This window comes from Canis lupus, chromosome 21 (genome assembly GCF_048164855.1).
Source record: "Canis lupus baileyi chromosome 21, mCanLup2.hap1, whole genome shotgun sequence".
Lineage (NCBI taxonomy): Eukaryota > Metazoa > Chordata > Mammalia > Carnivora > Canidae > Canis > Canis lupus.
Genome location: NC_132858.1, coordinates 29,970,291 through 30,258,648, shown reverse-complemented (window position 1 = coordinate 30,258,648; position 288,358 = coordinate 29,970,291). Strand labels below are relative to the sequence as shown.

The 288,358-nt window shown below is 43.3% G+C and overlaps 2 protein-coding genes and 4 long non-coding RNA genes across 13 annotated transcripts; 3 read left to right on the top strand and 3 right to left on the bottom strand.

Moving 5' to 3' along the window:
* Positions 1 to 88,442: 88,442 nt before the first annotated feature.
* LOC140612934 (uncharacterized) lies at positions 88,443 to 89,613 on the bottom strand. The gene is made up of 2 exons (XR_012014059.1): positions 89,288 to 89,613; positions 88,443 to 89,080 (listed from the first exon to the last, which is right to left on the bottom strand). It is a non-coding gene; the product is annotated as an uncharacterized lncRNA (long non-coding RNA).
* Positions 89,570 to 98,335, top strand: LOC140612933 (uncharacterized). Of its 3 annotated transcripts, none has more exons than XR_012014057.1 (5): positions 89,570 to 89,801; positions 92,318 to 93,571; positions 95,547 to 95,655; positions 95,749 to 96,297; positions 98,155 to 98,323. It is a non-coding gene; the product is annotated as an uncharacterized lncRNA (long non-coding RNA). The 3 variants fall into 3 exon arrangements; XR_012014058.1 differs by having other exon boundaries at positions 89,572 to 89,801; positions 95,749 to 95,866; positions 98,155 to 98,316; XR_012014056.1 differs by having other exon boundaries at positions 89,573 to 89,801; positions 95,749 to 98,335.
* Positions 98,336 to 103,072: 4,737 nt separating this feature from the next.
* On the top strand, positions 103,073 to 114,240 carry LOC140612932 (uncharacterized). 2 transcript variants are annotated; one of them, XR_012014055.1, is made up of 3 exons: positions 103,073 to 103,525; positions 112,840 to 112,930; positions 114,068 to 114,240. It is a non-coding gene; the product is annotated as an uncharacterized lncRNA (long non-coding RNA). The 2 variants fall into 2 exon arrangements; XR_012014054.1 differs by lacking the exon at positions 103,073 to 103,525 and adding an exon at positions 108,593 to 110,156.
* A 12,617-nt stretch (positions 114,241 to 126,857) lies between these two features.
* TTC17 (tetratricopeptide repeat domain 17) lies at positions 126,858 to 243,327 on the bottom strand. 3 transcript variants are annotated; one of them, XM_072791178.1, is made up of 25 exons: positions 243,145 to 243,326; positions 221,228 to 221,317; positions 216,651 to 216,820; positions 215,686 to 215,797; positions 215,301 to 215,432; positions 209,824 to 209,933; positions 209,118 to 209,262; positions 208,514 to 208,653; positions 206,954 to 207,114; positions 205,328 to 205,440; positions 203,391 to 203,537; positions 201,075 to 201,190; positions 200,753 to 200,918; positions 199,536 to 199,613; positions 198,960 to 199,184; positions 191,474 to 191,660; positions 171,897 to 172,067; positions 162,103 to 162,362; positions 161,091 to 161,244; positions 155,960 to 156,080; positions 153,447 to 153,606; positions 152,465 to 152,548; positions 130,956 to 131,075; positions 129,944 to 130,087; positions 126,858 to 128,011 (listed from the first exon to the last, which is right to left on the bottom strand). In XM_072791178.1, exons 1-25 carry the CDS (start codon positions 243,301 to 243,303, stop codon positions 127,880 to 127,882), a joined length of 3,597 nt encoding a protein of 1,198 aa, XP_072647279.1. In that variant the 5' UTR covers positions 243,304 to 243,326; the 3' UTR covers positions 126,858 to 127,879. The 3 variants fall into 3 exon arrangements, with proteins under 3 accessions (XP_072647279.1, XP_072647280.1, XP_072647281.1); XM_072791179.1 differs by lacking the exon at positions 171,897 to 172,067 and having other exon boundaries at positions 243,145 to 243,327; XM_072791180.1 differs by lacking the exons at positions 126,858 to 128,011; positions 129,944 to 130,087; positions 130,956 to 131,075 and adding an exon at positions 151,921 to 152,204 and having other exon boundaries at positions 243,145 to 243,327.
* A 5-nt stretch (positions 243,328 to 243,332) lies between these two features.
* On the top strand, positions 243,333 to 258,287 carry LOC140612931 (uncharacterized). Its single transcript, XR_012014053.1, has 2 exons — positions 243,333 to 243,426; positions 257,414 to 258,287. It is a non-coding gene; the product is annotated as an uncharacterized lncRNA (long non-coding RNA).
* Positions 251,590 to 280,502, bottom strand: API5 (apoptosis inhibitor 5). Of its 3 annotated transcripts, none has more exons than XM_072791181.1 (14): positions 280,324 to 280,502; positions 273,147 to 273,308; positions 270,930 to 271,023; positions 270,398 to 270,463; positions 269,748 to 269,899; positions 267,741 to 267,947; positions 266,960 to 267,064; positions 265,978 to 266,067; positions 264,613 to 264,794; positions 263,382 to 263,475; positions 262,548 to 262,604; positions 258,763 to 258,839; positions 258,109 to 258,245; positions 251,590 to 253,713 (listed from the first exon to the last, which is right to left on the bottom strand). In XM_072791181.1, the coding sequence occupies exons 1-14, from the start codon at positions 280,390 to 280,392 to the stop codon at positions 253,631 to 253,633; spliced, it is 1,575 nt and encodes a 524-aa protein (XP_072647282.1). In that variant the 5' UTR covers positions 280,393 to 280,502; the 3' UTR covers positions 251,590 to 253,630. The 3 variants fall into 3 exon arrangements, with proteins under 3 accessions (XP_072647282.1, XP_072647285.1, XP_072647283.1); XM_072791184.1 differs by having other exon boundaries at positions 251,590 to 253,708; XM_072791182.1 differs by lacking the exon at positions 251,590 to 253,713 and adding an exon at positions 254,314 to 254,462.
* Positions 280,503 to 288,358: the final 7,856 nt, after the last annotated feature.

Genomic DNA, 288,358 nt, shown 5'->3' with positions numbered 1-288,358 from the left:
CAGTTGATGCAGCACGTCACACTTGATCTCAGGGTCATAAATTCAAGCCCCATATGGGTGGGGGGTAGAGATTAATTAATTTTTTAAAAAACTTTAAAAAAAGTAATGCAATTACTTAATTAAAAAGCGTAAGTACTTTTTTTTCTCAGCCCATCTTATTGAGAGATAATTTAAATACAATTCACAAATTTGAAGTATTTGATGACTTTTGATAAATGCGTAGAGTTGCATAACTGCAACGGTCAAAGCAAGACATTTCCTCATGTTTTATAGTCAATCCTCTCCCAGATCCTTCATCTGTTGTAACCAATGGTTTTGTTTACTGTCACTCGGGTTTTGCCTTTTCTAGAAATGCATATAAATGGAATCATACAGTATATAATCTCTTGTGTCTGGCTTCTCCATGAGCATAATGTCCTGGAGGTTAATCCACGGTGCAAGTATTGGTAGTCTATCCCTTCTCATTCCTGAGCAGTATTCCATTTGGCTGTCCATTCTTCAGTTGATGAACATTTGACTTTCCAATTTTTGACACTATGAATAAAACAACTATGAATGTTCACATACAAGTCTTTATGTGGACATATGCTTTTATTTTCCTTGAGTAGATAATACTGAGGAGTGGAATTACAGATTACATAGTAAATTTTTACTTTTGTAAGAAACTGGCAAGCTGTTTTCCAAACTGGCGGTGTACTTTTGCACCATGTCTTCACCACCACTTGGTATTGTCAGTCTTTTTCATTTAGTGGGTATATAGTGGCAACTCAATGTGCCTTTAATTAGTGTTTCCCTGAAGAATAAAGATAATGAGCATCTTTTTCCATGTTTATTATTGGACACTTCTTTTTTTGTAAAGTGTTCAAGTCTTATAGGGGATTTGAGGGATTTGGGGATTGATCAAGATAACACGAGAAGCAATAGCACATGGGCTTACTAGGCAGCACTTAGAGTTGCGGAGGCTGACAGTGAGGGGGTTGCCACCCAACAAGGGAGGAGGGCAAGGGAACTCCTGGAGGAGGGGGCAATCAGACAGGAGGCTCACATGTCCAGGTGATGTGCTCCCGCAGCACAGGCAGGGTCTTTGTGTCAGAGCTTTGAAAGGCAGCAGCAAAGCCTCAGGCCTTTATGGCTCACAGGTTATCTTATTGACAGCAGGTGTGGAGTTAGGTTTCCTGGAGTATGCAAAGCAGAGGCAGGTTCTAAATGGCTAACATCCATTTGTTTGGGCTATCTTGTAAATAATGGAATGTGTAAAAATGCGAGTTAGGCATTGGTGGGCTCTTAGCTAAAAAGTTTGAGACTGTAATAAAGAAATAGACTTGAAACCAATACACAAAGGCCCAACTTTGGTTCATTTATTTAAGAAAGTTTTGCTCATTCTTTTTTTTTTCTTAATTTTTATTTATTTATTAGTCACACAGAGAGAGAGAGAGAGAGAGAGAGGCAGAGACACAGGCAGAGGGAGAAGCAGGCTCCATGCACCGGGAGCCCGACGTGGGATTCGATCCCAGGTCTCCAGGATCGTGCCCTAGGCCAAAGGCAGACGCCAAGCCGCTGCGCCACCCAGGGATCCCTGCTCATTCTTTTTTAAGAAAATGTTTTATTTATTTATTCATGAGAGACCCAGAGAGAGAGGCAGAGGGAGAAGCAGATTCCCTGTGGGAAGCCTGAGGCAGGACTTGATCCCAGACCCCAGGATCACGCCCTGAGCCAAAGGCAGACATTCAGCTACTGAGCCACCCGGGTGCCCCAGCTCATTCTTTTAATTAGGTTGTCTTACTACTGAGCTCTAAGAGTTTATATATCCTGAAGAGGAATCCTTCATCAGATGTGTTGCAAATATTTTTTCCCAGTCTATGTCTTATCTTTTTATTTCTTAACAGTATATTTTGATGAGGAAATTATTTCAATGAAAGCCAATTTATTAACTTTTTTTAAAAAAAAGATTTTAAGTAATCTCTTCAGCCCATTTGGGGCTGAAACTCATAACCCTGTGATTAAGACAGTCGCATGCTCCACCTACTGAGCCAGCCAGGCACCCCTATTTATCAATTTTTTTTAAAATGCTTCCTGATTTCTACGTTTAATCTAAGAAATCTTTGCATTATACAAGATAACAAAGATTTTCATCCTGTTTTTCTTAGAAGTTTAATCTCATATTTAGATTTGTGACCCCTTTTCAAGTTAATCTTTGTGTATAGTCTCTTTGAGACTAGGAACAAAGCTCATCACTTTGCCAATGATATCCAACAGTTCATATACATCATTTGTTGAAAAATTTGCCCCGTGACCTACCTCAGCACTTTTGTTGATAATCAGTTGATGATACAGACACCTCCACTTTGTTCCATTGATTTATATGTCATTATGTTAAAATTACATTCTAGATTACTATAAAGTCTCAAAATCAGATAGAGTATGTTCTCTTTCTTATCTTAGCTACTCTAGAGTCTTTGCATTTCCATATAAACTTAGCCTGTTAAATTCTATAAAAACAATTCAAAAGCCTGCTGGTATTTTGATGGGAATTTTTTTGGATCTATTCGATCAATCTGAAGATTGGTGAAGTCTTAATAATATTGAGTCTTCCAATCCATGAATATAGTATCTTTCTCATTATTTGATATTCTTTAGTTTCTCTCAGTAATGTCTTAGAGTTTCCATATATGGGTCTTACACACTTTGTTAAATATATTTCTAAATATTTTGTTTGCTATTTAAGTGGTTTGTTTCCTAAATTTCATTTTATAATTGTTTGTTGCTAGACCATGAGCATTTTTAAGGCTCTTCACAAATACTGTCATTTATAAAGGTCATACCAATTTATATATCCAACAAAATATGAGACTGCCTGTTTGATCACATTTTTTATTTTATTATTTTTTAAAGATTTTATTTATTCATGAGAGAGAGAGAGGCAGAGACATAGGCAGAGGGAGAAGCAGGCTCCATGCAGGGAGCCCGACGTGGGACTCGATCCTAGGACTCCAGGATCACACCTTGAGCAGTAGGCAGGCGCCAAACCGCTGAGCCATCCAGGGATCCCCTGATCACATTTAAAAAAAAAAAAAAAGATTGATTTATTTATTTGAGACAGAGAGCACACATGAGCAGCAGGGGCAGAGGGAAGAATCTCAAGCAGACTGCGCTGGGTGCAGAGCCTGACAAGGGGCTCCATCTAACCACCTCAAGATTACAACCTGAGCTGAAACAAGAGTCAGAGGCTTAACCAACTGTGCCACCCAGGTGCCCCTTGACCACTTTTGTTAATACTGTTTTTATTTAAACTTCCCTCCCCTCTCCAAGGGTGGCAGATTTAACAAAGAGTTCCTTTTTTTTTTTTTTTCAAATTTTTTGAATCCTGGAGAATTATAATCTTTTCTTGAGCAGAGTTAGGTGTTGTTAGACCTCAGGCACAGAACATTGGTCCACAGCATGCCATCACCTCTGGCCTTTAATTTCTTTTCACTTCATTCCCCATTCTTTCTCCCTCTATGTGCAACTTTTTTCTTGCCCTTGAGAAACCATTCCAATGTGTCTGACATAGGTTTTTGAAAATATTCAAAAATGTCTTAGAAGACATTTTTGTGTCCATGCGTTTTAAATGTACCCAAGTGATATTATTACAGGCTCCATTATTATTTTCACCAAATTGTATTTTTAAGACATATACAGAAGTGGCAGATATGTGTGGTCCTTTGCTTCTATCTAATACATAACTGTGTGTGCTTCCACCATATTTTACCTAGCCTACTCAATGATTAAAGAAACCTAGATTGAGGCATCCCAGGTGGCTCAGCGGTTTAGCACTGCCTTCAGTCCAGGGTGTGATCCCAGAGACCCAGGATCGAGTCCCACGTCAGGCTCCCTGCATGGAGCCTGCTTCTCCCTCTGCCTGTGTCTCTGCCTCTCTGTGTCTCTCATGAATAAATAAATAATTAATCTTAAAAAAAAAAAAAAAAGAAAGAAACCTAGATTGGTGGGGTGTCTGGGGTCAGCTGGTTAAGTGTCCAATTCTTGATTTTGGCTTGCCCTGTGCAAGCCTCTATGCTCAGCATGGAGTCTCCTTGTCCTCTCCCTCCCCCTCAGGTCCTTCCTCACCTCACTTGCCCTCCCGCTCTCTCTCAAATAAAAATCTTAAAACAAACAAATCTAGATTAACTTGAAGTTTCTGCCACCAAAATCCCAATGTAATTAATATTCTCATATTTGTTCCTTTAAAGACCTATGTAAGACTTCTTGAGGACATATACCCAGAAACAATTACTATCTTTATTAAATTATGACAGACGGCTCTCCAGAGCCGCTCCACTTTACACTACACAACAGTGTATGAAGGTTCCTATTCATCCTCATCTCCATCAACACTTGACTTTACTTATCTTTCTAATTTTTGTTAGTCCATTGGGTAGTAGCAGATATTTTATTGTGGCTTTAATCCGAACCTCCCTCATTACTGCTGAGTCTGAACATGGCTTTCTGTCATTAGCCTGTTCATATCCTTGGTCCATTTCTCTATTGAAGCTCTGTTTTTTTGTTTGATGATCTTGGCATTCCTTATTATACTGTAGATACTAGTTCCTTGTCAGGTTTAGACATGTAAATATATTCTCCTATACTGCCATCTATTATAAGTATTAAATCTTTTTTCCCAGTATTTCTTACAGATAACTATCAACGCATACAAAGCACCCAAAAATCTCAGAAGCTTAAAACAAACCATTTTATTTTGTTCACAATTCTGTGGGTCCAAAATTAGGAAGGGCTCTACTGGGTGGTTCATCTGATTTACACAGCAACAGCCATGGCAGGTGGGGCTGGAGGATCCATTTTCAAAATGGCTTCTTCACTTACATGTCTGGTCCCTTAATGTCCCTTGGCCTGTCCAATAGATGTTTTATCCTTGACGACCTCGTTAGATGACTTTGGCCTTCTTACAACAGTGATTGCAGGGTAGCTGCATCTCTTATATAGTATCTGGCTTCTAAAAAGGCAGAAAGAAATTGCCAGGCTCGCTAAGAGCAACACCTGGAACAGGCATATCATCCACTCTATCATGTTCTCTTGATCTAAGCAGTCAAAGGGCCTACCTAAAATTAATGAAGTGGAGACAGGTTACCATGATGTCAACATCATATTGCAGGTGAACATATCAGCTGAGAGATATTGCTGTGGTCATCTCTGGAAAATGTAGCAGACAATCTGCTACATTATGCAATGACATTTTTATTTTTTCTTTTGTGAACTGTGAAACCATGGCTTAGCTTTTCTATCTTCTTTTACTGATTTGTAAAATTCCATATTACATACCTTAAACCTTTGCATTTCTAAAAATTATGTTCTTTCGAAGTTTTTCTTCTTAGGTAGAAGACTACAAGTCAGTTTCATTTACTTTACCATTACTTTTCTTTTAAAATCTTATGTTAGAATGAAAAAATTTAGGGCATCTGGGTGGCTCATCCAGTTAGGCATCAAACAACTCTTGATTTCAGCTCAGGTCATGATCTCAGGATTGTGAGACTGAGTCCCATGTCAGGCTCCATGCTTGGTGTGGGGTCTGCTTAACCTTAGATTCTATCCCTCTCCCTCTGTCCTTCCCCCACCCTGCTCACATGCTCTAGCATTCTCTCAAAAAAAGTAAAAAATTACTTAAATCTATATATCTGAAAAACATATATATTATAGAATCTTATCAAGGAATAAGCCATTTCACAAATATCTTAAAATCAACTCCACTGTATTATAAATTAAAATTCTATAATTATAATAGCACAAAAAGTTTAAAATCACTGATATCTTCATTTTACTAATACAATGGGCCTTTTCTCTCCCTCTGATAAGGTGCACATACTCTATACGTTTGATTAATAAAATATAAAGGAAAAAGCTAGCCATTCTTTCAATACAACTTCACTGAAAATATGGTTCCTACCCCCTCAAAAAAAGACCCCCAAATCCCACATCTTTAAAAATGTTAAATCCAGAAACAGGGATTTAAGTTAAAATACATGAAAGGAGTTTTAAAATAATTTTTTAGATTAGTAAACATACACAACTGCTCTCTTCTATTCTTTCACATGAATTAAAACATTTCTTCTTATATGGTCTTAATACAAATTTCAAAAATACGTATGTCATGAGTGTCAGGCAAAAAGTAATACTGTCTTCAATTAAAACTTGTCTGAGGGGATCCCTGGGTGGCGCAGCGGTTTAGCGCCTGCCTTTGGCCCAGGGCACGATCCTGGAGACCCGGGATCAAATCCCACATCGGGCTCCCGGTGCACGGAGCCTGCTTCTCCCTCTGCCTGTGTCTCTGCCTCTTTCTCTCTCTCTCTCTGTGTGACTATCATAAATAAATAAAACTTAAAAAAAAAAAAACTTGTCTGAAAATGACAAATCCTGCATCTCTTCATTAAATAAAGACTGTTGATAACAGAGAGACTAAAGACATACACCTTAGATTTTTTTGCAGGCCACATTCCAGCACTTAGTAAGTCATTAACTCATTTTTCCCCAGAATATAGAAATACAGCACTTATAGCATTTAGTTGTAGAAATGTAATATGACAAGGGGCACCTGAGTGGCTCAGGTTAGCGCCCAACTCTTGATTTCAGCTCAAGGTGTGATCTCAGGATCGTGGGATCCAACCCCAAGTCAGGCTCTGCATTGGGCTCTGTGCTGGGGCGTGGGGGGGGCGAGTCAGGTCTGTTTGAGACTCTGTCTTCCTCTGCTCCTCCCCCTGCTTGTGCATGCTCTCTCTCTCAAATCTTGTAAAAATGTTAATATGGCAAGAATGCTTCATTAAAATATTTTTCAGCAGTTTGATTTTGGTTTGTCTGGTATGGATTTCTTTGAATATATGCTGAGATTCATTGACCTTCTTGAAATTGTTAAGTGTCTATCTTTCACCAAAACTGGGATGTTTTCTGCTGCTGTTTCTTCAGATGTTTTCTGCATTCTTCTCCTTTCGAGATTCTGGTAAAATGAATAGAGATCTTGTGATATTGTCCCAGTGGCTCTGTTCATTTATTTTTTTCTATCGTTTTCCTCTCTATTCATCAGATTGGATAATTTCTGTTGCTCTAGCTTCAAGTTGGTTGACTCTTTTCTTCATTATCTCCATTCTGCAATTGAGCACTTCCAAGGAATTTAGGGTTTTATTGTGGTTATTGCATTTTGAGTCCCAAACTTTTATTTTGTTTCACACACACATATATACTATAATCTTCTCTCTCTGCTGAGACTCCTCTTTTTTTTTTTCAAGGATATTCTTCTTGACTTCTTGAAGCATGGATATTTTGAGTGAATATTATGGATATTTTAGTGGGGGAAATGGTTTTTAAAAGTTGAAGCAAATAATTTGGGAAAAAATCCAAAATAAATAAAAATGTCATTTAAGTTCTGGAGCCACAAAAACACAGTGAAGGAGAAAGCTGAACAAAATGAAAAATAAGGAAGGCAGAGGACAAAGCAAAATCACCTCTTAAGGTCTCTTGAGGTTTTAAGATATAGACAAAATCCTTTAAGAGTTGGAATATACTCATATGATAATGTTTTATTTCCAACAGGAAATGAAGCAATATTTTTAAATCTAGATATAACCTTCTGATGTAACCATTGGTATGTTGTGCCTTGCCTGTAAAAATCCTATAACTAATAAATTGTCTTCAAGATACAAGGCCCAGCAAAGCAGAGATAATGTAAGAAGAAGCAGAAAATAACATTCATTGAAAGGCATGAAAAAATTCAAAAACTCTTCCTCTTTCAGGCAACTTGTCCTCCAGAAAGGTGGAGTGAGTGGGTGGAGATGCACTCCATGTCTGAGGGTACTGCTATCTGTAAACAAAATACATAAACCAGTGCACAAAACATGATCAGCAAGTCTTCCACTTCAAATAACATAAATGAAAAATAAGGGCCAAATTCTGAGTGGGTGGTTTGCTGTCTTCTAAGTGGTTTTATCACTCACAAATGTTCACAGATGCAGAAACACATTAATTAAGAAATGTGTTTTCAGCAATGTGAAGAGTATGGTACAGGGAACCAAAATTAGAAAGGACTTGTGTAAAACCCTCAAACAGATATTCCTGCTCAACCCTTCCTCCCAAGTGTTTCCAAATTTTGGTTAAAATTTGAATAAAAAACTTAATTTTTTGTTATCTTCCACACTGTATTATTTGGAAGTAAGTTTGTATTTATTTTTGAATGAACACCAGAACTAAAGGCTTTCAGGACGCCTGTGTGGCTTAGTTTTAGTCAGCTAAGCATCTGCCTTCAGCTCAGGTCATGATCCCAGGGTCCTGGGACTGAGTCCCACATCGGGTTCCCTGGTCTGCTGGGAGCCTGCTTCTCCCTCTACCTCTCTCTCTGTCTCTCATGAATAAATAAATTAAATCTTAACAACAACAACAAAACAAACAACCAACCCACCCAAAACTAAAAAAACCCAAAGGCTTTCATTTATAACACGTGTGTCAAGAATATTTCCAGTAGGGTGCCTGGCTGTCTCAGTCAGTAGAATGTATGATTCTTGATCTTCAGGTCATGACTTTAAGCCCCACATTGGGTGTGGAGCCTACTTTAAAAAAAAAAAAAAAAGCAAATGTTACCAGTTACACTTTGGTTCTACAATTCATGGAAAGGAGTTTCATCAAAACCACACACAGGCTAAGTTTCAAAATGATCACTTTTGACACACTTAACAAATACATAGCCACAACCTTAGTAATTATCTTCTCCAGAAGGTAGTGGATCTTACCAATTTTTTTTTCTGAATGTATAGTTGACTTTGGTGTATTTCAAGACACCTCACACCAGCAGAAGAATTCAAGTGATGAAGGTAGAAAGCAGAGTACAAAACGGCCTCAGGCACTAAATGTGAAAATGCTTGGGTGTAAAATCTCACCATTTTAGAGATGTGGCTACTCACAAACATCCAGAAGGGCTCTCTGAAAATACAGAGATACGTTTACTTCTAAACGTATCTAACTTACCAAAGCAAGTTCCTATGTACTCACCAATCACCTTCAAATGAATCATCTGCTGAGTACCTGAGTCACAGAAATAATCTGGCCATTAAAAATATATGCATCTTCTTTTTTTTTTTTTAAGATTTTATTTATTTATTCATGAAAGACACAGAGAGAGAGAGAGAGAGAGAGAGAGAGAGAGAGAAAGAAAGAGGCAGAGGGAGAAGCAGGCTCCGTGCAGGGAGCCCGATGTGGGACTCCATCCCGGGTCTCCAGGGTCACGCCCTGGGCCAAAGGCAGATGCTCAACCGTTGAGTCACCCAGGCGTCCCTGTATGCATCTTCTTTAAAGCAAATTGTGGCTGTCGTTGGTTTTGAGAGCTTTTCAACAAGATTCATGATTCCATAAATCTACAAGTTCCAGCCATTCACTCTTCCTAAGATACAAAACCAACTCACCCGCATTTTACATCAGCAAACAGCCACAAATATGAACAATAAAGACCATCTTAAAGTACCTTTTTCAATCTTCTTCAACTGGCAAGTTAGTTAATATTCTGCGATACACTGAGGGCAGGTCAGGGTGAAGGAAATACTTTCCTGAGATCTGACTAGCGAGCCAACAGCATCAGTCTTATCAATCTGTTTTCCAAAATCACATTCAACAGAAAGAAACCCATCCAGCTTTGTCACCCTCTCTACCATTACTAAATTTCCAAATACTCAAGTACTAAGCAAACTCAAGACAAAAGGTGGGTTAGGAAAACTCAGCCGGTCACAAAACATCATCTATGAAAGCAGTCCAACAAACTGACAGAGAAACAGGTTTTGCGGGCTTGGAAATACCAAGAAAAAGAACAACTTTTTTTTTTCCACTCTAGGAATCTTTTGTCACACGGCCAGCCCGCAAAACTAACCGTTGATGGATGATTTCCAAGACCACTTTACACCACTGTCCCTTATTTTAAATCCCCGGTTTCACCAAACTTGAATGAAAAAACTTTCCAGATGCCAATTCGACTTGGAGGGTGGGGATTGGGGGGGGGGGAGACTGGTGTGTAAGCAGCAGCTTCTCCGGGTGGCTGGGCCCCAGGTCACACACCACGACCAGGCGGTCAGAGCACACGGCTCGGATGCTGCGCTTGCGCAGGGTGTTAGGACAGGCACTGACCTGCGGGGCCAGCCGGCCGCATCCTGAGGTCCCGATTCCTGCCGTGACCCGTCAGTACGCCGCGCGTTCCCTGGACTCAAGCGTGCAGATCATGCAAAAAAGAGAAAAAAAAACAAGTCACATCAAATGTCCCAACACGCCAAGCAGACGCAACCAACCTCAGAGCACCTCTGGGGTGAAGGGCCTGCCCCAGGGCTAAAGCTCATTATGCTTGTGGGGCTGGCTTTCAATGCATTTTTTTTTCCTTTTTGCACACAATACTGTTCTACAAACGCGTGCAAAAAAAAAAAAGAAGTCTTCCGGAGGCTCCCAAAAGTTCAGGGACACGTGCAAGCGGACGGCGTCCTGCAGGAGGCCGTGCCCGAGGTCCCCCCCGCGAGGGAGGTGCGGGGCAGGTGCAGGGCAGGTGCGGGGCAGGTGCGGCGCCCCCCGCCCCTCCCCCCCGGGCAGCACGCGGACTAGGCTCAGCCACCGGCCGCCACGCTCCCCCAACCCCAGCGGGAACAGCGACCGCCCGGGCCCCAACAGGACAGGGGAGCGGGGCCTCGGAGCGCAGAGCCCCGGCGCCCCGGGGAGGCGGCGGGGCGGGGTCCACACCGCGGCCGAGCACGCACGCCCCGGCGCTTGGGCGCTGCGCCCCCCGGGGTCTCCAGGGCGAAGGCCGCGCTCCCGCAGGCCCCGCCGTCAACGCAGCCGCTAACGCACCCCGCACGGCGGGCCCTCGGCAGCTTGGGGGTTGTGGGCGGCCTCCCGACCGCACCGAGAGCCCCCCGAGCCCGCCGCGGCCGCAGCACCCCGACTCCCGCCTCAGCGGCCGCCATCGCGCCCGAAGAGCGAGCTTTTACGACAGCTCCCAGAATGCCCGCGGCCTACAATTCCCACAATGCCCGCGGCCTACAACTCCCAGAGTGCACCGGGCGGCGCGCGGCGAACCCTGTGGGGGCGCCGGGCCGTGAGCCCCGCTGCCCTCCGCGGGGTCCCAGCTGCTGCACCGCCTTGCCCCGGCGCCCGGCCGGCGTGCCCTCTGTGCCACGCGGCGCGCTCGTGCCCTCTCGCTGCCCTCCTGCCCCCCTCGAGCCGCCGCAGCTGCCCCCCGGGGTCCCGGCGGCCGGCTGCTTCCCTGCGCGGTCCCCGGAGCCCTCCCCGCGGGGCCAGACACTGGGAGGGGGGGCGCGGTTAACATGCCCCTTCACCTTTTTAATTTTCTGGCATTTTCCTAGGTTGTGGTAACACGGATATTCCGGTTCTCAACACTTACCAACTCAAAAACCTGTGCTTCTAAACTCTGGGCACCAACCACAGAGGAGGGCAGTCCTACAGCTGGCTGCAGTGGTCTCTAACTCCACGTTCCCTAAGATGAACTTCCCCCCACCCCCCAAAAAATGTATGCAACTCCAAACAAGTCCCAGTAAGAAACGTAAGGCATGGGCAATCTATCTTTTCGATTTCAAGTTCTTTTTTTTCTTTCTTTTTTTTTTAAAGGAAAAACTCTGTTGTGCCAATATATACTGTTTTCCCTTTTCCTTTCGATTGATAGAAAAATAATCAGAAATAGCCTGCACTCCTACTTTATCCCTTTCTGACCTTAAAAACTAGCAAGCAATCAGCCAAAAGACAGTTTCATATAGTTTGAAAAGAAAACCCAGAGTGCATTCTTTGAGAAAACTGCACAATCACACATTTTGCTGATGAGAGAACCCCTTTTAAAGTTCCTCGTTTCAATTAAAAATAAGTTTTTAAAATGCACTTCTTTTAAATACACTGCCCATAATTTCAGTAAAGATGACAATCGTATTTAGGGGTCACTGTATCATCAATATAAGTTAAATGTGTAAGATACTCTTTACACAAACTGTAACTTGCTCAGACGTGTAACCGACTGACACACAGAATAATTGTTTGGTATTTGATGCATGCACGAAAAACAAAACTAGAATTCTCCTGCAGTACCTGCTTTTTTTCTCCTACCAAAATATAAAATGAAATGTACATAAGGTCTGATTTTAACACGGAAACATTTTGCCGTTTGAAAGGGCACTCAAAATGTATCATGGATTTCAAATCACAAAACTTAGAAATCCTAGCACACACACACAAAAAACCCCCAAAGTCTTTTAGGAAAGATACGTCTTCAGCAAAACTCAACAAAATCTAATTTTAAATTTAAACATGACCCTTAACATTACATTTAGCTTATTAGTAATTTTTTTTGATTTAGTAAACTACAATAAGAAAATACTTCTGCATCATTCTTCTTTTTTCATTCATGTTACTGTATATGGTTTCATTAACAATTAAGATGTTATATGTCAAGACATAAAATATATATGTATTTATATATTTTACATCTTAGTTTATTATACTATCTTAGCTTCTTTATTTTTCTAATTTTAACAACATCTTATCTTGGTTAGAATTTAGCTAGGCAAAGTTGCATTTTTTTCTATTTTTAAATATCTGCTAGACCATAAAAATATAAAGCATATTTTATATATTATTCTTCTGATGTTAAAATATACGATTCATAAGAAAGTCTCAAAAACAAGTCAGAAATGAAACTGATCTCTTCATATATTTATAAAATGCTTACAACTCTTTTCTCAGTACTATAAAATTATATTTTCTATTACAAGGTTTGTTTTTTTCCATTTTTTATCTTTTAAAATATAAGATTTAAAAACTGACATATTAAAGGACTTTATTTAAAGAGTACATTAGAAATAATGTTAGAATCTTTTTCAGATTACCAAAATTATTCTTTTAAAAATAACTTAGAAGTTTAATATATCCTAATTAAGTAATTTAAGTAAGTCTTAACCTATATGCTTGATATTAATATGAATGTTTTTATAAGGAGAAAAATTTATTCTTGAAATGAATTTTTCAAATCCATATAAAAAATTTAGTACTTTTCTCTCAAAGTTTTTAGATTCTGTTTAACCACATGAATTTTTACGTGTATTTCTTAAAAACCGAAACCTCTATACTGTGTCTCTTAGAAATATTTATATGTAGCTGTTTCACGTATTTAAAATCAGGAGAAGTCTTGTTTACTCTCCAGAATATAAATTAACAGAAGACAAACATTGCAATTTATTTCTTTTTCCAAATGTGGTACTGGTGAGAAGGCTAGAATGTACAGATTTGCATATTTTACAACAGATTCTATATATAATTTCTCTAACTGCTTCTTTCGTTCTTTTAACTTCATAAAATACTTCAAAGCATCTCTAAATTTTGTTTAGACGTTTTAATTGTATTTTTAGTTTATCTGCTTTAAAACATCTAATTTTCATAAATGTGATTTATACTGTTCATGCAAGTAAACTGCACTAATAGAATTACTGCCAAAAATTGAGTGAGTTGCTAATATTTTAATATGCTTAAAAAGTTAGCTGTCTTCCCTTTTCATATGTTACCAGTATGACACAAATAGAAAGTGAAAAGAAGTTACACACAAAGGAAAGGCTCTTGCCTGATTAAACAAATTGTTTATATTTACATTTTGACCCTACAAAGCAATATTTTCCTAGCATGTGAGTATATCCCAGAGTTTAAGCTTCTTTGTTACCGCCCAAACCTTAAATAACTTTATTTCACTGGCCTGCTTTTAAGCAGTGACCAGTCTTTCACATTTATCAAAATAGTCTATTTTTTTATTATCACATACGTTCATATTTATGTTTAGGGATATTCTAGGTGTCCCTAGATTTTGCAAAATATAATTTTCATTTTGTTATATCTTAAATACTTGGAAAAGATCCTGATGGGAATCCTATTATAATGTCCGTCTATTAGAAAATGCAAAAAAAGGGACTTTTTCCCCCCCAGCAAATGAATTTTTTTTAGTGAAAAATTTTCAACTAGTTTGTTTTATTTAACTTAAAAACCCAGCTCTCTATCGTCTTTATAATATCTTATATCAGTTAGCATAGGCAAAGCTTAAGTTCATGATACTTCTTTCCTCTAAATGAAATGTTCTCTTTTCAATAGATGGATAAACAATAGAAAACGTTTCCTTACCTAAAGATGAAAAGTTTCACCTTTAAAAAGTCTCTGAGGTTCTTTAGAGGATAAAACTTGACATTTCCTATAGAAATAAAAAAGATACAAGTTAATGATTATGATCACTCTAAAAAATCATAATAGGATGATGTATATTTGAATTTTTGAGTCCTAATTTTAAACAGCAAGGTTTAAATATAATTAAATTAAATCAGTGCTGCCAATTAAAATATCATCCTCATTTTATTTATTTTTTTTTCATCCTCATTTTAATCTAAAATTTTGCCACAGAACCATCACGAGGTAATAGTTTCCTATACTTAGTTGTCCCACACTTTATTCTGCTATTGACATATCATGTGGATCTTATTAAAGACTCCATAATTTTAATACTCCTTGATATATATCATTAACTATCCTAATCCGTTTTAATATGTTTTCTAATACATAATAATGTCTGTTTTACACGTAGTTTCTATAGGCTAAATTTCTAAATATGTGAGAGAAAAAAGTCCAAATCTTAAACTTTGTAATTTTCAAAGGCTTTTCTGGCTTCAAATCAATTTCCCAAAAAAGAGTTATTTAACACATGACATACTCTAAGAAACAGTAAATACTTTAAGACAGAGTAAGACTTAGACCGAATATTTAAAAACAATTGTCATGCTCCGCCCTCTCCTTCTTTCTGCTCATAATTTTTCCCCATTTTAATACAAGTTTACATTCATTAACTCACACTCCTTCTTTCCAAAGAAAAATTATCTTCTGCCTAGAAAAATTTCAGAATCTTTACATTTTCCCTTAACTGCATGTAAGGATCTACTATTTCCAATTCCAGAAGGGGAAAATGAGTATTAATTATACTATTTCTCCCCTAAATTTCTTTTCATAGAGCTATTTTGTAATGCTTCCCTCTACATGACTCTGCTATGCCCCACTTTGCTCTTTTTTTTTTTTAACAGACCAAGAAGATTTGTCTGACTTTCCTTTCCCCAACATTCGAGGGCACATTCTAATTTTGTTTTTGTGTTTTGATACATATACCAGTCCGGCTAATGCCACCTCTCCATACTCCAAACACGACCAGTGTTCACTCATCTCGAGGGACTGGTGGGCTTTCGTTCACCAGATCCCCCCGTTTCCTGTTCTTCACCAGGACATCCCATTTGGAGTCCTCATAGGGATGAATAAGGTTGGAGAGCATGGAGGGTTAGAGCCACGGGCAAGAAAGCTAAGCACAGATGCCACCAGTCACGTCACCGAAAGTGTCCAGCTCCTAGCCTTAATGCTTTCCAGCGAGAGGGAACCTATAAAACTCATATGCCCAAGCACTAAAATGGTCCTTTTTGTTACATCACCTCTTGACTACCTTTGACTTCCTAAGCCATCGTTTGTTTGTTTTTAATATGTCCTTTGTGGTCCGAATGATCGTGCAGGTGCAAAGCAGAGGTTTCTTTTGAGGGTCGGAGAACTGCGCAGGGTCCAACCAATTTCTAGGTCAGAAGCAGCTCGACCTACTGGGCCTCCACCCAGACTGAACGCTTGACTTGGGCCTCTCATTTGGCCTTCTCATCTGCTCCTGATAAGCCTGTAATCATGCAGTTTCTTGGTCTCCAATTTGATTCCATCACACAATGTGACAAGACCAGCAGGTCATCATATGGGAGCCCAATCAAAAGGCAAAAAAGACTTAGACTATCGGGCATTCGTGCTTCAGCTCTACCCATTTCCCTGAAGCCTTTCTCCCAGCAATGGAGGTGGGCTGTGGTGTTGGGCAAGGTGCAGGGGCACAGTATGGAGAACCTCCAGTAGCCCCAAACCCCTCCACAGTGCAAACAGTAATATGGCCGGGAACAATGGCAATATTTTTCCTTTTTAATTAAAAAAAAAAGCCCAAGCTAAAAGCCTCTTTCTAAAATACTGATATGGTAGGTGAATGCTTTTTGTAAAAAATAATACACAAATGGGTTCATAGTCATAAAAATCCTCTCCTTGCTTCAGCCTCGGTGCTGTTGGCTTCTTTTCCTCCACGTAATCAGAGGAACTGGTCCTCATTCAGTAATCCCCTGCTATTGTAACTGGGGAGCAAGCACAGTGGGGAGCCTCTAAACCCCTCAGAGAAACCCCTCCAGCCCCACCTGGCTCTGTGAACTGTAAAGGGAGCCCAGCAGAGCATTGCAAGTCTTCAGAAAGAGGATTCCTGCCCCACTCCCCTGCTCAGAACTCCATGCCAAATTAATCTGACTCATTAGTTTCTATTGAGATGCTCCGTTATTTAAAAGAAAGCACTAAGCATATACTTAGTGAAAAGTGATTTTTTTTTTTTTTTTAGAAAGCCAAGATTTATTCATCCTAAACAGTAAGAGATTAACGTTAACCACTTCCCAGTTTCAACACCAGCTGCAAATGGATTAATTCATTTGCTGGAACAATCAACACTGCCAAACTCTCTCCCAAACTTCCTTTCCATTTTAGGAAACCAAGTTCTTAGGAATAATAAAATAAGAGTTTTCCTTATCACTGGGTTTGAAACGTTAAATACAAATCCAATCTAAGACTGTCTGGCATAAAATTAAGAGTATCCTCTCTCTCCCCCTTCTTCTCCTTCTTCCTCCCTTCTATTCCTCCCTCTTTTAATTAGGGGGGGAAATCCTAGTCTTTTGTACCCTGCCTTCCTAGCTGGGTATGACTCCAAATGGAAGGAACTCCCTCCCTCTGTCTCTTCCTCCTTACTTGAAATCCCTCTTTAAACACACCAAAATTTTTCCTGGTTTCACTGTACTGTGATGCTGGCTAAATTTCACCAAACTCTATCTTCACAGAAACTGCAAAATGTAAAATGAGGGGGTTGTGCAGGACAATCTCCAAGGTCCCATTTAGCACCAGCATTCTATATGTGTCTCCGATGATCCAGAGAAATTGGAATAACTCCACAGAAGCACCCAAACTGGGGCCTCACTTCTGTACGTGCTGCTGCTGTCACTGCACGCCTGTAAACTTTTTGCTGAATTACAACACAACACACGTTTTTCTGCCTTTCGGGGCTAACGGTCCCCTCTTCACTTTGCTTCTTCAACCCTAATACTTTTCTTCCTCTAAGAAACCGTTCTGTATCACTGATAATGCTAACTCCATTCTTTCATTAAAACCATCACTACCACCAGCAGTCTTTTCCGGACCTAACTGGGGAATCTCTTAATAACACTGTAACACATTTTTGTAAGAAAACTCCAATGTTCACTTACCCAGGCCTACGGTCCTCACCCTCATCTATAGCATTCCGGGAGCTTTCTAGGCGACAGGCACTGTTCTAAGCACGGCACGTTTAATCCGAACACCCGGATAATGCGGATTATATTATCATCCCCATTTCACAGATGAGCATATTGAGGCAAACACAGCTTAAGTCATTTGCTTGAGGTTTATTTCTAATGAGTGAAGGATCCAAGTCTGAAAACCACACATTTTGGATACAGGGCTTGCACCCTCAACCCCCTGATGTACTGCCTCTGCTTGATGATTTCCATGGACCCTCCCACCTCTAAAATTCTCTGATCACCCAGCACTTGATTCTCTCAGTCTTCTAACAGATAAGTTAGGCCTAACCAGAATATCCACTTTATAGTGTTTTGGGGGGAAAAATATGAAAGAAATGTAATGTAAGGCACTCAAAACAGTGCCTGGCACAGAGTAAAGAGTTTGAGGAAATGTCATCAGTTATTTCATGGGAGAGCTCTCAGTTTGCAGATGAAGACACATCTTCATCTCTAGTTAGGTCACTAGTTAGTGGAAAGACTGGGACCTAGGAGTAATGCACCTGCTTCCTTAAAAAAAAAATACCATTTATGAATGCAGTGTTAACTTCAGATACACTTAAATTTTAAGATTTCAAAAAACGATGTACTTGTGTTTCGATGTTCTTGTGTTTCTCAGGCTGGGGCTTTACCTACTGAACTGGACTCTTCTTGCTGAAAGGCAAATTCCAACAATCAAGGATTCTGGACTTGCCTGCGTCCGCCTCCTAACCCATGGCTAAGCTTTGCTACCAGTAAACCAACAACCTCTAACAGCTTTGGGAAGAGCGAGCTTTCCAGAGGCTTCCCGTCTGTTAAAAGTCACCCCCACATTGGGGCACCCGGTGGGGGAGCTCTGTGGGCTGAGCGCATTCTCTGGATTTCGGCCCAGGTCGGATCCCAGGGTCGTGGTGTTGACCCCGCGGTGGGTCTGCCCTGAGCACACAGTCTGCTTTGGAGTCTCTCTCTTGCCCTCTGCCGCTCCCCCTGCGCGCTCTCGCTTTCTCAAATAAATACCTAACATCTTAAAAAAAATTGCCTCCATATTGAGTATAGGTTGAAAGTCTTTGCAGATGGTGACAATGACCTGGTGGGATGCATTTCTCACCAGAGGCCCCATGCTTGAGCAGGAGCCCACTTTATATTTATTTATTGAGAAAAACAGTGGCACCTGTCCGGCTCAGTCAGTAAAGCATGCAAGTCTTCATCTCAGAATCATGAGTTTGAGTCCCACATTGGGAGGTAGTGTTTACTTAAAAAGAAATACGGGTTCAGGAGGAAAGATCTCCTTCCCTGTATAAAGAAAACTGGGGCTTGCAAGGGTTGTGCAGGTAATATTAATATTTTCAAATCAGTGTGATATATTAAGTGTGATAACAGTAGATCTGAGTATGCATTTGTGTACAGTAAAGAATCAAAGCGCATAACGTCGACACAGCTGAGGCTGGGCTCCGCACTAGAGTTCTACACAGAACTACTTCTTCACTGTTGGGGGTATATTTTTTTCCTACGTCTTCATGGCAGTACATCAATAAACCACACACATTTTGTTATCAACAAGTGCTATGCTAACACATCAAAAAAGTGTTACGTTACTCGGGTACAACTCAGCCACTGTCGTGATAACATAGTTAAATAACATATGTAAAAGACAAAAGAAGAATCTGTAAGAAGTGCGTTAACCTGGTAACTCCAAACAAGAATAGAATGAAATAATCTTGGCACAGCTTATCTTGTCATGATTTGTATCATTATCTTCGGACTTTCAGTTAGCTTCTAGCATCATATCGGCTCCTCTCACTGCTTCTCAGGTTCTTATCGCAGAAGCCAGGGCTCTCAAACCCCTTCCCTTCTATGATCTTCTTCAAGGAACATTGTCCTGAGGTCAGTGCCCCAAACTTCTTAGCATTTAGCTCAAGCCAATAAAAAGGAGTACACCTTCGTTTGTAATGTCTGCCACATGCCTTTCTTCTAGCTTTAATCCTAGACTTCTGAATGCATTCAAAAAATAAAATAAGTGATGTTTTTGCCCCGGACTTTCATTTTGTACTGGTTTGTGCATTAATGGCCACACCCTTAAGAACTAAAGCGCCACCTGAGAATGTTCAGTCTATCAGTCTGGAAACATTTCAAATCTGTGGTCCACTCTGGTGCACACACAAATAATTATCTCAACAAGGTTTTATTTTATTAATATGTGTGGTATTTTTTAACACTAGGAGATTGGATGTCAAGTTGTTTTTTTTTTTTTTTTAGAATTTGTTTTGGAAACTTTCAAGCAAAGAAAAGTAAAGAGTGTAACACACATCCATGCACGTTATCTATTTAACAGTTAACAGTCATATTTGCTTTGTCTTTCTTTCTTTGCTGAGGTGCTTGAAAGGAAATGACAGACACCATGGCATTTTACTCCTAAATGCCCCGTTGTGGGCATCTCAGGGGTAAGGACATTTTCCTACGTAACCAGAACGCCACGGTCAGTCCTACAAAACTGACAAGAAGGCCCCGCTTCCGAGGCCATGCCCCACTTGGGGAGGCCGGGGAGAGGCAGAGAGAGAACCTGAGGCAGTCTCCATGCCCAGCTTGGAGCCCACCTGGGGCTGGATCTCATGACGCTGAGCTCGTGACCTGAGCCAAAATCAAGAGTCAGGTGCCTAACTGACTGAGCCACCCAGACGCCCCGGCCAGATTCTAATTTGCCTGTTGGAGATGTTACGATAAATCAAACACTGATACACACTGGGTAAAAGAGATGGTGGGATTTCGAATATATATTTTCCCTCCATAATCAGCGTGCATTGGGGAGCAAAGGGAGTGGGACAAGGGGCCACAAAACCCTAAATACAGTCACATAGTTTTAAATGGGCTTCTTTTGTCTAATTATTCAGTACAGGTCTACACAGTCCAATCTGCACAAGATGCAAAGGTGGTAATTTTCTGTAGAGTCAAATTCATTGAAACTCAGAGGGAAAAAGAAATCACTTCTCCTTCCATTTAGTTAAGATTACAATCCATCGGAGGAGGGGATAACTGGATTAGCTGGGTTTTTGAGGAGTAAGAAATAAAGAGGATTTTTTTAGAGGGTGAGGAGAGGAGAGACTAGGAATTGACCTGACATAAATTTTAAGTCCTGCTCAGTCATAAAGACCAGGGTAAAAGGTCTCTCTTGTCCTTTTGTAGGAAATAATCAGAAGGAGAAATAGATAAGCCAAGATTATCTTTTTGCTTCAATTCTGTCTGCAAACTACTTGCTTTTCTAGTAATGATCATGTATATAGGAGTCTCTCAAAAATCGATGTAAACAAAAGGAGACAGTCAAGGGTTTTGCAAGCTCTGACACTTGAAACTATCTCGGGGGCTATTCCTTCACAGTACTGAGGGGGAGAACACTGCTTGGAACATCCTGTCTTAACCTTTATGTTTCGCGTCTTCCCCGTGTCCCTGAATCCACAAAATCACCTTAATAATGTGTGCGACGTTATTGTTTTAAGATTATCATTTTAGGGGCGCCCTGCGTGGCTCAGTTGGCTAAGTGGTTGCCTTTGGCTCAGGTCATGATCCTGGGGTCCTGGGATCGAGCCCTCATTGGGCTCCCTGCTCAGCTCCCTGCTTCTTCCTCTGCCCCTCACCCTACTCGTGCTCTCTCTCTCAAATAAATAAATAACAATCTTTTTTAAAAATATCATTTTAATTGATTTATATATGACTGCAATAATTAAGGACACGCACACATTTTTTTCCCCCACTGAGGTGAAACTGTATGGGGAACAAGATAAAGGTGTCTCTTCCTTCCATTGTAACCAAAGCACACCATGTTATCCTTTTCTCCATTTCCCCCCTCTTTTTAAAAAGGAACTATAAGAAATGTATAAGGAGACAATATTTAAATCTGATAGTGTCAGAATTGAGGAAGGCATGGCCATCAACACTCAGCCATATGCCACCCCCTTAAGAACCTCATTCTGAAAGACACGCCAACATGCCCATGTGCCCATTTGCAAAAATACATGCATAAAAATGTTTACACTTGATATGGTAATTTATGTAGAGGAAGTCAAAGTGAGCTGCTTCCAAAACGGGACCAAAGGAAGTGTCGGAAACCAGAACCGGAAGAGAGTCCTCAATCTTTTCCTTTAGTCACCAAAAACTTTCCAGAAAGATCAATAAATAACTTAGCTGCTGACCACCTCCCCTTACCATTCTCCTGAATAAAGGCCTCAATGCAAGAAAAAAATGGCAAATACGCAAGAAGTAAAAAGAGCTGTAAAAGATCTATAGGATCCTAAAACTCAGAAGTCTATCCCTGACCAATGACATTGGCTGCAGAGCCCCCCAGGGCTGACCAGGATGGACAGCCAGCTGTGCCCACATCATCCCTGCTTGCCCGCGCTCAGGGATGTTACAAGAAACCACCTCTAAATAACACATACTCATACATACACCAACACTACAAAAAACTTTAAATGCCTCCCAGGAAAGGGATTTTTTTCCTCTAAAGAGTTACTTTGCCAGTGAAGTTTACAGTACAAGCAGGCATCCCACTGCCCAAAGAACAGAATGTCCGCCTCACCTACTCATCTAATAAACACACCGATTACCTCTACCCGCCTGGTACTAGAAACATTGGTCTTTAAAGTCAGAAGGAGCCTTGGAGATCATCTAATTCAACTTCTTCAGTCTGCGGAGGGAGACAAGAGAGGTAAAATGACTTACCAAGGCCATATGGCTTTCTGAACTGATTCTCTTCTCCGATAGATGACAAAGAGCTCAAAAGAAGGAAGTGACAACTAAAAAGCCAGGGATAGGGTAGAGAATACCTACCAAAACCAAAAGACTGAGGGTTGACCTTTTGGACAACTTTTCAGAAGAAGAAAAAGAGGCTGCCTATTTGCCCCATCCTTCTTTTCTCAGGTCACTTGCTGACCACACACACTGCAGAAGTGGGGGGGTCACCCACCTGCCCCCTGAATGGTCTCCACCTGCCTGGGGTGGTGAGAAGGTGGGAGGAGGGACAGAGCAGGACATGCTGCGGGACATGGAGCCTTGCCAGAACCCAGGATCATGACTGGATCCCTATAGAGGCTCAAGTACTGATAAGGGGGCTCCTTTCTCCTGGGGCCCAGAGCTCATCGCAGTGGGTAGCTGCAGGGTACCTCTAGGCCAGAGCTGCTAAGAGTGACAGAGAGAACAATTCCTACAGTGAAAAGAAATGGAGGGAAAGAGAAAAAAATGTATATAATTTTTCATTGTTCATTCAGTCTCCTGACATGGGGCCTTCCTGTCTTCTGGTATTAACTTTAATGGTCTCGTTTAACAGAATGGCTCAAAAGGAGCTCAGCTGGTGCCTATTAGGATTGACCACACTCTGGACAAATTAGAAGCTGCCTTTAGAAATTCTGAGGGAAAATGTTTGAAAGGTCCCCCCACCCCCTTTTTAAAAAGGTCATGTTATAGTTGTTAGCATGTATTTTAAAATTTTTTTATAGTATTAAAATCCTTATTCTAATCTTTTAAAGTAGTTGCCAAAAACAAAGAAATCTTAACGTGTAAATTGTGTATTTCTAAAATATATTTTAGAAAGTTCTCTTGCTGCAAGAGGACTTGGAGCTCTCTTATTAAATCCTCATAGACACCTGAGATCCCTTACTTTCTCCTCAATCTGTATCTGTTCAAAAAACCTTATAGATTTTTTTTATCCCTGCCACACCGTCAACCATCTGTTTTCTGTCTGCACAAAACTTAAATTTCCTTTGAAGTCTAAATCGTGTGTCCAAGCATCCAACAGCCCTAACTTTTGAGAGACAGAGGTACTCTGTTTTTTTGTTGTTGTTGTTGTTACTTTATTTTATTATTTATTTATTTATTTAGAAGAAAAGAAACCCACTAGACTATTAGGATTTCATTTGGGGGCGTTAGGGCCAATGCGAAGCTTCAACAGAGGTGACATTAATTAAGGCAATAGAAAACTTGAACATCTTTTCACCTATCAAGTTAGGTTCTTAAAAGGAGATGAACTTTTAGAAACACAGAAGTTGAGATAGATGAATATCCAACCTTGGCCCAGGCCCACATCTACACGTTGGCAAGATACCTCATTGCAGGGCATGAAGACAAAAATCCTTCTGGCTGTCAGAGATACCTGGACATACATCCAGGTGTAGCTTGGAACCTTGCTATCTTGTCAGTAAATACTTCTCTAATGTTCATCATCATCCCAAAAGACAGGTTGTCAACATCCCAAAAGACAGGTTGTCAATGCTTCAAGATGACTTATAGGTTACATAGGCCATTTTTCATATATTGTAGATATGGGGACAGATCCAGAAAAGAGGAGTGCCCAAAGTCACACAATCAACAGGCTTGAAAAACCCAGAACGTCTGCCTCCCATCCAATTCTCTTTTTATGCCCTGGAATTTCACCTTTCCAAAATGTTTAACCACATACCACACACACCACCTCATTTAATCCTGTAAGAAATCTCTGCAGTAGATCGAGTGCCATCCTCATTTTCCAGACAAAGAAATTGCTATAGAAGTTTACACCAAGTCACTGCCAGATTCAGAATCAAAATGTGGTCTCTTGACACCGAATTGGTATCTGAAAACAACAGTTTCTGTTTAACTAACATCTACATTTGTACTTTATATATTATGATTTCTCTTCGGTTATCCCAATTTTTTTAAGAAGCAAACACAAAAAAACATATAGTATTTGATTTGGAGACAGACTAAATACAGTTACCTTGAAAAAAAGTTCTCTCACTGCATCCTCCCTACTAAGTGTTTCTGGAGAATGTATTGATAGGCAAAGTCCCTTCGGGACCTACCATCAGCTGTAGTCACGGCTGGGAAGTCCAACCCTGTGGGCTTTCCTATTTCATAGCGATCATTCAATACAGAAAAAAAGCTATATTCTGAGTCATTAGGAATTTACCAAATAAAATTGGTGCTAAGGCCCACTGATCCTGCGGCCAAGGTCGTATGTCCTCCATGGAGATAGAGAAGTGACACCTGAGGAGGGAGACATCGCTGCGCAGGCTTAATAAGCTCCACGAATGGGGCCACTGAGGGGTTCCAATCATTGACCATTGAGCTCTTCTAGACTAAATACCCCATAATCTATGTTGGTTTGCCTGACATTGAAAACTCAGAAGCAGAGAAAATTGAGCAAATACCAAGGACAAACAAAAATATAATAACAGTAGCTTTCTTGAGGTACATTTAGAGATAATGAGCCAGATTGAACTCCTGTTGGAAACAAAAACACCGCACACGACCACAACTCGAATACCGAGACATTGTAGGACTCCATTAGAATCACTTGACACTGCCCATTTGGAAAATTGTGATCATATAAAAATTACTATATTTTGTCAAGTAGTCTGGATAATTTGTTCAATGCAAAGAATTGCAAATAGGCTTTATCAGAATTGGCAATTACCTAGATCTTTTCAAGTTTGTGGACAGACCGAAATAAAGATGTTTCTTCACCCCTTCCATTTCTCCCACCCACACCCCCCGTATATGTTTCCCTCAAAAAATATGCCTGGGTAAATCAACTCCCAAATCCAGTAACATGGGAAAAGATTGGTAGGGATGGGATCACGTTTGGCCAAATAATTGCTTCATATCAATTACAAACATAGACTCAGACATTGGGTGGAATGTGGTTATGATATGAATGGTATGGGTTATCGTATCAGTAAAGATGAGTGACATCCTTAAATGCTCATATTGTATAAACCCTTAATACTTTTGATTAAGCCAGTCAAATGGCATTGCAAAAGTCAACAGTATTTGTTTGAAAATTCTTTAGATGAATCTCGGAACTTTTTAAGACAGGTTTGAGGTATCTCTGTCAATGGTGCTATGCAGTATCACAGTGTAGTTAGAGCCATGAGTACAATAAATAAATAAAACCAAAAGAATGTAAATGTATGTTTCTATATATTCATTCATCTCTCATTTCTTCAACCATGGCTATCATACAGGTTAAAAAAAAAAAAAGGTTTAGAAAGTTAACACAGCTCTGGAGACTAGCTCTAACCCAGACAAATCTGTATTAGGACATAATGTTTTTAAGTAAAAGTAGCCTGAAGAATTGCAACAGGGAAGTGATCTTCTTGTACGTTTTTCTTGACATTTGTATTTGCACAGCATCTTTTTGGCGGGGAGAGGGTAGCTGATTTTTTTCTACCTGTTAAGTTGTGAGTCAGTGCTCATCTGAATGCCTAACAAATCTTGAGAAATAAAAATGATTTTAAAATTCTAATCAGTAGTGACAGTGAAAAGTGATCAAGTCCAGAGGCATTGTTTGTTGTTGTTGATGTTTTGGTAAATATATAGCCAGTGAAAGAGATATAGTTCATAGTTGCCGGGCATAAAGCAATAATGATGTTACTGAAAATGCTTAAATCTCTCTTATTTGGGGTAAATTTCATATACAAAGTTATTTAGCAAAATGGGATATCACTATAAAAACAAGAGAAGCTGACAAAAAAGAAAAAAATTTTATTTACCAGATGAAAGAAAGTTTCATTGAGATGGGATCCAATTTCTTTAGCAATTAAAAAAAAATCATTACTTTGGGATATTTATTTTATGTGGCATGTTGCAAACGTTTTAAAAGATAATTTTATATTTCTTATTTGGCATTTTGTGAAAAAAAAGTCATAAGACAAAAACTTCTGGAATAATATTGGGAGTTTAGTATTACTTAAATTAAAACTAGTAAAGGGAAAATTTTGCCAGTGCTTTCAATTTTCTAATAATAATTTTAAAATACAGATAAAAATTTATTAGGCAAAATAAAAACTTCTTGAAAATTTATTTATCATGAGCAAGATTTTAAAGTTTAGCATTATATCAGAATTATGTAATAAAATTCTAAAGAGAGGAATATCATTTAGAATATCTGAAAATACATTTTAGAAATGAACTGAATTTATGTGTTAAGCTTTCATTGACAAAATGGCAAATTCTATAAGGGACCAGAATATCAGTTTTTTAATACTATGAAATTTTAAAAAGTTAATTAAAAATTACATGCTAACAGATATCACTATTAAAAATGTTTTTTAATATCTAGTGAATGCATAATGGTAAATAGTAATAAAACAGTAAAATGCTATTTTACTTTCCCTCTATGGCTCTTATTTCATAAGATGTCGCTACGGAATTTTTGTGAAGTCATGTCATTTTATTTTAATTCGTAAATATATATGTATATATTGTTTTTAAAATGCAACTCATTGTGATCAAGTTCTTTTTTTTTTTTTTTTTAAAGCAAAGTCTGATACTTAAACATTTAGATAGCAATTTCAGGAGATACCAAGGCTTATCCCAAACATTTCTTTTAATGTTGGTATAATTCCATATAATCGCTATAAAATCAATTACTGTGTTTTTATAATGTCAGTACATCTGTCTGAAAAACCAAAAAACTTCACAGGGCTATGTTGCCTGGGTGATGCCTGACAACTGGATGGATGTTTGCAAACATCAGGTAGCTAGAACATGTAACCTTTTAGCACCTTCTAAAACCAAGCTGTTCCTCTTTAACTTTCAAAACTCTGTGAGATTAATTCATTAAGAAAGTAAAGAAAAGTAAATGCAACTTGTTAACCATGGAACTGAAGGTTCTAAAGCTGTATTAGACTCTCCCTCTTTATTGATTCTTTCTATGATAATTTTTATGTTCTGCAAAATACCCTTTATTATTATTATTATTCTTACCCTGTAGGATGTGTGGCATTTATTTCTGTATCAATGCAAATACTTAGTTTAGTAAGATGTGATTATGATCCATGTTTTGAGTTACATTTTGCATCAACACTGTAATCTGCTGCAGCTGCTTCATGTAAGTCTATGAGTTGGCAAATAGAAGTTTAAAAACAGTGCTATTATTTTCCTAACGTTCTTGAAAACGTTACCTAGTATACTACAGGTCTTAGATAAAATAAAAATAATCCTTTTCCTTAAATCATTGTTTTAGCAATCTTCAAAAAATAAAATGTGAGAAAAGTTCAAATTCCCATAGTTTCTGCTTCTTGCTACTAGTTTATTTGTATGTAAAAACAAAAATGCACTATTTTAATATGCATTTTAAGAGCCAGTAAAGAAATATGTGACTAGTTCTCAAATGTATATTCTATCTTTAGAATTTACAAATAAATTGAAGTAAATTAAAGGTTTATATTCCTAGGAAAGGGGACAAAAATCTGAGCAGCAGGATACCAACTTTTTTAAATGTTTGGCATTCAAATTAAAAAAATGTTATTCTGCTTTACAATTCTAAAAAGAGATTAAAATAATTGAAAAAGTTTTATATATAGTTAAGATTGCTTTTGGTTTTTAGCAAATGCTTTTAAATAGAATTTCTATCCAGAATATATACTTTTTTATTGTTTTACAAATAGATATAATGCAGAGTTTTTTCAGTTCAATTTTTCAAAAATTCAAATAAAAAGTCCTAAGCAATTAATGCTTGCTTAGCAGCTCTTTGCTTTTCATGGAAATAAAACTTTTAACTAATGAACTTAACTCAGCTTTCTTTTAATATTGCAAATATTGGTATTTCAAAAATCAAGAATTTAAGCTGTTTTTAAAAACAAAAGAAGAATGTTAAATATTTACAATAATTTTATTCCTAAGTAAACATAGTTATGAATTAGAAATAATTCATATTAAAAATCAGATATTGCCTGTGATTCCTTATGGGAGAAAAATAAAAAATTGTATTGGTTTTTAACAGTATCATATGTTAACTATTAGTCCAAAATTGCTTATTTTGGTTTTTTAAACCTTTTTTGAATTATTAAAGACAGATTTCAGGACTAGATTGACAATGAATTTCTGTAGTTATCAATTTGCCTTCATCAAAATGTTCTTACTTGGCAAAAATTTAAACAACGCAGTTTGTAAGGGTAACATCTTCTCTCTGTAACTAAGCTGTTTCTTTTAAAATAATGTCCCCATAAACATGTGATAAACTATCCTGCAGTCTTACAACATATTTATAAGATATGATTCCTATCTCCTTTATCTCTGAACTATAAATTAATTGCCAAAGAAATGGGTTATTTGGGTTATTTGTTAAGAATCAAAATTTAGTTTTTCAGATTCTTTTAGAATGATCTATTTTTACTTTTATTTTGAAAATACATGAAGTTAAAAATATATAATTATATCATTTTTAAAGTAACCATTAGTTTTGGCATTTAGTGATTAAGGCCAATATTTTGCTACAGGTTTTATTAAAGCTTTTGTTAAGAGTTCAAAATATTTAGCCATCTTTAAAAAAATCTTCAAATATAAAATTATACTGAAAGATCTTAAAAGTTAAATTTGGAGAAATTTTAGTTTTTGGTTTTGTTTTCTTTCTACATTTTGTCCATCTAATATCACAAAGTTTAGGCTTTTTGTAAATAGATAACAGCCATTTCATGTCTCCTACTTGGAAACATTGTTTTGATAATATTTTTATTTGTAGAAGAACTGTTTTTTCAATTTTGCATGTGCCTGGAACTTTCTTAAAACAATACTGGAATTAATGTGATTTTGTTGAACGTATTCCACAAGTCTATATTTGCAGAACAAGTGAGATAAATAATAAGCATTTTAAAAAATATTCATTTAACTATTTCTGTTTTAAATATTATGCTTCTAATTTTCTAATAGGGCATATGACAGGTCTTGCCAGTACTCATTTCTGGCTTGAATGAGTTTCAAATTTTGTTTTAATTTAAATATCTGATATATTTCAGGGACTATTAATCTATCTGACTTTTACCTTGAAATTTGCAGTCCAGTTCAGTTTTCTGTGAATATTTATTTTTAAAAAATTTTAAAGATATTCATACTGGGTTTAAAAAATATTTTCAAAAGATTATCTATCTTTAGCTGACTAGATCAATGTAATTACTTTTGAATTTCTGAACCTTTATAATTTCAAAGCTTTGCTGTTACTTTAGCATTTATCAATAACCATCCCCGTGTGCACTAGACACACAGGTAATAATTCCTTTCTTGATTTATATTGTGTAATTCACAAGAATATACAAATACTACGTGAACAAAACCATAGGGTATCACCTCCAGCTGACAAATAGCTTAATGAGTTTCTTTTAACTTGTATTAAATCTTGTCATCTCATCTGGAAAAGAAAGGGACTTGGAGGGTTAGTGTTGAGAAAACTTTTTAGGGGTGAGAAGGAGTATTACTTGATGCAAAATTTGTCTATCCTTCATAAAAATAACTTTAGATTTTCTTGAAAGAAGATTCTCTAAGAGTCTTACTTTCTTTTCCTTTAAATTACACACATTTCATTGAGGTTGAATGCACAGAAAAAAAAAAAAAAAAGAAAAGAAATGTTCATGAAATTTCTCCCTGACTTAAATCCTATGGTTTTCTTCAAACTCTCAGGGTAAAGAGCAATTATCTGGTGAGTTGATCAGTGAGGACAAACAATCCACATAGTTCAGTCTCCTCGAATCTTCTGTTTTCAGTGAGGGGATTTTTTTTCCCCTTTGAATTATCTGAATAATTGGTCCAACTCTTCAGTTCAATTTGCATGTCTAGACAGGAAACTAGACTGAATAAGGCTTGGAAGGACTGTGATTTTGGAAACTGCTTTTTTTTTTTTTTTTTTAAACTGCATTTTGAATTGTAATTCTTACTATCTTCCACATGTCATCTCACCGGCTGCTTGCATCTGAAGCCTTCCAGAAATCTTGTGACATTTTTAAGCAGTCGTTATCTAGAAATATGTATATATACATGTTTTAAAACTTGCCAGGGTCTGTTTTACTTTTCCTCTTCTAAAAGCCTACCACAGGCTTTTACACAGAAAAATATAAATTTTCTCACAGCCCCACCCAGTTTTCATGAACAAATAAAAATACCTCTTTAAAAAAAAAAAACCTCTTTATATGAAAAGAAAAAGTCTTTATTTGTGTTTCTTTGAAACACATTGCTGAATGACTACTTAAAGGTAACTCTTTTTAGAAAAGAACAGAATGGTTTCATTTGTTAAATATGACACTTATTCAATTACATTTTGGTGAAATCCCTTTTTAAAAAAGTTATTGATCATTTCATAAGACAAAAATAGGCTGCTCCCAAAAATCATGTTTTTGTAGGCACACGCAAAAAAAAAAAAAAAAAATCTAAAGCTTTATTCATCATTCTTCCAAATGGCTAATGGCAAACTGGAAAGAGTTAAAAATGTGATTGAATAAAGATGATCAAAAGGTGCAAACTTCCAGCTGTAAGATAATCACAGGGGGTGTAATGCACAACGGGATGACTAGAGGTAACACTACTGCATGCTATGTTTGAAAGTTACTAAGAGAATAAGTCCTAAAAGTTTTCATCATTAGAAAAAAATATTTTGGGGGTAACTATGAGTTGCCTCATATGAGTTCAATCCCCTATGAAATGATGGATGTTGACTAAACTTATGTGGTAACCATTTTACAAATATATATGCCACGTGTTTATGCCATACACTTAAATTTATGTAGTACTGTATGTCAATTTTATCATAATAAAACTGAAAAAAAATTCCAAAGTAAAAAAGAAAATATGATTGAATTAAAAGCTCTAATAAATGTCAGCTTATTGCTCCAATAATTGCTATTGCTTTATTGATAAAGCAAGACCATGCATGGAATACTTCATTTTCAGACATTTTAAATAAATTATGCTCCCTCCAGATTAAAATCTGGAAAGAAAAGCTTTAGCCACAAATCCAAAAACCATACACCTCTTTGAATTTTATTAATTAACTGAGCTTAAAACTCAAGGAACATTATTTTTCTTTGCTGTTATTGTTGAGATCCACGAAATGGCTGCTGGGAAACACACTTTTTGGCATCACAAAAGGGACCTGTTCACAATTAATCAAATTGAGCTAATCAAAAGACCAAAAAAATTTTTGAAAACAAAGAGGTTTTGATCATAAAGGTCATAGAACTGTTAGACCTCATCCCGATGTTAAAATTCATGAGACTCCCTTCTGAAATGGTCCTATCTTAAAAGCCATTTTGGTTTGGATGCATCTAGATAAATTCTCATCAGCTCTTCCCCCACAAAACATTTCCCCAAAGGGATGAACGTCTTCATTTCTCATATGAGGATTCCTTATTCATGCCCTCTTTATTTCTCAAAGTGCAAAACTAGTACAATTAAGGAGAAAGGAGGGTACGCTAGGAAGTCTGCAACATCACATTTCAGAAACATGGCAAATTCCACCAATTAGTTGCAGTTCATTTCTTTATAAAATCCGGTCACTTTCTTTATCATATATCTTCTTCTGTTTATTTTAAAAGTAATCCTCGGGATGCCTGGGTCGCTCAGCGGTTTGGTGCCTGCCTTCGGCCCAAGGCGTGACCCCAGGGCCCCAGGATCGAGTCCCGCATTGGGCTCCCCACAGGGAGCCTGCTTCTCCCTCTGCCTGTGTCTCTGCCTCTTTCTCTGTATCTCTCTTGAATAAATAAATAAATAAATAAATAAAATCTTTAAAATAAAATAAAAGTAATTCTCAACGATCTGCCTAATACAATGAAAGTGATCCTCCAACTTCAGATAATTAAAGCTATTACTGAGTAGTTGAGATCCACAGGGCTCTGAGAAGTCCATAGGGTTTACAAGGGATTAAAACAGTAAAAGAATAAAACTCCTATCCCCCAAATGTTGTGCCATGCACTGAGCTACCTCATCCGGCATCTCCCTTCCTAGGATAACCCATCTCAGGTTCACCCTTTCCAAGGACAGAGCCCATACAACTTCATAAAACCACTTCAAACTGTTTAGAGTGCAAACTCTCTCCTATTTTTGGACAAAAGGGGAAAGACTAGAGCACGAGCTACATAACTGGTTCTATGACTCAACTAAACCTTCAGCCAGAGGCAGCTTTGGTTTTCAGAAGGGAAGCCTTTACAATTCAGCAGATGGAGATCTGCTAAGATAACCCATAAGTAGGGAGATCATTCACTGTGGATTTTCTAGTGCAGCCCCAATTTCAAAAACTGTTATTCTTTTCAATAAAAAAGTATTAAACATGTACTATATGTGGTGCAAATTTATAAGTCCAAAAGACTTTTTTTTCCCTCAACAGTCTCAATATTCAGGAAAAAAAGACATTCATCAGATAAAATATCCCCATTTCTAGTTGGGGAATTATGTCACTATCAAGAATTTGGAGAATATTGCGACACCTGGGTGGCTCAGTGGTTGAGCATTTGCCTTCGGCTCAGGGCGTGATCCTGAAGTCCCGGGACCAAATTCTGCATCAGGATCCACACAGGGGCCTGCTTCTCCCTCTGCCTGTGTCTCTGCCTCTCTCTATGTATCTCTCATGAATAAATAAATAAAATATTTTTTAAAATTTGGAAAATTTTTCTTTACAATGGATAGAAGCATGAATTCTAAGTCTTCACTCCTCAGGCTCCCCAAAGGGTACAAAATCGAGTAATCAGGGTATGAACTTAGGCGTTCGTTTTGAGGCACACTCTTGACTACGGTCTCTTGACTCTTGATCTGTTATTATATATTCATATCTATTGCATAACCCTAAAATAACCAATCAGTTCAACCAATTCCATCAGTACTATGGGACCTAGAACAAGGCAAGCCTGTTGTTTGACCCTAGAAGCTGTACGTACAAGAGACCCCATCTAGCTGGCCCATTTAGCCATGGCCTTCCTGCTGAGGACTGAAGGAAGGGTTCTTGTTGATAGGCCAACAGAAAGAAGGGAAGGACCTCAGCCTTCTCGTCTATCTCACACACCGACCTGTCAATAGAGTTCTGACTATGGACATGGGTCCATATAGCAAAAGCAGAGAGCTCACAGAAGGTTTTCTCCTTCCGAGGAACCTACAGATCCAGTAGAGAGGGAATGTATGTTTGGACTTTGTGGCCCAGTTGGGTTTTATACATTTCTTAGAAGAACCATATGAAACTTGAAAAAATCTTTTGAAAATCCCTGTTTTTTGCTTTTGTTTTCGTTGTTTGGGTTGTTTTTAGCTGAAAATCTACAAAGCATTTTGATCACCGTGTTTCTAAATTTACTGTTTGTAAGGTCCCTTTAAATTTCTGTTTGAGGGACATGGGTGGCTCAGCGGTGGAGCATCTGCCTTCAGCCCAGGTCACGATCCCGGGGGTCCTGGGATCAAGTTCCACATCGGGCTCCCCACAGGGAGCCTGCTTCTCCCTCTGCCTGTGTCTCTGCCCCTCTCTTTGGGTCTCTCATGAATAAATAAATAAAATCTTTAAAAAAAATTTCTGTTTGAAAATAAAAATAACTCTGTATCGTGTATATTTTATTGTGGTGGTGATTTAAGGAACATTATGTCTCCATGTCATATAGACTCTGATCCTCTTATGTCCTACAAGCAAACAAACAACACTTTCTCGATTATTGTTAACCTACATTATTGTTCCTGGGGCGTTTGAGCTGAATTTCTGTGCAAATGTCTTCATAACTTAAATAAATAAGCAGACCAGTGCTGCCTGGCTCAGAGGTAACAAATAGACCAGGGCCGCTTCTTGTCTTATAGCTTGCCCCGCCTTCCAAAAACTGAAGCAGGATAGTCAGACCTGATTTATGTAATATACCATGCTTAATATTTTGATGGGATGTTGTTGAGTAAAATTATGTATTCAGGAAATTCTAAGTTGGTTTACAAAGAAAAAATATGCTCCGGTTTATAGGCATTTGAAAGTCCTTTTTCATGACCTTGTCAAGTAACTATTTCTTCGTTTTCTCTTTTCTTAAATGATCTCCTTCTAACAATTATACCAAGTGTAGGTGACTTCGGTGCTTTTACAAATATGATTTCTTGATCCTAGGGGTGCTAGTCCTGGTGTTGTTACCAACCTTTGCAGGGTGATTAAAAGTTCAGACCCTGAATTGAGACTGATGAGAATGTGTATCTCGGTCCTCTTAATTCTCTAGCTGTGTAACCTTGAGCAAGCTTCATGGCCTTTCTGAGCCTCAGTTTACTTATCTGTAAAACGGGGATGATAATAATACTTACTCCACAGGATTGTTGTGAGGTTTCAAGGAATAAAAGTTCTCAGTATAGTGGTTGGCACATATTAAGTGCTCAGTAAATGTTGGTGTTTAAAGAGAAGGTGAACAAAGTTTAGAGACATTGATGGGTGTGCCCTCGATACGGCCAAGGCCAGGACCCAGGTTTGTTGCCTTCAAAGCCAATGATGAAGCCCTCTTGCTTTGTTTGCAGTGCAGCTGTTTTAAAGTGTGACTCAGCAATGTTCCTTACTACCTTCTGCCTACATTCTGATCAAACGCAAAAGCACTCTTTCCTCTTAACCAGTGGACTTCAAAACCTTCCATAGATGCCTTTGTGAAAGTTAATGGACAACTGGGTGTTGTCCTGGTACGGGAAAATGCAGCAAAGTTAAGTCATAAAGGCGAATCACTGAGAAAACATATTCTACAAAGATGAGCTTCAGTGGTAGCCCATTGCCTGAGCAGGAGGCTGTGCTGAGAAGCAAGCCGGTGAGACTGAGGCAGGTCTCAAGGTCTTTACACCAACATATTTTGGTCTATCTTTTATAACAGACATTCTTAGGACACACGATCCAGCTATTCTGTTCATTTAAAAGGAAAGGTACCTTGGCTTGAACGTATGGCAAGTGCCCAGAACTTGCAAACACAGATACCAGCCCCTTACATCAACAGATATATATTCTTTTCTCTGTCTGTTGAGAAAGCTTATAAATGAAGCTCATGTTGGTACCGAGGTTCTTTGAGTTTTCTAATGAGCCTCTTTCCCGTGAGTTCTGAGTGGGGCTGTTCTCAAGAACAAAATCCCTCATTACTGCTGTGCACCTCTGCTCCCAATGTGCCTTCTGAGTCACTTCAGTTTAATTTATTTACCCTTCGGCTGCCTTCAATGCACGTTTGAGCTTTACTGATGTTGGTGGGGACTATGTCATAATCATACGCAATAAAGCTGTGGTCCTCTATTTTTAACCTTGGAGGCAATACCATTCCATTTTAGAAGTTAATGTTCTAGGCTACTGAGCCCTAAATCCTAAAGATTCTGGTTGAGTTCTGATCCTGGAATCATCAGAAACTGATGGGGATGTTTCATGATTTCAAGTTCAGCATTTTCTTACATGGAGCTTTGCAAGTGATTTGCCAGAGGAGGGATGCTCTGTTTTGTTTCTGGAAGAACTAAAAGAGAGAGAGAGATGGAGTATAAGTGTATAAACAGAGCCAAAATTTACCTGACCCTCCAGTAGGACATTTTTTTTAGTTGGATATTATTATTATGGGTGACTTTCAAAACAATAGTTCCCAAATATTTAACCAAAAATGGATGATGCAAGGTGACTGGATTTTTTTGTTTCGTGAAATGTCAGTTGGAAGATATCTTAATATACACAATGTAAAAAATATTTTTTGGTTTTATAGGAGGCATAAGTTGTCAAGCACTATCTTAAATTCTTCATGAAATAAACAAAAAACAGCATCAAGTTTTGAGGTTTTTCTTCAATCAGCACAGGGGAAAATTTTTTAAAAATTCTAATCCAGGATCTCTGAAGATGACACAGATTTTAATGGGGAAAAATAATAAACATAAATAAAATCAAAGCTATTTTGATGTTATTTGTCTTACGGGAAAATTCCCTGGAACTTAGGCATCTCTTTAGATTCTTCCTTCAGTGGGAGACTCCTTCCAAAAAGAAAAGAAAAATAACAATTATGTAGAATAATCGCAGAACTGTGGTTGACAAGAGAAAAAGGATATACTAGTTTTCTGGTTTTAAAATGGACCCAGGTGGGGAGCCTGGGTGGCTCAACGGTTTAGCGCTGCCTTCGGCCCAGGACGTAATCCTGGAGACCCGGGATCGAGTCCCACGTCAGTCTCCCTGCATGGAGCCGCTTCTCCCTCTGCCTGTGTCTCTGCCTCTCTCTCTTTCTCTCTCTGTTTCTCATGAATAAATAAATAAAATCTTTAAAAAAATAAAATAAAATAAAATGGACCCAGGTAGATCTCTCCAAACTCAGGTCTTTTAGTAATTATGATATTATATTTCCAGATACAAACTCCACCTATTTTGTTTTATAAACTGTAATGTCTAATGCCGTTTCCATAGACATTACAAATAAAATATGATCTTCCTCGTACATGGCTTGATCCATGTAAAAAGATACTTAGGGAGATGATTCACTAATCAGAAACCTTGCAGACAGCAGAGAGAATAGACAATGGTCCCTCCTATCTGCGAGGACATGAGATTTTATGACCTGGAAAGATGTCAGTGGAATGGACACTTGAAGGTCCATACTAGCTGCCTGGCATGGATCCTGGCACTACTTTCAGCCCTATTCATTGCTGTCTTCCTGCTGGGCGCTGGGTGACTCAGGGGCTTGGTTTTGGCACACACAGACTTTCTCCTCTGAATTTCAAAGGCAGTTTAGTTCGACAGCCACTGAACAGAGTGGTTCATGACTCAGGGAACAACTGTTTGGTGGCCAAAGAGAAATGATCTTGCCATAATAATAGCCTGCAATGTGCTATCTTCTTCCTTCCTAAAAATCTCAAAGACCACAGGAAGAACTCAGCCCAGAGAGATAGCAACTCTCGGGTAGAGAAGTGGAAACAAAATCCTAGAGAGACCCAGTGCCTCTAGTCTGGATCAGGATCCTCACCTACCCTTCTAGTCTGACCACTCCCTCCTCAGAAACAGAACTAGTCCCAAAGTCTCCTGATACAAATTACTAATGATCTAGGAAAGTGACTTTTTTTTTTTTTGCAACAACTTCCTATAGCTCAGGGAAGATGGGTCATCATGATCGTCACCTGGTTTCTCAAGCAGTCCAGATTAAGAAGATAGGCACTGAAAATCTCCATGAGTCATTCATCAACTTTTGCCCATATTTGAAGGTCAAGTGAATATCAAAAGCGATACTGACGGCCAGAACTGATGAAATGGACGATGCTAAGAGTCCAGGGTGGAAAAATGCCTGTCTCTTCTACTGTCAAGCATCTCTCACCAGCACCAAATCCCAGTGAGTTGTTTATTGCTCAGCAAGACTTAACATGGAATTGTTTTTCAGTCTGAGGACAAGGGAGGGAGGGAGGGAGTAGGGGAGAGACAGAATTCTTCTCTAATATGAAAGCAACATAGAGGTTAAAAATGTAGTTTTGGGGACACCTTGGTGGCTCAGCGATTGAGCATCTGCCTCTGGCTCAGGTCATGATCCCAGGGTCCTGGGACCGAGCCCCGCATCGGGCTCCCCGCACGGAGCCTGCTTCTCCCTCTGCCTATGTCTCTTCCTCTCTCTCTGTGTCTCTCATGGATAAATAAATAAATAATCTTTAAAAAATGTAGTTTTGGATGCAGACCACCTGGAATCAAATTCCAACTTCTATCTATTAGCCTTATAACCTTAGGCAAGTTGTAGAATCTTTCTACATTTCAGTTTTTAATCTGTAAAATAAGGACAGTCCAGGTACCCATGACAAAGGGTTGTTGTGAAGACTAAATATATCGAAGTTATATATGAAGCACTTAAAACAATGCCTTGACACACGATAAACATAAAAAATGTAGCTAATAGTGCAAGAAGAGTTAAAACTTTTTAAGTTTTAAATTCCTTTAATGCTGAGTACAATTTTTTAAAGAATAAAGGTTTTGACCCTTCCAGCATGTCTTCCCGTCTAGTCTATTAACTTGATCTCTTTTTCTCCTTTAAATATTTTCTCTCACTCTTACTCCTTTACACACAAATACACAAAAGCACACAGTCACACTTACAGGAAAAGTGTTAAACCAGTTTGTAAACACCACCTTGAATTCCACATGTCACCTTGGTCATGCTATCAGTCTATTAAAAATATATATATATGATATAGCTTCACATGCCTTTTCAGAGTTATCTCATTTCTCAAAGATAAAACTATAACTATCTAAGATGGAGGGGAATGAACAATTGGATATGAATCATTTGGTTGTGCTACAGACTTCCACCTTTAGCCATGATGGAGTAATTAGAGACAGACTAGTCCTCAGGCTGTAAACAAATATAATACCAGTCTTCACACTTCGGACAACAATCCGAGAAGGAATGTGATTCCTGAGCAAAGGAAAACACTGATGTCAGCTTCATAATCACCTGCAGCTTTCTATCTACAAATACCTTCTGCACTCTGGTGCACAAAGGGATAGTTTAGGCAAAGCAAATGCTCTCACTGAGCTGATGGGGTAAAGACTGGAGTTCAGGGTTGCTTAAGTGGCTGAAATTTGTGCATCAGGTACCAGAGAGAAAGAGGCTGTAGATAAAGAAAGAGCTCCAGAAATATGCATAAAAATGTCCTTGAACACTAAATTACCGCATTCATGGAAAAAAGCCTGTGAGCCCTGGCAGAGAATTACCAAGAAACTGAGCTGACCAAAGATTCCACAGATTGCATAAGGCTTGGGGACATTCGAGATCTGACAAGACAGAACAGAGAGACCTCATTGCACATACTGGGCATTCTGCTGAGACCTCAGAAAGGCAAAGTCTTAGGAGGAAGGCTATTCTAGCTCTAGAATACAAGTTACTCTATACTCTCCCCAAAAACTTTAAGAACAAACCTCAAATGATCAAGCTCATCTGTGAGTAAATTAACCACCTGACAGAACACAGAACAAAAGACAACATTCTTTTTTTTTTTTTGACAACATTCTTTAAAGGAAGACAAATCTACTTGCAACAATGCAAAAGCCACAATGTCCAGTATACAATAAAAACAAATCACTAGCTATTCAAAGAAACAGAAAAATACAACCAAGAGCAAAAAATAGTCAAAACGAAGAGATGCAGAGATAACAACTGATGCTGGAATTGGTAGAAAAGGTCCTCAAAACATATTAAGAACTTTAAGGAGAAAATAGACATAATTGGTGAACAGATGAAGAATCTCAGTACAGAAACAGAAACTATAAAAAATACCAGATGAAAATTCTAAAATTATGGTATCTGAAATAAAAATTTACTGAATTGACTTAATAGCAGATTGCACACTGCAGAAGATCAGAAAACTTGAAGTGCAGAAAGTTAAAAAAAAAAAAAAGAAAGAAAAAGAAAAAATGAAGAGATCTCAGGAACCTGAGGGACAACATAAAATAGAGTAATATAGGTATGACTGGAGTCATAGGAGAGAAAAAAGAGATTGAGTCAGGAAAAGTATTTGAAGACCCAATGACCAACTTTCTCCCTGTCATTTGATGAAAAATAACAACTCACAGATCCCAGAAACTCAAATCTCAAGAAGGAAAAATACAAGCAAAATCATACTTAGATACATTGTAATCATGTTGCTGAAGCCAAAAAGATAAGCAGAAAAAAAATTTTTTTAAGTTATTTATTTATTTTAGTAATCTCCATGCCCTACGTAGAGTTCAAACTCACCACTCTGAGATCAAGAGTCACATGTTCTTCCAACTGAGTCAGCCAGGCACTCTGAAAAATCTTTAAAATACCCAGGGAATCCAATATGGAGGAACAAAAATTTTAAAAATTGCTGACTTCTCATCAGAAACAATGAAAGCCAGAAGACAATGGAATGACCTCTTTAAAATACTCCGAAGAAAAAAAAACTTGCCAAATGAAAATTCTATCTCTTTCAAAAAAGTAATGGCCAAATAACGTCTTTGTTTAGAAAAACAAAAGCTAAGATAACTCATCACTAGCAGATTGGCAAGATTTGCACTATAAAAATGTTAAAGGAAGTCCTTTGAGCTGAAGGTAAATTGCATACACAAAGGAGCAAAGAGCATCATATGTATGTAACATATATACATATATATGTATGTATGTATGTGTGTATATATTTCTTATTTCCTAATTTTATAATTTCCTTAAAAGCAATTCTATAAAAATGTGGTTTATAATATATGTAGAAGTAAAATATATGAAAATATCACTTTATAAGATTCTTACAATATACATGAAATAGCATATTAATTCATAGAAAAATATGATAAGAATGCAAATAATAATTCCTAAACCAAACAGAAAAAAATAAAAATCAAGTAGTTTTATTAAAAGCTAATAGAAGAATTAGGACAGCACTACAGAATACTAAATTATTATAAAAGAAGAGGAGAAAAGGAACAAATACTGATAGGACAAATCAAAACCAAATAACAAGATGGTAGACTTAAACCCAACTATATTAGAAATTCCATTAAGTGGAAATTGATTAAAAATGCCAATTAAAGGCTGTTATTTTCAGACTGAATAAGAAATTAAGATCTAACTATGTGCTAAGGATTCATGCTTTAAACATTAACAAACAGATGAGTTAAAAGAATAATGAGAAAAGACATAATATATATATGACACTAATTATAAGCAGGCTGGAGAGTGATATTAACATCAGGTCTTATTAACATAGATAAAAAAGAATATTTCATAATGATAAGAATCACTTTATTAAGCAGAAATAACAATATTCAATGAGTATGTGCCTATTACAATGCTTCAAAATACATGAAGCCAAAACAAACAGAATTAAAGAAAAAAATAGACAAACCCATAATTATTGCTAGATGTTAACTCTCCTGTCTCAGAAATTGTAGAATAAGTAGACAAAAAATTAGTGAGAACATAAGATTTGAACAGTTGTATCAATCAACTTAACCTAATTAACACCAATTGAACACTATACTTAACAAATGCAGAATATACTTTTTTTCAAGTGTACAGGGAATGCTCACCAAAAGAGAGCATATGTGGGGCCATGAAACAAGTTCAAAGGTTTATAATCATATATGGTATGTTATCTGACCACAAGAGAATTAAATTATGAATTATCAACAAAAGTTCTAAAATAGCTCCCAATTGAACTTTAAATGAATAATAATTTTTAAAAATCATATCTGAAAAGTCGTGGAATGCAGCTAATGTATGCAGCTAAAGGAAAGATTTAAAGTAAAAAAATGTAGGGTACCTAGGTGACTCAGTCAGTTAAGCATGTGATTCTTGATTTCAGCTCATGTCATGGTCTTGAGGTCATGAGAGCAAGCCCTGCCTCAGGCTCTATGTTCAGCAGAGAGTCAGCTGGAGATTCACTGGCTCCCTCTCTCTCTTCCCCAACTGACCCCTTTACCCCCTACTCTCCCTCCTTCTCTCTCTCTCTCTCTCTCTCTCTAGAATACACAAATCTTTAAAATAAATAAGTAAATAAATAAACAAAGCAAGAAGCTAGAAAAAGAAGAGAAAATAAAGCCAATATGTAGGGATAAGTAATACTACTACTACTAATAATAATAATAATACTGATAAAAAACAGGGGCACCTGGGGCTCAGTTGATTAAGCATCCGCCTCTGGCTGAGGTCATGGTCTCCGGGTCCTGGGACCCAGTCTTGAGTCAGGCGCCCTGTTCAGGGGGGAGTCTGCTTCTCCCTTTTCCTCTGCCCCTCCTTCCTCTCATGCTCACTCTCTCTCTCAAATAAATAAAATCTTTAAAAAGATAAGAACAGAAATCAATAAAACAGAAAAACATCAATAAGAAAAAAAAATTAAAAAGAACAGAGATTAATAAAATAGGAAAAAAACAAAATAAAATATTAGTTCTTTGAGAAGATCAATAAACTTAATGGATTCCTAGTTTGATGAAGAAAAAAGAGAGAAAATACAAATTATCAACATAAACAGTAAAAGAGGGGGCATCACTATATATCTTTCAAACATTAAAAAGATAATACAAGATTATTATCAATAACCTTATGACAATAAATTTGACAATTTACTTGAAATAGAATTTGTGTCCTAGACACTGATAGAAGACAAAACAGAAAATCCAAATAATCCTATGTCCTTTACCTATGGAAGAGAATTGAAAACTTTCTCCAAAGGAAACTCCAGAGAGGGTCTCACTGGTGAATTCTACCCCAAGGAAATAAGAACAACTTTTGTAATTCTTTCAGAAGATAGAGAGAAAGGGAATACTTCCCTATTTACTTTATGAGGCTAGCATAACCCTGATAATAGCCAAGGACATTACAGGAAAAGAAAATTATAATTAATATCTCTCATGAATGTAGACATAAATATTTAACAAAATATTAGCAAATCACATCCAACAGTATATAAAAATGATGCTATATTGTGACCAAGTAGAGTGTATTCCAGGAGTTCGATATAGGTTAAGTATCTGAAAAATCAATGTAATTCACCACATTTACAAAATAAAGCAGAACAGTAACACGATCATTTTAATATACGTCAAAGAGAACTTAAAATTCAACAACCATTCATGGAAAAAAAACAACAACCAACTGTTTTAGTAAACTAGGAATTAAGGAAAGTTTCTCAGCTAATAAAGAGCATTAATGAATAACCTACAACTAAGGTCCCTCACCTCACTAAATTCAGAAACAAGACAAGAATGTCTGTTTTCACCATTTCACAACATTGTCCGGAATATCTTAGCCAGGGCAACAAAGGGGGTAGGGGAAGGAAATGAAAGCCATAAAGTTTAGGGGGGAAAAGAAGCAAAACTGTTGTTATTTATGGATGACATTTGTACCAGAACCAAGGATCAGTCCCCGACATATTACTGACCACGCCACCAATCACCAAACCACACAACCATGTAGACAACTGTCAGGAAATCTCCCTAATATTCTGGGCCTGATCTTTCAGGATTTGGGCCAAAACGAGGGCAAGCAACATTGCTAGGGAGGGACTGTTTCCTGCAATGGAAAGAGCCCTGGGCTAGAAGTGCCTTATTGCCTTATTGCCAGTAAGAAATTGTGGGACTTTGATCCGTTGCTTTCCTTCATCTTTGCCTCTATCTTCACCTGTAAGATGGGAAAGTTAATCATTTCTAACTCTGAGATTCCGATTTTGGTCCTAAAGAGGCAAATTTTGTTCATTAAGCTTCCAGCCCTAGACAAAATAAGGGAAGCGGGAGCAATGCTCCATCATTCCAGGTTCCTGAGAGAACAGACAGCCCAGTCTCCAGGAGCTGTGTCACGAAAATATACCAAAGATACATCTGCTTCTCACCATCTTCCCTGTCATCTCTCACCTGCAAGAGGCTTTTAATTGGTTTCCCTTCTGAAATCTTGCCTTTCTTTAATCCACCCTCCACTAGCAGCCAAAGAGATATTTTTAAGAATAAGTCAGCATATATCATTCTTCTGCTTAAAACCCTCCAGTGGCTTTCTCATTGATCTTGGAATTAAACCCAAATTCCTGATGGGCTAATGAGGCCTAAATGGTATGGCTCCTGACTACTCTGACCTCGCCTCTTACCCTTGTCTCATCTTGCTTACTACACTCCAGCTACACTGGCCGAACTGTGCCCCCTGTGTGCCAGTCTTGTTTCTGCTCCATGGCCTCGGTGTTTATGGGGAGACTCTCCCCCTTATTTGGGGCCTGGCTGACTCCGCTTCCCTCAGGCCATGGAGGCCTCTCTCACCCACCCTGTACCAGGTGCTTGCCTCTCTGCCCTACTTCTTAACTCTCTCTCTCACTTCAGCTGTTTCCATTGTCTTCATTGCTCAGTGCAGTTGGTAATTTTCCTACTTAGGCTTTATCTGCTTCCTTCACTAGGACTTCATCGCTCTTGTTCACAGCTGTTTCCCTTTATCTGGAGAAGTGTCTATATTAGAAGTTCAATACACCCTTTTTTAAAAAAAGATTTTTATTTACTTATTCATGATAGAGAGAGAGAGGCAGAGACCCAGGCAGAGGGAGAAGCAGGCTCCATGCAGGGAGCCCGACACGGGACTCGATCCCAGGTCTCCAGGATCACGCCCTGGGCTGAAGGCAGCGCTAAACCGCTGAGCCACTCAGGGATCCTCTCAATATACCTTTTTGAATGAGTGAATGAACTCTATGTCTTGCTTGAGTTGCCACTGAACCAGCCAGCTTCTGGGTCAGCCCAGACCAACCCAGACCGTTTCAGTCTACCTTTCAAAGAAAACCAATGCAAATTTGTATTATGCACAATATACTTATTAAGCATCACTTAAGTCCTTGTTCTCTGGATGTCAAGAACAAAACAGGATTCCTATCCTGCAAGGAACACAATCTAATGATGAAGACAGGCCAATCATAATAATCAGTATTAGAATATTATGATGTCCTAATCATTATATGACTAATAATTATAATGCCTCAAATTTTATGTATACTTTACAGTGTTCAAAGTATTTTCCTGTGAATTATATCATTTGATACCAAGAGACTAGCCATCTTTTTCTGTCATTGTTTTCAGCCAGAAAGGAGTCAAACAAAGGAAAGATGATAGACATATCCTGACATAGCATAAAGAACATGGGGCTTGGAATTCCCTAGAAGACCAATGTTCATCACTTTAAAATATAATGACAATAATAACAAACACTGCTTAAAAAGAACCTACTATGATCCCAAATAGCACTATATTATGTCATACAATTAATTCAGGATCAGTATATAACAGGTGGCCTCAGGATAATAACCTAGCCACTTTAAATCTCAATCTCTTGTCCCTAAAACAGTGAAAATTTATATGGTTACTGCCAGAATCTAAAATACAATGGGTAGTTGGTATATGTAAGAAATTGAAAATATTTGTGTTATTTTCAATAATTATCCCATACACATAGATCAAAGAAATAGTACAGAAAACCCAGAAATAAACCCACAATTATATGGTTAATTTATCTTCTACAAAGGAAGAAAGAATATCCAATGGGAAAAAGACAGTCTTCAACAAATGGTGTTAGGTTTTTGTGTGGACAGCAACACACAGATTTATTCCTCAGTTACAAGGGTGGTTCAATATTTGCAAATCAATCAATGTGATACACCACATTAATAAGAGAAAAGATAAAAACCATATGATCATTTCAATAGACACAGAAAAAGCATTTGACAAAGTACACATCTATTCGTGATAAAAATCCTGAACAAAGCAGGTTTAGAGGGAACATACCTCAACCCAATAAAGGCCATATATGAAAAACCCACAGCTAACATCATCCTCAATGGGGAAAAACTAAGAGCTTTTCCCCTAAGGCCAGGAACATGACAGGGATGTCCATTCTCACCATAGTGCTGGAAGTCCTCGCCTCAGCAATCACACAAAACAAAGAAATGAAAGGCATTAAATCAGTTAGGAAGAAGTAACTTTCATTATTTGCAAATGACGTGATACCATATATAGAAAAGCCTAAAAATTCCCACAAAAAACTGCTAGAATTGATGAACGAATTCAGTAAAGTTGCAGGATACAGAATCAATCTACAGAATTCCGTTACATTTCTATACACCTATAATGACGCAGCAGAAAGAGAAATTGAAAAAACAATCCCATTACAATCACAACAAAAATAATAAGATACCTACAAATAAACCTAACCAAAGAGGTGAAAGATTTGTCCTCTGAAAACTACAAAACACAGATGAAAGAAACTGAAGATGACACAATGAAATGGAATGACATTCCATGCTCATGGATTAGATCAACAAATATTGTTAAAATGCTATATTACCCAAAGCAATCTACACACTGAATGCAATTCCTCCCAAAATACCAACAGCATTTTTCACTGAGCTAGAACAAGGACCCTAAGATTTGTATGGAACCACAAAAGACCCCCCATATAGCCAAAGCAATCTTGAAAAAGAAAAGCAAAGCTAGAGGCATCAGATTTCTGGACTTCGAATTATATCACAAAGCTATAGGTTTAAAACAGTACGGTACTGGCACAAAAATAGACACATAGATCAAAGAAATAGTATAGAAAACCCAGAAATAAACCCACAATTATATGGTTAATTTATCTTCTACAAAGGAGGAAAGAATATCCAATGGGAAAAAGACAGTCTTTAACAAATGGTGTTAGGTATTTGTGTGGACAGCAACACACAAAGGAATGAAACTGGACCACTTTCTTACACTGTACACGAAAATAAATTCAAAGTGGATTAAAAACCTAAATATGAGACTGAAACCATAAAAATCCTAGAAGAGAGCATAGGCAGCCAGAGCAACTTTTTTCTGGATATGTCCCCAGAGGCAGGGGAAACAAAAGCGAAAATAAGCTATTGGGACTACATTAAAATAAAAAGCTTCTGCAGTGATGGAAGCAACAAAACTAAAAGGCAACCTACGGAACTGGAGAAGGTTTTTGCAAATGACATATCTGATAAAGGGTTAGTATCCAAAATATATAAAGAACTTACACAACTCAATGCCTGAAACATAAGAAATTCAATTAAAAACTGGGAGAAGACATGAACAGACATTTCTCCAAAGAAGGCATCCAGATGGCCAACAGACACATGAAGAGATGCTCATCATCACTTATCATCAGGGAAACGCAAATCAAAACCACAGTGAGATATCACCCCCCCACCTCCCCCACCCCCATCAGAATGGCTAAAATCAACAGCACAATAGGTTTTAGGGAGGATGGGAAGGAAAAAGACCACTTGTGCACTATTGGGGGGAGTAGTGCATAAACTGGTGCAGCCACAGTATGGAGGTTCCTCAAAAAGTTAAAAATAGAGCTACCCTGTGATCCACCGATCTCCCTACTGGGTATTTACCCAAAGAACACAAAAATAGTAGTTCAAAAGGATACACGCCCCCCATGTTTACAGCAGCATTATTTACAATAGCTGAGATGTGGAAGCCGCTCGTGCCCACAGGTAGATGCACAGATAAAGAAGAAGTGGTGTATATACATATATGTGGGAATATTATTCAGCTGTAAAATGGAAAGAAATCTTGCCATTTGCAATGATGTGGCTGGAGCTAGAGGATATTATGCTCAGCGAAATAAGTCAGTCAGAGAAAGACAAATACCGTATGATTTCACTCATATGTGGAATTTAAGAAACAAAACAAATGAGCAAATGAGCAAAGGGGAAAAAGAGAGAGAGAGAGAGAAAGAGAGAGAGACAAACCAGGTAACAGACTTTTAACCATAGAGAACAAACTGAGAGTTACCAGAGGGGCTGGGGGTGGGCGGGGGGTGTTGGGTGAAATAGGTGATGGGGATTAAGGAGTACACTTGTCATGATAAGCATCAGTGATTAAAATAAAAACTTGAAAAAACTAATTATCCCCAAATCAGATATTTTCGAGAAATCTGTTGGCAGCAAAGGCAAGTTGTGGCCACAGCCCCACTGTCACCTGCTCCTGAGTGGAGCTGCTGGGTGGCCGGGAGATCTGTATCTGTGCTAGCTCAGGATCAGTGAGGCCCCACACCGTCCCTGGGAGTCTGCAGTTCTGATGGATTAAAAAATAATAACCATAAAACCACTAGCAACTCTTAAACATACATTTCATACAGTACATTCTTAATTGCGATATTTTATCCACTTATTAAACAAATTAATGTCACTGAGCTGCCACAAAATTGGCCCTGAGCAAGAACTCATCGACCAATCTGAAATCGGGGAAAGGAGGGCTTCATAAAAAAAAGTGTCATCTGAGCTGGACCTGGAAGGATGGGTAAATTTTGCCTATTAGTTAATGAGATTACTCCTATGGGATGAATAATTTGAAAGCAGAGGATAATACGAAATATTTGGGATCCCATCTACATATTTCTAAAGTAGGTTTATCTCCCTGGCACTGTTTTCTTTGCTGCTGTTGCTCTTTTTAAAAAATGATATTAAAGAAACTTGCGTTCCCTGAGCAATTCAATTAGAGATTTCAAAGGGGTTTGGGGGAGTTATTTTTGGTGTCAGGAAGGAGACCCACTGGACCCACGAGCACACACGCCGCCAATCAAATAGGCAGGCGCTGTGCGGATAACAGAAAATCAAATACACCAGGTTTTAGGAAGGACCAAATTTCAAAGCCTTGGAACACTGGACTTCCCTAATGAATTTCCAAGAAAATGTGCTCATTGTCTGCCAAGTGGCAATCTCGGAAGTGCTAAAAGTGTGCCCACAGGAGGAACAACACCGTGTTCCTCCAGAAGGCCTGTATTCCCGGGTGGGCCCTGCGCGGGGACGAGGGCCGCACCGCTCTCTTGCAGGCCCAGCACGCATCTTGCCGCCCGGCAAACAGGAGAAAAGACCGCTCTGTTGGCGGCACTGATTTAAAGATGCCCAAGAACAAAAGTTTCTAGATTTCCCCTGCCGCTCCTGGTCCCCAGGAAGCATCCTGCGTATCTGCTTCGACAGGAGCCCCGGTGCCGAGCCCCTGCCACAGGCCAGCGCCCTCTGTAACCAGGGCAGCGAAGTCGGCATCACCATTTCCATTTTCTAGTGAGAGACTGAGGTGCAGGCCCCTCAGCTAGTCAGGGCCCGAGCCACAGCTTCAACGTTTTCTGCCTCCACCAGGCTTCCTCCTAAGTTCCTGTGTCTTCTAAGTGCTTCTTAAGGCTCCTGCTGAAACCAAGACTTGCCTAGACATCAGACCCCTCACACTGCATCTGCATCCCTGTGTGCTCCCCACTTCATCTTTAACAACAATAGTCATTAATCATCAATTATTTGCCAAACATTATGTCAGATGCTGGGGGTAGGGAAACGCATAAGACGAGACGTCCCTGATCTCAAAGATTTCCTCATGTAGCAAGGACTTCAGTTTCATGCTGGGTACCTGTGACACCATATGTATTTTTTAAAAATTCCTTTATATCTGAATCAACCTAGCCAACAATAATCGAGCAATCAATTGGCTAAAAGAGAAAAATACTTCAAAAAAGGAATCTTCTATGGGAAAGAGGTAGAAAAAACATAATCCAAATGGTTCTTTCTAGTAACAATTAGGAATCACGAACTCTTGCTACCAGCGTTGCAAAAAGGAGCAGATGAAAACATGAACTATGCAACCATAGGTAGTGGATTTAACTTTGCTGGATCTTGTTTTCTTTATGGGACTAATGGTGTTATTGTGGGCCCATCTCGGAGTTGCCATTAAGGATCGTATCAAAATCTTGCTGATGGCAGCCATGTGGCTCCACCCTCCATTTTACAAATAGTTCCAGAAAGAGAGAAGGACGCGCTTAAACCCTCAGGGCTAGGTACCAGCAGTTCAGGATTGGAACACTTGCCTCCTGGCCAGGCCGGGGGTCTTCTTCCTTGACCAGGGGTGCAGGGTGTGCAGGAGATTGTGTACACCGAATGATATTCGTCGTACCTTACACATGAAAAGGTTTTCATTGTTCTAAAAAAGGAACGCACATATGTTACCTCTATTCTGAGATTCTAACACGCCAAGAGCCCCTACGAGGCAGATTCTTTTATTTCCACATTACTGATGAGGAAGGTGTGACTCAGAAGAGCCATAATATTCCCAATATCACACAGCATGCAGCAGAGAGACAGAGTGTCAATCTGGGCTTTTAACTCCAATCCACTACTCGTATAATTCCTACACATTGTGTGTGGGGCAGGCAGAGAAAGGGAACTACACACAAAACCTGCTCTTTGAGGCCTCAGAAAACAGCAAGACTGTCCTCTGGAAGTTCTGGCTTCATGTGGAAATGGGATTCTCCCCCACAGAAGGGCTCTCCCCATTAGCCGAAGTCGACTCCATTTCTGCAGCTCCCCTTCCTCTCCTTATTCCCCTTGCTGGGCTCTCATGTCAAGTGCTTTTAACAGAAGGCCTTCCAAAGTGCTTTCCTACTTGGAACAACTTTTCTGAAAAGTAATTTGGTCATTAAGTTAGCCAAAGAAATAATTAGGGATATTCATAAAATTTAGCTACAGATATTTTCATTGCTAAATTGCCTGTAATGGCCAAAAATAAATTTTTAAGTTTAGAAACTTTCCAACAACAATAGATTGGTTAATGAGCCTGTTTTTATAAAACAAATAAAACTCTACACAGAGGCACACGCTAAGATGCTATCTCTGAGCAGTAGGATGATGGGTGTCTTGTCTTCTTTTTGATTAAGTGTACTTCCTATGACTTTTTTCTTTAAGTTAAGAAAATTTTACTTTAATTTTTTTCAAAATGCAAATGCCATACAATTCAATAGCAAAATAACAAACAACCCAATTAAAAAATGGGCAGAGGATCTGTATAGACATTTCTCCAAAGAAGACATACAGATGGCCCACAGGTACATGAAAAACTGCTCAACATCACTAATCATCAGGGAAATGGAAATCAAAACCACAATGAGATGTCACATCACAGCTGTTAGAATGGTGATTATCAAAAAGGGAAGAAATAACAAGTGTCGGCAAGGATATGGAGAAAAGGGAACACGTGCATTGTTGGTGGGAATGTGAATTGGTGTAGTCACTGTGGAAAACAATACGGACATTCCTCAGAAAATTAAAAATAGAACTACCATTTAATCCAGCAATTCCACTTCTCTGTTTTTTTTTTAAGGAAACAAAAACACTAATTCAAAAAGATATCTGCATCCCCATGTTCATTGCAACATTATTTACAATGGTTAAGGCCTGGAAACCACCTAAATGTCCACTGATGGATGAACGCATTAAAAAAATGTGACATATTCATATATGCACACTTAGGTATCTACACAATGGGCCATTACTCAGCCATAAAAAGGAAGGAAATCTTGCCATTGAGATGACGTGGATGGACCCAGAGAGCACTATGCTAAGGGAAGTAAGTCAGACAGAGAAAGACAAATATCACATGGTCTCACATGTGGAAGCTAAAACAAAAACAAAACCCAGAAACAAAGGAAAGCAACCTACAGAAACAGACGTAGGGGTGCGGGGTGGGGGGGCAAACAGGAGGGCGGTGATGAGGTACAAACCCCTATTCATAGAATGTGTCCTGGGGGACTCTGTGCAGCAGGGCGACCGCAGCTACTGGTACTAATCATGCGTCTAGAAGTTGCTAAGAGGGTCGATCTTAAAAGTTCTCATCGTAAGAAAAAAACAATGTAGAAGTGTGTGTGGTGACGCGTGTCAACCGGATTTCTGTGGCCATCTTGTGCACCTGAAACTGATGTGATGGTCTGTGTCAATTGTATCTAAAGTAAAAAAAAAAAAAAAAGACCTGTTGACAAGTTGAAAAGAGAGCATGTGCTCCTGGGCATCCTCAGAGGAACGTTGCCTCACGTCCTGACGGTGCAGTCGTCAGCCCGACCCGGGCCACCTGGCCCGGCCCAGCAGAGAACTGTGGGCACGTCCTGGGCTGAGTGTGCCCCTGAGTTCTCAGGCCTGCACTGTACGGTGCTTCTACTATCTCACAACCAGCTCCTCCGGCTTGTCGTCCGTGTCTCAAGCCTCACCCCGACCTGTGGCCCATGGCTTCTAATCTGACGCAGGCTGGGGACTGGACTGTGAAGGTTTAGAGTCACTTACAAAAGAAACGCTCCTGAAAGTCACTGAGGAGGTCTACAGGACTGCGCAAATGTGCAGGCTCTGACAGCTTCCCACTTTTCAGAGTATTTTACACACCCATTGATTTTTGTACTATTGCTCCCCAGTTTCCACATCTGTGAAGTGGGTGTCTTCTCACACCTGCCTCCTACAAGCAAGGAAGTTACTATTTGTAAGGCACTTGGACCCATGTCTGGCACGTATCAAGGAATGAGTAAAATGCTTGTTCAAGAAAAAAAGTGATTAGAGTTCAAATTAAAGCACAAGGGCTCTGAATCAGAGCTTGAAGGGCCTTGACATGAATACACTGCTTGAGCCTTGGGGAATAACCTGCGACATCTATTCCTGTCTTGTCGGAAACTTGTCTGGTTTCCTTCATAGTTCTCAGGACTGTCGCACCAGGTGGGGCCACAGACACACACGCACACACATGCACACACACATGCACACGCGCACCCCGGCGCGTATGCCCGCACACCCGTCACCCTTCCTCGTCTCTGTCTTCTGATCCCCTGGGTTCTCACAGTCAGAACATTCACAGAAGGAAGCAACGCACCTTGGGATTTGAGATCACTTTTCTATAATGAAGCAAAGTCTCTGGATATCATAACAGCACGTGAATAACTACTAGGCGTTGGACGTGCTCCTTTCTGAGCCAAGCGCTTTACACAGCAATTCACTGAACCTGCGAGCAATGGTCCGCCGTAGGGCCCGTCGCGTAGGGCCTGTCGCAGTCCTGCAGGTACAGATCCTGAAAGCGCGGCCTGGAGACGCCTGGTAAGGTTCCCAGGGTCGCGGAGCGCAGCCACTCCGGACGGTGCAGCGCGAGGAAGGCCCGTATCTGCAGGTCCTTCTATGGGGCCCCGGCGGGGAGATGTTGACTAGACTCAGTCCGGGAAGGATGTGCCCACTGCGGGGCCTCGCATGGGCGTCTCGCAGCCCGCGTCCTGGTGTCCCCGGCAGGGCGCTGCGCTCCTCGGGCTGAGCGGCGCTGCCCCCGGATCCCCAAGTCCTGTGCCCAGGCGCGACGGCGGGGGTACAGGCTGGGGAGGGGCCGGCCGCCCTCACGAGCCGCAGGGACCCAACCGTCCCCGCGGCCCTCCAGCCGGAGTCACAGGCTGCACCGGCCTCGGCCGCCCCGGGCCGCGACGACGGGCCTCCTGCCTGCGGGCCCCCGGGCTGCAGACCCGCGCTCGGACTGTCGCGGCCGGTGGGCGCCATCGGGCCGGGCGGGCGAGGGCAGCGCCTGCCCTCAGCAGGGCGGCCGCGCCGTGTGAGCCCCCGAGCCTGCGCCCCCACCTCGGCCCTGCCCCTCAAGGCCGGCTCTCTCCCAAACAAACAAAATCTTAAAGCAGAAAAGTAGGACTCGGAGAGCGGCCTTCCTGGGATGCTGACAAGCAGTAGGCCCTGCTCCCTCGAGGGGTTCGGAGGTGCCCGGGGCAGGCCCAGGCCTCGATGTCGCGGCCCCTCCCGACCTGGGTCCTGCCCAGTGTTGCCGGCAGCCTCCGAGGCACACTGGGGCACACGGGTCCCTGGCCATCTCCCAACAGCAAAGACAACCTGAAGGCCACCTGCCCCCTGGGCCGCTGCGGGGCGACACAGTCTGCAAAGAACATGTGCCTGCACACACCTCGGGGTGCAAGGCCCGTGGCACCCAGTTTCTCCAGAGGGGCCTGTAATTATGACAGGAGAATGAGCACCTCATATTTACATAGTGCTTCATACCCTCCAACATGCTCTGCTTTGTTAGATTTCAAAGCCACTACTATGGTATCCAGAGGCAATTATTACGGTCCGTATTTTATAAAAGACAAAATGAAGACAAAGAGGTTTAACAAGCTGCTCTAGAGGACACAGCCAGTTAGCCCCTGAAATGACCCCCAGAGGGGCACCTGGGGGGGCTCAGTGCATAAGCACCTGCCTTGGGCTCAGGGGTCCCAGGATGGAGTCCTGCATAGGCTCCCTGCATGGAGCCTGCTTCTCCCACTGCCTGTGTGTGTCTCTCTCTCTGTGTCTCTCATGAATAAATAAATAAAATCTTTTTTTAAAAAAAAGAAATGACCCTCAGATCCAGAGCATTTTCTACTACTCACCAAAAAATAAATTAATCATTCAATCCACTTCGGTCCCATGGGCCACCCAAGACAGAAACAGGGTAAGAAGCAGCAAGGGATTCCAGGCCCATGTTCACGCGGCTATGTAATCTTCCAGTCCCCAGAAATCCCAGGGACTCCCAGTTCCTTCCTGTAACAAGACAACCTGACCATTCTGACCACAGAAAACCCAGCCAAGTATTAGGGTTGCCCTCCCTGGGAATCTTCCATATATGGCAGCTCCCAATAGCAAATCATGAAACTTCTTGCAAAGCCCACCCCCAGACAGAGCACCTGACCTGAGGAAGACCAAGCTTCCATTCTGTCTCAACACGCAGAATTAAGGGCCTGCTAGGGCTGCGGCAGGGTGGGGGATGTAGCTGTAATTTGACTTGTAATAGAAAATCGCATCGCAACTTCTAAAATGTTCCTGAAAAGTTCCCAACTTTAAGAAATTTTCAAATCACATCTAAGAGATAGAAGGAAGTTCACACAACCCAATTCAACACAAAGTCCAGATTCCTCTTGCAGTGTGAGCTGGTGCACATCCTGGATCCAGGGAGCTTGTGGAATCATGACAAGAAGGGTCCTGTATTTGGTGCGGGTAATGGATGGTGATGGAAACCTTAGCTTTAACTATTTTTTCCATTTTGGGTTTCAATTTTTTGACTCCATCATTTTATTAACAACAGTAGCCACTTTCAAATGGCTTTTGTGCCCCTTAAAAAAATAAAAGCACGTTAAAAATCACAAAAACAAGCTAAAGTACACAATTTTCAGGCAGGTCTATATTGACAAAATAGCAAAATTCCAACAAAAGTAACACAAAATAAAGTGGACCTTTACCCATATAAACCCATTAATGCTATTTTAACATTACTCTCTTTTGCAGAATAAAGGATATCTAGTTTAATTGAAGATTATTTGTCCAGAAAATTTTGAGCATCACAAAATTCAACCAGTCTAGGCCAAAATAAATATCTAACTATATATAATAAATTCTCAGTAGTTTCAAAGAAGAGAAATAAGAAATAATTCAACATTCAGAATTATGGTTTATTTTTAAATAATACATATTAATTGTTTTCATGTACAGTGCATATTATAAGGTAAGATATATCTGGGAATTAATAAGGAGGATGAAACATGTAGTTGCAATATTACAATTCAAAATAAACCTATGTTACATAATAATGAGTTTTAAACACAAAAGCTTCATGTTATTTCATTTATTTCAAGTATTTCTCCAACAGCATCACAATTTTTAATTGTTGGTCACGAAATTATCAGGTTAGGACATCAGTTACATGTCTCACTCTGTATTAACAGATTATGTCTACATTTTCAGAGGCAAATTTGGATTAAATTCTTATATAACTTTAACACTGAGCTAAAAATAAACATGGAAAAATATTGGTCTGATTCTTTGAAGGATTTTTTAAATTAGAAATAACATATTAAAATAAAGTTTTATGTAAAACTTAGTATGGTATAATTGGGGCATAGATTTTATGTGATCCAAAAACCAAAAACTCAATCACCAAAAACCAGAAACAAAATAAAATAAAATAAAAACAAAATAAGCTTTTAGTTTTTAAGATTAAGCCATGAAATTTTGGAATATCAATAATAATTCTCCAAGTTACTTTCTATAACCCATCACTTACACTATCTTTCTTCAAGCTGGCCAACAAATGTGTGCTTTAGGAATACCAACAAATTTTTTGTTTCTCCTTCTGAATGCATTCTCCTACTTGGAATGAAATTTTTCCCAAATTAACATAAGTCCTTTATGTTTTTAAAAAGACAACAAAATACACAGCACCCTAACAGGACAAGATGCTTGGAAGCCACATACCAAATAACAAAATTACAACCTAAGTTTTTGGTGTTTTGTTTTGTTTTTTACTGCTAAGGGTAGTTTTAAAAATCACATTTAATAGCATTTTTCACTCAAGATTTGAAAGTTCACCAAAGTACGATTTTCTTCATTCATTATTGATGTGTATTTATCTCTGCAGAGGAAACATGGAATCTGATTAATAGCGAGGTATACCTCAAATATTACTATCCTTTGGACCAAGAAATTTAAAAAAAAAGTCCTCAGGAGAAACTATTAAGTGGTGTCGAGTAGCTGCACCTCCTCACATTGCTCAAACTAGGATTCTGCTAGTCTTGATGCCGAGAACTTTTCTACACCAGTTTCCATCAGTGGAGCTGAGTGGGCACTAAGCCTTCCACAGCCTCACATCCAGCCTCAAAGTAGCTGCAGAACAGCTTCCTGAAGGCTTTGATGACGGAAGTCTTATCTTTGAGGGATGCCTGAGCAGCTCAGTCGGTTGAGCGTCTGCCTGGCTCACCCAGGGTCCTGGGGTGGGGCCCTGCATCATCGGGCTCCCTGCTCAGTGGGGAGTCTGCTTCTCCCTCGCCCTCAGCCCCTCCCTCCTCCTCATGCTCTCTCTCTCTCATAAATAAATAAAAATATTTTAAAAAATTTTTTTAAAGAGAAAGTCTTTTTTTTTTTTTTTTTTTTTGAGAAAGTCTTATCTTTGAAATGAAACAACCTCTCTAGGGGTACACCTGTAATCTTGACCTTTCACAAGAATATTAGAACACAATGAACCTAAAGACTAGGCCAGAGGGGAAAACCCCAGATCAGACTCAAATCTCTTTCCAGATCCTGGGCTTCTACCCATCTACCTCTTGGTGCACAAGCCCACCATGACCACAGTCACGATGATAGAGCTAGAGGGATACATGAACTCAAATAGCCTAGAGCGATTCCTATATCCCAGTCTTTACCTACTGCTCTCAAATGGTAATGTGTTGAATATTTGTGTTGTCCCCAAATCCAATATGTTCACATGTTGGAGCCCTAAACCCTAGTGATTAAGGAGGTGAGGCTTTTGGGAGGTGATCAGGTTTAGATGAGGTCATGAGGTAGGGCTTCACAGTGGGATTAGTGTCCTTATAAGAAGAGACCCGCACTCACTCCCTCAATGCACATGCACTGAGGAGAGGTCATGTGAGCACACAGTGAGAAGGTGGCATTCTTCTACAAGCCAGGGAGCTGGCTCCTACCAGGAACAGAATTAGCCAAGACCTTGATCTTGGACATCTAGCCTCTGGAACGATGAGGAATAAATGGCTACTTAAGTCACTCAGTCTATGGTATTTTGTTATAGCAGCTCGAGCTGACTAAGACAAATGGTATGAATGCCTTTCAAAATAAAAATACCTGAGTCCTGTTATTCATTCATTTGCTGATTTATGGAACAAAAATGGACTGATGCTGCTATGTGCTGGGGGCTGCCGTAGGTGCCGAGGACACAGCAGTGTGTGTTGGGGGCAGGGGAGAAGGTGTCCAAGTCCTGTTCTCAAGGAGCTTACATGCTTCCACAAGTTATCGCCTCCTGAGACCACAGGGAACATCACACCAAATTAACCAGTTGTACAAAAAAACCCAAATGTGTGTGTGTACATTAATGGTATAATAGATTCACACTGTACCTTGATTCTAAAGGGTGCTTGTGTTTTTAAAGGCATAACCTCCCACACTCAAGCTGTTATCTCACAGAAATGGAAATGGGGCACTTGCTGGAAGGAAAATATGAACTTTGTAATGATGCATCCTTGTATTTTTTAACTGGTTGAAATGAGCATGTCTTCATTTTGTAGCTAAATATAATTCCATATTTTTTAAATTTTACTATCAACCCCTCAATATTCCTAAGAGATTTAAACAAGACAGATGGAAGTGCGTGAGGTCCAGAGAAAGATCATGAGTTAAAAGAGAGAATCACCTCGCAGAAATTCCTTCCCCAATATCTAATGAAATAACAACAAATTTCTCTAGTAAAAACTAACAAGGAGAGGGGCACAGCCAATACTATAAGGCTCAAAAAGTAGCAGCTGAGAAAGAAATCAATTCCGAGGCAGAGTCAAGCAGCAAAATGGCAAGGCTCCTAACCAGCCTGACTTCTTAAAAGCTCTGGTGATGAGTCGAGCCAATCATGAGAATTCTCACTTAGAATTCCAAACCAAGTGAGAAGTAAATTGAGGATATGCTAGTATTTTTCTTTCTTCTTCACAGGGAAGTAGTAGAAACAGATGCAAGCAGCTGCTTGAGAGAAACAGAGGCCAAGGAGGCTACTTCTGGCAGAAACAGCCACCACAGTACTCTGTCCTGAATGGGGCATCGATCTGAAGCCAGAGACCATTGATCCATCAGAAGGAGATCCACACCCCCCACCCCACAAATCAGATGCTGTGAATTCCGGGATAGAACAACTCATAAAATCTCCAAAGAGGGAGCAGACCCCACACCGTCTAACAAAGCTTGCCTTAGCCGAGTCCTCTCCGCTCCCTTGATCTCGGGCTGTAGGGAAAACTAGATAGCTCTGAAAGTATAGCCCCTAAGGAAAAAAATAAACGCTACTGTGAGATGGTAGGCAAGACATCACTCACACTACAAGACTAGAGAGAAGATACGATATGCATGGAAGGGTCAAAGCATGATCAAGATAACAAGAAATAGAATGACATCAATGGAAGTATATGCAAGGTCCACACACACATACGCATGCACGCACGCACTAACACAGCACGCAAGACACACAAATAACCAGCCTGGAAAATGTAACTCAAGAAAGAAAAAAATTCTTCGCATGTGTGTTTAACAAAGAATAACCTAATAAGAACATGAGTTCACAACATAATAAAACAATGAGGGATGCCTGGGGGGCTCAGCAGCTGAGCGTCTGCCTTTGGCTCAGGTCATGACCCCGGAGTCCTGGGATTGAGTCCCACATCGGGCTCCCCACAGGAAGCCTGCTTATCCCTCTGCCTGTGTCTCTGGGTCTCTCACGAATAAATAAAATCTTAAAAAAAACTAAAACAGGATGAGATGAAAAAATCAGATCTAAGGAAACAAATGGATGCCAAAACATACCATTAGAAATTAATAAATAAAAATACCAAAGAACATCAAAGACAGAGCTGGAAATAAATGACAGTTATAGAATAAAGAACTGAGATCATTATAATATATGCATATGGAAAAGTATGGAGAAGATAAAGCAAGTCAGGGAGAGAGGCCAATAGGCATAGAGGAGAAAAATGATTAATAATAATAATAATAATAATAATAATAAAATTGGTACCTTTAAATCAGCAAACTCAATAAATACAGTGGGAAAAAGTATTAAAAGACCTAACACAAGAAAATTTCTTTAAAAAAGTCATATCCTTGAAAATAATGCCTATTATGTGCCAGGCACTATTCTAGGCACTTGATACACATTAACTCAAATCATTCCGAAGGCTCAATGAGGTAGGTATTGCAATTATTTCCATTTTACAGATCAAGAAATGGAGGCATAAAGAGATTAGGCAACTTACGAAGGTTTTACAGCTAATAATATAAAGCCAGGAAGAATTTAATCTAATAAAAAGTATTTGCTGGGTTCTAGAAATACTGAATGTAAAACTCACAACACCAAAATATAACATCAAGTATAAAGAAAACACTTCTCAGACATTCAGTCAGAAAATGTAAATTACTTGCAAGGAAAAATAATCACGCTGACAGCCATCTCCTCAATAATATTCAATGCCAAAAAGATAATGGAGAAATAACTACATAGTTCTTTAGAAATAAGGTGTAACCCAAGAATAGAATGCGCCTTCAAATATAGAGGCAACATATATAAAAGAACTCAATGAAACAGTACCAATGAGTTATTTGGAAAGAAATAAACATGCTTTCAGTGAAACTTGGCCTGTTAAACAATAAATTCAAATAAAGAACTCAAGGATGGAGAAGCTATGGTAACAAAAGGAGCAAACACTAGACAACAGCTATGAATCATGGCCATAGAGTGATACAAAACTTGATGATGTACAAACAATAATAACACAGCTAAATAACAATCACATATAATGTAAATGATAAAACTATAAAAATCAAAAAGAGGGAAAAGGAGGTGGGAAGAAGAAAAAGTGTTTGCACGGCAGGGCATAAATCAATACTGCTTAAAATGAAATCACGTAGGGTAAAAAGTAATGGTGGCAACATGTTGAAGTACTTCATAATTTCTTCTTGGCCTTAGAAGGGATATTTTAAGAAATGATATTTCCCGTGAAAAATGAATGCTTCATTTGAAGTTTAGTAATTTATTTTATTTCTTTTCTTCTTTTAATCTAGGTAAAATTAAATGTAATAACTGTTTAAAACAGTCATATGATCTCATTTTGTACGAGAGGAATAGTATCTTTGGTGTCTATCTCCATCCATCCATTCATCCATCTATTATTCTATTTATATATGCCTAGGAAATATTTAAAACCACAAACTATTTTTATTTTTTATTTATTTTTTATTTTTGGGGGTGGGGGAGACAGCAGAGGAAAAGAGAGAGAGAGAATATTAAAGGCAGGCTCCACTCCCAGCACAGAGCCCAATGTGGGGCTCAGTCTCACAACCCTGAGATCATGACCTGAGCCAACATCAAGAGTCAGACACTTAACCTGCTGAGCCACCCAGGTGTCCCCAAACCACCAACTATTTTTAAAAAGCATATTCCATCTTTAAAAGCAAGAACCATAAAGTGATTTTTATATAAAGAAAGAGAGTTATGATAATAGATTTGGGGAGCTGGATGGGGCTTTTAAAATCTTGGTTTTTATATGGTGAAAAAAATAAACAGAAAGAGATTAGGTAGTAAGGGACACATAAGGGTTATTGTGATCTGAGCCAACGTTCCTTCCATTCTGTTATTCTGATTTCCTATTAGGAATTTAAACAATGCATGAAAGCATCAAAAAAGGAAGTTTATTTTTTTTAAGATTTTATTTATCTATTCATGAGAGACACAGAGAGAGGCAGAGACACAGGCAGAGGGAGAAGCAGGCTCCATGCAGGGAGCCTGATGTGGGTCTGGATCCCGGGACTCCAGGGTCACATCCTGAGCTGAAGGGAGGCACTCAACCGCTGAGCCACCAGGCCGCACCCCCGCCCCAAAAAGGAAGTTAAACAAAATCACACCAAGTCCTACCATCTAGAAATAACCATCATTACCAGTAGGTGAATATCATCCCAGAGAATTTTATCCAGATATCCAGGTATAAGAATCAGTGAATAGATGGATAGTTGAGCAGATAGGAATCATATCATAAAAATGAAATGAGACTGTATGTGCTATTTACTAACAAAAGGATTCTGTTTAATTCCTAAACCACGATCAAATTTCTAAAGTGATGTGAGACGGCAGACGCAGTCTTTCAACAGCCGGCTTAGGGCCCTTGCCCCGAAGTACCTTGCTACCCGAGAGGCCTACACCGTCAGGCCCACGTGTCGACATGACCCCGGGGTCCCCTCCACACACGGACACATGGCCGGTGCCCTGATGCCCTACGTCATCCTGGGGTCTGGCTGCGTCTTGTCTACACCTGCAGAAGGGGCTTCCCTTGGCTGACTGGGCAGCCCCCACTGTGACACCGAGGCAGCCGCAGGCAGCAGAAGCAGGGGGCTCCTCAGGCCCAGTGACGTGAGGACAGAGGAGCAGAAGCAGAAAGCGGCGGGCCCACGGAGCCCCAAGGGAGGGGAGCCGCGGGGTGGGCAGGGGTCAGGTTGGGGAGACGTGTCACCTCCTGTAAGCTCAAGGTTGGAGGGGAGAAAGGCCGCAGCTCAGGAAAGGGATGGCTCAGTAAACAGGTGGTGGAAACCGAGACTCAGGAGCTCCCGTCGGAGGGGCTTCCAGGTGGGGCGTTGGAGGGCTTATAGGTGAGGGTTCAGAGGGGCTTCCAGGTGGGGCACGTGGGGCTTCCAGGCGGGGCACATGGGGCGCAGCTGCGTGGCCGCCGGGCCCGGGAGCAGGTGCTGCGCTGTGCGCCCGCAGCCCAGGAGGAGCGGACGGGCCCAGCCGCACCCCTGGCCCCGCGGCCCGCGGGCCCTGCGGTGGCTCGGACCCCGGCACGCCTGTCTTTCTAGGGAGCACGGTGGCAGCGCCTCCCTGCCCTCGAGCAATGAAGAACGGCCTCGCCTAAGGACCCGCGCACCTGGCCCCGCTCCCTCAGGGGCTCTCCCAGGCCCCCTCCAGTCTCAGCACCAGAGCTCGGCGCCCCCGTGCAGAGCCCTCGCGGCTTCGCGACGCCCTGGAAACAGCAAAGTCCTTTGCTCAGCACCCACCTCCCTGCAGCGGGGCCCTTGCCACCTCCGGGAGGCCCTTTCCCTCCCCGTCGCTGCAGCCCCGGCTGCCGCCGCAAAGCATCTCCCGCCAGCTCTGCGCACCCTGCACCTGCCGCCGCACACCTGTCCTGTGCGCGTCCCACGGCCCACGCGCCTGCGCTCACTGCCCACCAAGACCCTCGTCAACCTGCGAAGCGCAGCTCACACGTGTGAACCCCGTCAGGCTAAGCGTCTCTTTCTTCCAGTGCCACGGCCATTCGTTTGGAGCTTTCGTTAAATTTAATATATTTTTCTTTACATTAATTGCTATTTAAGACTTTCTTGATTTAAATCTGTCCTTACAGATAGTCAGTGAATTTACTGAACAGCTACTGTGGATGCCAAGTGTTTCCGTAGACATTGTCCCATTTATCCTCCTGTTGCTGATACGTGGCCGCGTGCTCCACATGGCCCCACAGGTGCAAGGTTCCTAAATGTTTGTTGTATTATTCTATGAAGGTGGGGGGGGGGGGAAATGGTTTGATTTCTGAGCTTGGGAAGGGAGGTCCTAAATTACTCTCCTTTTGGAGAGTTAATGAAAAAAAAAAATGGGAGAGAAAGCTATCCTGATCGACTCTGTTGGATGACACAGAGACAGGATGAAAAATACTTAGTCTTTGATAATTCTGTCTCCAAAAAAAAAAAAATGCCCTAACTGGAAAACACCACCTTCTCTTTTTCTCCTTGTTTTCCTTTCCCAGGAAAGCTCAGCATCACGTCTCTATTCTACCCAGAGCCAGACTTCACTAGACTCGCTGGTTCTAGCCCTAGACCAGCAACTAATGCTCTGCGGACTCCAGGCAAGACAGTGTCTCTCCCTCTGCCTCAGTCCTTCCTTGTGTAGGATGCACAGTTTGGGCTGGATGATCTTGAGCGTCCCTACTAGTTCCATAAAATCCTAAGGTTCCATGTTAATGAGCATATACAAGATGACTTGGGAATTGGCTCATTCTTCAGGCCAACCTACAAACACCAAAATGTGGAAGATTATGTAAACGGGGCAATAGATTTCTCCCTGTGTGTGCATGCTTTGTGGATGTTTTCTGTGTGTGTGCACTGCGGGTGAGAGGTAGGAAGCTGTCAGTCCATGCACGTATATTTTCAAGGAATTTTAATATTTATTCAATGAATATATAAATAGCAAAAACATTGCTTGGTTACTCCCCACTAAGGTTTATCATCTTTGTTGCTGTTCTTAGTAGGAAACTAATGAGGATTAATTGTATTTAAAATCCTAGGTACATTACTCTGACCCTTGAGGATCACTTTAAAAATCCACAGACCTATAGAACTCAACGATCAACATTAACAAATAAGTTCTCCTCATTTACATCTAACATCTGACTCATCATCCAGAAGGATCTTCTATTGAATACATGATTGAAGATATCAAGTGTTGATTCAACTTCTGCATAGGGAGAGGGAGGATGTAACAATCGATTTTAGCCAGATAATCAATGAAAACATATCACTCACTGATTAATAGCCAGTTGATCTGGATTCAACTATTTTTTTTTGTAAAACCATAAACTAGACTAGACCAAACGTCCTCTCAGATGGTTTTGGGGGAAAAGACACAGCTCATAAACATATACACAGAGCAACATAAACCCGAGAACCTTCACTTTGATTTTGGAGAAGGCCACCGCAGATCCCTGCCTCCCCCAGGAAACACACGTAGCCCTCGGCCCCTCTGTTATCAGAGACCACCGAGAATCAACAGGGGCGTCAGCACTGCTGGGATCCGGGTGGGACTCCCACCTTTGTTATCACGTGTTTACTTGGGATAGTTTACAAGACTGTTCGACCCAAAGCTGCATCATAATGGGCCTCAAATGTACCACAGTGGTCTCAATAAAAAGGCTCCGACTATATGAGGATTATTAATTTGCTCTAAGTAAAAGGTATTTACTCTGCAAAGGAAAAAAAAATCTTAAAAAAGAAGAAAAAGGAAAAAAAAAGGAGACAACACATTTTTTTGTTTGGATAATTTTGGATGGGGTTAGGTCAGCATAATACAAGATTCTGAAGAAAGAGGAACTATCTAGAAAGCAAAGAGAAAAGAAAAATAAGTGACTCAGGTACCCTATTGGTAAAACATATTAACGCAAACCTAAGAGAGGCAGAGGTTCTTCTAATACAGAACGCTTCCAGCTATGAATTCATTCATTAGTTCGTTAGCCCTGAGAAGCCCAAACCAAGCCAGGCCACAAGAAGGGGAACAGTTTTGAGGTCAATGTAGTTACATCGATAATGATTTAAGTTTTTCAAAAATAAAAGGAGTATAAAAATAAAAAAAAAACTATCAAAAAGAAAAACCAAATTGGTCAATAAAATTTTGAGCAAAAAAATCCAATACAATATTTTTAAGACTCAAATTCTTCATACATGTTACTATCTTTTTAGTCTATTCAATGCCTTCCTAAAATCAAATATGTGTTGAATTTACTGAAAACTTCCCCCAAAAGAAAATTTGCTCTAAATATGGTTTTAATATATTAATAAAATAGGTTTGACCTTTTTGTTTGTTTTTGTAGAAATTGCTAACATTTATTTTTCCTGAAAGATTTCTTCCCCAGAGTTGTATTTTCTTAAACTTCAGATATTTAAAAATGATTACTACTTTTTCAAGGATTATGTCATTACGAGGGAGTAATTAGGATTTTAAAAAGTTAACCGTCGTTATGACTCAGAAGGCCCTTAATCCAATTATCAGGGTGAAGGATGAATTGACCTTTTCCCCTTACGATTCATGTTTCCAGTTTGGAAAAAAGAAATCTCTTTCAGAGAATATTGATTCCTAAATTTACCGAAATATGATGGGCAAATTTGACAGCAGTAAAATTTTAAGTAAGCTTGAATATCAATTTAAAAATACTTGTATAAATTTTGTTTTTATGTACATGTGCTCCTGTAAGAAGGCAGGGAGAGAGAAGAATTTCATATATTTATTATGTGTTTAAACATAGCTCCAATGGTTCTCTAAGTTTAATTTCCTATCATCAAATTTTTCTTTCCTTTTTAAAATATTTTACTTTTTCTTTCTTTATACTGCTATATATATTATTTTCTTTTTTTGTCATTGCAATATTTTTAATAACAAAATCAGTAAATAATGGTGATTACAATACTGAAGGTCATAATTATATTCCCTATCACTTTCCTTCTAAGGATCTCAAGGTGGTTTACTAGGAGAAAATAAAATCAGTGTTCTTTCTCTTTTTATAGGATTTAGAAATTTTACAGCTGTATTTTTTTTTTTTTTACTGATACTGATGCCAAACCATTTTAGTTAGTGCCTTTCCCACATTATTGATGGGATTTCCCCATATTCAAGGTTGGAGATTAAATTTTTATTTATTTAAAGATGTTTTGATTCAGCACTGTCAGATGCTGACAACTGCACAATTCCATGATCAGTTTTTTTAAGGAGGCAAAAAGGGTTCTAAGGTTTAATTCAGAGTTGAGGGTAACTTTTGAAAAAAAGACTTCCCTGTGTCAAAAATAATGTCAATACTTATCTTATTTATAGGGTAGACCCCACTTTAATTTTAAATGAAACTTAAGGGAATTTATATCTTCTGAGATACTAGTCAGACTAAGCCAGCATGAGACTATGTTTTAATGTTAGATACAAATGGTTAAGTTCTACCTTCTAAGTGAAAAAGATGAGCTAGTGTCTGCTTGTGATAGTGCACAGGCGCGTGAGCATGTGCATATCCACACATACAAACAAAAATACCGTAATGAACTTAACATGTGGACGGATGTTGAGTCTATGATTTCAGGGTTTTGATGACATCACTGAGCTAAGATGTGGCAATAAGCTCCCCGTATCTTTCCTTACCCCATATTCTCCATGTCACTTATTAGCTGGGGACATTTCTCCCTTATCCTTTGAGGATCTTTAAGATCATGGCGTCCCTTCCTTACCTTCAGTAAATGTATATTAGCCTCAAGAGTGATGGCATCAAAAATACAATTCTGACCCCCTCAAAGAGAAAGAATTAACAGGCATCGACTTCTCTTCCTGACTTCCAAAACCTCCATTCAAAAAAAAAAAAAAAAAAAAAGAGAGAAGAAAAGAAAGAAAGCTCTCCTAGCCATATTTTTTCCCATACAGGTGCATATTAACAGGCAACAGGAAGAGTAGGAAAAAAAAAAAAAAAACCCTCATATATATGGAAAGATTGCCCTCGAGCTGTGCCTGTCAGACCAGAAAATGGCAGTGAGAACGAGGCCAATAATTGCTCAAGAAATTTATTTTAATCACTTCAGTTCTCCTCTCTTTTCTGCAGCAGACACAGCATCTTTAAATGCAACAGGTTGGTGGTCGCAATGCAAGGTATGAGAAACAATGAAAGACTTGTGAAATCTTTGAAAAAAATTAATTTGGAGCAGTTCTGTGACCTGGGTTTTTATACTTTTTTTTGATATATGATTTTTTTGAGTTATAATCATTTCTGGATATTTCTATAAATTTGATTTAATTCTATAATATGACTCCTCAAGCAACTATCAGAATCTACTACTTTGACTTCTTATAAGGCTCTCCATGCAGCCTTAAATAAAAAATAAAAACCACAGCAAAAAATATTTTTGCCAAAAAGCAAAGCAGTAAATAACAGTCTCTATCCAGTGTCATGTATAATCCTTTTGTAAGTATAAATATCACAAGTAAAAGAACCTATTTTGATGTGTTATATTAAGATCTATAAATTTTGCAATCTATGAGCATATACAGAAAGGAAAAAGAGAGATGAAATCATCCTAGTGCTAAAATAAAAACCTACAATTTATGTTAGTTAAAAAAAAAAATGCTCTCAGTTTAAAGTTGTAGCTGGAAAAATATCTTGATAACAATTATGTTTCTAACTAAAAAGTTAACTCCAAAAGAGGTCTTATTTTCAAATTAAGGAATTGATTTATGAATAGTAGAAGACTGTGGCACACCTCCCAAAAATAAGCATATTAATGAATTATCACGTATCTCTCTGGAAAGTTATATTTCCTTTGTGCCACATGAAAAATTGATGTTTTATATTCATAAATAAAATATATTAGATATTTGAGCTTTGGTTAAATGATGATCTTCACTGGGATAAATTGTCTTTAGTTGTACAAGTTGACTATACAGAAATCAAACAAAAAACACAAAATTTCACATTAAATCTTAGATTAGCTGAGAGGTAGCTCACTGAGAAACAAGATTTTCAATCATAAAATGAAAAAAAAGGTATAGTTTATTTTTAAAAGTCCCTCTTCTTTTAAAAAGATTTTCCTTTCTCTCAGAATTCTAAAGCATCATTTAAAAATTTTAAGAAGCTAGTAGCTAATCCTCAGAAAAGCAATAAACTTTGTATTTTTAAAATACCACTTGTTATTTGAAGGGATAGCAACAGTTTTCATGACCACTTCATATTTAAATGTAAATATTTCTTATATAAAGCTACTCAAAACAGCTTTTTTTCTAGACAAATTCTCTAAAAGGTAATGTCAAGGGGGAAATATCTATGAATTGGAGGATTCTGTAAGCCTGCAAATACATAAAAAGAAAAAAAAAACCCAGATGAATCCTACAGCTTCAAATGTTTTCTTAACATCCTAATTTTTTTAGCATTTTAATGAATAAATTTTAATCCAGGAAGCTGCCTATCAATAAATACTTTTTTCTTTTCCTTAAAAATTTTTATAATAAATGACTACCTCTGTGTTCCGTTACTTACATATGTTTTAAAATTAAAAAAAAGAAAGTTAGGCATAAGGAAATTCACCAGAGGGAAATTATTTTCCCCTTTTATTTAAACAGTATTTCATTAAATGTGGTGTTAAGGTTCAGAGGTGGTGGGAGTCTAAAGGATAAAGTTTGCAGGGCTATATCTAATTCACCCTTCCTTTTAAAAATTAACTTACTTTCTGCCCCATAATCAGCTAAGAATTATAGAATTTTCCAGGCAATTTCATTTTGGTTCATCAAACCTCTACGTCTAGCAAGTAGGTATTCTTATCTCTTTTTCTTTTTCCTAACCCAGTGTTCTTGCCACAAATTCAGAGGATTGAAGAAGACTCCTTAATTAATTAATTAAAAAAAAATCACTCACTCCACTTTGAAACAAATAGTGAAACTATTTCTCTACTTGATTTTTTTTTTTCCTCCTATTAACCTAAGATCTGGGCCTGACAGATGAGTCGACCCGGGGATGGTACCTCCTTTACAGAGTTGATCTAAGTTACTTGCCTGTTGCGCTATTAAGGGTCCTCGCAGTTTGAATGACCAGCTCTCCTTAGAGGCTGGGAAGCCCTCAGCAAGGTCCCCTCATGCCATCACAACTGGTTGAGCTCCGGATGGGTTCACAACTTCTGGAAAACCCCGGTATGATCAGAAGGTCTTTGACTTGAGACTCATCTCCTACTTCACTACACTTAGCGACTGAAACGTCACCGTTTCCAGCTTGTGCAGAGTGACATCTGGTCCTGGGTCTGCATGAGTGCCGGCGGGGTCTATACTACGTGCTGGGAGTACAAGGCCGTGTGGTCACTGACATTTCACCTCCGCAACAACGTCATTAGGAAGTAGGTACTTTAATATCCCCATTTCACAGATAAGGAGACTGACTTGGAGGTACAGGTGCTCAGGGGCACGCACCCAGAAAGAGCAGAGCTGGGTAATAAAGCCAGCTCTCAGCAGCCTCGAGGCCCATGACTCAACCGTTAGGTTTTACTGCTCCCTCAAACTAGGCTGCCTTTATCCTCTCCTTAAAAGGCTTCAAAGAAGAGGTGTGTAGACTGCATGTGACATATCCCTGAGCTTTTAATTATGATTTTTTTTTAGGGCAGCCCGGGTGGCTCAGCGGTTTAGCACCTGCCTTCGGCCCAGGGTGTGATCCTGGAGACCCGGGATCGAGTCCTGCATCAGGCTCCCGCGGGGAGCCTACTTCTCCCTCTGCCTGTGTCTCTGCCTCTCTCTCAGTGTCTCTCATGAATAAATAAATTAAATCTTTTAAAAATAATAATAATTATGATTTTTTTAAAAAACAAAAGAGAAGAAAAGTCACTGAGTAGAAGCAATAGGTAGGCTCTGAGTTGAAATGGAGAGTCTGTGCAGGAGCCTCCAGTTTCTATGAAAATTGGTAAAAAATAAAAACAAAAATATCTTCTTCTTTCTCATTGGGATGGCCTAAGATGTGCTTCGCAGGTTTGGGGGAAAGCTTTGGTCCTTCCATTCTAGTGCTACCCAGAAATATAGATACTACATCCCATTCTTCCTATAATCACCCCTCTAGTTTGCAGCCAAGACTTAAAAGAAATGCCTAATGGGACATCAAGTGGATCATAGGGAGGAAAGCAAAGATCTCTCCACCCCCCCCACCCCCACCACGGGATAAGAAGAGACAGATTCTAAAACCATGAAAAGTGAAGCTGGAAGAAGAAAAGAATGAAGATAAAATATGTGTGAGAAGTAAAGAGAAAACATGATTTACAACAGCAAGTGGTGTCATCCGGTCCTGTCCTTCTGTTTCTCCTTTACTATGTCCTTGGTGGGAATCACCTAAGCCCCGAAAATTTAGGACTGGATAGAAGCTGAAAGTAAAAGGGGAATGGCAAGCATCCTAGGTGAATCGCTCATTCTCACTGAATAGAAAGTTAAAAAAAAACAAAAAAACAAAAAAAAACAAAGAAGTATAAAGAGAATGACTTGCAGGACCCCTGGGGGGCTCAGTGGTTGAGTGGCTACCTTCAGCTCAGGGCATGACCCCAGGGTCCTGGGATTGAATCCTGCATCAGGTCCCCCCAGGGAGCCCGCTTCTCCCTCTGCCTGTGTGTCTGCCTCTCTCTGTATCTCTCATGATAAATACATAAAATATTTTTTTTAAAAAGAGAATGATTTGCAAAAATAATTGTGATGAATTCAATATATTAAAAAAAAAAAAAACTTGAAAGCAAGGAATTAAAGGGGAATGAAACCCCAAAGAGATAATCTTTGTGTAGGGATGCATAAAGTAGAGAAAAAGATTTTCCTATCAGCCCTTCTGATTTGTTCCCAGCCGGGTAATCCTGGGCACTGGCAGGCTGTGGGGCAAATGGACAGATGCTTCCAGAAAAGATTATCTTTTATCTGTCACTCAGGGAATAGCTCTGTCTATGACGGCTGATTCTAGGATCTAAGCCTTATATGCCATAGCTATATGTGTCAAACAGAACAAAAAAAATCCCAATAATAACAACAGTAGCAGCAAGAACAACGACCATTTATTGAGCACTGAGCAGCTACGAAGCACTTTCCATGCATGATCTCCTTTCATCTTCACCAGAACCTCAGGGTTGCCAGCACTATCCCCTTTTACAGATGAGGAAATGGAAAAACCGAACAGGACCAGTTTGTATGTAGACGAATTTTTCTCTAGTTAGCCTCAGCCGCAGCAACCTGCTGCCATCCTGCTGGAGTAGAAACCGGGCCCTGCGGCTGCGCCGTCCCCCCGCCCCCGGCTTGCCCAGGTCAGACCCTACTGGGCCGGGCCTGAGCCTTGGGCGCGCCGAGGAGCAGCATCTACGTCTCCGTCTCCCTGCGTCACCTTCTGGTCGCTACCGCGGTCACTGAAGTCCCCTTCCCCTAAATGAAAAAGCCAAAGGTCTCCTCAGGGCGAGGAGGGATTCTGAGGGCGCCCCAAGGGAGAGGCCCTGAAGCGGTGGCAGCAGGAAGCCTCTGCCACTGACCCCTCCACATCCCTTCTGAGGGCCCGGGCCTAGAGACTCCTGAGCTCCCCTCCCCGAAAACCTCAGTAACACTGGCTGCGGGAGGGAGGGGAGCCGGGAGGACTGGTCGTGACCCCGGGGACCTGGGGTTAGCCCCTGCTCAGTGGGGGCCTGCTTCTCCCCTTCCCTCTGCGGCTCCCCCAGTCGTGCTCTGTCTCTGTGTCAAATAGGTACATAAAACCTTACAAACGAAACCGCCTGCGGTAAGTGCCCGGACCAGATCCTGCGCCCGGTGCTCAGAGCGCCACCGAGGTCCGCCGTGGACCTTCAGCCCTTACCCTGCCCAGCTCCACGCCAACCTCCCCCCCTCTCCTCCCAGAGGACTTAGCCTAGAAGACGGGTACCCCTTGGAAGCCCTACAGGTCCCGGCTCGGCTGGGGGTGAACTTCTCCTCTGCTCCGTCCCTCAGCTCCACGCCTACCCTGCCTTTTGGTCACTCGTCTTTCTGTTCAACATCTGTCTAGCTGTTTGCAGTATTAAGAAAGTAATAGATATTTGTCCTCCAACAAAGGGGAGCTGAAGGTCGTGACAAAACGCCACAGTGCGCTACAAGGAAAAGAAAGTAGGTGCCTACAAGTCAAGTTGTGATGATGCAACCTAAGCCTCAACCCTTCGTATCGCAAAATGTAGAGAGACTAGCTAGGCAGACACATTTTAACTTGGGGTTCCTGGCACCTAGGGAGGTCATGAACCCCCTGCAATTATGTGTAGGATAACTGTGCTGTTTTGGTTTCCCTTTTCTATTCTTGTTTTTCTGGGAAGAAGTTCCTAGCTTCGTTGACTTCTCAAAGGGAGAATAACTTATTTCTATCTCCAACTCCTAGAAAAAGGCCTGACGCGTAGTAGGAACTCAGTAAACCTTTGTTGAATAAACGAATGGATGAGGGGGTCTGAGCTCTACAGCATCTAATTTTATAGATGGAGAAATTAAAGCCTAAGAAGGGTACAGCTGATGTTCTGTGGGGTCCTGAAGCTGAGGAGTCAGAACCAGACAGACCGAGCCCTTTCAGTCCTCCGCACTGCTAGACAGTCCCGGGGCTTTGCTTTTGAACCTAGCTGTAACTTGCGTTTCATTTTTCTTTCTCTCAAACCCATTGCTTTTTAAGCAAAGAAAAGCATCTCGTTTCCTAGCCAGAAGCTGCCCGCCAGTGCCTGTCCCAAAGGGGAGACCCGGTGGGGGAGCCCACGGTGGGGGGAGGCCAGGAAAGGAGCAGCAGGGTGGTGTCTTGGGGAAGGCGCCCGGTGGCTGCTCTTCCTGGGTGCTGGGGCCCGCTCCCCACGCCTCAGACCCGCTGTCCCTGGTGGAAGTACGGAGAGCTGAACCAGTGGCGTCAGCTCCGGGCTGGCAGTAAGCCTTAGGCCGAGGTCGATCAGGCCCTACAAGCAGAGGAGGTGCAGCATTCTGAAGATGTCCGAGGAACAGGATCACAGGGTCCCGGCCTGGTCTGGAAGTGCCTTCTGAGGGTCCTCCTCACTTGGAAAGTGATTAGGAGACCCTGGGAGACTCGGAACTAGACCTTACTCCCCCCCCCCCCCCCCAGCAGCTCACAATCAGGCCCAGCAGGCAGGAAGGAAGAGAGCCCAAGGCCACCCAGAGGCGAGGACAAGGCAGAGGGGCCCGGGCCCCTGGAGCCCCTTCACTCTGGGGCAGTTTGTGAAAGGGACCAATCCCTTGAATCGTATGACACAGCACATTTCTCGTGCTGAGGACTTCTTCAGCAGACGGAGGCCAACATGGAGGCTCTGAAGAGCAGGCCCTGCCGGCAGAGACAGAGGGAGGAGCCCTGCCTGGCCTAGGGATGCCTCCAGAATGCTAATGGCCAGCAGAAGAAACTTTCGGTAAACTCTTCTTTGAACCCTGGCTTCCTAAATGCAAGTCATTTTGGAAGGGAATCCGTTACAACACCCTGGGTTGTGTTTATTGATTAACTTATTATTTGGCAATGGTAGGAAAGATTTAGTAAAAAAGAAAGAACCCAGAGTAGACCATAAACAGTCGGAGTGCGAGCCCCAGCTGTGTGACCTTGGTAAAAGCACCCAACCTCTCTGAACCTCTGTCTGGATTTATAACATGAAAGTATTGGTCTGTATACCCTCGAGGCTCTTGCTAACTTGTGCATGCTCCAGATTACATCTAAACAGGAGGTTTAACCCACTGACAGATTTTTTTTTTTCAAACATGATCAGAAGAGGTTACCCTTCAGGCAAGAAAATCCCATCCCTGTATTATTTTCTCAGCCTTCTCTGCAATGAAACTGAAATATCGGTGGGGGAGGAGGAGCTAATAACCATTTGGAGTGAACAACAACCCTACTGCCCAAAGACAGATGTTGTTAACTTCAGATCCTTACATTAAAAGGGGAACTTAAAGGGAGTTAGGGTCAATGAAGGATTTGAAGACCTTGTCCTCACTTTACAGGGTAGGACTGCAGAGGATTCCAGTCAAATTTATTTCTTCTTTGAGTTCCACTTTCAAAATGTAAACATTTCAAACAATCCACGTAGCAGCCATTCAATTCATACAGCAAACAGGCCTGTCCTATAATCAGCTGAAGGTCTTGCATGCAATTTGCTTCTGTTCTGCCCCAAGCCTCAAGTCCCCCTCAAAGATTTCCGGCAGTTTCCTACATTTTGCTCACGTAACATCCAAGGATTACCCAGGTAGCTCGCTCTCTCCCTTACAAATCCAACAGCCTTGGACTTTCAAAGTTCTCTGCCAAGCTCTGCACTGAATTCCCCCATACGAATTCACAGTAGGACTCTGAAGCTCAGAAAGGCAGCTAAACAAGAGCTCGATAGCAGAGGATTGTGCTGGTTAATAGGAAAAGTAAATGTATCGAGAGTTTAAAGCCTTACCCCTCAAAAAAAAAAAAATCAATGACCTAAAACTTTTCCTGCCTGTCCTATGCTCAACTTCAGTGAAGGAGAAAGAACTCAACACTTCCATTTCTTCAGAGAAACTGGGCTCAGCAAATAACCTTGCCAGGCCGTACCTCCCCGGGGCCTCGAGAGGTCAGAAATAGCCCAGGAGGTCGGGGGTGGCGGGGGACCATGTGCCCCACTGAGAAGTCCTGCACCCCTCAGTGCTGGGGGCCTGCACACACCGGGGCCCAAGTCCTGCCAGAGGATAAAACAGGAAGGGGGCTGTCTCGGGGGGCGCTGTCTTTCCTAGTGGCCTCTGTGACGGGTGCCTTTCTTTGCCAAAAGAAGCCACTAAGGACCGTCCCCAAGCACTGGATCCCTGACTTCCCTGTGTCGCATTGCCAAGTGAGCAGTGTGTGTGGGTCTCCTCGGTTCTGCCCAGGCCAAGGGGCCCTGGGCTGGGGTGTCTTTCACTCACCTGGGACTCGGGCGCTCATTCGTTCAGACTCGCCAGTCCATGAGGCCTCTGGGACTCCCTCCTACCGTGGCCACCCCTCGTGTAGACCTCCGGCTGGCTGTCGGGACAGGTCTGACTACCTAAAAGGGAAAAAGATGGGGAGGGTTACTCTGCTGGCTCAGGAGACGAGTGACAGAGCTGGGGGGCAGGGACATTTCATGGGAAGTCAAGGAGGGGGCTGCAAAGCAGGGATGCTGATGCCCCAGGAGAGCTCTCCAGGGATGCCCGCCAAGCACCCGGGTTGGAGAAGTCTCTGGGACAAAGGAGGTCTTGGCCTCAGGTTGCAGCAAGTGTGCCCAGGATTCTTGGATTCCACCTCAGCCCCTTCCTTTGCCTCCAACCTCAGGCAGCTGGGCGGAAGGACTCAAAGCAACCTCAGGTGTTGGGAAGAGGACAGAAAGGCCAAGGGGGAAAACCTGGTTGTGGTCACAGGTGCGGAGGAGCGCGGGGGACTGCATGTGCACCCTCACCCCCCGCCTTGGCCAGGCCGGCCCAGCCACTAGAGGGCACAAGGCCGGGGTGGGGTGGGGGTGCCTCCCCGTGGTGCCTGCACCCCTTCCTTAGCTCCAGAGACAACCTCTGGCCTTGCTCTTCCAGCACAGCAGGAGACTAAGCTGGCTGAGGGCTCCCTGGGGGGCTGCGAGACCCCCTGGGCAGGGCGAGGGTATGGGGAGGAAGGGTCTCCCGCGGTCACCCCGACCTCGGGCCCTCCGTAGGGGCGCGAGGCCCACATCAGGTGCCAGGGCCTGGAAGTTTCCATCAGGCCCCTGGCTCACCGGGTGACGTGGCTGTTTTCAAGAGGGGTGTGCTTCAGCCGGTCGAGGGCCCTAAGCTAGCACCCCCCCTTCCCAGCAAGGCGGGGTGGGGAGGGGGAGACCCGGCCTCAAGCTACGCCTCCGCCTGCAGGAGGAAGCAAAGCGGCCCCAGGCCCCAGACTAGCCCTTACTGCGGGGGGCGGGGGTCCTCCCCTGGGCGCCCCACGGCCGGCCCAGCCCCCCCCCGCAGGCCCCCCGGGCCGGGCGGAGGGCGAGCAGCGGGCGCGGGCTCTGGAGCTGCGGGCGCGGCCGCCTCGAGGCAGCAACAGTTGTCCGGCTGAGCCGGGGAGCCGGGCCTCGCTGTGCGCACGACGCCGGCCGGCCGCGGCTCCCGAGCCCCCGGCCCCGGCCCTGCCCCTGCCCCTGGCCCTGTCCCGGGGTGGGGGGGGCGCGGGGCCGGGCCGCAGTGACCCCGCAGCGCGGCCCGGCCTCCGGGGCAGGTGCGCTCTCCAGGGCCGCCTGGCCCAGCTCTGCGGGAGGTCGCGCTCCGGGGGGGGGGGGGTAGGCGCGGGCTTCGGGCCGGGCAGGGGGCGAGGAGGGAGCCGGAGCCGAGGAGGAGCCCGGGGGACCGGGGGCGAAGCTGTCCTTAGGCTAAGGCCGCCCCTGCGCGCATCGCTCGGCCCGCAGCCATCGCTCCACAGACGGCCCCGGCCGAGAGGCAGGGGGGAAGCCCCCCGGGCTTTTGCTCTCGCTCCATCTCCTTTGCACATCTTAGGGCCCCTTTTACTCTCTCAGGAAACGCAAGCAGGGAGGGAAAATCTCCTTTATCTGGGGAGAGGGGCTCTGCGGCAGCCCTGGAGGCCGCCGTCCTCGCCCGCGGAGCCTTCCCGCGGCGCAGCCGGGAGAGGGTGGCCGTGCCCAGCACGCCCAGACTCCCAGTCCTCAGGCCTCCCGGCACACGGCGGAGTCTGGGTGCCCGGAGCGGCGAGGGGCACGGGGCTGGGCGCTCCCACCGCCAGGCAGCGGGGGCTGGGGCGCGGGGGCGGCTCGGGCCCTCCCCGAGAACGCGAAGCTTCGCGGCCATCGGGTCTCGGGCTCCCCCATCCCTAGACTCATCCTCTACCCGTGTTCCTCCCTGTGGGCGCCGGCCAGTGTCTGTGTGTCCTTCTGGCCCAGTCCCTAAGGGCGTCTAGCACTGTCTCTAGCTGGCGAAGGACACGGGGCGCAGAGCACGGGGAAGGCCTGATTTGTGCCACTTGTACCCCAAGTGCCAACGACTGCAAGGGGAGGAGGGGGACCCCCAGGCAATCCTCAGCCCTGCAGCTCCGCTCCCCTCCCCAGGACGGGGCGCCTGGAGAGGCCAAGGCAGGGCTGCTGCTGCTGCTGCTGCTAGGCTGCGGAGTCGGGTGCAAGCACATCTCTCCAAGGCGCCTTCTCTGCGGGGCTTTCCCCAGCTTTCGCCTGTTTTACCCCCTTCCGTGCTACTTAGTTTGGAAAAGGATGAGATGGGAGAGACCTGAGGCTGCCAAACGCCCCAAATTAGGTTGGAAGCAGGTGCGGGGGGTAAAAAGAGTGCGGGGAGCGGGCGGCGCCTGGGTGTTCTCCGTCTTTCGGAGCTGCCCAGTCCCCCGCGGCCGCCGCACCTGCGGGTCCCCCACGCCGGGGCAGAGGGCGCCGAGGGCCTCCCGCCCCTCCCCAAGGGCTTCCCCACCCCTACATTGCAGACCCGGATCATCAGGGCGAAAACGCCCAGGACGTGTCCCAAACTGGTTCGCATCCCAGCTACTGACTTGGCCTTCAGACCGGGTCCCTTTTCTTGCAGGGGGTGGACGGGGTTATGCGGGGCGTGGGCAGGGGCGGGGGTGGGGGGAAGACACAACTTCTGTAAACTTTTATTGTATTTTAGCTTCTTTCCACTTCTCGGGAAACACACGCGCACCGCCTGCTTCCCATTCCCCCTGTGATACAAAGTCGATGTAGAAGTTGGGGGCGGGGGACCCGCGCGGAGGACGGGCGGGTGACCAGTGCCCCCCGGGAGCGCGGGGAGGACGCGAGGGAAGGAAAGGACCGTGTGTGTCTTCCGTGGAACGCGGGGAAAGGGCCGGGAAGGCTCGGGTCGAGCCGCTGCGGGAAGGTGCGGGCTCCGGCCCTCGCTGCTGGCCGCCGTCCTCTCGACGAGCGCGCCCTCCGCGAATGCTTTTTGGGGTAAGGGCTTCCGGCTATCGAGTTATGTACAGCAAGCCCAGACCGCAAAAAGATTCGCGAAGGGCAGAGTCTGCCGGCGTCTTCGGTCCGCCGCCGCCGCCGCCGCCGCCTCCAGCCCGGGGTGGCTCCGAACCCGGCGCCGAGCCCGCCGGCCTCCCCTGCGCGCTCCGCCGCTGCTCAGCCTTCCCGCCCCGCGCCCCCCGCGCCTCCTCCACGCCGCCCGCGACCCCCGGCTCGGCCCGCACAGGCGCGAGCCAGGCGCGTGGAGGGCGAGGAGGAGCCGAGCGCGGAGGGGAACCAGGCACCCCGGCGCCCGGCCTCCACCCCGTCCGCGCGCGCGGCGCCCCGAGCCTCCCCGCCGGGCCGGCCCACCAGCCCGCGGCCCCCTCCGGGGCTCCGCCAGCCCCGCTGCAAGGTCGCGCATCTCCGAACAGGTACAGTTCGGATTCCCCCTGCGCCCGTTCCCGTCCCTCCTAGTCCCCCAGCCGAGGCTCCAGCCGTGACTACAGGCGCTGCGTAAAGAGAAAAACTCCCCCAGAGCACTAAATAAATACAGACCAGGCCGCCCGCTCATTGGTGCGGACTAAAATCGTCACCCACCAATCAGGGCAGAGCTCACATTTCCCCCCCTTTTTTTTTTTTTTCAGAAGGGGGAGGGAAGGGGAAAAAATATTTCCATTTCTAATTATTCAACAAAACCCAGACTGGAACACGTTAAAATCTTGTTGTTGCAAAAAAGCTGGCCGGGACCCCTACCTCCGCCCCCCCCAGTCCAGCCCGAGTGAGCGGAGGGGTGCAAGATACAGAGCAAGGGAGGGTGAAAGAGAGAGAGAGAGAGACCTCTCCCAACGGGATCCAAGCCAGAAGATGCAGACAGAAAACGACAGGCAAAGATGAACATAAAATAAATCCAAACTCCACGATAGTCAAGCCTATTTCTAGAAAAATGAGAATGTCTCAATCTCCCCCCCCCCAAAAAAAGTTCTGAATGCTCAAGAGCGGTGGTGAAGCTCCTCCCTCTGCACCCTTCCCCAGACCCGTCTAGATATGGGGTGTCTCGTGGCCCACTCGCCTCAGCTGCCCTTGCGCTGCTGCAGCCCCCCCCTTCCTCCCCATTCTGCAGATGGCTGAGGGGAACAACAAGGGACGAGCCCCTCGCGGGTCGCCGGCTCCCACAACCGCGGGAGATTCCGGCCTCTGCAGAAGGAAAGAGCGGGGAGGGGAGGGGAGGAGGGCGATCTCTGGCGTGCGTCCTCCCTGCTCCCGCTCCCCCTCTCCCCCGCGGCCCCCGCGGCCCCGCCATCCATCCAAACTTTGAGGGGCTGCCCTCCTTCCTCCCACCGCAGCGCCGCCCTTCCCGCGTCGGCTCCGGCGCGCCCTCCCGCCCCCCGTATCCAAGAAGGGCGTGGGCAAGGGAACGTTCCGAGCACCTCCCTCCCCAACGGGAGTCTCCCCGCCGCCCCCGCGGGGGAAAACTCAGCCAGGGTGGGATGCTGCAAACAGTGCAACAAAGTTGCCATATTTGTCCCCTGCCTGCCCGGGATCGACGTGCGGCGGGCGCGGGCGCGCACACACTCCTGCTCGGCACGCCGGGGACGGGCGCCCCTGGACGGAGTAGCCCGCGTCCTCGGGCGCCTGTAGACCCCCCTCCCCGCCCCTCCATCCCGCTCCAGCCTCCTCCATCCCGCTCCATCCCGCTCCATCCCCGGCCCAGCACCCGGGGCACGGCCGCCGGAGACGCGCGCGCACACGCCCCCCGAGCGTTCGGGGGGCTCCCGGGTCTGCGCCCGCCCCTGCGCCGCGGGCCCACGCAAGGAAAAGTTGCGCGCGGCCCGCCTGCCGCGGGCGCGCCCCCCCCCCCGCCCCCCGCCCCGGCTCCTTACCTGGGCCCGGGGCCCCGGAGCGCGCCGGTCCCGTCCGCACTGCAGCCGGCTCCGGGAGTCCCTTCCGCGCGGCCCGCTCCCCCCGGCCTCCCCGCCCCCACGGGGCCCGCCCGGCGGCGGACAGGCTCTCCAGGTAAGTATATAAGTTACTGTACTGTGTGGGAGGGTCACGATCTCGGTAATTGCCGCTCCCCGAGCTTAACCCCTGCGTTCCTGCCTTCCTCCAACTTGTTGAGGACTCGTCGGGCCGCGGGCGAGCGAGCGAGCGAGCGCGCCGGCCGGGAGGGGGGCTGGGGCAGAGGGGGAGAGGGGGAGAGGGGCCCGGGCCGGGCGGGGAGAGCGAGACGGCGGGCGGCGCCTCCAGATGCCCCCCCCCCGGCAGCGGTTCTCATTGGACAGGTCTTCCCCCCACCCCCGGCTCCCCCGGCTCGCCCCCCCCCCCCCCCCCCCCCGCCGTCTCCCATGTAGGGGACGTCTCCAGGCAAAGTCACGATTCCTTCTCAGTTCGGAATGAACTGTGACTAGAGCCATGACGCAGCCAGCGCGCATTACTCACTTTTTGCAGTCACGACTTGGGAATCCGTGCTGGCTCCAACCAAAATTACACCGCTGCCATTGAATTATTTAATAGGATCCAGTCCGGGGGTAAACTTGTGCGTTGTGCCGAGGGATGGGGGAAACGAGGACAGGAGGCATCCCCCCTCCTGCTCCAGGACTCCTGGACCCCCTCCCCTCCCCACCATCATCCCTGCTCCATGTGCTGCAAGTGTTTTCTTGCGCTACTACCCCTCCCGGGCCGGCCGCTCCACCCACCCCCCATCCCCACCCCCAGCTAGTTTCTTTGCAAATGTGCCAGAATTTGTAAACACGACCACGCAACTTTGGGGACCGAGAGGGGCGAGGCTGGGGGGGGGGGGAAAGGAGTGGGTCCGGGTGAATGACGAGGAGGCCGAGGGGTGGGCCGAGAGCTGCGAGCAGCTGTGGTTGGAGCTGAATTGCCCAGGCACCGTGTGGGCTGCAGCGTTATTTGTGTTATTCTCTGCAACATCAGTAACAGCCCTTGTTACTATTGTGAGTCGACGAATACTCAGTCTCTCTCGGCCGGGGAGCCTTGCAGAGAGGGACTGCTCCTGGACTAAAAATAACTGGACCCACCCTCTGTATTCCCCCCTCCCAGGGCTGCGCCTTGGGTGCCCTGCCTGGGGGTCAGGTCACGGAAGCCAGAGACTTGCTGGTTCAGAGCAGGGCAAGGGGAGCGCAGAGCATCTGGGCTCTCCTCCTCTCTCGGCTGAGGGCTATCCCCTCCCCAGATACTTACCTCACCATCCCGAGTTTATTTTTTTTTAATTATGTAGAAAATATCCCTGTATACAAACAAGCTTATTGCAGATCTGCAAGATTCATCCCCCCTAACGTGTACGGCCCACCTTTGTGGGCCAGTTAGAGGATGCATTTTTTATTATTCCTGGAGGAGGACTTAATCAGTATGAATGTCTTTGTGTGCGCGTGATATTCATCCCCCCTCTGGCCTCTGATAACCTTCCTCCCTCCTCACCTGTCTGGCTACAGGTTTGGTCAAAGTGTCTGGAGCTGACTGCAATGAATCTCACTCTGGGTCGAGCCCAACCCCAGGGACTTGACCGACTCCGCAATAACATTTGGCGACTTGGGGAAGAACCCCCCCATTCCCCAGGTTCCCTCGGAGCCGGTTTCCAGAAGCCCTTTGGCTTTTGACTTTAAGGCGCCGCGCGTCGTTCCCAAGCCTGGATTCTCTGCGCATCGCACCAGCAACTCCTGTGCTTTGGTTTCTAATTCATTCATTCCACAACTCATTTGGGGCTCCTGTGACTAGGACGCGAAGGAAGGGGAGATAGTAAGAAAAATGCCATAATGCACAGACACATCTTTACACACCTTACGGGGGAACTGCAGGATGTGGGGGGCATGAAGGGGGAGGCGACAAGGGTCCGAATAAAGCAACCTATAGCCTCTTATTTTGAGAGTCACCATCACCGGAGAGAAATCTTTCAAACCCACTGGCGGGAAGGTGCAGGAGCTTGGGAATGGAGACCCAGAGAGGGACTGGCCTTTGCGAAGAAAGCTGGTGAGCAACCGGCTTTCGGTTCCTGGAGCGCTGGGCCCTGGCTCATCCTCGAATCTAACACTTGGCTCCCCCCTCCTTTAATTTTTTTTTCCCTTTCCTTCCCACTCACCCCTCCTTTTCCCCAAAGCTCTCGCCGAAGTCACGACTCTCCCCTTTGAACATCCTTAACCCGCTCCTTTCCGCATCCCTCTCCCGCAGCCGGGGCGGGGCTCCCCGCAGCTGGCGCCAACCCCGCCCCCTGGCGCTCGCAGCCGGGCTCGCCGCGGACCGAGGGATTTTCAGCACCTGCCTCGGTGGACAGCTGCCGCGCCCTGAGCCGCGGGGCCGGGCTCCCCAGCCTCGGCTCCCACCCCAGGGAAGCCTGTCCAGGGAGCAGAGGTTGTCCCTCTCTTTACCTCCCGGCCCCATCCATGCAATTTTAATCTATATCACATCGCCTCCATTAATCTCGAAGCGAGATGGTCCATTAAGTGGGATCTGGGCACCCTTCAAGGCAGAGAAAACCGGGAGGGGCGGGGGGCAGGCGAGAAAACCGGGCTCAACAGCGCCGACCCATAAAGAGAGAGGGAGTTGCAGCAGCTATTGATTCAGAGATTCGTCAGGGTGATTCCCGGCTCTGCAAGAATTCCCCTTTTCAGTTCCTTTGCATGCAGCCCCAAATCCATTATGCACACACACACACACACACACACACACACAGAGCTATGCCCCTCACCCTCCACTCAGTCCCACCCTCTTCTTCAGAAAGGGGTAGAAAGGCAGCCAAAAAAAGAACCCCAGAGCATGCACAAAGTAAGCCTCAGCTCATACTCACAGTCTGCGGCATGCACATGACATAATATTACTTACCCAAACGGGAACTCCTTAAGAGAGAGAAAGAGAAACATAGGGGGAGGGAAGAGAAAGTGGAGACAGAGAGGGAGACAGGAGAGAGGAGAGGAAAAATCCAACAATTAATTTCCAGACATAGTTGGGGGGGGCAATGCGGTGATGTCCAGGTTTTCTTCCACCCGCGCTGGCTTTTTATCCAGTACAGCCCTCGGTCTATTTCTGGAACACGATCAAACCCTGATGCTATTTTTAGCAAGAACTGAAAAAACCTCCACACACAAAGGCATTTCGCTGGAACGTTACATCCAAAACATTAAATGTGCATTAAGCGCCCCCTCCCCACTTGTTTCTGCACCACCAGACTCGCTTGCATTACTGCAGGTGATGTTTTTCAAAGCGGAAAAAAATACCCAAATATTATGTTTTCCCACCCTCCCGTTAACTCCCGTCTGCCTCTGCCTGTTGCAAGCTCCTCGCAGTCTCCCCAGCAGAAGGCTTTGGAGTGGTTGTATTCTTTTAGAGCTGCCTGTCTTCATTGACCAGATTCCCTGATTGCTGGGGGGCAGAGGGGGGGCGGGGAAAGGGGGTGCTTAGGCCCCTTCCCCAGAGGAGCTTCCCAAGCAAGCTCTGGAGTCTAACGCTATCCACGATGGAGATTCCCAAATGAGGGAGAGGAGAAGAAGCAGAAGAAGAAGAAAAAAAAAAAAAGAGCTTCCATACCCTTCCCACGTTTCCCACCCATGCTTTGCAAAATCGCGCTGTGTTTGCAACACACCGCCTTTGGAAATGTATATTTTGAAAGCTGCATGTGCGTGCGTGTGTGTGTGTGTGTGCGTGTGTGTGTGTTTTGCGTTCTAGTAAATTCACTACGAGAGGGCTGGAGAAAATAGACTCCTGAAGGCAGCGCGGAGCAGCCGCCTTGAGTCTCCTCTGCCAGCCTGCGTCAGTCAGGAGCTGCTGACGTCACGCGCAGATTCTCCTCTTCGGTGGGTCGGCTTCGGCGGGGAGGAGGCTCCCGCTCGCACTCGGCGCTTTGTGCTCGGCGCGGGCGGCCGCCACCCGGGCGTGCTGGCTGCTGCGGCCCGAGGGCGGGCCCCCAGCTCGGCGCCCCAGCTCAGCCCCAGCTCGCCCTAGCTCATCCCCAGTTCATCCCCAGCTCGCCCTAGCTCGCCCCAGTTCGCCCTAGCTCGCCCCAATTCATCCCCAGCTCGCCCCAGTTCATCCCCAGCTCGCCCTAGCTCATCCCCAGCTCATCCCCAGCTCATCCCCCAGCTCGCCCCAGTTCAGCCCCGGCTCGCCCCAGTTCAGCCCCAGTTCATCCCCAGCTCGCCCTAGCTCGCCCCAGCTCGCCCCAGCTCATCCTCAGCTCATCCCCAGCTCGCCCCAGTTCATCCCCAGTTCATCCCCAGCTCGCCCCCAGCTCATCCCCAGCTCATCCCCCAGCTCGTCCTCCCACCCGCCCCGGACCCCCCGCAGCCCCGCGCGACCCGGCGGCGGCGTCCTTTCCCCGCCCTTCGGCGGCGGCCGCGCCCGCGCAGGCAGGCAGCGAGGGCCGTGACTCGGGTGGATCTGGGCGCCGGTGGGGCAGAGCGCCCTGGCTCCGCGAGTGACGCAGGCGCCAGCTCCTAGGGCCGCGCGGTGCCCCCGCTCTCGCCTCCCCCCCGCCCCTCCCCCTCTCCAGCTCCTCTGCCCACGCATCCTGCTTGGTCTCCCACGGAATCGGCCAGCTGCAGCCTCCCAGAGCTACAGACAGATAGACTCCCGGGCAGGGACAAGCGAGCCTGCAGCTGCACGCGCACACGCACACGCGCGCACACACTCCCCTTTGTAAATGGCCAGCAGCGTTTAGGGGCTCCCCGGGATGGGGGGCTGCTTCCCAGGCCCTGGGCCCCAGGAGTCACGGGGGGGGGGGAGGGGAGGGCCGGCTCGCTGCTGCAGCCTCACCCCCTCCTCACCACGCAAAAAGGGAACCCACCTCCGCAGATATCCTGATGGCAGGGGAGTCGCCAATAAACAACTTTTGTTGAATGGTGAGGGAGGAGAAAATTCAACAAAGATGCAGATGCTCAGTCCCCAGCGACATGACCAGAACTTTTAAAGACTAGGTGATGGCTTACCCTTTCTCTCTCTCAAAGACCCACAAAGAGACCTTTTATTTTTTTCTTCTTCTTAAAATAATATCCCTGAAAAAGGAGCCCAGTGGATCAGTGCTATTTTTAAACCTATCCGAATGGAGCTTGTTTCCTGAGGGTGACAAAGTGTGTGTGTGTGTGTGTGTGTGTGCACGCGCGCGTGCACACTCACATGCCTCGGTGTGTTGGTTCTGAATCTGAAGGTTTCAGCAGAAGACCTGCCACACCTCAGTATGACAAAGGGTTTAGGGATTGGCGGAGTGATGGAAGTGGGAAGAATTCCTGCAAATTGAAGGATCTGAACAAAATCACACCCTACAGGGATTACCCTGCCCAAATCTACACAGCATCCTAGACCCAATTCACATAACCCTTGCCCGGACAGGCAGGGGGGACACTGGAAAGCAGAGACCTGGCTTGATACCTGGTTTATCACCTTTATTCACCCTCATCCTTAACATTTCCTGACAGTGGTTTCCCTTGATGCCCATAAACAGTCTTCCAGAGGTTGGTTACCACTACAATCTGGGACACCAGGCCTGGGAGTGATCATGGGCGGACCTTCCATCAGTGTGACCTTTAATACCCTATCTTCTCCCTCTTCACACCTTCCTAGGCTTCACCGTAGCTTGCCTCAGAGATTTTGATTTAAGCTTAAGCCCATGGTGTACCCTCAATTCCTGTCTGTGGATTAAGTTCTGCCTACCGAACAGAGACAGAGGGCAGCAGCCCATCAGCAGCTGCTTATTTTTAGCTCCACGAATGCATGTATGAATGTAAGCTAGAATGGGGCTACAGGGGGAGGTGTGCAGTCAGAAGAAGTATCAATGGGAGGTAGGCGGCCCTGGGTGTTGCACTGAAGGTGGCTTATCACATGGTATCATGACATGTGGCCTGATGGACAGGAAAGCTTCCCTATCATGTGGCAGCAGCATTTCAGGGCAGCCCTCTTGGAGTCATGAAAACGCCAGGCTAAGGATGATTCTAAAGGCACAAGAGTGGGTAATGTTTCTGGAGACAGGAGACTAGGTATGTGCAAGCATTAATTCATATAAATGGGCACCTTCACAGAGACCATCTAATTCCTATGTAGAGAGGAGACCACTTAAAATAACGTGACCTACTTACTACGGTGGTTGGATACCATCGTGTCTATGTTGAGATCAAGGCAGGTTCATTTGAGGTCATGGTGGGGTCCCTTGACATCTTTCAGCAAACCGTGACTCTAGCTCTACCAGACGAGGTAGACTTGGAAGTAGAGGAAATGTGCTCAATGTAGCAGCCAAAACTGTACTCCTTGAGCTTTAGTGGACCTGTGGACGCAGCGTCTCCCCCTGCCAGAGGGTGCCCCTCTGCCACCACCGGGTTTTGCTACTGGGATCAAGCCTCCTGGTCAGACTGCAGGTGAGGGTGTGCCTAGGAAGCTCAGCAGAAACGTTTGCAGAGAGTTAGTCCTCAGTAGCCAGCCTCCTCCATTTCTCCTCCGCATCACTTGAGCCCCTTTGGTACACGCCTGGACTAGAGCTGGTTGGTGTCCTTGGCTTTCTGAGCTCTCCTACCACCTTTTGCTAAGTGCCATGGTGGCCAATGCCTGTTCAAGCATTCGAGCTAAGCACCTAGGGCATTCATGGACTGATGTGGAACCTCTGCACACGGAAAACCACCTTCTGTACCGCCAACCCATTCCTGGGCATCCCAAGCATGAAGACGACTCATTTCCCCTTATTCTCCCAAGAGGGCCAGTGGGAAGGCTGTTGTCACCAAGCCCTTGTAAAGAACCAAGTCTCCTTTCTTTCAGGGTCAGTGAAGCCCAGAAATGTCCCGCCTGTGTCTCTTGTCTCCTCCCCAAGCACCAAGAAAAATGCCAGTAATTAAAGTACTAGGCTTACAGAAGGAAAAAACTGCAGGTCCCAGGGGATGAACCAAGGGGAATAGTTCAACACCTCTTTGCCTAAAGGTGTTTCCCCGTGAGGTAGTAGACCTATTTGAACCTAAATAAGGGATGGAGCAGGGGAAAAAGAAGCCAGTGGGTTTTGAGCACCAGCACTGTGACAGACACTGTGCTGGGCACTTTTACATAAATGATCCAATACTTGAGGCAACTGTATGGGTGTCATCATAACAATGTTACCAACCCAACTGGGTTGTTGAGTACAGAAATCACTCCAGAAATATTAGTTATTATTCTTCCCAATTTAAAGCTAAGGAAATGGAAACCAGGTAGCTGAAGTGACTTGTCCAAAAGCCTTAAAGCTTGAAGTTGGTAAAACTTGGTATCCGATAAAATTCATATCTGCGTGGCTCCAACACTCATGCCTGTACCACTCCATCATGGGGCCTCTATTCCAGGGCCTGGTCTCTTATATCCCAGTTCTAGGCACCATTGCATAGAATTGCAGATGTCTGGGACTTTCTTAGCAGTGGCCTGAATAATGAAACTGATTCATTCTCCCTTTGCCAGGAGAACCACCCCCCTAAAAGGCCAATCTGTGCGTGAGAAGAAACCCCCTCCAAGTCTACCAAGGAAAGCACCTGCTGGCTCAGCCTCATCCAAAACTCAAGAGATCTATCCAAAGCCAGCCAGTGTGGAGAGGAGATGCAGCAAACTTTACGTCCACCCAGCCATGTTTACTCCTCCACTGAGGAAGCAAGCCCTTTGTGTGGCCCTAGGGAGGAGTTAGAAACCCCCCAGTCCAGTCTTCCAAGAAAGCTGTCTTTAGGGGAGAACAGCAGTAAATATGCATTTGGGTTGGCCAGTGATCCAAGTTCTCCTGTCCTCCTTTAGAAACTGGCATCCCTGCTCATGTTCCCGATTCTGAAAACTTCAGGAGCTAAGGCATTAGCACCATGGGGGAGATGAGCCACAGCATGCGTAATGCAAGCTGTTCTACGATCCCCTTCCCCTGTTAAGTACGTGTTTTCATTACTTACCCTGATCGAGGTACATTCAGTCTTGGGAAATACTTCTTAGAAGCCAGCATATTTGGAGGTTTGAGAGTGACATTTTTAGGGACCACTTGCACGCTGGAAGAAAGGGACTAGAATCCCACCACCAACCCCCGTTTTTTGTGTTGCCACCAGCATTCAAAATTCTCAGCTTTCCACCTCCAAACAATTGCAGTGTTCAACTTCAGAACAGTTAAGACACTATCTCTTCTTCACACACCTTCATTATCAAGGGGCAAGCTCTTTCAAATGCCTTCCTCCCTCCCTACGCTACTCTGCTAGACACCCCAGAGAACCAGATGATAGGGTTTCCCATGCCTTGTCAGATGAAAGGCACATTTGGGAGAAGGGACTCAGAGGGTCACCCAGGAATATCTAGAGTGGGTTTCATGGTGAGGATCTAAGCAAAGACGAGGAAGCCAGAGCAAGCACACAATAGGTGACTAAAGCTACAGAGGTAGTGTGGGGTAGGGCTCAGGATGCCAGCATGCTCTAGTTTAGCAGAGGCTAAATAGAAGAGGACCAGAGCTTGAAAAGCACAGACTATAGGGGGGAAAAACTCTCTGAGGGGTGCTTCAAGATGCCTCTGTGAGTTTGGCTCTAATTTTGTGGTTGATAGACCGTTGCCTACCATACGTGAATTTGGTAGGTGGGAAGAGCTCAATCACGAGTTCATGAATTAGCTACACTTTTTATCTTTTCACTGTTGAAAATGCCTTGAAACTAGCTGCTTGGATCACTATATCTGATAGGCCAACAGGAAAAAAATGGGCTCCACATTTCTTTAATTGGTAGTCCAATAAATACAGGCTGTGGCGCAGAGCAAGAATGCACTAACATATTTGCTGGACTGGCCAGTTTTTTTGTACTTATTGGCAAGGCTATGAGTTAAGTAACAGATTGAGTCTGAATCATGTCATGAGACGAGAGACTTGCAGCTCACCTGTGATAACCCGGCATCTTCCATTAGCTCTGGCTTACCAATAAAAGTGGAAATAAAATGAGGTGGATATGATTTCTGGGTATGGTGGGTTTTCCAAGAACCACACTTTTTGTAGTGATTGTCTTTGAGAAGGAGAGCACAATGACCTAAACAAATTCTGATTTGGTCAATCCTGGCGTCTGTTTTATGGATGAGATTAGCATTGTGAGGCCGGACTAACATCTATCGCTTGGCTGGGGATCCCTGAAGGGCATTTGGGTCAATAAGAAGCAACAGCAGACAAATCTTACAGCCTAACAGGGTGGATCTCATGACCACTGGGCTTCTAGACAGTGCTGGCAAATGTCACTTACCTCACCATCCAGGAACCTGTGGTTCAGAACCCATGAAGAAAAGCCTTGGGCCTCAAATGAGAATGTCTAGAGTGAAGCCATCACAATGTGGTAAAATGAAATGCAAATTTAATTGGAGGGGGGAAAAAAAGTCTAGATGATTCCATCCTATGTTCAGGGGCAGTCCAATTCTGAGAACCTTTCTCCTTCTCTTCTTCCTACCTCCACGTTCTCAGTCAGTCCACACAGTCTTTCACTATAAGCTCTTTCACTATATCTGACTGAGATGAAGGGATTTCTGGTCTTTCCTTCTAGTTTTAACTACGTCACACCCCGATACCTTGAGTACCTTCACTGAGTGTGACTGCTCTGGCAGAGAGTCTTGCACCTTCAATTAGGATGGGCTGTGGCTTTCCTGACCTAGGGACTGACGGCTGGGCTGCTGGGCATGAAGCGGGGATAGGAGAGAGGGGAAACTAACGTGAGCCATCTGAATATAACTCAGCAGGGAACTTGCCAAACAGTGAGCAAAGCCGCTGCCCATGGAATGGGAGCCCGGGAGAAAGCGGGGTGGGTCGTGAATGGAAGAAGAATGGTGATCAGGACGGGGTAATTATGGCGAAGGGTTAAGAGGAAAGTGAATGTAAGCGGCAACATTGCAGAAAGCACGAGGCAAAGGATGAGGTGGGTCCTGGGTGTCTGAGGACTGCTTTGAAAACTCATCTGGTCTCCTCTTGATCACTGGCGCTCCTACAACAAGCAAGAATGAAAGGGATATGGCGTCAGCAACCTATAGTTCATCACTCACAGTTCCCTGTGAGCACGCAGTTCCAGGCTCTCCCCTCCCCTCCTTCAGTGATATTAGTTTGCCTTCCCTGGGAGTGGCCCGGTCTGGGGTGGGGGGTGAGGGGGCAGATCCTCAGGGCTACAGTTGGATAAAGGGATGCTCAGCCTTACCAGCAGATGGCCAAATAGGAGTTCACTTTAGATTGGCAGGTCGGGACCAACTTAATCACCAAGAAGTCACATTTCTGGCAAAGCAGAGCTTGTGGTAGTAACAGGCCATCCAGAGAGACCTGCTTCCACTGGTAGCTCAGGGCCAGGAAGTTACATCACCGACGAATATTTTTAACTGCACCAGTTTCTTTAAGACAGTGACAGCACCCAGAAGGTGCTGCGGAAACCCTACTCTCGGATCTGTTGCGTTATTACCAGGTACCATTCTGATCCCATTATGACATCACTCTGCCTATGGGAGAAGGGGCAGCCGGCAGAAAATCATGAGGTAGGGGTGGAGGAGGTAGGTAAACTGGGCGTGGCTGATGTCCCATTATGGAGATTCAGAGATACAGCAGTGAAATTGCGGACCCAGCACCCCACCCAAAGGGGAACGGGAATCCTGTGACTCGCCCACATCTCAAATCCCCAGAAAGAACCAACGTGGAAATGCTTTGAGTTTCTTCTGCATTAAGTGAGAAAGTTTACATCTTTGCATGGTACAGGAGAGTTGAAATAATATTTGGGATTCTCTCAGGGACCTAGATACCTTTGAAATGGGTGTTGGCGAGAGACGGGCCTTAAGAAAGATAAGTGGCCATGGAATTTCTAATTCCCAAGTGACTCAATATCAAGGGAGCTTAATTATGAGCCAGCTTGAAACAGGGAAAGCAGTGACTCAGGCCAGGATCTATATGTAAAGATCAACGACGTGGCTCCACTGTCTTTATTTTCTGCAGTTAAAAAGCCCAGTCTGGACCTCGGTTTCAACCTGCGTCAACCAGAAAGTCAGAACTGACACTGTGAGTGAAGGTCTGGTCCTGACTCTGCCATTTGCTCCTACCCCAAATCTGGAACATGTCACTCAATATCTTAAATTCCCAACTTCTATAATGAGCGTCCTGCTACCTGCCTTACCCACCTCACAAGATTTTATTTCTAAAATGTAGGTGTGAACATGTCCCACAGATTTAAAAAGGCCTCGCCTCTGTAATGGGAATTCTTCTCAGGCACCGTGGTAGTGACCCCGAGTTCTTCAGTCTGGGCATCACAGCGAGAGCACAGACTGGGCAAGCACTATCATGTACTTAATCGTCTCATGCGCTGAATTTTTTTTAAAAAGCCAGGTCGAAATGCTCTAGAATCCAGGGATTTTAGGGAACAATCCCATAGCCAGGTATCCCCTATTATATTGAGTGGTGAGAACAAGATCCACTTCTAATTTCCCGTGGGTCCCTTGGTTCTCGCTTCTCTTTGAGTTTTCACTCAGGAGAATCCTAAGAACAAGGAGGGCCCCTCAGGACGTCTGCTGGGCTCTGGTGGTGCCAGGAACTTACTTCACCTTCTAGGTTGTGGCTGCCTTATTTGTAAAAACCCCGCCACACGTGGTTGTGGTATTAAATGAGGTCATACAAGTAAGATGCCTGAGCACTGCGATGGCACCCAGGGAACGTTAGGTGAAATTATTAAGGCAGCAGAAGAGGCCAAGCTCTGGAGTCTCATCTTCCTTGGTGCCTCAGGTTACCTTAGTTTCTCCTGGGTTCAAGGCTCCGAGAAGCTCAGATGCCTCAAATGGATCCCCACCCACAGGGCAGGGCTGGAGGACCGCTAAGGAATTTCTACCAAAGAGCCAGTAGAGGGAGCTCCCAGGTAAAACTGCTCTTCTCTAGTCTACATTTGCTTCATTTCTCCCTAAAACAAATCTCTGCCCAGAGGCCACAGACTTTTTCTCTACCAGAGACCTTTTTACTGAGGGAAAACTAGAGTGCTCAGCAGAAGACCCAAACCCAATCCTGCTCTCAGAGAGCCCAGTAGTTCTGGAACTTGGGAGGCACATTGAGTCCCATTTGGCAAGGTTCAACTCTTGGGCTCCAGGTGCAACTTGGTATAGAAAGGACAGTTCCTGTTGGGGCTGAACCAAGGAGATCTGGGGCTGAGACTTTGAGGCTAACACTTCTCTCACCGTGGAATTTGGAATGTGCTCTAGCTTTCCAGTCCCCCTCTCTCCACAGATACCTAGAGTTGTAGGCACTGAAGGACCTTTATTTTAAACTTGTTACGAGGCCGTCATGAAGCCTGGCCACTGTTAAGCAGCAGGGTGAAGGAAATAGTCCTTGCCTGCTGTTAGGAGCCTTTAGACCCAAGTAGATGAGAAGCTAAATGATGGACACGGCATGTCTTTCAAAGACCTAAGGTGCTGCCGGAAAGGGGCAACATGGATTCTGCTGAGGATCTGAGCTGAGCTTTCCCCGTCCCTTCTCTGCTCAGATTCTTCAAGTCAACCAGGTGGCCCACTCTCAGGGCACAAGACCTTTCTTCCTCACACTTAGTTTCTGGCTCACAGTTAATCAATGCAATAGTAGGAGCCCCAAGAGATAGTGGGAAATATTTCTAGTCTTTCTTACAATTAACATCTGCTCACAGCCTGATTTTGATTAGCAGTGGCCTCATTTCTTTTAGGGTACCCACGGGGCTCTGTGCCTCACCTACTTACAGGATGATACATAGCTTAGGAGGAACCCAGAATGAGGCAGAGACTTGACATATAGGAAGGTTACATATATATGAGGGCTTCCTCTCCCTCCTTCTGCTGGCGTGATATCAAGATTAACTATAGCTAATATTTATTGAGTATTTACTAATCTCAAGTACTGTGCTCATAGGTAAGTAGCACCCCATTCAATCCTTACAACAACTGAGTGAAACAGTTCTTATTGCAATTTTATATCATTTTATAGTTGAGGAGCTGGGACTTAGGCTAAATAGCCTGCCTTAAGTCAAACAGCTGTTAAGTGTAGTAGCTGGTATCCTGAAATACAGGGCAGCCCCTCTTTGAGCCCTAGCTGGATTTTCCAGAACAGACAAGAGTGGAGTTCCCTTTGGTATTAGAAGTTTCCATGAGTACGGGGAACCTGGGCACACCTTAAGTCCCAACCAGGACCGATGGAAATATCTGATGTTCCTTCTCATTCCATTGTTTCCTTTTCATAGGCCAAGTATGACCTGTCTCACGAGGAAGAATTACCACCAGGCTGAAGCAGTTCACCTCCTCTTCCCTCTCTCACATAATCCCTTCGACTCTGGACTAACAGTGGACAAGAGGGACTCGTTACATCTTTGGCAGATGCGTCGGACTTCTATAACTTGGGATGAACTGAATGACCAACATCTGGGGACCTAGTTCAAGGATAGAATTCTTTAGGGCTCATGCCTGTAAGGAAAAGGCTCTTTGGGAACTGCCATTAAGAATAACCTGGGGGGGAAAAGAAAAAGAATAACCTGGGGGAGAGAGAGGTAAACTATGGATTTTATCAGCAGCTCTCAAATCATGACTTCATCAATCCTGATCTGTAACTTCGTTGGGCTCTATTTACCCAACTCTGCTTAAGGGTTAGTGTTGGCCCCTTTGACATGGGGGCTTGGACCATGTAGAGCAAGTGCAGGCTGCAGAGCAAACCTCACAGGAGGTACTCCTCATAATCCTAGATGACAAAGACCCTGCCTTCAATCACCCCATATGCTTGGCTGCTACTACCCACCCTCCTCTTGAAGTCAAGACAAGGAAGCTGTCCAGTGAGAAGGTAGGCTTCTGATGACATGGAGGAGAAAAAAAATGAAGGAGCTACTGCCTTGAAGAGCCTGAGAACCACTGGCGACAGGAAGAAGAGAGGACTCAGGCCCAGTCTTGTCTTGTCCTTTCAGCTCCATGTCTCTAGGACTGACACCAAATGTTTTGACTCATGGAATAAGTTGCTGCTGCCAGCCACCAGTAGGAGCAAATACAGAGGTTCTAATGGGCTTCAAACAATATGTTAAGTTGCAAATCGAAACACAACTTTGGTCTGGATTGTAACTCGGGAGAATTATTAATGTTTTGATTGGGTCTCAGACTCATGCATACAAGGGGCTTATTACGATTAGGGATTTATGGTCTGGTTGACTTCCAGGCCTTGAAATGGATGCACCAAGCCCTCAGCAGGGACCAGACCAGCCTGCATCATTCTGCAACCTGGCTTCATGTGCATCCTGCTTAGTTAGAGAGTATTTATATTTTCCTTGAACTCCCCTTCAAATGCCTAACAGTCCCCCACGAGGGACTTGAACGGGTGGGATATTAGGGACAGAGATGCCTTAAGAATAGAGGAAACGCTAATAACAGCAAGAATCCAACTGACCGCTTTTCATACACCAGGCAGTGTCCTAAGCTCTTCATATGTATTCATTTACTTATTGTAACCACAGGAGGTGGGTACGATTATTATCCCCATCTCATAGATTGAGGAAACAGAGAGGTTACTGAACTTGTCTGAGGTCTCCGAACTATCTAGTAGGCAGGGTTTGCATCCAGGCTCCCTGGCTTGTGTTCTGAGTCTCTCTTCTTAACAGAAAGATCTCTGAAGTGCTGGGAGGGGCTGGGCATGTATAGGTCCCAGGGGAAAAGGAATCCTTATTCAGTCTTGCGTTGTATTTGCTGTCAATTGTCTCTGGAGTGCCAGACATCGTGGGGACAAGTGGGACCAGGGAAACCTATTGTCTGAGGTCTGAACAACCACTGACCCCCTGCATCCCACAACCATAAAGGAAGACTGGTAACAAGGACAAACTTTACATTAGACTCATACATGCTTATTCTTCCAGACGCCTTAGGAGCTCCGTAAGGACAAGAATTATTCAGCTTGCTCTGAGCAGCACTCATGATATTGCATAAATTATAGGGTTGGTCAACTCTGACCCTTGCTTCAGAGATGAGGTCATGAAAGGCCAAGTGAATCACCTAAGTTCTCTAGGTTAGGGCAGCAGAACCTCGACTAGAGCCCAGCTGACACACCTGCTTCCACCAATTAATCACAGAGTCTCTGAAGACCAGGGGACAGACAAGAGAATGTAGTGGTCGCTGATGAGTACTGAAGCCCCTACCTTCTAGAGGGGGAAAAACCCAAAGGTGTTCCTTTAATCTGTCTAAGGGAAGTAAAACCTGGAGGGAGGGTCACCTTGCCCCAGGTCACAGGCCAAAGGAATGACCTCATTGATTTCTGCTCCCAAATGTTCAGCTCACCAGATTCCTTGAACACAATATAGGTGGTAAAGCTTTTAAAATTCTGAGAGTTTATAAATAGCAGGTTAATGTAGAGTGGGAGAAATCCTCATGCCTTGGTGGAAATGACTAACAAAGGAGTTTTCAGGGAGGGCTAGTGGCTATTTTACTATTCCTTAAAAAAAAATCCTCTCCCTAAATGATTCATTTTCCAAATATGTGTTAATTCAATATAGAAAAGTAAGTAGAAGCAAATATCCCTTGTAGTGAACTGGGATCCTAACTCCTGTCCTAGATTGAGGCCACTCCTTGGAAAGCAGATCTTCCCACGCTCAGTGGTTTTTTAATACCCAAGATGTAGTGGTCAGGGTAAATCCTATTGTTCTGAGACCCATGAACCCTAATGTAATCATCCCATGAGCTTCAAATAGGATGAACTGCCACAAAATCCTGGCCCCCTCACCAAACATACCAAGTGTCTGGAACAAAAAAAAAAAAAAGTGGATTTTAATGGATGGAACTTCTTCTATTTCAAATGATATATCCACACCAATTAACATGCTCATATGAGCACATGGATGAAAGGATTCCTGACAGAATGAGACACAGGACAGAGGAATCTGGAACAGGGAAAGGAAGCCTGTGGTGGATTATTGGTCAAGCAAGGGCTTTGTAAGTTCCTAAGAACCTAGGGTTGGTAAAGGTCTTACCAAAGGAAGAATGTGAATTGCTAACGGCCTTTTTTTACCTTCTAGACTTGCCATGATGGCAAGCGGGATCCATGTCTTAATTATCTCTGTATCTTCAGAGCCTAGTATATGACATGCTGTCTAGTGGACCCTCCATACATTTTTGTTGAGTTCCCAATTTTTCATGAGGCCAAGGGGACCGGGTAAGGGGTTACTTTCTTCTGTTCTCCACTAGGAATAAAGCCACTGAAACTCAAGATCTAGAAGGAGAGTAGAAGGTCATACTTGCCTCCAAGGAATCCCTGAGGGACACTCACAATGCCCAAGGAGGACTTGGAGATTTGCCCCAGTGGATAGGAGGAAACTCAAGTCTTGCCTCTGGGCTCCATCGAGCCAAACACAGATAATCTTCTCACATCTATACTGTTGAGGTCCAGATCTGTGCTAACCATAGACTGAGCCCCTCTCCCCCTACCTGGATGTCTCCTCTTTTCAGGAAAAGAACTTACGGGCTTGGAGTTGAAGCAAAAAGTCCAGGAAAGTTTCCGAGGCCTCTCCCTGCCTTAGCAGTATCAATGGAGAAGAGTTCCTTTGGCTATCAGAGGGTAAGGTGGGGAAAGATCGATTTTACCCAGCATCTCCCAAGAGGAGTCCCAGCGTATGTGGGAAGGTCTAAGAACACCCTGGTATCTTCACAGGAGGAAGAATCCACCCAGGAAAGAAAAGCACCTGGTAGAAATGCCACAGCACGACATGCCATGAGAAGGTGCTCCCACCACTTCTCTAATGTTTCCTTGGCTCCACCAGGGACCAGAGGTACGATCATGAAAACAACAGTAAAAGAAATAACACTAACTCAGTGAGTCAGCATCATATACTTTTGAGGTAGGTACTGTTATTTCTCAAATTTTAAATGTCAAGAAACTGAGGCTTAGAAAGTTTAAATAACTTGTCATAAGTCACATAACCAACCAAATACAGAAGCCAAGACCTGAACCCAGGTCTGTCTGCCTGCAAACCTTGAACTATTCACCATCAGACTGTATTCAGGAAACTGTGAGAGTCCTACCTCCCAGAGTCTACCTCTGCTAACTGAGATGGGAGAGAGAGGAAGACATGATTTAAAAAAAATTGTAACCTCTGCTTATGGGCACACACAGCCCGGTGCAACGCCTGTATCACATACGTGGAATACTCCAGAGTGCTCTTGGACAAGCCACCTAATGTCTCACTTCATTCTCGACAGGGTAGGTATTACAGTGTGAATACTCCCGTTGTTCAGGCGAGGTAAGCAGGCCACAATGAAGCTAAATAATTTGTTCAAGATCACACATTCCCTTGCTTGCTTGAATCTATGTGGTCTGAGGCCGAATCCTTGGCTCTCTCAACTGCAGCACATACCATATATGCCATAATCACGAGACATGCTCAGAGTCAACTAGCGTTTATTAAATACGCACCATGGCCCAAGCACTGTGCCGGCCTCTTTCACAAACAATAAGTAATTATTCATCGATTGGCCTTCCCATCCACTAACTGGGCTGTTGCTGTAGCAGCTTCCAAGTCCCATAAAGGTCACACAAAAGCAGAAGAGTGATTCCTTTCCCTCTTTTCTCTAGGTACTCCTAGTAACTTAGTCTAAGCTAAATGTCTCACAAAGGGGTGTTCTCTCACCTAAAGGACCACGCAAGAACGAAAAACTAGATTAAGGCTGAAAACACAATTCTCAAAGCCCCTGAACCCACGATGGAGGGTCAACGGTGTCTTTGTTCCCTAGGTTGGATGCATTTTTAATGCCATCTGATTTCCACTCTAGTCCACCTCACATTCCTGAGGTGTCCTCTAGCTTTGCTCCTTCGAGGGTAAGGAGGCAGTTGATGACAGAAGGGAAAATTTCCTTTCCATTACGGTCCATCAGAATAATATAGGACTATCTCCCTCTTGACTCTTTGAGCCTTAAGCCCGACTGTCAGTTGAACTGTCGATGTCAGTTGAACCTACTGCCGAAGTCATTTTTGAGAACCTGCCGTTAAATGATTAGCACCGTTATTCATGAAGCAAGCTAAGTTTTATTTTATTCATGTGTAGACGGTGAAATCTAAGTACATATCAGGCAAAGGGTCTGTTTGATGGAGCCAAGCTCAGAAGTGGTGGGGAGGGACCGGATGGCTACTTCATTTCCAGGCCAGGCTCTAACCCAAGGCTTCGGCAGACTCAGAAGGGATCAGCAGATGACTTCTGTCTTCCAAGCTGTGATACTGTCACCATGAACTGGTGGGCTTTTCGCAGAGTGGGACTTGGTTAGAGGAGAAGACAATCCCAATGCATCAAAAATGGAGGCTGCTGAAGGATCTTGTTTTTTTGTTTTTTGTTTTTGTTTTTGTTTTTTTTCTCCTGCAGATGGGATTATTGCCTTGATGAGGGAGCATGAGCAACAATGTTCTCAGTCTGGTATCTGGGTTACTTCTCACCTCCTCCCGCCTAGTCTGGCTTCTTGGGTGTGCAACTTGTGTGGTCATACACGGCCCTGTGCTCACAAGGGCTTCATGCTTGGTTTACTACTCTAACGTCATTGTCTTGAAGTTGATAATTTTGCCTTTGAACTTGGGTTTTGTAAGTCAAGTCTGTGGGACAGTGGACAGTGTGCGGGTGGAGAAGATACGCGCCATGGACACGCTCCCCATCCCTTGCTGCCCGATAGTGCTGGCGGTCCCTCGAGGGTAGAGAATTCCAGTGGGAGCTCAAGAGACTCAAAGCCAGGGAGACGCAAGTCTGGGAGTAAGTGGGGGCATTGACGGTACTGAGACGTAGTGCCACTTGCTCCAGAACTCGCTTCAAACGTGGAAAGACAGCAGTGGGGTCCTTTGCAACACTAGTGGACAAAGGACCCTAACATATAGTTTCTTCTTTGCACCCCCCCGCCCCCGTATTTGCCACCCATCTATGGCAGAAATGATGATGTAGGAGGAAAGGGAAGGACTGGACAGCTAATAGGTCATTTTCCTCATCAGGGAGCCCAAGTCAGAGAGCATTGGTAGAATGTTTGCATTCAAAAAGAAATAAAACCAGTTGAGTACATTTTGTTCAATGTTTCCGTCACTCAGGTAAGAACAGGATACCTACGCACGTACGACTGATGAAATATGAATTGCATAATTCAGGTGAGTCTGCAAATAAATGCTCTTGTGTAGCACGCAACAATATAAAGATGGATGGTAAACTTCATGCTGATAAGTTACATTTTAATTTTTTATTTAGCACAGTAAACAGCAAATAAAAAACACGACAAATTGAGAGAAATACTCGAGGAAAAAAGTTTTATGTTTTAGCGCCTCTGTCAGCACTTTTTTTCCTGCTTTTTGAGCAAGGAGTCCTACATTTTCATTTTATACTGGGCCCCACAAATTATGTAGCTGGCCCTGCTCCTGCCCTGATTTTTCTTTTGAGAAACGAAGGTGAAAAAGACCAAAAAACCCCCAAAGGTGAAGCCCCGGGGCTCATGCAAAGCGCTGAAGGGAAAAGCTGCACTTGGTTCTTCTCCTGATGGGCCTACGGGCACTCGCGGCCGGGCCTGCAGCGCCGAGGACACCAGCGCTCCTGAATGAGTACGAGGAGACCCAAGGCCGGCGCAGGGTCACCAGGTGCACTCAGGGCCCAGACCCGCCCTGAGTGGGGACAGCAGGTGGAGGCGAGCGCGTGGGCAGAGAAATCCGTGCGAGGCACACACTTGTGCCCGTGGGGGTCCCGGCCCCGCAGGCCCCGCAGGCCAGGGGGCACCTGGCACCTGGGGGACCGTGACGGGTGGCTGTGCGTGGGCCTCTGGGGTCCCTGGGATGCACCGCGGGTGGCCGGGGACACCGAGGAGTTTGGGGGCCCGGGAGGACCCGCAGGGCTGCCCTGGCCACCCGCTCCTCGCCCTTCCCGTCAAAAGGGGACACACATTTGCTGACTTAGGTAAAGAACAGAAGTGACTGCCTTCCCAGAGGAATGACGCCAGAGACCCTAGTGGCCTCCGCGGCTGTCGAAGGCTGTCCCTCGTCTTTCCTGGGCACAAGGTGGGGGGCAGTGCCCGGGCCGGGGCTTCCGCAGCCGTGGGCAGTGGGTGGGGAGCACTGGCCCGCTCTCCCTCCTCCCAAGGGGGTCCTCGGGGTCGCAGTCGGCGCCCCCTGCTTGCTTAGCCCGAGGCCTCAGTCCGAGAGCTGCGTCCCCTGCCCGCCTCGCCGGCCTGTTTCAGAGTCGCACAGGGGGCGCTGGGGTTACCCCAGCTCTGGGGGCTTGCCGGCCGGGGTCTGACCTCCAGGCACCCTCCCCCAGCCTCTGTGCCACCCCTGGCTGAGGAGACTCCCTCCTCGGTGGCCCAGCCCAGTGCTCCCCTAGCTCCAGGGTGCACAGGCTGCTACTCGCCGCTTGACAGGCAATCAGCACCCCGTCTCCGACAGCGGGCCCAGTGCAGAGAGCCACTGCCCACCGGCCCTCGTGCTCCCCGAGCACTGCCCACTGGCCCCCGTGCTCCCTGGTGCACTGCCCACCAGCCTCTGTGCTTCCCAGAGCACTGACCGCCAGCCCCCGTGCTCCTCGGTGCACTGCCTACTGGCCGCTGTGCTCCCCAGTGGACTGCCTGCCTGCTCCCGTGCTCCCCAGTGCACTGCGTACTGGCCGCTGTGCTCCCCGGAGCATTGCCCACCTGCCCCCATGCTTCCTGGTGCACTGTCCGCTGGCCCCCGTGCTCCCCAGTGTACTGCCTGCCTGCCCCCATGCTCCCCACTGCACTGCCTACTGGCTGCTGTGCTCCCCAGTGGACTGCCTGCCTGCTCCCGTGCTCCCCGGTACACTGCATACTGGCTGCTGTGCTCCCTGGTGCACTCCCCACTGCCCCCATGCTCCCCGGTGCACTGCTCCCCAGCCCCCGTGCTCCCCGGAGCACTGACCACTGCCCCCGTGCTCCCCGGTGCACTGCCCGCTGACCCCCGTGCTCCCCAGTGCACTGTGGCTCCACAGTCAAATGGTGCCCCCACGTCTGTACTTAAAGGCTGTGTGGGGGTGCATTCCCCCCCCTGGAGATTTGTGTTCCACCTCCCAGAAGTGGCTGCTCTTCAGAGTGGAGGTGATTCAGCTTTCCTAGAAGATCATTTGTAGGGAAAAAAATACAGTACTACCGCTGAGAGTGCTGCCTGCTTCCCTAGATTAAAAAAAAAAAAAAACCACCAGCCACCCTGCTCTCGACACATGGAATTCCCATTGACGAGGCTCGGCCAGCACCAGGCACTGGATTTTTCCCATGAAACATAAAGCGCGGAATGAAAGGTGCGGGGGCGCCCAAGGCGTGACCTCCTTTTCAGCCTTTTCTACTCTCCGGAGGATTTGAACCCTGGCCCCCAAGGTCAAATGGCTGATGTTCAAAAGTGCCCCCGCCCCCTCCCCAGCTCCGCGTCTCTCCCCCAAGCTGCTTCCTAACAAAGAAGGGCTCAGGCCGTACAATGAAGCCCTGCTGGATTTACCCCGTTAGAGAACCCCTGGAGTCTTGGCCCAAACTCCTCTCCCAGGAGAGCCACCTGTTGCTGGCCACCCTGCCAGGGGCGGGAGAGCGCAGCCCGGCCTCCCAGGCACCCCCACCCGCAGGCCCTGCGCCCCGGCAGCAGTGGGTCCCCTTCGCGCCCGTGGGGACCTGGCGCCCAAGGCAAGGAGGCCGCCTGTGCGGCTGAGAGGCCCTGGCCAGCGCCCCCCACCCCCCGCGCAGCCCCCCCCTGCCCGTCCAGCCTCTGCGGTCCTCAGGCTGCAAAGTTTGCCAGGCGCCTTTTCAGGCGGTTTTCCTCTCCCCGACCGGCCCCAAGAAATCATGCATAAAGATTTCCCTCTACAGGTGGTTGTGAGCTGTAGCAGGTTTTGCTCTTGCAAAGGAAATGTGTTTTGTTTCTGTTTTTCTAAATTTCATTTTACCCACTAGTGGGGCTTTAAAAAAAATTTTTTTTTTCCGATCGCACCCATTAAAGAGTTAGCATTTTCCCCAAATCATGAGAAGAGAAATTAAATTCTCTATGCAAGAAATGTTACCACTACCATCACCACCGGCAGGCCCTGCCTGCCTCTCCCCACGCTCCCCCACTTTGCTCTGACTTCATGAAGCCCTTTTTTGCAACTAAATTTTCATGGGCAAAATGATGACAAGAATGAAGAGACTTGGTGAATGAGAATCAATCCAAAATCGGACAAAAGTGGGAGAAGCACCTGCCCACTACAGCATCCCCCTCCTCGACCCCCCCCCAACAAAACATTAGGATGGGGGGGTGCGGGGGAGCATCCCCTCCCCAGTTTAACACCACAGGCTCCTCTTCCAACTGGCCTGCCTCCTGCAAAAATCACATACACACAACCACAGAAATCCTGCCTGAGAAGTCTAGGCAATTGGTACAAATATAATTGTTCAGTAAAAAAGGCAGTAATCATGGCCAGTCACACAGACCTACTCCTCCAAACATCCACCAACTGACATCATAAACTTTGCAAAAGCCAAACACAAGACAGTGCATGGTAGAACCTACCTTGGCGAGCTCCTTCACTTTTTGTGCAAATGTTCCCCTCCGCGCGCTCTACATAGATTTCTAGGGAAATTTGGAAGGACTGGTGAGGGGGTGGGTGGGGTGGGGGAATGAGGGTAATATAAATAAGGAAGCATTTTAAATGCACCACGCAAAAAGCTCGGGATTTCACGTTCTGTGTCTGCACTCTTCCCGGAGCAAAGCAAAACAGTTCGCGTTCAGTGCCAGACTTGGAGGGAGAGGGAGAAGGGAGAGGGAGGGGGAGGCAGGGAGGGGGAGAAAAGGAGAGGAGAGAGGGAGGGGGAGAGAAAGAAAGAAAGGGTGGGGAAGGCTGAAGGAGGGAGAAGAAGAGGAGGAGGAAATGAGAGAGGGATGGAGGGCGAGGAGAGGGGAGGTGAGCGAGGAGGGAGGGGGAGAGAGGAAAAGAGGGGAAAGGAGGGGGAGCCGGAGGGAAGGAGAAGGAGGCAGCCCCCCGCCCACGTGCCCACCCCCACACCTCCAGGCACCTCCCGAGTAACTGATCAGAGCAAAGAACTCATCGCCCACGTTCAAAAACCGGGCTTGGGGACCGAGTCCCCATGCACACGCTCCCGGGATCTATTTATAGACAGACCCTAATAATATGCATTGCATTCTGAACGTAAATGTGTGTGTGCACGGATCACATACAGTCCCTTTGACAGGTATGATTTTTTTTTTTTTTTGGCACTGCAGTGCGTCTGATTGTATCTGTGTGGATTTTCTTCTTTCTTTTTTTGCATCAGGAAAACATGCATCAATTCCGAAGGCGTTGGGTGGGGGCAGTGTTGGGGGTCTCCGTGCTACTCAAACCCTGGCTTCCCCCCTACTCTCGCCCCCCCACCCCTGCAAAACTGGGATATTTGCAGAGTTGGGGCTATTTGAAAAGGCTCCAGCTCTGGCTCGGTGTAGCACGCCCAGTTCCAGCAGTGTGTGCTATTGACCTGCATTGACGTCAGTGCGTCATTAGGTCTCCCTTAGAAACACTGACTTTCAAAAATAGTATCAAATTAATTCAGTTGGAGCCTGGTGAAGAAAGGCTACTAGCTGGAATCAGCCATAAAACTCCAGAATTTTCAGCCCTAGATCTCTGCTTCTTTTTCTAGGAGCCAAATAGGAATCAGATTGTATGGAAAATGCCATTGATGGGATTTTTTTTCCCCTTAAGAAAAGGGACCAAATTAGATTGCAAAACCCAGAACTGCTTTTTTTTCCCCCCTCCCCTCCTTTCCTCTTTTTTTTTTTTTTTCTGATCTAAAAATAACCCCTTGCTTGAGCTGACTGCGGTATCTTTTGTGTTGCAGCTCTCTAAAAACTGTTGTTTGGAGCAGTGTGGTCCCGGGGAGGGTGGAACTCAAGTGCAGATATCGATCTATTGTTATTTGCAAAGCCGGGAATTAATTTTAATAAAACAGGTGCACCTTGCGGTGGCAGTGGGTGAGAGGGAAGAGGGGGCACCGTGGGAGAGATTTATGCCATTCACACTTCCCTGCTTCGTTTTTTTTCCAATTCATCTTTTTAAGATATAATTCCCACCCCACGTGTCTCACGTGGCCTCTGACCAGCACATGCAACCCCCATTCATACAAACACAAAGCACCAGCACATCCACACTTGGCAGGGACAGCACGGTCACGGGCAAAGGCTCCGGGACAGTCCTTCCCGCGGCTGCTTGGCAGAGGGGACCCAGCCACGGCCCACCACAGCCGGGGTACGAGGCGTGGGCGGGCTTCACGGAGGTCAGTGACTGCATTATAGGATTCTGCATTTACTAAAAAACCTCCTTTTTTATGGGGCACGACTGCGCTCTCCTCAGAGCCAACCATGCCACTCCCGCGTCCGCCTCCCATCGCACGGTTTTGTACACACCTGTGAACGGTCACATACGTGACTGGAGAGGGGCCGCCCCGACGGAAGCGAGGTGAGCGAGGCTTAGCGACTCGGCAGAGCTTTGGCGCGGCGCGGGGGGGTGTGGATATTAGATTTTTCTGTTCTCGGAGGAGGTAGTTTACAATAGTTTTGCAGAGTCTTCGTTCCCCACATTTCTTGCTCCCCAACCCTTTCTCTCTGACCCACTCTCCTCCAATGAGCTGCACTTGGGCCTCTCGGTAATAAGAGGATTTGGTTTCTCTGACCCATTCAGTCTTGGGCCTCTGCTGAGACTGTTAATGAGGGGACTACTTAGGACCATTGTGCACAAGGGCCCTCTGAGGAGGCCACTCGGATGGCAAGGGACGTGGGGGGCCTTGGGTGGGGGACAGAGAGAGCCCAAGACGTATTCAAATCATTTGACCTAAACTGAGCGGGCCTTACATATTTTGGGGGGTACACCCACCACGTGGGGTTTCCATTTCGTGATTAGTCCTCTGTGCTTATCACGGTTTCCTACAAGACTGAGGACCTTTCCCTGCAGTGTGGTTGACACAGAAGGGGGTAACACGTTGTCAACCTCAAGCATGTCCAGACCACACTCCTACCACGCTGGGCTGGGGGCAGGGATGCGGGGTCACCCGGGAACCACCCTCCGCCTGCGACTCATCGGCCCCTCGATCAGCCCCTTGGAGCATTAAGGGCAGGTCAGGAGGCTGTGGGGCTAGAGTTTATCTGAGGACACTTTGTGGTGTCTGGAGGAACCTTCAACTAATAGCAGACTGACCACGTGCCCTTGTCTTCCCCGCCTTCCTTTCCTGGGGGTTCAGGGAAGACAAGGCAACAGCCCGTGGTTCATGCTGTTGCAGCAGCAGCAGCAGCAAAAAGGCGGTGCTTTGAGCAAATCCAGGGTTCCCCTTCTCCCCCAGCCCAGCACTTAGAGACTGTGGTGTAGACACTGATTGCTGGATGCTTCCAGGCCGCTAGGCACCTGCAAGCCACCACCCCAGCTCGCGAGGGCTCCCATACACACTTCATCTCAAATGCATTCATTCACAGAAACACACAGTCATTCATGCACCTGCACACGACCACACTCATTCATATTTTAGCCACAACTGCAGCCCCGAGTTCTCCTGCAAAGGCCGGGACAGCGTACACAGCAAGGACATGCCTTCGCAAGGCTGCGCTCCACCCTCCTGGTTGCACACGCACACACGGCCTGCTGCCTCCTTCCTGGGGGGGGGGCGGGGGGGCAGCTCTGAAGTGTGCAAAATCCTGGCAGGAGTAGGTTTTCGCCGACACGGTGGACTCCCCGGCCTGTATACACACCCGCTGCCCTCGTCCACGACTAGCTCACGCACAAGATGCCCAAGTGCTGTCACAGCTGCAGCCGCCCAGGTGGACGAGTGGCCGGCTCTGGCCCTGGCCCGGCCTCCCCCCCGCACCCCCGCCCCCAGCCTGGAGAATAGGGGGCCGAGGCAGGGGCTCGCGGCGCCACCCGGGACTGTGCAGGCCCAGCTGGCGGCTCGGAGCCCGTCCTCTGGGCCCAGGAGCAAGCCCTGCGCAGAGCTGTCAAGCGGCGCCAGCGCCAACACTTGGCCTTTCGAGGTCATGGAGGTCCTTGCTGGGCTGCGCACCGAGGACGAGAAGCTGGGGTGCCCCCTGGCCCCTCCAGAACCACTCACTGTGACCCTCTGCCCCCAAGGTGACCTCTGTGGATTACTGTAAGACTCTGATCTCTGGTTAGGCCATGGCGGGGGGGGGGGGGGGGTCCCTGGCGGGGAAACTGAGGACAGGAGGGAACGCAGTAGGGTGTTCAGTCCCAGTCCTGTACCTCCCTCTCCTTCCGGCTACGCGTGGTCTGTGGCCGCGGACTGCCTCTAAAAGCCCCAGCTCCTGTGGGGTGGCCCTCGGGACAGCTACGGCTAGAGCCCTAGGCGGCGAGTGTGAGCCTGTGTGAGTGTGTGTGTTTGAGTGTGTGGATGCCTCCCGACCCGCCAACACCCTAAATCCACATGCCGCACCGGCCCCGGGGGCGCCCGCGCACACTGCCGTGGGAAGGCCTGCGGATGCGTGTAAGTGGGGCTCGTCTCATGTGCCCAGCGCAAGGTGGGCTTTCCCCGTGGGCTGCGCGAAACTAAAGGCGAGCGGGCCGGGATGCTGCGGAGCGAGCGGTCCTCACGGGCCCCGGGGAGGAGCCGCAGGTTAGCGGCGCACCAGCCTTGTCACCGCGGCCAAGTCGCCGGACTGCTCCGAGCCTCAGTGGTCCCCTCTGTAAAGTGGGGATGAAGCAGCGCCGGCCCTTGGGGTTGTTACAGGGACCGGGTGCAGCAGTCCGCGGGGAACGCCCGACGCAGCGCCTGGCGTCAAGCGCAGCAGGTGTCAGCCGGTCACCGAGAGTGAGCACGCGTTCTACGAAGAGCCGGCGACGGGACACCCGGGACTTCCAAAGGCTTTGAACCAGGACCACCAATAAGACACTCACTTTGTAGCACAACCTGCAGACAGACGGACAGACACACACGGGCCTGCGCACAAACTGAAAGGCAGTTGACCTTGCAACTTGCAGCGCACTTTGCTATTTCGTTCGTTCTAGTTTGTCCAAAAAAATGCGGGTCACCGCCACGTAGGGGGCAACAGGGATCCGGGAGCCTTCCAGGGAGCTCTGTAACAGACACTCGCTTGAAGGTGACCGCATAGAGACGGTCTCCTGCCATCTTCCAAACACGTGTGGTCACCTTAGCAGCGGGACACCAGTCACAGATGCTCCGCAGACGGTGAGGCTCGCTCCAAGAGCACCCTGGGCTCGGGGCCAGCCAGCAGGGGCCGGCCGGGGAGCCTAATGAGCAGAACCCGGTGCTTGCTGTGCGGCCCCCCTGGTTGGCCAGCGCCGTTGTGGTCACCCCCATCTCAGGCGGAGCACCCAGTGCGCGAGGGACAGGTCTGCCATTCGTCAGTGAGCAGGACACCTATTCCTGGCTTCAGGAACCTTCCCTTCTCATGATCGTGACAGTCACCAAATAAACGTGCTGAGCCTCAGACGATGGTAATGGGTCTTAAGAAGAAAGAAGGGAAGAGGGGCTGGGAGGACCACCTGTGGGGGACCAGGCAGTCGGGGTGCCTGCAGGCTTCCGAGCAGAGGCCCGACGCGCAGTGACCCCGGTGACTCCTACGGGGCCCGCACCCCTTGAGAGGGCGGGCAGGTAAAGGCTCCGGGGCACAGGGGACGTGTTCCAGAAGCAGGAGGAGAGCCAGGGTGGCTCGGCCTAGCACGGGACAGGCCGACGGGGCCGGATGACAGGGCCCGAGGAGTCATGACAGATGTCACCGTAGGTCTTCACCTGCCCCTGGATGTGATGGAAACCCCCTGGAGGGGTTTGTGCTGGAAGGAGACACGGTCTGATACAGGTTTTGAAAGAGTCGCTGTTGGGGCTCCGTGGAGGACGGGAAGGGTCAAGGGGGGCAGCGGGGCTGCCCGGGTCCCCTAGGGGCGGGGAACGTGGGCAGCTCAGGCGGGGTACCCGGTGCGGTGGCAACTGGGCCGCAAACGACATCAGGCCGCGGGCCGAGCTGGCACAGATCTGCGTCCTCAAGGACGAGCTGGCGGACAGAGCGAGGGAGGAGGGCGCGCTCCGGGGGCGGGGGGGGGGGGCGGGGGGGGCAGGCCCGGCTCTGCAGGGAGCGTCAGGCCCCGAGGGCCGAGGGCCGCAGTGGCCACAGTGCCTTGGGCGCTGCTCGCTCCTGGGCTCGGCCTCCGGTTCCCCGACCCTCGCACAGCGGCCCGTGGGCGACCCCGAGCAACCCTGGCCTGCGCGCGACCCCAGCGCCCCGGGGTGTTCCCTCCCCGCGCCCCCCCTTCCACCAAGCGCCCCCCCAGGTGGCCCCTGCGCCTCTCGAGGAGCACGGGGGACGCCCCTACACCCGCTCGGGTGCCCCGGGCCGCCTCCTCGCCCCCAGGCCTGTGTGCACCCCGCAGCTGAGGCGCTGGGGGGCGCCCGGGTCGCAGGTGGGCGGGGGCGCTGGGGCGGCCCGGGACGCGGGTGGGCGAGGGCGCTGGGTGGGGCCCGGGTCGCGGGTAGTCGGGGGGGGGGGGGGCCCCGGGTCGCGGGTGGGCGGGGGCGCTGCGCGGAGGAGGGAGGCCGCCTTGCACCACCCGCGCCTCCCGCACGAGGCCTCCCCAGGCTCGGCGGCAGCCCCGGGCGGCGAGGGCGGGGGTCCCAGGGCCGGGGTGCAGGGGCGGGGGGGTGGGGGGGCAGGTGCCTCCAGGCGCCGACCGTCCCGCCTCGGCCTCCCTCCCACGCGTGGAAACCGCGCGGCGGCGGCGGGGGCGGGGGCGGCGGGTCACGCGGGCGGCACGGGGCCCTGCGCCGCGGGCACGTGAGGGGGCGGGGCCTGCGCCCAGGATCCCCTCTCGCGGCCGCTTGCGTAGGAGCCCGGCCCCGCCCCGCCCCGCCCCGCCCCGCCGCGCGCGCCGCCTCCCCAGCCAGCTCCCGCGGGGGTGGGGCCCCCCCGCGACAGCGGCCCCGGCGCCCCCGCTCCCGTACGTCCCACTCTCCCCGCCCCGGGTGCTCGGAGACGGGGGGGGGGGTGCCGAGAGCCCCTCCGGCCGCCCACGCGCCCCCCCTCCCCCTCCGCTGCCGCGTCCCGCCCGCCCCGCTGCTCCGGCTCCGCTCGTGACTGTGCTTCGTGCCGGCAGGTTGCGCAGCGCGCACGGGGGGTGGGGGCCGGGCCTGCGGGCTCCCCTCCTGCCCGCCCCCGCCCCGGGCCCGTCCTCGCCAGCAGGACGCTCTTTGTCTCCGTCCTGCACCCGGTTGCCCCCCGAGGGTGAAGCGGGCCCCGTCCGTCCTCCTGGGCTGCCTCCCCCACCCCCACGCCCACGCCCGCCGGCAGCGGAGGGGACTGGGCGACCCACGGCTGGCCCCGCAGCCCCTTGGTCGCGCACGCTCCGGGAACAGCAGTGGAAAAACAAACAGGAGCCTGCGGGAGCCGAGCCAGCGCCGCAGCCCGGTGTCCCCCCCCCGCCCCCGCCCCCGCCCCCCGTGGGTCCCCGGGCACGTGCGGCCGCCCCCGCCCCCGGGAAGCTCTTGCGGTTTGGACGCTCTCGCTGCCCCTGGTACCCGGGAGCAAGGCCCGGCTCGGTGCGGCCGCTGGGGCGCGGGGCCCCTGACGCAGAGCTCCCGAAGGCGGCCCCTGCCCCGCGGAGGCGTCCTGCTCAGTGAGGCGGGGTCGGCGCCCTCGGGCTGCGCGTGGACCCCCTGGAGAGAGCACCGCGCCCTCTGCCAGCCCGGTGGACGGTGCAGCCCCGCAGACGGACGGACGAAGACAGCCCGTCTCCCAAGTGCCAGTGGCCTGGGCTGCAGTGTCCCTGGGAGCGAGGCCACTGCGGCCGCCTCGTGACCTGGGCCTAGGGAACCCCGGGTTCCAGGACACCTCAACAGGCTGCGCACCAATGCCTCGCGGACAAGCTGGATCGGCCCCCACGGGAAGTCTAAGCCGCCGGTTGGGCCTCCCCGGCCCTCCTGTGCCAGTGCCCGCTGGATGTTGGAATCTGGGTGCTTTTAACATTTTTAACATTTAACATGTTTAACATTGGAAACGTGAGGACGTTCTTCAGCAAGCCCGTGACTCTCCGGGCCGACTTACGCGGATTTCCCGTTTCCCTGGATAGCACAGCAACTTCTTTGACTTAGATTTCATGACCTGATACCTGCTGGAAGGGGGGCTTATGTGCAAAAGGCCCCAGGAGAGGGCTTCGCTGCGTGGGGAGGAAAGGACGGGGCGGAGCTTTAGGATCCTTTGGCCACGTGTTCGTTCATTCGTGATTTTGGGGGGCTCACCGTTCCTAGGTGTAGGGAAGGAAAATTTTTCTCCTACTTTTTAAGGTTCCTCTGCCTGGTCTAAGAATCAAATTGTCATGGGACAGATGAATGGGGGGAAATCACATTTAATTGTGTACACTTCGGGCGTCCACACAGACACGAGGTTCCAAGACAGGGAAAATGGGGCGTCTGTGTCACCTGGAAGTAAGGAGACCGGGGTAGGGGCCTGGGGCCTCAAGGGGAAGGAGTGCAATTCACAGGAAAACAAAACAGAGTACATGTTTGCTGAGCCAGTGTTTGCTTGAGCTTCCAGAAACGGTGGGACATGGACTTTGATGAAACAGACGTGGCTAGGTTCTTCCCGGCTGCCCTTCTAGGTCGTGTTAGGATATCCTATATCCGGGGTGATAGCTCTCTTCTGCGAGCAGAGCAGGTCCTCCCGAAATCCTCCAGGCGGTGGGGGAAGGTCGAAGTTTCTTCCTAAGTCTTTAGGCCCTTTGTGTCTTCAGCTGGAAGTACTCTGCATAGTAAAGTGGCACCTTGGGGGAAGCCTGCCCTTCACCCCTACACCTGCTTCGTGCAAAGCACTGGGGAAACCTAGTTGAAGTGACATGAGCTCTTATGGGGGTAGTGTGGGGGCCACTGGAACAACAGTGAATGATTATACCGCAGTGAGGCCACTGATTATACCGCAGTGAGGCTAGGGTGCTCCTGAGGTGCGGTAAGGGCAGAAGCTGCTGACCCCTGCCCTGGGGACCGTCTGCGCAGTTCGGTGACCGGGGCCTGCAGCATCGCCCGCAGCTTCCAACAGGCGAGGACCACCAAGGTCTCCTGCAGTTCTGCTTCATTCTGGAACCGCAGGTAAAGGTGCAGCCCTGTGGGACTGGCTGATCCCAGGGGCGGAAGGAGAACACAAATGGGAGAGACAAGTAGTGGTTTCCGCTCCAGAGTGTCCCCCGTCCTAGTCTCGCTTCTTTGGCCAAGGCAAGTCGTGATTAGGCTGCCAGTAAACGGAGCAAGACTACAATCTTCCGCTTGGGGAGGCCGGTGGGGAGGAGCGCTGAAGAGACGGGCCAAACACACGACCCGCCGCGGCCTCCCAGGTTGGCGATGCTTAGGCTGAGAGCAAAAGCACGTTACAGCCGGGCGGTGGGCAGACAGGCAGGAGGGGATGGTCTGCGGTCACGTAGGCCACAGTCTCTGACAGCACTTTGCGGTGCATTCAGGGCAAGCCGGTCACCGGCCATGCGCACTTCCTCCTCGTACATCTCCGTAGAGTAGGGCAGTATTCTTCACCTACCCTCCCTTCCTCTGTGTGAATCTCTTTTTAGGGGCTTGCCCCCCCCTCCCCCGCCCGGCCCTGTTTCAAGGATTGTCGGTGGAGAAACGTGCTGATTGATATGGTGTATCTTCCTGGAAAAAAAATGGGCCCAAATTACATTCTGGAACCGTGTGTAGTAGTTAGACCTTGGCTCAGAACTGGCGTGCTATTAGCTCCTCCTATGTTCCTTTGGCCAAAACAAGTCACTAGGCCAAGTCCAACACCAATGGGGCAAAGAAATATACTGAAAAAAAAAAAAAATCCAGCTCTTCTAGTGTCGCAAAAAAAAACAAAACAAAACAACAACAACAAAAAAAACGAGATCAGCAACAGAATTAGGGCCACTCCAAATTTCCAAAATTCCATCTGTATGGCCTTAGTCACAATCGTCCCATGCCCATGTGAACATGCATGAAAAGGTTCTGCTGGGAAAAAATCACGTATCAAGTGCTTTCCTCTAACTTCCCATTCTCCTAGTCCTCGCCTTCAGATTTCCTCCAGATTTTTCTTTTTTTTTTTTTTTAATTTTTATTCATTTATGATAGTCACAGAGAGAGAGAGAGAGAGAGAGAGGCAGAGACACAGGCAGAGGGAGAAGCAGGCTCCATGCACCGGGAGCCCGACGTGGGATTCGATCCCGGGTCTCCAGGATCGCGCCCTGGGCCAAAGGCAGGCGCCAAACCGCTGCGCCACCCAGGGATCCCCATCCTCCAGATTTTTCTAAACTATCTGATTCCCTCCCCCCATTTTTGAACCTGTGAGGGCTGATCCAAGAGCTGTGGCTGGTGTGTATCCACAACAGGTGCATGCCCACCTGTAGGGAATATCGCAGAAGTTGTTCTTGCTGGGTATGGAAGACTGGGTACGGAGAGATTACCTCTCGAGCACGTTCACATTCTAAAATATCCAGATTCCGGATACCTTACGTTAATTTCTGACCTAGGGAGTTGATTTGTGGACCCAGGATTTGATCCGTGAATCTTTGATCTCCCTGTTTCCCACGCCCTCATTTTGGGATCCATCAGGCATGGGACCCTGGGCTCATACGCCAAGAAGACCACTGTTCTGTCCTCCCTGAGGGAAGCCATGCGGAATAGGAACTGCAAGCGTGCAAGTTTCCTAGTCTCCACAGTTGTTTATAACACTTCTCGTTGCCTCTGCACAGCTTCAGGTGTGAGAACAATTCCAGAAACATTAGTCTTCATCCTTTCTTTGGAAAACATACATTTGTCTAAGAAAGAAAGCACAACTTTTTATTCTCTATTCCACGGGCTCAAAGCCCTCAATGGCAGGAAGTTCTGCTCAGTATCTAACTCTAGTCTCCGTGGTTAAAGGCCATCCTTTCTCCTTTCTCATCTTTCACATCTTTGCATAGAGTGAAATCCATTTCTCATGTTGCTTTTATGGAAACCTATTTGTTCTGTGGTCCCAGAAAAAAGAGCTGGTATTGTTTTCTCTTATTTCACATTTACAAAGAATCACAGAATGAGTATGATCGTCCCCATAGGCACGCGCGGTACCCTGAACATTGCCTTTGGAGCCAGGCTGTCTGGGTTCCAGTTCCAGTTGTTCTACTTACTGGGTGTGTGACCTTGGACACGTCCTCAGGCTCTCCTGTCCTCAGTCTCCTCGTATGCCAAGTGTGACTATAGTAGCACGTGTCTCACAGAGTTCTCTCGAGGGATGAGTTCATACGTGGGGGGCTTGGAATAGTGCCTGGCACATACACGCTCAGCAAGTGTTACCTATTATTATCCTTCCTTAGCGATGTAAGACTTGGCCATTGTCTTCAACCCAGACCCCAGGGAGGAACGTGGCACTGACCACGCTGGGGGTGGGGGGTGTAGCTCTTCTCTTGTCTAAGGTGGTGAGGGGATATGGGCACTTGTAGGAACACACAGAGATGGGTATAAGGGGGTGGATTAGTATTTAAGATCTTCCTAGCAACTAGAATTTATCAAAAAAAAAAATTAGTTAAGTAATGGGCTCCTCTGCCATCAGAAGCAGGCAGGCAAATCCTGAATGCCCGGCCAGACTTGTGGCATAGGAAATTCTAGAATTTGAAGAACAGACGTTGTAAATGGTTAGTCCAGGGACTGGATCTCACTGCAAAGGTGTTTCATTTGGGTCGCAAAGTAGTTCTTAAATGAGTTGCCAACAGATTAGGAGATTTTTGCTGAACAATTTAGATTTTTTTGTTTTTGTTTTTGGTTTGGTTTGCAGAGTTGGAAGGTCTGGCAACCTGAGCCTCCAGTCCTGTGTGGGAGTCGTGGAGCTGAGCTGTGGCTACTCCCTTAAGGAGCCCGCTTTGCAGGTACGCAGGCCACCGCCTCCGTCCGGGCCCTCCTCTCGCACTTATGGAACTCCCTGGGCTCCTGTGTATTTTTGAATTTACGGCACCTGCGGCCGAAGGTTCGCAGGGGAGGACAGACGGAAGGCTGTCACCTTTGGGAGGGGCCGACCCCGGTGACCCTGTCCTACTGCTGGACTGTGTGGCGCGGTTCCCACCGCAGCACACACCATCCCTTAAACAGGCCCGCCCACGCCTCGCTGAGCCCGGGGATTCGCACTAGGAGCCCCGAAAGTGGACCTGGGCTCGGGGCTCCTCTGTGACGGGCTGAGGGAAGGCGTCGGTGTCCCCTCCTCACTGTCCGCCGAGCAGCTCTCGCTCCTGGCCCCCGCGAGCCTCAGGCAGCCCGGCCCCACGGGTGAAGGCTCCGTCGCAGGCCGGGCAAGTCCAGGTCCCCTGTGCCGCCGACCCTCCAGCTCGAACAGCCCTGCCTGTTGGCTCACGGGCCGGAGGCAGTGTCCCCCCACCCCAGACGGTGCCTTAAGGGCGAGCGTGCGATGGGAACCCCATACCTTGGGGGTATATTTTTTTTGGGGGGGCGGCTTCATTACACAGGCACAGTTGATTCAGTCATTGGCCCCAGGGATTAACCCAAACTCCAGCCCCGCAAAGTCCCCAGAAGTCAGGTCGAGGGTCCGTTCCAAGCCTCTGCATGCACGTCGGCTCCCCTGGCCGTCCGGCCTCGCCCCGAGGGGCCCTCCCCGAGTCACCTCAGTAGCAAGCTCACGGGGGCTTCTAGGGGGCCTGGTAGGGATACCAGTGCTCCTTTGACATTTATTCTTTTTATCACTGAAGAAATTCCAAGGGTTTTAGGAACTCTGTGCCGAAAGTCCAAATACAGCTCTCTTATTGTCAATCACAGTACCACATCGACATTTGAGTTTTTTTGTGGTAAGATACACGTTTATCATCTAATGTACGATTCAGTGGTATTAAGAACATTTATGATGTTGTGCAACCATTGCCACCATCCATTTCCAAAACCTTTTCATACCAAGCAAACTCCGTACCCATTAAACCCCATTAAACAGTAACTCTGCACTTCCCCTGCCTTCCAGCCCCTCCGGGCTACTGTCTGTTGCTATGAGTTTTCTATTCTAGGAACTTCAGGGAAGAGGAGCCTTGCAGGGGACCCCCAGGTGGCTCCGTGGTTTAGCACCACCTTCAGCCCAGGCCGTGACCCGGGGTCCCGGGATCGAGTCCCGCGTCGGGCTCCCTGCATGGAGCCTGCTTCTCCCTCTGCCTGTGTCTCTGCCTCTCTCTCTCTCTCTCTCTGTCTCTCATGAATAAATAAATAAAATCTTTTTTTAAAAAAGCCATGTAATATTTGTCCTTTTATGTTGGACTTATTTTTCATTTAGCATAATGTCTTCAGAGTTCATCTGTGTGGTGGCAGGTATCAGAATTTTATTCCTTTTTATAGCTAAATAATATTTCGTTGTACCTACGTACATTCGGTTTACCCATGCACCTGTTGGTGGACGCTTGGGTTGCTTCCCCCCTTGGCCGTGGTGAATAACACCGCTGTGAACATTGGTGCAGAGCCATCTATTGGAGTCCCTGTTGTCAGTACTTTGGGGTGTTTATGGCCCTGTTGTATATTTTTTAAAATTTTTATTTATTTATTCATGAGAGACACGGAGAGGCAGAGACACAGGCAGAGGGAGAAGCAGGCTCCATGCAGGGAGCCCGATGTGGGACTCGATCCCGGGTCTCCAGGATCAGGCCCTGGGCTGAAGGCAGTGCTAAACCGCTGCACCACCCAGGGATCCCCCTGGCCCTGATATATTTTAGTTCAAATTAAATGATAAATGTCCAGCTCTTCTCATTGTTCCGTAAGTCAATAAAAACCCTGGTGCTTCCATCTTACGGATGCAGAAACAGAGCAGGCACTCAGAGCTGGAAACCAGAACCAGCAGCTGGGTCTTTGGGGCACTGTCTTCCTGCTAGACTCCCGGTCCAGATGACAAGGGCTGTGTGTCTTAACACTGATGTGTCCCCAGGACACGTCACTAGGATGCAGTCAACGTGTTTTGAAAGAAACGACAAATGGTTTTCGTGCTTTCCACTCTGACAGTGGTTCTGGCCAAGCTCCTTGTGTCGGGGGCCCTATTCTCCCCCTGTCCCCTGTCTCCCTGTACAATACTGCCCCACCCGAGGGACTCGGGCAAACAAGCCGCTCCCTGTTGGCAGCTCAGTGATGGAGCTGTTCCAGTCCAGCCGCGCAGGAGGCTGTCTGCGGCGCCCTGGCCAAGCCCCAGGACCCAGGAGCGCGTCTTCACCGTCGTGCAGGGCTTCCTCTGAGCCCCAGGCCTGAGCCCCTGCAGTTCCGGGGGGCAGGTGGCTCCTGGGGACCAGGCCTCTGGGGGACTGTGGCCCAGGGTTGCTGAGGCTGCTGCGGGCTTGCAGGCCCCCTGAGCCCCCAGGCGCTCCTGGGCTTCGGGAACCTCAACCCAAGCCCCCTCGGGTTTAGAAGTGGAGACAGATGCAGTGTTGGTGGGGACGCGGCGGCTGGGCCATTGCTTTGGAAGGGAGAACAGGGGCGGGTGGTGGCCGCCGTCGGGGCTGTGGGGCCCTGCCCGTCGCCTGCACTGCCCCGCGGGGGGCGCGCTGGGGGCTCCTAGGCCGCAGCGGGGTGAGACGGGGTCCTGGGAGAGGCGACCCCAGGCCCAGTGAGGGAAGGGAGATGGGGCACGGCTGCAGAGCCGCGGGAGAGGCGGCCTGGGTGCTCAGGGACTTGCTGGAGCTTCCTGGAGCCCAGAGCTCATGCAGGTGCTCAGAAGAAGCGTTAAAGGTCAGGGGCGCAGGAGGCTCGGGCGGCCGCAGGTGTCCCAGGTGTGGGCTGAGGCTAAGGGCTGAGGCCGCAGGTGTCCCCGCTGTGGGCCTGAGGCCTAAGGCACCGAACACGAAGGTCAGGTGGGAGCAGGGTGCACGGTGCAGCCAGGCAGGAGGACAGGGCTATGGAAGGCCGGAGTCCCTGGGGTGGGGGGGGACGCACACATAGCGGCAAACGAGGGGCCCTGCTCCCCGGAGCAAGGAGCACTGGCCCGGGCGCTGGAGATGGAAGCCCCAGGGGCCGGCATCCTTGGAGCCCTGGAGACCCAACCAACCGGCTGCGGAATGCCCACAGCCACCGCCCGCTGGGCCCTCAGAGGCTGCAGGAAAGGGGGGGCTCAGGGGCGACCCCAAACAGTGCCTGCCTCGCCCTGCTCTGGCGCAGTAGCCCCGACAGGGAAATCAAGGCACGGGCAACGGGGAGCCAGTGGTAAAAACCAGAACTGGATTTCCTGAACCAAGGCTTCCGTGATAAAACGGACTTTCTCCCAAGGACAGCGCGATCGTGGTGATCGTGACAATGTGCCCGGCGGGGAAACCGGCTGCCTGGTCAACATAACTCAAAACTGAAATTTGAGAGGAACAGGGAGGGAAAATATCCATCTGCCGTGGAAACTGGAAACTGGAGGAGCCCGGCCTCAGTGGAGAAGAGAGGAGCGAAGTCCTCGGCTACGCGGTGATGCTGTGACCCCAGACTGGCCGTCGCGTGGCTCAGCCCACCTCAGTCGGGTAGGAGGAGCGTGTCGGTGATGCTTCGGTATTTCAGTCAACAACGAAGAAGAGTCCGCTTCTTCCGGAGCTTGCGGTGGTAAGAGACGCCCAGCAGGCCCCATTCTTCGCTGGCTCCCCCTAACCGTGCTCACGGCAGCCAGCCAGGCTCTTCACTCTCCATCACGCCATCTGAGAGCACTGGCCACTTCCTCCTGGGACCCTGACCAGTACAATGATCCGATACATGACATCAAGTTGGGATTGTAACGTGAGGCCATTACACGCTCAAAGCCATCCCCGAGGCTTGACTGGGTGACGTGTACGACATGAGTTCTGTGATGGTGAGGATGCCCTTCACGTAAATAAGTTGGACCCATTGCAATGGGCCCAGCAGTAGGACTCAGGTCATTCATTCATGTGAAGGAATACTTGTTGAGTACCCGCTGTGTGCCACTCACTACTACAACTGAGGAGTCAGTGGGCAAATGTCCGGCTCTGCCGGTGTTTTCAGTGTAATGGGGGAGAAAGACGTTAATCACATAGCTACAAATATAAGTACGTAGGCAGAAACTGTGACAGATCCTTGGCAAGGCGACTCCCAAGTTTCTTCAAGGAGGCTAATATGGAGCAACTTCCTTTGTGGAGGTGACACTAAGCTCAACCAAGCAAAGGTCAAGGGGGGGGGGGAGGAGCGCTGTAAGCAGAGGAAGGGTGTGCCTAAAGATTCTGAGGCTGGAAGGTTTTTATGGATGTTCAGGAAATCTGGGAAAGCCCCCCACACGTGTGGAAACTGGCTTTACGCGCAACGGGGAGGCTTTAGCGAGTTTTGAGAGGAGTAGCATGATTTGATGTCCTACAAGCTTGGTGGCCGTACCGTGGGGAGCACAGGTGGGGATGAAAGGAGAATCAAGTGATGGTGCTGTGGGGAGCCCTGGCCTCTGATTTGGCTGACGGTGTTGGGAGGCGCCCCTTATCCAGGGGCTTCTGCAGCCAGCGTGGGGGCGCGAGGCCAAATGGGCTCATGGGCATGACAGCTGGGTGCCCTGTCTGGCGGATGACATTCCTGACCTGATTCTCCCTTTCAGAAAGATGAGAAAGCAGTGAGGGGAGCTCCCTTGGGGCCTAAGTCTGACCCACAAGACAGAACTTGTTGGGAGGTGGAAGTGTCTGGAGCAAAAGGGGGAATTCCTAAGAGAGAGAGAGAGACATGCGATTTCACGGTGTGTGTGAGAGAGGAGAGGGAGAGTGGGGAGAGAACGGGACAGACACAGGTAGGGAGAGCCGAGGAGACATGCTAGAAAAGCCAAGCTTACGGACTTCAGGAAAGCAGCTTACGGCTACAGATCCCGAGGAAGGAGGGCTCAACAGGTATGGGCAATACTGCAGTAGTGTGCGGGCTTGCCGTCTTCGAGTGTCGCGGACTGGTGGCTGGGACATGGGAGATTTGTCTCACGGTTCTGGAGGTCAGGAGTCCAAAACCAAAGGGTTGGCACACTTGGTGTCTCCTGAGGGCCGTGAGGGAGAATCTGTCCCCGGCCTCCCCGCTCGGCCTGTGGATGGCCATCTCTGGCCTGTCTCTACGCTGTCTTCCTTCTAGTCACACCTGTCTCTGTGTCTAAATTTTCCCTTTTTATAAGGATGCCATCGCGGGGTGAGTGAATGCGGCGTGCTGGCATGCTCGTGAGACCGAAGCTTCCGGGTCAGTGGGGGGAGAGGAGGCTAGAGGGGTGGGACAGCGAAGGCTCTGAGGTCTAGGATGAAGAGTGTGGACTTCATCCTGGAGGCTGTGCCCAGCATGCGTGGACCCCATCCAGGGGATTTAAGGGAGGGGGATACGATTAGATTTGGCTTTTGTGTGGAGAATGGGTTGAGGCAATCGCGAAGGAGCCAGAAAGACTAGTGAATGGGCAGAGGCAGAAATGAGAGAGAGAAGGAGAGAGAGAGGGAGAGAGAGAGAGAGAGGGAGAGGGAGAGGGAGAGGGAGAGGGAGAGGTTGCCGAGGGCTGCCCAGGGCAGTGGAGCGAGAGGGAGGAACCATCACGTAGAGAACTAGGGGGAGAATTCAAGTCTATTAGTGACAATTTGTGAGGGACAAGGGGAGTGGGGAATTTAGGATGACTCCCAGAGAGTGGGGTTCAGGGTGTGAGTGGACCTTAGTGACGTTCGTAGGACAGGGACTTGGGGAGGAAGAGTGGATGTCGGAGAAGATTAATTCTGTTTGGACATGTTGAGGTGGAGACGTCTGTAAGAGCCCGGCAGGAGTACGGGGTGGAAAGGACCGTCTGTGCACCCTGGAAGTCAGGGGCGAGGGCCAGGCTCCAGTCGGGTCCGGGACTGGCAGTGGTTGACGCCTTGCGCTTGGATGGAGTGACCTCGTACAGACTTTGAGTGGGAAAGAACGTAAGGCTCACAAAAAGCCTTGAGGAAAGGAGCTCGTCCATGTGCACCAAAGGAGGAGCCTCCAGAGGCGGCGGTGCAAGACCGAGCTGATGGTCCCAGAGAGGGGTGCGGCGAAGGTGTGGTCGTGGGGTCACGCGGGACAGAGTCACAATATCGTAGGGGACAGTGGTAACTTGCCGGCCTCTGGGAGACCAGGGTAGAAAAGGAACGGGAAAGACACACCGGCTGAGGCGGTCTGGGGGCACTGGGGTCCCTTCCCGCGGTCCGCTTCACAGAGTGGGTGCAGCGAAGGCTCAGGAGCTTGGGCCGGGAGCCACGGGCCGGGTGGGGCCGGGGCGGAGGACGTGCCCGGGACTCGGGAAGCTCGCCGGCCGGGAGACCTCAGCTGCAGGGCCCGAGGACGGGCCGGCCAGGGCTTCTCCATGGGAAAGGCCTCGCGGCATCCAGGCGAGGGAACAGTGACGAGCGGGAGAGGCCAGGGGTACGGCAGGGAGAAGGGTGGTGGGGGACCGCAAGGCTGGGGCCAGTGCAAGGGGAGCGCCCCTCGGAAAGGCTTGTGGGGCTGTGGGGGCGGCCGGGGGACCCGAGAGCCACCTCGGGGCTGCTGTCCAGGGTGTCCTCCCCCGGGATGTAAAAGGTGCTCCAGCTCTGGGGCCGTGAGGGGTGAGCCGGCCAGAGCAGAAGGGGGCTAACTGGGAGCTTCCAGAACAGTCGGAGTGACGGCGGGCCAGACCCCGGGCCGAGGCTCCAGGGATGGATCCAAGGCGTCTGTGAGGTCTTGGGTTTCCACGCCCCGCCGTAGAGGAAGGCACACTCCCCTTCCACGCTGCAGCCTCAGCCTCATCCTCCCATCAACCCACTCACCCTCCCATCCCCTCCATCCGTCAGTTTATCTAGTTGGAATCAGATTTATGCCCAACCCAGAAGTGCCGATTCCGACAAAGCTAACAGGTAGTCACAGACTTTCATCCTTGAATGATGGGTAACTGCCAAGAATCTGCATTTTAGTCTTGAATCTGGAAACAGCCGAGACGCTACCTATGCCGTCCACCTTCTGAGGCGGGCCCCGCGACCACAGCGCTCTTTCACACATGCGGCTTCGTGCGATTATCCCAGCACCTGGTGACCCGGGCGTACGTGGGGCTACGCTGTCGTTCCATAGCTGATGTAGGTCTCAGTCGATCCCATACCACTGAGACTTCGGTTGTAGTTACAGGAATTTCCAAGTGCTTCGGTACCGAGTGTATTCACAGCCCACCAGAGGGAAGGTGGTACATTCAGTAATAATACTCGTGACGGTTGTGGGCAGTCAGCCCCGGGGACAGCAGGCTACTCGGCCGGGAGGAGGCCGGAAGCGACTACCTTAGCCTTGGTAGTAATTCTCTTTCCTTCAGCTCTACCGGGGTATAGGTGGCGTAAGAATTCTATATACGTAAGGTGTTCAGTTCGGTGTTTTGCCATATATAGACGTTATAAAGTGATCATCACGATCAAGCTGATGAACATATCCGTCCCCTCACAGAACTAGGATTCTCCTTTCTTTTTTGTGAGCACACTTCACCTCTGCTCTCTTAGCAAACCTCAGGTATGCGATACCATGTATCATGCCGGCCTTGGCCTCTCCGGAACTTATGTATCCTGTACGATTGAAACTTTGTACCCTTTGACCAACATCTTCTTATAAGCCCACTGCCCCCCAGCTCCTGGCACCCACCGCTCTACTCTCTGCCTCTACGATTTTGACGGTTTTAGATTCCACATATAATTGCGGAATTTGTCTTTCTGTGTCTGCAGTATTTCATTTAGCACGATGCCCTCCGGGTTCCTCCATGTTGTCACAGATGGCAGGATTTCCTTCCTTTTAGGATTTCCTTCTTTTATGGCTGAATAATATTCCATTGTGTGTCCCACCTTTTCTTTAACCATTCATCTCTAGTCAGACGTTTAGGTTGTTTCTGTATCTTAGCTATTGTGAATAACATGCTTTCATCCTGCATCCATCCATCCATCCATCCGTCTGTCCATCCAACCATCCACCCATCCATCCAACCGTCCATCCATCCATCCAACCATCCGTCCATCCAACCATCATCCATCCGTCTGTCTGTTCGTCCATCCGTCCATCCAACCATCCATCCAACCATCCACCCATCCATCCAACCATCCACCCATCCGTCCAACTGTCCATCCATCCAACCATCATCCATCCATCCGCCCATCCATCTATCCATCCATCCATCCACTGTCTATCCATCCGTCCATCCATCCATCCATCCAACTGTCCACCCATCCAACCATCCATCCAACTGTCCATCCATCCAGCCATCCGTCCATCCAACCATCATCCATCCATCCATCCATCCATCCGTCCATCCAACCACCATCCAACCATCCACCCGTCCACCCATCCGTCCAACCGTCCATCCATCCAACCATCATCCATCCATCCGCCCATCCATCCGCCCATCCGTCCGTCCATCCATCCATCCATCCATCCATCCATTCGTCCATCCATCCAACTGTCCACCCATCCAACCATCCATCCATCCAACTGTCCATCCATCCATCCAACCGTCCATCCGTCTGTCCATCCAACCATCCATCCATCCAACCGTCCATCCATCTAACCGTCCATCTATCCATCCACCCATCCATCTGTCCATCCAACCGTCCATCCAACCATCCATCCGTCTCTCTGTCCATCCCTCCATCTGTCCAACCAAACATCTAACCATCCATCCATCCATCCATCCATTCATCCATCCATCCATCCATCCATCCATCCATCCACTCCTCTAACCATGTTAGGCATCAGAAGTTGGCTGGATATGGTACAATGGAGACACCAGATCTAGAATAACACCTGCAATTGTAATCACAGTGTGATTTCCATTACACAATCTGCCATTGTTCTCCAACCCTAAGATATACCTGCAGGAGCCCAACAGCTAAGTCACTGAGGATGAGATGGGGACCACCAGCAGCTTGCTGGTAAACGGGCTCTCAGAAAAGAAAAAAAGGCCTGATTTAAAGTGTTTGCTGGTTCCGTGGTTTCAGCAGTCCCGACACGGCCAAGTTTAAGCTCCCAAAGTGACGTCCCTGAAGATGAAGTTGGGAGGTGATGTTAACAATCGTCACAGTTCTTAAGAATAAATGAGAATGACGCCAACCGGTTCCTGCGGGCTCCTGCGAGCTGACGCCAGCGCGCCTGGCTCCGAACTCGTTTTCCAAGTGTTGTGTGGGGCACTCACTACCTTGCGGCTCTCCTAGCAACTGGCCCTGGTCTGGGCGCTGTTGTGTGAGCGAGAGGCCCAGAGGCCCGGCGGGAGTCTCCCCTCGTCCTTCCTGCTGCCAGCCCTCAGGCCGCGGGTCAGGGGGCAGGGGCGCCGGCTCTTAGGCCGCGGGTCGGGGACAGGGGACAGGTGCTGCTTGTCGCTGAGTCCTGGCCTATTTTCCTGTCTGTGGTCAGGATGGAAGGAACCGCCACCGGGTGAACGGAGTCTGCGGACCCGCTGGGAAATACTTTGGCCTCAGACTCCGTCTATTTCCTGACTTCCACGAACTATCCCCCCCCCCCCCGCCCCCCGGCGTACTTACAGGGCACCTGCTGTGTGCAAGCTCCTGCTGACCGCTGCAGGCTTGGCTGCAGGACGAGCTGACCGGGCCGGGCTGGCGGTGAGCAGTACGGACTGTCGCCTGGGCTCGGAGGCAGTCACGGTGGAGCCAGGCCGAACCCACATTGGGTCCTGCCCCCGACGGTTCACGTTTTGGGCTGCGTGCCTTTTTGGTAAGAGCCCTCTTCCGTGTGCGGCTGGGCCCAGGCAGCCGGGGTGCGGACGGCCAACGGAAGTGGGGAGCCAGGGCGCTGACAGCCTCCCTGGGCTGGCAGCACAGCCTGGTCCTCGCCCGGAGCCAGTCCACCAGACGCTGAAGGGCGCGGGCATGGGCGTGGGCTGCAGCCTCCAGCTCTGCTTCGCCAGCAAGGATGGAGCAGCCGGAGATGACCGAGTGCTAGTGGAATACCCCCAGGCCGGGCCAGCAGCAGGGGCCCTGCGGCGGTGATCCGGTGATCCGAGGCGGCCCAGCCAGGTCCTGGGCCACCCCTACCCCGGGGATGCGGGCGGAGCGATGTCGGCAAGGTGACCCCGTGGCCTGTGTCCCCTCCTCTGCCTCTTGATGACAGAGGCCCCGGGAGGCCTCCTGGGGCTCTTGGCTGAGTCTGGGAAGAGGTGTCCCAGGGAGGGGGACCTGCTCTTGGGGCCATCTGTCCCCGGGGAGGGGACCAGGGCCTTGGCTGATGGACACTCTTCCCTGGTGCCCTCTGCTCTTCTGCGGCCTCCGCAGGCTGCCTTGGGGGGGTGGGGTGATGCAGGCACAGGTAAGGCCCGTGGGGGGGGTTGCTGCCGGTACAGGTGAGGCCGTGGTGCTGCGGCTCCAGGCTGCCCGCCTGGGCCTGGGCGCTGTGACCCGCTTTCCGTGGGCGACGGCCCCCTCCGTCCACCCGGTGCCCACCTGCCTGTGCACTGGGGCACCCCGGTTCCTGGGAGCCCCATGTCCAGGGGATGATCCAGGTGCATGTGCGCGCGAGAGACAAGGTCGCGAACGTTGCCGCCGGGAGGGGCCCATGGGAGCAGTGGCAGCCCCAGGCCTGCAGATAGTGATACCAGCGGGCACCTGCCCAGGCCTGTGCCACTGCGCACGGCTCCCCGGCCCAGGAAGGGTCCCCAGAAAGGACACGGCAAGCGGAGCCCAGGGCCCAGCGGCCCATCCACTCGGGGCCCCCAGGGGGCACCTGTCTCGGTGCCATGACCTTGCACTTGAGGCCCTTGGGATGCGCCAGGTAAGAGGGGGTAGAGGCTCGGCGGCCCTCCTCTCCCCTCCCCTCCCCTGCAGCGGGGTGCCCTGGATGGTGGTCGGTGACCGCCCCAATGCGCTCTGCTCACCTCGGTTGGTCCTCAGCCTGATGTCCAGCTGCCACCTGCAGGACTTGGAGGGTAACGGGTGGAAGCCGGCCTGGTGCCTGACCCCTGGGGCCCGGGCCTCCCGGTTCTGCCGACGGAGGATGGGGGGGCCTCTGGCTTCCTGGACATGCCCGCAGAGGCCCCAGGCTCTCCCCCATTTCTACGACGGTGCGCGGGAAGGCGGTGCTGGGCCCTCCTCCCGAAGGGTCAGCGCCTCTTTCCAGTGGGAAGCGGTACCTCCCTGAAGGGGCTGGGCACCTTGGGACACCGGCTCCCGGACAGGCCCGCATACGAGCGGGGAGGGCCTGCCTTCCCTGGAGGATGTGAACTCTGCACGAAATGGGAGCCTGCTCCAAGCCAGTGCGCCTGGAAGCTTCCCCCCCGCTGAGCCCTTGGGAAGAACAGAACTCCTGTGTGTTGGTAGATGTGCGGCTCCCGCCAGGGTCCTGTTCCCCGGGGAAGCCCCCGGATTTCCTTGGGGAGTGGTCACCTGCAGTACAGAGCTGCTATCTCCCCCTCCTCGCCCTGGGAGCCGTGGAGCATGCCCGGGGGCCCCCACCCTCCACCTGTCACACGGCAGCTCACAAAGCCTGAGGCCTTCAGGCCAAGATGCAGTGCTGTTCGGTTCCATAGAGGGCTGGGAGTGGGAGACGAGGCCCTGTCCCCCAGGTTAAATATCAGGACCCCTCAGCCGCCTACCTGTGGGACGGTAGGGCCCGAAATCACTGTGGAAACCCCTCAGAAAGCGACAGGAGGGTGTGTTGGACCTTGTAGAGATCCCAGGAGAGACCGGCTCAAAAACTTCCTTTATAGGGCAGTGTCCTCAGCCCCAGGTGCTTGTGGGATTACCTCAGATGTTAATTCCTGCTGAATAAAGACACAAGGGACACCTGGGTGACTCAGCAGTTGAGCGCTGCCTTTGGCCCAGGGTGTGACCCCGGGGTCCTGGGATCGAGTACCGCATCAGCCTCCCCCAGGGAGCCTGCTTCTCCCTCTGCCTCTCTGTCTGTCATGAATAAATAAAATCTTTAAGAAAAAAATAAGGACACAAGATATGAAACATATGAGGAAGTCCAGCACCACTCATTAATCACCTCAACAGCTTTCTCTGCTCTACCGTGTATCAGGGGTTAGAGATACATCAGGGTACAAGACAGTTAAAAACTTACTACACTGTATGCTGACTCCCTTGGATTTAAATTAAAAAAGATAAAATCTTTGCAGTTGGAGCTTACTTTTAGGTTGGGAGAGACAGACAATAAATATGCACAGCAGACTCGGTAACGATTCAAGTTATGGAGAAGTAAAGCAGGAAAGGGGATTAGGACATAGTGGAGGCCGAGGTCACAATTTAAAATATCATGACCTGGGAAGGCCCACATTCATGCTGAGGTGAGTCAAATGGGTTTTTTGGGGGAAGAGCATTTCAGATAAAGGGAAGAGCAAAGGCAGATGCTCTGAGGCAGGAGCATGATGGAAGTTTCAAAATAGGTCAGTGTGGCTGAAAAGTAAGAGGGAGAATAATAGATGAAGCCAGAGAAGTGAGCAAGATCGGTTTTTTGGGTAAGGCTTTATGTTATTGCAACTCATTTTTTTTTTTTTTAAGATTATTTATTCATGAGAGACCCAGAGAGAGGCAGGACAAAGGCAGAGGGAGAAGCAGGCTCCATGCAGGGAGCCCGATGTGGGACTCCATCCTGGGTCTCCAGGATTGTGCCCTGGGCTAAAGGCAGGCGCTAAACCACTGAGCCATCCGGGTATCCCCTACAACTCACTGGTTTTAAGAAGAGTAATGACAAAATCTGACTTATGTTTTAACAGGAGTTATAATTACTCTAAGATTTTTTGGACCCGATTAATTAGAAGCAAGGAACTCAGATGCGAAGACCAAAGCTAGACAAGAATCTTTGGGGAGCATAAGGAATGGTTTGGGACCATGTGAAGATCTGGGGCAGGCAGTTGGATAATGAATTTCGGGCTAGCAGAGGCGATCTGTGCTTGAGGTAGGATCTTGGAGGTCGTAAGCATGGAGACAGGATCTGAAGCTGCATTAAGTGGGTGAGATCACCCAGGATGTGAGAGGATAGAGAAGAGCAGAGATTCACCAACTGAGAACCAGGGATCCTCAGCGTTCTGAGGTCAGCAGTCCACATGCCCAACAAGCAGAATTCATTCCTGATGAACAAGAAATAATAGTGATTTGAAAAGTAAGAATCTGAAAATGTGTAGGTTGTTAAAGACTCGCGGCCACAGAACCAGGCGAGGTCACAAAACACAAGCGGGTAGAGATGATGAAAAAGAGCCACGCGGAAATCCTACAAGCGAAAGACACCATCACTGCCATGAGCATTCCAAGGGACGAGCAGGAGACTAGACACAGCTAAGAGCTGGTGAGCAGGACAACAGAAGGGAAGAAATCCACCAAGGTGACAAACAGGTAAGTCTCTTCGGGTGGCATCTCTGTTAAATGCTCTCAAGGGGCCAGCTCCTCACCTCCCAGGCCAGGACTCCCTGTTGGAAGCAAACGCGAATCAGGGTCTAGACTTGGAATAAGACTCTTAACATGAAGGAAAGAGGAATTTCTAGATCTGGGCGGATTTGCTGGCAGGACTGAAGACCTCTGCTGACAAGGGCCGACGTCCACCAGCAGGCTAGCGTGCTGGCCTCCGTGACGCCTACCTGGATCAGCTGCGCATCAGTGCCCACCCGAGGGGCGGGGCCCCGGTGCTCAGACTGCTCCCCCTCCCGGAAGGTCAGGCATGCACCGACCCTGAGCATGTGCTGACCGTGCAGCCTTCCCAGGCAGACGCAGTATGCGGACAGGTCCACCAGCCACAAAACCCAGGGATGGGCCGTTTCTCTGCTCATCCTGCGGTGGTGACAGAGACCACCCGGGACTCGAGCGAGTCAGAGCCGGAGCATCGTTGGCTTCTGGGCTGTCCACCTTAGCCCAGTTTGAGAGAAAAAACCACGCTGCGGACCTATTTTGCTCATAAACAACTTTTATTTTTGTTCTCAGTATGTGCCCTTGAAGATTCCAAAATGTCTGGAGTTTCTGATTCTCCTGGGACCAGAGGTAAAAGCCTTGTGCGGAAACACTCAACCTTGGCGCATCGCTCTCTCCTGAGGGGCCAAGCTGGAAGGCCTCAGGGAGAGGAAGCGGACACTCACACCTTATTCCAAGATGGGTAACACAGCGAACAAAGAATTAGTAAAACATAGACTCAGTCTGTAGAGGGCTTCAAATATACATATTCTATATATATAAACCTGTTATATAGGATTTCAACTTATTGTTTCCTTGTGACTTGTAATTAAAGTACAAATGATATAGATGTTGTACACCGCTGATTTCCCCTTCTCGGCCCCCCTCCCTCCCCAACATAAATAACATTACAAAGGTCAGGTGATCCTAAGAGTTTTTGTTGTTGTCAATATTTTGTTTTAAAAATCATTTCCCCTTCCTCCCCTGCAAACTACCTCTGAGAGTTTGTAACACAGCAGCCGGGAACGGACACGACTGGGGACTGCATGGATCTAACGCACAGAGCGCACGACACGGCTTCTCACTGGCACCAGGCGGGCTTTGGCAGGTCCCACGGACAACAGAGGCTACGGCGGGAAGCGGGGCAGGTGCGGCGCTTTTGTCCTCTGCCAAAGAGGAGGCGGTGGAGGGACCACCGAGAGAAGCCCTAAAGGCATCGAGGTTTTGCACAGCTCCAGAAATGTCCTGGCTCAGTATTTACACAGTTATCTTTCTGCTGCATTTTCCTTTTGAGAAATTTGTGTCGGAGGTTGGCTGGGGGAAAGAAGCAACTTAAAAACCCAAAACGAACCAATTCCCACTTATGTAAAAGTCCCGTTGTAAGTCTTACCCGGTTATTTTCACACACATCATTAGATACTGACAATGACTGGGTTCTTTTCTTACTCTTTTTTTGAAGAGCATGAGAAGAAAGAGGAGAGAGCGAGGGAGCGAGGGAGGGAGGAGGAAAGGAGGGGTACCCTAAGGGGAGCGCCGTCCCTTCTTCAGCATTAGGTGACACTGGATGGTCTGGATTCGGTTCTTGGCCGGGACAAACTCAGGCTGCAGCTTCAGTGTCGATTCATACCACACCAGGGCCTTCTCAAACTCTTCCTGTGAGGGGCAAGGGACAGACATGAGACGTGCTGCCACCGCCCGCCTCTGGACGCCACCGTTTCCTCCATGCTGACAGCGACCCTGCAGCGCCTCCTCAGCGGGTCCCTGTCTCTGAGGAAGCCGAGGCCTGGCAGGAGCACCACCTCCAAGGTCCCCACCACACAGACAGTGAGCCTGGAGCCTGGGAGCCCGGGAACCCGGGGAGGGGGGAGCCGTGCACAGGCTGGACGCGGGGGCAAGAGTGGACCAACACTACCGAGCTCTGGCCGCGGGCCAGGCCCTGTGCCTCTGTCTCATCTGCACAGAAACCCCAAGAACTATGCCTGCCAGGTGCTCCTCGTTCATCTGCCTGAGTTTCCTATTATAGCTAGGGAGCTGGAAGTCAAGTGTCTCAAAGTCACTTACTGTAGAGTTTGAAACAGTTTTTGGTTCTCCTGAGCATTTAAAAATATGAGCATCGTTTGGAAATGATCACTGTCATACTGAAGGCATTCATGTTTGGCTGAGACCAAGACTTTTTTTAAAAATTTACTTCTGCCATTTTGCTATTTCTTTTTCTTTTTTCTAAGATTTTATTTTTTTATCCATGAGAGACACACACAGAGAGAGAGGCAGAGACACAGGCAGAGGGAGAAGCAGGCCCCATGCAGGGAGCCCGATGTGGGACTCGATCCTGGATCTCCAGGATCAGGCCCCGGGCTGCAGGCGGCGCTAAACCACGAGCCACCCGGGCTGCCCCGAGTCCAAGACTCTCAAAGAAGAGCCCAAACCAAACGGTTAAGTGACTCCTTCGGCAGAATTCCTCGTTCATAGTAGCAACTTTCACATTTACTGGAGACAAAAATAGATTCTTCAATTTTAAGCAGCAGAGGGAAATCTGCACGTTCAGCAGCACCTACCTGGCCAAATTATACTCGCTGCCTTTCAAGTCAAGGATGACACGTAAACTTACAGCATCAAGTCACTCATTCTATTAACCTTTATGGAGAGAACCTTGGGAAGAGCCCCGTGTGGGATGCAAGCTTCAGATGAAAGTGCGTGGCACGATTCTCGTGTTAAATTCAGCCATGACAGCTTTTGGGGGACCCCTGGGATTTTAGGTTCTGAAATCAGTAGCTGTTCCTGACCAGAATGAGGGTTCTAGATGAGGGCTTTGCCATTTTCTCTATAGTATCACCACGAAACTAGTGGCACATCATCGCTCATTACACGTTCATACACAGACCTCGCGTGTGCCGAGCCCTGTGAAGGGCTAGGAACAGAAAGATGGAAGGTGTCTTTTTCCTGAGGTGCTCAGCGTCCGGGGGGAGAGACAGATACTTAAAAAATTATAAAACAAGGTGAAAATATGGTGGAGACATGCACAGGGCCTTGAAAGTGCAGTGACAGGTACGAAGCCGAGCCTGAAAGCAGGAGGGCACGAGTGCTGATGTCCACGCAGAGTGTTAGGTAAGGTTTTCTGGAACAGGTAATGCTTCCAGAAAACTAGGTAAATCCGACTCTCCTGTTAGTGTTCAACTTTCCGGGAGGAGCTACACAGTTGCAAATACTTAGATTTCACTAAGTGAAATAAGCAGTGAATTTCATCACTATTTTCTTTTTACTTCACAAACCCCTCAGCCATAAAGTGCCCTTTGGTGGCACTGATGATGGAGAGACACAGGACACATAGGAACCTGGAGGCTGTGGACAAGGTCACGAGACATCTGAAAACAGAGGTGCGCCAGGGGGAGAGCCAGGCCCAGGACCAGGGGGACAGCCAGGCCCAGGACCGGGGGGACAGCCAGGCCCAGGACTGGGGGACAGCCAGGCCCAGGACGGGGGGACAGCGAGGCCCAGGACAGGGGGACAGCCAGGCCCAGGACTGAGGACAGCGAGGCCCAGGACCGGGGGGACAGCCAGGGCTGCCACACGCCCCTCCACGCTCACCATCGCCACGTAGACGTTGCCTAGCGTGAAGTGGTTGACGGCGAAGTGTGGCGCGATCTCCACGGCCATGGTGGCTACTATGACGGCGTCGTTCCAGAGCCTGGCGTTGTGCAGGATGTTGGCCAGGCTAATGAGGGGCACGTCCTGCGGCGGGAGGACAGGGGCGAGAAGGAAAGGATGTGGGTTTTGGGCTCTCGTGGCCGGGCATCCTGGTCACGAAGAGCGCGGCCAGCTTTCCCGGGCAGCCCCTGTGGCCTGCTCGCTCGGGGCCCATGCAGGGCTCACGTGGGAGTAAACCGGCGCATCACTCCCTTCACTGGGCAAGTCCTGCCTCAAAACACAAGGCAGAAGAGTCAACCGAGTAAGCAAGCTGCTTAGTGAAGGCGCCGGTTTGCACCGGGGCAGGCCGTCCCCGGCCGACACCGTCCCGGGCCGCACCGGGAGGCCTGCTGTCGTACCGAGTGTCTGTGTTCCCTAAAGATTTCATCTATTCACCCGTGAGACACAGAGGCAGACACCCCGGCGGAGGGAGCAGCAGCTGCCTGCGGGCCCGACGCGGGACTCGATCCTGGGACCCGGGGCCCCGGCCTGGGCCGAGGGTAGAGGCTGCGCCGCTGGGCCCCCGGTGCCCCTCAGAGCGTGGAGCGCAGGGCCCGGGCATCCCGTGCGTGAAGCGGCCTCCGGGCCCCAGCCAGTCTGCGGACCCACAGTGACAACCGGCATTTGTGAAAAGGTCGAGGTGACCCGGAGCCGCAGGGCCTTTGTTTTTGTGGAGAAGGACGAGTCAAGGGCCAGGAATGGCCGATCACCGGACGCCACGGAGGCTGCTTCGGGTCTGGACGCGAGCGGCGGTGGCAGCGAGACCCCCAGGCCCCGGGACAGGCTGCGCAGCCGGCGTGCCTACAGGGCCGGGCCGAGGTGGGCATCCTCGAGGCCCCCAGGCCCCCCCAAGCCCCCAGGCCCTTCCCACTCGGGCTGAGCACAGGAGCGCGGGAGCGGGGCTGCAGCTCACCTTCATCTGGTGTGGCGCGTAGTGCAGGGCCTGGCGGAGGCAGTCGATGGCCTTCTTTCCTTGGCCCTTCACTCTCCAGTAGAGGGCTGCCATGCTGGAGAGCACCCAGGAAGTCTGGTTCTGCGAAGGGACGAAAGCACAGGCCGTGAGGCCGGGGCTCAGCAAGGGGCCGGCGAGCCCCGAGGCTCCAAGCAGGAGCACCACCCGGGCCGCTGCCTGCGTCCCCCCTCCGCGTGAGGACACTGCAGCTCCGGGGCTGAAGGTCTGGCCCGAATTCGCTCAACTGCACATGGCAGCTTCCTTCCCGCGAGTGTTCTTTTGGATTTAAATTAACTTATTAAAAAAAAATTCACTGAACTTTTTGAACAGGTAACTCGTTTGCATGTTTCAAAGACCAGAAATTACATGAAGTTGTAAGTGAAAACTCTCCCGCTCTTTCCTGTCTCTATTGGACACAAGGAAACACTATTTTAGTTTTTGGTCCTATGGAACTTTCTAGGATTTCTTTTTTTTCTTTTTTCTTTTTTTTAAATTTTTATTTATTTATGATAGTCACAGAGAGAGAGAGAGAGAGGCGCAGAGACATAGGCAGAGGGAGAAGCAGGCTCCATGCACCGGGAGCCCGACGTGGGATTCGATCCCGGGTCTCCAGGATCGCGCCCCGGGCCAAAGGCAGGCGCCAAACCGCTGCGCCACCCAGGGATCCCCTTTCTAGGATTTCTTTACAGGTTATGTAAGCAAATACGAATATAGGCTTATACTCCCCACTTTCTCTATGAGGCAACGTATTACTTTTATGTAAGAGGTAACAATCATTTGCACTCTGCTTTTTTTTTTTTTAAGATTTGAGGGACAGAGAGAGAGGGAGAGGGGAGGGAGAAAGGGAGAGAGAGGGAGAGGGGAGGAAGAGAGGGAGAGACGGAGAGAGAGCACGAGCATGAGCAGGAAGGGCAGAGGGAGAGAGAATCTCAAGCAGCCTCTGCTGAGTGCAGACCCTGACGCGGGCTCAGGGCTAGGCCTGGCCTCCAGGTGCTGAGATCGTGACCTGAGTCGAAACCGAGAGGATTCAACTCCAGATGTGGACACGGGGATATGTGTGTCATCAGCACACACAGCTCCCCATACGCTCGCGACAATTTAATCACCCACCAGAAAGTACCTGGGTCCCTGTTTCCTTACAGCCTCACCACAGTGTTAAACTCTTTGACTCCGTTAGGAGATAAAAAATGGGGTTTAAATATGCATTTCTCTTACGAGTGGAACGGACCACCTTTCATGTTTGACAGCTCTTTGTATTTCTTTTCTGTGAAGTATCTGTTCTTACATTTTGTTCGCTTTTCTGTAAGGTCTTTATTTCATCTATTTAAAAAATTTCCTTATATACATATACGTACTAGGGAGATAGTCCCTTGTCTGTGGTATGAATCACAGATACAGTCCCTCAGTTTCCTGGAGTCTGCCTTTGGACCTATGGTTTTTTTGTGTGATGTAGGTTCTGATTTCTAAATAGTTCAGCTTATTAATTTTTTTAAAGAAGATTTTATTTATTTATTCATGAGAGGCAGAGACACAGGCAGAGAGAGAGAAGCAGGCTGCATCCAGGGAGCCCGACGTGGGACTTGATCCCCGGTCTCCACGATCAGGCCCTGGGCCGAAGGCGGGTGCCAAACTGCTGAGCCACCCAGGGATCCCCAGCTTATTAATTCAGATGGCTTCTGGATTTTCAGTTGTAGCTGACAAGATCTTGCTTACTTCACGTTTATCAAGAAATTTTACCATGTTTTTTCCCCTAGACATTTTTATAGTTTCATTTTTTACATTTTAATCCTTGATCCCTTTGAAATTTAACTCGGTATAAAAGACAGAGATCCAATTTTAATTTTCCCAGGTTACTAGGTTGTCTCAATAAAACTTAACAAATAATTCATCTCTCTTCCCCCAGTGAGATGCTACTTTTACCATATACAAAATTTCAGTACTTAATTTAGGTTAGATTGTGGATTTTCCCATCTATTTCATTTGCCCCTTTGGATGCGTGGTCTCTTACTCCCAGCCATTACAGATGAAGCAATCAGAAAACTTCCCCTGCTTTCTACCTTCTTTCTTTCTTCCAATCTAATTTCTTGGTGATTTAATCATTCTTCATTGTCAGGGCATTACAGTATTTACATTCTGTTCTATCACCCTATTCCCCACGTTTGTTTTCCTATTGGTTGTGCACTTAAATACATTAATTGATCACTGACATTACTTTTGGGTGGTTTCCCCAATTATCTGGTGGTTGGTTGAGGTTCAGCCCAATACTGTTGGTGGGAACGGTACTCTGAGATTGTTGGCATGGGCTGCACTGCGCTCCACCAAGATTCACAGGTTGAAATCTCAGCCTCTCGTACCTCAGGATGTAACTGTATTTGGAGATAAGGTCTTTAAGGAGGTAATTAAATTAAAGTGTGAGGCCTTAATCCAGTAAGACTGGGTTTATATGAAGGATTTATAGAAGAGGAAGAGACTTCAGGGTCCTGGGTGCGGAGGACAGCGGGAGGCTAGCCACCTGCAGCTGAGGGGAGCCTCAGAGGAAAGCCACCCCAGGTCCCGGGCCCGGGGGCTCCACAATGGGTGAGAACACATTTCCACCGTTTCAGGTACCCCGTCTGTGGTGCTTTGTTATGGTAGCCCTATGTGTTCAAAACTTTGCGGCCTTCGTACCTGCAGGACTGCTGGCTGAATGTAAAGCCACGGTTCATTCTTTCTTTCTTTGAATAACACGTGTTGGCATCGTTCCCTTGCCTGCCTCCCGGCACGGAGGGCTGCTTCGGAGCAACCTGAAGCTGCCCGATTTATTCCCCCTTCTTAGGGACTTCGTCCTTTAGACTGGCTTCTCAAGGATTCTTTTTCAAACTAAAGTTATCTTTTTTTAATGTCAATATTTCATATATATGAAAGAGCATATTTATATAATTATCTATGCACATAATAAACGATTACATAAACATACTTATGCTGTAAAACATAAAATGACTGTCCCAGAAGCTGCCACCCTAGTCAAGAATGAACGTTCTTACACTATTCCCATCTCTCGCCTTTTCTCCAGAGGCACACACTGTCCTAAAGGCTGTGTTCGTTATTCCATTGCTTTTTATTTTTATTTATTTATTTATTTTTTATTTAAAAAAATTTTTTTTTATGATAGTCACACGGGGGGGGGGGGGGAGAGAGAGAGAGAGAGAGGCAGAGACACAGGCAGAGGGAGAAGCAGGCTCCATGCACCGGGAGCCCGACGTGGGATTCGATCCCGGGTCTCCAGGATCGCGCCCTGGGCCAAAGGCAGGCGCCAAACCGCTGCGCCACCCAGGGATCCCTCCATTGCTTTTTAAAACACCGTTCCATTGCGTACACACATGCACACATATTTGCTTCAACGGTGTCATACTCAGTGTACTCCCTTCCTGTGCATTACAGAAGTCGTGTAATAGTGTAAGGAGGCTTCTGGGACTTGAAGTTCTTACTCAACACTCTGATTTCTAGAATTCATCCATGTTGTGTGTAGCTTTAGCTCATTCAATTTGCTACACAATTAAATGTCCACTAAGTGAACATACTGTAATGTATTTATCCATTTTTCATAGATGGGGGCTCTGAGTTACTTCCTGTTTTTAGGTTTCTTGTTGCAAAATAATGTGCAGAGTTTCTCTAGTCTAGAGTAGATACCTGGCGGTAGGTAGGACTGCTGGCTTACAAGACATGCAAATGTCCGACATAATGAAGGAATGCTAAGTTGTTCCCTAAAGGTGCCGGAACAGTCTAGCATCCCGTCGGCAATGCTTAGAAGTGCTTCTTGCTTTGTAGCCTTTCTACTTCTCGGTATCATCAGTTGGAGTAAAATAGCATCTTACTGCAGCCTTGGTTTGCATTTCCTGATCATTAGTGGGACTGGAAATTGTTCCTTGTGTTTATTGGCCACACATATCTTTTTTCAAGGGAAGCCTCTGTTAATATTTTTTTTAGGTATCTATTTTATTATTTATCTTTCTCATCAATTGGTCTATATGTTCTGCATGTCAGTCTTTGTATGTGGAACGTGTTATACATACTTTAACTCTGGCTTAGCTCTTTCATTTAAAAAATGTCTTTAATTTTAAAAAGTTTAAATTTTAATGTAATTGAATTTATTCACATTTTCTTTTCTACTTAGTGCTTTAATATCCTAAAAAATCATTTTATATTCCAGGGCCAGAAGGATCATCTCCTACATTTTACTCTAATTTTTAAGGTTTTTGTTTTTGATACTTGAGTCCTTGGTTCACCTGGAATTCCTTTGTATGTGTAAGCTATGAGGTGAGGATGAATGAGCTCAGCAATCCCCTCTCCCTATTGGTCTCTCCATAGTCCTGTGAATGTCAGAGTATGCTTCAGGTCTTTCTATTTAGTACCCCCTTGTCACTATTTCTGTTTATCCTTGAGCACAGGGCATAATGGCTTGTTTTATAAGTTTTCATAAAAGTAAGGCAATTCTCACCACCTCATTTTTTTCAATAGTGTCATGTCTGTTTCTTACCCTTCCTTGTAAAGGGTTTTTAAGTACCCTAAAAAAAAATTGTTGGTATTTTGATTATAGTAGCATGGACTCTATAAATCAAATTGGGGAAAACGGACATGCTTATGATGTGTGTCCTCTTATCCATGAACATTATAGATCTCTTTATTTAGGTATTTTGTAATACAACTTTCAATAAAGTTGTATCACTTTGTGAAGACAAGGCTTACAAATTTTTGTAACATTTGTTACTGGGATCTTTATATTTTTATGATGATGGAAATTCATTTTGGAAATTATGTTTCCTTACTTTTTGCTGCTGTATAGAAATTTAACTTACTTTTATTGACTTTATAGGCAGCCATCTTGATAAAAATGTTATTATTTCAAAAAATTTGGGCAGCCCAGGTGGCTCAGCGGTTTAGTGCTCCCTTTGGCCCAAGGTGTGATCCTGGAGACCTGGGATCGAGTCCCACGTCAGGCTCCCTGCATGGAGCCTGCTTCTCCCTTTGCCTGTGTCTCTGCCTCTCTCTCTTTCTCTGTATCTCTCATGAGTGAATAAATAAATAAAATCTTAAAAAAATTTTTTGTAGTCTTTTGGGTTTGCTATGTAATAACATAATTTCTGAATAAGATTTTGGTTTTTTCTTCCTAATACTTATGCCATTAATCTATTTTTCTTGATTTACTGTACTTGCTAAGACTTTTGGTACAAATTTGAGGAAAAAGTGACGTAGGCATTCTCTTTCATGATTTCAAAGAATTATTTTAAATATTTCTCCATTAAGAATCATCTTTGCGGGACACCTGGGTGGCTCAGTGGTTGAGCGTCTGTCTTCGGCTCAGGTCGTGATCCCTGAGTCATGAGATCGAGTCCCACATCGGGCTCCCCGCAGGGAGCCTGCTTCTCCCTCTGCCTGTGTCTCTGGCTCTGTGTCTCACATGAATAAATAAATAAAATCTTAAAAAAAAGAATCATCTTTGCTGTAATATTTTGTTGATTCTTCTCATCAGATTAAGGAAGTCCTTATCTATTCTTGAATTTGGATTAGCTTTAACATCATAAATGGTATTGTATTTTATCAAATGCAATCTACTGAAATAATTTCATAATTTTAATCCTTTAATTTGGTTGATGAAATAAAGATTTTCCTAAAGTTAGACCATTTTTGTATTTCTGGGATAAATCCAACTTGATCAAGGTGCATCTTGTAAAAGAAAAATAGACGCACGCCATTGGATTTAGTCTGTTAAAATTTGGCTTATGGTTTTCACCTATGTTCATAAATGAGCTTAGAGCATGATTTTTCTCATAATGTCTTTGTCTAGTTTTGTTTTCAAAGTACACTAGTCTTGTCTCAAGCAATCAATTGGGAAGTTGTTCCCTTTTCTGCTAAGAGAATCTGTTTATATTGAGATTGTATATTTTTTAAAAGTTTAGAATTCATATGTAAAATCAACAGATTTTATATTCTTTTTTTTTAAATTTTTTATTTATTTATGATAGTCACACACAGAGAGAGAGAGAGAGGCAGAGACATAGGCAGAAGCAGGCTCCATGCACTGGGAGCCCGACATGGGACTCGATCCCAGGTCTCCAGGATCGCACCCTGGGCCAAAGGCAGGCACCAAACTGCTGCGCCACCCAGGGATCCCCCAGATTTTATATTCTTTGTAAGAATTTTTTTTAGCCTATTTCTTCAACTTATTTGAGTTATAATACCCAAATCAATTTGGGTAATTACATTTTTATAGAAATTTGTCTTCTTTACATTTGTTTTCAAATTTACTGGCATAAAATTGTTAATTGTATCATTTTCTAATTCTTTTTAGTTTTTTAGCTGTAGTTTTGCTTCCCTTTTCCCTCAATATTGGTTATTTGTGGTTTATTTTTTTCTTGATTAATTCTGCCCAACTAGTGCTTCAAAGAAACAATTTTTGGATTGTGGATCTCCATTCTATTTTTGGTTTCTGTTTCATTGATTTCTGCACCTAACAACACAACTCAAAAAAGAAAGAATCAAAAACTGGTAGAAAATAAAATATGCACAAATTCAGAATTGTAGATTTCAACATGCTTCTCAATAACTGATAGAAGAAATACACACAAGAAAAAAATCAGTAAAAATAAAGAAGAAACAAACAATATTATCAAACAACTTGACCTAAATGACATCTCTAGAATACTCTAACAGTAGTAGTACTCTTTTCTGAAGTACATGGTACCAAGGCAGATTATATTCTATAACATATATAAATATATTATATATTAATATATTATTATATAATTAATACTTAAGATATAATATCTATATATAACAAGTATGAGTAAGTTTTAAAAAATTTAAGTCACACAAACTATGTTCATTTACTGCAATGAAATTAGAAATCACTTAAAGAAAGAGATCTGGAAAATGCCCAATAGTTGGAAACCCAAATAAAATACTCCTAACAACTTACAGATCAAACAACTTACAGAAGTTAAAAGGAAAGTTATAAACTATTTTAAGCTGAATAAAGATGGAAATACGACAAAATTTGTGTTATATACTTAAAGTACAATTTAGAGGGAATTTTTAGCATTAAAGACCTACCTTAGAAAAGCAAGGGATCAAATCAATAACCTAAGCTTCCACATCAAGAAACTAAAAAAAACCTCAGTGAATTAAATCCTAAATAAGCAGAAGACAGGAAATAATAAAGATATGAGCAGACATAAATGAAAGAGAAGATAAAAACAACAGGGAAAAATCAATGGATCTAAAAACCTTGAGTTCTTGGTTCTTTGAGAAGAACAATAAACTGAATAAATTTCTAGTCAGTCTGATCAGGAAATAAAAGAGAAAAGATAACAAACTATCAACACCAGAATTACGAGAGCATATGTTACTACAGATCCTACAGATCTTAACAGAATGAGAAAAAAACTATGACCAACTTTATGCTAATAAATTCAACAACTTAGATTAAGTGGACAAATTTTAGAGATACAACTAACAAAACTCACTCAAGAAGAGATAATTTGACTATGTCTATTAAAGAAATTGAATTTGTTGTTAGAAATCTCTCACAAAGAACAATCCTGGCCCAGATGGCTTCACTGCTGAATTCTATCAAATATTTAAGGAAGAAATAATACCACTTCTCTATAAACTGTTCCGGAAAAATAAGGTGGAGGGAACACTTCTCAATATACAGAGTGATTTTTTTTTTTAAAATTTTTTTTTTATTTACGATAGTCACAGAGAGAGAGAGAGAGAGAGAGAGAGGCAGAGACACAGGCAGAGGGAGAAGCAGGCTCCATGCACCGGGAGCCCGACGTGGGATTCGATCCTGGGTCTCCAGGATCGCGCCCTGGGCCAAAGGCAGGCGCCAAACCGCTGTACCACCCAGGGATCCCCTACAGAGTGATTATTAACCTAATAACTAAACTAGACAAAGTATTACCAAAAAAGAAAACCATAGGCTAACACACTTCATGAATATAGATTCAGACACTAATTGGCTTATCAACAGTGGGGAAAGGTATTTATTTATTTTTTTAATATTTTATTTATTCATCAGAGACACAGAAAGAGAGAGAGAGAGAGAGAGAGGGGCAGAGACACAGGTGGAGGGAGGAGCAGGCTCCATTCAGGGAGCCAGATGTGGGACTCCATCCTGGGACCCCAGGATCATGCCCTGGGCTGAAGGCAGGCACCAAACCACTGAGCCACCCAGGGATCCCCGGGAAAGGTATTTATGTTGGTATCTGTTAATTTTTAAGATTGATTTTATTTATTTATTTATTTATTTATTTATTTATTTATTTATTTATTTATTTATTTAAATATTTTATTTCTTTATGAGGACACAGACAGAGGCAGAGACACAGGCAGAGGGAGAAGTGGGTTCCCTGTGGGGAACCCGATGTGGGACTTGATCCCAGGACCCTGGGGTCATGCCCTGGGCAGAAGGCAGACGCCCAACTACTAGCCCCCCAGGTATCCCGGTATTTGTTAATTTTTCAGTAGATCAATGATTTTTGCTTTATATATTTTGAAGTTATTTTATTGGGTATGTGTAAGTTTAGAATTGGTCTTTCTGGTGAATTAAATCTTTTATCATTACATAGTCCTTTTCTGCCCCTAAAAATTTTTTTGTTTTGAAATAGATGTTTTTAGGTAATTAATATAACTATACCTACTTTCTTTTGATTAGTAAGTATTGGGTGCAGCTTTTTCCATTTTTTTCAACATTTATATTATGTTTTAGGTATGAATTAAAAATTTCCAATTTGACATTTTGTGACTGTTACATTACAGAATTTTTAAAAAGATTTTATTTGAGAGAGACCGTGTGTGAGCACATGAGTGGGGAGAGGGGCGGGGGGAGCAGCAGACTCCCCACTGAGGGGGGGAGCTTGATGCTCTATCACGGACCTACCCCCCTGGGACCATGACCTGAGCTGAAGGCAGATGCTTAACCAACTGAGCCACCCAGGCGTTCCTTGTTACACATTGTTTTTTTTTTTTTTTTTTTTTACACATTGTTTTTAAGATTGTTTACTTCTTGGCTTCTATTTCTTATCTTTTTTTGCTGCTGTTGTTCTGATCCTTAAATGTTGCTTTTTTCCTATTTCTTGATTTTTTTGGGTCCTCTTCTTCCTATCTTCATTATTTTATCCTCAAAGGTTTGGGATCTGTGCATTCTTTTTTAACAATGAATCTTAATTCTTTACTCAATATTTAATGTAAAGTCCAAGCGATATATTAATTCATTCCTCCTAAACACGAATAGGCCTTTTGAACACTGTAACTCAGATCAACTCACCCTCAGATACATATTGTTTTGCATGGTATTTTAGTTCAGTCATTTCTCTTAAAAATCCCACAAATTATCATTTTCTACAGACAATGTTTGTTTGGGTTTGCATGCCTGTATCATTTTATTTGCTTGGCAAATCTTCTTCTGTCTCAGACAATCTTTCTTTGGCTTTCATATAGAAAAGTTCCTCTGGACAGGGCTCTTGCTAATAAACTTTTTCCAGTTACCTTTAAATGTCTTTATTCTTCTCTCATGGTAAGGTATGTAATCCTAGGGGGCCCAGTATGCTTGCAAAACTATCATCTGGCTTAGATGGTTGCTATGAGAGAGAGGCTGTCATTTTAACTATCCCTCCTCTGTAGGTAATCTGTCCTTTCTGTCTCCATATGGGCAGAGATCTTTGTCGAAATTTTTCTTCACTGATCTATCCTAAGCACTTAAAAATATTTGGCACACAGCAGGCCTTTCTACATATCTGTTGAATGAATACATTCATGTACTCATGTTGTGGTATTTATTAAATGATCAGATGCAAATCCAAAATCCTATAACCTGCTTTGTGGTACTGTGGCTGGAACTCTGCAAACCGTATTTCTCCTTTGCTGGCAGGCTTCCTGTTAAGGTCTGCAAATGTGAACACAAGGAGACTGGAGGCAAGAGGAGAAGGGACTATGCTTCCTGCTGGCGTGGTGCTCCTGTCAGTGTCACTGCACTCCCAGGCCCAGCCTCACTGTATCCCGTCCGCAGTCAGGCTATGTTCCCTCTTCAGAAGCAGAAGCTCCACTTGCCAGAACTCCTGTGAATGCCTAGATTTAGAAGACCCCACTGCCTACTCCTCATCCTAGGGGTGGGACACAGGCCCAGCAGCTGGCACCACTGGCTTACCCCAGTCAGGTGTTTCCTTTTCTCCTGTTCACCCTTCCACAACAATGTAATCAATTGTCTATTTACTCTTCTACATCATACATACCTGATGTCCTTTCCGTTTTCCTGACAGTACCTTGACTGAAATAGGTGCTTTTAAGATACCTTTGTCTTTGCTGTTTTACTATGATGTAGCTAGGTACGGATTTGTTTTTATTTATCCAGCTTAGAATACAGCATGCTTCCTGAATCTGCTGATTCACTTATCTTCTTGTCTCTATATTTTAGGTAATTTTTTTATACAAAGCTTGCAATTCACTATTCGAGTCTAATTCACCCCATGAATATTTGGCCTAAATAAATAAATATATTTTTAGTTTAAGATATGTCAATTTGTTTTTTTAACTTCCTCATTTCTGATATGCTATTTTCTCAGCTGTGAAATAACATTTTAAAAATATTTCATAATGAGAAATTTCAAGTATATACAAAAGATGACATTGTTAGAACTTCTATGCACTCATCATCCAGCTTCAATGCTTATCCACTCATGCCCACTTCTGATTTTGTCTAAACTCTCATCCATATTAATTTGAAGCAAATCCTAGACTTCATATAATTTCACCAGTAAATTTTCCAATGTGTACCTCTAAAAGACAGAAACTCACATTTAAAATGTAAGATTAATAAAGTTTGCTTAAAATATTGAAAATTGTTTAGTATCACCAATATTCCTATTTTCCTTTGGTTGTCTTATACAAGTTCGTTTGCTCTTATAATGTTGCCATTGGTTAATGTATTCCTTAAGTCTCCTTTGATCTCTAAGGTTCATCCTCATCTATCTTTAACATTTCTGTAGAAAAATGGGATTATTTATCTTGTAGTTTTCCACTGACTGGACTCTGCTGATGGCATCCTCGGAGCCACTGAACAGGCTCCTCTGTCCCCTGTATCCTCGTTAGTTGGCAGTCAGAGGCTTGGCTGTCTCGGATTTGACTTACTGAGAAGGGGTGGTGGCCAAACACTTCACAGGTGGTAATGTGAACTTCCAACGGTACCACACACTGTCTGAGCGTACTGGTGAGGTAGCGGCGAGTGATGATCACTGCCAGATTAGTTGGGAGCAGCAAAACTGAACTATGCTAATTTCATCATTTTCAGTTAACTAGTTGGAATATTACTATAAAGAGTAAAGAGATTTTTTTCCTCTCATCAACTCATCATTTACCCCAAAGTACAGTTCATTTAGAAAGGAAGGAAACATGCTTGTTATTTTCTTTTTCCATTAAAAAACAAAAACAAATCTAAGTTGTTCCCATGCATCATCCAAGACCACATCCTTCATGGTAAATTCGAGGGTATAAATATTGTTTAATATAGTTTTATAAATGTGGTGTGTTTCACCCACTCAGTTGCTTTGTTGATTTTTGCTGCTCAAAGTGTTCCATTTTTGGCCAATGGGAGCATATTCCAGTTGGCTCAGAGTTCTGACACAACTTTGTTGACTTTGGGAGCTTCTCTGCTTTCCCAGACTTGGTAGAAGCCATTTCTCCATGGAATTCTGGTTCCTTTTAGTGCAAAATGGTATCTAAAGATCAACATCTGGGTGCCAAGTGTGCTTATCAATACTGGGTTACTCACTGATACTAGTTTTTTCAGCAAATTAAGGAAATGTGTAAATATATGGGTAAGTTTTACCAGTTATTTCTAATTCACAACTATAAATGTTTTCTTAACATCCTCATTCTCACACTTTTCTGTCCTTCACCCATACCTAACCTCTAGTTCTCAACATCACCAACAAAATTACTCGTTTATTTTGCATTGCATACACCTATAATCTCAGGACAATATCAATATTAACAATAGTATTACTGAAAACGAATAAGGTTTTCTTTTGTGCTTAGAGTAAATCTCATTGGGGGGATAGTTAAACAACTATCTTTTAAAGTCACTTGGAAAATTCCCCTTGATGTGGTTAGACCACCAACTGGATACAGAATGGGCTCATTTAATTTTACTTTTAATTACGAATTGCCTTATTAAAATACACAGAGTATTTGTTTCCAAAGTCAAATAGAAAAGATAATGTAGACTCAAGGAAATCTAGCTTCATGCCGAGTCTTTCTGATCCAGTTTCCTTCTTCCCTCAATGGAAAATCACTTAAGAGTATTTTTAAAAGTTACTCTTCCATTTTAAAATGTTTCTCTACATATATCCCCCACCTTGCCATTGTTTAAAAAGCAAAATAGTAATCAGAGATAATGATGTTTTCCACTTTTCTTTTTTCCCCACTAGGTATATCCTGGAGATTATTTCATAGAAGTTTACAGAAACCGTCTTCATTCTTTTTGACAGCTGTAAAAGACTCCATTCTGTGGACCTTCACACCCAATAAACATCCGCGGAGGACTTTTTAATCAGTCTCCTGTTGCACAATTGGGTTGTTTCCAGTCTGCTATTACAAATGAGGCTATAACCAACAGCCTTATCCATAGGTTTTCTTACATTAATTTTTTTACCATCTTAGAACTAAGATTCCTGAAAGTTGGCTACATGGGCAAATGAACGTATAATTTTGCTAGATACGGTCAATTTTCTCTCCATAAAGGTTATTCCATTTTGGATGTCCACTACCAATGTATGTATAGCAGTTCCAATTTCCCCACAGCCTTACTGAGTCTACCAAACTTGTGGATTTCTGCCAATGTCATTGACAAGAAATATCTCAGTGTAGTTTTGATTTGTTCTTTTTCTAGATTTTGAGATAAAAGCATAGATCATTAACTTTTTTTTTTTTTTTAAACTAATAAGCCTATTTAGAGCTACAAAGTTTCAGGACGCCTGGGTGGCTCAGTGGTTGAGCGTCCGTCTTCAGCTCAGGTTGTGATCCCAGGATCCGGGATCGAGTCCCACATCAGGTTCCCCGCAGGAGCCTGCTTCTTCCTCTGCCTGTGTCTCTGCCTCTCTCTGTGTCTCTCATGAATAAATAAAATCTTAAAGAAAAAAAGGCTATAAACTTTCCTCAAGCACTGCTTTAGCTGCATCCCACAAGTTTTAACATGCTATACTCATTTCAAAATATTTTCTAATTTTGCTTGGGCTTTCTTCATGGGTTATATAGAAATGTACTGCTTAATGTCACCAAAATCGCTGAGGATTTTCCATCTATCCTTTTGCTTCTGATTTTTAATTCCACTGGGGTAAAAAAATATATTATAAATTATTTCAGTATTTTAAAATTTTTAAAAAGGATTTTATTTATTCATGAGAGACAGGGAGAGAGGCAGAGACACAGGTAGAGGGAGAAGCAGGCTCCCTGTGGGGAGCCCGATGTGGGACTTGATCCTGGGGCCCCCAGATCATGACCTGAGCCACAGGCAGATGCTCAGCTGCTGAGCCACCCAGGTGCCCCAGTATTTTAAATTTTAATTGAGGCTTAATTTATGACTCAGGTTATGATCAACCTGGTAAATTGTGTGCATTTTTTAAAAATGTATTTTTTAAAAATTTTATTTATTTATTCATGACAGACAGACACACACACACACACACACACACACACAGAGAGAGAGAGAGAGAGAGAGAGAGAGGGGCAGAGACACAGGCAGAGGGAGAAGCAGGCTCCATGCAGGGAGCCCGACATGGGACTTGACCTCGGGTCTCTAGGATTACACCCTGGGCCGAAGGCAGGTGCTAAACTGCTGAGCCACAGGGGCTGCCCTAAAAAATGTATTTTAAGTAGGCTCCATCCTAACTCGGGGTTTGAATTCATAATCCAAGATTAAGAGTTGCATGCTCTATCAACTGAGCCATATGCCTTTTCTAAAATGAGAATTGTGTTAGTTTAATGCAGCTTTACATAAATGTTAGGTGAAATTTATTTTATTAGCAAGATGGTTGGGGTGCCTGGGTGGCTCAGTTGGTTAAGCATCTGCCTTTGGCTCCGGTCTTGATCCTGGAGTCCTGGGATGGAGCCTCGCATTGGGCTCCCTGCTCAGCAGGAAGCCTTCTTCTCAGCCCCCACCACCGGCTTGTGTTCTCTGGCTCTCCTTAACTGTTAAATAAATAAAATCTTAAAAAAAAAAAAAAAAAGCAAGATGGTCTATATATATATTTTTAAAGATCTTATTTAAAAATTTTATTTATTTATTCATGAGGCACACAGAGAGAGAAGCAGAGACACAGGGAGAGGGAGAAGCAGGCTCCCTGCGGGGAGCCTGATGTGGGACTTGATCCTGGGACCCCGGGGTCACGCCCTGAGCCAAAGGCAGATGCTCCATTGCTGAGCCCCCCAGGTATCCCAAGATGGTCTATATTTTTACTTTTTTTTGCCTGCTTAATTCTGCCATCTACTTAGAGAGGTTGGTATCTATTATGACTGTAGATTTATTTGTTTCTGGTTAGATCTGCCGATGTTTAATTCTTGTCTTATATAATTTGAAATTATCCTATTGGTTACAGAGTTTTACAATTTTCTATATTCCTGGTGGACTGACCACTGTATCATTATGAATTGTCTTTATCTGTAGTAATGGTTCTTGCCTTAAATTCCACATCGTGTGATGTTAGTACAGTTAAGCCAGCTTTCTTTTGATTAGTGTTTGTATATCTTTTCCCCATCTGTTTAATTTCAACCATTTAATATCTTATATTAAAGTGTGTTACTTGTGAACAGCACATAATTGGGTTCAGTATTTTAACCCAGCCTGATAATGTTGGTACTCTAATTGGAATACTTAGTTCTTTGTATTTACTGTCACTACTGATATATTATACTTATCTCTATCACTTTACAATTTATATTTTATTGTACCCATTTTTATATTTTATATATAACATGTATTTCTATCATATTCCTTTTGTCTTCCTTTCTTGCTTCTTGGCTGAATTAATCAAGTGCTTATTATTCCCTTTTTCCTTAACTATACATTCTTTAACTGTTCTTTTAATGATTAGCCTAGAATTTCCAATATGGATCTTTAAATTATTCCAGACTAAAAATATAAATTATGACTTTAATTTTACTACTTTCCTGATAATGCTAAAGCCTAACACCCTGCCCATGTGTATTCACAGGAAAATTAATCTCATGTTAATCTTTTAGCTGTGTTCCCCTGGAAGTCCAATAAAGGCAGCGTGTCAGCTATGTTACCAGGCAACACGGTTAGGGTACAGATGACCTGACCACTGCAGGTGGACTGGGAGGACTGTGACGCTTCCTGTCCGCTGATGGAACTCTTGGACTCTAGGCCCATGAGACTGTTGAAAAAGGTACTGGTTCCGACATGGAACTTAGAAATTCTAAACCAGGGTTGTTCCCATACTCACTCACGGGGTCTTGATCCCTTATCCCTGAGCTGTTACTTGGGGCAAGGGGCAGATAACTGTCTCTGGGACTGCTGCCAGGCTGCTAGGGGGACTCTTGGGAAAACACATGAAAGGCTGTACTGCTGGCTTACTGGGTTTCTATTCCACCCTCCTGAGTGAAGGCAAGCCCACATGTGCCCTGCTGAGTTATGCGAGTATAAAATATTTATCTACTGGCCCTAAATCCACTGGCAGTGGATACTGCAAAGTAGTAGCAGCAGCGGAAGGGACTTTCACATCCTTGGTTCAATGTGGCCCAGGCACTGTGACATAAAAGAATGCTCAGGGGGATGCAGATGAACTGAAGCCTCAGTGGGAGCCAACTTTCTCTGAGGCTGATCGCAGAAGTTTGACAGTGGTGTGATAGAGGACAAATCTTTTCCTTGTGGGACTGGATGAGAGCAGGGTCAAACTTAGGCAGAGAAAAACTGCCCACTCCCCCTGCACCGGTCCATGAAATGGAACTGACCAGAAGCACAGCTGCAAGTGGGCTGGCTGGCAAAAATGGCATTGCCTTGGGGTAGTTGATGCATTTGGGTCAAACCAGGCACTGATGCCTGGCAGGGAGTGGCGAAGAGGCTTGAGCTGGACTCCGTGTTTGTGACTGGGGCGGGGCTAGACAAGAGCGTGGAGTGGCTAGGTTGGCCACAGATCTAATCAGCATGGAGTGGTGCCCACGAGCCCCTAGCTGGGGAAGTGGGGAGACAAGGGGGAGAGCTACTCTGCACCAGCACAGAGGTCAAACGGGCTATGTGGCAACCTGGCACATGAACTAGCTGCACTGGCAGTGGCAGCTGCATGGTGCACATGTGGGGTGACAGAGGTATCTGAGCATCACATGTGGCAGTGACCTCAGTTGCAACCTGGGGCAGCTTCCCGAGGGTTCTGATGGTGTGTATGGATTTAACCCTAACACAGGGACTGACCAACATCCTCTGCTGACACTTAGTGCAAACTAAAAACTCCCCAGGGAGACAATTATAGATGGGCTTTTTAAAATAGCTATTTTCATTTATTTATTTATGATAGTCACACACACAGAGAGAGAGGCAGAGACACAGGCAGAGGGAGAAGCAGGCTCCATGCAGGGAGCCCGACATGGGATTTGAGCCTGGGTCTCCAGGATCATGCCCTGGGCCAAAGGCAGGCGCTAAACCGCTGCGCCACCCAGGGATCCCTAGATGGGCTTTTGAAGAAATAACAAAGGATAAGGACTATTTTAAAATAAAAAAGCAAAAAATAAAGCAAAAAAATAAAATAAAATAAAAAAATAAAAGTTAGAAGCAAAGAGGATATGGATATGTCCTTGTTCTTCTGTGAGCAATAAATGAGAAAGGGGTGCACTGCTTTGTCACCTCTGTCATTTTCTAAGGCCGTAGTTTGAAAATGTGATCTTTGTTCCAGCAGCATCACCCCAGCAGCTTATTAGAAATGTCCATTTTCAGGCCTGACCCTAAGCCCTACCAACTCAGGAAGCTCAGCAATCTGTTGAGTCTAAGAAGCCCTGCAGGTGATTCTGGTGTACCCTAAAGTCTCGGAGGTGTTGTATTAAAGTTAGAAACTCAAGGTCATAAAGGTTGGTCTGTGAGCCCCAGTGGAAATGGTTTCTAGGTTAGCCTTCTAGTTCTATTTCCCTGAAAACCTAATAAAGGGGGAATGTTAGCCATTACCAAACATGAGAGTTTATGTAAAAATGATCTCAGTTGATAAACTGTATCTGGATGAGAAGAACTGGAAGTAAACTGTAAACACCTCACGGAAAGGCAGTTTTGAGTTCTGAGCGTCACGGTTCTTATAAACAGCAATGCCCTTTCCAGGACCCAAGGGGCTTTCATAAAAGATACTCAATTTTGTATGGAGCTCAGGACATCCGAGCCAGGCTCGTTCCCACAACATATCATTTGACTTGTTCCCTTGCACCTGAACTGTGACTTGGCAGGGAAGGGTGGTGGGCAGAGAACGGTCCCTGGACTACGTAAGGCCTCACTCTGGAGGTACACACCGGATGCTGTTGCACTTTCTTATCGGAAGAAGCTACTGCTGTTGCCCTGTGTGGTCATACTCATTTGTATTTAATATTTACCCTTTCTGTTGTTCTTTGCTCTTTCCTGTTTCCATCTGGGATGGCTTTCTTTCCGTCCGAAGAAATTCCTTTAGTGATTTTTAGTGCAAGTCTTGTTGGTAGCATTGCTCAGCTCCTGGTGGTCTAAAATCTTTATTTAACCTTCATTTTTAAAAACAAGCACAATTTCCATAGAGAGAGAAATGCTCAGATTTTAAGTAAAACACTTGCTTTTGACTACCAAAGACATGAATAACTTCCAACACTCCAGAAAGTCCTTCCAGGCTGCTTCCCAGGCAACCTCTGCCCCCACGAAGCAACCACTGATCTGACTTCTATCAACACAGGAGAGAGTTTTGGCTGTTTTAGGATTTCATGTCGTTGGGAATCGTACACTATGCACGTTTTTTGTGTCCCACTCTTTTATTAGCAAGTGAGCTTCATCAGTATGGACGTTGGATCCCTCCAGCTGAATCCATCGTGTAAATATGGCACGCTTCATCCATTCTACTGACTGGCGCCTCACCGTTTCTTGGCTATTATGAATAAATCTGCTGTGAATGCGTTTTATTTTGTGGACATGTATTTTCATGTCTCTGTGATAAATATCTAGTGGTAAAATCCCTGGATAGTGTATGCTTAACTTTTTACTAGTCTACCACACTTTTCCAGAATGTCTGCACTACGCTACACACCCATCGGCGACGCGAGAGCTCTGATTGCTCTGTGGCATCTTCAGCCTTTGCCGTTACCAACCTTCCTCACTTTTGCCCTTCTAGCGCTAGTAGTGCTTCCTGCTTCAAAGTCCCACTATGTTTTCTGATGAGTGTCACTGTATCACCTTTTTTTATTGTTTGCTGTGGTATATTATTTTCCATCTTCACACTTTCAATACTTTTGTACCTAATATTGAAACTGTTTCTCTTATGAGCAGCATACAGTTGGATTAAAAAAAAATCCATTCCATACAAAATGCTTAAATTATAAAATCTTTTTTACTTAACTACTGATATGCTTGGGTCTATACTTCCTATTTTACCATTTGTATTCTATTTTTATGTGCCTTCTCCTTTCCTGACTTTCTTTAGATTAATCAAACGTTTGTATTATTCCATTTTCCTTCTATTAAATTACACTGTAAAACCTTTGTTAGTAGTTAGCCTAGAGCTTAAAACTGTATTCTTACTTATCACAGTCCCATACAAATTATTACCTCTAGTACTGGCTGACACCAATTAAACCTTAGAACTTTTAAACTGCATTTATTTCCCTCCCATCGTCTGTTATTGTTACCATGAATTTTAGTTCCACGTAAAAGTGAGGCGCCCCAGGGTACTGCAGGTATGATTTTGTACAGCTACTGTTCATTTACATTTTGGTTCCTGGAGTTCTTCATTCCCTCTTGCATGTCGACATTTCTATCTGGGATATTTTCCTGAGAACTTTCTTTAATTATTATTTCAGTGCAGGCCCACTGGTGCCAGATTCTCTGAATTTTCGTTTCTTTGAACTCATCTTTATTTTACCTTAATACCTGAAGGACTCTTTGGCTGGCATAAAATTCTAGGCTTGCAGTTTTTCTTCTTCCAGCTTTAAAGATCTTGTTATGCTGGCCTCTGGCTTCTATCATCTCTGTTGAGATGCTGTCAGTCTCATTCCTCCCCTGAAGGGACCCATGATGGGTTAAAGATGGGCCATGCATTCTTTGTCACTACCAGCAGATGGAGGACGTTTCCCCTGCCTTTGATTTTGAGCAGCCGCTAGCACTTGCTTGGACCGAAGTGGTGCTGTTGGTAGTTCTGGCTATGCACAGGCTCTATGAGGCCTGCGGGCTTTTGCTTTCACCCTTGTGGAGCCCGGAGCCCTCAGGTAGAAAGATTCAGCTACCCTGCTGGAGAGATTACCTAGAGAGACACTCCCAGCGGCGCCCAGCTATTCCAACCACTCCAGCTGAGGTATCAGACCTGTGAGTAAGACCTTCTTTGGTGGCCAGCCCCTGATAAGTCTCCACGTGTCTGCACTTGCACGAATGACTCCAAGTCAGACCAGAAGAAATGCCCAGCTGAGCCAACTCAGACTGCACAATCTTGAGCAAGTAACAGTTCTGTCTGAAGCCAGTAAATCTTGGGGGTGGTTTGTGAGACAGAATTGGATAACTGAAATAGTGTTTGCTATCCAGAACGGACTGCTGCCATAATAGAAACTTAGCACCTGCGGTGTCAGTTCCGGGCCTGGGTTGAATACAACCAGTGGGCAGCAGTGAGACTATTTTTTTTTTTTTTTTTAGCAGTGAGACTCTTAAGGGAGGCTGAACAAGCATGGAGGAAATTGCTGTTGGAGGCGGGAGAAGGGGCAGGCTTATCTATTGACAAAACAAATGGTGAGGGTTTATCTTGGAATATAGAAAAAATACCTAACAAAGTTGTAGAGCTGGCCAGGAAGACTTCCAGGAAGAATGCTAAAGTGACAAAGAGTTTTTTGAAAAATCCTCTCAAATAGGGTATTAAAAGAGACTTAAACAAGAAACTGTGCAGTTCAGAAATCTAGAAAAAAAATAATTTCAAGCTGGGACTTGCAGGGTTCGAAAATGAAACTTTTCAACTGCCAGTTTCCCCAATCAGCATGAGGTTTTAAAGTTATAGAAAAAAAAATCCAGAATGTTACTAGTAAAACTATGGTCTTGGGGTCAAGTTCCAACCAGAAGCAGGGCAGTAGGACCCTTTGTTCCTCCTGCCTCAGAAGGAAGTAAGTCCAGATGTAAGCATCTAAGACTCTCTCAGACAAAAAGTATCTAAAAATCTTAAGGGTATTTACACTCTGGACTCCTATTCCAGGCAGAGAGGGGCCTTCTTGAAGAGACATGGGGTGTGGGTTCTGTCTGGAGTGACTTACGGTTTGAAGGTCTACAAAGTTTTTTAAAGGAGTTGTGCCAGTTTGGACTACAAGGGAGAGAGAGAGGTGGGACCGAGATGAGTGAGCTCTTCAACTGCAAACACAGGCCTTTCCTACGGAAAAGAGAAGACTATTCCGAGAGAAGGGTCAAGGGTTGAAAAACAGATTAGGGAACGCAGCCGGGGAAACCAAAATGGGCCATTATCAAGGAATATTCCTTGTAACTTAAGTCATCAGGGGAACTGCTGACCTATTGCCAGATGGGGTTCAGAATCGACAGGGAACAGTGGTCACTCTGTCTTTCCCATTTCTTCTCTTTTAGACTGTCAGGACTACCCTGTTCCTGCCATACTATTCGTGTCGTGTTGGAAGCTGAATCGATTCTCTGAATCACTAGATTATATTACCACTTTAACATTATATACTAATAACATGGTTAACCATAAAGTAATTCACTTTAATTAAGAAAAAACCTAATTACATAAATATCACACAGAAACAGATGAACATTCTTAGAAAACGTGTTAAATGTTCTCTAGGCTGTATGAAAATGCGTTTGCAGGTATTTTATTTCATGATTTCGAGAAGACGACATTTAAAGTTGTGTTTTCCACCCACAATCTGAAATACCAAATATTCTTCATCACCAGAGGAACACGTGACTTATATCATCTACTGAGATGCCATGGCTGCCAGTACCGCCACCTCTAGGTACCCATGCTAGAGTAAAGAATGCAAGACTGATTAGGTAGGTTTCATCATGGAAGGTAAACAAAGCAGCCAAAGAGAGTACTAACCAAGTGATAGAAAAAGTAATGGAAAAGTGATGGAAGCTTTCAGCGTGGGGTTATTCGACGTCATCACTTTAGCTACCAAGTGCTGTGTAACTAACGGAAGAGGTAAGAGTCACTCAGTGGCAAATATTTGGGGCAAGTTAGTAGGTGGACAGTAGTTTCCAGCTTTCCTACGGGGTGACTTACCTTTTCCAAAACTTTGGCAATTCGCGTGCCAATCTGTTCGAGTGACTGCTGTGGATATTGGTCTTTGCCAAGGTTTTGCAATACCTGGTGTAGGGAAAGATGGCAGGTGAGAGCAACGAAAGGAGCAGGATTTAGGTGACACTGCTGATGCTGAGCTGGACGATACAGCACAAAAGCAAATGGTTGCTCTGGGGGGTACGTGCTGTGGTCCTGCTGGAAGGACACTTTGTTGAAGACACGTGTCAGCCATTACAGCATCCCTTCGGTCCCATCCCACTTAACATAAGCTACAGACATGTAAAACACAGGCACTACAGCAACATTAGAAAATAGAGTAAATAAAGAAAATTAAAACCATCTGTAATCCTGTCACCAAGACGCAACCACTGTTAGTATCTTACACTCATCTTCCAGACATTTTTCTGAAATACTATGTGCATACACATACTACTTCTCACAGAGTATGGGATCCCAGTGTGCATACTATCACCTATATTTTCACATAATCTGAAGAATTCTTCATGTCAATACTACATTTTCCTTGGTAGCTCCACTATATACTATGCTGTATCTGTACATTTATTTAATAAGTCCTCTATTCTTAGATATTTGTGGTATGTTTCTCCAATTTTCCTTCTTGGTATACTGCTTGCTAGGTATACGCTGGGTCTGCTCACCTTCCTTGCCTTCTTAAGAATGCCAACAGGATGAATAAGCCGACCTACATGTTTCTTACAAGAGCACCTGTCTGATGGCAAGCAGAATGCTATCTACCTTGAGGAGTTAATCAGAATTAAAATTTGCTGGCCATTAAAAAAAGCATAAACTCAATCCCATGACCTGAAAGAAATTAGGCCGGGCCTAAAGCCTCGATGGCAGTTGGCTGAAAAGGCAAAAAGAATACGGCCTGGGCACTGGGCTGCCCTGCACCATCACTGTGGGCCTAAGACTACAGATGGGCTGAATAAAGCTGAGCACTCACCTCTGTTAACTGACTCTCACCCGTGTAGTGCAGGCTGGCTCGGTTGGAAACCCCGTGTAAGTGGTCCAGCGTGTGCATGCTCGTGGGAAGATTGCCGTTGCAAAGAGGCTCCATCGCTGGCTGCTGTATTGGAGTGGCAAAGTCTATGTGTTCTGTGATGCTGAAAAACGGAGATTACCCCATTAGCCATGGAAAATTTGGGTGGGTGGGGACAAGAGTTTTAATAATCAGCTGATCGTAACTTTAATATGTTACCAGGACGGTCTGGAACCACAGAATCACACAGTGAAGAGACTTCAGATGTCATTTAGTCTGATGTTATTTACTACAAGCATCCAGTGCTTAGCAATAACTATCTGTTGAACGAATGAGCAGAGATCATAGCCCAGGTCAAAGGAGCGGTGTTGGAATCTGAGTCCTGAACTCAGTGATTTCCCAGTCCACTCAAGCTGCTTCCTTACTATGTACCATCTGTCTGGTTTGGTCACTGCCACTGGCTATGTTTTCTCATTGGGGAAGATTTAAACCAGGTGGGTTTTATTCTAGGACTTCTCCTTCCAGGGTACAGACAAGTGATAAATACCCACAAGTGGTTCCTATCTTTTACTTTCCCCATTATGCACAGAAGCATACCCCACAGAAAAAGTTACCTAAAATTTAAATAGTAAACTTGATTATTTTTTAAAGATTTTATTTATTTATTCATGAGAGACAGAGAGAGAGGCAGAGATACAGGCAGAAGGAGAAGCGGGCTCCCTGCAGGGAGCTCGATGTGGGACTTGATCCCGGGACCTTGGGGTCACGCCCTGAGCCGAAGGCCGATGTTTTAACTGCTGAGCCACCAGGCATCCCTAAATAGTAAACTTTAAACAGATGTAGCTGTTCAATGCATCTCTGTCTTAAGATGTAAGTCCTTTTTGTCATCCCAAAGTGGTCATTTTCCTGCTCTATGTAGGCTAAATGTTACATGCTAGCATATATGCTGATATGGCAAAGTGGCATGGCCAAAATTTATTTCTAGCTATTTAAAGGTTTCATATATATTAGGCAAACATTCATTCATTATTTACTCAGAGCCTACTATCTGCCACACACCAGAGCTATAATAATTTACAAGACATACCCAATCCCTGCTGTTATGGTGTTCATGGTCTAATGTGTGATTCAATTATTACAGATGATATAAAAGATGCAAACAAGGTGCATTGTCAGTACACTACGGGTGGGGGTTGTATACATTTCCCCTCTGCTGATGGAGGAAGGAGGTGGTTAGTGAAGGATTCCCTGAGGATGTAAGATTTAAGTCAAGAGCAGAAGGATGAGTGTGAATGAAGCAGGTGGGAAGAAGGTGGAGGGAACATCACCGCATGCAAAGGGACACAGGTGTGATGGCCCCGACAGGAGGGAAGGTGGAGGTGAGGACATAAAGACATGTAGTAGCAGATCACGAAGGGCTTTATGGACTATGGAAAAGAGCAATAAGAAGTTATTAGAGCATTTTAAGATTTGACTTGTATTTGAGGAAGGAGTCTGAGTACTGTGGGGAGAAGGGCCTGACTAGAGTCAAGTGTGAATGAACCACGAGGCCCAGCTAGGAGGCTCCTGAGTGAATCAAAGTGCAGATGATGGTGATCTGATTTAAGGGGGCAGCAATAGAGATGGAGAAAAGCCAAAGGCTTTGAAAAACACTCAGAGGGTGGAAGTGGTAAGAATGGGCAACAGACTGGGTCCAAGGGTTAAGGGACAGGGATCCGTAAAGATGACTCCCAGGTTTCCAGCCTAAGTGCTGCTAGAACTATCCACTAAGAATAAGAAACAGGAAACACACAGAACAATGATTTTTTTGGAAGAAGAGCAGACAAAAAAATTAGGAGTCTGGTTTTCCTGAGCTTGAGGTGTCTCACAGGTATTTAGGCAGAGGCCAGGAAGATAACTGGACAGATGCGCTGAGGAAGCTGAAGAAAAATCCAATCTGGAGATTCAAATTTGAGAGTTGTCAATATACTGGTGGTGATATAAGTTCTGGAAGCACGTTGGTCTGACTGGGAGTGATTCCAAGATAAGAAGGCTTACAGGTAAATCCTGGGGAACTCTTAAAGGGTAGAAAAGGAGCCAGCAAAAGAGAATGAGCATCCATGAAGGAAAAAGCAGTCTTGCTCAGCACGTGTCTTGGTAGGTATGTGTAAATCTGGGTTTGCGCTGGTTCCCCTTTGAAGTACACAATGTCAGTGAGAAACCACAGGTTTTTCTGTATCAAACTAAGTAAGTCACACATTTCTGGAGAGCTTACAAAGTGTGGGTGAAGGCACCGAGGAAGGAGGGCACATTCAGCATTTCAGTACAGTGAGCTGCGTCCACCTGCAGCCGGTGGTCGGCCTCAGAACCACCGAGCCTAAACAGGACAACTCTTCTAACAGCTGCTGACCAGGAAGGGCAACCTGAAGTCAACTGAGGCCCAGTGGGTTCGCTGGTACACAAATGCCACGAAGGAGGGAGAGGTTTAAGATACTCACTCAATGTTTTTTGAAGAAACTGCAAGCCAGGTACTCACGATGGCAGTCAGCTCTACCCAGCGGAGTTTGAGGCACTCGTCGGGGCTGGGCCATCCCAGACTCTGGTAGTCACGCTTTTTTCCTAGAAGGAAAGTATGTCATCAATTGACACAACTGCAAAGGAACAGAACCCACAGTGTCATACGCTGGTGATTACTTCACCCAGGCTGGTGTACTTGGAGGTGCCAGTCATTCTTCTAGTCTTTGGGATTTTCACCACCTAGAGAATTAAAATCCTGTCATTCATGGCAAAGGGAAGAAGATTATCTGAATCAAGTCTTGTGCTTAAAGACAGATGATGAAGTAAAAATAAACGAGTCCTTTGTTGGATTTAAGACCGATCAACGTAGAAGCTAAGATATTCTTCAATGTTAACATCTTACCGAATTTCATTTTTACCCCTCTATATTTTGATTTTATAAAGACAAGTCCAACTGAGAAGGGGCATGTGTCACTAAAGCAGGGTTCTTCATCCTGGCAGTGTGGACAGGAGGCTGGTAACGCTTTGTTATGGGGACTGCTCTGTGCATTAGAAGATGTTTAGCAGCATCCCTGGCTTCTACCCTACAGGACCAGTAGTGCCCTCCACCCAGATGAGAACCACGTTGTGCCCTGGGAAGACAACAGGACTCCTGGTAGAGAACTGCTGCTGGAGAGAAAAGTGGCAGATGGGGAATAATGATGATACTGAAAGGTGATCATTTATTTCCAGAGCACTGCTACGTACTGTACATCCACAGCCTCATTTCTCAGGTGGGAAAATGAAGGCACAGAGAGATCGAGTGGCTTGCCCAAGGTCACCTGGCTAGTAGATAGCAGAGCTAGGCTCCAGATCAAGGTCTGCCGGAGTCTAACATGTATGCTCCCAATCACTGCACAGTTTAAAGATACACTGGGCTTTTAAAGCTCTGTTAGTTGATACCTTTCACAGGTACTACCTTTTGTGTGTAGGTCCTTTACTTAGATGGAGTCCTCAAGAAAAGAAGAGAACCAAGTCTTGTCCTGGAAGGGTATTCTGCAGGACTTACAATTGAATAAATGGACAGGAAGGAGAACTTTGGTTCTGTGTAACTTTTTTTATAATGTAGGAATTTACCAGTAACAGAAAACTGAGGTATAGGGAGGGCTTTAGATTTAAATAAAATAGAAAAGAACAGTTTGGAAGAGTTTCAAATGAAGCCCGTTTAAATGAATTAACTGAAAGAATGAATCCATAAGTTTCACAATAAAGCTTATTTTTCTATTATGTTTAAGAAATTCACTTGAAAAACATTTATTGGGCATCTACCGTAAGGGACTGGGAACTGTGTCAAGACACTAGGGATGGTGGGGAATAACCTAGCCTGCCCTTGGGTTCACAGTCTACTGAGGAAGGTACACATAACAAGTCCCAAGATACAACAGGATGATGCTAGAGTGAAGGTACAGGACAACTGCAGAGGTGGAGAGCAACTAATTCGGCCTGATGGTACCAAGGAGGGGAAGGCATGCAGAGTCTGAGGTTTGGAAAGAATGATATTTTAGCACTGCTGAGGTGGCAGGAGGGCATTCCAGCAGAGGGAACAGCATGTGCAAAGGCAAGGGGTAAAATAACAGCATGAGGGCAGCCCGGGTGGCTCAGCGGTTTGGTGCCACCTTTGGCTCAGGGCCTGATCCTGGAGACCCGGGATCGAGTCCCACGTTGGGCTCCCTGCATGGGGCCTGCTTCTCCCTCTGCCTGTGTCTCTGCCTCTCTCTCACTCTCTGTGTCTCTCATGAAAAAATAAATAAAATCTTAAAAAAAAAGAAAAGAAAAAATAGCAGCAATGAAGGACAGAGACAGGCTGGGTGTAAAGGGTCTTGTACACCACAAGAAGAAGTTTGGATTTCATTCTGTGGGCAATGGGGAGCCTCTGAGCCCACATCTCTCCATCTTATCCTCAGGAATATTCTAAGAGACTCTGTTAAATCTTTGCTGAAATCTAGTTAGGTTGTATTTATGGCACTTCTTGGTCTTTCAGTCTAGCGGCCCTCACCAAAAAAGGAAATGAAATTAGTTATGCATTATTAGTTTTGCTAGTTTTTAGTAAATCTACAATAGGCCTTATTGACCTCGTCTTCCTCATGGGCTCACAAAATATTTGTTTTATAATTTGCTTTAGAACTTTGCCAGGATTTATCATGAAGCTTAACTCTTGGTAGCAAAGAGAATCCAGATTTATTTGAAAACCAGGATACTGAACCTCTCTGGCCATCTGTCATCTCTTCCCAGCCTTAGAACTTTCCATGTTAGTGATAGTAAGTAGTTCCATGATGTCATTTGCAAGTACATTCAATGTCCTACATGGGCCCATCCACTTGAATCCATTTAACACCACGTAAGTGCTTTCCTAGCTTCTGAACTATACCGAGCTTTATTTTTCACTTTTACAAGAAATTCTTAGTTTTTTTGTTTGTAAAAGTAATGCAGGAATATAAAACATTTAGAAAATGGAAAAGCATATAGAAGGAAAAGAAATCATCCATATTGCTATCAGCACTCAGAGATGACCACTTACATTTTGGTATATTCTCTTCCATACTTGCATCTATGTACTTGTTTACTTTAGTTTCTTTCATCAAATCTAAGAGGTTATAAACTGTAACATGTACATTATTTTATATAGTTTAAGAAAGAAAAACACCACCAATTATTTAAAATCTCATCAGTTGTAAGACAGATCTCAATTGCAAAGATATGGAAACATGAGCAAGTGTAGTCATAATGTGGTCTATTTACTATTTTACAAAAACTGAAGTATTCTCTCTGCTCTTTTATAAACTGCTTTTGTTCACTTACTAAATTACAAGTATCTTGGCTGCACAGTACACAGCATGGACATTATGTAATTTATTTAGGCAATTGCCAACATTTAGGTGATTTACAATTTTTTATTATGATAAGTGACCCCGTGATCAATTTTTGCACTTCTGTCTTTGGCACCTTTAAGAGGATTGACCTAGGGTAAATTATTGGAAGTAAAATCCTTGGTATATTTTTAAGTTTTCTGATATATCTGGTTAAACGATCCCAAAATTCAACTCATTAACTCTGTGTATTGCACATTTAAATACAGTTTGATAAGCAAAAAGGGCATGTTGCTGTTTGTGTTTGCATACCTTTACTAGTGAGGCTGAACATTTTCTCACATTTTCAGTGGCCAACTATAAGTATATGTATATTTGGCGGAATGCCTATGTACTTATACATATCTTCCTGAAATGCTGCATTTTTCTTTTTTGTTTTCTTTTTCTTTTTTTAAAGATTTTATTTATTTCTTCACGAGAGACACAAAGAAAGAGAGAGGCAGAGACACAGGCAGAGGGAGAAGCAGGCCCCATGCAGGGAGCCCAACGTGGGACTTGATCCCGGGACTACAGGATCATGCCCTGGGCTCAAGGCAGGAGCTAAACTGTTAAGCCACTCAAGCATCCCCAGATGCTGTATTTTTCATACTGATTTGTAGGTGTTGTCTTATTTTTTTTTTTAATTTTTATTTATTTATGATAGTCACACAGAGAGACAGAGAGAGAGAGAGGCAGAGACATAGGCAGAGGGAAAAGCAGGCTCCATGCACCGGGAGCCCGACGTGGGACTCGATCCCGGGTCTCCAGGATCGCGCCCTGGGCCAAAGGCAGGCGCTAAACCGCTGCGCCACCCAGGGATCCCTCTTTATCTTATTTTTTAAAAAGGATTTTATTTATTTATTTGAGAAAGAAGAGCAAGCGAGCACACAGGCAGGGGCAGGGACAGTGGGAGAGGGACAAGCAGACTTTATGTTGACTGGGGAGCCCAATGTGGGGCTCATTCCCAGAACCCTGAGATCATGACCTGAGCTGAAGTCAGGCACTCAACTGACTAAGCCACCCAGGTGCCTCTGTAGGTCCTCTTTAGATGATATTGATATTCTGTGCTTATCACATATTCTATAAAAATATACAAATAATCTACAAAAATATTTTGTTTCAGTCATTTGCCTTTCTATTTTATGGTGTTTTCTGGCGCTGGAATTATTATTTTCTTTTTCTCTCTGCTTTAGGAAGTCCTTTTCCACCTGGAAAGTATATAAATATTCATTTAAATTTTCTACTTTTATGATTTCATTACATTTACTATTTAATGGAATTTTCATTTCTATAATGATGTATTACATTTTGAACAGCCTTTTCCTTGCTACAGAAGACAGATCTAGCAGAGGAAGCGCTGCTTTCTTTCTGTAACCTGTTAACACATGCTGTCACCCTTAAATAGTAGAGCTACTGCATACTGTCAACTCCAGTCATGACAAAACGTCTTTTTTGGTGTCCTTTGTATTTCTCACAAGTAACAGATCACTCTGGGATTTAGCCAAGCTGAACCCGTTCTTTATATTTTATTATGTGCCCCCTGCTTCCAGCTTTGGTAAGTACACCAAATTAAATAAGAAATGTCTTCATTCAAATAACTTCATGAAGTTATCCTGAGTTTTTGAAGTCTAAGATAATGAAAATATCCTTTAAAAAAAAGCTATTTTTTAAAAAGAAATTTGATCACTACTATTTCATTGCTAGAAAGGAAAGTCAACTGGGTCCATGGCAATGCGCCTGAACTTAAGAGTCCCAAGATGCATTTCAGGACAACTATGAATCCTAAAAGTATATGACAAATTTTGCTATATATACATTTTTCCTGGGAGTAGTTCTAAAGCATTTATCCAATACTTAAATGAAATATTAAATGTTATTATTTATGGAGTCCTCTTTGGCCGCTTCATTTAAAGCATTTTACATGTATAATTCCTATAGTCCTCCCAACAACCCTGTAAGATGTGATCATTATCCCCATATTAAATTAGACAGTCAAAAATCAAAAGGATATTTAAGCTCAAGATGATAAGAATATAAGCCCAAAAGGCAATGGCAAAAAAGTCAAGTAATGTCAAAACAAACTTTTTATACAAATGACTGTTTCTTTGTTCACTTAGCCCCATTACCTTCTCATCTGATCTCCTTCAAGTCACAAACACATCCCTTGTGAGAAAGGAGGCAGTCAAATCTGAAAAAAGAAACTGGCACATTAAATACTCAAATTTACCTTGTGGCCCAGGAGATGCCACCTTTGGGCCAGTGATTTCCAGGTTTGCTTGGTAACGATGCACATTTTCTGCTTGATTTGGTTCTACCTTTTTCCCAGGAGTTTTCTTATGATCCCCTTTGGGTTTTTTTACACGTTTCACCTGGAATGTTATCTGGAAAATGGAGACATGTTGGGGACAAGTTAGACCAATTATCAATCTGTAAGGGCTGTGGATATTGGTGGCTTTATGAGTAATCAATCCTGGGGCGCCTGGGTGGCTCAGTTGGTTAAGCATCTGCCTTTGACTCAGGTTGTGATCCCAGTCCTGGGATCCGGCTCTACACTGGGCTCTCTGCTCCACGGGGAGTCTGCTTCTCACTCTGCTTCTCTCTTTCTCTCTCCCTCACAAATAAATAAAATCTAAGGGGAGGAAAAAGATTAACCAGTCCTAGGGGCATCTGGGTGGCTCAGTTGGTTAAGCGTCCGACTCTTGATTTCAGCTCAGGTCAGGATCTCAGGGTTGTGAGACTGAGCCTCGCTTTGGTCTTCACACTGAGTGTGGAACCTGCTTAAGATTCTCTCCCTCTGCTCCTTCCCACCCCCTACCCTACCATACCCCACTTCTCATTTGCGTTATCTTTCTAAATAAAAAGAAAACAGAAGAGTAACCAGTCCTGTGCTAGAGCTAATTCTCTCCTTCCATTTAATTCTTACAGGTCTAAATGAAAAATGTTTCGTGAAATAAAATAATCTAGCCTTGGAAGGCGTACAGAGGAAACTGAAAATGAAGATGTCTGAACTGGGCAGTTCCAAGCGTGCAGGCTTTCCGCGCGGTTTGACAGCAGCAAGAGCCAGCTGTATACAGGGGAAAGGCTTCCTGCAGTACAATGCCCATGTGAAGGCTGGCTGGGGGGTGGGGGGGCGGATTAAAGCGATGTCACCCTCCTAAGAGAAACATCACACTTTGAAGCCCCCACCTCCACCAAGACGTGGACTACAGTTTGGTATGACTGAGTTGGCCAACTCTCACCCATTCTGTGGCTTCATCATCTTCACTTCTGCAGTCTCCGTAGCAAGAGCTCCTGGCCACTCCATCCTGGGGCCCCTTCTTCAGCACCCGTATACCCTGTAAGTCCAGACGCCGCCCTTTCATCTCCAGTGCACCCCCAAAGCCTTCCAGGGGCCATGCCTGTTGAAATTCATCCACCAAAGCCAGTATCTCTTCAGACATTTTTGTTTCATCTGAATTCTCCATCTCATCAGAACCATTGCTCTCCTCAACCACTGTACCTGAAATTCAAGTGCCCGCATGTCATTAAAAATTACATAGTACTCACTTAAGTGACTCCAATCTTGCTGCTTGAGTACCTCTGGCTCTGCTTAGAGGAAATTCTATAGCCCACCTTCATAAAAATGCCAATCATTACCCTCACAATGCATCATGAGACATTTTTGCTGTGTAGCTTTGTGAAAAGCTTGGATGAGAACAACAGGAGCAGCGAGGTGGCAGGCAGGCACTGATTACATCACTAGTGGGCACAAGGATGGCTATTTAATAGACGTATTATTTTGGAGAAAAAAAAGACCCACTTGCTTCAGATGTAAGACACAGATGGCAAAAATGAAGTTTATTATGATGTTATTTATTGAACATGTGGGATTCTTGAAGCTTTATTCAAATAGCATATGACATATCATAGCTCCATGTGCAGGCCATACAGTCTATCTGCCTTAACTGAACAATGATTTGCTTAATGGGAAATTATCCGAATTCTACATTCAGGCTCCAGTTTTCATTAATAGCTGGTATAAGAAATAGTAATGGAGCCATATAATGTTTTTCCTAAAATGGTTATCAAGACATGATTTGTTATGTTGCTCAAGTTTCTAATGTAAAGATTTCCACGGATGTTTCCCAGTGCAATGGCCTAGAAAAATTATTTCTCCTGAGATGTCAGTGTTTCCGTTGTTATACATTAAACATCATACAACCCCACAGGTTTCCCTCTATGCCTAGATAACTAGAAAATTTAGGGCAAAAATTTGTCTGAATTTCTTAATAGAATGTTTTTCCTTTAAAAACAACTTTATTATTTAACTTTTGCTATTTTGAGTTAATAGCTGAATCTTATATTGTGTGTTCCATGAAAGTCATGTCCAATCTTTTCTGGAAGTAGACAGAGTAGAAAAACAAATAAAATGGAATGCTTCCTTTTGTGACATGTATCTACTGGACCACCTGATTGCTCACAAAATGCCAGCCTACATTATCCCATTTGAGTTATCCCAATACCCTTCAGTTGGTAATTCTGGCTTGTTCAGTGATTTAGAACCTGGTAGGAATAAGGCTAAGGTCAGGAATAATCTTATATCCGTGTTGACAGACCGATAACCATAGTGAGTAACCCACCTTACAAACGCATAGTGCTAGTCTCTGGGGTGGCATGGGGTCAGAAAGGTGGCTGGCCGGCAGGGCTGAGAACAACAGAAAGCTTTGCGCCCTACTCATAGGTCTGCTGTGTCACTCTTGGCTCTGGTGGTATCTCTATCTTCCAACCCACTTTCTATTTCAGAGAGTGTGAAGGTCAGGCTGGGAGTACCACTAGAAATCTGTTATTCTTTCTTAAAAAAGCTCTAAGGCTCCACCATTTGTTAACAAGTGACTTTGAAATGTACTGCTGTCCTTTCAAATAAGTTTCCTTTTAGGTTTTTTGAACGAACCTGCTGGTTTTTCCTGATTATTATCATTATCATTACTCTTAATGAAGTTCTGAAACAGCCTAAAGTAAAACAGGAATTTGCAAAAACATTTTCTTTAGTATGTTCAGATAAAAATGGTGAGTAACTGTCTAAATTATGTGGCAAATAATGTAAATGTGGGATTGACAAAGAGTTCTAATTTTCGTTTCTGTTTTACTACTATATCCTGAATGTCCAACACTGTACTGGACACTGAAGAGGCACGACTGTACAATGAGTTAATGGAACTTGGGAATAATTTGGTTTGTGAGGTTCCTGAGGATCTGCTGCTCTTACCTTTGCCTTGTCCTCCTGGTGACTCAGGATTGTGTAAGCTCTAAGGTTTGCCTTGTCGTTTTTAACATGGTGTCTGACACACTATGTGATTTACAAACTCCTAAGTAGCTAACTCAGGAAAACAGCTGGACAAGGTTGCTATAAGGACCCCAAAAAGCAACTTAATTAGAAGAATTGCCTGCTGTCTGACTCATAGCAACAGAGTTCTAAGTTTTCCTGTTATTTTAGCTTCCTCTCCTTCCTTCTCCTGCGGCCACGATGGGATTCCTTTGCACCTGGTTTTGAGACAGGAAAGGCGTTTTGATAGATCTGGCTGCACCAAGAGTGTGGGCTTAAAGGAAAGTGGCTTTTGGCCAAAGGTAGACTGCAGGCAACTAATTCCCTGGTGTACAGTTAGAACCACATACGGATGCTGTGTTTGGAAGCCTTATTTCCATTCAGTAACTACTACTATTTACAAAGCATTCTAAATACATAAAAGTTGTTCAGTTGCAAAGAGTTCTGTAAGCCCAGTTCCAAAGGTTAATGCTCCCCTACACCCGTACCATATGGAATATTTATACCATTACTAAAAAGTTCTTAGAAAAAGGGCCTTTGATTGATAAAAACTGGTATTCCAATCAAGAGAGACTATGGAACTTGCTGCAGGCTTTTGTGCTGGCAGCCACTAGTCCTTTCAAAGGCTGTAGGGGTTAGGGTATAGCAATTCCTAAAGAACACCACTAAATAAAGGTAAGGAATGAGGAGATCACAGATGTGCTATGAGTTAGAAACAATAATCCAAGCTTTATTAATTTAGGACCTAGTTATGTGCCTATCTCCATGCTATGAGCTATTTGGTGGTGGTGGTGGTGGGACAAACAGACTCTGAGGAATTAAATACAGTTCAACAACGAGGGGTTTAGGGACGCCAACCCCTGCACAATTGAAAATCCACATATAACTTTTGTTTTTCCCAAAATTTACTAATAGCCCACTGTTGACTGGAAGCCTTACCAATAACATAAACAGTCAATTTACATGTATTCTGTGTGTTATAGGTATTATATACCGTATTCTTATAATAAAGGAAGCTAAAAAGTGTTATTAAGAATAAATAAGGAAGAGAAGATACACTTCAAGTACTGTATTGTATTTATAAAAAAATCTGCATAAGTAGATGTGTGCAGTTCAAACCTGTAACGTTCAAGGATAAGTGGTATAATCAAGTTGGAGACACAAAACTATATACATTAAACAATCAGAGAACAATTACATTTAAATATGTGTGTGTGTGTGTTTTTCCTAGAGGAAAGCACAATGGAGTGTGGTTGCAACATGCTTCCTAGAGGAAGGCAGATGAGGCAGGAATTAGACAGGCAGAAGGTCGAGGAGGGCCACCCCAGAGGGAGGAGCCTGAATGCGTACACTCTCATACCTGTATGTACACACACTGATGTGGGCATAAGGAAGGCAATATGTGAAGGCACGACTAATTTCACATGAACTAGAACAAAGAATGTCTATAGATGATGTCAGCAAACAAGATACTTAGGGAAGGTGGGTGACATTGAGAATGTCTGGGAAAATCAGGAAAGGATTCATCATAAAGGGAGCCTCTTGTTTGCTGGGCAGAAGAATAACAAGATGAGAGCCATAAAGTGGCATACGAAGGCCAGAGTGGTAAATCAGTTGGCATAGTCAGGGGTGGAGAAGGAAGACGGAGGACAGAGACCAATGAGAAAGGTATTTTAACAATCTCTATATAAAATTAGATAAAGAGAAGTTAGCTTAGGGTGAGGATTATTAAAGGGGGATATAAAAAAGGGAGGAGAAAAAGGTACATGAAGAAATCTCAGTAGAGAAAAATAGAATTTGGTGGTTAAATGGATATAATGACAAAGAACAGGGTAAGCTCAAAGATGATTTCAAGATTTCAAAGCCTAATGTGAAACAGGGACTTTTTTACTATATGAAGTTTTAGAATCTGTGAAAGTGAAAACAATGCTATCTACAAAGACTATGGAATTAGGAGAGAGCAATAGGACACATCATGTTGGGGTTTCAGACCCTCATTTATTCATGGAAGCATTTGTGGCACAGGTCCAAAAAGGTGCTGAGGGCTCAGAATAGAACAACCCATGGAACTTATGGCCTAGGATAGAATGGATGTAGGAACGTATCTCCATACATTGTCTAATTCTGGAAATACGAAATTCAGGTTTGAAGAGAGGTCTGGACTATAGTGGGATCTCAGAAGGTTTTACATTATACTTGAAGCAAAAAGAAAAAGCAGAATATTAGGATTGTTGCTTGTGGGACAGATGGTATAATATAAACTGAAATCAGAAACCGAGATCCATCTCTCTTATTATTTTACCTTCTTTAACATGTACCATTTTTACACTGGAAAAAGGAGAATAAATATTATGATGTGAAGAGACTGTGAGCACCTACAGTGAGGCTTAGATGAGTTCATGTTTTTTTCACTTGGATGAATCCTATCTCAGGGTACTAGAAAAACTTATAATTGAGCTTGAGTCCTGTCAGGTAATTTGTCAAGAATCACAGGGACTAGGAGAAGTGCTGAGAGATGGTGAGAAGCATATGCAGTCCTCAAAAAGGAAAAGAAAAAATAAAAAAGGAAGAAAAGATGAAGGAGGAGGAGGGGAAAGTGGGGGAAACAGAAGGAAAAAAAAACCCCAGCATAATCTTGCGATGTTCCAGACACACCTGGAGATTCATGGGTAAGTCTGGGTACCACAGTTTTAAGAGATTTTCAAAGCAGAGCACATTGACAGAACCGTGATGTGGTCAAAGTGTCCAAAACCATATTAAATGAAGAACTGAAGAAACCAAGGTGATCCCATGGAAGGAACAGTAGCTGATACAGCACAGAAAAGAAATCAGGCTTGAAATTTTTTTGCTAGAAAGATTTTTCTTTCTTTTTAAAACATTTTATTTTATTTTTTTACAAAGAGAGAAAGAAAGAGTATGTGTGAGTGTGGGGGGAGGGGGAGAGAGTCTCAAGCAGACTCCAGGCTGAATTCAGGGCCCGATGTGAGGCTCCATCTCTCCACCCTGAGATCAGGGCCCAGATATCATGACCTGAGCTGAAATCAAGGGTCAGATGCTTAACTGACTGAGCTTGGAAAGATTTTTTTTAATTCTAGGGAGATTACTTTGAGATTGGAGAAGGTCCTAAAAGCTCTAACTGAAGCTATTCAAGAAAATAAGGACATTTAGCTGAAGGAAGCAAAAACACGTGGGGTAGGGTAGGTAGGAAAAGAATCATCTTCAAATGTGCTATTAACGAGAGAGACAAGACTGACTTTGTTACCTTCAGAGGGCAGGACCGGAGATGAGAAGTCACACTCTAGCTCCATATTAGGAAAGACTTGTGAACAGTCAGGAAAGAAAAGAAGAAAGACTGAGCTCCCTGTGCCTGGAGCAGAAGCCAAAACCCACACAATGATTTGTGAGAGTGCTACTGAGAGGGGATGGAGCACTGAAGATGAGTAAAATAAAGTGACCGTATTGGCTAAGAAACAGTATTAATAATCTCAGAAGAGAGGTTTGAATCTAGAAGTTTTAAGAAGCAGAGAACGAAATGAAAGGTGAGTCCTACATTCAAAACAAAACAGACTGACAGTAAACAGAGGTAAAGATCAGACGTTTGGAGAGATGACCAGAAAAAAAAGTCCTTCCTTCAAAATTTGACTCAAAACATCTCCAGAAAGTCTTATCTGATTAATGCCAACAGGCTTGAGTTCTAGAATGTGGTTGCTGAAGGCAAGCATTGCACATTCTACCTTTGAGAATGACACCACAGAGAAATACGTCCCTGTCTCACAAAGAAAAAGAATATCCTGTGGGATTTGACAAATTTCGTTTCAAATAAAGACTCCACTACCATACAACTGTGGGCAATTCTGTCTTGAGTTCTAGTATTTTCCTTAAAAGGCAGTGATGTGGTTTTGAAGTCCCAGCATAAAGCTGTAGACTTCCCTAAGATTTCATGTATAAACAATGGCATACTGTTTAAAGCCAGTAATCACAAAGCACAAAAGGCTTAAATGAAATCACTCAGACTAAGGTGCATAAGAAAATGATTCACTTTTGGGAAGAAAACAACAAGTCATCAGTTCTCATTTGCACCAGTGGGTACTTTTAGCTGGGTCAGTACAGTAAGAGAGAACTGGGGATTTTGAGAAGATAACCCAGAAACGCAAACAGATCATCTTTTCTGTAACAGCTCTTGTGCAAACGTCAGGGTTCCCTTTAAGTGAACAGATGTTTATTGAGCAGAATTTGTGTGTGTGTACTCGTGAGGACTGTAGCTCACAAGCAGCCTCTAAGTCGGGAAGCGGAGTCACGCTTATGTGTGCAGAAGTGAACATTTACTGAGCTCCAACTGTGGACTGGGCTCTAAAAAAAATGTTTCCCTGTTATTTCATTTAAATACTAATCACTGGAGGCTTTTTTGTTTGTTTGCTTTTAAATTAATGAGGTAAGGGAAGCTCAGAAAGATTAAGTAACTTGCCCAAGACTTAACAACTAGTTGGTGGAGGTACAAGGACATGATAGCAGCACTTCCGACTAGAGAACCTATGCTCTTCCTTCCACATCTAAGGCTAAGTGAGGAGTTTTGTACTGTGTGATGAGGTAGTAAAGCAGTGGTTTTCAAATGTTAATCAGTGACACAGTACCAGTCTTTAGCAAAATGAGAAACAAACAAAAAAATGTATAAAAAGTTATAATAAACACACACACACACGTCCAGATACGAATTTTTTGAGTAATTTTGCTGACTGTCCATTTTTAAAAAAGACTTGACCTTTATTCTGAGATCACCTTTGCACTTTTTGACATTAAATTTTCTTTGCTTTATAAAATAATGTAACAGGAGATGCTAGTTTTCTTTAAAAATGACCTTACCAATTAAAAAATAAAGTTCTAGTCCACCAACCTCCTATTTCTGAGACCCACAAGGCAAAGCGCACAATGCACGGGGTTACAAGACCTGAGGATGAGTTTTAGTTATTTTATCTATTGACAGTCTTGGACAAGGGACCTAACTTCTCTGAGTTTCAATTTTCTCATCTGTAAGATGGGCTTGATAATAATATCTATTTCACATGCTTAACACATGGTTCGTAAGTTTGTAAATTATATGTAAGTGCTGCTGAAGTGAGCATATGTTTGTAAGTTGTAAAGTATCACAGAAAGGTAATGACTACCATAAGTTTATGGTTACTGGAAAGGGCTTAACTATTATTAATATTCCTTTAAATTTTCCTCCAAAAGTAGAACTTTCAAAAATTCAATATCTATACATGGCTCTTATTTGTAATACACGATGTGCATTGGGAGTTTTTCTCACTCTGATAACCACACTACAGAAAGCCCGCTGGTGTGAACACACCCACATACGATGAATGTAGTGCCTGTGGACTTGTTAGTACCTAGGGGACAGAATTTAGACCTACGGCGGAGGAAAGTGAGTACTGGAGAGTGAAACCAGTAAGAGTCACCATCATCCTCTGGATTGCATTAGCCGTCTCTAGAGGAATCCACCCTGAGAGACAGTCCTCCTGATGCTGAAAGGACCTGGAAAAGGCCCCGTCTCAGCCAGGGCAACCACACGGCCTTTCCGGTACAGGGATGGGATGGAGCTCCATGGGGAACATTGCTCCGTCTCATCTGTGGCGATTCTGAGTTTATCAAGCAGCCTCATGACGTCCCCTCAGTTCTGTGGTTACCTGATGTCTGACGGAGACATGAGGCTGCCAGGCACCAGGGAGGAGTAGCTCCCTCGTACATGAATAAACTGCTTATCTAGTCTAAGAATCCCTCTCTTCAGAATTGGTAAAAGGAAATTAGTTTCCTTAAAGCCCAACGATTTCTGACAGAATTGATGAAACCACTCCCCCCTTTGAGGTCTAGCTTGCTTCTCTTAGACATCTTTTTTTTTTTTTTTAATATATATATACAATACCACTTAGAAGGAAACATAGACTTTTAATTGCTAAACATGCTAATCCAACATACACAGGAAGGCAAATGCCACGTTTGATTACTTTAACAAAGATTTACTGTACCCAGAAATATAGTTATATAGGACATGATATGTAAGAAGTTCACAGACTGATGGGAGACAAGACACACAAGCACTCGCGCTGCACCAAATATGCCTTGACAAACAGTGGGAACTGACAGTGTACTGGAGCAATTAAATGCCCAGAGAACTTTGTGAATGCTCCACAGAGGAGGTGACATGTAAGCTGAACCCAGGAGATGCGTAGGAGTTATCCACATAAAAGAGCAGGCAGGGGCCATCCCTAACCTGTGCAGACACGGAGGCTCAAAGGGCATGGAGTGTGCGGGAAATGGTGAAAGGTTATATATCCTGCTCTGTAGAATGCCAGTAGATGGTACGCTTGGGGACAAAACGAAGGGCCAACCTGCCTCATATCCCACACTATGATACCTGGACTCTTCTGATAGGTAACAGAAAGCCATGGAAAATTTTAAACATAGGCCTTACCTGATCAGATTTGATTTTAGAAACAACTCTTTGGACACACAATATATTGGTAACAGGGGTTGCTTCTGTTTTTAAAACTGTATACCAATTACATGTACTATCTCTCTCTTACACATACACACACACACATACTCCCCTCCACACACAGACTGACATAAAGGACTAGATACGAGGACCTCAATTATGAAGCTACTGCAATTGCCCAAGCAGAAACGGAGAAATGGAGAAAGTCTGAGTTCGGGCAGTGGCAGAAGGAATAGATGAAGAGATAAACAGATGCGACAGGTCTTGGATAGAGTGGTGACTGGGTGAGTTGTGATGCCATTAACAGATAGCAGGGACAGAAGAATTAGAAGCAGTTTAAGAAATTGGGTGAAAATGAAGACAAGTTTAATTATGGATATGTGAAATTTGATGTGCCTATGGCCCATTGAGATGGAGACCGCTAAAAAAGTGGAAATAAGAGTTAGAGTTGTAGAGAATGTCCTAGCTAAACATAAAGATTTGGAGTCATTGTTATACTCGAAAGTATCTGACACACCAAGAGAGAACACGCAGAGGGTTAAGAAGAGGGATAAGAAAAAAAAAAGGCCACGGTTAAGATCCTGGGTAACCCAACAAATAAAGGGCAAAGTAAGGAATGAGTGAAAGAAATGGAAAAACATGTGCTGAGGATAGGAAGAGAGCCAAGAGCAAGTGACACCCTGGAAGCCAACAGAAGGAAGAGAGAGAAGGAGTGGGGAGTTGTGCAGAGATCCAAATAGAGCAAAGCGGTGAAGCAGGATGAGTACTACAAAGTCAGTCATTTTGGCAATTATGCATCGACTGAAAACGTCAAGAACTGTTTAGTATCGCACAGCTCTAAATGTGGTCATAGAATGGAATTTGAGGAGAGGGCCTGGTAGGTATGTCTGTTATTCCAAATCTATAAATATTACTGGCTTAGTATAAATACAAGTTATTTTGCTTTTTTCAATGACTTACACAGTAGACTACTGATATTGAGGAGAAAGACTGGTATGTAAACGAATCAAATTTGATCTAGCAAAAGAAGACATGGAGGCGAAAGAAAAAAAAAGTGTAAAGAGCTTTTACACGACAGCCTGTCTTCCACCTCACGCCTGTGGGTCACTCCTGTGACCCAACAAATATAATGCGTGGCTGTTAAAAGAAGGAAACTACTGAGAGTAGAGAAAGGCCTAAATTCAAAGCTTGAGAGTTGATTTTACCCCAGAAGCACAGCTCAGGTCAAATCAACTTACTTTCAAGTCTAAGGGCATCTGAGTCCCTCCCTGAATTCTCAACAGAGAGTACGGGCTCCTCCTCTGTTCCTGTCTCTGGGGGTTCTTCTTCGGCAGCATCCAGTGACTGTGAGTTGTCAAAATATTTCTGTTTGTCATGGCTGTTGTCCAGGGTTTTCTCATGACAATCACCTCAATGACAAGAGACACAGAGACAGCATATTAGAAACATCTCTCTTAAGCAGTCCTAGGGCTCGAGGTCTCCAAATATCAGGAAAAGCAAAAAGATGACAGGGTCAGTTTTTCTCCAGCAGAACACACAAAAGTCAGTGAGCTGGAGCACCTCGAGCCAGATCATAATTGTGACTCAAGATTTCACAATGAACTTAAAGTGCTACCCTGCTAGGTTATCCTAAGAACCAAGTGTTCGGGGGTGGGGAGGAAGATTATGACAACAAAGATCAAGTCCCAAGATCTCATTTCCTTTATAACGAACGACTGTGAAATGTTTCTTTAAAAGTGTGAAATATCACAAAACAGTAGTTTTCCTTCTATTTGCCTTTCAAAGGTAGAAACGACAGATTAGTGCCCGAGTAAGCTGGAGACAGGTGGCCTATAGCAGAGAAATGGAGCATCCACTCTTGCACCGCAGCTTACAGTAGAGGTGTATCAGAAGGCAAAGCAACGACTTGAAGCGGGACGGGGTGGCAGGGACCGCAGGTTTCAGGTGCAGTATCACAGAGACATGGACTTTTCTTCTGGAAAACAATTTCTGCTCAGGTAAAGAGCTACTTTAGTGTAAAATGTCACACGTGGAATGTAACCGTCGCACTCTCAGGCGCTTTCTGACGCCCGTCACGGCCTGGCCGGGGAGCCGGGCGCGCGGGCCCTACCGGGGCTGTGTGTTCCTGCGGACAGAGCCGCTAGCCTGCCCGCGGGGGGATGTGCTACGAGGCTGTGTCTGGGGTGGCGGCGGCCCGTCCTGTCTTACGTCTGCCGCGCGGTCACCGACGGTGCGTCCCACTGGCAGCCACAGCTCTCCTCTCACCGGGCAGTCTCCAGTGTTCCGAGTCACTCCCTCCTTCACCACAACATTCAAACGTGCTCTATCCGCTTATTTTCAATAGAAAATGGTCTCAAAGCAATGTCTGTGCCCAGTTAAACTCGCCCGCAGTGATGGACGTGCGCGGAGTCCTTGGTGGATTTGGAGACTCCCTTTCAGAGTCACCTCCAGGAAAGCACTTCCCACGTCACCTCTGTTGCTGCGCCAAGAAACCACAAAGGACTCAGCCTCTACTGCGTCTGGAGGAAGGGGTGGCATGCCGAAGGGGTCCCCTGCACTTCCCGGTTCCACACGGCGGAGGCAGGAGGCGGCCGCGCTTAACAAGGTCACGTCGGAAACCGCAGTCTTGGTTTCAGGGGAGCGCCAGCTCCCAGGCTGACGAGTGACTTGGGAAGAGGCGAACACAAGACAACGGGAATGGGAGGCGGCGGACCGTGACGTGACGCGCTTCAGAGATTAAGCTTTGAGCAGCGACACCTGAACTCTGAGGGACTTAAAAACAGGGAGGTACAAGTAAGGGAGCCGGTCTCTGTGGGGTGCTCCGGATTTTTCTCTTCTCCTTACCCTTAAAGATGCCTTGGAAATGACGGAGCGTCATTCCACGGGTAAGGAAACAGTCTCGGTGAAACGAAGTAACTTGCCAAGGTCAAACCGTGGGTAAGTGGTGGGCCTGGGAGGTCAGCCACCCTGTCGCCTCCACCGGTCAGTGCTACCTCTTCAGCAGAAAAGAGGCGGCGGCACCGTACGCGGGGGGGATGATGTGCTGAGCAAAGCGACGGGCACGGGAGTTCTTATTTGAGTTTGGGAGATGATGAGCAGCGCAGTCTGCAAGATGGAAGGTGTGTGTGTGTGTGGGGGGGCCTGGAAGCCTGACACGTAGGATGCCGTGAACAGGCACAGTTGCTGTGGTTTTCCAAACTCCTCTGTGAGAGAAGAGAGGTAGAGGATTGGTTTCCACTAAGCCTTCCCCACCCAGTACGCGCAGGCCAGCATTGGAAGCTAAGTATAAGAGCATTAAAATAAGGCGGTGACACCAAACAACTGTACACACCCAAGTGACTAGAATTTACTATGTAATTGGGGTATAAATAAGCATGACTACCAAAAACACAGAGGAAATGATGACAATGATTTTCAAACCGATGTTATTCCCAGTGACTGTTCTCCGCTCTCAGCTTTGGGGAGTTTGCCTCTAGAGCATAGTGCACCTGACACAGGTTGAGAGAAGCAACGTTACAAAAGCAAAGAACAAACCTTTGACACCGGGACTCAGTGAAATTCTGTGTTTTCTGCAGCTGACTTCCTCCTCCAACCTCTGCCTCTCCTATTTTTCTCTCCCACTCGCTTCCCATTATAAAAATTTAATTGGTTTCATCTTTTTAAATGTCTGCAATATTTAAAAATGCCTCATAGGTAATTTATAAGCTATGATGTGCATAAGATCCTGAAGCTAAAATTAGTCCTCCTGCATGACCTCAAACCCAGATGCCCTCTCGAAGCAAGCCTTGTGCATTCTAAGAATGTCTTGTCCTCCAACTCAGGAAATTGGGGTCAACATCGCAGAGAGAGAGGGCAAGAGAGGGGATGGGGGAGAACTGGGAATAAAAAGGAAGAATATGAAGTTTACGTTATATTTGTTGCAAGAAGGCAGAATCAAAATGATCGAGTAAAAGCTACGCACCTTAAGGAGTCACTTTCATTTTCATTAACAAGTCCGAACTTAATATTCTTAAGCTGACACTTAAAGACATACTAGTTCAGTGTTCTGTTGTGATTTATGTAATCATCTAGGCCAATAATCGGAAAGTCAAATTGCCTATTTTTAAAATTGCTCCTTCCGGTTGTCTGAAGAACGGAAGCACTTCAGAAAGAAGGAAAGTTTCTATTCTGTGAGCTTGCAGGAGAGGTCTACTCTAGCTCAAAGGGGAACTAAAAAAGTTGCCTACATGGAAAAATGTCACTTGGCTTCCCAGCAGAGGTGGAGAGGATGTCCTCATTAAGAAACACAAGAAAATGTTGGAGAAAGAAAAATGGAAAGATACCTAAAAAGTAACAAGTCATCTTCCATGCATATGACTCTTAGTTTTTGCTGATGCAGAAATGAGGAGATTCTGTGGCTTAGACTAACCTTGAAAGGTACAATTTCTTTTCTTTTTTTTTTTCCTAAAGAACTACATGATTTAAATGAAATGCTTTAGATAACAAGGTCCCAAATGAAAATGGAAACACTTTTCTGTGCTTAATGCTCTATACTTGTTTGCAAAGCATTCAGCATCTAATTCAAATCCTGACAGTTTGGTTTTTCTTGGAAGTAGGCGACTACACAGCAATACCAACAGAGCATAAAAACTCCGAGTAGGGTATTTCTGATTCTGGAATTGCTAGGAGATCTTAGACATACCAACATACTTCTCTGTGGCTAGAGTATCACCTGCATAAACTGAATTATTAATATTAACCTATCCTACAAGGGTGTTCTGGAAAACAACTAAATATTTAATATATTTTGTCAAAGGCATTAAGCCTCCTAAGGCAAAGGCACAATTTATCCTGTGGCTAAACAGGTTTTCAGAGTAAACGAAGTTCTCAGGAACTCCTACTATTACTAAGGCTACGGAAATCTCCTGTTTTCTGATCATTCTGTTTACAGAGGTCCCCGAATACTTATTTTCTAGAATTGGGTAGCCACTTACTCCTTAAAAAAAAATCCTTACCTTCTGAATCTCGTAAGTTGGCAAGACATTCCTGGTTGGGTACTTTCAGACCCTTCAGGATTAGTTGTAACAAAGAAATGCCACAAATAAATTCAGAGGCATCAGAACTTTGGAAGAGCCAAGTAATGAGAGCTAGTCAGCAGAACTAATGAAGGGTCACGTTCTTTTCGCCTTAGAGCACAGAGGAGCCAGACTAAGCCAGTTGTGATCCATGTTCCACTACTTTCTGCAGTATACAGCAGGGCAAGGTACTTTTACCCTTTTTGTATACCAGTTTCTTCATCTGCAAACTGAGCTTCGTAGTAGTCTCCACTCCACATTGTTGCGGAGATTAAATGTGAGAAGCGAGACCATGAACTAGCACATCGTGAGCTATTACTGTTCTCTGGAAAGCTGCAAAGGAATAAATTATCCCACTGTCATCTCTTTCACCAAGGCCTTTTAACTGCAGCCTAACTCAATGTCTGGTATGAGCAACTGGCTCTAGAAGTTATCAGGGGAGCTGCCTAATTTCAACTGTCAATATTCGTGTGTGTGTGTGTGTGTGTGTGTGTGTGTACACGTGCGTGTAAGAGATGATGAAGGCAGCACAGGGTTCATGTCCACCTGGCTTTTAGAAGAAAACAGCAGTTAATTCAGATTAAACTGCCTGGCATATCTGAATCCTAAAAATATTTAACATACTTAGAAATTTGCCTCAGTCTGCTTTGTGCTCTCTGAACTCACTGCCTTACAATGTGAAAACAGATCACAGATTCTATGTTCAGTTAAATCAACGCTCACTCTCCACACTCCACAGTTTGGGTTATGCTGCGACATTTTAAGAAGACTTGCTCCAGTTTCCCCTCCAATTTTTCTTGGTCGAACATACTTTTTCCCCATACAACAAATGAGTCTAAGACTCCTATGCTTCCTATTACATGATGATTTTTCTAAGACATAAATAAACTGATTTGTAATGGGAACTAGAACTTGGTGTGGCTGAAGGCAAAGCAAGAGATGTTAGAAAAATGGCCTTTGTAAACAGTGGAAGATCCTAAAGATACTCCTACTATCCCTGTTCTAACAGGATTATATTATACTCCAAAGTCTCCATTCTTAGGCCTTTAAGAAAAGTTACTTTATAGGAGGCATTCTGGTACATTTAGCCAAATATAAGGTACCTTGGTGGAAAATACAGGTAACACTGTCCTCTTAATAGACTTGAGTGACTTTTTATAGTATTTATCTTTCTCCTTACCTTTCTACTCAACTGCACTCAAATTATGCAACTATAATAACCTTTTCCCCCTATATATAGGTAAAACTGTGAGTGTTTTATTATAATTTTAGATACCTCATAACTTCATGGTATTTATTTCCTAGTAAGATAATCTTTCAGAAAAGGTAGTAAAATAAAATACATCATGAAGTGAACAAAAGTGTATCTTTCAGGGATCCCTGGGTGGCGCAGTGGTTTGGCGCCTGCCTTTGGCCCAGGGCGCGATCCTGGAGAGCCGGGATCGAATCCCACGTCGGGCTCCCGGTGCATGGAGCCTGCTTCTCCCTCTGCCTGTGTCTCTGCCTCTCTCTCTCTCTCACTGTGTGTCTATCATAAATTAAAAAAAAAAAATTAAAAAAAACAAAACAAAACAAAAACAAAAGTGTATCTTTCAGTTGCTCACCATGCTATGCAAAATCACTTTCAAAATATTAGCAGGAAATGTTAACTGTGGGTGACAGGTGGGGCTTGGTACCACACAAAATAACAGGTCTATTTGATGAAGAAAGAAACCTTTCTGGGAACAAGTATCTTTATGATTTCTACCTCCAGAAGTTGTGACAGAGGTCCTGTAGACCTAGTTCCATGAGGAACATCCCACGGTATGAATTCAAATCTGACCTTCGTTGCAGCTTTCCCGTACACACTTGAGCAATCAACTTACTGCTCTGTGTCTAGGTTCTTTATCTGAAATGAGAGGACTCCTGGGACACAGCCCTAGTGAAAGCACCTTGAAGAGGGGCACCCAGAGCTCCCTGGGTCTGGCTGAGACCTAGCTTGCTGATGACTGTGCCCGAGGCAGCACTGAGGCTGCCTCACCTTCTCTGCCCTGTGCTGCCCTCTACTCAGCAAAGACAAGAGAAATCACTTCAACAGAAGTACTGGCTCCTTAGACTTGTTCTCATTCGGCAATTACTGCCAAATGAAATTCGTTGCAGGAGGTTTAAAGTAATGGTTATGTACTGGTTGACCTTAAAAGTGCAATGCCAGAAAGAAAACAGACCATATTAAAGATCTGAAATCAGCACCTTCAGAATTGCACAGGCTTTCCCTCCTGGTGAGGTGAAGGAGTCAGAAGCAAGTTTAAAAAAACTAAGAAAAGTCTGTGACCTCAGATACAAGTCAGTGTGTGTGTCTGTTTTCCTTTTACTACGTATTACAGAGCTGAACGCTATCGTGAAGACCACTCAGCCCACATATGGAAGTCCACATTCAGAGCTGCACCGGCTTCTGCAGACCTATACCCCAGCCTCCCTTTAGAGGAGAAAAGGAGAACAGGGTGTAAACTTGGCCTCACTGTCTTCCCACGTGGCCTTCTCTTTCTTAAGTGACTGTGGCAGAGAGGGCAAAGTCAGGGCCAGCTGAGGCACAGACACCATAACCTGTGGTCTGCGGAGGAAATGACTCCAGTGAATGAATCTAAACTCTTGGCAGATACTGTTTCCTCTAGAAATGTGAAATATCAGATTGGATCTCTAAATAAGGGAACTGAACCTTCACAAGTTTACTGTGAAAGATTTTCTCATGCAGAAGGTATACTGAAGAAGAAAGCAAGTTAACTGCCACAGCTGCTAGTAGTAGCAGTAGTAGCAGTCGTTGTCGTCGTCACTGTGGTAGTCACAATATTAAATTGAAATCTCTGGTTTAGTTAAGCCAAGGCAAATTTGTTTCAAGCAACTGTGCAGGGGGGAAATAAACCCAACAGGTTTTCTCTAACTTACTGATTTACCCATAAATGACAGTTTTTCCACGAGGGTCAACAAGGACATTTGTGACTTTCGTTAAATAGAGTGCTTACAGGGAGTGAGGGAAGGCAGGCTATAAGACATGTCAGCTTCTAGTGGACAAGAGACAATGTAATTCCTTTTGTCTTCTCCCTCCTATGCTATGGGAGCTGCAGACCTTTAAAGAGGATCTATATCTAAATACGTACATTGAGTGGGGGTTTGGTGTAAAGCATTCTGGGTAAACAGTGGGTGGATACAAATTGCTCTTTATTACTAGGTCTCCTTAGTAGTTCAAACTTGAAACAGCACCAGCTAACCTGCCATTTAAGTACATTCTATGTGCTGAACAATGGGGGGTGGGGGTGCAGACTGCATGGTGGGCCCGAGTATGAAAATGAAAAAAGGGCTGGTCCCTGCTCTCATTGAGCTCGAGAGGCCTTGTAGGAGAGCTGCCTCTCCTATACAGATGACTGTAATGGAAGACACAGGAACTGAAGGAGGGCAGGTAGAATGATTAGTTATGGATTACTTATAATCAAGGGATCGGGCAAGGCAAAAGTGGGCCTTGAAGGATGGGTAAGATTAGGGTTTTTGTGGAGGGGAAGGGCAAGATGGAGGGTGAGGAGAAGAAGCTGTAGAAAACATGAGGAAACTCATGGATTGAGGAAAGCGGGATGAGGGTAGTAAAGAAAACAGGCCATCCACACTATCATCCTCGCATATTATGTTGTTACGATTTCCACGGACTTTGCCAGAGGCAGAATGATATTAAAGTTTCATGTGGTCACTGAGCTTAAATTCAGCACATCTATTTGAGTCAACCACACACACTTGAATTGGTTTCACTCAGTTTTTAATACTTAGAATAAACCTACAAACAGGTGGTAGGGGGAGGGGCTTAAATTACCTAGGTCCCCACAACCTTTGGGGTTTATCATTTGCCTCCCCTTTCTCTTACTCCAAGTGAATGGTCACCTGCTGACGTCAAGGAAAGGAATCTAGCAAGAAAACCGATCGATCTTAACTCTGGTCCTCTTCCTCAAACTACAAATGGGGTCACAAAGACATGCATAGTGGGGAAGGGACCTACCGGCAGAAGCACTTACTTGTTGGGCATATCAGCTTGGCGTTTTTCCTATTGCAAGGGTACTGGTTAGGTCGAGGCTAATAAAATCTCAAAGCTACTTGGTCTTTTTTTTATTCCTCAGGGTAAGTGAATTATACTGATGTCTTTCAATGAGAACTCAAGACCCTAGTTATTCCAGAATCAAGAAGGACTTGAACCTCATATGTGAAAACAAAGAATGTTAGCAATTGTCATTTTCATTGGTTTGGGTAGTGAGTAGGACATTTAAACCAAGGTTATTTTTTTTAAAAAGGCCACTTCAGTTCCTCTACCACAGAGCATTTTAAGTAGGGCCTTGTGAACTCCAGAAACAAAGTTCCCTAGTTGCCTGACTACAGATACCACTTCGTGTGGATGTGATTAAGACAAGCCCCCTGAATAGAGCATGGCTAACTCTAAGTATAGACAGCCAGTGCACTAAATCAAGTAGAAAGCATAGAGAAATAAATGGTGGTTCACACTTTTTCCTTTTATGTTACCAAATGAAAGTCACCTGGAGGCATTCACCTTGGCGGCCACTTTGCATGTAATAACATGGTTTCTAAGACCTTACTGTTTCCCAATTCTTAACATTTATGCTTTTTAAGCAGTGAGAGAGGTAGTGAATTAGTTTCATTTTTTTGTTCATGTTAGGTTTTTCCCTAGCTATATTTCACATGGACAAGGGAAACATAGCTAGGTTATTATAGGTGCAGTAGGAATAGGAACGTTTGATCAACACCTGGTACACTATCAACTGCTACTGATTTCCAGCTCTTTTTCCTGAAGTTTGATATGCTCGTTATTTTTTTATAATAATCACTTTGGATATATGATCTGACTGGGTTATTAATCAATGTCTGATAGCTAAAGAGATTTAGATCGCTTTGAGTTGGCAAATTTTAAGTGGCAAATTTATGCTTGTTGTTATAAAAAGTAACTGAATGAGAAGACAAATCCAAAGCTGTGATCTCTTAAACAGCCATGAAATTTTGATTTAAATTTCTCTTGCGTTTTCAAGATCATAACTACATAAATCTTGGTGGTTAAGAAAAAGTAAGAGATTACTGAAATTCTCTTGGTGAAAGAGCCCAGTATGTTAGTATCAAGTACATTTGACTCCTAGTAATAACAACACTGGAAGAAAAAAAGAGGAAAAAACCAAAGCATTCCACAGTACACATACAGATGCCAGGTATCCTCAGTCACATGTATTTAAAAACAAACTAATGTTTTTTTCTAGTGATTATCAGGTTCAACTGCTTTATTTCCATTGGGCCATGAAACAGAGTAGACATTATTCAGTGATTACATTTGTAAAGGGGTTTAAAGATTTAGTGCTCATTGTGTGAAACAAAAATTTCAAAACTGGGAATTCATTTCAAGTAGTTAGCTCACAGAACACATAAGAACTTACTGAGGCACAAATCACTTAAAAAAAAAAGCGCCCATTCTACCAATGCAGAATGGATGGGGGGGGGGGGGGGAGAGGGAGAGAGGGAGAGGAAGAGAGAGAGAGAGAGAGAGAGAGAGAGAGAGAGAGATATCTGCATTTAGAATAATCTTTTTGAATGGGGAAGGTCATGCAAACGTTTTGCTGTATGATTCGGCAAAATCTCTCTAAAAACATGAGCAACGATGAATGGAAGTTGAAGATTTAAAAAGAAAGACAGCAACCAATGAAGTATGCCGAACTTAGGACTATGAACTTCCTATCAGGAGACTGATGTACAGCTGCAGTGACAGACCATATTAAAAATGTCTTGTTTGGGGAATCCCTGGGGGGCTCAGCGGTTTAGCGCCTGCCTTCGACCCAGGACGTGACCCCGGGGTCCTGGGATCGAGTCCCGCATCGGGCTCCCTGCATGGAGCCTGCTTCTCCCTCTGTCTGTGTCTCTGCCTCTCTCTCTCATGAATAAATAAAATCTTAAAAAAAAAAGTCTTGTTCAACACTAAATAAGGGCTCGATAAAACAGACCCCATCTTGCTCATCCTTTGTATATTCTTGTAGGTGTATAATCACTTTATCCATAGTGGCATGGGCGCAGGAAATCACAGTAAGCTCCTGATGTAGAATGGAGCCTACATACAAAGAAAGATGTTTATTTTTTTTAACTTTTTTTTTAAACAACGGTTTTTTTTTTTAAGATTTTATTTATTTATTCATAGACACAGAGAGAGAGAGAGAGAGGCAGAGACACAGGCAGAGGGAGAAGCAGGCTCCATGCAGCGAGCCCGATGTGGGACTCGATCCCGGGTCTCCAGGATCACACCCCAGGCTGCAGGCGGCGTCAAACTGCTGCACCATTGGGGCTGCTCCCCCCCCTTTATTTTTTAAAAGAAAGATGTTTAAATATAACTTCCAACCCCATCTGTAGATAAGTGATCATAAAATATGATTAATGACGTCATCAGTGGGTATCCTCACACTATGCACAGAGCAGAAAGGAAGCAGAACTGTGCTCTAAACTTAATTTAGTACCCGAAAATAGAACTGACTTCCTTTTGGAGACTCAAGATAGTAACCCTAATACTAGTAGAGACCATTTGCACACCTCAAGTGTTAAGCTCTGTAATTCAGAGATATTATACATTTATTTTTAGATCAATGAATAAAAAAGTATTCCATAACGGAGTAACAACCTCCAGCGCCATCCCATCCTCTCTGACGTCAAGAAGTGTTACTGAAGTGTCTATAGTGACAGCTCCGTTGCTACCCTCGGTCTCGGTCCTCCTGGAACATCAGACAAGACTGCAGTGATTCAGTTCCCACAGGCCACTGAGAATAAAATCACTTGCTTTGTGTACACTCCATGCTGAGGCTTGGAATACCCTCCCAATGGGTGCCCTCTTGCTTCACTCACCTGGCAAAATTTTCTATTTTATTCCAAAAATAGTTATTTTCAATATTTCTAACAGGTGAATTTTTAAAAATCTTCCTTATTTGCAACCTATTATTAATGTGTTTCTAAAGAATGTTTGTTGGTATCATTATCTACTTGCTTTAAAGTTATTTTAGTCACTGACTGACAGGCTGAAACATGAGGTATAGTTTAGAAACTGTGCCAAAGCTCTAAAAGTAAGAGCTCATTTTAACACTTCTATTATCCTAAGCTTTATTCTTGTTGTTTTAGTGTAGCTATCTCACCATTTACAAAAAATACTTCTGATAAAATGAAGTCACCAATGACTTTCTAAACTGTTAAACCCAGAGCATTCCACACTATTCATCTGCTGATTTTTCTGTAGGTACCAGCACATTGTTTACATTATGTTTCTCTTTAGAGGGACTCTCTGTTTAATCTTATATTGTGTTAAAAGGCGAAATCAGTAGCATTTTTCATAAACCAGAGGTTTGATGTGCTAGTTATGTATTTTTCCTAATGCCCATCAGAATAAACCATAAATATTGGGACGCCTGGGTGGCTTGGCGGTTGAGCATCTACCTTCAGCTCAGGGCGTGATCTACAAGTCCCAGGATCGAGTCCTATGTTGGGTTCCCTGCACGGAGCCTGCTTCTCTCTATGCCTCTGTCTCTGCCTTTCTCTGTGTCTCTAATAAATAAAATCTTAAAAAAAATCCATAAATATTAAAATTATTTAAAAATGTTAACCTAAGTCCCACCTGAAAGCTGGTGCATTCTCGTGATATCTGTATGACACTTGGGGAACTGACATGGGACAGACTATCAATTTCTTCTTCCTTCTCAAACTCTGTTCTTCTGACCTTCAGGACCTAGCTGCCCCTTGGCTTTCCCAATACCCCTCTACTCCTTCACTAGCTCTGCTCCTTAAATGCTGTATTTTCTAGGATTCCATTCTTGGCCTTTTCCTCTCACCTTGCACATTCTGAGGGAGCAGAGCCATCTCTAAATGAACATGTCTATCTAGCCTTACGTCAATGTATAAATGCTTTCTTTTCCGTATTTTATCTTTTAATTAATGACACTGACATTTATGCAGTTACCAAAGTTAGCACTTCTCTGGTCAACTCCCATTCTGAGCCCACTGCCAACATTATCCACAACACCCTCTGCCTCTCTTCACTCTGATCTGACTACTGGCCTCTTGTTTCACTGAGAAGTAATCAAAAGTCCACACCTATACCTATATATTGCCCCTGCTCCTACCTAAAGACAATCCCTACCCTACATTTGTGCCTTGGATCCCACCTCCCAATCTACTCAAGAACTCTGCTTCTACAGTTGGCTTCTCTCTGTTTTTGAGTCTTAATTTCTCCCCCTTTACGGATCAGTCCAATGCAAACATTCTGCAAAATTTCTGTTTTTAGAACAAAACCAAAACCAAATTTATCTTTAATCCCACATCCCTCTTTAACTTCCATCCCTTTTTTCTGCTTCTCACTATAGCAAAACTTCTTGGAAGAGTTGCTGGCCCTCTCCACCTCCTCACCTCCTTCACAACCCATTTCATACAAACTTTTAGAAGACTGCCAACAACCTCCATCTTCCTAAATCCAATGGCTTATTCTCTGTCCTCAACCAACTCAACCTCTTAGGAAGCAACTGTGTGGTACAACAATAGTGATATAATCGATCACTTCTCAAAACACCTTCTTCATTTCTGGGACAAGATACTTGCCTGATATTACCACTGTCTAGCTTTCTCTTCTCAGCCTCTTAATGTTGCCTGGAATGCCCTGGTAATTCAGTGTTGACCTACTTTCCTTTTTATATTAACCACAGAGGTAACTTCATCCAAGCTCATGATTTAAAACACCACCCATAGGCCCATGGCTCATAGATTTTCATCTGTAGCCTGGGGCTCTTCCGTGACCATCATGACACTCATATATCTAATTGCCTCCCTAATACCTGCACTTAGACATTTAATAAGCAATGTAAACTTAACACTTATAAAACCAAACTTGTTTTTCTCCCTAAACCTGCTCCTTCCTCAGATTTTACTATCTCTTTAAACAGCATCAATGGTGATTACAAATCTTATTAAATAGCAACAGTTGCTCAGGTCCCAAATTTAGGAGTCACCCATGACTTCTCTTTCCTCCATTTCCCACGTTTCCTCTGGTAGTGTCTTGTTGGTTCTATTTTCAAAAATGCATCCCAAATACAATGGTAGCTTCTCACCTCCACTTTCACTTGGCTGGTCCAAGGCAATACTATCTTTCCCCCCTGTTTTTGCAACAGCATCTTAACTGGTCTTCCTGCTTTTGCCCTTACCCCATCACTATCTATTTTCAATATAGCAGCTAGAGGAAACCTGCTAATATGTGTATCAGATCGTTTTTCTTCTCTGCCCTAAACCTTTCAAATCATATATCTTTATCTTAGAATAAAAGCCCAAATTATTAGAATGGTCTGCAAGGCAGAAAACATATGGTTCTCTCCTCCTCCCATTCATCTCTGCTTTCAGAACTCTCACAAGTCCACTACAACAATACAGGCTTTCTTGCTGTTCCTTGCAAAAGCTTTTGCAACAACTACTCTCTGCCTGCAATGCTCTTATGCTGTATGTCTGCATGGCCTAAACCCTCACCTCCTTCAAGTCTTTGCTCAAATGTCACTTTCTCAGTGGGGCCTTTTTGAACAGTCCACTTTGAATCTCACTTGGCCTCCTGCTCTGCTTTCCCCTTAGCACTATCTTCTAACATATTAAATAATTTCTTTATTATATTTATCATCTGCTCTCTGTTTCTCTCCACTAGAATGAAGCTCCCTAAGACCTGGAGGGTTTTTTTCTGTTTGCTTCTAGTTCCTAGAATAGTGCCTGGCACACAAGAAGTAATAAATGAATGAACAACTAAGCCACACTCAAGTTTCCTCTAGGCTAAAAGAAAACATCCTCTTGCTTTAGAAGGTTATATCTACCATCCAAATTCATTTTTTCTTAAATGAAAAAATGAAAATGCAAATACAGCCACCAGATCTGTGTACAATCCAAGGCTATAGGGCAATCTAATGACACAAAATTCAGAAGGCAACTTGCCAAACTGAAAGGGACTGTTTCAGGTGAGCTTTTAGGATTATGACTGCCCCCATAATCTAGTTCAGGTTCATGTTTTATACAAGGATGTATCTATCTGTTTTGAGTGATGACGTAAAAAGTACAGTGATTATACCACTTTTATAAAAATATCTCAAGAATCTACAAGTACCAAATTATTTCAGGCATAGCAGTGGCATAGGTTATGACTTGTTGGGAGTAACAGAATTATGCGCAAGAACCACACTGGCCTTGGAAGGCAAAGGATTCAGATTTTAGTCTCAGCTCTACCACTGAGTAACACTTGAGTAACTCAGAATCTTTGTTTCTAGATTCATAAAAAGGGACCTTTTCTTGTTCCTCCCTACCACATTGATACTTGTCAAAAGATTATCTGTGAACCAAATAATTAAAGCCCTTTTTAGTAAAGAAATATAAAAACCTAAACAAATTACATACGTTACATTTGCCTTGGTTCCAGAATATGCTTGCATTTTAGGATTTTGAAATCTGTAGTAAATTAATCAAAGTTTTAATTCTTCATACAGAAATACATGGAGTGATGTCAACTAGTAGCATATTAAAAATGCTATAAAAATTGGATCTTTAAGATTATATCTTGTTTTTTAAAGCAGACACCTTCATTAATTTTTATGAAGAATGTCATAAAGCAAAGGTCCCTAATTGCAGGTAGCATATGCTGGATAGTCCACAGGAGGGCAGCAAAATGCAAGGTTTCTTTTTCTTCAATATCTAAACTCCAGATAAAATTGCTTTAAGCTACAAGTTCTAAATCTATAGATATTTAGGTTCAAGAACAGACTAAAACCATAGATAATGAAACAAATTATAAAAGGAGATAAGATCTAGGTAAATAGATACTACCATACAGAAATACTGCAATGACCACACAGGACAATCCTTCTATACACTGCAACAGATATTAAAGCTCACATACATGATTTGGAAATTCTTTTATTTTTTTTTTTCTCTAGTGGTGAAAGTTTTCATATAAATATTATAGAAAAACCTGCATAAAATTCTAAGTCTAAGCATACTGGATTAAAGTCTGAGTTCTACTGTAAAACATTCATCCATCATTTCTACAGATCTGGGTCAATATTTTTAAGTGGGTATGTGTCCTAGTGAATTATGAAAAGACCAGGGAAATTGTGGATTAGATGCTTAATTATACTCAGCAAATATCAATGCCATTGCCAGTAGCATACCTGTAAGCATCTCATGTAAATGAAATCTAATAAATATGACCTACCATTGGTCTTATGTTTTATAACAAAAAAAAACATACTACTGGATGAAAAATACTAAAAAATAAAAGTAAAATCATGCATACAGAGACATAATAATAATAAAATAACCTAGACTGCCTAAATAGTAAAAAAGGTCTTTGTTAGATATAACTTTTTGATTTGCAAATTAATGAGGCTGAAGGAAAAGTATTTAGAAAATATTCTGGAGGGATCCCTGGGTGGCGCAGCGGTTTGGCGCCTGCCTTTGGCCCAGGGCGCGATCCTGGAGACCTGGGATTGAATCCCACATCGGGCTCCTGGTACATGGAGCCTGCTTCTCCCTCTGCCTGTGTCTCTGCCTCTCTCTCTTTCTCTCTCTGTGACTATCATAAATAAATAAAAATTAAAAAAAAATTCTGGAGTAATAAATGCTTGGAAAATCCATTACATGTATTTCTGGACTTCTCTACAGATTCAATATTTAATCATTTTGCTTATATTGTTATTAAAACTTATTTTCCATTTTTGGCCCTTAGAGAAGATCATCATCGTTACTTCATGAAGTTTCATTCTTTGTGACACCTTTATTTTTTTCCAATTAAAAAGAAAAGTCCTATTTTTAGTGCTGGGCACTGAAAAGAACTTACACATACTCAAAAGCACTGGAAGCTTATTTAACAGATTTCATATTACTTTAAAAAGAGCCAAGTATGTTGTTATTGAAGAATGAGTTTGTTAATAAAGTGGCACATTCAGTTCTATTGAAGTTAAATCAAATTGTAAAATAACAAACCAAGAAATGTGGTAAAACAGCATGTATTTCATAACTGCCAAGAAAAATGTTTAATCAAAACTGAAAGTGCTGGCTTCTCTTTTAATAGTCAACTCAGGAGGAGACAATTTAAAAATCAATCTATTAAGTTTTCCTCCCCAGCCTCTTTGAAATTGGGGTAGTGACATAAAACTACCTATAAAACAGAATAATTTCTTAAATGCTATTCAAAGGAGAGAGAAAGAGATGATGTCAAGGACATGCTATATAAGAACATAACACACCTCAACACATGGCAGTCAGTAAAATGATTTCCAGATTAATAAAATTTTGGAAAAACTGTCAGATATGTAATTATGCATTGACACGTTTTGCTAAAAGTCTTTATAAGTGGAAACATTTTATAAGATTCTGTATTTTTAAGCTGAATGAATCAGTATTGAAAGGTAATAGAATACATGACCCGTGCAGACATTCCAAGAAACTTAAACTGAAAATATATGTGAAAAATTCCAGGATCACTTATGAAAAGCAATAAAATACTTGCTCGTGTTAAACACACTGCCTACAATTTTATCATTAAGTTCATACTACTCGGGCAGCCCCAGTGGTGCAGCAGTTTAGCGCCGCCTGCAACCCAGGGTGTGATCCTGGAGACCCTGGATGGAGTCCCACGTCAGGCTCCCTGCATGGAGCCTGCTTCTCCCTCTGCCTGTATCTCTGCCTCTCTCTCTCTCTGCATCTCTATGAATAAATGAATAAAATCTTAAAAAAAAAAAAGTTCATACTACTCAAGAGATTATACTATATTATAGCTGCTATAAAAATAATTACTAACATGGATCTTTTTTTTATTTTTTATTTTTATTTTTTATTTATTTATGATAGTCACACAGAGAGAGAGACAGAGAGAGAGAGAGAGAGAGGCAGAGACATAGGCAGAGGGAGAAGCAGGCTCCATGCACCGGGAGCCCGATGTGGGATTCGATCCCAGGTCTCCAGGATCGCGCCCTGGGCCAAAGGCAGGCGCCAAACCGCTGTGCCACCCAGGGATCCCAGTAACATGGATCTTTAAAGAAAACAATTTGTTGAGGATTAACAATAGCTGTCAGAAAAATTATTTAAGAAAGCCTTTCTACGAGTAATTAGTTATTTTTGATCTTGAAGAAAAGCTTATCTGAAAAGCTTTTAAACTGGTAGCTTTTCAAACAAACTTTCACAAGAGAGTGACTTAGGTTGGAAGGGAGTAAGGGCAGCTGAAATTCGTCTTTAATACAAATCAAATGAATTCCTTGATTACTATATGGAAAAAGAATCATAAGCCTTGTTAATATCTTGAAAACTTTATACTGTCATAATAAAAACTTCAGACAGATAATGTGTCACACAAGTAAGTTAACTTTATGAAGCTTATTTCAATATTGCAAAAATGAAAAAGCAAAAGGTAGACAATCATCTGAGGATATAGAAATGGTCATTATTCAGAGGTTTTCCTCTTTTTTTCATCAACCATTTAGTAAAGCTCAGAGATAGCTAGAGGACATGAAACTGTTTACATTTTCAAATATAATTTGTTCATGGTTTCTGTGGAGATACTTGTTGCTTTGAAGTTGCAGCTTTTCAAGGCTGGAACTTGGCAAAGCAACTGTGAATGCACAGGATTCTGGTGGAAAAAAGTAATGCAAAAACACTGTCAAAGAAAAAATCAATATTGAAATGAACTCAGTATTATCAATGAAACCGTAAACTTAGAAAATGCTATCGCATACATTTCTATCCATCAGGGGGTACCAGTGTTTACTGAGGTGTTAGCAGACGGTAGATTATCTTCTAAGGTAATTAATTGAAACGTAAAAGGGCTAAATTAAAAAAAAATATTAATGAGCTTTTGCTGAAACAACTAAAAAAAAGTATTCCTTTTTCCCTAGTCAAATTATTTTCTTTTATTGTACTGGATCTAATAATAGTAATAACTGTGGGATACCTGGACAACCAAAACTACAATACTACAACTTCATAGATTTGTTTCAGGTTATTAGGTTCCTGAGCTAATTGAAATTATTATCTGGGGAAAAAGCTCAAGACAACTGAATTTTCTCTCTTGACATGAGTGACATAAAATGAAATCCTAAGCAAAAGCATGTAAAATATTTCTACAGAAAAGGCTTTTTAGAAAAGGATCACTATATCTATATCTATATAGCATGTAAAATATTAAAAAAAGCATGTAAAATATTACTACAGAAAAGGCTTTCTAGAAAAGGATCACTATATATACACAATTTTTCTTTTCAGTAATAAAGAAATCAAGAGAGGCAAGGGAGATGACAGCATGTAAAAAATATAAGGGACTCTATTAATAAAAGCAGCTCATCAAAAAAAGTGAAATTCTGCTTACAAGGCTGTTGTTACATCATCTAAGGAATTTAAAAGACCATTACATATTTTCTGAAATTATGTGAGAAGATAAAAGATTCATAACTCGCTCCTTTAAGGCTGAAGTATTTTGTATCTATTATGAATTTCTAATGGCTTACTTTTACCTAACACCTATCATGTGATACGGATTTTACTTAATCCTACCAACAGGTCTATGGGACAGATTTTCCCTTTCATTTTATAGATGACACAAGTCAGACTGGGATTAGAAATACAGTAATGGCAGAGCTAGGGCTCAAACATGAACGTGTAGGACTCCTGCACTGCTAACACACTGTCTTAGGCCTTCAGCATTCATGCAAGAACTCTAGTTTAGATTATGTTCAGTACCCATCCACAACCGAGCTACAGAGTTATGTTGCTGCTAGACTTTTGGTGTCTTCATTAAAGAAATCATGCTCTGATACTTAAAAATATAAGCACTGCTTGTCATTTCATTAAAATCCTAAGGCAGTCTTGTACAGTGAATCTGGAAAACCAGTTTGAGGGATTTTTTTTTCCCTTAAATGAAGGAGATGGACTGATGGTGCTCTGCTTGAATATTACAATCTTATTGGAACATTAACAAAGCACCTGCTATGTGTTCTATCACTGCAAGGTTCTGAGGATCCCCATTTATGTAAGCCTTACCTTTCATAATTCACATCAAACTTTTTTTATTCTTATAGAGTGGAAGTTAAGTAAATAACTAAATATAATGGAACATTTAAGGAGTTCTAACTGATGAATTTACAATAGTTCAGATACTAACTCAAAAAATTTTTTTGACCCAGATGGACACACCTACGCACATGCATATACCATGGTGGCTGTGGGACAAAGTGGAAGAATGCAAGAAGAGACCACTTAATGTCAGGGGCTACTTGAAAGGTGCAGTCAGGATCTGGATCACTTTCAATGAAAGGCAAAGGGGTGTATTTCAGTGAAGGAGGAGAGAAAATCTGCTTCAAATCTTACTGTAGATTGTCTTTATGGATATAAAATATATCCTTTATCATTAATATTGGTCATCAAGAAACACCACAGATTTTGAGGAGCAGAAAAAAAAAGTCACAGTCTATCAATCTCAGTTGAATCTACTTTAGTTAGCCTTTCTCAACTAGGCTTCTGGGAGAGAGTTAAGCACAATATCCTAAGGCATCTATATGGTAAGTAATGAATTAATTTCCTCCCATACATCTAGAATTATACTAATTATGTAAAATCCCTAGGGAAAATGGAAAAAATCATTTTCTGTGTTCTGTTGATCAGAACATGACCCCTGGTTAAGCTCGTCATTTTGCCAACATTTACCAGTTGCTTACCACTGCAAACAGAAGAGGTGATGTTGTATAGGAAAGGATAAAACTGCATACAGCGTATCAACTTGAGGCTGTTTTCACATTCTGGGCATTTGGTGGTTAATTTCAAAGCCTGTCTAAAGGCTTCAAGTGCCCCACTGATATTCTTCAGAGCAAGGTAAGCATTTCCTAGGCTTAAAAATGTCAGGGGCTGAAAAAAAAAATCAGAAAAATGTTAGTGAATTAATGTTTTCTGAAAGTTATAAAGCTTTTAAAGTATATGTCTTTTGGTTTCTTTTAGGTTATCCCATAATAGTTAATGGCTGACTGTCCATTTTATTTATATCAGCCAATTCTACACTATAACAATTATTTTTACCTTTTTACTAAGATACATATACATATAGTGTATAATATACACTAGTCTTAAGTGTACAGTTCAAAGAATTTTTACATGTGTATATATCCCTGTAACCACCACTCATCTCAAGATATGAAACATTTAGAATGTTTCTAATACCCCAAAAGATTCCCTTGGGCAACCCAACCCCAATCCCAGATGTGACCACTGTAGTGATGTTCTATCATCATACATTAGCTCCACCTGTTCTTAAAATTCATATAAATAGAATCAAACAGCATGTTCCTTTCCATGGATATATAATCTGTACCCTCTTGCAGATTCTTTCACTCAATACAGTATCTAATGTTTAAGAAACTGAATGTTTTTTGTGTGTCAGGTTTTTTTTTTTTTTTTTTAATGATGGGTTACTTCTATCAGGTGAATACACAGTTTTGTTTATCCATTCTCCTATTGATAAGCATTTGGACTGTTTCCAGTTTTGGACTATTTTGAACAAAGCTACTACGAACATTCTTGCAACTATCTTTTGACAGATGTATGTACTCTTATTTATCAGAGATATCAGTAAGAGAATAAAAGGCAACGATGCACAAAACATTCCAGATTACAGAGGCACAATCTAAGCAGCTCTAAGATTACATTTAAAATTTTACTTAGTGGCTTATTCCCAGATGCAAAATTAAAGCCCATACTTAGATTTCAAAGTGTCTTTATATTTTTACTAAAGGAAATAAAGTGTTTATTACTATGGCCAGAATGATGGCTGTGCAAATATCTTGAGATAAAGCTAGTTAGTATATTTGGGAAAAAAGTGAATTCTCATCAGTTCATCCAGAAAATAACTACTGAGTGTTTACCAATGTTTTAGGGACTGGGGATACAGCAGAAAATAAGAGAGTCCCTGCCTTTGTGGATGTTTTAGTCAAAGGTCACAAAACCATGGGGGTATCACACAAGTATGAGAAGAATGTGATGGAGAAGAGCATAGCAGGGAAGAGATGTTAAGAGACCAGAGTGGGGAACGCAGTACCATTTAAAGTAGATTAGGAAGCAAAAGACTTACTGAAAAGTTAGAATTTTAAAGGATTTTAAGGAGATGAAGCAAATTATGAAGAATCTTGGTGGAGTAAAGTATTCCAAACAGAGAGAACAGAAAGTGCCAAGGGGCTGAAGTGGGAACATGCCTAGTATGTCCAAGGAACTGCAGAGGTAAGCAAGGCTAGAACAGAATGAGCAAAGGAGTGATTTCATGGGGATGAGGTCAGAAAAGTAAGAAGGTCGAGCGGGACCTTCTACACTAATATAAATTCTTGTCTTTTACTATGAATTATGTGGAGTGCCATTGCGGAGATTTGAACAAATGACAACATGTGACTTTTTAGGAGGATCTTACTGACTGCTGTATTACTAATAGACTACAGGGGGACAAAGCCAAAAGTAGAGAAGTTAGGCAGGGGGCTAATGAAATAACTCAGAGAAAAGATAATGGTGTATTGGATCAGACAGCAGTGGAGATGATGATAAATAGTACAATTCTAGGTGTATTTTGAAAATATCAGCAAGGTTAGTTAATAGACTGAATTTACTCTGGGAGAAGGAGAAGGAGAAAGCTCAAGTTTTCATCCTGAGCTACTAGCTTTACTGTTTCCTGAAATGGGAAAGACTGAGAAGACTGGAACAGTATAAGTTTAGTTTTGGCCTTTAGTTTTAAAGTGTGTTTTAGACATCCACATGGAGATGGTCAAGTAAGCTGCTGGATAAAGCAGTGTGCTGTTCAGAGCAAAGCTGACAGGTAATTCAAGAGGGAAATGCTAGGGCTTTCAAGATGTGCTGGAACAACTGGGTATTTATGTGATATGAACTTTGATCCCCACTTCACATTACAAAAGATATTAACTTGAAATGGATCACAAACCTAAATGTAAAAGTTAAAACTACAAATCATCTAGAAGACAACACAGGAAAATATTTTAGTCCATTTGAGTCAACTATCTAAAGACAAGTAGTAGAGGGGTGCCTGGATGGCTCAGTCGGTTGAGCACCTGCCTTGAGCTCAGGTCACGATCTCAGGGTCCTGGGACTGAGCCCTGTGTCTGGCTCCCTGCTCAGTGGAGTCTGCTTCTCCTTTTCCCTCTGCTCCTCTTCCCTCCTCCCCAACTGTGCTCTCTCTCACTCACTCTTCTCAAATAAATGAATAAAAATCTTAAAAAAAAGAGAAGTGGCAGACAGCAAAAACAAAATAGAATTAATTGTTCTCAAATTTCTTGTAAGGATACCTTAAACTTAACAATAAAAACCAAAGAGAAATGATGGGCAAATTTAAGGGTATTTTTATTTTTAAAAGACAAAAAGAAATTATTTTTAATGTATGATAGAGTTAAAGTCTCTGTATAAATAGTTTGTATCAAATTTTAAAAATTAAAAAAAAACCTAAATTCTAACAAAACAAGCAAAATGCATACACAAACTTTTAATTTAAAAATACAATTAAAGGGATGCCTGGCTGGCTCATTTGGTGGAGCATACGACTCTTGATCCCAGGTGTTATAGGTTTAAACCTCATGCTGTAATCAAAAATTTATGTTACAACACAGAAGTGAATTTTTTAAAAGTAAACTTGCTTTGCAAGTGTTAAGTCAGAGGCACTAGGACATGGCCAAAGAATGTGAGCTCTGTGGCCAATCTCCTGGAGTTCAAATAAATCCAAGCTCTGAGACTTTTGGTAAATCTCTTTACTGTTTCTTTATCTATCAAATGGGTAAATCCTATCTCACAGGGTTGTTGGGAGGGTTACGTGAGTTATCACATGTAAGGTGATCAGTATGGTGCCTGGCTCTAATAAACAATGATAATAAAAATTAGCAGTTAATTCAATTGCCCAATTCTGGTGAAGCTACACATGAAATGAATACTTTCCAACCTTGATGATGGCAACATATATGGTCCTAAATCTTTTGGTAGACGTCTGGCATTTTGTGTCAAAGCCATCAAAATATTTATTTTCTTACTGACTTAATAATTCTACTGCTAGCAATCTTTCCTAAGAAAATCACCTGGAATTCAGAAAAAGCCTTATGCAGAAAACCATTACTGATAATAGCTAAGCATTATCAGCAACCTAAACATCCAATAGCAGAGGAATAAGCTGTGATACGTAAATTCATAAGCAGCTATTATTGATGGCTAATAAAAACTATGCGGTACAACTTTTTTATATGGTGAAGTTTTAAAGATCACCAGTGCAATAGTGTTGCAACACTATGAAAGATCTGAATAGAAGAAAAACTGACAGGAATTATTTCCAAATATTGAGAGTTGGAAGTGGGGTGCTGATTAAGGTGTATTTTTGTGGTATCTATTCTGATCCACTGATTTATCTTTTTATTATTACTGTAGTACCACAGTATTTAACAACTAAAATTTTAGTGTAATTTTCAAATACAGAAAGGCAACTCATCTCTAAAGGAGCTCTTTATTCTTCAGAAGAATATTGCCTCAGTGTCTTGGCTGGTGGCAGTGGAAAATGAAACAAGTATCGGGGGAACACAGCTGTGTTGAGCCTTCCCTTTGGGTGCCCAATCATCACATCCCATATATAGCATCTGTTACCACTGTACCTGCACCTGGCACACAGCAAACATTTGATAAATATCTCATATACTTCTTTGGCACCGAGCCTGCTGTACAGTATAGCAACTGTAAACTTTGGCTTAAAATCTAGTGAATTTGTGTATTTCAAGGGAAACTCTTAACAGGCAATATTTTCTTCTCATACTTAAAAAATTAGTTTTGAGATATCACAAATAAACCTCAACCACTCATGCAAACTTCTTCTAAAGTTTCTTTGGACATAAAACTTATAAACATGTAAACACCAGGTATAAGAGCAATTTAATTGTATATTTATTATAACTGTATTTCATCAAACCTAAGATGTCATCAGTTGTAACATGCATCCTTATTTCAGAGATTTTAAATTTTGAAAAAAGAAGTTGTACCTTAGGAACTGTGAACTAGAGTAATTAACTACACAGCAGTGATTAACTCCACCGGCTGCATGTGGGAGGTTTGGGGCACGAACATTAATTCAACTATCTATTCTTATCAATGCAACCTTTAAACTGTGTTCTGGCTTGATTGTAAAGATATCTATAAATTAAAGTTGTAAAACAGTGTAATATTAAGCAGCAGGCATACTGTGATGAGTAGGATAAAGAAAGAACCAGATGTTTCAGACTGACACAAAAAAGTGGCAGTATATTTTAGCAGCTATGCCATTCCTATCTAAACATAAGTTCCTAAAAATAAATTAACCACATAATTATCAATTTCACTCATTTAAAATAAAGAAATGACACAAGAAAGAGAACTACAGGCTAATATTTCTGATGAACATACATGCAAGAATCCTCAACAAAAGTGAATCCAACAACAAATGAAAAAAATTCTTTCCCACAATCAAGTGTGATTTATTCCTAAGATACAAAGGGGTTCAATATTCGCAAGCCAGTCAGTGTGATACATCACATCAGTGAAAGGATAAAAACTGTATGATCATTTCAATAGACACAGAAAAAGCATTTAATAAAGCAAGACATCCATTCATAATAAAAGTCCTCAACAAAGCAGGTCTAGAGGGAACACAACCTGAACATAATAAGAGCCACATATGAAAAACTCAGAGCAAACATCTTTCTCAATGGGGAGAAACTGAGTTTTCCCCTAATATCAGGAACAAGACAAGGATGTCTACTCTCACCACTTTAATTCAACACAGTACTAAAAGTCTTAGCCTCAGCAATTAGACAACAACAAAAAGAAATAAAAGGAATCTAAATCACTAAGGAAGAAGTAAAACTATTTAGAGATGACTTGATATCATATATAGAAAAGCCTAAAGACTCCACCTAGAACATTACTAGAACTGTTAAATGAATTCAGTAAAGTCCTAGGATACAAAATCAATGTACAGAAATCTGTTGCATTTGTACGTACTAATAATGATGCAGCAGAAAGAGAAATTGAAAAGTCAATCCCATTTACAACTGTACCAAAAATAGTAAGATACCTAGGAATAAGTCACCAAAGAGGTGAAAGACCTATGCTCTGAAAACTATAAAACATTGATGAAAGAACGTGAAGAGAACACAAACAAATGGAAAGACATTCCATATTCATGAACTAGAAAAACAAATACTGTTAAAATGTCTATATTATCCAAAGCAATCTACACATTGAATACAGTCTCTATCAAAATACCAACAGCATTTTCTGCAAAACTAGAACCAAAAAAATCCTAATATTAACATGGAACTACAAAAGACCCTGAATGGCCAAAGCAATTTTGAAAAAAAAAAACAAAGCTGGAGGTGTCACAATTCCAGACACCAAGTTATGTTACAAAACTGTAGTAATCAAAACAGAATGGTACTGACACAAAAACAGATATATAGATAAATAAAACATAATAGAAATCCAGAAATTAACCTGTAATTATATGGTCAGTTAATCTTCAACAAAGCAGGGCAGAATATCTAACAGAAAAAAAAGACAGTCTCTTCAACAAATGGTGTTATGAAAACTAGTCAGCAAATAATAAAACCGGACCACTTTCTTACATCACACACAAAAATAAACTCAAAATGGATTATAGACCTAAATATGAGACCTGAAAACGTAAAACTCCCAGAAGAGAACACAGGTAATAATTTCTCTGTCAACAGCCAGAGCAACATTTTTATAGATAAGTCTCCTGCAGCAATGGGAATAAAAGCAAAAATAAACTACTGTGACTATATCAAAATAAAAAGCTTCTGCACAGTGAAGGAAACAATCAACAACACTAAAAGTCAATCTATGGAATAGCAGAAGGTATTTGCAGATGACATATCCGAAAAGCATTAGTATCCAAAATATATAAAGAAGTGATAAAAAACTCAATACCCAAAAAACAACCCAATTACAGAATGGGCAGAAGACATGAACATATATTTTTCCAAATAAGACATCCAGATGGCCAACAGACACATAAAAAGATGGTCAACATCACTCATCACTAGGGAAACACAAACCAAAACCACAATGAGATGCCACCTCACATCCCTTAGAATGGCTAAAATCAACAACACAGGAAACAACAGATGTTTGGCGAGTATGTGAAGTAAGGGGAACCTTCTTACACTGTTGGTGGGAAAGCAAACTGGTGCAGCCATTCTGGAGAACAGTATGGAAGTGCTCAAAAAGTTAAAAATAGAACTACCCTATGAACCAGCAACTGTACTACTAGGTATGTATCCAGAGGCTACAAATACATGGATTCAAAGGGACACATGCACTCTGATGTTTTCAGCAGCACTATCGACAACAGTTATGGAAAGAGCCCAAGTGCCCATCAATAGATGAATAGATAAAAAAGATGTATTTATATTCAGTGAAATATTATTCAGCCATCAAAAAGAATGAAACCTGGCCATTTGCAATGACATGGATGGTGTTAGAGAGCATAATGTTAAGTGAAATAAGTTAGAGAAAGACAAATACCATACGATTTTACTCATACGTGGAATTTAAGAAACAAAACAAGCAAAGGAAAAAAAGAGAGAGAAGCCACGGAACAGACTCTTAGCTATAGAGAACAAACTGATGGTTACCAGATGAGGAGGTGGTCAGAGGGATGGGTGAAACAGCAGATGGGGATTAAGGAGTGCACTTGTTGTGATGAGTACCTGGGTGATGTATGGAAGTGCTGAGACACTATACTATACTATACAACTATAGTTGTACACCTGCAACTAATATAACACTGTATGTTAACTACAGTGGAATTAAAATTTTAAAGAAAGAAATTAAATATGCCTAAGACATACCCAGGAGTAAAAAAGGGAAGATAGAAAGATAGAAAAATATGATCAGCATGATTCTACATTTGCACAAAATAAATCAATATAAAAAAATAAACACCTCAAAAATAAGACAAAACAAAATCTGTTTTATGCCATCTCAAAATACCTAAACTCTACTCTGATAAAAATATGAGATTTTTTCATGAGTTCTTTTTTTATGCCTTCCCCAGAAAAATAAAATTGTATCCTGAATTAGAGTTACCCCACATAGTACATGGAACTACAAAGAAACATAAAACCTCACCTCAGAGCTATTAATGGCCAAAGCTTGAAGTAGTAGCTTAGTGGCATCAAGATGGAGGCCATAGTGAATCAGAAGGTTGGCCAAGTTCACAAGAGGAATGTCTTGGTATTGAAGTGGAGCCAAATTCAAAGCCCTCTGAAGACAAGCAATAGCAAAAGTGCTGTTTCCGACTGCTCTCCAGTAGAGTCCAGCTTCATTGAGTATCAGCCAGACGGGGGCATTCGGCTGAAAAACCCAAAATACCTCTAATTAATACAAGAATATGGTACTAGTTCTTTTTTTTTAAATTTTTATTTATTTATGATAGTCACACACGAGAGAGAGAGAGAGAGAGAGAGAGAGAGGCAGAGACACAGGCAGAGGGAGAAGCAGGCTCCATGCACCAGAAGCCCGACGTGGGATTCGATCCCGGGTCTCCAGGATCACGCCCTGGGCCAAAGGCAGGCGCCAAACCGCTGCACCACCCGGGGATCCCTATGGTACTAGTTCTAACGAGGATTTTTAATGCATGCATTTTAACTTTTTATTACAATTACTAAGCATTTAAATTTCAGATGTCTAAAGTAGGTGACTTACCTTATTAATAGCGTGAAATAAGAATGACCCAATTTCTTCTTCTGGGATAGTATAGTTATTAATACGGGAAAGTAAAATCTGAAAACATCAAAAGGAATACTGACTCAATTGAAAATAGTAGGGAAGACATTTGAAAGAATTCTATAGATAGCAGTCTTTACTTGAGCTCCTTAGGAACACCTGATTTGAATAGGTATTTATAGTCATCAATATATATAATATATGAGGTCATCAACATACCAACAGGTGTTGACCTGCTTGCATGAATGCCCTAGTTTCCTTTAACTAAAACATGTTAAGGATGAGCACTGGGTGTTGTACTATATGTTGGCAAATTGAATTTAAATAAAAAAATTAAATAAAATAAAACATGTTAAAAGATATATACCACATATACTACTATTAAGGAAATATACCATATCCCATTAAAGTCAACCTAAGTATCCAAAATTAAATGAGAAATTATCCAGAAGACAACAGCACGTAATACCTGATGCAACAGAAATCTTCTATCTTTCCTAGCTGGAAAAGCACCAGATCCTTAATTACTCTATATTCTAACAACATGTGTATAACTGTGAGCAACTCTAAGGTAGGGATCATGGTCTATTTATCTTTCCTAGAATTCCGAACAGTGCCTGGCACTTAACATTTTTTGCCTCAGTAAATGTTTGTTAACTGTAAGTAGTAACTGTTGAGAGTTTTAAAACTAAGTTTTTAAAAAGGTGGTTGTGATGGTTTGTTTTCCCTGCAAAAAAGCATTTTTTTCATTTGCATCTGTAGAATTGTATCCAATGTAGAATTTCTAGTCAGTAATAAATTTCCAAGGACCTTATACAAGGCCAAAGTGGGGTTGGTAAGGTCAGAAAGAGAATCTTCAAGATTTTGATTTATACAAACTCCTGGAGGCTTGGAGGATGCAAAGCTAAACTGAAGTGGTCAGAATGGCCTCCATTTTGTGTTGCTCATCTCTGTAGTGCTCTTAGTGAGTGCTCATGTGGTCTGCTTAAACAGCAGCCCTGAAGCACACACGTTCCTGGCACTCCTTCGATAGCATGAATGTCTTCTTAATGATTCCACCAATTCTTTAGCTCTATCCTTGGTTTTAGAAACTTCAAATTCAACAACTGCCTTCTATCAAATTTTTGTTCCACCTAAGAGGCTTGTGAAGTCACCCAGAATGGACGGCAATAAACACCAGCCTAAGTGAGCCTTACTTTTCGTGCATGGTCATCTGGCATTTTGGCTTTCAGATCCATGCGGACCTCTAATTCTTTGACTAAGTAGGACAGAGTCTGGCTTTTTCTGAAGTCAGTTATGGAACAGTCAGGGGTTTGGGCCTCTTCTTCTGAAGAATAATCATCACTGTTGAGTTCGTGGATCCTGGCACAAGAAAAAGGAACAAGATTCATATTTTCAAAGTTTGGGTGATTTCAAGATAAAGACTTAACCTTTCAAGTCCAAGGCTGGTGCTCTCAAAGAACTGCCAGATGACAATCATGCAGAATCAAGTGCTTTGCCAAATCCATCAGCACTTGCCTGAGTCCTTTGTTTTCCGGAGGCAGAAAATACGTTGGCAGTTCCCCGCCAATAGGGACTCTAGGATAGCTTTCTGCACAATCTGTTCTTTTAGGCCAAAGAATATGCTGTTTGTCCTAATAAAGAGAGAAAGTGTCTCATAAATTTCTTTGGATTCAATATTTCAACATGCTAAATAAACTTTTAAATATAAATATACTAGCATAACTGAACAATGTAGTATTTTAAGATAACGTAGACACTGTGGTAGACTCTAGAATACTCTGAATTCTACTGAAGAGTATAGTTGAAGTCAGTAATTCTACCTGCTTTACCATAGACTGGATCAAGGCTGGGCAGGCCTAAGTTGGCTAAATACAGTGAGATATAAGGAAAGGCTTGCTTGAGGCTTCTGGGAAAGAGTCAGTCTTAGTCTCTTATGCCACATAGCAACAAAGAACATGGTGCTCCAGCTGCTGCTGGCTGTCACCTCACGACCATGAGGAAGACAAGCTTTAGGAACCAATACTGTGGATGGCAAATTGAAGAAAAGGAAAGAAATGGGTCACTGATGACATCACTGGTGCACTGAGTCAACCAAACCCAAAGTTTGCTCTGATCTCTGGACTTCCTGTAGTATGAAGCATATTTTCTTTTAAGCCAATTTGAGGGAGAGTTTCTGATTTATACCTGAAAGCATACATAAGCTTATAAAACTGGCACAGAAAATTACTTTTCCCTGAACTAAGACCTTTTCTTTGCCAATGTCAAAGTTTATCAAATGTTTTGATTTGTAAAATGTTCATTTTTTAAAAAAAAGATTTTATTTATTCATGCGAGACACAGAAAGAGAGGCAGAGACATAGGCAGAGGGAGAAGCAGGATCCCTATGGGAAGCCTGATGTGGGACTCGATCCCAGGACCTTGGGACCCCGGCATCATGTCCTGAGCCAAAGGCAGATGCTCAACCACTGAGCCACTCAGGTGTCCCAAAATGTTCATTTTTCAAAATATAAGTAACACACATCAAAGGCTTACTAAACTTAAATCTTGAAGCTATCAACCTTTGGGAATTTATATTACATAGAATTAAATCTAAGTGGCTATATTAATTGTTAGAACAAAAACTCAATTAAATTCTGAAAATTTAAAACTAAATAAAAAATACATGGTATCCCCATGGGCTGACATACAATTATTTCTTAGCTAGCTCAGAAACACATATTTATTGGGGCACCTGGGTAACTCAGTTAACCATCTGCCTTTGGTTCAGGTCATGATTCCAGCAGAGTCCTGGGATCAAGCCTAACATTCTCTCCCTCTGCCACACCCCCTGTTTGAGCTTGCTCTCTGATAAATAAATAAAATCTTAAAAAAAAGAAATTCATATTTATTAACTTATTATCTGTATCATCTGATAGAATGTAAGCTCCAGCAAAAAGCTTGTGTACTATTTTCACAGTACCAGCCTGACACACAGATGGGAGCTCAATAAAAGAATGGTGATTAAAAAGTGAAACATAGCTGACCTGTGAACAGTACAGCGTTGAACTATGCAGGTCCACTCACACGTGGATTTCTTTGATAAATACAGTGTAGTATTATGAGTTTTTTCTTCCTCATGACTTTTTTTCTTTTTTTTAAAGATTTTATTTATTTATTCATGAGAGACACAGAGAGAAAGAGAGGCAGAGACACAGAGGAGAAGCAGGCTCCATGCAGGAAGCCTGATGTGGGACTCGATCCCGGGTCTCCAGGATCAGGCCCTGGGCCGAAGGCAGGCGCCAAACCACTGAGCCACCCAGGGATCCCCTCCTTATGACTTTCTTAGTAACATTTTCTTTTGTCTAGCTTCCTTTATTCTGAGAATACAGTACATAATACCTATAACATAAAAAATATATGTTCACCTACCGTTTATGTTCTCAGTTAAGGCTTCAGTCAACAGTAGGCTATTAGTAGTTATGCTTTTGGGGAATCAAAAGTTATATGCAGATTTCTGACTGCATGGGGGGTTGGCTCCTCTAGCCCTCATGTTGTTCAAGCATATACTTAGGTCAAGTTTAGAAACTTTCTAGGTTTGGTAATTATACTCAGAGCTCAAAGTTCTGGACTAAAATCAGTGTCTATATGCCCCACTTGATTGGGAAGAAGACCTCAAGGCAGATCCTGTGTCTTGCTAATCTACTATCTGGCAGAATGACTTCCGTTTAATAGAAGTTTAAGTGTCTGCTGAATTAAGCCAAAAGGTGAGCCATATTAATCAATGAAAGTGAGGGCCACTGCCTTCAGAAATCTTGTCTGAGAAAACTCCCTCATCATCCTTTATTCACTTACCCTATATGCATCAGAATCCCTGCCCCAGATCCAGAGAATGGAATGGGCTACGGGAGAAGACTTGACCAAATCACTGATATCACTCTGATTTGCCTGGACATCAAAATTCACAGACATCATACTGGAGGTTGATGAATCCTCACCAAACTAGAAAATGAAAAGACAAGTTTAATCAAATTGGAAGCAGAAAAGAAGTTGTGACTAAGAGTTAACCCAACCCAAAACATCAGTGAATACTCAAACCCAGTAGGAAATCTGAAAGTCAGTAATAAAGCAATCAGATCTTCGCATTTTCAGAACTAGGCCCCAACCCTATTCTCTGAGAAAATACACAGTTAGCAACCGTCAGTCAGGTGTGCCACTGGAGTACGAGAAAAATGCTATGGATTTCCCCCCCCTTCTTTACTTTTTTAGTGCCCCTTTCTTCCTTTCCGTGATTTAGTCTCTTTTAGGTTTAAAGATGAGGTGATTATCCAAGAGGTTTGACTCATTATTCCCTTCCCCTATCTAGACTAAAGTGATCGCTACTCTATAGAATTAATGTGCTGTGGTAGAAGCAAGGAAATTTGAGAAAGGGCTTTCAGAAGTTTAATATAGCTATGTTTCAGGTACTATAACTATTAGACAACCAACTCCAAATATAAATCCAGCCTTCCTCCGAACGAAGGTAAATCAATATTGGATACTGTTTCGGGGATACCACAATTCCTGTGTATTTCTAAAACTTTGTTAGATGGGAGGGAGTAGAAAAGAATGGATTCTTTGAATATATAGTAGAGATGCAATTTATGGAGTATATAATATTAAAGTTGCCCTGGTACAGGGGAGTCTTCCATGGTCTCTCTAGAGACCATCATGATATCCAGGCGTTACCTTGGTTTCAGTCTATATCATTTAAAAATATTATTCCTTTTTTTTCCCCTTAAAATAATGCTTGGATAAAAGACAGGGAGCTATAATCTCAGAGCTAGAAGTCTGATCTCCTTTTACTGTGTTTGAAAACTAAACATGGAATATTGCTAGTTGACAAAAATCATGGGAAGCTTTTGGTCCCTATTACTACTTTTCCCCTCAATGTCCTCTTAATTTTTGCTTCTTTTTCTCAATGAGGTCTGGTTTTTTTTCAGAATAAAGAGTACTAATTCTTCATGGTTTGTCCTGCTACAAAAGCTGTTCTGACCTAGTAATTATTTTAACTACTTAGCTCTGGAAATTCCAGTATCTATGATTAAAGATGTGATAGGTTTCAATAGGATGGGATAAATTTTACTTTATTTCCAACATCCTTTTGGATGATATTTGGAACTCTGGTTGTGCTTACTATTTATATCAGCACCACTTAGATACTATCTGGTATCATTATAAATACGTGTTATTTCTTCCCAATTGGTTGGGCTAGGATTGTATGTGTGTGTATATGACTGCATGCAAATATATGTATATGTACACGTTGTATATGTATGGGTATACACAGAGACAGAAAGAGAAAACACCCTTGCTCAGAGCAGTAGTGCTTAATAAAAATTATCCATTGATAATGATCGTTTTGTTAATGTTTTCAGTTGAAGCAACATAATGGGACTGATGACTTCAGGAAAGAACATGGCTACTCTTTCCTAAATTTTGAATTGCTAGTCTTACTCTAATAAGTTAAAAGGGAGAGGAAGGCTTTGAGTTAAATACTAGTAACAGCCCAAGCTAGCTCTTATGGTAAAGGAGAAAAGAAACAAAGACATATGCAGCTAGTTCTTGGGGGAACTAGAAATGTCATGCATGAAGTAACTGAGTACTATATGAAATCTGACTTCACAAACATACTCAAAACCTTAAATTAGTTACAAATTTTGGGGATCAAATATACAAGGAATTGAGGAGGGAAAAGCAATATTACTCTTAGATGCAAAGATATAAGAAATAGAAGAGACCAAGAAAAAGACCTGAACGTAATCCACATTTTCAAAAATATCTCCACGATGGTAGCGCACAGGTTGGTCCCATTGGCAATGTAAACTATGCTGCTGGTTGACCAGACGACATATCTGATGATTTCCTGGAATAAGGAAAATTAGAATTGTTGGGAAAGGACAGCACTGCCAACACGATTTCTTTGGTCTGAGTCATTTAGTTTCAGAGCCTGGCAGAGAACCTTCATGAGGTAGGGGGAGAAGGGTGGCGGCAGGGATGACATTCATTAATGGTTAGCTAAATTAAATCATTCTAAAGAAACCTCCGTTTCTCCACCTATAAAAAACAAAGGGGGTTCACAAAATCACCAAAATATCTTCCTGTAAGTATATTCTGGTTGTAGGGTAGTACAGAGCAAGCAGTAAATAACCCCAGGAACTGAACATACGCTTTACACTCAAAACAGCCAAAAATACCTGTTAGGTAGATTGTAAATGCACTTTAAATGTTCACAGCCAAGGCTCAAAGATTTAAGAGGCCTTCCAGATCAATATATTTATCAAAGGAGAAGTATATAATATAAAGGATTCTATTAATTTATTATTTGGTGTCAGCTGTTAGATCGGCTCCCTTAGGGTTTTATCAGAAATGAAACATTCTGGATATAACCAAGTCACTGATATCCTGCCAACTCAAGTGCCCTTGGACAGTGGTTCTATTTCTAAGTCATGGACCCTAAAAGATTTTAATAAAAGCTAAATGCCCTCTTCCAGAAAAAAAATTGTGCACATACATATTACTTGCAGGTAACTTTGGAATCAGCCTGAAACTAATCTATTGACCTAGGTTAAGAATTCCTGCTTGAGATAAATTCTAGCCTAAAATCTTACTTCTAAAATAAAATATTTGTTTTTTAAGGGAGCAAGAAAAATAAGAGAGTCAGCCTTACTGCCAATGTTGGCTTGACAGTGTGGTTGCTTTGTTTCTAGGGTGTGTCTGGCTTGTTTACTTGGTGTAAGGCCATGTTACTCACATTGTGTTTTCAGACCAGCAGCAACAGACATTAAATAGGAGCCTGTTAGAACTATATAATCTCAGGTCCTACTACCTCAGACCTACTGATCTGAATCTGCATTTTAACAAAATCTCCAGAATGGCACACACACTAAATCAAAGTAGCCCGAACAACTGTAGTTAAGAACTCTAGGATCTGGGCAGCCCTGGTGGCTCAGCGGTTTAGCACCGCCTTCAGCCCAGGGTGTGATCTTGGAGACCCGGGATCGAGTCCCACATCAGGCTCCCTGCATGGAGCCTGCTTCTCCCTTGGCCTGTATCTCTGCCTCTCTGCCTCCCTCCCTCTTTCGCTCATGAATCAATAAATAAAATATTAAAAAAAAGATTAAAAAAAAAAAGAACTCTAGGATCTAAAAGATTTAATTTTTACTTTAAAATGTGAATTAAGAAAAAGCTAGAGATCAAACAAGCTCCCCAGGCCTGCTGGTTTACCTGCTATGATGACTCAATTTTAAGACCGAGGGAAATAAAAAACAGAACTTTATACTACATACTACTTTAGGGCTACACAAAAGTTATGAAAGCAGAGCATGCTAGAAGTGAACTTCCTAACCTGTCTTTAATTATTTGCAATCAATACTTACCTAATTGTGCCTCTTTTGCCATCTGTGTCTCATGGATGATATTTCTTAAGATTTGTTCCTCCTGAATCAGCTTATGTTTTTCTAGGATCTCCTGCTGTCTCAGGTAGTGGTCATGCTGTTTTTGGTATTCTTTCAACTCATTCAGTGTTCGCTGGAGGGATCTTAACATTTTTTAACACCAGGAAAAAGTTATAGAGCTTTAAAACTGAATTTTTAAACCCAACTTACTGCATACATTTTCTGGTCCCTAGCAATAATTGCTATTTTTCCCTTTTTACATACAACACAAATTTAAAAATAATGGGGCAAAAGAAATCTATTGTTTTGTTAAAACTTAGAGGCAAAAAGATGGATGCAAAATCCTTCCCTTATATATATGACTATCTTGATATTAAATGCTGTGTTGGACTGGTCAGGTACCCAAAATATACATAGCAACATACTATAAATCTTTACATATTCAACAACTACTTCCCTTCACAAAGCCTGTGTTAGTTCCACTAATATTCAAAGCCACCTTTTCATCATTTCTTTTGATTCTACGTAAAGACAAGGTTAAGAGAAAGGGCCAAAAGTACCTTGCTCCTTGGGTTTGTGGATTTGGGGAGAAACCATAGAAATCTAGCTTAGAAAGACATATTCTCTACCACCTGCTATCAGTAAATCAGCTGCCTGATTATATATAGTCACAAAATCCTTTCGTCCTATTACATTGTAACATATGGAAATTTAGGAGCTGTACAGATGATGTAAAAACCAATTTGCTCAGCCAGAACAAGTTCTGATCAGGTGTAACAGAAGCCAGGCATAAATAAGTAAGCAGTCATTCCTTCCTTTTCACATTATGCTTTAACTTGATTGGAAAATAAGCAAATGCAATAGTTTAGTGAGTTTCAAATCTCCATTTAATTCTTTACTAATCAAAGTTGCCTCAAAACACTGAGGCTAATTCCATAAGAGAAGAATAATTCACTGCGAGTTATGTGAAGTTTCCTAACTACCCCTGCTATTTATGGAATCAAATACATTTTTTTTAATTAAATATACTATAAGGATGAAGTACAACAGAACTTCATCACTGTGCAATTTACAGAAATCTGATTAAAATATGGGCCAAATGTTTCTCAATGTTACTTAACTAATATAACATTAGTCCAACCCTAGCAGCTAAAGGGGAGAAAGATCAACTATAGCATGTAGAAGTGATTTTACCAACAATGTATTCTGTGGAAATTAAAACGTAACGGAATTACTGAGTACGAGGCAGTACACCCACACCAACTTACTAAAGTAATCCATGGTCAAAGCGTAAAGACCTAAATGACAGAGTTTCCTGCAAACATTCTCTAGTTCTGGAATTCATACTATTAAAAGATTACTCCACACAACCTCTGAATTGTGCTAACCCTCCTGGATCTGGAGAAAAGGGATAGGATTCGCATACTAAAGAGGTATTTCTAATTCTAAGGAACCAACTGATACTTACTTACATCACCTACACAGGTCTAACCTAAGGTTCTACAGTGCTAGGGCTTCAGTGAAATTTTGTCTCCCAATTACCTATGTTGAGCTTCCAATTTCTGCTCGAGTTTCTGCTGACATAGGACAGCATGCTTCCTCTTTATAGCTTGCTCAAACCCAGGTTTGGCCTGCAAAGCATGGTCATAACAGAGCACTGAGTGGTTATACTCTCCCAGCATCTGAAGAGACAAAAACAAACACACACACATACACACACATAAGAGAAAAAACGTTAGCCACGGTGTGGTTGGATCGTCCAAACCCCCTAACGGCTTACAAGACCATACTTATATCTCACTCTACAGTGAACATTATTTTTGATCAGTACCCAATTCCACCACGTAAGATATACTATAAGATTGCTTAACTAGAAAATATTGCTATCTTAAGAGGTGTACTCTGCACGAATTTAAGACTCCTATCAATTTAATTATTTTTCTTTTTTCTCAAGAGGCTAGGACAATTAGGCTATATTATTGTGTTAAGGTATTTTCCCCCTCATCATTTCATTTCCATTCCCTTTTCCTTGTTCAGACCAAAAGAAGAAGGGGAAAAAAGGCATTTTTAATTGAAAATAAAAATTTTAAAAAAGAAAGGAAAATAGCAACTGGTCTGGCTTATGAAAACAAAAAGTTGTATTTACTGCATATATATTTCCCAAAGTGTAATAGCTGGTGAAGAAGTCACTGTCATCCAGAGCTGCGTGGACCACTACAGCGGCATCTGCAGAGAAGTGTGCTCTATGCAGAACATTTGCCAAGTTGACCAGGGCAATGTCTTTATTGTGCCTAAAAGAGAAGGAGAGGCGCAATTAGATGTAAGGAGAAAAGCACGTGCTCCATGATTCTGTGTAACTACTCGACAAGGGAAAATTACATTTGAAGTTATTGAACTTAGAAAAATAAGTTTGAGTGTACTGACAGATGGAAAAAATAACTTAAGAAAATCATACTGTTACATTCTTATAACTGATGCGGCTTATTCAATCTGATAACTACAAATTTTGCCACAAAAATAAGGTCTGGCAGGCATTTTATGACTTTAAAATGTATTTAGGGCTCATTATTTGCTTTGAGAAAAATTTAATTTATGCTAATTCCTCCAGGCAAGGTCCTTATATTTAAGTCTCAAGTGAATCAGAGGGCGTCTACATTATATATCCTTTCCTTAATGGAAATCAGAAGAATATTATGCTATTATCACTGTAAACTCTTTGACATCTGCCATTTTTTGGTGATGGGACTAAATTCTTTCAACAGGGATAGAGGAGAGTCTAAGTACAACACAATGCTTCTTCATATCACTTTCTTATGTGGAGAATCAGAAGTCCAGAAAGGGAGAAATCTTACCTGGAAGAAAAGTGAAGTGCTCTCATGGCACATTCCACTACTTGATATGGCTCATTCTTTATTCTCCAATAAAATGAAGCCATGTTATACAGTACCCATGAGGAAGAATTCTAGACATTAAACAAATAAAATGACAATGAAACACAACTCAACACACCTTCTTCGATTTAGAATGTGCAAAATGAGCACCTTTACTATTCTGTCTCTTCTGAAATTTAAGATAAAGAACAAGACATTCCAGCAGTGAAGAAGCAGGGGACAAAGTACCAATAAACTACACTTGTCACAAGAGTGTCCTGATCATCAGTTGAGCAAGTAAGCGCCTTCAGGTGTCATCTCCACAGAGAGACCATTCCACTCCAAGCTCTTGTTCCAAGGGGGGAAATTAAGCTGAAAAGCCCACCGAGTGGCCCAAACTTGTTGGTTCCTATTTCAGGACTTTAGAAGTTACGACCTAACCTATTTAGAAATGCCGTTGTTCTAACATGAAATTCCTGAAATTGACTAAATTTCCTATTTATTTAAGTATCTGAATGAGGGTACATATATAAATAGCAAATGACAAGCTGTCCGTTTAGTAAAAGATGAATTTTATTTGTTCTTTTGTCATCTGTATTCACAATCCAAATCTTACCTGCTAAAAATTATGTCTTTAGTATAGAGTAATAAGTGTATTATTTAGTGAAGTTAAATAGGTTTGTTCCTTCTGCGCCTTGATTTTTCGTCTCATAACACATACTACTTTTCAACCACACAGAGGTCAAAACAATGAACTGGACCACGACCACATAAATAGTTTAAGCCCATGAAGAGAAGTTTCAAATTCAGCATGGCAAAAAAAAAGTCATATAAAGTTTTTTAAAAAGTCATAAAGTTTAAGATATATTGAGAAAAATATTTATGACACCATTGTTTACTACTTTTAATACATAAAGAGCTTTAAAAAGAAAGACAAAAATACAAGAGAAAATATAAGAGAACATGGGCCAGAAACATGAAGAGACAATTCAAAAACACAGAACAATGGTCAACTAGCAGGTAAAATGTAAAACTTAACAAAGAATATAAATCTAAAAAATACAAATTTTCCTTTTACAAATATGCAAAGATTAAAAAGAATGCCAAACACCATATTAACTTCAGATATTAACTGTAGAAATGTTAGGTGAGCACAGCATTTCTGGGGGACAGTTTGACATTTATGTAAAAAGCCTTAAAAATATGATTACCCTTTGATGCTTACAATCCCATTATTAAAAATTTATCTTAGGGGTGCCTGGGTGGCTCAGTGAGTAGGTTAAACACCCAACTTTTGATTTTAACTCAGGTTATGATTTTAGGGACATGAGATCCAGCCCCATCACATCAGGTGCAGAGCATGGAGCCTACTTCAAGAATCTCTCTCTCCCCCTCTCACTGCCCACCACCTCCTTACCGTCCCCGTGTTGCTTGCTCGGTCTCTTAAAATAAATTATAAGATTAACTAAGTCTTAACTATAGAGATGTGTAAAAATAAAAATACAAAAGACTACATTATAAAACAGTAATTATCTGAGTGTTTTTTTACTTTCTCTTTTATGATTTTTTATATAGTCTGATTTTTTTTTCACAAGGACAAATTGTTTTCTTTAAAAATAGTTATTTTAAAGATTAAAATGAAGTGTAATTCTCATTAATCAGCCTTAAGTATTCTACTTTCAAGGGATGTATACAATTTGTAAGTGATGCAGATGAAGGTGTAACAGTATGTGCAGGTGGTTAAGGGATATGTCACATCCTTTCAGAACTGACTTATGACTTGCTTTTCAGTCTGTTCTGATAACCTTTGAGAATGTTTTTTTTCAAATCAACAATGCTTTGATTTTTATCTCTTACGTTCAGACTTTCTATCATGAGTTGGGCAAAAAAATTGAATAAAAATTCTATATGAACAGGTGATAACACCATCATAAGTAGAATATTCTGTATATTATAGAATATTGGAAGTAAGAGAAAAATAGATCTTTAAGGAATAAGTTTTTTCTATAAGATTTCTCATAAAATTTCCCCCACAAATCTATAGATGTTTGAATGTCACTGTTAATACCTTCACCTTCTTTTATTTAAGCTTTTTTTTTTAAGTTTTTATTTATTTATGATAGTCACAGAGAGAGAGAGAGAGAGGCAGAGACACAGGCAGAGGGAGAAGCAGGCTCCATGCACCGGGAGCCCGACGTGGGATTTGATCCCGGGTCTCCAGGATCGCGCCCTGGGCCAAAGGCAGGCGCCAAACCGCTGCGCCACCCAGGGATCCCTACCTTCACCTTCTTTTGAACAGTTTTTTTCCTTGGCTCTTAGGACACCACATTCTTCTGGACACCCTTCTGGATCTCTTTGCTGACCTCTCCCTCTTTGCTTCACAGCGAACCATGGGAGGACCAAGGACTCAGAGTGGCCTCTTCTCACACTTCACTTTCCTCCAGATGACCTCATCCAGTCCCATGGCTGCGAACAGTCCCTATGTCATTGTCCTCTACAATATATCCAGCTCTGGCTCCTTCTGGAGTTCAAGTCTCTCTCATCTAGCTATTTCAAATTTAATGTGGCCCCAACAGACTCTATCTTCTCTTCCTGCTTCCCAACCCTGCTCCTCCTTCAAGTTGCTCATGCCAAAACTTCAGGAATTATCCTTGATTTCCCTTTTCCCTCATTCCCCACATCTAACTCATCAGCTTCTAAACATTTCCTAAAATAGTTTAAGTCCCTCCCTTTCTAATGCTAACCACTTAGTCCAAAGTATGTCATCTCTCTCCCCAACTACTGCCAGCCTTAGAACTGGTCTGTTTTCAGTTCTGGTCCCTTCAGTCATTTTTCTATACAAGTTTAAGGGTATATTTTAAAAAATATGAATTGAATTATGTCATTCCTCTGCTCTAGCTTCCCAGCACTCAGGTCTCAGCCCAGAGTCCTCACCCTAATTTTCAGAGCCTACACAGTCTGGCCCTGGTCACCAGGCTCTAACCTTACGGACCTGCATTAATTTTAAGTCACCTGTTATAGACTGAATCTTTTGTGTCTCTCCCTGCCCCCCTCCCACCATTTTTATGTGGAAGCTTTACCCCCAGTGTGACTGTATGTGAAGACAGGGCCTGTGAAGATGTGGTAAAGGTTAAATGAGGTCATAAAAGTAGGGCCCTAATCCAAGAGGGCCAGTTCCCTCATAAGAGGAAGACACTCCAGATCTCTCTCCCACTACATAAAGAGAAGGGGACATGGGAAGACACAGTGAGAAGGTGGTCATCTGCAAGGCAGGGAGAAAGTCTTCACCAGGAGCCAATCAGTCTGCACCTTATCCTGGACTTCCCAACCTCTAGAATTATGAGAAAGAAGTTTCTGTTGTTTAAACCACCTAGTCTGTGATATTTTATGATGACAGCCTGAGCAGACTACACTACTGAGCTCATTAAGGCTTCAGAGCCTTTGCCTTAGCTTAAGAATACTCTTCCTTTATCTCTAACTTTGGTCCCTGTCATTCAGATGTTAGCTTAAACTTTGCCTTTCCAGAGATGACTCCAACTGTTCAATCTAAAGCAGCCACCCAATTACCCAATAATTAAAATTATTTTAATTTTCTATACAGAACTTACCACTATGATCTACTTTTTAAAAAAAAGATTTATTTATTTATTTATGAGAGAGAGAGAGATTGAGAGAGAGAGAGAGAGGCAGAGACACAGGAGGGAGAAGCAGGCTCCATGCCGGATGTCTGACACGGGACTCGATTCCAGAACTCCAGGATTGTGCCCTGGGCCAAAGGCAGGTGCCAAACTGCTGAGCCACCTGGGATCCCCTATGATCTACTTTCAACTTAACCATCCTCTGAAATATATTTTATTTTATTTTATTTATTTTTTAAAAGATTTTATTTATTCATGATAGACATAGAAAGAGAGAGAGAGAAGGAGGCAGAGACACAGGCAGAGGGAGAAGCAGACTCCATGCAGGGAGCCCGATGTGGGACTCGATCCCGGGACTCCAGAATCACGCCCTGGGCCAAAGGCAGGTGCTAAACTGCTGAGCTACCCAGGGATCCTCTGAAAGATATTTTAAATCCTACATCAGTTTTACCCTCTTACTCATCAAGTTCTGGGGATGAAATGTGTTACATTATCTTCAGAAAAACAAGATGAAGACAGTAACTTAGCTATAAAAATCATCAAATACATGTATATATAATGTATTTGAATAAACTCTATGCAAATGTTATCCTTTCATTTTATGCAGTACCATTACAATACTGCTTTGGGGGCGCCTGGGTGGCTCAGTCAGTTAAGCATTTTGCTCCTGGTTTTGGCTCGAGTTGTGATCTCGGGGTTGTGGGATCGAGTCCTACATCAGGCTTTCACAAGGGGTATGATGTCTGCCTGAGATTCACTCTTTCTCCCTCTCCCCAGCTCTCATGAATTCGCTCACTTGCTCTCTTTCAAATAAATGAATGAGTGAATGAATAAGTGAATAAATAAATAAATAAAATCTTAAAAAAAACTAGCCTGCATTTCATGGTACTCTTCAGGTGCAGAGTTAAACAAAACAAAACAAAAACAAACCCTGTTTTCTAAATTTCTGTTATGCTGAATGATATACTTAATTTTTTGGGTCCTGTTATGTAATTTCCTATTAATGTTTTTATTTTTTTAATTTTTCTTAATTTTTTTATTTAAGATTTTATTTATTCGGAGAAGCAGGCTCCCTGTAAGAAGCCCGATGCGGAACCCAATCCCAGGACCCTGGGATCACGACCTGAGCCAAAGGCAGACGCTTAACCACTGAGCCACCCAGGCATCTCATGTTTTTAGAAGTATATAGTACTTTAAAAGAAGATTATAGTGATTCTTTTCTTATCCAAAGAATAGCGATGATCTAGAAACTGTAGGTAGGTATTTCTTTTTTTTTTTTGAATTCAGATTTTTGTTTTATTTTTATCATAAATTTATTTTTTATTGGTGTTCAATTTGCCAATATATAGCATAACACCCAGTGCTCATCCCGTCAAGTGCCCACCTCAGTGCCCGTCACCCAGTCACCCCCGCCCACCTCCCCTTCCACTACCCCTAGTTTGTTTCCCAGAGTTAGGAGTCTTTCATGTTCTGTCTCCCTTTTTGCTATTTCCCACTCATTTTTTCTTGTAGGTAGGTATTTCAAAGGCACTAACAAATTTTCTTTCACATTCAAAATATACAATCTACCCTACAAGCTCTGTTGCTTATGTTGGCTTATAATTTGTTTTTTCACGAGTCAATTTAATAAAACTTTTGGCATCCCTTCCTAAAGGGGACTAGACGGCCAATGTTTCTCCTTAGCTTTGAACCATACAGTTTATATTAATGTAATCATATTTAAAATCACTCTAGAAAAAACAATCTAGGCAGGTTATTTTCTGAGGAAAAAAAGACCTGTGCTCAAAGAGTCTCTGGCTGTTTCAATCACTGATGACTTACCTTCTGCAGGCCTTCGTGAATGAGGTGACCTATGTCATCTATACTTCTTCCTAGTCGTTTAGATAAATATGTGAAGATTGGATCTTCTTTAGGTAGTAGAGGTGCAGAAAGATTAACTCTTTCTTGTACACCCTGAAGAGAAGAAGAAAAAAATTGGAAAAAAACAAAGCACAGATACAGAAAATGGAGATCATAAGACAAAAGCTCACAATTAACTCAGTATCTTATAGGATTTCTTTTAAAGGAGTTTTAAAAGGTTGGATATGTTTGTAAGATTATAAAGCTATTTGGAAGGGGAGAAGAAAGAAAAATATTAACAAGCAAGAGACTAAATTACAGAAAAAAATGTAAAAAAAAAAAAAAAATTCCAAATCTCTCTACTTACTCGCAGGTGTTGAAAAGCATGTATACTATATGGCAGTTCTAGAATTTTGGTACAATCAGGTTGCTCAGGGTCTGGAGGGACAGGAGATTCTGTGTCTATATAATCTTCAGGGCTAAAATCAAGAAGCCGGGAGCAATAAGTGAACAAAAGGTAAAAAAATGTCTAATTTTTCCCTAATTGAACTATGCCATCAAAGCATCTCATCTTTACAACCATTATTAGTCAACATTCAACCTTCTTCACACAGCTACTCCTGGAGTCAATATTTTAGGACTTTAACTTAAGGAAATAAATCAAGAGAGAAAATGGGAGACCAAAGAATGTTAGGATTATGAACTTTTTAAAAGCTTTTTAATATTCTTCGTAGAAAAAAAAAAAAAAATTCTTCGTAGAAGGGCAGCCCGGGTGGCTCAGCAATTTAGCGCTGCCTTCAGCCCAGGGCATGATCCTGGAGACCCGGGATCGAGACCCCCATTGGGCTCCCTGCAGGGAGCCTGCTTCTCCCTCTGCCTCTGTCTCTGCCCCTCTGTCTCTCTCTCTCTGTGTGTCTCTCATGAATAAATAAAATCTTAAAAAAGAAATTCTTCCTAGAAATTTAAACCAATTTACATTTCTGTTGACAGCCTCTCCAAATTTTTACCAGTTATTGATTTTTAAATATTTTTTCCAATTTGATAGGTGAAAACTATCTAAATGGTTTACTTATTTGATTTTACTGAGAGGTTTTCCACATGTTTATTGGCCATTTCTATTTCTTTTACTATAAATTGTTCAACCATCTACTGTGGTATTATTTTAAATTGATATTTAAGAATTCTATGTGCAGTGTATTTTGAACTTTCAAATTTCAATAAATCCATTTGTCATCGAAGCTTATTCTCATTAGATACACAAATTCCTATTGATCTGAGAAAGGTCTATTCAGGAAAATGTTAATTGTATTTTTGGAAAGAGATTTTCTTTACCTGATGTCTTTGCTTTCCAAAGTTATGTATGTGCCATCATACAGATCCAGGTCCCCTAAGGGCACCTTAGCTTTGATGCAGTCTGGATCCTCTTTATTATGTCTCTGTTCCAGTCCTGTATCTCTGTCCTCATTCTCTTCTATATGAATTTTTTGAGCAACTAATTGCTTCTGTTGAGAAGACAACAAGAACACAATGGATTTTTCTAATATTTCATTCTAGATACCACATAAGAGAAAGGAGAATTTAACGTGAAGTCAGAGAATCCTCTCTGAAGGAAGACAAGGATTGCGAACACAGCAGTCTCCCCTTATCTGTAGGAGTATATTCCAAGACTCTCAGTGGATGCCCGAAACTGTGGATAGTAGCAAGCCCTACATATACTGTACTTTTTCCCTATACATTTATACTTGTAATGAAGTTTAATTTAAAAATTAAGCACATAAGAGATTAACAACAGTAACTAATAATAATAAAATAGAACAATTATAACAATATACTGTAATAAAAGTTAAGTGAATGTAGTCTCTCTCTCTCAAAATATCCTATTGTACTGTACTTGTCCTTCTTGTGATACTGTGAGATAATAAAATGCCCAGATAAGATGAAGCGAGGTGAGTGATACAGGCATCGTGACACAGTGTTAGACTATTACTGACTTTCTGACTATAGGTCAGAAGGAGGATCATCTGCTTCTGGACCGCAGTTGACCCGGGGTAGTATAGTAACTGAAACCACAGAAAGTGAAACTGTGGATAAGGGGGAATTAATTAGTTAATATAAATAAGCTTTTCTAACAGGTATCCATATATAGAAAGTAACAGAATATGACATTTACAACAGAATTCATAATATGATCTCTGACTACCTATAAGGCTGCATCTGTCTACTTAACTTCCCTGGCACAGAATGGCTCAGCAATTAAAACTCCGTTCAATTGTCCACACATATTCAGTCATTCAAGACATCCAGCATGTTGATACTGCTGACTGGAAAAATTTCCCCTAATGCCTTGTACCCAGGTGAATTCCTGCTACTCACAATTTTTTTTCCAAACATATAAAGAAATTACTTAAAAAACCTATGTTTCCATTACTTAAAAACCTATGTTTCCATTAACCACATCTATCATATGATAACATTTGCCACACTCATTTCAGATTTTTTATAAAGGAAAAATAAAGTAGTTGAAACCTTTCTTTACTGCCTTCAAAATCCCCCCTCCCTTCCCAAAGTTACCACTATGCTGAATTTGTTTGATGTATCATTTCTGTATATAACTTTATAAAATATTACTGTATTACTACCCTTATTCTCTTAAAATATATCTATATCAATATATATATATATATTTCCATACATGTGTCCCAAATCAACATCTAGCATTGCTTTGCAAGTTTAAAAATATTATGTAAACAGTATCACACTATGTCATTCTACTACTTATTTTTTTAACTTTACATTATGGTTTTGGGATTTATCTGCAGTGATCAGTATAGCTCTAAACTTTTCATTTTAACAGATGTATAAAAACACATTTCTCCATTCTTCTGTAAACCTTTAGGTTGCTTCTTTTTTATCTTTTTGCTATTAAAAATGCTGTGATGTTCTCTTATAAAAGTCTCTGTGCACACGTATAAAAGATCCAGCAGGGGTAAAAATGTGGGAAGCAGGGGTCATTATAGGATGTACATTTTCTGACTTGTGCATTAATCAATTACTAATCAATCTGCCTTTCAAAGTTGTTATAACCGCTAGAATTCTACCAGCAAATTGCAGTAACATCTATATCCCCACAAACTCAGCAACATCACACTTTTTAATTTATGTGAATTTGATGGGCATTAGCTGTTATAATTATTGGGGTAGACTGTATTTACTATTAATGAATTTGCTGCAACTCCTTCCGAAGGGTTGTACACTCACTGTTCTGCTGAACTTCGGTGTGGCCAGTATAACTTACTTTGACAAACGCTAACTTGAGAAGTGCCATTTAATCCTCTGTTGGGAAACATTTTTAGCAGCAGCGTATGCTTTACTATGTTCTTTTTTTCCCTCAGGTACTGAGAATGGCAACATGCCAGGCAGTGGCTGTTGTGTCAGCCTGGGTTCTGGCACTTGGACCAGAGTGACATTTAATATGACCTTATTGTTTTAAGCCACTAAGATTACTGGGATGTTATTAAATGATATGTTTCCAATTGCTCATTCCCTCCGGACTCTTTTCTTGTAGGTAGGCTATACTACATACTGCCCTATGACTTGGCCATGTGACTTGATCTGGACAATGGAATTTGAGTAGAAAGGGTGTCACTTCTAAGTAGAAACTTTAAACAGGTTTGTGTGCTTGGTTACTCTTCCTTGAGCCTCCACTTTCCTCCATGATATGGCACTGAGATTTTTGGGGCTGTTTGTTGCTAATGCAAAAGTTATCAAATACTGCAACAAAATGTAGCCTATCTTAACCAATCCAATTATTAATGTAACTGAACATATTTTCATGTTTGAGATATTTTATAACTCAACCTTCTAAGTCTGCCTATTTTTCCCCGTTTTTTTTTCAATGATTTCCATAAATTTATGAAGAGTGAGTCTGTAAACTCATTCTTTATCAGTTATATGTACTGCAAATATCTTCTCCCAGCTTACAGCTTATGTTTTAATTTTGTTCATGGTGTCACTTGCTAAAGAGAACCTTTTAGTGTTAAGATGCTTAGAACTATGAGTTGTTTTCTTGTGATTTGTGTTTTTAAGGAATCCTTCCCTATTCTAACATCATAAATAAAATACTGATGAAAAACTTAACAAAAAATAAAGAAAGGGCAAGTAACAGAAATGTAATCTACAGTTCTAATTCTTGTAGTTTATTTGTTAAAGAAGTTGGGTTATTTGTTCTGCAGAGTTTGCCAATCTACAGGATTTTGCTGACTGCATCTCCTAGGTTCATTTAACACATCCCTTTCTTTGTCCTCTGTATTTCCTGAATATTGATAGCACAATCCAGAGGTTCTTAACTTTTTTGTGTTATAGACTTCTTGGCAGTCTGATGAAACCTGTAGACCCCCTTCTCAGAGTCATCTTTTAAATATGTAAAATAAAATATATAGGATGATGAAGAAAACCAATTATACTGAAATAAACAACACTGGAAAACATGATGGTAGATTCATATTTCTTTTGGCAAAAGTACTTGAAAGGTAGCAATACTCTTAAATTTCTAGTATGTTTGCCCATATATTTTCCAACAGGATTTTAATTTATTCAGTTACTTTTACCTTCTCCTAAACATGACAGAAGAGTCTAAGCTTTTAACTAATCACTGAACGTGCTTCAACTCAACTATATATTATTTTTATCTGGCTTTACCTTTCAAAGTGCAAACAATAAGTAAGTGTAGCAACTTCTTTATCAGTACTTTTACTAATTATACAGCCTATGCACGTCTACTGGGTCTACTGTTCTTTTGTAGAAGTAAATCTTTGATTTTTTTTTTCTAAGTGAGAGTCTGTGGTAAGTAAACTCCGTCTTTGTCAGAAAACATCTCTGCTTTGCCCTCACTCTTGAATGATGGCTTAAAAGAACATAAAATTCTAGTTTGATTGTTTTTCCCTTAGGACTATTGAGGCCATTCCTCCACTGTCTTCTGGCACCTTAAGAAGTCCATCTAGTTGTCACTACTTTGTAGATAAATAATATTCGTTTCATGGCTGTAAGTCTGTATTTCACTAACAAATTTATATCTCCAGCCTGTACCTTTATCCAAGAGTCTCTACTACCTTAATAAAAAACTGATGGGGTCAACATTTTTCATTTTTGTTTTCATCAACATGGTGAATGGCATTTTCCCCCTTCACACACTCCCATTGAAGTCTTTTTATATCATACTGTCTCTTAAAATAGAATGGCAATAAATATATACAATGTGTATATGCACCTGAAAATAAAAACTATTTTCTGCACCACTGCATTTTTGAACACTGTGTTTACATAACAGATAAAGCTTCCAAGCATGAAGCTGTATAAATATACTTATTGTCTTATTCCTAGTTTTTCAAAAAACTAATACTGTTTGTTATTAAGTGAGATCAATGATAGAAAAAAATAGGTCAGACTTTATTAGTACTAAGAGATTTCAAGTTTTCAAGGCGCAAAGTGATTAATGCTTTTGCTTCATCATAAAAACACAATATAAGATGACCCTACTTGGGAATTAATAAAAAATACATCTTTAGAGAGTACTGAAACCATTTTTTTTTGTATTTACCCAAACTCTCCAAGCATACGCACAGAGATTATTCCTTTTCATAATTGATGGAAAAGCTTATACATGGAATCTCTGGTTCAAGGATATAGTCAGTCAATAATCAGGCAAAATCCAGGTTAGTCTGTTTCTCTTACTGCTGCTCAAATGTCACTCTAATTAGATGTTTTTAAAAATGTGATTTGAAAGTAATATACTCCTATGAAACTGAGAAGAACTGGGCTTAAGAAACAATGTGCTTTCATTTTTCTTTGAATAAATAGCTCCTGTGAAATGCAACAAGTTTCAGCTGCATGTCACATTCCCATTGCCTCACCTCCAATTCTTTGAGGTAGTTAACTGTTGTTTCTTGTCTCATTAATATGACTAAGTCATGGGGATGCTTCAAGTTCATTGGTGAATCCACCTGCAAGCAAGCAATAAATAAAGCTCACATTTCATCAACATTTGCTTGGATTCATAAAGTTTCCTTTAATATGCTTTAAATTACTGTTCAACCACCATTATAATCAGTGTTAGGTGCTCAGTAAAACTCAAGGAGTACTTCAAAAGTGACTGTGCATAAATTAGAGCAAAGAGAATGATACGTATAATAGCTGCCCCTTGAATTCCAACATTAAAGAGTAAGCTTTTGAAGCAAATATTCTAACTTGGTCAGTTATATAAAAAAATATTCAGGAAGAAAAGTATTTGGCAATGAATGATAAGGTAAATTCCTCAAAAAGATAATCCACACCTAGAATAATAAAAAAGGAATTGTCTTGACAGAATATTCCATTTCTTTTTTTCTTTTTTAAATATTTATTTATTTATTTATTATGATAGTCACAGAGAGAGAGAGAGAGAGAGAGGCAGAGACACAGGCAGAGGGAGAAGCAGGCTCCATGCACCGGGAGCCTGATGTGGGATTCGATCCCGGGTCTCTAGGATCACGCCCTGGGCCAAAGGCAGGCGCCAAACCGCTGCGCCACCCAGGGATCCCGAATATTCCATTTCTGAACAGGCTTGGAGTGATAAAAGGAAAATACTAAAAGCACCTATATTTTTGAAGGCTATCTGTAGAAGCCATAAGTCAAAGTTAATATAAAATAATCTTGAGATTTATTATTTACAACTCATGTTCTCTGGAACATAAACAAGTGACTATGTTGTGGAAGATGTAGGGAAAATGAACCTCATGCTAGTAGCAGGCTTATAAATTTGTTCTTGTCTATCAATAAGGGAAAAGAGAAGGGTGCCTGGGTGGCTCAGCTGGTTAAGTGTCCGACTCTTAATCTCAGCTTAGGTCTTGATCTCAGGGTCGTTCCACTCTGGCCGTGGAACCTACTTAAAAACATAACAATAAGGGAAGAGAGAAATCCACTGTCTAAATGGGATACAAAGGGCATCTGGGCGGCTCGGTTGGTTTAGTGGCTGCCTTCAGCTCAGGTCATGATCCTAGGGTCTTGGGATTGAGCCCTGTATTGAGCTCCCTGCTCAGCAAGGAGTCTGCTTTTCCCTCTCCCTCTGCCTGCTGATCCTCCCTGCTTGTGCTCTCTTTCTGTGTTAAAATAAATAAAATAATAAAATAAAATAAAATAAAATAAAATAAAATAAAATACAGAAAGACTAGATCTATGGTCATGGAAGGATGTTCACAATGTATAATTAACTAAAAAGAAAGAGTAATAAGTATACTATGATATTTTAAAGAAATTGCATGTATATATTTTTATAGAAATAGGTATACACATGCCTCTATACACACAAAACTAACTTTACAGTGGTTTCTTTTGGGAACTGGGATAAAGAAGAGAGGCCTACTCATGTTTTATATACTTGTATATTTTTAAACTGTTTATAATGTATACATAATACATTTAAAATAAAGAGAAAACAACACACGTATGCACACATATACATGGTTTTTGAATTTCAGAAAAATCTGGCCTTGGCATCTAAGGGATGAGATAAAGTTCCTGCTATTCCATGGTGCTAGACTGGAGCTGTCAAATTACATACCAGCCCTTCAGGAAGTTCCACTTTAAGAAAAAACTCTCTTTTGGTAACCTAAGAAACTGGTATCAGCTTAACTAATCAAATTGAGAAATAGTTTTTGAAAATTTATTTATTTGAGAGAGCAAGCATACAAGAGAGCCAGTGGAGCAGCAGGGAAGAGAGAGAAAATCCCCAGCAGACTCTATGCTGAGCACAGAGCCCAACACCGGGCATCATCTCATGACCCTGAGATGATGACCTGGTTTAACAGACTGAACCACCCAGGTCCCACTACAGCTAGTTTTTTAAGCAGGGAAGGTAGGCTTGCATAGATGTTGGTGATACAAGAGCCTATTAAAACAAAATTTTTTAAAAGATTTTATTTATCTATTTATTTATTTAAGAGCTGAGCCCCCCTCCCAAATTTTTTTAAAGAGGTAATAAGAACATGAAATAAAGTTGGACAGTTGTTTTAATAATATGCATTAAATTGGACAATGTTAGGTGACTACAGATAAAACTCATCTGCCTTTGCTCATTCAATCATCTCACAGATGCCAGGGGAAAAAGAGATGCTAGTCCAGAGTAACTTCCATACTTTCATTGCAATTATTTAAACTACATAATTATTATTATTTAGTTATGAATGCTTATTATAGCCCATGGTCTTGCTTTTAAGATGAGATCCCTTCACCCCTCCCCTTGGCCTTCCCACTATATATTGGAATCCATGTCAGAACTAGACTGACTGAATTTAAAAGGCACTAAAAATAAAATAGCAAGGCCTATAGTATTTGACCACCTGAGATGCAAATCTCCTTTATCAAACAAAGCTAGCAAAAGCCAACAAGCAAAATGCTACGTTTATCTCAATAAGAAAATTTTGCTTTTCTTTTCATAGTATTTGAACATATGCCCAACAGTCAAATGCATGTGGGACAGGGAAAGCTACTATAATGGGTTGAATATGGACTGATTTAATTCCAAAGCCTGTCGATCTTTTTTTACAACACGGAATATATTACACCACACTGTAATTTTTACAGAGAAGATGTAAAAGCTACAGCCAGTGGCCAGAGTGCAAAAGAACTTCATAAGGAGGCCAAAGAAAGTCTGCTTACTTTGCTACTTTGTCCAGAACTTGAAGAGGTAGCTATTTTACACATGACTCTATAAGTATTTCTCAACAAGATTTTAAGGAAAACAATAACAACAAAACCAAAAAAAAAAAAGGGGTAAGGGAAGGAATGCTGGAGTATGATATCCCAATTCCAAAATACCTAAACAATCTGTTCACTTGGAGAAACTCAAGAAGAATGAAAGAATGAGATCAATGAAGATTTACACTGAAGAAATACTGAAAGCACCATCTTAGTTTTAGATTAAAAGGATACTAATCAGGGCTTTATCATATTTGCATAGCATGGGATTGGCCACCATTCAATTGTGAGGAAGTTCTTTTCACTTCCTAAAAGCTTTAAGTTGAACAAAGATACCAGAGCTAAAGGAGGTATAAAGATAAGATTATTAGCAGAAGGAAGGAAGGGAGCCCAGACAGCTGTGCTTCTCTTTTTGACATGGCAGCAAATGGCATGGATCTTTGCCAGATAGTGTTGGTTGCAGATTTATAGCCTGACATGTATTTTTATTGAGGTAACCTCAAGTTCTTAAAATTTAAGACTTTAAAATTATCTTTGGCAAATGCCAATCAGCTTGAATTTCTCCCGTCTTGAACAGTTCCCCTGCTTAGGTTACAAAGAGAGTTTATTTGTGAAGATTACAATGTCCATTCAACGAATAAAGGTTTATTAAGCCTCTATAAACCAGGCCCACTATGTCAATATTTGAAGCCTATGTATTCCAATTTTATACACAATGTGGATGCCTTCAAAATCTTCAGCATTTAGAAGAGGCTGTTACCAGCCCAGGAGCAAAAAGTGACAGGAGTTAGAGAGGTAGGTTAAAAAGGACATGACACATACATTATATCTCAAAGCACCTTATTAGGGCTTTTTTTCACAAGGGACAAGCAACCCTGCAAACTTCTGTTACTTCATAGTATAATAAATGATGGTTGTAATGACCTGAATCATAAAGAAAAAAGGAATTATTTTCAATTGGTTCTACTTAAGATGGTGAAAAGTATGAAATATATTTTAGAGCAAAGTTTATACTGCAGAGAAAAACTGACCAAGTATTTGAAAATTGGCTAAATGGACTTGTATTACACAGAATGATTCATTCTCTAAGAGTTCTCAACTCAATTTCATTTTCCTCTGGATACATTATATAAGTACATGTGTCCAATTATATATAATGGCAGTAAATATCTTACTAAGTTCATTTTCATAGATTTCAAAATTTGCTGCTGTCTCTATCACTAATACTTACATGTCTAATCTGAAGCCCTAACTCTTGTGAATTTAGGAAATTCACATGGTAACAGAGGGAAATGTAACAATATAACAATGATTACTTCACTGCCAAATCAAATAAAGGGTGAATACTTTAAACTTAAAATAACCAGGCTAAGGATATAAACATTTTTGAGTTCTATAAGAGCAAGAGTGAGTCCCTCACCACTGGTCCTTTATGACAGGAAATTGAGTGTTTCCATATATATTAATTCCAGCTCTCATATGCAACTTCTTCTTCACATATGCTGGACATTCTTACCTGTTATTTTTTTTTAAATAATTCATTCATTCATTCATTCATTCATTCATTGAGAGACACAGAGAGAGGCAGAGACACAGGCAGAGGGAGAAGCAGGCTCCTTGCAGGGAGCCGGATGCAGGGCTCGGTCCCAGGACCCCGGGGTCCCGACCTGAGCCCAAGGCAGACTTCCAACCACTGAGCCACCCAGGTGTCCCTTGCCTGTTTTTTAATGGTATTCAAATAAGTACATGAGTGTAGCATTACTGAAATCTTATAATACACCATACCCATTTTTAATCATTCCCCGTAATTAGAAAGTAGAGATGGATTATTTTAAATCTTTTATTCAGAATTTTTGATTATTTATTGAGACTGTATGATGGAAAACATAAATAAAAATCTTCAAAGCAATGAAGATTTTACTTCTACCTTAAGTGATTCCACTAAGTGGGCATTTATTGTTTTTGTGTTCTAGTATCTGCAATCCCCTTCTTGTGGCAAAAGCACCTGCCTTGCTTGGGTGGAAGCATCCTTCCCCACATGGGAAGCCCTAATCAGTGGATTCCTTTCCCTTGGTCACAGTGATTATTTCCGAGAAGGGGCATCAACCCAGTGGTCAGCTGGTTCTAAAGAAACTGTAGTCTAAAACTTTTGTTTGACTTATGGGAACTAGCCATCTTGTAGTCACAGGGTGACTGGGAATGGGGTTAAAGAAAGAGAGAAATGAAGACAGAATAAACCTATCATGGCTATAGGCTGTTTCAGCCCTGGATCAGATTGTATTTGCAGCACTTAGAATCTGTTCAAACATTCCAATAAAAATTTTCAATACCAAAGTCTTGATGGTATTTCCAAACTTTGGTGAATTTTCTTAGGTCCTCTACCTAGGGTATCTTCTTACCCTCGTGGCTCTTTTCAGACTTCCTATCCCTTTGCACGTGCTAATTCTCCTACTTGGAACACACATCGATCCTTATGTTTTTGGTGAAGGCCAAATGACTGGGCTCAAAGGACATTTCTTTTGTGAAGCCACATCCTTCTCTTGAGTTTCCACAGTACTCTTTACACACTTCTTTTTATTTTAAAAATTTTTTTAAATTTTTTATTTATTTATGATAGTCACAGAGAGAGAGAGAGAGAGAGAGAGAGAGAGAGAGAGAGAGGCAGAGACACAGGCAGAGGGAGCAGCAGGCTCCATGCACCGGGAGCCCGACGTGGGATTCGATCCCGGGTCTCCAGGATCGCGCCCTGGGCCAAAGGCAGGCGCCAAACCGCTGCGCCACCCAGGGATCCCACTTCTTTAAAAGTATTTATTACATTGTTTAATTACTGTATGTCTGTCTCTCCAAAAAATTTTTTTAAAAAAATTTCTTTCTACTTCCAGTACTTAATATGCTTTCAGGTACATGTTAGACATGAACACTGTTGACTGCTTGTTGAAGTTGTCTGATGTCACATTTGTTATAGAATCCATCTCCATCGGGATTATCATTCATTGATGACTGACTATCTGCAAAGGAGGCAAAGTGGCTAGGCCTCCAGGAATCATGAAAAAATAAGTCCTTGACAGGTCTATGACCAGCTGTGTGACCTTAAGCAAATCACCTTCCCTATGCAGGCTTCCATTTCCTCATCTATAAACTGAGGGGGAACCTAACCTGATGACTCTGAAGTTCCTTATACCTTTTACATCCGTCCTCCATAAAAGATTTAACACTACCATAAAAGCGTCACCTTTTGCCAGTCTCACATCACTGAAGCAATCTAATGTTCAAATGAACGAAATGATCATTCTTCCAATTTGCCCATATAAATTTGCACTCACTCTAGGTGGGGACTCTTTCCAAAGTTGTAGCTAAAACCTTCCTTCAAACTGTCAATTTGTCAAATTAAACCAAGGTTCCAATTAGCAGTGGCTATTTATTTGAGCAGTTAGGTTGTTCATTGTATCATAAGCAAAATCAGCTCTCCCTCTCCTTATGCCACTTAAGCCTAACAAAGTTCAATTGAAAGAAAAATCTCTTTTCTGATCATAAGCTAAATATATATGTTGCTGTAAAACCAAACACATTATGGGTAATTTAAGGAAGGAAATTAAAATTACACAAAATGTCATCTTCCGAGATATCCGCTGTCATATAATTATGTCAGGATAACTTCTCTGCCTGTTCACACACACACATACACACATAGCTAATTTCCTGGCTAACCAGGAAATTACTTTGCTATTTTATGCTAGAAATCACTGCTGTAAAACACCACTGAATAAAGTTCAACTTGATTACACACACACAGCTATGTAGATAAATATTTTTACAAAAATGGAATATTTACTATATTATATCCTTCCCTTTTCCACTCTTTCCTAAATTTTATCAGATTTCTTTCTCAGGAATATAGATCAACATCACCTTATTTAATGGTTAATATCTTAAAGTTATTTATCCAGTTTCCTACTAATTAAAATTTGGGTTTTTAGTTATTCTGCATTTTTAACAATATTGAGATGAGTATCTATAAATTTTTTTGATTGCTGCCTAATTATTTCCTTCCTAGAAAAGGAAATGCTAGGTTCACTTTTGAATTTATATTTTTTGCTAGCTTTTCTCCAAAACAGCTGAATCAACTTAAATTTCTAACAAGTCACGGAGTTTCTAAACACTCAAGAACACAGGGAAAAGGGTGAATACATTTTAATCTCTTTGCTGGCCATAGATTTTTCTTCTTTTGTGTGCTTATAAAAAAATCTTCCTCATTGGCTCACTTTAAATCCATCTGATAGTTTACATCACAATTTTATGAATGATGGTTTCTAGAAGGGCAGATTCTAGGTGATTACCTTCTTGTGTTTTCTGACTCCTTCAGCAAACACGTATTTCTTTTTTTTTAAGTGCTATTTACAGATCTTGTTAAGATGAAACTTTTGAGTGCTATACAACATGTATTTATCAACAGAAAATAACGTAATGACAAATAAGCTTAGGTCTGAGGAACAGTCTTGTAGCTTTTCCTTATATATTCATAAAGAAAAAAACTCTTCTCCCATACGTGTGGGGGGGGGGCAGGCAAAACACTTCAAACAGGTAATTTCTTTTGCATTTTCTTGTTCCTTACCTTACTCTCCTCAGATTTTTATCTTTTTCTCAAATCGAATTCACTACCCTTTTCAAAAGACTGCCCAAAGAACCCTCACCTTTGTGACCCCTGTCAGGCGAATGCAGGGGCAGGTAAGATGAGTTCAGAGGGATGGAATGAGGGAGACAGAAGTCTGGTGCCTGACTTTGCGTGTAATTCTTTCTTCGGGATTCAAGTCTAACCACCAAGAACCAGCATCTCCCTTCTGGTCAGGAGAAGTTCAAGTTCACAAACAAAATACTAGACCAGCCTTGGCTCTGGAGAGGGACTTACATGGGCTCCTGGCTATAATAATTTTCAAAACTTTAATATATGAGCAGATCTTTTACTAGAAATACTTAATATCAGACCAATAAAACATTATCATTATGAACTGTCAGGATTTGGAAATATTTTTGTTAAAGATGACATTTTTGCCATTAGGGTACTTGTATAATATGGTATTTTGTTTTGTTGTTTTTAAGATTTTATTTATTTATTCATGAGAGAGACAGAGAGAGAGGGGCAGAGACACAGGCAGAGGGAGAAGCAGGCACCATACAGGGAACCTGATGTGGGACTTGATCCCAGGACTCTGGGATCATGACTTGAGCGGAAGGCAGATGCTCAACCGCTGAGCCATCCAGGCATCCCTATAATATGGTGTTTTAATGAGAAATTAAAAACAGCCTCAATTTTTTAATCAGATACCAGGTTATGAAAACTAATATAAACTTTAAATAAATGAAAATACTGAATCTTGACCATCACATGATTTTTATGGCCTTATAACTATATTTTCTGAAGTTCTACCCTCAGGTTTTAACTTCTCATTTCCATAGTTCTTGGAAGATAAAGCTGTAAATGCTTAAGTGCACTTAAAACAATCTAGGTATTTGATGTATATCATATCTAGATTGGATCATGTACAGTATTGCAGCCAATTTTTTTTACACACTATTTATTTATGAGAGAGGGAGGGAGGGAAGGAGGGAGAAAGAGAGAACAAGCAGCAGAGACAGAGGGAGAGAGAATCTCAAGCAGACTTCATGCTGAGCACAGAGCCTGACACAGGGCTGGATCTCATGACCCTGAAATCATGACCTGGGCAGAAATCAAGAGCCAGACACTTAACCGACTGAGCCACCCAGCCCCACTTTGCAGCCAATTTTATGAGAACATTCATATCACACAATCACCAGGTCCTAAACTGAAAGCGAGTTAATAACCATTTTCAACATGAACAACAGATGAACAACTTCTTATAAAAGCGCTACCAGTCTACATGTTCTGATTTGTGTCACCAGGAAACATACAAATGACAAAATGAATAAAGTAGACAATTTACAACTTTACAAGGAAAGAAAATGAAATGCTGGATCAAGACTCAAGAGTCATGGATATTTCTCATTGGTATATTTATGATATTCTTGTAAACTTAAACAGAAAAATGTCGCTGTGCAGTTAGAGCTATTTTATATTTAACTCAGAATTGACTCTCATTCCAGTAGCTAATATTTATCAAGCACAGAATAATGGCCCAACAAAGATGTCCATGTCCTAATCCCAGAACCTGGGACTACTCAGGATACACAGCAAAAATTAATTAAAGTAGCTAATGGAGTTAAGGTTGCTATTCAGATTACTTTAATTAAGACAGAGACTATAACCTGGTTATGCAGGTAGGCCCAGTGTAATAATCACAAGGGTCCTTAAAAGTGGAATAGTTAGGTCAGAGAGAGAGAGAGAGAGAGAGAGAGATATGTGCCTAAGGAAGAAAGGTTAGAGAAGGGGACCAAGAGCCAAGGAATATGGGTGGCTTCTAGAATCTAGGAAAGGTAAGGAAATGGACTCTCCCCTAGAACTTCCAGAAAGATATGCAGCATACTGTCCCCTTGATTTTAGCCCAGTGAAACATGGTTAGACTTCTAACCTACAGAACTGTAAGATGATAAATTTGTTGTTTTAAGCCACTAACTTTGTCATAATTTTTAACAGTAGCCAATAGAAAACTAACACAAGTACCCACAAGTTTCAGACATAGTGCCAGGCTTAATGGTGATAAATAGCCTGAAAATTCTTAGATGGATACTGTGCACTGAATTGTGTTTCCCCAAAATTATATGTTGACGCTGTAACCTTCAATGTGATGGTAATTGGAGATCGGGCTGTTGGAAGGTAATTAGGTTTACATGAAGTCATGAGGTTGGGCCTTATGACAGGATTGGTGGCCTGCCTTCTCTTTCTGCCACGTGAGGACGCAGCAAGAATGCAGCTGGTCTGCAAATCAGAAGGAGAACTCTCACCAAAACCTGATTACTCTGGCACTCTGACCTTGGACTTCCAGACTCCAAAACTGAGAAAATAAACTTCTGTTGCTTAAGTCACTCAGTTTATGGGATTTTGTTATGACAGTCAAACTAAGATTTGTTAATTAAATATTGGAAAAGGGACACTAAAATGAGTGCCAGAAATTGAACCTTAATTTTATCATTACTCAGGTGATGGCAAACTCAACAGCCAGGAATTTACTTTGCTTTTTCATGCTAGAAATCACTGCTGTTAAGTCATCACTGAATAATATTCAACTTGATTATTCATTACACAGTAGTAGTATTAACACGCGGGGAGGGTGGGATGGGTCAGCTTGACTAATCTCTTTTACTGCAATCCCAACAAGTGTGAAGTAAGCATTAATGACAAATGTTTAATTTTTCTATGAAGATAACCAAACTATAAGTTCCTTTATGTTCATACTTCCACTGATGGCTACAATACTGTTTCACTAAAAGCGATGGATGAGGTAAAGGGTCTTTCACTAGAATGGGATTATATAAACAAAATTTGACGTATCCCAAACACTGCTGGGTATGTTCAAACACTCCTGATGCAGTCCTTTAAAAGGAGGATTTGACAATATCTAAGAAAATTAAATATATATTCTTCAAACCAGGAAATTCCATTTTAAAGAATTCATCTTACAGATACACTCAATACACTCACAGAAGTTCACTCACTGCAGTATTGTTTGATAGTAAAAGTCTGGAAATAATCTAAATGCCTATCATTAGGGAACTGGTTAAATAAACAGCCATACAACCAAATACTATGCATTTTTAAGGATAAAGAGAGTAGCTTTTCATTTCTAACAGATGTCTACCTCTTATCAAGTGAATAAAAGCTAGTCATGAGACAAAATATTTCCAGTTGTGATTTTTTAAAAAATCTATACGAGGGTTTGCACATGCATGGGAACTTTCTGGAAGAATACACAAATAATTCTGTGATTGCTTCCAGGAGGAAGAACTGTGAGTAGTTCTGAAACTTTCACTTTCCATTTTATGTCATACTAAGTAGCTTGAATAAAATATTTTGAACTATGATCATGTATTTTATAGTTTTAAATTCAATTATAAAATTAAAAAATTGGTATTTTATAGGTAAAACTATAGGAATATTTTTCTTTATATTGGTAGTAATGCTTAGCAGTAGAGATGCGATCTGAGCTGGAGTTTACACACTGCCACTTCCTATCTGCATGGCCTTGAGCAAGGAGTTTAACCATACTTAGCCTAAATTGCTTTACTTTATTAGAGAGGTCAATACCCATATCTTACTGGGTCTCTATGACAATAAAATGAGATGTGAATATGAAAACACTTGGTCAAGCGTTCAGTGAAATAGACATGAAATTTTATTACTATTAAAGTTAACTGTTCTCTTCCTGTAAGTGGCCTGAGGTGACCTATGAAAATGGTTCGCTGTTCGCTTGACCCAGAAAACCCTTCAAAATCATGCAAATTAAGAGATTCAAATCTTCATGGTCACTTTAAGAACACAGGTGAAGCTGCCCAGGCCATCAAGGGTGTGCATATCTGAAAAGCCACCAAGTATGTGAAAGACATCACTTTGCAGAAGCAGTGGGTGTCATTCCATCACTACAATGCTGGAGCTCGTAGGTGTGCCCAGGCCAAACAGTGGGGCTGCACACAGGGTAAATGGTCCAAGAAGAGTGAATTTTTAGTGCACATGCTTAAAAATGCAGAGAATAATGCTGAACTTAAGGGTTTAGAGGTAGATTCTCTGGTCATTGAGCACATGGGGGTGTTAAAGCCCCCAAGATGTTGTGTAGAACCTAAGGGCTCAGAGTCAGATTAACCCATACGTGAGCTCTCCCGGCTGCATAGAGATGATCCTTACTAAAAAAAGAGCAGATTGTTCCTAAACCAGAAGAGGAGGCTGTACAAAAAAAGATATTCCAGAAGAAACAAAAATTTATGCCCCATGAGTAATTCTGCATAGAACAAATGCAAATAAAAATAAAAACAGGAAAAGAAAGTTACCTGTTGACTTTATTCTAATTAGAGTCTCTTCCATGTGACTCCAATGCAAACTCTGTGAAGGCAGGGACTGTATCTCCCTCACAGCTATAACTCACGTACCTAACACAGAAAGCATTCCCATATGCGTTTAATGAGCTAGCTAAGCCTGCCAAGTGTAATGGCACACAAAAAGCTCTCGGCAAATTCTTGCTCAAATAAAAATGTTCCTGACTCCATTTGACCACTTTTGGCATGTACCACTCTCTTTGAATTTTACTAAAGATTAACAACCCTCTCAATTCCCTACCAAGCAATTAGACTCAAGGTAGAAAGGCTGATGGGGGAGGGGTCTTGCCAGTCACCTGATTTCAATTTAAATAACTAAGTGCCTCACTGGGTAAGTGAAGACTGAAATAAAATGTTAGTAAAAAATACATAAATGAGTTCTTTTCAAAAGTTAGACTCATGAAGTAGTTAAATAAATATGGGAAGCGCAATTTGATCCAGTGAGAATTCCTGGTAGCAGGTCTTGAAAACAAGTATGTACTTTATAGCTTATATAAAGCTGTCATGATGGTATAGACTTTTAATAAATGCTTCTTTTGTACATGCTTAAAGAAATGTCTTTTTTAAAAAAGATTTTTATTTGTTTATTAATGAGAGACACATACAGAGAGAGAGAGAGAGAGGCAGAGACACAGGCAGAGGGAGAAGTAGGCTCCACGCAGGAAGCCCGACGTGGGACTCAATCCCGAGTCTCCTGGGTCACGCCCTGCCTGGGCTGAAGGCGGCACTAAACCGCTGAGCCACCGGGGATGCGCTAAAGAAATGTCTTAATGTTAAATGACTTACCTAAATTTATACAATATTCAATAATTTAAATAATGCCACAATCTCAAAGTTCTTTGCGCATATCATCAAAGGTATGTACGTTGAAGAGATAATATATCCAAATAGCCAATTGGAATTTAGGTTATCTGAGGCGCCATTTTACAACTCTGGTTTAGAGATGTTACATTTTCAGAGAAGTCTTAGTTTTTCTAGACCTTTCACTTTTAACGGAGAATGAAAGAACTGCCCTGCCCCCTTTAAAGTAAATGCACTGTGGAGCGCCTGGGAGGCTCAGCCCATTAAGCAGCCAACTCTTGATCTGGCTCAGGTCACGATCTCATGGGTCATGGGATCAAGCCCCAGGTCCATGCTCAGCGCGTAGTGTGCTTGGGATTCTTGCTCTCTGTTCCCCAGCCTCTGCTCACACACACGTGCATGGGTGTGTGTTCTCTCTCTCTCAAATAAGTAAATAAATCTTTAAAAATGATTTAGAGTAAATGCACCGTGCTTTCTCCAGACTACTAAAAATGATGGTGGCTCATCATTGTGCTGATATGCAAGAGCTATTACTAGGGTGAATAATTGCTTGCACACATACATACTGGTACTCTCCCCTTCTCTCACATATTCAATATTTCCTGAGTGTTTATGGTGCTGTAGGCATGCAGTTTCCTCACTGAACATAACAAAGTTCTATGAAATAGTTAATATTCTCATAGAAAGACCGGCAATAAAATATCTATTATGATAGTCATTGGTGCTATGAACAAAAAGAAAGCAGTGTAAGATGATGTGCTGCTGGGGGATGGTGTTTCATATAATGTCAGAAGATAGGTGATATGTGAACAGAGACTTGAAAGAGAGGGGATGAGCCATGAGGATGTCCACAGAGATTTTTCAAGCAATGGAAAAGAGCAACTGGGTGCTCTATAGAGGCCAGTATGGCCAGTATGGCTAAAGCGCAGCACACAAGAAGGAAAGTGGTATTTGGGGCAGAAAGATGGCCAGGGGCCAAGTCCCAGATCTTGCAAGGGCCTTATAGGCTGTGGTAAAAACTCGTAAGTTTTATCCTTAAAAGTATAATGGGAAAGCACTGAAGGTTTTCCGATGCTCTTTGCTTCTCTTCCTCTACAACCCTTGAAGGAATGACAGGACCAAACTTATAATCTGGGGAGAAGAGACTCTATGGGGCAAAAGTGGAAGGAGACTGGTTAGCAGGCTACTATGCTTAGGTTTAAGAGGAGGATGAAGACAGTCAAGACTAGGGTTGCAGAAGTAAGGGTGGAAAGACATGGCTTGCCATAGGAGACATTCTGCAAGTCAAGTTGGCAGGTTACTGGTAGAGTAGGTATGGGACAGAAAAATCAAGGAAGATTCTGGACCTGAGCAATTGGGTAACAAGTATGGTGGGGTGGGCAATATAGTTCAGCTTAGGATGTGATGTATCTGTGATGTCTAGTAGACAGCCAAGTGGAGATGTTGAGTGGGCAACCGCATAGGAGTCTGGCGTTCAGGGAGAGATGCAGGTATGATTTGGGAGAACCCTCAGAACACACACATCCCCTTTTATGCCATGAGACTGCGTAAGATCACCTGGTGAGCACATCAGTATCTAAGACTCATGAGGAGAAGAGGAATTCAGAAGAGAATGAAAAGTTATGGCCAAGGATATAGAAGGAAAGCCCAGGGGGGTATGTCCCAGAAGCCACGGAAGAAAATAGTTCGTTAAGGTCTGAGGACAAGTACTGGCCGGGGTGGGAAGTGGTTGAGAGAGAGAACGAAGAGCTGAGCACTGAATCTGGCAATAAGGCAGGCCCTGGGATACTGTGACAAGAGGCGGGTGGATGAAGGACTGCCTGCAGTGGCTTTCAAAGAGACCTATACAGAGAGAGGGAAGAGAGCCCATGAGCACAAACAACCCTCTGGAGGTGCTTGGCTGTAAAAAGCCACCCAACAGGGGCATTCCCCTTGCTTTGGCCACCATGGAGTCTGAGAAGCAGGTAGGGCTCACACCCTGCTCCCTACGCTCAGGAGTGCAGAGCTGTTCTAATTTTTGACCTGACATGCTGGCAAGCCCTCTTATTTCTCACTGTCAGAGCGCCTTCTGTTCATTTCCACCAATGCTGCTTCTAAACTGCAACAACTGCTGAACCCCACAGCTGATCCTAATCCTCCCTCAACAATGCAGCTGCCATTTCTCATCCATCTCGCCTCTGCCCTTTTTGATGATTATTTTCTTTTTTTTTCTTGTCTCTTGTCACCTCTCCTCATTTTTCAATGCCTGAGCAATAAAGCTGACCTTTTAGATAGATCATCAGTGATAAAGGATGATTTCCTTTGCATACACAATCTGACCACAGAAGACAGGCCAAGAGTGATCTCTCGAAGTATGGCTCCTCTCATGTCCATACGGCATCTTTTCTGAAGGCCTAATGGCTGACTCATTGAGGAGTTGCTTGGAGCTTTAAAGATCTTCGAGGAGGCTGAGGCCTCCACAGAGAAGACGGATATGGCCTCTCCCGGCATGGAGCATGTAGTAGCCCAGTAGGGCATTTACATAAGTAAAGAGACATATGGCATGGCAAATGCCTTTCTTAAGGAAATAGAGGATATTATGAAAGCACATAGAAAGAACGGCTTATTCAAACTTGGGCATTAGAAGGTTTCCTGAAAGTGATGTTTAAGTTGTGAAGAGTAGTGAGTTTTAGTGAGATTTCAGGGGAAGAATGTGTGCAAAGGCCCAGAGGCAAGTGAGAACAAAGCATACCTGGGGACAGTGACAAATGTTAAATATGGCTAAGGTGTATGTGTGTGTATTCTCTGGTGAAGGTGGGGCACTCAAAAATGAGCAAAGATGGGATCCCTGGGTGGCGCAGCGGTTTAGCGCCTGCCTTTGGCCCAGGGTGCGATCCTGGACACCCGGGATCGAATCCCACGTCGGGCTCTCGGTGCATGGAGCCTGCTTCTCCCTCTGCCTCTCTCTCTCACTGTGTGCCTATCATAAATAAATAAAAATCTAAAAAAAAAAAATGAGCAAAGATAAGGCTAGAGAGGAGGGGCCAGATCACAAGACACATTACAGTAGGACCATATCCTGGGATACCACCAAACTAACTGCTCAAAGTAGCTTCCCTTGGGGAGTGAGAATGGGGAGAGGTGGGAGGACTTTACTTTGTTACTTCAAATACTCCCATAACAATAGGCATTTATTTTTACAATGCCACACATTACTTCTGTAATTCAAATCCGTAACTAAAACAAAGAAGGCTTTAAAAGGTTAGTCTAATTGCACTGAGAATGGATCTGAAGCAGGACAAGACTAGGGCAGGGAGGGCAATTAGGAACCTGTGGCAAGAATCAGGTGGCCTGAATTAGAGCCACAGTGGTAGCTTATTGGGAGGAAAATGTAATTAGAATAAAATGGAAAGATATTAGTAAGGAATAAAGGAGACAACCAGATTTCTGACTTGGGCGAATGGGTGGATGGTGAACAGTGGGATCTTTCATTCAGTTTGGAAAAAGAGGGCACGACACAGGTGTAGGTAGGGTAAAAATGAGTTTAGGTTTGGTCATATTAAGCTTGAAGTACCGAGAAGACATTCATACAGAATTAAAATTATAGAGGTACTGATCTATAACCCTGGAGAAAAAAATGTGAGTTACAGAAAGAAATGTGACTATTCTCTGCCTATATACGGTAATTTAAGTCCTGAGAAAAGACAAGATTGCCCAGGTATATGTAAAGAGTAAATGGCAGCCCCGGTGGCGCAGCAGTTTAGCGCTGCCTGCAGCCGGGGGTGTGATCCTGGAGACCGGGGATCGAGTCCCACGTTGGGCTTTCTGCAGGGAGCCTGCTTCTCCCCCTGCCTGTGTCTCTGCCTCTCTCTCTCTGAATAAATAAATAAATCTTTAATAATAATAATAAAGAGTAAAAACAGAAACTGGATATAGAGAAATATGTAAAACTGAATTTCTCAGAATGATCTGTGACCCATCTGTATTAAATAATCTCCTGAAGGGTTTGATAAAAATGTAGAATTCTTGGCCCTACCACCACTTTGTGGCCTGGAAATCTGTATTTTAAGTAAGCACCCCAGACTACTTTTGTGCAAAGTAAAGTTTGAGAACTGCTGATCTAGAAAATGAGTGGAGGAAGAAGAGCCAGGGAAAAGGTGGGAAAAAGGTTAAGAAGGAACTGTGTTCTGCTCACCCCAATAAGAAGTGAGAATTTCATGTCACAGCCAATGGAAAAGTATGTATCTATCAAAGCGCAGTGGGCTGCTGAAAAATAAGCAGCCAATAAATATTTGTTCAATAAATAGTTGTTCAGTAAATATTTGTTCAGGGACGCCTGGGTGGCTCAGCAGTTAGTTGAGCATCTGCCTTTGGCTCAGGTCGTGGTCCCGGAGTCCCAGGATCAAGTCCCACATCGGGCTCCCTGCATGGAGCCGCCTCTCTCTGTGTGTCTCCCATGAATAAATAAAATCTTAAAAAAATAAAAAATATTTGTTCAATAATAAATAACTGGGAAAAGTACAGTTATAATTTACCTCTGTATATTTATAAGCACCTATTAACTACTAGAAGTTTAAACAAAGTTAACACCTGGGTAATTTATAAGAAAAAAAATAACAGTGGGAAGTCTTAAAAAAAATGAATGAGAATCACTTTGATGCCAACATGTGGGACAAATTGCAAAGGCTTAGCAGGTGCCTAGGAAGTTAGTGAATAAACCATCATTACCTCTAAGGTCCAAGTAAATCCCTGAAATGTATAAACATGGAAACAACAGTCTGTGACAAAAAGATGGGCTCAGTTTTGAAAAGTAACAGATTAGGGCAGCCCGGGTGGCTCAGCGGTTAGGTGCCGCCTTCAGCCCAGGGCGTGACCCCAGGTCGTGGGATTGAGTCCCACGTCGGGCTCCCTGCATGGAGCCTGCTTCTCCCTCTGCCTGTGTCTCTGCCTCTCTCTGGGTCTCTCATAAATAAATTAATAAAATCTTGAGAAAAAAAAAAAAAAAAAGAGAGAGAAGCACCAGAATAAACTTGTCAGCTTCATAGTGTCATCTGGATGCCCTCTCCCAGATTAAGTAATTACTTAATGTCAGATCCAAATTAAACCACTCCTTTACTTATAAGCTATTGAAGACCAAGAGATAAAGATTTAGCCTGTTTGTCCAACTACATCTGATAGCTCTTGCTCAAGTCACATTTGCTGAAATAATTGCCTATCAAACACTTCTGCCAAGGTTGCTAGGGTTTAGGGCATCAGTTTTGTTAGAAATTTCATTTGTTCTAAGAAGTTAAAAGGATCTGTACTCTAAACACATCTGCTTGATAGAAGGCAAAATGATTAAATAACCCCAAATTAATTCACACCTATTTCTGACCTTCCCTCTCCCAACCCACTCTCAATTTAAAGTCACTAAACATTCTGCCGAGGTAAAGCAAACTAGACAAGACTTTTACTTCATCATTCATGTTTTTCCTTTTCCTTTCTTTGTATTCCTTCATTTCTAGGTATTATGAAAGGGGGGGGGGGGGAAGCACTTCGAACTTACTGAGTACAAAGTGCTCACCTGCAAGCTCCTGCAGATTTTTACTTACTGCGATGCTATTTATTAGTTGTGTGACTTTGAGTAACTTTCTCTCCTGAGTTATACTATATATCCCTTAAGAATTTTTTTCCAATCTAAAGTTCTATGGTTTTAAGATTAGAGAAGAGGGAAACAGTAGCCAAGAAAAGAAATATTAGGATGTTTTAAGAGTTGACAATGATTATATTCTTTATTTACCTAAAGTTTTAGACCTCCACTTATGGAGAGACTATCCAAAGGCACTATTTTTTTACTCAAGTACCACTTCTTGAATTCAATAAATCTAAGACAAACTGGTAACATTTCAGGAATTCATCTGTTAGCTGGTAATTTAGCATATGAAACACTGTTTTTTTTTTTTTCCCCACAGAAATGATGTAATACATAATGGTTAGGCTCTTAGGCTAATTCACAAAAGTTCATTTAACCTTCTATTCAAGTGACTTTCCAGACGGTTTTGATAAAAATAGAAAATAAATGTTGCCATACTAGATGAAGAAAAAAATAGAAAAAAAGGAAACGAAAAAAAAAAAACCCACAAAATTTATCTTAAAGCCTATTCTTCACAATGAAATCAATCAAATGATCCATTGACCTGGTTACGTATAGATCCTCCTAATATCCATATTATAATAGCTCATTACATTACTTCAGTCCACGGACCCCAGGGATCCTCGTTTCAAGAAAGCAAGGTATTCAGGTACAGGGGACAGTAGGGAATCAGAGGTATGCCAAAGCCCGAAGTTGGGAGAGAAGCATAAAGTTGAAGAGAAGAGGAGCACCTTTTCTTAGCTGTTCCCTGACTGCAATGGGAAAGGAACTTAGAGACCAGAGCATTCTCTCACATCCCAGCTCTAGGACTCCTTGCACGATGCTCTGGGGAGATCAATGGCAGTAAACGCAGAACCTAAAAACATGTAAGAGATGCTTCCCAGCTCAGGCAGGGGTTGTGGAAAGGAGCAAATTCCCTGAGCTGCCATGCTAAGTGCTCCTGCCAGAAGCAACCAGGGCTGTGACTGTGAGGAGGCCACTGCAGGAATAGCTGCTTCCTTGCTCTGATGAGGCCCCATTTCAACCTCCTCACAGATCTAGGTCTTCCAATACATTTGCATGTTCGCAAGTCTGCAGTCCGTAACTTGTGGGTGCCTATCTTTATCATTTGCTAAGGCTTGAAATAGAAATACCAAACAAATGTTCTCCTCTCCTGGGAAGAACTGCTCAATGTACTTAAAACTTTAACTATAGTGATGTTAAATATCCCTATGTAAGTCTATACTTGGGGCAATTCAGATTTTTGACTCATGAGTACTTGTGCAAGTTCACTATGGAAAACAATTATCTATGATATGTAATTCGGACAGGTTCAGATATCAGTCAATGGGTTTCAAAAGGTATTTGGCACTCTAATATTCTATGATTGCTCTATCAGTGTGCCCTTAGCCCTCTCCCTGATATCAGACCACTTTAAAACTAAAATCACACTTCTGCTCTCAGATACTACAACCAAAAACCAGAAGCGAGGAATTTGGTATGTCAGGTATATACGTATGTATATAATACTGTGTGTGTGTGTGTATACATATATACACAGACACATATATAACACATTTAGTGTTTTGTTTCTGAACCTATGAATAGATCTGCAGTATATCCAAGTCCATATGCTAAAAGGATCTTTCAATTCTTTAATAAACATTTACGAATATGAGCATTAATCACAAACTAAACTGAGGTTTGGGTTCTGCCTACGTTCAAGTTATTGCCAAGACAATATATGTGCAGCCACCTGCGTGGCACTCAGAAGCTGATCACCTATTCAACTCTCTTAATTTGTAAGTGTTGTTTTTCTCCTCAGATTAAATCTAACTTTCCTTCTCTAGCCTCTTGTTGTTGTTATTGAGGTTTAATTTTATTTTTATTTACTTATTTGAGAGACAGTGAGCACTCGAGCGTGCATGAGCTGGGGGGCAGGCAGAAGGACAGACTCTGCTGAGCTCGGAGATCATGACCTACGCTGAAACCAAGAGTCAGTTGCTCAACCAACTGAGCCACCCTGGCAGCCCCCAGCCTCTTCTTGTTACGCTGCAGACATCAACTTTATTTCTTCTGATATAAAATTTTGTGGTTGTCAACTGAATGTTGTAAATGCTATAAAGTATTGGGAAATTCACTGAAAAAGAGAATTGTTGAAAGCTTGTAGTAAAGGAGCCTTGCTTTCCTAACTTTAAGGCTACTTACTGCAGGGGTGACTGGGCAGGCAGATTTCCAAAAGGGTCTCCAGATTTCTCCCTTCCTCAGGCGAATCCCTAGTATCCCCTACCTTTCCCTACTAAAACATAAGTATCCAACGTGCAAAGAGAAACAATTCTTTTTTTTTTTTTTTTTTTTAAAGAAACCAAACCAGGCTCTACTTTTCCCGCTGCAATATTCAGCAAATAATACATTTCTACTCGCTTTCACTTTTCAGATGGGCTACTTCCTCGGCTGAGCGGCAGGACACCAAAATGGGAAGGAGAAGTCAATGTCATAGCGTATAAATAGCTGTGGCCAAAAACAATATTGCAGAAGAGCCAATAGGAGAAGGGCTCCCCAAATTGCAGCAAGGGTGACTTAATTCCACGCATCCCTTCACGAGGGCCTCAGGGACAACTATCATCAGGAAACAAAAGACAAGAGGGTGGGGGAGCCAGGACTCCCTAATGATTTCCAATTTGCTGTTAAAGAAGTGAACCTGCAGTGTTTTCTAGGTTTTTCGGAAGACGCACACCTATCTGTTAAATCTCAGATGGTAAGGCCACGAAAGAGGCATGTCTTCCAACGCAAGTTAGGCACAGAGAAAAAGCCACCCCGTGGGGAGTCAGTCCCCCACTCACCAATACTCGACACCGACTTTTAAACGGTTTTTTGGCTCATTTGGCTATATTTGGGGTGGAACCTGCCATCAGGAGGCAGAGCTACACGCGAACCTCAGTCCGTGCAAAAGCCGACCTTGCCCGCTACGCGCCCTAAGGAGCACGCCCTCGGAGCCGGGGGAGCTCCCCGACCCCCCCCCCCCCCGAGGGGGGACACACGAGTCACTCGCTCCACTGCCTGAAAGTCCGCTGGACTTTCCAGGCTTTGCTCTCAGCCGCTGCGCGTCCTTCGGGTCCCGGGATTCCGTGGCGGAGCGCACACGCGCGCTGTGCAGGCAGCAGCAGCGCTCCAAAACAAACAAACAAACCAAAAAATGAAATAAATAAAAACAAATAAACAAAAAAAAATGTGGGCAGTCATAAAGTTAATGTAAGGAAAGCCTGCTGTCCTCGGGGCGGTCCGTCCGTCCGGGCACACGCGCCTCCAGGGAAGCGCACGTCCTCCCGGGGGCCAGGTGCGGAGACCGCGCCGAGTGCACGGGGCGCTCCCCGCAGAGCCCGGGCGGCCGGGGTCACGGCGGTGCCCGGACGGGCTGCGGCACGTGGGGGAGGCGGCGGGGGCCTCGGGGGCCCAGGCGGTCACGGCGCCGGGCCCGCCACCTGCTGCCCCTGCCCGGGGAGGGCCGGGGCCGCGACCCACAGCGGCCGGGATAACCCACGAGCGCTCCCCAAAGCCCGGACACAGCCTGTCCCCGCGCCGCCCCGCCGCCGGAGGGCTGGGGGCCGCGGCAGGCCTGGGCGGGGCCGCGCGGAGCCCGACCTGGGCATCCCCCTTCCCCGGGGCGCGGGCGGGCGGGCGGAGGGGGTACGCCCTGGCCGCTACCTGCTGCTGGATCTTCCCGTCCTCCGTGACGACCCAGTGCGTCGTGGCCAAGGCGCCCCGCGCCGCCACGCTCAGCAGGGCGGAAAGGCTGAGGAGCCAGCCTGGGCCGGAGCCCGGCGGCAGCGCGAACCGGCCGCGGGGCCCTCCTGCCGCCGCCATCTTGCGCCCCCGGCCCGGCGGCTGGCCCCGGAAGCGGAAGCGGGCCCCCGCCGCCCGCCATGTTGGGGAGGTCGGCGCTGGAGGAGGAGGAGGAGGAGGAGCCGGGGCGGCCGCTGGCTTCAGGTCGGAGACCGCTCTTCTGTGGCTGTTTCCTGCGCGCGGTGCGGCCCCGCGGCGTGGGAGTCCGAGGGGGCTGGGGGTGGGGGGAGCCCCCGCCGGAAGGAGCGCCTCTGTGTGCGGGGCCAGGCGGGCCTGTATGCGCGCTTAATAAAACCGAGGCTCCCCTTTTATCTCATTGCTATTTCCGGCGCTGTCCTGCAGCCGAGAAGAAAGCGCTCGGGGAAGGGCTGGGCGCCGACCCGGGCGGTGGAGCGGGCGTCCCTCCGGGGGGGGGCGGGGTCCGAGGGGCGCGGGGGACGGGGCGGTCCTGGGGGGCGGGGCCAGGGCGCGCGCGGGGCGGGGCCTCGGGGGCGATCGCGGCGGGCAGGGTCCCTGGGGCGCAGTGGGCGGGGTCCGGGAGGGGCGGTGGGCGGGGCCAGGGCGCGCGGTGGGCGGGGTCCCGGGGGCGCTGGGGGCCGCCGCCGCCGCCGGGGGTGGGGGTGGGGGGGATGCCCGAGAGCCGCACACGTTCCTGGGCTACCCTCCTCCCCGCTGTCGGTGTCCCGCGCAGGCGGGGGGTCAGCCCTACGGCCCAGGGGTGGCGGGGCCAGGCGAGGTCGGCGGGGCCGCGGCCTTGGCACCGCCGGGCGGACTTAGGAATGCACATTCTGGGGCATGTGCGTGTGCAGAGGCGACCCCGGCGTCCTGGGATGCGCCCCCGCCGCGGGCCCCGCGGGGAGCCTGCTTCCCTTCCGCCTGAGCATCTGTGTCTTAGAAGTCAATAAAATCGTTAAAAGAAAAGACCTACAGAAGCGCGCACCTGGGCTCCGCTCCCGCTCCGGGCGGAGTGCCTTCCGGGGCAGCACTTGCTCGGGCTCCCCGCCTCAGGATCCCCGCCTCCGGGTGTGCGGGCCCCGCCGCTGTCCGCGCCCCAGCCTCGCCGCCTCCCGCGGAAGCAGGGGCCGCAGCGCTGCTCTTCGGGTTTGGTCTTTTATTTTTTATTTTTTTTTTATTATTATTTTTTTAATTTTTATTTATTTATGATAGTCACACAGAGAGAGAGAGAGAGAGAGAGAGAGAGAGAGAGGCAGAGACAAAGGCAGAGGGAGAAGCAGGCTCCATGCACTGGGAGCCTGACATGGGATTCGGTCCTGGGTCTCCAGGATCGCGCCCTGGGCCAAAGGCAGGCGCCAAACCGTTGCGCCACCCAGGGATCCCGGGTTTGGTCTTTTATTTGAAAGTAGCTTCTCTTAGAGGATGGAAGCCACGGACATTCCTGTCTTACCTGCCCTTGGCGTCTAGAGCCCTGCTAGGCGGCGGGTGGGGAAATGCAACCTCCGGGCAGCGTGCAGTCCGGGGGGCTGGGGGGGGCCTGGGGGGACACTGGGTGGGACCTGGGGGCAGTGGGGGGACACTGGGTGGGACCTGGGGGGCCTTGGGGGGACACTGGGTGGGACCTGGGGAGACACTGGGGGGCCCTGGGTGGGACCTGAGGGGGACACTGGGTGGGCCCTGGGGGGACACTGGGGGGACCTGGGGAGACACTGGGGGCCCCTGGGTGAGACCTGAGGGGGACACTGGGGGGGACACTGGGTGGGCCCTGGGGGGACACTGGGGGGACCTGGGGAAACTCTGGGGTGACCTGGGGGGACACTGGGGGGCCCTAGGGGGACACTGGGCAGCTGAAATACCGGTGATGGGTGCGGAAGGGTGCAGGCGGAGCAGAGAGCAGCCGCCCGGGGAGGGCTTGGAGTGGGGGGCCGGGGGCGGGGGGGTGCCCTGCGGGCGACAGACAGGCGAGCCCTACAGGTGAAAGGGGGACCAGCGCCAAGGGTTCCTTGTACGGGGTACCTGAGCGTCTAGGCACGGGCAGTAGGAAGCGACCCCGAATTCTGGAACACAGACGTGGGGAGTCAGTGTCCCCGCTCTCAGCGCCTTACCTGCAGTAAGTAAGTCCCCTTACCTGTGTCTGACGCTGCAGAGTCGAGGCACCGTCGTCCGCTGTTCAGTGATTTCACCCGCAGCGGCGCCGCCAACCGGGAACTGGGCCGAGACAGTGTAGCTAATGCGGGGCTGACCTCCGGCCCAGCTGACCCCGGAGCCTGAGCGTGGCTGGAGGGGGTGAGGAATCCGAGAAGCCCCGACATCACAAACGTGTGCCCTCGGCAGTTTCTCGGACACGCAGGGGCGTAAGGCTGGGACGCGGCGGGATCACGGCCGCCGTAGATTTCACAGCCACGCGCCCCTGCTTTCCCTGCCTGGCGCCCCGCTGCGGGGATGCTGCACTAGTGTCCTGCTGTGGACCAGACCAGCGGTCTCCTGCGGACTCCGTGTCCCCCAGGGATCATGTAAGGCTGGGCGCCTCCTTCAGGCTCTCAAAGTCAGCCCTTTGCCGGTGTGCCAGGTGTGCCCGGTGTGCCCAGTTCCCTTGCTGGCTGCTGACTCCAGGGCCGCCCACCATTCCTTGCTACCGTGGCCTTCTCGTCGTGGCAGTTAGTCCCTCAAGGGAAGCGTGAAAATCCCCACTGCGACTCTCTGCCTTCCTCCATTTCTGATCTCTGGGCTGTGACTGATTGATTTATAGATTTTATTTATTTAAAGATTTTATTTATTCAGAGAGACACACAGATAGGCAGAGAGAGAAGCAGGCTCCATGCAGGGAGCCGGATGCAGGATTGGATCCTGGTCTCCAGGATCACTCCCTGGGCCACAAGCAGATGCTCCACCACTGACCCACCCAGGCGTCCCTCTAGGCTCAGATTTAAAGGGCTCATGTGATTAGATAAGATCTGTCTGAATAATCTCGCTTTTGATTAACCCAAAATCAACTAATTTGTTAACCTTCATGATGTCTACAAAAATTCCTTCTTGCTGTGTATCATGATGTATCACAGGCATGATGTCATGTTCACATGTTCTGGCCACATTCAAGGGAGGGGATTTTATGAGGACAAGGATCACTGGTGGTCACCCTAGAATTCTGACTGCCTCGGGTCCTGGCTGCCAAATTCTGCCCCACTAGTCTTACTGAACTGTTCTAGGCATTGCACACTACCACATAGCAGTACTTCTGCTCATCCTGTTCCCAGCCTGAAATCCTTTCCTGGCTTTCCCTTTCCAGATCTATTATAAGGTACAGCTAGTCTTCTGGCAGGTATAAGGTGATCTTTCATTGTGGTTCTGATGTACATTTCCCTGATGATTAGTGATGGTGAGCATCTTTTTGTGTGTCTGTTGGTCAACTGCATGTCATTTTTTTTTTAAATGTTATTTGGGTCCTCTCTCTGCCCACTTAAAAAAATATATATTTATTTTTGTGCACATGTGGTGGAAGGGAGGGGCAGAGGGAGAGGGGAAGCTGACTCCCTACTGTGTGGAGCCCAGTGTGGATCTCCATCCCACAACTCCCGAGATTCTGACCTAAGCTGAAACCAAGAGCGCTCAACTGACTGAGCAACCCAGGTGTCCCCCTCTACCCATTTTTAAATCAGATTATTTGTTTCTTGTGATTTTTTTTGGTGTTGAGTTGTGTGAGTTATTTATATATTTTGGGTATTAATGCCTCAGATACATCATTTGCAAATATCTTCTCTCATTCAGTAGGCAGCCTTATCATTTTGTTGGAGGTCTCCTTTGCTGTGCAAAAGTGTTTTTTTTTTTTTTTTTTTAATTTCGGTATAGTCCCAATACTTTATTTTTGTTTTGTTTCTCTTGCCTTAGGAGACATACCTAGAAAGTGGTCTTGTTTCAGTCTTTTGCATGTAGCTATTTCCCCCAACACCATTCACTGAAGAGACTGTCTTTTCCCCATTGTATATTCTTGCCTCCTCTATTGTAGAGGAGATAAGAATACTGATAAAATGGGTTTATTTCTGGGATTTCTATTCTGTTCCACTGACCTATGTGTCTTTTTTTGTGCCAGTACCATACTGTTTTTAACTATTACAGCTTTGTAGTATGTCTTGAAATTTGGGATGGTGATACCTCCAACTTTGTTCTTTCTTAAGATTGCTTTGGCTATTTGGGGTCTTTTATGGTTCTGTGCAAATTTTAGTATTACTTTAGCTCTGTGAAAAAGATTGTTGGTGTTTTGATAGGGATTGCATTGAATCTGTAGATTGCTTTGGATTGTAAAGACATTTTAACAGTTCTTCCAGCCCATGAGCGTGGAGTATCTTTCTATTTGTTTATGTTACCTTAATTTCTTTCATAAGTGTTTTATAGTTTTCAGAGGACAGGTCTTCTACCTCCTTGGTTAGGTTTATTCCTAAGTATTTTATTCTTTTTGGAGTAATTGTAAGTGGAATTGTTTTCTTAATTTCTTTTCCTGCTACTTCAGAATTAGCATATAGAAACACAATTGACTTCTATGTATCCTCACTTTACTGAAATTATTTTTTACTTATTATAGTTTTTTGGTGGAGTCTTTAGAGTTTTCTATGGATAGCATCATGTTATCTGCAAATAGTGACAGTTTAACTTGTTCCTTACCAATTTGGATGCCATTTATTTCTTTTTCTTGTCTGATTGCTGTGACTAGGACTTCCAGTACTATGTTGAATAAAAGTGGTAAGAGTGGACGAGCTTGTCTTGTTCCTGATCTTAACAGGATATGCTCTTAGTTTTTCACCATCGAGTATGATGTTAGCTGTGGGTTTTTCATAATACGGCCTTTATTGTGTTGAGGTATGTTCCTTGTAAACCCAGTTTGGTGAGAGTTTTTATCATGAACAGAAGTTAAATTTTGCCAAATGCTTTTTTCTGTATTTTTTGAGATCATTGATTTTTATCCTTTGTTAAAATGTTAAATTTTTATCCTTTGTCAATGTGGTGTATCATACTGATTGATTTGCAAATATTGAACCATCCTTACATCCCTGGAATAAATCCCACTTGATTGTGGTGACTGATCCTTTTAATATATTGTTGAATGCAGCTTGCTAATATTATGTTGAGGATTTTTATGTCTATGTTCATCAGAGATCTTGGCCTGTATATTTGTTTGTTTTGGTAGTACTTTGTAAACTCCTAATTCTTTTTTCAGTTATATATTGTTAGCATCTGATGTCAGGAAGCATTTCCTATATAAATATACTTGTATCTTCCAGAAAGCTTGGTTAGTTTGACTTTTACTTACTATCTCTATAAAGTATAGAATTTTTGAAGCTAAGAATTAGACAATGGTAAAATGAACTTTCTGGATTATTTCCTCCTTTGGGCCATTTTATCTGAAAGTTGCAGAAAATCTCCATAAGATTTTATTCCTTAGAGAAAATACAAGATATAAATATACCTGAGAGAGTTAACATTCTGTTTTAAAATCTGGTTACTGAGGGACACCTGGGTGGCTCAGCGGTTGAGTGTCTGCCTTTGGCTCAGGGCATGGTCCCAGGGTTCTGGGATTGAGTCCTGCATTGGACTTCCTGCCTGGAGCCTGCTTCTCCCTCTGCCTGTGTCTCTGCCTCTCCCTCTGTGTCTCTCATGAATAAATAAATAAAATCTTTAAAAAAAAATCTGTTTACTGAATATCTTTTGCTTCTTGGTAAACCAACTTAAATTTTAGTGGCTTAAATGTTTAATTTTAAAACACAAGTTAGTTATGGCTGCAAGGGCTATAGAGATGTATCTCCCCAACAGCTATATGCAAAGTGAACAGGATTTTCAAAAGGGAGGCTGTGGATACCTAAATATAGTAATTTCATTTAGAAGTAGTTTGCCAAATAGATCAAGCAGTCTGCAGCATGAGGACTAGATGGATGAGGCCAAATGTCCAGTCAGCCCAGGGTTCTAGTTCACAGTGACACCAGGGCTGCTCTAATGGTCAGCTTCAAATGAATTTTCCTGATACAGATTTATCATATGTTAATTTATTAAAAGCCTTGCAGCTGTTAATATATTTGGGGAGGACAGTTTCTATGGGGTAATTGTATTGTGACCCTCCATTCTGTAAGTAGCTGATGGTCATCCCTGCCCCCACCCCTGGATTTTATTTCCACATACTCTCAAGTTTCAGTATCCTCACTTGATGACAAATCCAGGTTCATTCTATTCAAACCTTTTTTAAGTTTGTGCTTTTTTGACCTCATCACCTTATTAACAAGCTAGATTTTAGTTTTTCCTCATAGCAATACCATCCCCTCCCCTTTTTAATTTGGTCTTTTCTGTTCCTTTTCTACTTATTTCTTGAGAAATAAGTGAAGCTGTATGTAATATTCTATCGAGGCCTTGTCTCAGATCTTGTTTGTAATATCAAGTCTTTATGACTAGAATTTTACTGGATTTTCTTATTTGTGATTGTATTAATTAGTTTTAGAGAGTAAATGTACAACTAGGAATCTACGATTTCTTAGATTTTTGATAAATTAGATTTCATTAGTCTAAGTTTTAGTTTCTATCACAGTTGTTAGAATTCAATCTCATTTGCTGTTTTCCACTCACACAGAACTGCTTTGAGTTCTTCCTAAGGGTCCTAACATGGGGAGATCATGTTGCCTGGGGAGCACACAAGTGGATGGTCCCGTACCCAACTTGGAGGAAAGGCTAGCTTCCTGGGGACAGTGAAATCTAGTCTGATCTGAAAGATGAATCTGTTAGCTGGATGAATGGGGGTGGAGTATGGGGTGGGGGTAGGTAACAGTGATTTTCCAGACAGAGGGAATATGCTTCAGGATCAGAGAGCACAGTGCCCTCTGAGTTATTGAAAGTAGTTCCTTGTCATAGATGAGGAATTTAGGAATCCAGCGATTGAAACTAGGAATCTAAAAGCTTTAGGATAGCCCCTGGCCCTCATTTTTATTGTTTTATTTTAGTGCAGCCTGGTGCTCTTAAAGCCAAGTGTTCTGCAGGTTTTGTTGCTTCCATCTCAAATGCTTTTCCCCGACATCTTCACTAGGCTGGCTCCAGATCATCATCCAGGTCTCAGCTCAAAATACTTCTTTTGGGACGTTTCCGGTTTTTTTCTATGCTAAGTCACACTGGAATGCTTGTTTTCAAACTATTCCTCTCTGAAATCGGCTTATTTATCAGGCCCTGCACAATATGATGTGAGCTCCCATGAGTTTGCCTCTGTTGTTCACCACTAAATTCCCAGAATCTAAAACACTGCCTTTAAGTTTTTATTGAAAGCTTACTATGTAGCAGGTGCTGTTTTAGGTAGCTCTGATTATCAGTGAGTAAATACAGAAATCCTTACCTCTGTGGCGTTTGAGCCCCATTACATTCTATCAGGGAGAGACGGAATGAACATTACAAGCAAACTGTACAGTGTTAGAGGTTCGCAAAGGCTCTAGAGGCCATGTGGTAGGGTAAGTGGGATTTGGAGTTTTGGCAGGACAGAAAGGGGTATTGCAGTATTTAAGATTCCTTGAGAAGGTGATCTTTGAGCACCTGAAGGAGAGACAAATAGATCTAAGAGAGTGGCTAGAGGGAACAGCTGGTGCAAAATCCCTGAGGCAGGAGTGTCTTTGCCTAGCCTCTAGGAAGTTAACTGACTGGGGCAGTAGGATGGGGAGGAAGGATGGCAGCTGAGGGCAGGGATGAAAGGCCATGGCAGTGTTTTTGATTTATATTCGGAAATGAGCCACTGAACAGCTTTAATAGGAGTGGATCTCTGCTGTCATGTTTAGAACAGGCTGTAAAAGAGTCAAGTGTAACAGCAGGGAGATCAATTAGAAGGCCGTTATGAAACTCCAGGCAAGAAATGACGGACACAGAGATTTGGCCGTCTCGGCATACATGTGCCAGTAAAGCTGTCGGCCTGGATGTAATCACCACGGGAATTATCTTTTCTGATCCATTTAAATTTTGGCATTAGGACACTCCTACCCATTCTTGGTGCTACTTCAGGAAGACTTTTAGCAAAGACTGGTAGTTAAGAAGTTCCGACTTGCTTTATGTATTAACTTGAAGATGGAAGTTACTTATTTCATAATGATTTGGCAAATATGTATCTGATGTTTGCTTCAATAAAAATAGCCAAATCCTTTTTTTTTTTTTTTCAGAAGAGTGTATCGGCTTTTAAAAATACATCTCCAAAAAGAATTAAAGATAATTTGCAAGACTGAGCTCCTTGAAGGGAGAGCCATAACTTGTCCATCTTTTATTTTCATGGTCTGATACACTGCTTGGCACAGGAGAAGCGATCAATGTTTAATGGAGTCATAATCATAACACATCAAGACACAAAACAAAATTACAAAAGGAAATTTATTTCAAAAGCATAAGGGAACATTTACATTTGAACAAGGTGAAAACAGGTGTCTTGCAAAAAAAAAAAAATCATGGCATGAAGTTTTTCTTTCAAATTTTTGAAGCAAAAATAACCTAAGTTGTTGTGCACTATTGCCTTAGGAAAGGTAGAGGGAACAATGAGGTGGTAAAGAAAGGAACACAGTCAACTCAGTATCAAACTTGAGAAGGTAAAGTCACTTCTGCTCACCTCTGAGTTTACAAATATGCTTTAAAAAAGAAAAAGAGGAAAAGTTACATTTAATGTTCAAATTTATATAACTGTAGTCCCAATACAGTTTCTGTACTTGAAATGGCTTTAGGCCACGGCTGATGCCTCTGAGGTCCAGACTATCTGGTCACAGTTTTCAAATGGCAATTCCATGTTCCTATGTCTGCTCAGATTCCAAGGGAGCTTAGGTTCAGCTCATACTCTTTTGGAATGTTTTAGAGATTATTGCCACCACTCCATAGTCAAGCTGACCAACTTCTTTTGCTCACTTGTATCATTCTAGTCTTTAAAAATATTTTCCCCATAAACATGTGCAGTAATTCTAACAAAGGGGTGTTACTTTTTTCCCCAATGTAGAGGTAACAGTAATGAAGACACCTGCATTAGAATCACAAACTATTCCTCAAAAAATATGTCAAACTACTAGAAAATGTCATTCAGGCATTGAATTTGAATAGCAAACTTGGGGAGGGAAGATTAACTGTGGAACAAAAATATATGAAACATTCGAATGCAGAGCAAAGGGCCTAGGCTACTAAAAAATGCCCATGACATTAAACACTCCACAAACCCCCCGTCTGTTGTTTTAACCTAAAGGTTCTATTAGCTAACTTATACAATAATTTTGATTAATAACCTGAGAAGTTAAAATCTTGAAAGTGGCAAAAGCAAACCGAGAGAGCATCCCTTGCTTATTGGTACACCATGTTTTCAAGTCACTTTTCCTGGGTTGCCCTGGTTATTAAATCCCCAAATTCTAAATTATTCTATCTCATCCTGTAGAAACCTATATGTACATCAGATTCAATATTTTGGCTGTATTTCTCCAGCAGGGATCTCCAAATTTATCTTTGAAAATGCAGCCTTTGTTTATTTTTAGTTTTAAATAACAATAATCATGTAAGTGCAACTGACTCAAAATCCCTCACTACTGGGAGGAAAACCTAGGCAACAAGTTAATAATGGATTCAGTCTCAAAAGGATCATCACCGTGTCAAAGACTACCCGTTCCAGGAATTTTAAAAAAATGATTTATGTTGTGTAGTCAAGTTTCACAGCACGCATGTATATATACACACACATATGCACGTAGGCTTATGTACGTATGTATATTATACATACACATTTCTATTCAAATAGATCCCATAGTCAAAAGTTTATATCACAACATATGGAGAAGAGTTAAGTAAGCAGTGCAAAGCAACCTACTTCCTCCTCAAAATGCAATGTCATTTCTACATTTTAAGAAAGCTGGTATTTTGCTTTTATAACACTAGGTAGAAAATGCCTAGCAGCTTTATTATAATTAACAATGAAAATAAAATGTTAATGATTGACCATGACTCTTCTCCATATATTGGGGGGGGGGGGAAGAGGGTAGAGGAAATCAGTAACCTTTCAACTGATCATCTTTACCAGTTATCAGAAATAGACTGAATTTCATTACATTTTAGTCTTGAATAGCTTTCAGTAACAAATTACCAAGATGTTTGAAAGTAAAAGATTCACAATATGAAGTCTGAGTAATGATGATATTGCAAAAACAAGTCAAGATCGTGGACAAAGCATCCAAAAATATCACTGTGGTTTTTACCTTGGACACAACCATGGTCTGTTACAAAAGTAGATCATACATACAAAGGTATAAAGAACATTAAGTTTTTAGCTGAAGGCAGCAGTCCTTTTAAAGGGACATCCCCGGCAATCCAATGAGTAGTAGAATTTAAGTATATTAAGCTCATGACAATGCTGAAGAATGCGATGTCTTATTCAGTAGAGTCTTCCCCGACTACGATTTCCTCGTGCTCCCCAGCCTCGGCCACCTCTACTTCCCCTGAAGGCTCCTCTCTGCTCTACGAAAAAGCGAACAAGGGTTTAGGTCCTGCTCAGGACTTCATGGCACAGCAGAAACAAGAAATGGAGCTCGTAGCTTTGAGTGTAGCAGTCGGCTCTATAAAAGCGGCGCTGGTATTACGCTAGTCTACAAATTCAATCTGTACCTAAAACCAGGGCAACGTATATACTAAAGCACATATGGCAAGTTGTCAAAGAAGTTCAGAGTTGGTACCCAATTATATGTATCCCACTACCAAGATATCTCAAGATGACAATGTTATGACTACATTTCTTTGTTCTTTATTTTGATGCCTATCACTACTAAAGATAGTTAAATGATAACAAATTCTATATTTAATATGGAATTAGCAAAAAGGCCATTGGCCTTCCAAAGATTGTGCTACAAATGCAAAATGTCTTAAATTATCAATGATCAGTTTTGAAAAATTAGGCTAGACTGAAGAACGTACTTTTCAAATGCAGTGAATAGGCAATTTGTTATGGTCATAATATTTCAAGCACCTGGACTCACAAAAATGCAGATATAAATGCCAACAGCTTTTCTCACTGCTTTAATCAGCTGCTCAGAGTACAGCCAGAAAGGTGATTATGTATACAGTGTTTAGATCACGGATGTAAATTAAGTGTATCTTTTGCAGAAAAATTAAGTCACTTGTGTCACAGAGTAGAATGAGTCTTTGATTCATTCATTGGTTACTCTCTCTTACAGCTCCAGAGAAATATTCCTTAAAGGAGTCTTTCTTTTCTGGAAAAAAAAAAACTGATTAAAATTATCAGCCAGGTTGGACTTTTTATCATACATAACAAAGAGTCTCAAATTTCTAATTCCAGAGATCAAATCTCTTCATTGAACTTTCAAACTTCCTCATTGTAGCAATCCTGTTAGGAGCAATAAAAACCACCTGGGATTGCCAGTTTGGATCCATAATGTCGGATGCTTATAAAATTCCTATTAAGTCCATGTTGCAATCTTTCTTTTTGCCATTATGGCTAGAAATATAGTTACCTTATTTGGGTAATGTTTTAATCTTTTTTTTCTTTCTCCAGCAACCCTGAGTTAGAAAACTAGCCCTTTCCCCAACTTAGCCAATATTTATGTTTAACAGAATGGGATCTGACTCAAAGTCATGGTCACTCTTTAATGTCGTGGCACATTCTCCTAAGTTGAACACTTTGAAAGCCGTGTAAATGAAACCACCATATTTATTACTCCCTGAACATATCCAGAAAATCATAGGTGGTCTGAGGGTAAGATGCTCCCAGTAACTGATGCAGGAACTACATCAGGGAGTATGTAGGCAGTGAGACTTGCATTCTTTTTTACTGTTTAAGACCTGGCCTCATCCATGCATATGTTGGCACATATCCTCCCAACTGTACTCATTATAAAAACCATTTCAGTTAATTTAACAAACCACTTAACAAATTAACATCTTCATAGATATCATTATTACCTAGAAGCTAACTGACTACCAAAATTGTTTTTCAATCAATACACAGAACTGAGCTACCCTCAATTGTTCAGCTATATCTAATGAGTACGTTACCCACACTGTAAAAACATGTTGTTTGATATGGTTATCTTTTCTGTGCTACTTCTTTTGGATCTGCAAGGGATGCGGCCATTTCTACAGTTCAGGGAATCTCCAAATACTCTTTTTTTGAAGGGCTCCATCCTGAGGCACCATTCACTCTGCACTTTCAGGATCTTTGCAGTGGTTTCAAGCTTACATTACTAACTTGAAAAACCACTGCTTTCAGTTAAAATTATACTTTATTTTTACATTCTAAAAAGGTAAAAGATGAAGCACACAAGTCACAAAATATAGCATGTTTAGTACTTCTGGGTTACTGGACAGCTCTGTATGCAGGAGGGAAAACTAACCATGAGTAGGTGTTTGTAAATACTTTGATTGAAAATGTACCAGAAAGTTAACTGAGAGACCTTGATTAGTAAAGTGATAAACTTGGATAAGGAAAAAAAAAGTCTATATATGCCTGCCTGTACTCAAAGATCAAACACCAAATCTGGTTTCTCTTCCATGATGATGAAGTTCAGGCCTGTGACACTGGCACCATCTATTTCTTTCACTGTAATAGGACAGTATAGTAATACTACCTGGTTTTCTAATAACCAAAAAGAATCAAGTTCCTAACCCCTCAGCATACATGTCTTAAACAAAAACAAAACAAAAAACCATAAAGCCATACAAGCAGTCTTTAGAAAAAAACAAAACGTGAGCTTGGCTGACACAGAAAAGTGAAATTACAATGATCGTGCTAAATGTGGTTAAGAAAATCCAAGCATTAAATGACAGTAAGAACACAAAACATGTTCTCCCCTCCAATTTTGAGGCAATGACATCCAGAAAAAAAAGCAACATGCTTCTTTCTTTGGGACACATTCTCAGTTCCCTAAGATAATAAAAAAGATGGAAGAAAACTTGATGTAAATAGGTCCACCAAACCTCGTCTCTAGGATCAAGAACTGTTTTCAACTGAATGAGTGAAAGAAAGCCAAGAAAACTCTTGAAATTGCTACTGTGAGAATACTATAACCTATTAACATTCAACTCCAAAATGTAAAATGCTACCAGAAATTTTGCTACTTTCCAATAAAAAGTCATTGTTCAGTTTGTTTTGTAATTCTGTTTATGACCGCCACCCTAAATAACAAGATCGACCCTTTTAGGAATATTAAAGTGGGGGTGTCTGGGTGGCTCAGCGGTTAAGCATCTGCCTTTGGCTCAGGGCATGATCTTGGAGTCCCAGGATGGAGCCTGCTTCTCCCTCTGCCTCTCTCTCGCGGTGTGTGTGTGTGTGTGTCTCTCATGGATAAATAAATAGAATCTTAAAATAAAAAAAGGAATACTAAAGTGCTGTTATTATCAGACAAAAACGACAATTCACAGGCATGTTTGTTCTGCCCTTGTTACTTTGAGGACTATGAACTGAAGTTGTAAGGGACTCAGATTTTCTTTACTGACAGTGAAAAACAATTACAAGCAAAGGCTTTGCATTTTTCCCATCTCTTTTTCACATGTACTGTGTCACTGGATTCTCACTACCAGGCAGGCAATGAGCTTCATAGCGCAGAATCCTCATGGAACCTCCAGAGTAACTCACCTGCCTAAATGACAACACAATTCCTCTTTGTATTGCCATAGCTCCTAATTACTTTCGTTTAACTCAAATGAGGGTAGTATTGAGAAAATAGTTGATTTTAAGAATAATTCTGATAGACACCACGTTAAATCATACAAGTGAAAACAATCTTTGTTGCAATGAAGTAGTAGAATCCTTTCCATTTACAAAATGTTTTCACAGATATTCTCTCCCCCCTTCTTACTTGAAGTTTTTAAGAGTTCTGTGTTATCCCTATTTTCCAAGTAAGAAAAGAGGCTAAGAAATGCACATTTACATAACAAGTAAAAAGAACTCAGTGATCTTTGAGTGGAGTGGAAGGGTCATTTCACAATCTAAAAACTGCCTTTCTATAATCTGTTCAGGTATTAAAGGAATTTAGCTTTTGCACGAAGACTTTAATGTCATGATTATTTTACCTTGGAAATGATTATAAAGAGTATGTGTTTCAGAATGTGCTTTAAGAATAATTACTGCAGAATTAATTCTGACTGGTAAGACCAGTCATAAGCATATGTGGTTGTATTATTAACCTCGGTCTTCTTAAAGCAGGATCAAGGAGCGGACTTGGTGATATTTTCATCCATTCTTCTTTGAAAGAATCTATGAGGGTGTAAGTCAAACGAGCCAAACCTCGCTTCTTCCACAGCAGCGGGAGAGAAAGGACTAGTGGGAAGCTTTCCTGGCACCAATGGCTAACGCGGAGAGGGAGTCTGCACTCTGGGCAAGAGGGAGAGACTGCAACAGGACACATCTTCCTTGCCAGATGACACTCTTAAACATTTGATTCCACTTCCATGCATTCTCCTTTTGAAATACTTAAGAAGATGGAAGGACAAGCAGGAGGCAGATAAGGTCTAAGAGGGATCATTAAGATCACCACATCTGTCAGCAGCTGTATCTACTCCCGAGGGAGAATGCATTCAATGTCTTGTCTTGAAGTTACAAGGAAAACCAAGAATGGATGCTTCATGCCAACTTCCATTGTTTTGTTCCTTCCTCTGAATACAAGAGGCATATTTTTCTAAGTTCTTTTCTAAGTATTGCATGCTCAAGTCAGTGAGCCCAACAGGGAGGGTTAGATAGGAACAGGGGAACTTGTTACCCCAATGGCTCTAGTTCCCCAAGCTAACTCAGAAAAGTCAGTGGAAAGAGGTATATGTTAGTATAGATCATTATTAAAATCAAGTATGACACAATTTCTGCCTAATTTCTCATATTGCTTGTACCCAAACGGAAACGCTCACCATAATTAAAGTTGCCCAAATTGCTGCTATATTTCCCACTAGGAGGATTATATATCTGCCTGGCATCCCTTTTTGGTCCTGCTGGAGATTTCTTGGGTGGTGAACCGGAAGTTGTATCTTCATTGGCTCTCTTTTGCCTACAATGGTAAGAACGGCAATAAAAAAATTCTATTACCGGACGCTATTAATACACTTGTAATTTAGTGTATCACTCACAAAAGACATCCTAAAGATGATACTCATATCAGAAAAAAGGAAATACCTTTTGAGTTATCAAATTATCTGTGCCTTAGTTATACAGACAATACCAGAGGTCATTTACAAGGCTTTAAAATAATCTGGAATATGTAGCTACAAAGACTGTAAGGGCAAGTGACTGAGTTTGTAAAACTTGTCAGAAGTCTAGTTATGTCATAGGAACACAGACAAGCCTGAAAATTCCAGGGTTGTATTCCACTAGTTTATTCCATACATACTGCAATTAGACCTTATATCTTAAGTCATGCTTCTAATACTCATACTTTAACATCTTATTAAGATTATTTAACTGATAAGGTACCATTTTGTGTAGTAAATGTAACAACTGAATTCAGGTTTTCATACTTATAAATCGTGAATATTAGAATACTTAAATCTGTTTTAAATATATCTTACCCAATTTCAACCTTCTGTACAGGTTTCCAGGATAATGTTACTGTGCTTTTATAAGAAGGAGGAATGTGGAAGAGATCCTGAAAAGACAAAATGAGACAAGATTTTTAATATATTTGGTGGTATTGGGGGGAGGGGGGAGTGGTGGTGCGGGCAGGAAACATGGAGACATCTTAAAGACAAACTTTAGGAGAGAGTAAGCTCTGATCTATCCTTCCTGTCCACCTAAAAAAAAATTGCAAGAGAAAAAACAAACACAATTATGTTTACAAATTGCACCTATTACACTTTATTAATGTCATTTTGTGTACATCACCTTCAACTGTAGCTAAGTTTTTTTTTTTTTTTCCTTTTTTTAGATTTTTGCACAGATGCAGTCACCAAGGTGCTTTAAGGAAAAAAGAATGGTGTAATCTGCATTTGCTTTTGCAGACTTTTAAGTGGTTAAAAATTTGAACAAAATTAGAAAACTAAAGACCTGGCTAATCATATTCCTAAAGATCTATAAATGACCAGTAAGGAAAAAACTCACAAGATTTAAATACCAAATTGTTAGTATGTGGTAATGCAAATGTTTGCTGAATTTAAATGATAAAGTAATCCAGAAATGAAATAACCTAATATGCTATCCTCAAAACTTGGATTGTCTAAACGTATTTATTCTTAGTATTTTGCCTAACATTTCTTACCAGTTTTTGATTTCTTTTTAAAAGATTTTATTTATTCATGAGAGACACAGAGAGAGGCAGAGACACAGGCAGAGGGAGAATCCGGCTCCCTGCGGGAAGCTCGATGTGGGACTCGATCCCGGGACCCTGGGGATCATGCCCTGAGCTGAAGGCAGACACTCAACTGCTGAGCCACCCAGGTGTCCCTTGTTTTTTTTTTTTTTTTTTTTTTGAAGATTTTATTTATTTGAGAGAGAGGAAGAGAGAGAGAGTAAGCAGGAGCAGACTCTGCACTGGGGGCAGAGCCCCATGTGGGGCTCAGTCCCATGACCCAGAGATCATGGCCTGGACCAAAACCAAGAGTTGGACACCCAACTAAGCCACTCAGGTGCCCCATTCTGATTTTTATATACAGGTAAAATTTGATTGAACTGTGTTCTTGGGCAGCCCGGGTGGCTTAGCGGTTTAGCACCACCTGCAGCCCAGGGCATGATCCTGGAGACCCAGGATCGAGTCCCATGTCAGGCTCCCTGCATGGAGCCTGCTTCTGCCTCTGCCTGTGTCTCTGCCTCTCTCTCTGTGTCTCTATGAATAAATAAAATCTTAAAAAAAAAAAAAATAAATAAATAAACTGTGTTCTTTCCACAGTTAAATATACTAATAAAAAGCACCTTCTACTACATGAAACTGAAGTCTACTATGCCAGATAAAGGTAGAGAATTAGTCAGTAGTAAAGTCCTTTGGATCGAAAATGCTTGAAGCTTCTAACTGTACTGATTTAGCATATGATACTGTTATTAAGGAAGGGATTTTACTGTATTTTTTTTTTTTTTTTTTTTTTTTTACTGTATCTAAATGAGAAAATTGGGATGCCTGGGTGGCTCAGCGCTTGTCTGCCTTCGGCCCAGGGCATGATCCTGAAGACCCAGGATCAAGTCCCACATTGGGCTCCCCTGCAGGGAGCCTGCTTCTCCCTCTGCCTGTGTCTCTGCCTCTCTCTCTGTGTCTCTCATGAATAAATAAATAAAATCTTTAAAATCAATCAATCAATCTGTTTGTAGTAATCATTTCACTATATATGTATGCTAATCATGTTGTATACAGTGATGTGTGTAAATTATTCCTCAAAAAAATCTCACATCTTAATATATGAATTCGTGGTTTGAAATTACTATTTTTAAGTTTGAAATAAGTGGTGGCTATGATTACGGGAAGAGCTCAAATGTCCATTGACTGATGATGAATGGATAAAGATGGTGTGTGTGTGTATGTAGCTACACACACACACTCACACACTGGAATAATACTCAGCCATCAAAAAGAATGAAATCTTGCCATTTGCAACAATGTGGGTGGAACTGGAATGTAGTATGCTAAGTGAAATAAATCAGAAAAAGAAATATGATTTCATTCATATGTGGAAAGTTCTTTTAAAAAAAGATTTATTTATTTATTATTTATTTATTTATTTATTTATTTATTTATTAATTATGATAGACATAGAGAGAGAGAGGCAGAGACACAGGAGGAGGGGGACATATGTGGAATTTAGGAAACAAAATAGAGACAGGGAAAGGGAAGGAAAAATAAAGTAAGATAAAAATAGGGAGGCAAACCATAAGAGACTCTATAGTTAAGAGGGATGAGCTATGGGGATCCCTGGGTGGCTCAGTGGTTGAACATCACCCTTCAGCTCAGGGTGTGACCCCGGGGTCCTGGGATCGTGTCCTCCATCGGGCTGGGTTCCCTGCATGGAGCCTGCTTCTCCCTCTGCCTGTGTCTCTGCCCCTCTCTCTGTCTCATGAATAAATAAATAAAATCTTAAAAAAAAAAAAAAAGAGGGACGAGCTAAAAGAGTGATGGACATAAAAAAAGATACTTGGGGGCACCTGGATGACTCAGTTAAGCATCTTCCCTCTGTTCAGGTCATGGTTCCCGGGGCCTGAGATTGAGCCCTTCCTTAGCAAAGAGCCCAATTCTCTCTGTCCACCTTTCCCTCATGCTCTCTCTTGCTATCTATCTCTCACTCAAATAAATAAATAAAACCTAAAAAAACAAAGGCACTTGTTGGGATGAACACAGGGTGTTTTATGTAAGTAATAAGTCACTAAATTCTACTCCTGAAACCAATACTACACTTATGTTAACTAACTTGAATTTAAATTGAAAAAAAAAAAATAGAGAGTAAATGGTTTCTATTATCAACATTTTCTCAGGAGATAAGAGTATTCATACCTCTTCTCTTTCCAGGACACTCATCCCTTACTGTTTCACTGTTGCATTCTCTGAAAAGTTTCTTTCTCTTCTGATTAAAAGTAATTATTGCATGGGATTTTTAATTTTTACCAGATTAGTGTTAGGGTTTACCATTAGTCCTAATTTTGTTACTGTCAAGCTTTGTGCTCTACCTGGCTATAATACTGTTAACTTATAGGAATAGATGATGGTTACTTTGTTGTGATCTCCCCCTCCATCGTCTTTTGTTGGGTTAATGGATACATGGGGAGAGTAAATAGAGCTGAAGGATATTATGCCTTAATAGTAAGGTAAGACCTTAGCCTACAGTACAGAAAGCTCTCAATTTATTACATAGACAGTTAACAGAAAAGACCACAGGGAAACATTTCATGGGCCACACAGGCTCGTCCATCCTTAATGTAAGCAAAGCAGGGTTTCACTGGCCATTTGAAAGGAACTAACAGACCACTAGAACTTAAATCAGTGAAATTTCTTTTTTTTTTTTTAAATCAGTGAAATTTCTGAATCTAAATGTCTTTGGTTCAATGCTTTGGGCCACAGAAAATCTGCAGGCCTCCTTTTGTTTGCAGTGTTTTTGCAATAACTTTTAAATAAAACAATATATGACTTTATGACAGCTACAGCAATGGCACTTGGTATTGTAAAAAGCATAAAGCCTTAAAAGGCCAAACATCTGGAATACAATGGTATTTCCCTTTAACGGTACCATTAAAGACCTAAAGACACATGGATAGTCTCTTGCACTTTCTAGGTAGCTGGAAGGACTGGGTAAGAAAGGAATGCTAAAAATAAAAAAATTAAAAAAAAAGCAAAAAACCCAAAACCAAACAACCCCCCCAAAAAAAACCCCAACCCACTTACCTTGATTAAAACATTAATATTATTTGTTATTTTCAGTGCAACAACTTTAATCTTGTTCTGCAAAAGGAAAACAAAATTAAAGTGCCAATAACTTTTATGAAGCATATCCCATTCCAATATAGAACTAGAATAATTACACTTCTTTTTCAGGATCATTTCTGCTTATTCCCACTTCTGGACTCTAAATGAGTGTAGAGATGGCAAAGCAAATAATCTTTCTGTTCCCTTGACAGGTTAGAACATTGAAGTGTTATCACCATTTATCTGAAAAAATGAGTGAAGGACAGCTCATATTCACATAGGGGTTGTTTTAAAAGTCATCAGCTTAAGTTACGGGAAGACATAATGAAAGCTTACTATCTCATTAGAACTGGGATGAAGACTGATCAGAACAGGTGAGGTCGGAGAAATGCAAAAATCCCAACACAAAGACACATATAGTCTGGTACAGAATTGGCAATTTAATCTTTTTTTCAATGTAAATTGGTATTTGGTTTTCAAAAAGGTAAAAATTAAAATATCACAAACATCAATTAAATATTTGAACAAAATGTACTAAGAAGAGCCTAGTGAAAGACTGGTATGTATCTAAGTTTGGTAACACTTCACAAACTTGGAAATACTTGAAATATTTCAACAAGGATAAAAATATAGCTTAGCAAATAAATAGGCAGAAACTCTTCTAACATCATTCTGTATCTTCAACAAAGACTTGTATTACCAGTTCAAATACAGTCAAATGTTACATTTCAACATAAGAATCGAGCCTGGATATGTACTACGTGCTGGCTATTATAAAACATTTCCTTATAAGATGTGACCCAGTATTCTTACCTCTTCTGTTTTTAAGGCCTCGCCTGTTTTACCCTGCAGAGCCAAGCGAAGTTGTCGGATATAAACCTGCAGACCCCGTGCAAAGTACTGCAGCCTAAATAAACAAGCATTGGCTAATTAGCAAATCACTTCGTCAACTTTGCTTTTAAACAGAGAATCTTCTACTACAGCTAAATGTTCTTAACTAGTAAAGATAATTTTTAAAGGAATTTTAAAAATTATCAATATATGATCACAAGAGATACATAAATAAGTGAAATAAAAGCAGTTTTCCTTTACCAAAAATGCGAGTAAATCCATACTCAACCTGGCCAGGGAAAGATTTGTAACACTGTTCTTGTTATGTCAAAATGCAAGGCATGGTCAGAGTGAACCAACTTCAGGAGCCACGGATAAGAATCAGGTGGCCTGGGTTCTACTCTTTCAGTGGCCAACTGAAGGTCAAGTGACCTTAGACAAGTCACTTTAACCTCTATGTATTTATCTGCTAACAAGGGATGTGTTTGACCCTCAAGGTCTAGTTAAAAATAAAACCAAACCGCAGATTGGAGAATTTATTATAAACACATATAAATCTCAAAGACTTCAAAGTAATACTTTTTTCAAGTCAAGGCAGTATATAGCCTTCCAGGAACTCTGCTTAATAACCTGGCATCATTTTTTAATTTTTGGAGTAATTTCTTAACTTGCTGCTTCTGATCAAATGTTTTACCAAGTATTAAACCATTGTCTTACCAAAGAGTAGAGGATGGTAACAGATGATGCAAGTGGCCAACCATTTCAAAGTTTAAGATGTGAAGTTGTTAATAAAATGATTCAATATGAAATGTGTTCATGAAAATAACGTATGATTTCTCTAGTGTTGCTCCTCTAGAACACTCTAAGACATTAACCACGAGTTTACAGAGTATCCACGATGTGCCAGGCACTGTGCTCAATGAGGCAGGTGCTGTTATCATTAAGTAACTGCTGGAAGTTAGAGAGGTTGGGAACCTGCTCAAGATTATAAAGCAAGTGAGGAGAGTGAGTCTGTTTTTGAAAAAGTTCCTTCCCTGACCTGGATTTGTTATGCCACAGGTTTATATACATTCCTGTTTGAGGGTGTTCCATTTTGTCCCACGGGGTAAGGCAGGGTTGGGAGACAGCTCTTGTAAAAGGAAAAGAAAACCAAGGGAATATCAAGATAACCATCATCTTTGCCAACGATCGGACCACTTCAATTATACATCACCTAATTTTAAAATCTTTCAGTTTTTCTGCATTTAGCTTGGCTGTTAAAAAATCTGGAAGTTTTCTGCCCAGCTGGTGGAAGCTGTACAACAAACATTCCACATAGCTGAACTGCAGCTTGGGTTCTTCATTACCAGCATTCTCCCCATTTTCTGCTTCTTCTGGAGGGAGAGGCATGTACTCCTAAGAGATAAAAATATAGAGATATTTGCAATCTGCTATAAATGCTCTAATTATAAACATACACTGAAGTAACTGCAGGGCATGCTTTTAAGGCATGAAGCATTAAAAACTACCAAAATCAGAAATTTAGGTAAGCTATCCCTTCTACTTTTTGGATCAATGATCTAGCCTCCTCCACATTAGATAGCTGCTGCTACCACCACCACCACTATTACTACTATTATTACTGACAGTGAAGTAGATAACCTTTATTAAACACTTATACAAATGAAGTAACTGAAGTTCTGAGTGTAGGTAATTTTTTTTTAAACATTTTATTTATTTCTTCATGAGAGACACAGAAAGAGGTAGAGACACAGGCAGAGGGAGAAGCAGGCTCTCTGCAGGGAGCTCGACATGGGACTCGATCCTGGGACCCCGGGGTCATGCCCTGAGCCAAAGGCAGGCGCTCAACCACTGAACCACCCAGGCACCCCTGTAATTTTTCTATGGTGAAACAGTAAGCTGAAGAATCAGGATTCAATCTAGATTTGCCACCAAAAGCTGATGCTTTTAACCATTTTATTAAGGTAATTCCAAAAATGTTTTATGAACATTTTCCTACATTGTTTGACTCTCATTACGTTACAAGTACTGCCAAACGCATTCGATACCAGTGCTGCGAGCCCCTGGTAGGCGTTACATGTCTGGAAGAGCTCCAGATGCTGGATGACTCCCTTTATCACATTATAGGTCTAATGCTTATCACTCATTGTGTCAGGTATACAACTGCTTACATCCAACAAGGAAATCACTTGGTGATGTTGAAAATGATTTTAGCAGATGGCCTATTTTCTCCAAAATTATGACTTGAATGACTTTATTTCCTAGCAGCTATAGCTACTTGGCCTTGTGCAGCAACCTGGAGCAAATGTGAAAAATATTTTGATAAAGGAATACCAAAAAGATCTACTATAAAAACCCTGTTATCTTTTATGCAAAGCATCAACAAAAGAAATGCCAAAGATTTTCTTTTAAAAGTAGAGAACATGTGGCCCGAACAACTAAAAACACCTGCTAGAATCATTCTAATTACTCTACCCAATCTGAATTTCAAAAGTTGGTTCTCTAGAAATTACACCACACTATTAGACTCTGGGATTACACACTGACTATGCCATAAGAAAAGAAAAAAAGTCCTTACCAATAACTTGTCAAATAGTTTCCTTAAATTTGTTTCTAGCTTTTCCATGTCACCACAAAATGAACTCATTTCTGCCAAGAGTTTCAATACCTAAAATACAGAATTCACTGTTAATAGCATTTTTTTTGAATGAGCAAGGGCTGTAAAATAATGATTCTAGGTAACTTTTTAAGACTTTTGCTACAGCTTAATATTGTACTATGAAGAGACACTTAGGAAAACTCTTAACAGCAAAGAATTATTTACATTTAGAATGGGCTTCATTTGCTATTAAAGTTAGTCTCTGGACACTAACTCAAAGTATTGGTAATTGCAAGTATTCTTGAGGTCCATCTCTCCTTTACTCAATCCCAGTCTAATAAGCCAAACCCAGGACATCTGAAGCAAATGACAGTGTCCGTACACAGTGGGACTCTTGTGTATTCCAAAAACCTATGAGAAAATGGCACATACATTTCCACATTTCAGCTCAATTCAACAATCATTATTAAGTGCCTTTCAGAATCAGACTCTGCACTAGACTCTGGGGCTATGGAGATGAGTCAGTTAAATGTGAGATAAATGTGAAGTGTTACATGTGCTGTAGAAAAAAAGTATATGTACACTATAGTTCAGATACAAGGGAGAGAGTCATCAACTATACTGGAGTAGGGATAAAGGATATTTTGTGTTAAGCCAGTTTAAATCTGATTCTATCAATTATGGATAGAGATAGGAACAGTCATGAATTAAGCACCTTATTTAAAAGTATTAAAGCTACAAAGAGTAAGAGAATCATGAACACTATAGGCAGTGCTTTCCCAATGCAACAAACTTTCATTAAATTCATAAAGCATTCCTATGTGATTAACCCTGAGACAGATTACTAGCTAGCTCTAACACCTTTACTCTCTTAGAAATCAGGTCTCTACCTTAGTGGCTTATATTTATGTTAAAATATGGGAATGCCTTTTTAGTACTAAAGAAGACATTTTTCTCTTACCTCCAACTGTATATCAAGACCCTCCACTGGGGTAGTCAAGGAACTGAGGTTGGGAAGAACCTGCTCACAGAAGTAAGTCACAAACCTTGTGGAATGCACATTTTTCTGTAAAAATCCAAAGAACAATGAGTTGTCAAAAAAGGCGGGGATATTCTTTCACATAGAATAGTATATTATTTAATAAATGCTGAGCATGACAACATCAAGTACTGTGGCTATAAATACAATACAGTGCATACCCCAGAAGCAACCTTTGTAGGCTAAATACACTGTTGCAAAGTAACCTGGAGCACTGGGACATCTATCTGTTTTCCTCAATAATCATGTGAAATTTCTGGGGATATTTTAGCATTGAATTTTGTAGACTGTTCAAAAAGGAGGAGTGTTTTTCAAACGATTCTATGCACATCCTGGAAGATTCATGCTCAGGGGAATCACAAAGCCAGAGATAAAGAGCATATTTACCTAGGACAACAATCTGTTAAAAATTTTTTTTAAAAAGCTAAATTACTAAACCAAATGCTTTAAGAACTCAGCCAAACCATAAAGTATGATGCAAAATCCTCTAGACTTTAAAAATGTCTCTAAACAAGACCTTAAAGAAATTTCTTGTGGTTTTGGGATCTCACCAACCCCACTAAGGCCTCCATAAAGTAATATTCCCTCCACTGTGTTACTACTTTATGCAAAAGTTTGCGGAGAATGCTCAAGGGAGTATCTACAGAAATACCAGCTTCAATAGAGTAATCAAAATACCAAGTGTGTAAAACAAAGAGCTCACAGAGAAGAGGGGCACCGCCTGCCGAGTGCACTGTAAGAGCCTGTCCACACAGTCGGGGTCCGAGGGGTTGAAGGTTTGTTCTAGGTCAGCCTGTTCAGCCACCAACTCTACGAGCTGCTGTCTTCCACTCACTGTCTGTAAGCTTTTTAACCCAGACAGTATCTTCATGAACAGGACAAATTCTTCACCAGTCACATCTTCTAGGACCTAGAAAGAGGTAATTTAGAATTACAGTACTATTATCACTTCAATAGGAAAGAAAGAAAAAAAATAGGAAAGATCAATATTGAAACAGTCTAAGGAATTTACTTCAGTTACTGAAGTCAGATTACTATTAATATTTCTGAAATACTGATGAGAGGACAACTTTTAGCTTCAGTCAATTTACCTTTAGAGTACACTATGTGTTCTTGGTGGGGTGCTGCATTGTCTCCAAAAGGGCAAAAGTTGGTTCCTGGAAAACTGTACTTTTTTTCTTATTTTAATGGATAAAGTACAGATACACAAACTATGCATAAATAGATATATCTGTGGCATTAGAATTTCATAGGAGAACGGCTAAGAAAAATTAGTCTAAAAAGGCTCTTTTGGGGGTGGTAAGCAAAAAAAGTAGAATTCTGTATTTGACTGTCAAATCAGATTCAATTTCTGGTATTTAAAAGCAGCTTGGTGGGCAGCCCGGGTGGCTCAGCGGTCTAGCACCTGCCTTCGGCCTGGGGTGTGATCTGGAGACCCAGGATCGAGTCCCACGTTGGGCTCCCTGTAGGGAGCCTGCTTCTCCCTTGCCTGTGTCTCTGCCTCTCCCTCTCTGTGTCTCTCATGAATAAATAAATAAAATCTCAAAAAATAGAATAAAAGCAGCTCGGGGAACCTGGCTGGCTCAGTAGGTAGAGCATGCATACATCTTGGGGTTGTAAATTCAAGCCCCACATAAGGTACAGAGATTAAATAAAATCTTTAAAAATAAACAAAAGCAGCAATAAATCAATTAGCCAATTAATTCACATTAATATGGCAACTGTATACAAATTAGGAGACCATGCAAGTCTTAAGTGCTTTCCAGGAGTAGGTCTTTTTTTTTTTTTTTTTTTAAAGATTTTATTTATTCATTCATGAGAGACACAGAGAGAGGCAGAGACACAGGCAGAGGGACAAGCAGGCTCCCTGCAGGGAGCCCGATGGGGGACTTGATCCCAAATCCTGGGATCACACCCTGAGCCAAAGGCAGACAGACTCCCAACCACTGAGTCGCCCAGGCGTCCCCTGCATGAGTAGGTCTAAGCCTTTCTGTTCACGGACCAAAGAAATGAGCAATCATAACATACCCCACTGTTTTACTAGCTGGGGCATGGGTGAAATGTTGATATTCCCAGCTGGAGAGCTGCTCCATTCGCTCTTATTGAAGAACTCTTATTAGTAAGCAAGTCAGTGGTACTGTTAGAGACAGCTGAATTTTCCTGAACATATATATAAAAGCAATGATTTTCAAACTTTGGCACTTTATGAGTGAAAAGTTAGTTGTGACACATCTTGCAAATCTTAGCATCTCTAACTACACTAGATGCTGGGAGCACAAATAGCATGGTATCCTGGGCTACAGTCATAAGGGGTAAGACAAAAAACCAGACATTTCAATATATTTCCTTGTCATTTTGAAATGACCCAGAATACTACAGAAGAATATCCTAAAATTGGGGAGAGGAATGGAAATTACGTAAAATTTCCTGAAGGAAATGATTTGTACAGAATCCTTAAGAATACATATATTTGGAGGGTAACACCATGAGAAAGATTTAAATGTGATCACATCCCTTTAAATCAACATGCTGATTCATCATTAGTGGTGACTAAAGTGCAAAATGTAAGAAAAAGCTTGACATTCTATGGTGGTTCTAATGGAATATATCATTTTATACATAAGCTACATACAGCATTAAAGAATACTGCTAATTTCAAATACACTCTTTTGTTTTCGAGAAGTCTTGCCAAATGATGACTAAAGCTTACCTTTTTGGATTCAGTTAGTATAAGTTCCTCTACTTCCTTTGTTAAGACTTCATCTGGTAAAGTCTTAAGTTTTGTAGAAAGGAATTTGATTGCCCGTTCTCTAACAATGTCCTCTCCTTGAAGTATTTGGCTAAACAAGCCACCTAAAGTCCCTGCAAGACAAAACACTCGTGTGTAGCAAGTCGGTTCTATATCTTAATGGAGTTTTCCTGTTTAACTCATTTAACAGTATTTCTTTTCTGGTGAGTTAATAAGCATCCTGAATATCACGGCTTCTGGCTAAATTAGTTAGAAATTTTTACAGCCCCAACCATAACAGTAATCACATGCTTTGTTCATGGATTCAGAATCAGCTTGAGAATGACTTTCTTTTTAATTATTATTAATAAAAATAAACTAAGGTATTTTAGAGAATCTCTTTAATGTGGGAAAGGGAGTCTTCCAACAGATTTCTAATAGAAAAGTTGTATCTGTTTTTGCAATTACTTCTGCTGGTTTTTTGAGTCACAAATATCTTTACCAAGCAGCTTTTTTAAAGAACACTTAGAACTTTTATGAAATAGATCAGTGGGTGAATCTGACTTTAATCCTTAATGAATAATGTCAATTATTATTATTTTTTAACACATCAAGCACAAGTGGGCCCTTACCTTTTGCATCCATCTTAAATATACTTAACAGGGCGTTGTTCACTAAGTTAAATTCTGCAGAGTCATCTGGATAAAGAACAAGTAGTAAAATGTATGAATGCAATGAATGAAAAAATACTTGCTTTATTTTCAGATCTAAGGTTCAGCATAGTTTCTCACAGATTATATTGAAAGCAGACATATAACTAAGCATTCTTCTCAAGTACCAAGAAAACATACCCTATATCAGGGAAAGCTTTATGTTAAGATAGTACAATTAAGAAAACTACAGGAAATTGGGGAGAAAAATCATGATACAACAAAATTCCCAAAAGAATCACTATGTCTTATAAGCAGAATTAAAAACAAATAAAAACATTAGGAATTAGATAATCCAATAAGCTTCCTAATACTGAATGAAAAAAAAGAATTTTAATTTCGATTAGAGGTAATACTCTTAAGTCACAAAGAAAAAAAAAAAGCTAAAAAGAGTCATTTTTTTCAAAGACAAGTTATATTTAGATAAAAGAGTAATAATAAGAGAATTCCTTACCTGTCTGCAGAAGTTGGGTTAGTATATCTGCCACTCGGGGAAGATTTTCTCCAGTGGCAAACTGAGGCAGCTCTTTAATTGCTTGCCGTCGAATCTGAATATAATTTCATACAAAAAATTAACCAAATATTATCATCAACAGAGACTTCTAGCAGTTTTAGAAATAATTTACTCCAAATTAATATTCAAGCTTCACAGTATAATTAAAAGTGTGGTAGGAAGTGATGTTAAATACAATTACCTGATTGGAACAAATCAAAACCACAACGAGATCCCACCTCACCCCAGTGAGAATGGGGAAAATTAACAAGGCAACCACAAATGTTGGAGAGGATGTGGAGAAAGGGGAACCCTCTTGCACCTGTTGGTGGGAATGTGAACTGGTGCAGCCACTCTGGAAAACTGTGTGGAGGTTCCTCAAAGAGTTAAAAATAGACCTGCCCTACGACCCAGCAACTGCACTGCTGGGGATTTACCCCAAAGATACAGATGCAATGAAATGCCGGGACACCTGCACCCCGATGTTTCTAGCAGCAATGGCCACAATAGCCAAACTGTGGAAGGAGCCTCAGTGTCTATCAAAAGATGAGTGGATAAAGATGTGGTTTATGTATACACTGGAATATTCCTCAGCCATTAGAAATGACAGATACTCACCATTTGCTTCAACGTGGATGGAACTGGAGGGTATGATGCTGAGTGAAGTAAGTCAATCGGAGAAGGACAAACATTGTATGTTCTCATTCATTTGGGGAATATAAATAATAGTGAAAGGGAATATAAGGGAAGGGAGAAGAAATGTGTGGGAAATATCAGAAAGGGAGACAGAACATGAGAGACTCCTAACTCTGGGAAACGAACTAGGGGTGGTGGAAGGGGAGGAGGGTGGGGGGTGGGGGTGACTGGGTGATGGGCACTGAGGGGGCACTGGACGGGATGAGCACTGGGTGTTATTCTGTATGTTGGCAAATTGAACACCAATAAAAAATAAATTTATTATTAAAAAAAAAAAAGAGTTGTTGAGTTTAAATATGATTATTCATGCCAAGGCCAAGCAGGCTGTCAGGCACATAGAAGAAACTCAATAACTATGTGTTGAATAGATAATTATTCTAAAGAGTGTGCAAAGTAAAAAAAAAAATAAAAAAATAAAAAAAAAAAATAAAAAAAATAAAAAAATTTTTACCTGATTGGAGCAGACAGGTTTTGAGATCATAAACAGCAGTTTATATATACTGATTACGGTATAGCTGTTGGGCCTTTACTATCTTTGGGCATCTACTACAGATGGCTAGAGTGGCAATGACCTATCCAATAACTGTATTTACTTTAGAATGTCCAGTATAGAAACGAACTGGGGGTAGTGGAGGGGGAGGAGGGTGGGGGGTGGGGGTGACTGGGTGGCGGGCACTGAGGGAGGCACTTGACGGGATGAGCACTGGGTGTTATTCTGTATGTTGGCAAATTGAACACCAATAAAAAATAAATTTATTATTAAAAAAAAAAAATAGAATTTCCAGTATAACTACTTAATACAACATCTGTGAATAGATTCTGTACTTAATTCCAAATTTGTGGTCTTGATTTAGTTTGAAATGAAAATGGATAGAAGTTGTATCTAGCGAATTGTGCATAAAATGTTGGCAATTCACTAATTTCATTTGAAAAGCCAGGAGGTGATAACTGAAAATTCTTAGGAACCTGTATCAGCAGCCAGAAATGCTGACAGTTAATTATGTTTCAAAGAAAAACTATTTATTCTTATTCTAGTAGTCACATGTAATGATTACACAGACCAATTATTATTTTTTTTTCTATGCATAGGAGTTAGGGGTGTTGAAACTATAGGATGTAACACTTAATATTTTAAATATCTAAGCAAGTACAAATTGAAAACTAACAGTCTAATTTCATGTGCACAATGCATAATAATCCATTAAAAATGTGATAACAGATAAGCAAAACATTTTGTGATTCTATGCCTTTTTCACAGTTGAAAGGTGGTGAGAGAATACATTTTCTTTCCTTTTTTTGAGAATACATTTTCTTAAACATAGATTTAAATCTCAGTATGGCATCATGCTGAACCACACTGCAGTATTTCATTGTGCACTGATATGACTGGTGCTTCAATTACATTAGCTGCACAGAGAAAAAGTCTGAAAATGGCAAGTGAGACATCTGAAAGCTTGTTGAAAGCATCAATCATAAACTTACTGATACATCTTCATCCTCACAGAGGTCTAACTGTGCATTGATAGCAGAATCAGCCAATTCTGGAAAATGTTTAAAGAATTTCGGAATAAACTGGGCTGCTAATCTTTTTTCCTTTGTACCACCTTTCACACCATCTAGTATCACTTGATAGGCATCTTTATGCTGAAAGAAAGAATAAAGCAGAAAAACAATTTTTAAGAATGGGAAGCTAAACAAATTTGTTTGAGTCTGCTATAAATTAGAAAAGTTTTACATAGGCTAAAAAGTAGGGCTTATTTTTGGAGTTTTACTGCTTAAATTGGACACCTATCTTCCTACCATCTTCTCCCCTGCCCCCCAAGCATTATTTGTCAATTGGGGAAGAGAGAAGGACGACTTGAATTTTAAATGGAGAAAGCAAGTAAGTTTGTTGACACACCGCTTCTTTCATACTAGTGATTTCTGACCCTGACCTTGTGACCGTATTATGGTTTAAATATAATGAATGTCATAGAATTCTCAAAGAATTGTGTTACATTTACTTAATCATATTCATCTGATTGCAGTTAGCAATGATGAAGGTGGAGAGAATACCATCTTAAAATTAAGCAGTAACAGGAAGCTTAGGAAACTTTTTTAGTTTCATTTATTTTACAATACAAAATGACAATTCATTCTAGATAGTCAACCTTGGATTAAGATAGAGTCTAATGTCACATATTTAACTTTATATTAGAATAATACATTCAAAACTCATTGGTTTCCTTTTACTTATTTATGAGAAAGAGAGAAAGTGTGCATACGCACGTAAGTGCACACACGCATGCACACTGGAGGTGGGCAAGAGGGAGAGGGAGTCTCCAGCAGACTCCATGCTCAGTGCAGAGCCCAGCAAGGGGCTTGACCTCACAATCCTGAAATCACGACCTGAGCTGAAATCAAGAGTTGGATGCTTAATTGAGTGAGTCACCTGGAGTGGATACCACTCATTTGTTTCCTTTCAAAAAAAAAAAAACCTTCAAAAGTGCTTCTCTCAGATCCTCATGATGTGAAGAGTCAACGAGTTCCCAATCCCTCTTACACTCTTACCACCAAACTAGTCCTTTTCTTTCTTTTTTAAAAAAAATATTTTACTTATTTGTTCATGAGACACAGAAAGAGAGGCAGAGACACAGGCAGAGGGAGAAGCAGGCTCCTCACAGGCAGCCTGATGCATGACTCGATCCCAGGACCCTGGGGTCACGGCCTCAGCCGCAGGTTGACGCTCCACCAATGAGCCATCCAGGCGCCCAAAACTAGTCGTTTTCTTAAATGACAATGAGCAGGCTGGCAAATAATAAATCCTGAGATTATAGATATATTTTCTGTTTGGACATATGGCTAAAACTTCTAATTACTGAAATGCATTAAACATTATAATAATACCAAATGTGCACTTAGTGTTTTTACTCTGTTCAACACAATGTTCTAACTGCTTTGGATGTGCTTTAGATACTTCATGCCACCAAAAGGAAAATAACCAATAGAAATCCAATGGATTATGGAATTGCCCAAACTTTAGTTTTGTAGTAACTTTTCTCATGGACAATACTATGTTAAGTGGAAAAAAGTAAAGCAAAATGCGAAGTTATTTAGGTACAGTAGGATCATAATTAAGGACTTCACTATCAAAAATAGTGTTCTAGTATCAAAAGGCTATGGTCACAATGAGACCTTTTAAAGGCATAGGTTTTAATATGTTCTGCAAAAATATTAGATTAAAAGTTCAAATACTATCAACCTATCTAAAAAACATAAATTCTAAAAATTAGTTCTAAAAAACTAAAATTCAACCGATTGATGACTCCTTTTAATATCTTAAACATAACTCCAACTCCTAAATAAGAAAAATTTCTCTGAATTAATTTGCTTCTTCATGAAATGCAGACACAAAATCAGTCTTCAGGAGTTACTACTTCAAAAGTATATTATGTGCTTTTTAATGCAAAGGTTTGAAAAATTATGGCTAACTTCTCTACCACTGTACATTCTGTGGTTTCCTCAATCTCCCAGAGAGACTTCATAAAATCGCAGTTTTAAACAGTTTTGATGTCCTTACTTTTTGCAGGGTATCAAATCCAATTTCCTTTAAATCAAATAAAGCTTTACTTATAAAGCCTTTTGAAGAAATTCCTTACGTTGTCTAAAATTAAATGAAGAATCCTTACTTCGAACAATTCATTCTCTTGCTAAGAAAAAAAAATCTGAATAGAATAAAAAGAAATTAGCAACATGTATTCAAAGCGTACTGGGACTGAGTAATGCCTTGTATACATGCCTCACAGAAATCCTGTGATTTAGGTGTTACTACTCTCCCTAGATTTTGCATGAGAAAACCAAAGCTCAGAAAGTGAAATAATTTGTCTGAGCTAGCTACATCGCTAGTCAAGTAGCAGATCCAGACCTGAACATAGTTCTGATGGGCTCCAATCAAGACCTTTTCCCAGTACCAAGCTTCTTTAAGTTATGAGATCTCTGTTAACAACAGAAGAGAGCAAGAAAGAGGAAGATCCTTGCCAGATCAAGGACATAAAAGGTAAAATCTGGGTCCTAAATACAGCCTCCATACGGGCATGTACACTGACATACAGCATCCCAAACACAGCAAGTGCTTTGAAAAGTTAAGCATTTTAACATATTCAAACCAGAAATCAAAGTTTCTACCACTGGTAGGCATCAGTTTTATCAAATAATTTCTATAAATGTTACGAATAGACTTCAACTGATTACCCTTTATAGAATGCAAAATAAAATGCTCTTCTTTGCCAGTTCTTGTCTTCAACTGTAGCGTAGTGACAAGACTTTTTACAAAATCTCCCTAAACTTATTACTTACAGTTTTCAAAGCAGGAAACAAAATATAGGGGAGATCTTCAGTGATCACAGTGATTTAGTGACAGGCAGACTGTAACCATAATAAAGTGCCCCAAATACCACATGGTACTGCTTATTATTTTCTCCTACAACAGTATATTTCAGCTAGATAGATTTGTGATCCTAATAAGTTTTAGTTGTAAATATTTTCATGCATCCTGAAACTACATATTTGTGTGTGTTTTTAACAGCAAATTTACAAAGCAAACTCTAAAGAAATCACTAAAATATTTTCAAGTAAAAAGCTACGGTAAGATCCACGTTCAGCAGATTTCTACAATAAAAAAATTTGTGACAGGGATTGTCAAAACACAACCAATATATTTAAGTGATCAGTGACATGCCAGGTAAAGCCATGTTTGAGACCAGGATGCAGCTTCTAAGAAATAAACAACTGTTTTCTCTATTAAGATTTATTTATTTGAGGGGGGAGGGGGCACGCTCGTGAGCTGGAGTGGGAGGAGCAGGAGGAGAGGGAGACTCTCAAGCAGACTCTGCCCAGCAGAGTGCTGCAAGGGCCTGGATCTCACAACCTGAAGACCATGACCTGAGCCGAAACCAAGAGCTGGCTGCTTAACCAACTGCACCACCAGGCGCCCCTAAACAATTATTTCAGAGAAGGAACAATGTAGTTTCAACATATTTCTCAAGTATCACATAAAAAGAAAACAGATAACGCAAGCTTTATTTACTACTTTCTTAACTCAATAAACCTAGTTTGTATGTAATGTGGCTGACATACAGATGTACAACATAGTGATCGGACAGTCCTACATATTACTCAGTGCTCGCTACAATTAAGTGTAGTTGCCATCTGTCACCATCCAATATTATTACATTATTGACAACAACACTTTTACTTATTTTTCAGAGATTACCAACTTGGCTGGTCTGTGATTTTAGCTAACCATGCAAAAAAAGGCACCAAGAGTGCTATTTCATGAACTTATAGAAGTCCATCAAGCCTACAGTCTTCCGTGAAGAGCCAGTATACTCCCAGGTAAGAGAACAAAGGAGAATTTGGGAGTTCAGGCATTACTGAGCTTAGCTCAGCCTAACTGCCCCAGTCCCTTCACAGGGGTTTGGCTCTTTTCTTTTTTTAACTTAAAAAAAAATTTAACTGCATAATACAAAACTAAATATATCTAAATTTAAAAATTAAATAAATTCACAAAAATTAGAAACAAATGTAAATAGTGGACCACAGCTTGCTCTATTATGGCCATTTGGGTGCTCTAGGCAGAGTACAGTGGGAAGGGGGTTGGGGAGTAAAGGAACACACAGCGGAGGAAGGAAAACTGAGGAAACAGAAGCAGAACCCAAGTAGGGGGAAGGGGAGCTGAACGGTAGGTGGAAAACAGGAGCTACAGGAGGGAAGACGACAGGGAGACTGGAAGGTTTTGAGGCACTGTATTATGCTTCAGTTAGAATTTATCACTTGATGTTTGCTTATTAGAAAACACACTCATGCTTTAAATATATGATGTGAGCGTATAAAGTTCTCATCTTCATTTACATTATGTACACACAGTAATTACATTGATGTAGGATTTATTATATAGCACATTACATTAGTTGTGTAATTATTAACTTTATTATTAATATAATTATACTTCCTCTTTCTCTGAATGTACTTCTACTTTAAAGAAAAAAATGTCTACTGAAAAACAAGGCACAGTGTGAGGAGAGAGACAAAAAATAAGTCTTAACCTCAAGACTTTATAATTTAGTAAGGGGATAAGAAAAGTCCTCAGGGAAATAAAATACAAGTCTCAAGTATTATAAATGAATTCACAGCGCCAAGGAGGTTCATCCAGAGAAAGATCTGATCTGTTTGAGGAAAATTTGCCGATAAACCTCGGAGAACTTGTGTTTTTCCTAATATATTCCAAAAGCATTATTCTCAAAGGAGTATTGACAGTAGCGAAGAGGGCACTCCCTTCATGGCAGCAGCACGAGCAACTTGGTACTTAGCTCTTTGACAAAGGATAAAAATAAACATTAGAAGTTCTAGACTAAAAATTCAAATATGGTCTCCGAAATGTTCAGATAGGTACCTGCCAAGAAATGACCCTTGACTGTAAACCTTGTAAGTTAAATGAAAATCAGGGTTTGGTACACTAAGAATGTAAACTCTCATTAAAAAATCATCAGGGGCGTTCCTTCCATTAAGTTGGCTCTTGCTTTTAGTTAAAATTCACATGCAATATCCTGAAACCCACTATCTTTTTCAATATGCGTTTTAGGATTTTTCTCTAAAAAAGGAAAAGTTATTCCACAATAGGGCAGAATTAGTAGCCACTACAATTTGGCCAGCTTCAGTCCTCGCAGAATTCACTGTCTGAGGCTGACAAGTCCCTGCACTTCATTACGCACAGGTCTTTTCGTCTCAAACAGTTGCCTGACAGCTGTCATTGCAGTGTCGTGAAGGTGCCGATCTAACATCCTGCTAAGGAATCGTGCTAAAATTTTAGCAACTAGCACAGTGTTTAGCACGCGGTAGGCGCTCAAAGAATGTACTGAATAAATGAAACCGTGGGTCTTCACTGAAGCCTGAATGAAAAAGACCCTCTTCGTTTTTTTTTTTTTTTTTTTTTTTACAAACATGTCTCTTAAACGCTCTTTCCAAATTGAAAGCAGATTTATGCCTTGAAAAAGACGTTTCTTGAACGTCTTGAGGGAGAACTCTCACTCTTACCTGGTATTTAAGATTAAAGATGACACTAAAAGGAAAACGTCAGCCACTCTCAAGTATTCAGGACGGATCTGTGAAATTCTAGTTTGGATTCTGTTTGCCCTAAGACTCTAAGTAGGTGGCTGTCAACTTTTTTTTACTATACAGCACAAAGTGAGGGCGCAGGTATGGGACATGACCATGTTTACTGCTTCTAGTTTCCCTAAAAAATTCCTGACGTACGTCTTTGGGAGGCATATCCACAAACTGAGAATCACTGTTCTAGCTTCTACCTATCTCCTCAGCTGATCCGCGGTAAAGTCAATTTCAGGAATAATTTGCCACAATCTTCCTCAACTCTATCACGATGAAGGAGAATACCTTCACTACTAAATCTTGCTAGGGACAACAACGACAAGATCAAAATATGACTGATGATGGGTTTTCTAACCTTGTCTTACTGGGCCGAAAATTCCTCCCTGGGGGCTGACCTACACTCACCTGTCCTACATCCTACAACACGCCCTCGGTACATTTCTCACTGACGTCTTCAAACTTCCCTAACAGATGGAAATATACAGGGGAGGAAAGTAGCCTGGTACTTTACGCTGGTGAATCTGCAACTCTGGGGGAAGCTTAAGGAAGGCCCCGACATCCCAATTCCGGTGGTGGTGTTTGGCTCAAAAAGAATTTACCTGAATTACGCGTGTCCAGAAAAAGGGGGCCGGGAGGGCCGGGCCAACGACAGGACCTGCCACTTCCCACTCGGCCGACAGAGGAGCAGGGGAATCACAAAGGGGTTCTAAGCACCGAGAAGACGCGGCCTAAGATCTCTAACAACACTGATCAGCCGCGCTTCTGGGGGAGCCGCTTCTTCTCCACCAAAACACGCCCCCCTCCCAACTCCGTAAGTTCAGTGGACTGGGGTCCCTGAAAACTCGCAAAGGAGCCCAAGTTTGAGCCCACGCTCAAACTGTGTCTTGAGGACACACTGCGGGGGGCTCCTGCGGCGGTTGTTTACAGCTGCCTGTCCCCCCCTGCCCCACCGGTCTGTCTCCTGCACAACACTTTCGGGAGGGGGGGGCGCCCATCCTTCTTATTTATCACTTCCCGGGCGTAAGGGAGGCACCCATCCTTCTTATTCACCACCTTCCGGGGGGCACCCATCCTCGTTCACCACTTCCTGGGGGGCACCCATCTTTCTTATTACTTCCTGGGGGAGCACCCATCCTTCCTATTCACCACCTTCCGGGGGACACCCACCCTCGTTCACCACTTCCCGGGGGGGCACCCATCTTCCGCACCCTCCTCACTCACCCCTTCCCGGGGGGGGCCCCCCAGCACCCATCCCCCATCCCCCCCCAGGGCCCGACCCAGGGGCGCCCGGGGAACTCTCCAGGCCTCAGCCCGCGCCCCGCTCCCGCTTCTCCCAACCCGCGCAGGGCCGCTGTTGCTTCGCCGTGTCGCGGCCCGAGAGCTCCCGGTTGGCTGGCCAAGGGCGGGGCTGCGCGGGGAGCAGCGGGGGGCGCGGCGGGGGGCGGGAGCGGGGGCCGGGCCTGGGGGCGCCGCCGGAGGCCGCGGGCGCCGGGCCCTGCAGGCCGCGGGGACCCACCTGGCCCACTTGCTCCGTGGCGTCGGCCAGGATGCCGTAGTTGCGGTAAAGCTCCTCCACGCTCGGCATGCTGAGCGCCAAGCCCGGGCCCGTCGCGCTGTCGTCGCGCTCGCCGCCGCCGCCGTCCGAGCCCGCGACCCGCACCCTCACACCTCCCGCCGCCGCCAGGGCCGCCGCCGGTCACCGCGCTCAGCCCGGCCCCGCCCCCCACGTCTGCGGAGCGCGCGGCGCGCAGGGAGCGGCCTCCACGGGCGGACGGCGCGCCGCCGGGGCCGCGAGCGCCCCCTGCCGCCCGGCGGTGCAAAGGGCGGCGGCGGCTCCAGCCGCGCGGGCTCCTGGGAGCGGGGAGCGGGGGGCGGGGGGCGGGGCTCCCGGCGGCGCGGAGGGCGACCCCGGGATGCAAGTCGGCTCGTGGTCCACGAAGGCGGCTGGGACGGTTCCAGCGGGGAGCCGCAGAGGGCGAGCCAGCTCACTGTGTGCAGAGCACGCTCCCGCAGTGGTCAGCAAACACTTGGGCTCACACGAGGATCGTCACCGCGGGGGCGCCCCGGGGGCGCTCAGCGGCGGAGCATCGGCCCAATGCTCAGGGCGTGACCCCGGGTCCAGGGATCGAGTCCCGCCTCGAGTGCTCCCTCCTCTGCCTGGGTCTGTGCCTCTGTGTCTCTCACGAATAAATAAATAAAATCTGCTAAAAAAAGAATATTAAAATAAGTAAATAATAAATATGAAATATGAAATATAAAGAAATAAACAAACTAATAATAAATGGATATAAAATATAATAAATAAATAAATAAATAAATAAATAAATAAATAAATAAATAAAATAAATATAAAAAGGGCGCACAAGGAGGAATTGCTGAGGTTTGGCTCGGTTTTGTTTCTGACAGATGTGCTTAGAGACGTGGGCTGCCGAGGGCCCGGCTCTCTCTGTCCCCTGAGCCTGGGTCCCTTTGGAGGACTCCAAACTCCCTTTGGAGGACTCCAATGCCGGTGGCCGGAGATGCCAAGCCTGCTGCTGAAGGCGTGCTGAGCAAGTCTGGCTCTCCTGGGGCCGCAGGGAGGAGGTGGGGACCTGGGGACCGACCTGCATCCCGAGCTGCTGCGGGAGCCAGGGGGCGGGCCCTGCGGCTGGGAGGTGAAGGGCCATCCAGAGGCCCACCCCAGGGACCTTCTGCCTGAGAGTGACAAAGCCCCGTGACAAGGGTCAAGGGCAGCAGGGACAAGGCGGTGATGGAGGACAGTGAATCAGCCCCTCCTGGAGGTCCACACGGCGGCCCAGGCCTGAGACCTGGTTTCTATCAATGTCTGGAGTGGGGCCCGGTGGAGAGAGAGAGAGAGCGCGCGCGCCCTGTGCAGGCGGGGGAGGAGCACAGGGAGCCTGACTCAGTCTCCCTCCAGGACCTCAGGATCGCCACCTGAACAGAGGGCAGCCGCTGAACCCCGGAGCCACCCAGGCGCCCCCAAGCCCTTCTTGGGTACTAATGTCCCCTCTCCTGGCTCCCCTAGTGCCCGGGAGGGCTCAGAGACGCCTTCCAAAGCTAGGGATGCGGGCCAGAGGGGCAGGACAGGAAGGAGGTCCCAGCTGGAGCAGAGACCTGATTGCAAATCAAATTTGGCCTGAGGGTTCACACGTTGGCATGGGCAGTTTCATTTCTGAGCTGAGGACTGTCTTTTTCTAAAAATTCTATTTATTTATTCATGATAGACATAGAGAGACAAGCAGAGGGAGAGCAGGCTCCTGGCGGGGAGCTGGATGAGGGACTCGATCCGGGACCAGGGGTCACCCTGAGCCCAAGGTGGACGCTCCATCGCTGAGCCCTGGAGCCTCTCCTTCAAACCTAATCTTCCCTGACTTTGCAGGTAGCTTTATTGAGCAGCACGCCCTGCGTCCTCGGTGGCGTCTGTCTGTCCGTGAGCATGGGCATCGGGCCGCTGAAGTTCTCACTCCTCGCGGACTCTCTTCTGGAGAAGACTTACACCATTTTTTTTCTTTTTAAGAATTTTAATTTATTTTTGATATCACACACGGAGAGAGAGAGAGAGAGAGAGAGAGAGAGAGAGAGAGAGAGAGAGAGGCAGAGACATAGGCAGAGGGAGAAGCAGGCTCCATGCACTGGGAACCCGACGTGGGATTCGATCCCGGGTCTCCAGGATCGCACCCTGGGCCAAAGGCAGGCGCTAAACCGCTGCGCCACCCAGGGATCCCCGCCTTACACCATTTACAGCTCGCTCCATCTCCGGCTACTCACGGGAGCCAAGGCCCGGGCTGGGCCGGGGGTGGGGGTGGGAGGTGGGGAGGTGGGGGGTGGGTACTAATGACTCGTCTCATAATAACCAAGCTGTGCTTAGCCAGGACCAGCTCCGGCAGGCTACCGAGCGGATTCATAGAGCTCCGTGGGCAGGAACCCCCGTGCCACCTCCAGTCCAGACGGACTGCGACCCGGAGGGATGCACGCAGGTGCCCCCCCCAATCCCAGCCGCCCCGGGGCTGCGCTCTCCATTAGGGAAGCACAGGGTCTCCTGGCCCTCCCCAGTGTGCACCCGCCGCCTCTCACCCCTGCCCCAGCCCCGTCCCCCTGCTTCTCACCCCTGCCCCGGCCCCATCCCGCCGCCTCTCACCCCTGCCCCAGCCCCGTCCATCCCACTACATCCAATCAAGCACAAGTCCCAAGTCTGCTCCCGAATCTGTCACACATTTGTCTCTTCGTCACCCTTCCTTCTACCCCAGGTCAGGCCCCATCGCCTCAGGGTTGCGTGGTGGTCACAGTTCTTTAAAGATTTCCTTGTGGGGCGCCTGGGGGGCTCTGGGTGAAGCGTTGCCCTCGGTTTGGGTCATGATCCCGGGGTCCTGGGATCTCCCAGGAGCTGCATCTCCATCCCCCCCAACCCCCACACCTGGCTCATGCTTGCTCTTGCTACCTCTCTCTCTCTCTCTCTCTCAAATGAACGGTCTCAATAAAAAAAGCTTCCCTGTCTCCAGTCTCAGCTGACTCTACTTTTCATATTTTTGAGTTTTTCCTTTAATTAAAGTAGTATAAGAATAGGGTACTGTCCTAATACATTCAAATAATACAAAATATTTCCCATTAAAACGAAAAGTTCATCTTCATATCTCTCTTCTCTAGAGAGAACTATGGCCACCAGTAGGGTTTATATTTTTATAGGCCTTTATATGCAATATATAGTTTTAAATAAATATAAGTAAACAGTAGCACATTGCACATTTTGTTCTGTGCCTGGTTTTGGTTACTTAGCATGTGTTTTGTAGATCTTCCCATGACAGTAGTGCCTACTATTGAGGTATCACAGTTTATTTATCTGTTTCTTTAGGGGCATCTGGGTTGCTTCCCATTTTTCATTACCACAAAGTCTGAGAAATGGGTGACTTTTAGGGGCAGCCTGGGTGGCTCCGCGGTTTAGCGCCGCCTTCAGCCCAGGGCGTGACCCTGGAGTCCCGGGATCGAGTCCCACTTCGGGCTCCCTGCGTGGAGCCTGCTTCTCCCTCTGCCTGTGTCTCCGCCTCTCTCCTTTTCTGTGTCTCTCCTGAATAAATAAATAAAATCTTTTTAAAAAAATGGGTGACTTTTATTTCCTTCTTTGTGCTTTTCTATCTTGCCCGGTTTTTCCAAAATGAGTTCCATAATTTTACATATATCCTCTTTCTTTGTCGCTGGACCTGTGAGTAGGTTCAGAGGTCATTTTGTAGAACTCCCTCTCTCTCGTTACAAAGGCAAAATCAAGTCCCAGAAAAGAGACTCGGATCGGCTCAGCTTGGGTCACATGCGGGCTTGGGTCCAATGAGTTAAGGCCGAGAAGGCAACATCCTACAGAGGAAACAGCCTCCAGGGCCCATGGGTGCAGACAGGGGAGGCCAGGACTGTTCCCAGGGAAGGGCGGGTGAGGAGGGTGCTGCTCTCTTTTGGGGGGAACTGCGAGGGCATCCTCTGCCAATGGGAGCGTTTAAAGGGCATCTGGATTCCATTCCACCAAGCTGAGTGCTTGAGTAGAGGCTGGGTGTTGTGCCCTGGCACCCACAACTGTTTACTGAGGACCTCCTGCGAGCCGGGTACTGCTTCGGAGTGCAACCGGGCCGAGCGGGCATGATGCTTCCCTTCTGGTAGAGGGCGGGCGGTGATAGACTAAATACTCAGACAAAATGTATTTGCTTTACCGCAAAGCAATAATGTCTCAACATTTAGTACCATCAGCCAAGGGAAAGTTTACATGGGCTGGCACTGTGTCATGTCACCCATGACATAGTCCGCAATGAGCCCTACGGGGCGCAAAGAGGCCTGGACAGTTGTCTGATTTACCAGGTTCCCCAGAAATTTGCGGTGAACATCTTTTCCCGTTTATTGTGCTTCTACAACACTCAATTCTTTCCAGCCTGCATTGCAGCTGTTTGTATACACCGCCACTAGATAATAAGAGTTGGGACTATTTATTATCGGGCAATAAATGTTAAATAAATGAAGGAATGAACTAAGGAATAAAACAAATTCAAGCTTTTCCGACCAGTTTATTACAGTATGGCAAGTGCTTCTACAGATCCCTGGGCAGTAGGAAGTTTGTACTCTGTTTTAATTTTTATTATTTTATTTTATTTTTAGGCAAACCATTCCCTCTTTCTCCTTCCCTCCCCTTCCCTCACCTACCTACCAACCAGTGGCATTTGACCTTGTCAATTGTGACACGTCCAGGGCCATGACTACCTTTGAATCTATTTATTTTGTAATTTTGAGATTGGGTTTAATTCTCTCTTAAATATATGTTGAGAGGCTTTTTTTTTTTATTTTTTATTTTTTTTTATATGTTGAGAGGCTTAAGGGACCACCTCCCTCCCCTGCCATTACTTTATATGCCCTGTACTTTGGATCAGTCTTGAGAACCTACATTCTGAGAGCTTTTGCTTTATTTATTTATTTATTTATTTATTATTATTATTTTTTTTATTTTTATAAATTTATTTTTTATTGGTGTTCAATTTGCCGACATATAAAATAATCCAATTCCTGTCTTCCAAGGAGGCCTTTTTCATTCTAGCAAAAGAAAAGATCATGGTTCCCTAGAGATACCAGAGAAAGGTTAAGGGCTGGCTGGGCCTTAACTGAACTAATGATCGCCATTGAGTGTTACTGTGTGCCTAATGCACACGCGCTGCAGCAAGAGCCAGGCCTGCGTCTGCCTGGTTTCGTCCTAAACGCTGTGTGGCACCTTAACCTATGACGACCCTGCCCAAGGCCGCTTCTAGCACCATCCCCATTTAAGAGATGGAGAAATCAAGGCGCCCGGTGGCTCAATTGTTAGGCATCTGCCCCCGGCTCAGGTCATGATCTCAGGGTCCTGGGATCGGGCCCCTTCTCCCTCTCCCTCCGTCCTCCTGCCAATTTGTGTGCACGCTCTTTCTCAAATAAATAAAGTCTTAAAAAAAAAAAAAAACAGAGAGCGATGGAGAAACCAAGGCACAGAGAGGTTAAATACCTGCCCAGGATCACTTAGCTGGCAAGTCGCAGTTGTGGGGTTCACACCCAGGCTTTCTGGCTCTGAAGGCTGTGCCCCTGACCACTACACCCTCTGCCTCTTGGTTAAATGTGTTTATTTCTTAGACATGTTAAGCCGTGCCTAGAGTCTTGCGGTTCTCTGTCAAGGCACATCCTCCTCATCCAACTCGGGTCCGGTCAGGGGAGGCTGACGTGCTGCTGATCGTAAGCAGGTCAGGCCGTGGAGGAGATTAAGCGGAGCAGTGGATGGTCGTGCCAGGCCCACGGTACGGGCCGGGCTACGTGAGCTCCCTTCCCTTGTACCGTTTTAAGATCCTCTTCATTTGTGTTTCGAGAGCGAATGGTCTTTGGTTACTACTCCACGTTGGTCTCCGGAGGTACCCGCACATGTTCTGGGGGCTCGGAAGCCGACACACGTCATTTCGGGGGCCACCATTCAATCCACTGCATGGGGTTGAGAACAGGTGCTTGGGAGCCAGCCCTGATTCTGGCCGTGCTGCGTCCTCCGTGGGAAGAGACCCTTCAAGGGAGGGTCGATGAAAGGGTCTTCGTCCTGCAAATCAAAGGCGAGGGATTCCTCTCGTCTCCCTCCCAGTGTCGAGAAGATGACAACCAAAGCCAACTTCCTTTCCCTGAAACTGCAGTAAGCTTGCATGCATCAGAGTTCTCCAGAGAAACGGGAGCAACAGAATGTGCACCCACACGTGTGTTATAAGGAAGTGGCTCACGCGCTTCCGGAGCCTGGCCCGGCCAGCTCAGAGGTCTTGCCCGCACGTGGACACTCAGGACATCGCAGTCCAGCCCACGGCAGTCTGCAGGGGAATTTTTTTCTTACTTGAGGTCGGATTTTTTTTTTTCTGGTTCTGTTCAAGCCTTTAACTGATTATACGAGGCCCACCTACATGGCAGAGGGCCATCTGCCTTATTCTGCTGATTAAAATGTTAATCCCATTGGAAAACCCCCTTGTAGATACACCAAAAAGGAAGTTTGAGAAAATATGTGGGCATCCCTTGGCCCCGTCAGGTTGACATGTGAAATTAACCGTCACAGGACTTGATTTACCACTTGGTCCTGCAAACATCGGTTGGGGACCCATTGGGTCACAAAGCCCAGGAAAGGTCTTTGTTTGCGGTTTATACAGGGCAGTGTGTTTCATAAATATAGTCTCAGACCAGTTTCTTAATCACTAACCAAGAGTGAGAGGACAGCCAAAGGCAAAGTTGAATTGTTTAGCTCCCGACGCGCAATCTATGGAGGGTCAGCTCACTTGCCCCCACTGCCTGCCACCTGTAGGAGCGCAGCAGGCCCACAGGTTACCCAAGGGGGTCCCTGCTCCTGAAAAGCAGTAGAGGGAGACTCCGCAAGAGGTTACCAGCACTGGATTGGAACCCTGACCCAGGAGGCCGATCACACTTTGACCCCTGTGAGTTTCAGTAAGTCACTAAACTGTTCCAAACCTCAGGGTCCCCACCTTGAAATGGGAATAAGAATTATTCCACAGCGGAGGGTTGCTGTAAGGTGAAAATGAGAGCATGTTCCCTAGAGCCTGGCACATAGTGATGGCCTAATAATAATAATAATAATAATAATAATAATAATAATAACGACAACTGGTACCACGCTTTGACATGCCCCCAGGCATCCCCACTTACAGATAATACGACTGAGGCTGGAGTAAGACCAGGGCAAGGCCAATGCCAGGAGTGTCTATTCTTAAAGCTTCTTTGCCAAGCAGCCAGTTCATCTTACTCCCTCGGCCTCTTTTCTCTATCTTCAGGTAAGAGTAATTCCCACATGAATGTGTTGTGAGGATTGAAAGGATGTCAAGTACTTTGGGGATGAGCAACTTGTTTTATTTTAAGGAATTTCGGCCTGTGCTTCAGTTATCAACAGCTGGCATTACTTACTTCGTTTTTTTGAAAAAGCCTTGCAGTTGAACACCGTGTTTTGCAAAGTGCTAAAAGCTCTGGAAATTTGCTCTTGATTTCTTAAATAAGGAGTTTGTAAAACTCAAACAATTGATAATCCCTCCCTAAGCTAAAGAAAGTTCGCTTTGTCTCAAGTGGGGCGCCTTCTGCAGAAGGTCTTTGTTTGCGGTTTATACAGGGCAAAGTGTTTCATAAATATAGTCTCTCTCTCTCTTTTTTTTTTGTATTTAAGATTTTTTTTTTCATTTGAGCATAGTTGACACATGAGGTTACATTAGCCTCAGGTGTACAACACAGTAATTCAACGTCTCTCTACGTCATGCAGTTGCCACATGCGCAGTCCCCACCTGTCACCCTACGATGCTCTCACCGTATCATGGACTATACTCCCCATGCCGTACCCTTTACTCCCATGACTTATTCATGCCATAGCTGGAAGCCTGTATGTCCCGCTCCCTTTCACCCATTTTGCTCATCCCCCATCCCTCCTCTTTGGCAATCATCACTTTGCTCTCTGGACTTACAGGTCTGATTCTGCCTTTTGTTTATTCGTTTGTTTTGTTTTTTTAGGTTTCACATATTAACGAAATCACATAGTATTT

Excerpts from the sequence above, each read along its gene's own strand:
- TTC17 (XM_072791178.1), bottom strand. The coding sequence starts at position 243,303 with ATGGCGGCGGCAGGAGGGCCCCGCGGCCGGTTCGCGCTGCCGCCGGGC. Across the intron at positions 215,798-216,650 it reads TTGGAAAGCAAAGACATCAG|CCCTGAAGATTATATAGACA; the intron begins GTAAAGAAAATC and ends TCTTGATTTTAG. Across the intron at positions 199,614-200,752 it reads CAGATGACCATGCACGAAAA|ATTTTACTTTCCCGTATTAA; the intron begins GTAAGGCTCACT and ends TGATGTTTTCAG.
- API5 (XM_072791181.1), bottom strand. The coding sequence starts at position 280,392 with ATGCCGAGCGTGGAGGAGCTTTACCGCAACTACGGCATCCTGGCCGAC. Across the intron at positions 267,065-267,740 it reads AGGCGGTGCCCCTCTTCTCT|AAAAATGTGCATTCCACAAG; the intron begins GTGAGCTCTTTG and ends GGATTTTTACAG. Across the intron at positions 258,840-262,547 it reads ATATTAATGTTTTAATCAAG|GATCTCTTCCACATTCCTCC; the intron begins GTAAGTGGGTTG and ends TTGTCTTTTCAG.